General features: G+C 38.3%; 20 protein-coding genes and 1 long non-coding RNA gene across 50 annotated transcripts in view; 12 read left to right on the forward strand and 9 right to left on the reverse strand.

Annotated features, from left to right (window-relative positions):
• Positions 1-4,831: 4,831 nt before the first annotated feature.
• Positions 4,832-17,790, reverse strand: LOC130554134 (uncharacterized). Its single transcript, XR_008962948.1, has 3 exons — positions 10,829-17,790; positions 10,232-10,467; positions 4,832-5,350 (listed from the first exon to the last, which is right to left on the reverse strand). It is a non-coding gene; the product is annotated as an uncharacterized LOC130554134 (long non-coding RNA).
• Positions 17,791-39,843: 22,053 nt separating this feature from the next.
• Positions 39,844-51,089, forward strand: septin2 (septin 2). 5 transcript variants are annotated; one of them, XM_057334491.1, is made up of 13 exons: positions 39,844-39,967; positions 40,986-41,027; positions 41,402-41,516; positions 44,097-44,183; positions 44,326-44,449; positions 47,481-47,615; positions 47,746-47,863; positions 47,951-48,052; positions 48,226-48,371; positions 48,545-48,667; positions 49,653-49,716; positions 49,814-49,908; positions 50,038-51,089. In XM_057334491.1, the coding sequence occupies exons 2-12, from the start codon at positions 41,004-41,006 to the stop codon at positions 49,898-49,900; spliced, it is 1,125 nt and encodes a 374-aa protein (XP_057190474.1). In that variant the 5' UTR covers positions 39,844-39,967; positions 40,986-41,003; the 3' UTR covers positions 49,901-49,908; positions 50,038-51,089. The 5 variants fall into 5 exon arrangements, with proteins under 5 accessions (XP_057190474.1, XP_057190475.1, XP_057190476.1 ...); XM_057334492.1 differs by having other exon boundaries at positions 49,656-49,716; XM_057334493.1 differs by having other exon boundaries at positions 48,545-48,628; positions 49,656-49,716.
• A 1,261-nt stretch (positions 51,090-52,350) lies between these two features.
• On the reverse strand, positions 52,351-57,637 carry stk25b (serine/threonine kinase 25b). Its single transcript, XM_057334007.1, has 11 exons — positions 57,249-57,637; positions 56,628-56,858; positions 56,136-56,192; positions 55,937-56,045; positions 55,681-55,838; positions 55,209-55,394; positions 54,921-55,066; positions 54,641-54,743; positions 54,088-54,159; positions 52,845-52,981; positions 52,351-52,630 (listed from the first exon to the last, which is right to left on the reverse strand). The coding sequence occupies exons 1-11, from the start codon at positions 57,276-57,278 to the stop codon at positions 52,591-52,593; spliced, it is 1,269 nt and encodes a 422-aa protein (XP_057189990.1). The 5' UTR covers positions 57,279-57,637; the 3' UTR covers positions 52,351-52,590.
• An 807-nt stretch (positions 57,638-58,444) lies between these two features.
• Positions 58,445-62,109, forward strand: bokb (BCL2 family apoptosis regulator BOK b). Its single transcript, XM_057334143.1, has 4 exons — positions 58,445-59,161; positions 59,334-59,462; positions 61,127-61,290; positions 61,469-62,109. Exons 1-4 carry the CDS (start codon positions 58,930-58,932, stop codon positions 61,586-61,588), a joined length of 645 nt encoding a protein of 214 aa, XP_057190126.1. The 5' UTR covers positions 58,445-58,929; the 3' UTR covers positions 61,589-62,109.
• Positions 62,110-62,184: 75 nt separating this feature from the next.
• Positions 62,185-63,779, reverse strand: thap4 (THAP domain containing 4). The gene is made up of 5 exons (XM_057334144.1): positions 63,663-63,779; positions 63,299-63,452; positions 62,897-63,006; positions 62,725-62,828; positions 62,185-62,559 (listed from the first exon to the last, which is right to left on the reverse strand). The coding sequence occupies exons 1-5, from the start codon at positions 63,685-63,687 to the stop codon at positions 62,443-62,445; spliced, it is 510 nt and encodes a 169-aa protein (XP_057190127.1). The 5' UTR covers positions 63,688-63,779; the 3' UTR covers positions 62,185-62,442.
• Positions 63,780-64,104: 325 nt separating this feature from the next.
• zgc:161973 (uncharacterized protein LOC556635 homolog) lies at positions 64,105-67,439 on the forward strand. Its single transcript, XM_057334565.1, has 10 exons — positions 64,105-64,235; positions 64,357-64,452; positions 64,717-64,821; positions 65,003-65,242; positions 65,318-65,515; positions 65,578-65,701; positions 65,945-66,027; positions 66,131-66,264; positions 66,415-66,536; positions 66,816-67,439. The coding sequence occupies exons 1-10, from the start codon at positions 64,111-64,113 to the stop codon at positions 67,083-67,085; spliced, it is 1,497 nt and encodes a 498-aa protein (XP_057190548.1). The 5' UTR covers positions 64,105-64,110; the 3' UTR covers positions 67,086-67,439.
• Positions 67,440-67,740: 301 nt separating this feature from the next.
• agxtb (alanine--glyoxylate and serine--pyruvate aminotransferase b) lies at positions 67,741-70,879 on the reverse strand. The gene is made up of 11 exons (XM_057334718.1): positions 70,625-70,879; positions 70,309-70,501; positions 70,148-70,212; positions 69,764-69,864; positions 69,517-69,587; positions 69,340-69,424; positions 69,164-69,262; positions 69,007-69,076; positions 68,432-68,527; positions 68,222-68,350; positions 67,741-68,144 (listed from the first exon to the last, which is right to left on the reverse strand). Exons 1-11 carry the CDS (start codon positions 70,877-70,879, stop codon positions 68,037-68,039), a joined length of 1,272 nt encoding a protein of 423 aa, XP_057190701.1. The 3' UTR covers positions 67,741-68,036.
• A 3,305-nt stretch (positions 70,880-74,184) lies between these two features.
• Positions 74,185-99,581, forward strand: kif1ab (kinesin family member 1Ab). 9 transcript variants are annotated; one of them, XM_057333326.1, is made up of 49 exons: positions 74,185-74,554; positions 77,239-77,417; positions 78,433-78,506; positions 78,641-78,820; positions 78,925-78,990; positions 79,077-79,255; positions 79,368-79,479; positions 79,699-79,776; positions 79,856-79,921; positions 80,004-80,021; positions 80,105-80,183; positions 80,295-80,373; positions 80,928-81,070; positions 81,260-81,298; positions 82,560-82,783; positions 82,868-82,947; positions 83,056-83,131; positions 83,221-83,300; positions 83,563-83,753; positions 83,872-84,052; positions 84,345-84,417; positions 84,502-84,595; positions 84,778-84,926; positions 85,032-85,210; positions 86,106-86,243; positions 86,676-86,966; positions 89,016-89,134; positions 90,925-91,010; positions 91,116-91,251; positions 91,457-91,631; positions 91,730-91,820; positions 91,906-92,024; positions 92,098-92,153; positions 92,233-92,341; positions 92,463-92,529; positions 92,653-92,737; positions 92,865-92,970; positions 93,473-93,496; positions 93,585-93,699; positions 93,833-93,966; positions 94,124-94,185; positions 94,267-94,412; positions 94,524-94,715; positions 95,031-95,102; positions 95,441-95,559; positions 95,775-95,888; positions 96,432-96,624; positions 96,725-96,843; positions 97,227-99,581. In XM_057333326.1, the coding sequence occupies exons 2-49, from the start codon at positions 77,312-77,314 to the stop codon at positions 97,264-97,266; spliced, it is 5,454 nt and encodes a 1,817-aa protein (XP_057189309.1). In that variant the 5' UTR covers positions 74,185-74,554; positions 77,239-77,311; the 3' UTR covers positions 97,267-99,581. The 9 variants fall into 9 exon arrangements, with proteins under 9 accessions (XP_057189309.1, XP_057189316.1, XP_057189310.1 ...); XM_057333327.1 differs by having other exon boundaries at positions 74,186-74,554; positions 82,650-82,783; XM_057333333.1 differs by lacking the exon at positions 93,473-93,496.
• A 641-nt stretch (positions 99,582-100,222) lies between these two features.
• Positions 100,223-111,365, forward strand: espnlb (espin like b). Its single transcript, XM_057334574.1, has 10 exons — positions 100,223-100,516; positions 100,745-100,935; positions 103,616-103,802; positions 103,970-104,152; positions 104,238-104,369; positions 108,124-108,246; positions 108,337-108,481; positions 108,636-108,757; positions 109,359-109,532; positions 109,626-111,365. The coding sequence occupies exons 1-10, from the start codon at positions 100,223-100,225 to the stop codon at positions 111,102-111,104; spliced, it is 3,030 nt and encodes a 1,009-aa protein (XP_057190557.1). The 3' UTR covers positions 111,105-111,365.
• Positions 111,366-113,365: 2,000 nt separating this feature from the next.
• rab6bb (RAB6B, member RAS oncogene family b) lies at positions 113,366-119,768 on the forward strand. Its single transcript, XM_057334786.1, has 8 exons — positions 113,366-113,582; positions 115,615-115,673; positions 115,753-115,806; positions 115,895-116,000; positions 116,143-116,258; positions 116,521-116,610; positions 116,827-116,893; positions 117,557-119,768. The coding sequence occupies exons 1-8, from the start codon at positions 113,513-113,515 to the stop codon at positions 117,619-117,621; spliced, it is 627 nt and encodes a 208-aa protein (XP_057190769.1). The 5' UTR covers positions 113,366-113,512; the 3' UTR covers positions 117,622-119,768.
• Positions 119,769-120,705: 937 nt separating this feature from the next.
• Positions 120,706-124,855, forward strand: aire (autoimmune regulator). The gene is given in 13 exon segments (XM_057334739.1): positions 120,706-120,852; positions 121,310-121,484; positions 121,559-121,705; positions 121,974-122,039; positions 122,139-122,252; positions 122,325-122,471; positions 122,683-122,851; positions 123,067-123,133; positions 123,257-123,388; positions 123,608-123,729; positions 123,874-123,946; positions 124,021-124,104; positions 124,220-124,855. Coding segments are annotated over 13 exon segments (1,521 nt in total). The 3' UTR covers positions 124,298-124,855.
• Positions 124,856-131,028: 6,173 nt separating this feature from the next.
• On the forward strand, positions 131,029-138,269 carry amotl2b (angiomotin like 2b). The gene is made up of 10 exons (XM_057334896.1): positions 131,029-131,332; positions 132,185-132,937; positions 133,237-133,411; positions 134,314-134,515; positions 135,387-135,682; positions 135,769-135,953; positions 136,046-136,147; positions 136,261-136,406; positions 136,758-136,886; positions 137,137-138,269. The coding sequence occupies exons 2-10, from the start codon at positions 132,225-132,227 to the stop codon at positions 137,220-137,222; spliced, it is 2,034 nt and encodes a 677-aa protein (XP_057190879.1). The 5' UTR covers positions 131,029-131,332; positions 132,185-132,224; the 3' UTR covers positions 137,223-138,269.
• A 6,837-nt stretch (positions 138,270-145,106) lies between these two features.
• On the reverse strand, positions 145,107-164,438 carry myo7bb (myosin VIIBb). Its single transcript, XM_057333778.1, has 48 exons — positions 164,353-164,438; positions 164,202-164,248; positions 163,972-164,073; positions 163,546-163,698; positions 163,244-163,428; positions 161,616-161,737; positions 161,394-161,536; positions 161,092-161,205; positions 160,682-160,835; positions 160,493-160,569; positions 160,247-160,366; positions 159,794-159,924; positions 159,497-159,707; positions 159,276-159,411; positions 158,985-159,133; positions 158,762-158,899; positions 158,513-158,671; positions 158,307-158,399; positions 158,120-158,214; positions 157,404-157,488; positions 156,877-157,095; positions 156,573-156,773; positions 154,396-154,626; positions 154,136-154,288; positions 153,986-154,060; positions 153,752-153,900; positions 153,513-153,639; positions 152,701-152,820; positions 152,446-152,619; positions 152,075-152,302; positions 151,815-151,982; positions 150,644-150,761; positions 150,431-150,557; positions 149,879-150,042; positions 149,564-149,745; positions 149,169-149,293; positions 148,943-149,085; positions 148,524-148,677; positions 148,288-148,443; positions 148,016-148,121; positions 147,464-147,577; positions 147,285-147,372; positions 147,086-147,192; positions 146,755-146,940; positions 146,505-146,621; positions 146,350-146,433; positions 145,734-145,853; positions 145,107-145,387 (listed from the first exon to the last, which is right to left on the reverse strand). Exons 2-48 carry the CDS (start codon positions 164,217-164,219, stop codon positions 145,295-145,297), a joined length of 6,414 nt encoding a protein of 2,137 aa, XP_057189761.1. The 5' UTR covers positions 164,220-164,248; positions 164,353-164,438; the 3' UTR covers positions 145,107-145,294.
• Positions 164,439-165,243: 805 nt separating this feature from the next.
• Positions 165,244-177,475, reverse strand: sap130b (Sin3A-associated protein b). The gene is made up of 21 exons (XM_057334851.1): positions 177,363-177,475; positions 176,482-176,617; positions 176,122-176,387; positions 175,696-175,857; positions 175,318-175,441; positions 175,119-175,240; positions 174,889-175,013; positions 174,649-174,790; positions 174,465-174,555; positions 173,378-173,482; positions 172,981-173,122; positions 172,041-172,159; positions 171,453-171,719; positions 171,039-171,213; positions 170,819-170,923; positions 170,351-170,712; positions 169,941-170,162; positions 167,355-167,480; positions 166,898-167,001; positions 166,698-166,811; positions 165,244-166,597 (listed from the first exon to the last, which is right to left on the reverse strand). The coding sequence occupies exons 2-21, from the start codon at positions 176,591-176,593 to the stop codon at positions 166,439-166,441; spliced, it is 3,144 nt and encodes a 1,047-aa protein (XP_057190834.1). The 5' UTR covers positions 176,594-176,617; positions 177,363-177,475; the 3' UTR covers positions 165,244-166,438.
• Positions 177,476-178,079: 604 nt separating this feature from the next.
• On the reverse strand, positions 178,080-187,351 carry mllt1b (MLLT1 super elongation complex subunit b). Of its 3 annotated transcripts, none has more exons than XM_057335133.1 (12): positions 187,245-187,351; positions 185,361-185,541; positions 183,455-183,537; positions 182,701-182,844; positions 182,465-182,590; positions 181,570-182,169; positions 181,351-181,435; positions 181,159-181,270; positions 180,244-180,343; positions 179,982-180,047; positions 179,803-179,874; positions 178,080-179,691 (listed from the first exon to the last, which is right to left on the reverse strand). In XM_057335133.1, the coding sequence occupies exons 1-12, from the start codon at positions 187,254-187,256 to the stop codon at positions 179,563-179,565; spliced, it is 1,710 nt and encodes a 569-aa protein (XP_057191116.1). In that variant the 5' UTR covers positions 187,257-187,351; the 3' UTR covers positions 178,080-179,562. The 3 variants fall into 3 exon arrangements, with proteins under 3 accessions (XP_057191116.1, XP_057191115.1, XP_057191117.1); XM_057335132.1 differs by having other exon boundaries at positions 179,973-180,047; XM_057335134.1 differs by lacking the exon at positions 182,701-182,844 and having other exon boundaries at positions 179,973-180,047.
• Positions 187,352-188,181: 830 nt separating this feature from the next.
• Positions 188,182-192,000, reverse strand: znf414 (zinc finger protein 414). 10 transcript variants are annotated; one of them, XR_008962981.1, is made up of 8 exons: positions 191,589-192,000; positions 191,440-191,494; positions 191,238-191,348; positions 190,955-191,060; positions 190,255-190,778; positions 189,913-189,983; positions 189,118-189,270; positions 188,182-188,566 (listed from the first exon to the last, which is right to left on the reverse strand). XR_008962981.1 is itself a non-coding variant. In XM_057334110.1 (8 exons), the coding sequence occupies exons 3-8, from the start codon at positions 191,444-191,446 to the stop codon at positions 188,490-188,492; spliced, it is 978 nt and encodes a 325-aa protein (XP_057190093.1). In that variant the 5' UTR covers positions 191,447-191,494; positions 191,589-191,641; positions 191,877-192,000; the 3' UTR covers positions 188,182-188,489. The 10 variants fall into 10 exon arrangements, 8 of the variants coding, with proteins under 8 accessions (XP_057190093.1, XP_057190092.1, XP_057190094.1 ...); XM_057334110.1 differs by lacking the exon at positions 189,913-189,983 and having other exon boundaries at positions 191,589-191,641; positions 191,877-192,000; XM_057334109.1 differs by lacking the exon at positions 189,913-189,983 and having other exon boundaries at positions 191,877-192,000.
• A 1,103-nt stretch (positions 192,001-193,103) lies between these two features.
• Positions 193,104-198,178, forward strand: mknk2a (MAPK interacting serine/threonine kinase 2a). Its single transcript, XM_057333537.1, is given in 9 exon segments — positions 193,104-193,161; positions 193,299-193,390; positions 194,645-194,791; positions 197,119-197,228; positions 197,230-197,266; positions 197,741-197,778; positions 197,904-198,018; positions 198,021-198,096; positions 198,099-198,178. Coding segments are annotated over 9 exon segments (753 nt in total).
• Positions 198,179-205,466: 7,288 nt separating this feature from the next.
• On the forward strand, positions 205,467-221,489 carry csnk1g2a (casein kinase 1, gamma 2a). 4 transcript variants are annotated; one of them, XM_057334231.1, is made up of 12 exons: positions 205,467-205,583; positions 208,020-208,795; positions 213,012-213,081; positions 215,349-215,497; positions 215,844-216,078; positions 217,181-217,266; positions 217,824-217,908; positions 218,198-218,346; positions 218,431-218,514; positions 219,148-219,249; positions 220,174-220,280; positions 220,634-221,489. In XM_057334231.1, exons 2-12 carry the CDS (start codon positions 208,559-208,561, stop codon positions 220,686-220,688), a joined length of 1,359 nt encoding a protein of 452 aa, XP_057190214.1. In that variant the 5' UTR covers positions 205,467-205,583; positions 208,020-208,558; the 3' UTR covers positions 220,689-221,489. The 4 variants fall into 4 exon arrangements, with proteins under 4 accessions (XP_057190214.1, XP_057190215.1, XP_057190217.1 ...); XM_057334232.1 differs by having other exon boundaries at positions 218,201-218,346; XM_057334234.1 differs by lacking the exon at positions 219,148-219,249.
• A 1,186-nt stretch (positions 221,490-222,675) lies between these two features.
• On the forward strand, positions 222,676-232,687 carry mfsd12a (major facilitator superfamily domain containing 12a). Of its 3 annotated transcripts, XM_057334860.1 has the most exons (11): positions 222,678-223,295; positions 223,379-223,589; positions 223,698-223,830; positions 224,043-224,249; positions 224,390-224,482; positions 224,578-224,670; positions 227,017-227,187; positions 227,440-227,534; positions 227,633-227,763; positions 227,905-227,955; positions 228,890-232,683. In XM_057334860.1, the coding sequence occupies exons 1-11, from the start codon at positions 223,025-223,027 to the stop codon at positions 228,964-228,966; spliced, it is 1,533 nt and encodes a 510-aa protein (XP_057190843.1). In that variant the 5' UTR covers positions 222,678-223,024; the 3' UTR covers positions 228,967-232,683. The 3 variants fall into 3 exon arrangements, with proteins under 3 accessions (XP_057190845.1, XP_057190843.1, XP_057190844.1); XM_057334862.1 differs by lacking the exon at positions 223,698-223,830 and having other exon boundaries at positions 222,676-223,295; positions 223,379-223,455; positions 228,890-232,687; XM_057334861.1 differs by lacking the exon at positions 227,905-227,955 and having other exon boundaries at positions 222,682-223,295; positions 228,890-232,679.
• Positions 232,688-248,966: 16,279 nt separating this feature from the next.
• Positions 248,967-255,276, reverse strand: prrx1a (paired related homeobox 1a). 2 transcript variants are annotated; one of them, XM_057334252.1, is made up of 4 exons: positions 254,603-255,272; positions 252,559-252,734; positions 252,224-252,405; positions 248,967-250,093 (listed from the first exon to the last, which is right to left on the reverse strand). In XM_057334252.1, the coding sequence occupies exons 1-4, from the start codon at positions 254,847-254,849 to the stop codon at positions 249,961-249,963; spliced, it is 738 nt and encodes a 245-aa protein (XP_057190235.1). In that variant the 5' UTR covers positions 254,850-255,272; the 3' UTR covers positions 248,967-249,960. The 2 variants fall into 2 exon arrangements, with proteins under 2 accessions (XP_057190235.1, XP_057190236.1); XM_057334253.1 differs by lacking the exon at positions 248,967-250,093 and adding an exon at positions 251,271-251,391 and having other exon boundaries at positions 254,603-255,276.
• A 26,490-nt stretch (positions 255,277-281,766) lies between these two features.
• The window catches only part of kifap3b (kinesin-associated protein 3b), a 25,111-nt gene continuing 20,123 nt past the window's right edge, over positions 281,767-286,754 (forward strand). The window contains exons 1-9 of the mRNA XM_057333317.1: positions 281,767-281,924; positions 282,359-282,487; positions 282,692-282,843; positions 283,018-283,079; positions 283,174-283,315; positions 283,612-283,711; positions 285,313-285,437; positions 285,934-286,032; positions 286,122-286,300. Coding sequence (XP_057189300.1) covers positions 281,893-281,924; positions 282,359-282,487; positions 282,692-282,843; positions 283,018-283,079; positions 283,174-283,315; positions 283,612-283,711; positions 285,313-285,437; positions 285,934-286,032; positions 286,122-286,300 — 1,020 coding nt within the window. The 5' untranslated portion in view covers positions 281,767-281,892. The remainder of the gene's footprint in view (positions 281,925-282,358; positions 282,488-282,691; positions 282,844-283,017; positions 283,080-283,173; positions 283,316-283,611; positions 283,712-285,312; positions 285,438-285,933; positions 286,033-286,121; positions 286,301-286,754) is intronic.

Genomic DNA, 286,754 nt, shown 5'->3' on the forward strand with positions numbered 1-286,754 from the left:
TGAACAGTGGAATACCAAGCAGGGTGCCAAGAGCTCTGAAGCCTGGACAAACAAAATAGATTAGTCACTTGAAAACAAGACAGGACTAGACAAGACTAGAATTAAATGCTAGACTAGAAGTCACAGGGGTTAGTAATGCTAACGGACTGACACGGAACAAAGGAACACAGGGAATTAAATGGAGAGAGAAGAGATACCGGGAATGAAGTCCGGTGAGAGGTGTTGAGAGGATAACAAGGAGGGCGGGGCACACACACGCGGACTCCGAGCACATGGAGAGCTGTCAAAACACCCCCATGTTCTCGACAAATTCTAAGGACAAACAAAACAAGCAAGTGATCAAACCCGGGACCTGACAGTACCGCTGTGTACAATTCATTGATGTGAAGTGATGAGTTTTGGCTCAAAGTCTGCATTGAAATTCACACCAAAGGTGTTCGGCTGAGTTTAGAACTTGGATTTATGCAGACCAGTCAAGTTCTGTCATACTGACTGAATCAGTCATTTCTTTCTGAACCTTGCCCTATACACAGGCGCATTGTCATGTTGGAAAAGAAAAGGGCCCTTCCCAAACTGTTGCAATTTCCCTAGAATATCATTATATCCTGTAACATTAAGATTGGTACCCAGGAAATGAATAAAGTAGTCAAACCGTTTATTAGGAGGGGCGACCAAACTTTTGGCAATATAACACTCACCTAAAGGATTATTAGGAACACCATACTAATACGGTGTTTGACCCCCTTTCGCCTTCAGAACTGCCTTAATTCTACGTGGCATTGATTCAACAAGGTGCTGAAAGCATTCTTTAGAAATGTTGGCCCATATTGATAGGATAGCATCTTGCAGTTGATGGAGATTTGTGGGATGCACATCCAGGGCACGAAGCTCCCGTTCCACCACATCCCAAAGATGTTCTATCGGGTTGAGATCTGGTGACTGTGGGGGCCATTCTAGTACAGTGAACTCATTGTCATGTTCAAGAAACCAATTTGAAATGATTCGAGCTTTGTGACATGGTGCATTATCCTGCTGGAAGTAGCCATTAGAGGATGGGTACATGGTGGTCATAAAGGGATGGACATGGTCAGAAACAATGCTCAGGTAGGCCGTGGCATTTAAACGATGCCCAATTGGCACTAAGGGGCCTAAAGTGTGCCAAGAAAACATCCCCCACACCATTACACCACCACCACCAGCCTGCACAGTGGTAACAAGGCATGATGGATCCATGTTCTCATTCTGTTTACGCCAAATTCTGACTCTACCATTTGAATGTCTCAACAGAAATCGAGACTCATCAGACCAGGCAACATTTTTCCAGTCTTCAACTGTCCAATTTTGGTGAGCTCGTGCAAATTGTAGCCTCTTTTTCCTATTTGTAGTGGAGATGAGTGGTACCCGGTGGGGTCTTCTGCTGTTGTAGCCCATCTGCCTCAAGGTTGTGCGTGTTGTGGCTTCACAAATGCTTTGCTGCATACCTCGGTTGTAACGAGTGGTTATTTCAGTCAAAGTTGCTCTTCTATCAGCTTGAATCAGTCGGCCCATTCTCCTCTGACCTCTAGCATCAACAAGGCATTTTCGCCCACAGGACTGCCGCATACTGGATGTTTTTCCCTTTTCACACCATTCTTTGTAAACCCTAGAAATGGTTGTGCGTGAAAATCCCAGTAACTGAGCAGATTGTGAAATACTCAGACCGGCCCGTCTGGCACCAACAACCATGCCACGCTCAAAATTGCTTAAATCACCTTTCTTTCCCATTCTGACATTCAGTTTGGAGTTCAGGAGATTGTCTTGACCAGGACCACACCCCTAAATGCATTGAAGCAACTGCCATGTGATTGGTTGATTAGATAATTGCATTAATGAGAAATTGAACAGGTGTTCCTAATAATCCTTTAGGTGAGTGTATGTCACATTGTACAGCCCTATTAATGTCTAAAAGTATATAATCATTTCTGTTTTATCGAGAATCCTTGTAAGCATAGGCTTAAATGAGTTGAGAAGTGTTTAATGAACAAAGAGTTCTGAGAAAATAGGATGTGTGAAATCTGTGTCATGTACATGAGGTCTTACAGTGCCAGTAGCCTGTTGCTGCCTTTTTTTACACATAGTGTTCCATAATGTTTTATGAGGCAACTATTCTTTTAACCATAACTAATGGTTGTAGTTTCTAATTTCTTTTTTTCAGTCCAAATCGCCTCCGTCTGGATCAGTTCTGGCCAGCCCACCACTCCATCTTCCCTCAACTCCATTTCTCTCTGCCTGCTCATCCTCTGCAGTCGCACCACACACGGCTTCACTGTGTTTGAGTTTAGAACCATCTTTGAAGTGTTTCCTGTGGCTTCGGTAGAATCCAGGTCTTTTGTGACATCGGTGTCACTTTCAGCTGAACTATCATTCCAATGACAAGCATCACCATTTTCAACGGCCTGAGCAAAGATCTTTTCAGACTCAAGAGATGGACAAGGCAAAGCTAGGAGACTCAAAACAAGTCTCCTGAAGATCTATGCTGGAGCAAAGGTCTTCAGGACATACAAGCATATGTTACTGGCAGGATCAACCAGGTAGCCGCGTGGTAAGCGGTCCGCTCATAGGTGCGTGCGCGGGTCCTTCCCTCGGAAGCGGGGAAGGGTGGCCCTGTAAGAGCCGTGACGCAGAAAGGAGTTACGTGGGGCCGGGTCGGACTAAAGCTCTGAGCTGGGTCTCCCCCCTCAGGCCGCCGCCGGTGGCGGACGCTTTGGAATAGACCGGTTGTCTGAGTCTCCCAGGTAGAGGTTTCGGGCGAGCCCCTTGGGGCTCCCCTGGAGGCCCAAGCGCTGAGCGAGGAGGATCCGACTGCCCATGGCCCATGTCACCAGGTTCTTTCTGCATTCTGATCAGTTTAGAGATATTGAGCTTCAAAGTTTTTGCAATCAATTTGACTATGTTCATTTGACCATTTCCTACAAGTTCACATGAATAACTCGGTTTTGAGATAAATATAAAATAAACAGATACAACCGAATTCCAAGGTGACAAATGATGAATTACCACAGGTATTTCCACAGGTACACATGACAGTAAGACCACACAGCACCACAAGACGATTACAGCATTATTACATACTGTAAAACACAAAATCTTGTGGTAAATACTGCAGAAATATGACAGTAATACCACACAGTACCACAGGAATATTACATACTGTACAACAAAATCCTGTGGTAAAGCGTCCCAAAAAACCACACAATTACAAGGTTTGTGTGGTACTTTTGATGTTTTATCACAGGGAATACCACAGGATATTTTTGTAAGGGAGAGGTTAAGCAAATAATTCTTCTTAGAAAAAATGTGAGATTCTTTAGGGCAATACAGGAGACATTGTCCTACTAGGATTTAAGGACACACACTTTCCGTGTTTTATGGGGATATTCCATAGACTTCCATTGGTTTTATATCAGGTTTAGGATAGATTCTATCCCTTAACCAGTGCTTAATTTGTAAATTCCGAGGTGCAGGAATAGGGAGCCAAAGAGATGACGTGTTTTTGTATGCCAGCCCGGATGTTAGCAGCGCATAGGTTCCCTCGATCGAAAGCCTATGCATTTTCCCCATAGACTTTTGGAAAATCACAAAAAAATAAGCTCTGTGTTTAACAAAGGGTTATGACACTTACACGTTTTGTCTAGCAAGATAATCTTTACAAATTGACACCACATTTGTTACTTTTGAAGCCCAAATACAATCGGCAAAAGTAAAAAGCTAACACGATGCTATAAACAGACTACACTACGGTTGCTTGATATCAACGTCACCACCACCAAGCCTCCGCAACTCTTTCAAACTTTATTAAAAATGTGTTCCCTGGTGAGTAATTACTCCGTGAATGAATCCACATCTACGTTTTTAGAGATTTGTGCCCATGTTGCATTATTTGTGAGCTTTATATGCGCGATGACGTCTAACATAGTCACTTTTAGCAACTTGTTAGCAACCGCTGTTATTAAGACACAATAAGGCTTTAAAAAAATCACAAGCGGGTTATAATTTGTGTTTAACGTCATTGAATAAAACGTGAAAATATTTAGAGGTTTGTTTACCACAGACCTTATTTCGGGGAATTTATTCGGCAAACACGTTTCCATCTCCCATTATTCGCATTAACCCTTTTTCGCAAAAATGAAAATCCACCTCAAGCGAGCGTAAAATAAAAACTTTTTTGCAAATTAAGGGTTTTTAATTTGAAATTTAGCGTTTCCATTACTCGTTTCTGATGCGAAACTTCAAAATGCGAATAAAACCAGATTGACGGAAACCCACTTCGTGTATTGTCATAATGATGATGTTGTGAAGATTTGTGCATGTAAAGAAATAAAACACAGCCCTCAACATTTGTGTAGAATTCAGAAGCTCAACGGTAAACTTAAATTACACCTGCGGCTCCAGGTGGAGGCTGCCGTGTATAACGTTAGGCAAATTATGCATTTAATCATCTGATAACCATGTTTCATCAGTTCTTCTGTATCTCTTAACAGCATTTGTCCAACAACACAAATATCTCTCTCTGAAGTGTCCATCACAACAAGTTCCCTTCAATATATATAATGCAAAACATGCAACGCGAATAAATATACGTGGAATATTTGACAATTAACTGTCATGGTTCTGCCCCATCTTGTCCTGTTTTTCTTGACTTAGTGGCAAAATCGTTACAGAACCTCTTGTTTTATGTGGAGAGAGGCAATCTGGTGCTGATTGCCTTCCATCTCTCAGCCAGCGGGAAATCTTTGCGACAGTTTTTACAACACTGTAAACAGACAATTCCGCTTATCAACCACGTGGGGCAACAGTGAGCAGAAGTTGCTCGTTGTCGCTTTAAATCAAAACAAACTAACTGCAGTTTGATTGATATTAATTGGAATGCAAAATAAAAAAACATGATATTTGAATTTTTTTAAAAACGGAGTTACCTCATTTTGGAGCCAAACTCTTCATATATTATTTGAGTATATATTTAAAATTACACAATTACATAAGTTTGGATATAGCTACAGCATTTATTCAGATTTATCACACAGGCATGCACTGATCCAGGTGTTTGTGTTCAGTAATTATTTGTTCTAAACCTGTTTAAGTCTGAAAACCAACATGAAAGCATTACATCCTGTACATGTATCTTGTTCTTTTGATTGGCTGCTAAACACATTAATTCTTAATGGTGTTAACATAGACAATGAAACATCCCTCTTTTGTTCCTGTCATGTTCTTCTTACCGAGTTCATCTTGAAGAAAACTGTCAGGAGGGTTGACATACTCCATGGTGGACACATCAAGTTTCCAGTAGTGTTTAGTACAACGCACTGTTCTGTTACACACACACACACACACACACACACACCCACACACACACGCACACACACAGGTTATCAGGGCCGGCAGAGCAGGTAGTTGCCTAACCTCAGGCCTGGAGGTGGGGCCTCCATAACTATAACGTGTCTCCAACTTCGACGCACATATCATCAAACTACTGCAAGAGTGTTTCGATAGCATATACGCAGCAGTCAACTTGAGTCTTCCCATACAGAAATGTATTTTGAAAACGTATTTTCAAAAGTTTTTTTAGGTAACAGTTTTTTTATGGAGTTTTTTTTAGGTAACTATCCTTTCTTATCCTATCCTATCATTTAATAAGCTTTAGTAGTAAGCATCTTAAGGCCAAATGTAGCTCCTAACTTACAGATTTCTGAAAAATTCTTCAAAATAATTACTGTGTCAGTCCTAATTTTAGGACTCGTAAATTTTTACTTTTTTTACTAGAGTATTTCACGAGTGCTTTAGTGCTAAAATCAGTTACATGTCAGGCTGACAATTTACTGAACATATACTTCTGCATATAGCAACTTTTTATTTTACAGTTTTTTATTTGAATATGTCAACATGTTTATTTTAAAATCTTTATTTGAATGTGGCAGCATGATACCTTGATTTACATATTTCTATGATTAAATCACTGAGAGAATTGCTGTGGGTTTTAGTAAATCTGCTGACATCCAAAGTAATGAGGTTAACCCTGCCCTTTCTCTCGGCAGCTTTGTGAATAGGTTTTAAGAGAAAACTCTTAACTAAAAACTTTTACAGCTATTAAGGAGAACTCCTAGTTCTAGGGGAGGCCAGAGGGGGCCAGTGCCCCTGTGTCAGCACACTTGGTCTCCCCACTGGCCCCCCCCTAAATCTGGAATCGTTCCTGGAATTTTTTACCACAACCGAGCAATTTCGGGTGCAATGCACAGTTTGTCCTGCGAGTGGCAGTAATGATGCTTGTGTGCCAAAAGGAAGATTACGCAAGCAAGACGCAAACAATGTCGAGACTGTGCGCCTTCAGCGAGATTACGTCTACATCATACAGGTAATGGAAATATTGTGTAAAAATATTATGAAAATGCATATCATTACACATCATATTAAAATACTGACCTATATTTTCCGGTGTTGCGCATGTTAAATCTACATATAAAGCAGCCGTGACTCGTGCCTATACAAAGAATCAGCTGCTGCCAGAGAAGTGTAACACACTAAAGAAATGTTATATGTTAATCAGGGCTGTGCAGAGACCTTTAAAGGGGCAGGTGCTCAAAGTATAAAAGGGGCACATGGAACAAGGCTTTAAATATGGCTGTGCTCAAAACATCAATACAGCAATACTGTATATAGCGATGCATTCCTTGCCGTGTACGTGATATCAATACGGATGCTTCTGTAATTGATAAAGCAGCAAATGCCATGATGCTGGGATTATAAACTTAAGTGAATAAAGTTGTCCAAAAACCTTAAAGGTATAGTTCACCCAAAAAATGAAAATTCTTTCATCATTTACTCACCCTCAGATTATTCCAAACCTGTGTAAATGTTTTTGTTCTGTTGAACACAACAAAAGATATTTGGAAGAATGTCAGTAACCAAACAGATCTCATCCCCCATTTACTGCCATGGTATAGGGAAAATAAATACTATGGGAGTCAATGGGGGATGGATCTGTCTAGTTACTGACACTCTTCCAAATATCTTAGCTAATGTTGAGGGGGCTGCTGGGGATGTTGTAGAAAAAATAGTTTTGTCATATTAAAAATATAATTCTGATAATGATAATAAAAAAGCGTTGATAAGTATAAGGATGAGAAAATCAGAATAAGGCCATTTTCAGACTTCTTTTTCGAAGCTGCTAGCGTCTGTTTTACATTATAATCCTATGTAATAAACCGTGTTTTCCAAAAAAAGTGCTGAGCCCTTTTTTAAACACCAGCGCCGACGTCTTTTTCTGCAGCTCAGAGCGTCTTTAGAGGTTGAAAAAAGTTCAACTTTTCTGGGAAAAAAAACGCCCTACGTCAAGCTCCCTTTTCACAGCAAACCAATGATAGAGACCTGTCGTTTCCATAACAACATGCGAGGAACGTGATTGGTCGAGATGGCTCAAGCTCTAAAAAATAAAATGGCGGCCGAAACGCCCGTTGGAGGATAGTTTTGTATAAATGTAAGTTTAATTTTCACTTTCAGCAACTTCTGACTGCATTTCTAGCGAGAAATAAGTAATGTAGTTTTTAAATATGTGATTAGTTATTGCAAGACGAACTCTGTTTCTAATTCAAATAGACTTCTGTTACGCTCTGTTTCTCTGGGCTGCCTCCGAAGTCATGGCGTTCTGCTGATATTTGTATTTTTTTACTAAAAAAGCGACTTTGTCAACTTTTTCTTGTTAAAAAAAGAAGTAATGTCTGAACATGGCCTAAGCCTGTTTTACCAGTGTTACAGTGATACTGTAAATAATAATAATGCTTCAAAGTGTTAATAGTTTTAGTCAAACAATATAAAAAGACCTGATCCCTCAACGCCCGTGAAACTTTTCTCGCCCAAACAGCAAACATCGATTCAAGAAGTGAACAAGCACCTTTGTTTATATATTGCTGTGTGTAGAAGTAACATTAGCTGCAGATAACGTCACGTCAGTTCAGAGCAGGCTACACACATACAACAGCAGTGCATGCTCTCTTCGCGGAGTTCTTGTGAAATACTACTACTTAGTTATAATAATAATAAATACACTAAGAAGTAAACAAGCACACCGCTCCACTGAAAACACCACTTACCCGGCAGCCACAAACAGTATGTAGATCCTGGAAATGCGCTAATCTATAAGGCGTCTGAACGTGAGGAGTCCTCCCAGATGAGGTCATCAGGTGAAAGGTCATCACGTGAGTGATTTATTTAGGGTTAAATTATTATTCATTAATTTAACTAATAGTTAGATTGAGCTGGGCTTCACAAAATGGCCTTTTTATTCTTGTTGTGCTATGTGTCATCGCAACGAAATTTCATTTTGATGGAAATCTAAAATGACAAATAAAGTCAGTCTAAGGGCGTTTTCACACCAGTCTATCGATTGCTTTGTTCCGAAACCGGGGGTTAAATCGCTACAATATTTAAATTTATTTTACGAACCGAACTAAAATACATTTAAATATTGTAGCGATTTAACCCCCGGTTTCGGAACAAAGCAATCGATACACAGGTGTGAAAACGCCCTAAGTCTAACAAGCTGACAGCGGAGAAAACAAGCTGCTCTTCTAACTCCCGCAAACAAAACCCATCTGACAAGAATATCTGGCTTTATTGTTTATAATGTTGATTAATTAAACGGGCTTGATGCCGACTGTTCAGACGTGACAACTCTAAGGTCTTCTGTAGCTGTAACTTAATCCTGTGGTGACGCAGTTTTTATTCTTATGAAAAATACAAATATTCGAATAGCATTTTTAATTTTTGAATAGTTATTGCGGATCGAATATTTGAACATTCGTGCACAGTCCTATTACATCCCAACTTTCGAAAACTCCTGAACAGCAAGATATGTTCATTGTTTAGCAAACAACTCAGGGAAGGGGGGGGTAAAGAAACTCTGCCAGCAGTGCATCCAAGTGCGGGATGTACAAGTTCCACGTGTTGTCACGTGACTGCATTTTTTTCGTTTCAACTTGTTCGGACCAAAGCAATCAGTGTGGTGTGAAAGGGAACCAACACTGCTGAAAAATGCTACAATGTATAATTTTTAAAAAATTGGCCCAGACCAAATGAACCGAACTAAAGGTGAGAAAGCGAGACTAGGGAGGGGAACCAAGATCCTTTCCTCTTTGAGTCTTCCAAAGTAACCTAGCAATTTCCCCTAGAAGGCGGGCCTAGTACGCGCCCATTACATAAAATATATTTATTATTTAATATATTTCGACCTATGTAAATTCTGTATGGGTTGGCTGCGCGCACATAGATGTCCTATATCATGCAGCGCGAAGCATGTCCCCGCAAATCTCTTTTACAGTCATTGGCGTTGTTTGTCATAACTAAAGATGATTATTTTTACACGTCTTAAAACGCTTGCCCATTTAAACTTTCTATGGATTTCTCAGTGGAAGTAGGCACACAAGTAGATGCAGTTGTAATACAGCGCAAGGCTACAAGCAAATTCAATATCGCGTCTTTTTGCGAGTCTTATATAAGTTACAGTGAAATATGTCAAAAACACAAGAAAACAGACCGTTAGCCTATGTCTTAAGTGAAAGTCAACAGTCGGATATGTATCTCTAGATTGGATCAGTGAATTAAAGTGACTGTTGTTATTACGGAATAAACCCTTTCAGTGTAATACAAGACCCAGCAAAAGTAATAGCCCATTGAAGTCTCTGAATGTAGGCTATAAAGAGAATAAACACTTTCCTGCAGCTGACTGGTTTTTAATTCATTTATTTATGATGGTGCTTTTTCCCCATTTTAAATGTATACTCAACCAAAAGAGTGGAAAAGTGGTGGCTGTGTTACTGTAAAATTGTTGCAAAAAATAAAAAAATCCCGGCTGCCAAATTTTTTTATTTTGAAATAATTTCAAATTGAAAACGAGTTTTTAATAGTATCATTAACTTGTTAAAATTGTTACATTTTTACGTTGTAAAAAATAGTTAATAATTTATTAATTCTAAAAGGCGGAGGGGCTTCCAAAATAAAATTTGCCTAGCCCTCCAAACCTGTAGAAACAACCCTGTTATTCAATGAAAGGTCTCCCTGCGCTACGCTATATTTGTCTGGTAAGTAATATGCACACACATACAGTGCACACCAAAGATATTGTGTAAACAGAATTTCTGAAATTTAATTCAATTCAAGAATCAAGAGTTGAAATTATTATGTGCTGACATTCACATACCTGCCACACAAGTCCTCGATATCTTTAATGAAAAGTCCTCCCTGGTGCTTGCATTGGTTTTTACATGCCCGTGCTTTATCTATATCTTTGTAAATGATGTAACATTTGCCATCCTCTGGATTTTTCTTGAAATTGATGCCATCCTTTAGTTCACGGACTGCTGATGCCTCCAGCCACAAAACCGTCCGTGACACCTGTGATGTCATTGTGCTTCAGCAGCCTCAGAACTGATTTTACTTATCAAATTATTCAGAAAAGAACAACAGAAACATATCAACAGGGTGAATTTGATGATAAAATAAAATATCAAGCAACATTTTATATTCAAATGTAACAAAACAATTTTCTATGTATAGCCTTCTATTAAACATTAAAAAAAATATTTTTAACATATTTTTTGTCCTTGCTTTTTTCTTGCAAAGCTGCTTGGAATAAATGCAACATTGTCAAAAAGCACTATATAAATACATTTAAATTGAATATTAAATTCAATAATATGAATATAATATTAATATTAAAACTACAAGTAAATAATCCAAATTTATATTGATGTTTCAACATTTCTAAGTAAATGTAAACTATTAAGAAGAGAATTACCTGTCCCAGCACCTGCTCTGTCCAGATTTAAGAGTTACATTGGAACAGGGCAGAACGTCCCTATGTGTCTTCAGAAAGGGGTTGGCTCTCACATGAGCAAAATGTATATGCGCATTACCCTACACATTTGTTTCTGAGTATGTGCAATCCCCTGGGATTGAAACCACAACCTTGGCGTTGTTAGCACCATGCTCTTACCACTGAGCTACAGTAAAGCTATTGTACTAACTATTGTATTCATATTTTGCTGTGGCAAAACTCCAAAAAGATGAATCTAAGTAATTATAACAACTTAATACAAGCTTTCTTTATCAAAACAATTCTTGAACAAGTATTTAGATACGTTTTTTTTATTTCTGACACCTGTACCAACAAACTGAACCTCCTCTCCTAAAAATCACACCCTATTTAAACATCTTTATGACCCTGTTATATCTTTAACAAGTCAATGCTTATCACCGCAGAATGTATACATCATCTATTAACTGAAAATCCATTTATCAGCTCTTCAGAACTACAAGAGCAACACAGAAATAATAGAACAAACATGCAATACAAAATAACATAGAAAAATCAACCGAACACGTAATCAAAAGTGGTAAAAAAAACTTTGATCCACCTCCAGTGGATTCAGGTGGTAGAAGTATCTGTTGTTGAGTATTTAGAATCTGGTCTTGCGGAAATGTCATGGTTCTGCTTCTTTTAGTCTTGGATTTCCTGGTCCTGAGGCAGAGCCATGACAAGGTCTTTGGTTATGTGTGGAGAGAAACATATTATTGTCCTTTTGACAATAATATGCGTTCTCTCCAGTGTCTTGTCATTGGCCCTGCCCCTCTCGTTTCCCGTATTACTTCCCGGCGTGTTCCATTACCCTCACCTGCCCTGTGTCATTATCCCTCGTTTGTCTTGCCTTTAAAATGCCCTCATGTTTCTTTGTCCTGTGCTCTTGGATTGTGTATGTACGTGTTCCATGTCCGTGCTCTTGTTCCTGTGCTCGTGTTACCAGTCTAGCGTTTGTATTCGTTATTTATATTATTCTTATTATTTGGACCTTGTTTTGTCTTGCCCCCTCGTGGGAAGTTTTTGTTTTATTGTATTTGCCTCTGTTTAGTTTTTCCCCCTCATGGGTGTTTCATTTGTTATTAAAGTTTTGTGTTAACCCCGTCGTTCCTGCCTGCAATTGGGTTCTTTCCGCCACGCACCCCGTGACAGGAAAATTCAGGTTCGGTTAGGGCGTACTCCTATTAGCCCGGTTGCTCTCAATCGTGCTCCCCCTTTGATTCTTTGGCTTTGATTGAAGAATTAGCGCTGGCTGTTGATTTGGATTGTACCTTGTAATGATGCTTACGCTCCTGCAACATATAAAATTTGCAGACTATAATCTTGACACATCCACTCAGAGGGAAGTGGTATTTCGAATAAAAGTGAAAAGTTCTGTGGTTAAGTGCTGTGCATTGGAACATAATTTGTGTGAGAGTGTAGTGCTCAGTGGGGAATCCCCGTCGGTAGCGTGGGAGCTGAGCAGTGGTGTAGTCTAGTTTTTTGTAGTGAGTATACTCAGATTCCCCCCTCCAGCCTACTCACCCGTCCCAGGTTGACAACCCATATTTAAGCACCACCACCCTCACGAATGCATAGAGTATGCCTCTATATGTAATCAAGAGCATTCTGAAAGATTTATTGCAAGTAAGATTTCAGTGACAGCTGGGGGGACTTGCTGGTTTTGTTAATCACTGTCTAACTCGCGCACACACACATACTTTAACAGGAAAGAGTTCTCATTCTGTACTCCACACCTACTCCGGTTTGTAATTAGCAGGTTGATTGACTCTTGCATTGAAGGAGTGACGAGTACTGGAACCTTTCTGCCTCTTTTGCCTCAGATCTCTATTCGCTTGAAGTACTGACACAGTTTGTTTTCCAACTCTGAGAGGGCCTTGCTAATATCTGGATGAGCCTATGACTGGCTGCTGGAGGTGTATGCAGACAAGGGCATTTGTGACACTTCCCCCTTCTCGTCTTCGATTAAAAAGCATCATCTGAGTTAATGTTATCTTGGCCAATTTTGACCAATGCTGAGACGAAGGCGGTTGACAAGAGTTTTCAGTAAATTTTCTCTTGCTCGTCAAAATATACATGAAGGCGTTTAACATCTTCAGTGAATGGGAGTAAAGATGGGGAGTTCCACTTGGCTTCCTCAAATGTTCGCCGGGCTGATGAGGAAATGTATTCAGGCCATCTGTACTGATACAGTTGTTGGAAGCTGTTTGTCTTTGTCTCCACTCATGGTAGAGTGGCTGTCAACAAGCATTGCGATTTTGTGTCCAAGTTTCACAGCGACACTAGCTGTTTGATACCCAGAAGTCTCTTCAGTATATCCAGCTGTTCTTTTAACTGCATTAACAGTATGCATGAAGTTTTTGGGATGGATGAGCTCTTTAATAGATTTAAGGTGTATTACCTCTCTTGCACATATAGGAGTCTTCCAAGCTCTCTTATCTTTTGACGAATATGTTCATGCATCTTAACTCTTGAGCCATGCTTGTTGTAAAGATGCTTCCCCAGCTCTAAAATGCACCAGTCATTTCTAGCTGCAAGTGCCACTTCATCTTGGTTCATGGCATTCAACAGTTTCCAAAGGCCGTGAGTCATACCTGGTGGGCGAAGCTGTGCAAAGCCACAAAGAGCCTGCACACGGGTTTTTCCAGGTTTAGGCTTCACGTCAGATGGCTTGAATTTGCAAACCTTCACATGTCTCCACAGAGTCTTTTTTAGGAAGAGTCCTTGGCAATATATGCAATGCATTAAGCTCTCGCCATCTAGGTTCTTTTTAGGCAGTTTCCGTGGAATCATCTGTCCTGTGCCTGTATTAATAACAGTGGTATTGTGAGCAAAGTTACCTTTGTTACGTAGATACTCAAGCTGCATTTGCCTTTCTTTGGAGTCCTTTTGATGACTAAGGGCCTTCGCTACCTCAACCTCTTTGCTGTGCTTGCGTTCCTAGTTATGGTGGCCTACTAGTGCACATGACAACGAAATTTAAAAAGCAAATATAAGTTCACAACACAACGCAATCAAGCTACAACACAACGGAATAAAGCCACAACACAACGGAATCGAGTCACAACACAACGGAATAAAGCCACAACACAACGGAATAAAGCCACAACACAACGGAAATGCTCCCGACCACTAGGGGGCACCAAAGTTCTTATTATTGTTCTATATTTTTATGGGCACATTCGGCACTTCCGTGCTTGGTTCAGTGCAGACAGCAGCGGGAGAGAGATCCGGGAGAGCATTAAGGATTTTCACGCTGATTATTAAAGCCGAGGACAAACATTCTAAGACTTTTTCTTTCAACTGGAGCGGATTCTAGTCAGAAAACAGCACACGACTGCTTAAGACCACTATACACATTAACACATTAAATTACTGATGACGACTGGACTTTCTGCTAAACCAACAAATCTATTGATCTATTTACTGATATAGATGAGCAAGCTTGCATTATATTCCCGTTTCGTTAGTCATAAAACCGCAATGCTCACGTTTATTTACACTTGGTTATGCGTTAATTGTTTTAGAGGTTATGCATGCATAATAAAGGTTAAATAAATTGGTAATGAAAACAATATTTAATAGAGTGATCAATTATTCGTAACAGTAAAAAAACGAACGCAGACTTAAGTCCAGAGCTTGCTCACTGAAACTGAGATAGGAGACTGTGGCATTGTCTGGATCTAAATGCAGACTTAAGCCCATTGCACATTGAGTCCGAAATTTGCGTCCGAAATTTCCGCACGTTAAAAAATAAATACGACCTCACGTTGTGTCAATCACATTTACACACTGCCTCCGATATTTTCGTCCGTCATAAAAAAATTCGGACCAGGTTCGATTTTCTGCGTTTTTCGCATCCGTCAAGCATTTTGAGTGGCCTTTTTTAACCATTCAGAGACACAGTACAAACGAGAGCCAAATACGAAAAAACGCATACGACAATTTCGGACTGTATGTGCAAAGACCTTTAAAGTTGAAAAGTACTTTAATCAAAATAATAATAAAAAATACAACGTGTTTTGATCGCTGGATCGAAATTTGATTGCTTAGCCATGTTTAAAACAAGACTGTATGTTCTTCTGTACCCTTACACACACACACACACACACACACACACACACACACACACACAGCGTAAACTATAGCTTTTATTTTCGATTGACAATATTTAGCTTAAGATGGCTATCCTTTTTCATGAAGGAAAACGTTTCGTTGTAATTGCACCTGCTGCTGTGTGTTTTTTGTAAATAATTTGCATTTGTAAATAATAAAACGTGTATTTTCCTTGAAAACAGCCGTGTTTGTCATTTAAAAACATCTATATAATAATATCCCAATAATAGCTTATTCAGTTGTATTTTGTCAGATTTTCTCAAAATTTTCCTGTCTTGTTCCTCATCGTTTCAAGTGCATTCATAATGTCAGTGGCAGGTGGCCATGGTAAATATAAATTAAGGCAAATATAAATGGCATGGTAAATATAAATTATTTAACCAAAGGTTAAATAATGCATACAATCATAAATAAATGTGGACACAGCCATTTATTTCCGTATTCCGTTTGACAATATTTAGCTAAAGATGGTGTAATCAAGGAATTTGTTTTTAATGCACATCATTGCTGTTTGTTGTTCTGCATTTACCAAAGAAAATAAGTAATACAATAAAATAAAAAAACTAAATATTTTCCTTTCAATGCTCATCGTTTAATTTTTGATTAAATCGTTTTTGGCCGTAGTCATTTAAAGTCTTGATTATTTCAATTCATATACACACAATAGAAGCAAAGCATGAAAAACATATTTTCATTTAATTCTTTAATTTCAACGTTAAAGAAATCATTTCATTTACACGCTTAGCCTATTGTAAATACGACCAATGTATAGCTCACAATACAGTTTCTAGCATTTAAAATCATTTAAACACATATGCACAGTTAAAAAAAAACTCTACGAGTCTACGATATGTCGGTCGAGGTTTTGGAATTCATTCTTTCAATCCAAATTATGTAGGCTAGCTATATTGAAGCAGCGGAGTTAAACTCATATGCTGGTTGTTAAGGCAGAATGCCAATGCAAATAGGCGACAATGCAATGCAAATATAATCTTATGGTGTATTTACAGTATATATGATGTTTGTGTAAAGGTGATTCGAAGCACCGGGATTATCCTCTGTTATTAGTTTTGAGCGGCAGTCGTGAATGTCTATAGCTCATTTCCAGTGGGAGACATGCGGTAAGCTGCAAAACGCGAGGGTTTCGTTGGCGGCACGGAGGTGGTGCGCAAGCGGTGCCCAAAATCCTTCCACTGGCACGACTCTTCGCAAGCGCTCTTTTTGTGAACGGCATCCACGCTGGCTTTAACCTATCAACATTTTAGTGAGCTCAAAACACGGAGAACATAGTTTTAATAATGGAATTCCCGAAGTTATATGACCTAACAAAAAGAAGACAAATACAGAGATTTAAATAAAGAATACAGAGTGGGTTGATTTGCAAGTTAAAATACACTATACGCGCAAAATGTCATAGTAAACTGTGCCTAAAATGAGCGTCATTAGTATTAGTCATTACCGCAAAAATTAATATACATCAACTTCAGGCTGGTTAGTGACCTTGAACGTCCGCCCAGAGACATTTTCACTATGAGAGACAGCAGCAACGCAGCAACTCTGTCCAACTGCCAAGTCTGGTGAAAGGGCCATAACATACATTAGAATGTCATGACTAGCCAAAATCAAGCATTCAAAAGCGCTGTGCAAATGTGTTCATATGAGATTGTTTGCCATTGACATTCAGTTTTTCCACAGTAGAGCACACTTTCCTTTTAAATGCTTTACACAAGCAAAACAGGCTACCAAAACCACTAAAACAAACCCCAGCAAAACGCGCACCTCCTACCCGGCATGACCTAATTTATCATGCCTAAAGTGCCCCCTAGTGGTCGGGAGCATTTCCGTTGCGTTGTGACTCGATTCCGTTGTGTTGTGGCTCTATTCCGTTGTGTTGTGGCTCTATTCCGTTGTGTTGTGACTCGATTCCGTTGTGTTGTGGCTTGATTGCGTTGTGTTGTGAACTTATATTTGCTTTTTAAATTTCGTTGTCATGTGCACTAGTAGGCCACCGTACCTAGTGACAAATTCTTAGAAAATTCTTAGAAATGTGGTCGTTTCCACTTAAAATTATAGAAAATATAGTAAAGAAAAAATGTATTCATAAAGAGCCTTAACCCTTAAAAGAGCTCTTAAAATCAAACATTTTAGGAGTAGCGAGGAGGACTTTTAAGAGACTTAAGAGTTTCTTTAGCAGCAGAGAAAATGGACAAAAAACGAAAAGTGAGAAGAAATGTGTTGCAATGCATGACAATTTCCATACTTTTAAGGTTTATCAGATTTTTTAATTGTATTGTTTTGTGTGTGTGTGTTCAACTTTTGATTATCTTGGTTTTGGTTTTCTTGTATAGCTGCTTTGATGCAATGCAAATTGTAAAAGCGCTATAAAATAAAATTACATTGAATTGAATGACAGTGCGTTAATAGGACACAACACATTAGATCATGCAGGGTTTTTAATTTTTGAATAGTTATTGCGGATCGAATATTTGAACATTCGTGCACATTCCTATTACATCCCAACTTTCGAAAACTCCTGAACAGCAAGATATTTTCATTGTTTAGCAAACAACTCAGGGAAAGGGGGTTTAATAGATCTGTGGAACAGTGCCGGGTTAAGGTAAAGAAACTCCGCCAGCAGAGCATCCAAGTGCACATTAGATCGCGCCAGAAATAGAAGAAATCACCACATTAACATATTTAGCAACTGGAGAAATGCAACTATGTAGCAGAGATGATTTGGTTCCGTCACAACCTTCTACAGTGATCACACAAACAATTACAGAACTTACAGAAACTTATTGTGTCACTGTTCATTTTCTATCAAATAAGTTGATATTAACAGCATGGTAAATAAATTAAAAAAAAAAAAGAATATATATACTGTATATATAGTGCGTGCGTGCGTGTGTGTGTGTGTGTGTACCTGTGTGTACGGTAAAACAGGAAAAAATACATGTGCAATTTCGAACTAATGACCCTATACTTAAAAGCGCTCTTTTTTCCTTCTTGGCCAACCAGCCATTCACAGTCTTTAAAAGACTGTGTCATACATAGCAACGGGGTCAGCCCGCTCGACCTGATTTTGCCAAGTGGTTGATGTCCTAAGGGCAACATATTTTGTTGACCTAAGGACAACATTTTTATAAATAAAACCTAAACCCACACCAAACCCCAACCCTAACCATAACTTACCCCTAAAATCAGAGGGAAATGATAAGTGAAAAACAATGGTCTAGAAGCACCTAATCCTGGTTGGAAGATTAAACTTCAAATAAACTGTAAACTTATTTCTGAAATCTGATTGGTTGATATAAATGTTGTCCCAGGGTCAACATGATGTTGCGCTAAGGACATCAACCACTTAGCAAAATCAGGAGAGCCGGGTCTGCCCCGCCTCCTCTCTAAGATAAAAGTTTTTGTCTTTGTTGTCTAAACTGCACTGGACTGGTAAAACCTGCATCTTCCCTTTACCTTCTGGTGAAGCAGTAAGACTTGTGCTACTATCTGAACTCTCTTCTGATGTGTCAGGAATGTAGGCTACTCTTCCTCACTGAACTCATCTTCACTTGAATCAAAAACACACGAGTGCTTAGAAATCTCTCCTCTAGCCTTAAAGACAATAATCATTCATTTTAGTTAGTCCGCATTCACAGGTATATTCTTTAACATACGGTATTATAAAAACACTTACCATAGTGGATGTTGCCCTTTTGAATGCATAAGCTTGATGCTGTTCAGTAAGCCCAAAGGGTGTACGTTTCTGTCTGGTGCCTTTGATGTCTGTATTTTCATCTTCACTGCTTACACTGGAATTTTCAGATTCGAAAAGATCATCTGATTCTTCATGAATTGCAGGTCTCATCTAAGAAAACAAAAGAGGCACTCGTATCATATGATGAGTCTTCATCAAATGCAGGAATATGTATTTTTGTTTCATATACAGTAATACAAATACTTTTGCTGATTTGAAAGCAAGTTTAATGTACTTTAAATAGATACAGAAATCACACAGCAAATTAATCATTTAAAACTGTTTGGAAACCAGAAGCTCAGTCCAACACCATGAAATTCATTTGTAGCTTTTTGAGTACATACTTGTACATCAACCATTACCAGACATTATCAAAAATAAAGCAAATGATACGGAAATTAAACATGTTGAAGAATATCCTTGATAATGAAAATATAAATTTAGTTTATTTTTGTTTTCATCATGACAAATGTTTTTCACATTTTTGTAGATATGCAATATCTCAGGCCAGGTTTAAGTTAGTGAAGAATCAGATTACCAAACCAGAAATACAAAAAATGAATCGTAGTTTCAATGAAGTATCGGTTGATGTTAACCTAGATTGCAAAGTAACCACTGAATCAATGTTAAAGATGTTTGATTTATCAACGATAATTGAATGGATTTAATATTATGTTTGCACCCACAAATAACAAATGACGAAACAAATGTTATGGTGGTTAGTGTTTGCTCAACACTTGACTCTCATTAAGTATATTCAATTATTTTTTTCAGCAGTTGCAGTAGTGCAACTTTTGCATTGTTTTGTAGATTTATTGCTTTTCGTGATGTTTGTCTCACTGTTATCAAGTGTAAATATGAATGAGTTTTAGGCATTAATGATTGGTGTAAATGTTCTGGTTAGCAGATGCAAAAGTACTGGGAGAAGATGAATAGAAAATTCCTAACTCACAAACATGCACATCAACACTCATCATACAAACCTTAACAATGGTGGCAATCGACAAAATAATTCAGATAAACAGATCAGTCACAATGCATGCTGGGAATCATGAATGAGTTTTGTACTATGCTGGTCCCTAGCATGTATTGCAGCATGAAGCTTGTTTGTTTGTTTCATATGCTGATTCTTGATGTCTTTGTGTGTCTTGGTTCAGTAGTTTAAAACTGAGTATATTTTAGAATATATGCTTTAATATTACACTGTATTTTCACAGGTTTGGTATGTATTATCACAATAATGGTGGTTTGATTAAATTTTAACATTTGCCGATGCACAAGTGACATTGATTCAACGCAACAAACACTGACAAATCAACTATTTTTTACATTGATTCAATGGTTGTTTGCTAAATGTGGGTATTCGTTTAAAAATGCAGGTAGACCTGAATGCAAGCTTGCACAGCTGGAGTTAAAACAGACTAAATCAGAAGTGTGCAAACCTGTTCTGCAGATTTTAGCTTAACCCTCATTAGATACTCCTGAATCTAACATTTCACTGGAAGTTCCAGTTATTATATTTTTATTAAAATGTTTTTTTTAAGGCAAAAAATATTTAGTTTTTTTTATATGAATTAATCATTTACAAGATATTAGTTAGTGACCTAATTTCATGCAAAATTTAAGATAATCCTATTTTTTTAATAATATATCACATTATTATGCTGCTTTACAACAAAGACTGTTTTTAATTAAGTTAAAAACTAAAACATATCTGTAATCACACATACCTGTTTATAAGACGTCATAGGATCAGAATACAAAACGTCATCTTCACTGTCTGTGTAGTCAACCAAAGGCTGTATTCAGAAACAAAAACCCTGAAATCATTCTCAGTTAGCACATTATTCGCAATCTCATTTCCAAAATTCCAAAATAAAGCATTCATTAAAGTATAACAAAATAACTTGACATACAGCTTATATGATAAGAGTTCAGGGTTCTGATTCCCCATCAGGGATTATTGAGCAAAAATACATCATTCATAAGACAAAGTTAACAAGTATGCTCAAACTGATTTTGCCAAGTGAGAGATGTAATTCGGGCAACATACTTTGTTGACCCTGGAACAACATTTTTGTAGAAAAGCCTATACCCATCCCAAACCCTAAATTATCCCTAAAATCAGAGGGCAATGATTGATGAATAACAATGGTGTACAAGCCCCTAACCCTGGCTGTAAGCTTAAACTTCACATAAACTGTAAACTTATCCCTCAAATCTGGGCCCGTATTCATGAAAAATCTTAGCGCAAAGAGTTGCTCCTAGTGACAAAATTCTAAGAAAATTCTTAGAAATGTGGGCGTTTCCCCTCAAAATGACAGAAAAGATCCTAGTAAAGAAAAAAATAATTCATAAAGCATCTTAACCCTTAAAAGAGCTCTTAAGGTCCAAAATTTTAGGAGTTGCGAGGAGGACTTTTAAGAGACTTAAGAGTTTCTTAGAAAATGGACGAAACACAAAAAGTAAGAAGATATGTGTTGCAATGCATGATAATTTCCATATTACTTTTAAGGTTTATCAGAATTATTGTTTTTGTGTGTGTTCAACTTTTGTTTATCTTGGTTTTGGTTTCCTTGTATAGCCGCTTTGATGCAATGCAAATTGTAAAAGCACTATAAAATTAAATTAAATTGAATGACAGTGAGTTAATAAGACAACTATGAGGCGCCGTAAAGGGTTTAAATCAAACTGCGCTTATGAATACATATATAAAAGCGTGCATACACATATATACATTGCTCACATATACATGTATACTATTGGATGTTCAAGCAAACACATATGAAAAACATGTGCGCACTAATGTGAAATCCATACCAATACATCTTAACTGTTAGTTAAGCTTGCATGTATACTTTTTCGCGCATACATATAAACTCGATGCGTGCAAACACACCTATACAATACTCGCACATACATATAAACTCTGCGTACATACACATCTATAAAACATTCGCACATACATACAAACTCTGCGAACACACACATCTATAAAACACTCGCACATACATACAAACTCTGCGCACATAGACATCTATAAAACACTCGCACATACATACAAACTCTGCGCACATAGACATCTATAAAACACTCGCACATACATACAAAATATAACACGCTTTAGTTTGCATGCATAGTGATTTCATATGTGGATGTGCGTGCTTTTCAGTGTAAACGGAAGGCTTTTCGGTCAAAACGGAAGTCGTCTTCATTTAGATCAACATGAATCTAAAAGCGATAATAGCCTTAACGTTTATTAGTGCTTTGCTTGCTTCTGCAAGTTGCAACCCAGCTAACAATTTTTGGTTCCCAGAACGTTACCCTAAAGTTAGTTTTTGGTTCCCAGAACGTTATTTCTAAGGTTCGTTTTTGGTTCTCCGGGAAAGTTTTCTTTACGTTAATAGAACGTTAGTTTCTGGTTCCCATAACGTTCTGGGAACCAAAAACTAACGTTAGGGGAATGTTACTCTAACGTTATAGAAACCATGAAACTAACGTTTTATTTCCGTAAAGATAACCCAAAATAAACCTTAAAAAAATTTTCTGATAAAGAAACATTCCCAGAAGGTTAGCCTAAAATATTTTTCTCGGGTCCGTTTGGCCTCACTACACGTCTGTAATGAATACATCCATGCTGTGTTTTTATCCATCGCTAATGTCTAATCTAATTAAAATAAGTAAAATAAATCATCACACACAATATGGAGGATGAAATCAATGCATTAGATTATTCTTTTAGCCTATTAATTCCGTTTTCATTACTGAAGAAGCAGATTTAAACAGCGCAGTATATCATTTCTAATAAAACCACTGTGTGTAGGCCAACATCAGACATTTTAGATATTGAAATAAAATAACCAATGACATCTACACAATATTTAAAGCAGATTTTAATTGACAGAAGAATAAACATTTAATTATCTTCAGGCAATATTCTTGTCTCACCAGAGAAGTATAGCGCGGCGCCGTCTTTAGATATAACAATCAAAAGCCCTGAGTTTCATTCATCACGGTCTGTTGATTTAGATTGAAAATCACGAAAATATAAGTTTACTCTCAAATAGGGAATTAAAAATAAAATAAATAAACCGCTAAACTAATGTGTTAGTGTGTGAGGTAAAACGAAATGACCGTTAATTTTTAAATGACGGGAGTCCACGGCAAAGGAAAATGAACCCATTATAATTTCAATTTTTGTCCACGCTGGATCCGGCGAATCGTGCGAAGCGACAAACCCTAAGCAACATGCTGGTTACTGCAAAAAATGACTTCTTACGAAGTCTTTTCTTTCTTATTTTCCGGTAAAAATGTCTAAACATTCTTGAATCAAGAAGCATTTTCTTGATGAGCAAACTGACCTAAGAAAATAAGTCATGTTTTTAGTAAAAAAATATGAAATTTCAGTGAATTTGTGCTTAAAACAAGCAAAAAAATCTGCCAATGGGGTAAGAAAAATAAACTTGAATTGAGTGACTAAGAAAAAGGTCAACCTTAATTCAAGATTATTTTTCTTACCCCATTGGCAGATTTTTTTGTTGCTTGTTTTAAGCACAAATTCACTGAAATTTCATATTTTTTTACTAAAAACAAGACTTATTTTCTTAGGTCATTTTGCTCATCAAGAAAGATCTTGATTCAAGAATTTGTTAGACATTTTACTGGAAAACAAGAAAAAAAGACTAAGTAAGAAAGTCATTTTTTGCAGTGTAGTCATGTTGCGTCGGCGCCTGTCAGCGTCCGGTGTGGACACGAGTGTTAGGCACTTTAAAACGCTGATTAAAGAAATCGGCTACATCATCTGCATTGCAACTTGCAGAAGCAAGCAAAGCACTAATAAACGTTAAGGCTATTATCGCTTTTAGATTCATGTTGATCTAAATTGAAGACGACTTCCGTTTACACTGAAAAGCACGCACATCCACATATGAAATCACTATGCATGCAAACTAAAGCGTGTCATATTTTGTATGTATGTGCGAGTGTTTTATAGATGTTATGTACGCAGAGTTTTATGTATGTGCGAGTGTTTTATACATGTGTATGTACGCAGAGTTGTATTTTTGTCATGTTTATATGTGTTGTACGCGATTGTATGTATGGTTTTATAGATGTCTATGTGCAGAGTTTGAGTTGTGCGTTATAGATGTTTGTCGAGTTTGTATTTTGGTGTTGTTTCAGATGTGTATTAGCATGAGTTTGTAGTATCGCGAGTGAGTTATGTGCGATTTGTATTATGTGCGAGTGTTTTATAGATGTGTATGTCGCAGAGTTTGTATGTTTTGCGAGTGTTTTATAGATGTGTGTGTACGCAGAGTTTGTATGTATGTGCGAATGTTTTATAGATGTGTATGTACGCAGAGTTTATATGTATGTGCGAGTATTGTATAGGTGTGTTTGCACGCATCGAGTTTATTGTATGCGCGAAAAAGTGTACATGCAAGCTTAACTAACATAAGATGTATTGGTATGGATTTCACATTAGTGCCACATGTTTTTCATATGTGTTTGCTTGAACATCCAATAGTATACATGTATATGTGAGCAATGTATATATGTGTATGCACGCTTTTATATATGTATTCATAAGCGCAGTTTGATTTAAACCCTATACGGCGCCTTAACAAACAATTAGATCGTGCAGGGTCATGTTTGTGACCGATCCTATTAGAGACACGCTAACATCTCCAAGACAGCGCAGAAATGCCATAGCGCCAGAAATAGAAGAAATCACTACATAACATATTTAGCAACTGAGAAATGCTATGCAGGAGAGATGATTTGGTTCTGTCACAACCTTCTATAGTGATCACACAAACAATTACAGCACTTACAGAAACTTATTGTGTCACTGTTCATTTTCTATCAAATACGTTGACATTAACAGCATGGTAAATAAAAAAAAATATAGTGCGTGCGTGTTTGTGTGTGTGCGTGAGTACGGTAAAACAGGAAAAACTACATACGTGCAATATCAAACTAATGACCCTATACTTAAAAGCGCTCTTTTTTCCTTCTTGGCCAACCAACCAATCCAGACCTTAAAAGACTGTGTCATACATAGCAACGGCGTCAGCCCCGCCTCCTCACTAAGATACAAGTTTTTGTCATTTCCTTGCTCAGGAAGTTGCTCTCAGATTGGTGCTGAATCGCTTTTAAGTTAAGACTCCTACGTAAAAGTTTTTAAGCTAAATTAAGAGCTTTCTGAGAGGATTCTAAGAAGCTTTAAGAATACGGGCTCAGGGCCAATCTGAGAGCAACTTTGAGCAAGGAAATGACAAAAACTTGTATCTTAGTGAAGAGGCGGGGCTGACCCCGTTGCTACGTATGACACAGTCTTTTAAGGTCTGGATTGGTTGGTTGGCCAAGAAGGAAAAAAGAGCGCTTTTAAGTATAGGGTCATTAGTTTGATATTGCACGTACGTAGTTTTTCCTGTTTTACCGTACTCACGCACACACACAAACACGCACGCACGCACTATATATATATTTTTTACCATGCTGATAATGTCAACGTATTTGATAGAAAATGAACAGTGACACAATAAGTTTCTGTAAGTGCTGTAATTGTTTGTGTGATCACTATAGAAGGTTGTGACGGAACCAAATCATCTCTGCTACATAGTTGCATTTCTCCAGTTGCTAAATATGTTAATGTGGTGATTTCTTCTATTTCTGGAGCTGTGGCATTTCTGCGCTGTCTTGGAGATGTTAGCGTGTCTCTAATAGGATCGGTCACAAACATGAACCCTGCACGATCTAATGTGTTGTGTGTGTCTTATTAACTCACTGTCATTTTATTTTATAGCGCTTTTTGTGTATTTGTAGGCCTATAGCTGCTTTGATGCAATGCAAATTGTAAAAGCGCTATACTATACTATTGTGATGTGCTCATTTGCAATACTTATCAAGAAAATGACAGGGCACATGTTACACAGACATTAAAAAGCGTCTTTAACTTGCGTATGGTTTTAATATATATAACGTTAAGTCTACTTCGAAGACGCGTGTGTGCGTGGAACGCCCCTTTAAGCTACACATATTAAAACACTGCATTTTCACATCAAAATCACAAATATACTTTACTATGTAGCATCTTACAGGTTAATTTTACGCTACAGAACTTTAAAAGGATCCCTGGGTATAGAGCAATGTATGGCTTAATATATGAACAATGGCATTGACTTTATAATTGTGAAATAAAAAACAGCGTAACTGTCACAGTATTCATAAACTTTGAAAAAATATTTTTACTTGGAGGCCGCCATTTTTTTGCGTCAGAATCCGTGATGTCAAATGGTTGCGACCTAAACCTGTTCTCTTTCGCAACAGCGAAGCACACACGTTTTCCATATATAACAGTAAAATATGACACGTAAAACAAGATCAGATATACAAACACACAGGGACAGTAGGTGGCGGTATGTTCTCTTGACACAAGCCAGCCATAAAAGAAGAACGCGTTCAGTATTAGACGTCTGTTCAAGGTGAGCGTGCATTAAATCATCGCTTTAAACTACCGCCTTTGAGACATTTAAGACTATTTAAGACATCAGCATCCACCATAAGCGTATACTTTATACATTATGATAATATACTCATAAACACAATAATAATGCTTGCGGTTTGGTTATTTATTCTGTATTAGAGCACACGTGAATATTAGCCCCCGTCAGCTAATGACCGAGGGAGAGAAGACAATAACGTTAGGCTACTGATGTTGATAAATCAACATCAAAAAGTCAAAATATTAATATGCATGTTTGTGTTGTTTCTGACAAACAATATTAAAATGTAGGAAAATACACCAAATAGCGTCTTTATTTACTTCTTTTAGCATTATATAAAAGGAGGAGCGCCAACAGTAAAGGACGAGAGAGAACCAGGCCTGGACTTTACGTTATGTTTTATTATGTGTGACATAGTGCACCAGGCGTAAATTTCTCGCCTACTGTTTTATGAATACTGAGGTTTGGGACATACTACTCTTTTGCCTACTGCTTTTTGCCTACTATATAGTATGACAGTATGCGGTTTGGGACACAGCGAAAGCGTCCTTTGTTTTGATCAATGAGCTGCAATACAGTTCGGTTAATTGAAACTTTTATTTAAATCTAAACTAACAGGTTTTGCTGCCTACTCGATTGGCTTTTTTGTTCATATGCAATGATTTTTATGCTAAAAGTGCTAGAATTTTTTATTCAAATCTCACTTAACGCCAACGTTCGGGCGAAGTAAGACGCGAAAAGCGCCGTTATGAGTCAATAAGATGTCTGAAATATATTAATTCTCAGCCCGCAAAGAGACAGAGGATGTTCTGTGTCCATTAGAACTGACTTTTGTCTCTTGACTGCCGGGTATTTATAAAGCTGTGTTATTGTGTGTTAAAGACAAATGTAACAAAATGCCTTCGTTTAAGAGTACCTAATGTTAGACGGACGCTTTTGTGAAATATTTTTCAGAGTTAGCCTTTATTTTACCTTTGTTTTATATGAAAGTTTATCCATGTTTGAGTTTTGTTTGTAGAAAACATTGTCAGCTTTGTTGGCACTAAATAAGTGGATGTTGTGCTTGCAATCTGGGTAAAGAGTGATGTTTGTTTAACAAATGTTTGTTTGAAATTATGTCTTTGACAGAGTAAAATGAAAAAAAAAAGAACACGACAGCAGCGCATCTTGTGGAACAGCAGACTCATCTCCAGTCAAAGACAGACTCCCTGAGACCACCAAAATGGAAAACAAAGTGAGACTTATTTCATTCTTTAACATTTTTCTAACAGGTCATTGTACTTTTGTACAATTTCAACTGAATCTGTAACAATTTGAAAATGATATGTTTCTAATTGGTCTTGTATGTACTGTAATTTGCCTAATATCAGTATTAGATCCAAAAGCATGTTGTAGTAATTTGGCTTAATACTGACAGCATGTTTTCAAACATTCCAGGTACTTGATCTTGGATTATTTGGTGGAGTGGATGTGAAGTCTGGTGAATGAAGCTTGTTATGTCTTATTGTAGACAAGAAGCTGGAGACTGTAAATCCTTTCAGTAACTTTATTCCCAGCTAACACGTTCAGCATAACATGCAGGCACATGCTCAGTATCTCTACTACTTCTCGTCTCCTTTCCTATACCCATCCACATAACTCAGACGCTTGAGTGCCATCTAGTGGCGCATTAATGTGACAACACCACATATTCCCCTTTTACTCAAATGAATTACACTAAGCATGAAATAGAATCACATATAACTGAATTACCTGAAGCAACACATTAATGAATGCAGAAGAGCATTCAAAGCAATGAACCAACAACTCAACCACAACTCAGCACTTAACTTTCATGCAAGTACATGATGTGTGTGCAAAAGTCTGTGTCAATTTCTGTGACTAATAACATAGTCCTTTAGCCAACCTGGCTCACGTCTTTGACGTTGTACTCTAGGACCAGCCTCAGAAGACACTGAATTTCCAGACAATGGAACATGAGAGGGCATCACTTTTTCAGCATTGGCTGTCATTCCATTATCCAACTCTCTAGTTGGCAAGGGTGCAAGACACGATGCATGCCACTTTTTCCATCATCCAAGAGGTAAGTGTAAGGACCAACTTTTTTCCTGACCTCAACTGGAGGAGTGAACTTTGGATAAGCTTTTGGTACATGTACAGACTTTTTAATGCGCACTTTATTCCCTGGTCGAAAAGAGAAATGTCGCACTCGATGCTTGTAGTCAAAGCGAGATTTCATGACATCCTGACGTGAGGAAACACGCTTCTGCAGTGGTGTCGGCTCATGACCAGAAGGTGAAGGTTTCAGGACATTGAGACGGGTACGCATTTTCCTTCCATGAAGCAATTCGAATGGGGAAACACCTGTTACAGCATGAGGTGTAGCGCGGTAAATCTGCAGGAAGTCAGTCACTGTTGATTTCCATGGTGCGGATTGTAGGATTGCTGATTGGATTGTACTCTTGAGAACTCTGTGAAAGCGTTCAATAGCACCATTTGCAGCAGGATGATACACTGAAGTACGAATGTGCTTAATATCTCTGTCTTTCAGGAATGCAGCAAACTCAGGGGAAGTGAACTGAGGCCCATTATCACTGACCAGAGTGGTCGGGTTGCCGTGTCTGCTGAAGACAGAGGTAAGAAATGCAGTCACCTGTTTTGTTGCAACAGACGCAGTAAAGGCTACCTCAGGCCACTTACTATAATAGTCAGTGAGTGTCAGAGCATATCGACAGTCCCAGACAGCAGTCTCGAACGGGCCCACAATGTCTATCGCCAGTTTTTCCCACGGTGCAGAAGGTAAAGGAACAGGCTGTAGTGGAACAGCAGAGGCTTTCGCAGTTTTGTCCAGAGAAAGACATAAATGACAGGCAGCAATTTTCTCTGTCACAAATGTGTCCATGTTTGGCCACCAATACATCTCACGCAGGCGTTGCTTCGTTCTCACAATTCCCTGATGACCCTCATGTGCAATACGGAACAATGACTCACGCAATTTTCCAGGCACAACCAGTCTAGATCCTCTAAACACAAACTCAGCTTGCACACTGAACTCATGTCGGAGCTTGTAGTATGGATGAATCACAGGATCCACAGCAGCGGAAGATGAAGGCCATTTACTCGCAATTTGTGCGCGCAACGCAGAGAGTTCAGAACAGTGAGCATAGGCAGTAGCAAATTCTTCCTGGGATATGGCAATCGGACCAGAAGACAGTAAAGCAACAAACTCGGGTTCTGTATCCGACTCAGCATCCAAAGGAAGAGGCAAGGGCAAGCGGGATAAACAATCTGCAGTGTAGTTCTCAGATCCAGCACGATACTCAACTATGTAGTCGAAACAGAGCAACCGAGCAGCCCACCGAGCAATACGCATACCAGCTCTATCAGTCCCTTTTGTGGTCAGCAGTGTTGTTAACGCTTGATGGTCAGTCTGCAACGTAAATCTGCGACCCCACAAGTACGTTCTCCATTTTTCCATCGCCCAGACACACGCCAGAGCCTCCTTTTCAACAGTGGAGTATTTCTGTTCAGCTGAGGACAGTGTTCTGGATGCGAAACCGACAGCATGTTCTTGACCATCAGTGCCAATTTGAGCGAAGACAGCACCTAGTCCATATGCAGACGCGTCAGTAGAAATGACCACCGGCATCTCCGGGTCAAACAGTATAAGCGCAGGACTGTGAACCAGCAGCTTCTTCACATCATCCAAGCTTTGTTGAGCATCATCAGACCAGCGAAATCCACTCTCATCTCTCAAGCACTCACGCAGAGGCATCACCACGGAAACGAAATTAGGAATGAATTTGTTGTACCAGGAGAGAAGACCCAGCAAAGAACGCAACTGAACAGCATCCTGAACAGCATCCGTTGGTGCAGGTGCATCGATTATTGCAGATAGATGTTCCTGATCCAACTGAATACCCTGCGACATCACCATGTGGCCTAGAAACTTCAAGCTCTGTTTTCTGAATTGACATTTTGACTCATTGAATACCAACCCAGCATCTTTGAGACGTTGCATCACCTTCTCTAGCGCTTGATCATGTTCTTGCAGCGAGCGTCCCCACACGATGATGTCGTCCAGATAATTTGCAACGTTCTGGACTCCTTTTAGAATGATGACCATCATCTTTTGGAATGCAGCTAGAGCAGACGCCAAGCCATAAGGTACCCTACCCTGTACTCGTAGCCAGCGATTTCGCCTGAGCATCAGCGGTCTCTAGCTGTGTGGCAATTGTAATGCAGTCTCCAGTGTCAATTTAGATTCCACTAATAATCTTTCACGAATGCGAGGGTTAGCAATATTTTCAACAAGTTGATCACGCAACATATCGTCAAGATTGTCAGCAAATTCACAAGTAGTCGCTAAATCTCTTAATGCAGCAATGTATTGTACTACCGTTTCATCTATCCTCTGTATGCGTTTCCTGAAAGCATGTCTTTTCACGACCACATTTCTTTTCGGAACGAAGTGTTGTTCCAAAGCCGTAATAGCATCAGCTAGATCGTCACCGGTATTGGGCAGTGTATAAAACAATCTCTGACCTTCGGTTCCGAGGTAGTGGAGAAGCAAAGCACGTTTTTTGGCTTCTCACCATAAATCCCCAGTAGCATTGATGACTAGCATGTAGTTCAGGTGTTGTGCCGAAAACACACTCCCTGCCAGAATCGCACTGCCTTCGCGTGCGCGCGCGTGACGTCACCTGCTGGTTTACAAAGGCGATTCTGGTCTGTAACTCGCGTTTTTCAGTATTCGTTACGAAAATGTCACATTCTTAGACAATGTAAGCAATACAGGTATATTTATGTGATTGATTTAAACTTCGTTTGAATAAATGTCTTATATTTACATACGGAGAATAAGCATTTAGTGGATCGAAATAAAGTTGGATTAAACTAAATCGACTTTCTTGTTGTTCCAAATGACTGTAAACAGTACTGCATTACTGACTGAATCAACTCTTTTCATTACACCTAAATGTGTGTTTTACACCTAGGCCTTACACAAGGCAGAAAATTACATGTAGTTGAGGACACACACTGTAAAGAAAGCAGACACATCTGACGATATAAAATAATGTATAAATGATCAAATTGAAAAAAAAAAGGTTTTAAATGGCGAACACTGACATTTTTAAATAGGTAAAGACGAATGATGATCCTGCAGAAAGATTTATTGATTTAAGTTGAAAAGGTAATGTAACATGGGGGGGTTATAATGCTCTCTATAATGCTTTATAATAATGATAAACACTTGTATTTTTCAGGAGACAGACTGCAGATCGAGAGATGTCACCAGCATCCGTTTTCATGTGTCTCTGACATTGCAAACCTGAGATTTGGGGGGGGTATGATTTCGGCAAGCCTTGCCAAAATCACACTCCCCTCTTTATAATGCTTTATAATAATGATGGACACTTGTCTTTTTCAGGAGATATATATTATAGGCATGGTCAAAACATTATCATAACGTGAATAAATCTGATAGGATTGCAGAATTTAGCAAAAAAAAACTGAACTCAGTCCAAGGTCCCTAAAAAACATATAAAAACAAAACACAGTCCACGGGAGAGGCTCGACCCGGCAAAATCTGAGAACTACCCAAATAGGGAGATCGTTTCCCGCCGGGGAAGAGATGCCTGGATGCCGTGGTAACTGGGAGGTCCTGGGTGCCAGCGGTTGCTGCGGGGCACAGAGGAGATAATTAGAGAGAGGCAAAGGCTCTGGAGTTGAAGGAAGATAAAACAAGACTAAGGCTTAGGTAAGCTGTGGCTAAGACTTTACAGTACCAAGACTCGCTAGACTATGGCAGTCAGAACAGGCTAAACATGCAATGGTTCAAAACTGATAATTACTGCGGGAATGTCTGCTTCAATTTTTACAAACTGGGCACATGTAGCTTGTCACTTTCCGCGACGTATTGGCACAGTCACAGTGATACCACCGAGGGCACACGTCACAGCCAATCTTAGCATAGGGACAAAGTGAAAATTAGCATGCTTCACCATTACTCCTGAAATCAATCAATTCTAATACAAATATTTAGAGTACTACAGTAAACCAGTTTTGTCTATCAATATTAAACTGATTAGTAATTACCCAATCAGTCCCACTTTTAGGGCTGTCTTTTTCCCCACATAGAAAACACAAGTCCTTTAGATCATCTATGAAAATGCCAGGGGAAAATAAGGAAGATTACAATGTGACACAAGCACAAATCTCACAATTAAAGACTCGTAAATAATCTTCAATAGACTTCTACTTTACACTTAATAATCTGAATTATTTGTGGTGTGGTATTCTTCATCTACCTGTGGTCTGCAGTAGGCGAGTAGCTATAGCCTTCCTGACAGACTCCAGACCACTTGTGCTTATTGAAAAATGTATTTGCTGATTGTTCAGGATACATTCAGCAAACTACAATAAAATATAATTAAGGGAGAGTAATGAAATCCTAGAACAGGGGTGTCAAACTAAATTCCTGGAGGGCCGCAGCTCTGCACAGTTTAGCTCCAACCACATCCAACCCCCACCTGTTTGGATGTTTCAAGTAACCCTTAAGAGCTTGATTAGTTGAATCGGGTGTGTTAAAGTAGGGTTGGAGTTAAAGGGCATTTTCCAAACGGCATTTATGCGCACTTGAAGGATTCTTTGTGTAGTGGCATTCTAAACTAAAGTGTTCACCTAAAGTGAGTTCCGTTTGTGATAACGTGATCTTAGATTACGAATTCTTGCCGCAGATTTTGCAGAAAATATGCCGCGGAATTTTGACGTTACCTAATTGTAAGTACAATAATTTAGTTTGTTCTTGTTTTACACTTTTTTGTGAGTGATATATAGCCTATGATTTAAGATGGTTAAAATAAACAAGTCCAACAAACAAGCGCTAGATTTAGAGAGCGCGTGCGGCGTTGTCAAGGTAACATTTGGCCAGTCATTCTCATTGTGAATGGAGCTCCAAACGCATACACGAGAGACAGTTCACACTTCAAAGAGTTCACTTCAAGCACTCAGCACTTGAAATGAGTAGGGCCTAAGGATGTGTCTATCATTATTATAAAGCATTATAAAGAGGGGAGTGTGATTTTGGCAAGGCTTGCCGAAATCATACCCCCCCCAAATCTCAGGTTTGCAATGTCAGAGACACATGAAAACGGATGCTGGTGACATCTCTCGAACTGTAGTCTGTCTCCTGAAAAAGACAAGTGTCCATCATTATTATAAAGCATTATAGAGAGGGGAGTGTGATTTTGGCAAGGCTTGCCGTAATCATACCCCCCCAAATCTCAGGTTTGCAATGTCAGAGACACATGAAAACGGATGCTGGTGACATCTCTCGATCTGCAGTCTGTCTCCTGAAAAATACAAGTGTTTATCATTATTATAAAGCATTATAGAGAGCATTATAACCCCCCCCCATGTTACATTACCTTTTCAACTTAAATCAATAAATCTTTCTGCAGGATCATCATTCGTCTTTACCTATTTAAAAATGTCAGCGTTCGCCATTTAAAACCTTTTTTTTTTCAATTTGATCATTTATACATTATTTTATATCGTCAGATGTGTCTGCTTTCTTTACAGTGTGTGTTCTCAACTACATGTACTTTTCTGCCTTGTGTAAGGCCTAGGTGTAAAACACACATTTAGGTGTAATGAAAAGAGTTGATTCAGTCAGTAATGCAGTACTGTTTACAGTCATTTGGAACAACAAGAAAGTCGATTTAGTTTAATCCAACTTCATTTCGATCCACTAATTGCTTATTCTCCGTATGTAAATATAAGACATATATTCAAACGAAGTTTAAATCAATCACATAAATATACCTGTATTGCTTACATTGTCTAAGAATGTGACATTTTCATAACGAATACTGAAAAACGCGAGTTACAGACCAGAATCGCCTTTGTAAACCAGCGTGACGTCACGCGCGCGCACGCGAAGGCAGTGCGATTCTGGCAGGGAGTGTGTTTTCGGCACAACACCTGTTCATTTTCAGCCATGTGACTAGCGGTATAGCGGGCTCACTGGGACAAGGCAAAAAAGGATTGGGAAATGGAGCACTTACTGAAGCCATCCTCAGAAAATCTTGTAAAAAACGTCCTCGTCGCCAATTTGTTATGTCTTATTGTAGACAAGAAGCTGGAGACTGTAAATCCTTTCAGTAACTTTATTCCCAGCTAACACATTCAGCATAACATGCAGGCACATGCTCAGTATCTCTACTACTTCTTCTCGTCTCCCTTCCTATACCCATCCACATAACTCAGAAGCTTGAGTGCCATTTAGTGGCGCATTAATGTGACAACGCCACAAAGCTGGTAATAAAAAACCCAGGCCAAAACTGAACTGGAGAGGTGTAAATGGGAAAATAGGACTCCCAATTTTGTTGTGATTGGTAAGCGCTTACATTAAGCAGCCTGGAACTCTTAAATCTACAAACATTTTTTTCATGTATTAAATGTAAAACTCTTAGGCCTGATGGTGTATTGTATTGTGAAATGTCTCTAATTATTATGCATTTTATTTAACCATATTTTTAACTCAGTGTTTGTATGCTTTTATTCTAGAGGCAGAAAGAAGTCCTTCATGTGCACAGATGACTGAGCTGGAGGTCAGAAAAGTTACTAAACTTGGGTTTCATCTAACTGTTTTCATCTTTTACAGTGTTGTTTGTAACTTATTTGTCTAATACATATTTGCACATCTGTAAACATACTTTTTTTCTTTAATTTCTCTTGTTTGTTCATTCAGTTCGTTTATTGGTTTCTGTTATTATATGTTTTATGCATGTTACGTCCCTGTGGAAGTATTGGTGTTTGTTTGTCTCTTTGTTTCTTTTTCTCTCCATCTCTGCTGTCAATTCGCAGGTCCCGCCTATTGTTCTGCCATTGGTCCATTAAACAAGTCAATCTCCTGGCTGTAATAATGACGTCATGGATCTCCGCCAATCGTCGGTCGAGTTCCGGTTTTAAAAGGACGCCGGAATGAACGCTTGGAAGGGTGGTTTTTGGAGACAACAGACTGGTTTCTGGAGACGAAACAGCTATTGTGTTTTGTCTTACGATTTATCGTTACTGTTATGTAACTTTGGGGAGAGAAACTGAAGAGAGAGAGACGTCGCGCGACATAAATTGTGCACACGTAGGTTTATACCATTTTTGTATTAGTCGCACTAGTTAGGAGTGAGTGCCACCCCATGTATGTTTTGTGCGGGCTAGTAAGAACAGGTTATGTAGGGCGTTTATACGCTGAAGACCCGCTGTTTTTTTGTTTCTTTGTTATGAGTTTAGGTTAGAGGGCATTTTCACTAGTTAGTTTTCCTGTTTTGTTGATTTCTTTGATTTGGCACCACTCTCGTTCTGTTTTCTCTCCTTGGTCTTGTGTATATATTGTTTCTTTTTTATTAATGACATTTTGTTATTGCTTATTAACTTATTATATTCACTATACTTTACTATTTACACATTTTGTTTAATAAATTGTTTAAATGTTATTCAGTGGTATTATTTGTGTCACCACCGCATACACACACCCTCAGAATTCTTTCAATTTAAATGTTGCCACCTCAACCCCTAAGATTCCATCTGGGGTCGTAACAATGCACTAAATCTTTTACATTTTTATTTTAATCCTTAATATATGAATTTAGTGCTTAGTTTATTGTTGCTGTGTTTTTGTATTGTGATATTATTTACAGTATGTGTTGCTTTTAGTTTATTGTTTGACATTATTTGTTGCGTATAGTTTCCATTGTATTTTTATGTTTCTGTTGTATTATGTGACTTTGTTTTTGTTGCTTTTTTTCTGTTGTCTAAATGTTGTCTGTAAATGTAAGTGTGATTGTTTTTTGGCACCTCTTTTGACATATTTATTTTTGCTGCATTTGAGTAGATTTTATTGTCAGCATCAATTAAACACAATACTTGCATTTGCTTGGTTTCTGTGTTTTTCCAATTATTCAACATATTATATATTGAGCCAGTTGTGGGCGAGTTGGATAGTTGTGGTGGCACTATGACCAATTTCTGGGAGAAATAATGTATTTATTTGCTATCTGGGCAGTAGAGTAAATATAAAATAACATAGCCATTACTGTGAAATTACAGTACAGCCGTAAAACAGAAAACTGTACAATTACAGTAAATCGCTGCCAGTACTTTACTGTGGAATTACAGCACAACTGTGAAATGAAAAACAGCTGCAAACCTGAAAAATTACAGTAAATGGCTGGAACCACTACTGCCAGTACTTTACTGGGAAATTACAGTACAGCCGTAAAACAGAAAACTGTACTTAAACTGTACAATTGCGGTAAATCGCTGCCAGTACTTTACTGTGGAATTCCAGCACAACTGTAAAATGAAAAACATCTGCAAACCTGTAAAATTACAGTAAATGGCTGGAACCACTGCTGCCAGTACTTCACTGTGAAATTACAGTACAGCCGTAAAATAGAAAACTGTATTAAACTGTACAATTGCGTTAAATAGCTGCCAGTACTTTACTGTGGAATTACAGCACAACTGTAAAATGAAAAAAACGGTTACAAACCTGTAAAATTACAGTAAATGGCTGGAACCACTGCTGCCAGTACTTTACTGTAAATTTACGGAGAATTTTTTTACAGTGTACAAATAAAATAAAATACAAACAGGATCTTCTTATATGAAAAATAAATACAATTGTAATGAAAAAAGGTTTCTAAAATAAACACTTTATTTTAGACAAACTTACTCAGCTTTACACCTCAATATTCCACTTTCCTCAGAATTTGTGTTTCCTGGCTTTTCTGGAGGCAAAGTCATTTATGATATCACTATAAGATATCTGACTGGCAATTTTGTTATAAATACTAATTAGTGCAAGTCCAGTCAGTCTTTCTTGAGCCATGGATGATCTCAAATAGTTTTTGATCAGTTTGAGTTTGGAAAAGTTCTGTTGTTGAATGAACAGAATGTTATTTTAACATTAAAAAAGCTATTTCAACAACAAACAGCAGCTATTTTAATGTCAAACTATATAACACAGCACCACAGCAAGCCACCTGTACACCTAAAACATTGAGGCATAATGATACTGGAATATAATAGCAAAGACCCCAAAGGTAGGCTAATGTATGTAATGTTAAACTGTTATCAGTACCAAAGTTATAAACAGAAGCTTATTTTTTATTATCAGTACCAAGTTTATGAAACAGAAGTTTATTTTTATTACAGAAATATAATCCAAGAAAGTTATTTTTAAAACTAGCTAAGTAATATGTTGTGTATTATAATATATTAAGATTGTGTCAGGATCCTGTCCTTCCTATTCTGAGTTTTCGTGCCTTGTGGACAGGGTCGTGACAGTACCATGTCTTGTGTATGTGTTTCGTCTTGTGTGGAGACGCGTGGCAGTTTGTTTTGACATTTCGCCGCGTGTTCTCCTGTTTCGTATAGCTCCGCCCCCTTGTTTCTCAGTTAGTGTTTCATCTCCCTCACCTGTCCCATTATCTCCCTGCTAATTCCCATTTAATGTTGAGTCTTGGCACCTGCCCGTTACCGTCCTTGTCCTAGCTCGACCTGATTTTGCCAAGTGGTTGATGTCCTCAGGGCAACATATTTTGTTGACGTAAGGACAACATTTTTTATAAATAAAACCTAAACCCACACCAAACCCCAACCCTAACCATAACTCACCCCTAAAATAAGAGGGAAATGATAAGTGAAAAACAATGGTCTAGAAGCACCTAATGCTGGTTGGAAGATTCAACTTAAAACTAGGTCTGATCCTTTTGGTGTTTGGTGGATGTAGCTTGAAAGCTCTAGGAGGAGTTAGCATAGTAAACTATATTGCAAGCTAAAGTTAGCTGGCTAGTTAATTAAGCAAGCAAGCAAAAAAGTATGTTTAATTAAACATCCGCAAATAGCTTTGCAATCTGTCAGAAAACGGGGTGATAGAACCCAGGCGCAGGCAAACAAAGGGTTAAATAATAAACTTATAATAATGCTAAAACAAAAACCCACGATGGGGAAAACGGTACAAAACAAAACAAATAATCAAACAGAAATACTTCCCGCAAGGGGGACAATACAAACGGGGTCAATAATCAAAATAGAGTCCAAACATGAATAGGGGAAGTCCAAACAGGAACACAGACTCTCTCAGACCATACGAACAGGGAGGCAACAGTGGCGTATAACAAACACAATGAACCGACACAGGACTGGGAATAAACGGGACTTATAACGGGGAAAACTAATGAAGGATAATAGGACAAGGGGCTCTCCTGTTTTTGCCAAGCGGTTGATGTCCTTAGGGCAACATCATGTTGACCCTGAGACAACATTTAAATTAACCAATCAGATTTCAGAAATAAGTTTACAGTTTATTATCAAGCCAACATTCTGATGTAGCACTTAAACTTATTATTCTTCTTCTGAGACTAAATTTTCTGACTCTTAACTAGGCTAAGCCTATTTAGTTTATATTCATTTTCTCAACTTACCTTATCTTGCTATTTTTTCTCTTCCTCGGTTTTCTTCCTTTTTCTTTTCTCTGCACCATAAGGTATGCCCTTTTTTGTGACATTGTTGAGTTGAAATTCTACATTCAACTTCAATTACGTCAATCAGTCATACTCTAGCTGTGCATGTATCCTGCTGCAGCAGCCCGTTAACATAATATTGCGTTGTGTTTTTTTTTTCATTGAATAATGCATTTTGCATCATTACCCATATCCATTGAAATATTGTATATATAAAAAAACTATGTCAAGAAATGGCCCAAGAGTACATGAAATGACATCGTTTTTATTTTTTTAGAGTCTTGGGGGCCCCCTGGGGCTTATGCCTTGGGCCAGCTATGGTTCACAATGGTATTTTAATGGAAACCATACATTTCTGTGATGATTTCTTTTGTTTTTATCAGCAGGGTATGTTACATTTATAATCTGATCAATCTGTCATATACAGGTATTTTTTGCTTCTTTATATATTATATATATATATATATATATAAACTATATCCAAGATATTTTACACATTATCTTATCTATCTTCAATGTACAGTATGGGGGGGGGGCGTAAATGTGAAAAATGTCGGAATGTATTGAAATCTGAGTTGCTTTTATAGAACCTTAACCATATTTTGCATTCATTCTTCTTTCTCCTTTAATAAAAAATAAAGCAATGATTTGTTTGTTGCATTTGTAGTCTGCTAAACTACATAACCGATTAAAGCTGTGATAATTGATTCATTTGTTGTGTAATGAAATTCTTAAGATTCTATAATTCATCACCACTAGAGGTCACTGCACCAATGCTGTTGTCATCCTAGCTCTGAGTACTGAAAGGTTTTTTTGTCTGGAACAAATATCTAAAAGGAAACTCGTATGCATTCCGTTTTTTAAAACATACGTAAATCGAGGAAAAGTAATTTTAAGGCAGACATTACAAAAATCAAGGATTAACGTTTTTGCTCAATTTTTAAGCAATAGTTTAATTTAAAAAAAGCTTAATTTGTGCAAAATCAAGTATGTGGAACATTTGAGCTGCGACGGGACTTTTATCGTGAAACATATCAAGTGTGTAAACGTTCTCCTCTTCACAGTACAATGTCGGTGTCGGCGTCAGTGTGAGTTCCGGTATCTCAGGAATTTGGGCTCATCGTCTCCTAACCCCCCTGCAGTACTGAAATCGAGTTTTTCCCGCAACTTTAAGGTATGTTTAATCCATTTACACATGTATTTTTTTGCTTCAGACCACAAGTGTTTTACTCTACGCGGGACGTTTGGTTTTCTCAAGATGATCGTTTCCCTCGTAGCGGTAACGTTAATGAATTAGCTCAGTTAACAGAGGCGTGTCATTTTAGTGCACCCGTGCTGAAGAAAAAACGCCACCGTTATAGTTAAGAGCACAACAACAAACACAATATGCACGATACCCCTTTTCATTTAAAATAAATGTGTTTTGTGGAATTATGGCAGTATTAGATGTTGGGATTAGCAGGGGTTCATAGATTCAGTTATACAAAATAATGCAATAAAATGAAAGGATATGTTATAACCTGCATATTAAAGAAAAAGACTAGACTAGTTTTTATCACTATATAACTTAAAATTAACAATGAGTAAATACTGTATTTATTTTATTATATTGTCTCTGCTCTTATTACTGTGCTGAGACCATCTCATCATGTCAGGTCTCAAGCTTTCGTCCTACATTTTGTCTGTCTCAAAAACTCTATTAAAGTTTTTGGTCCTTATGCTAAAATCATCTATGATGCTGTCTAGGTAAACAGCTTACTAGGTTTTGAAACCCAAACATTTAACTCCTTCTCCTACAGTCATTTCTATGGTTAATACTTTACTCAAATGTCCATGTTTATGGAAATATTAGTAAGTCATACTTAAGTAACTGCACAGAATTCAGTGTGACTAGTCTTTAAGTTTTGCTTTATGAGAATTTAAAACAGGAAATCTAGACTAGGTTTAAGTGTTCCTGTTTAAAGTCATACATTTGAGTTTGTGGTAAAACTGATGCACACAGACAGAAACTGACTTCCTGTTCCTGTGTAGCTCTGAAACCTTTCACTTTATCTACAACCTTCTGTGCGTGTAAGTTCAGCTCGAGCTGCAATGTCGGCCAATGTTTCAACGAATATAATACTTGAAGTATGTAATGTGGTTAAGTGAAGACTGTAAATAAGCCTAATTTATAAAATCTCATCATTTTGCAGGTTTTGTTTGAGCTCAAAATGTCTCAGGCGGATAAACTGAAGGTAAGGAAATGAGAGCATGTGGGTGGAAGTTTTGTTGTGTTCAATGCATTCCCAATGCTGCATTGTACAGAGAAAGATTTTTTAAAATATATCCTCGCTGTCCTTCTGAAAGCTTGTATGTCCAAATTCGCTGTTTTTCAGGAAATGGAAAAAACACTTTACTTTTTAAATGGTTAAATACTGAGTTGTCAAAGTGTGTTGTTTTTATTGATTAGATCTTTGAAAAACCCAGTGACAAACATAAAGGGTGACTAACAATAATGATTTATGACAAAAGATAAAAATCACAAAATATGGAGATACGAGGTTTCCGAAAGACAGCTGCGATATGTTTAAATACACTTATTGAGAAATTGCTCTTCTCTTATTTTCAGCAGGGACAGTTTACAAACCCAGAGACACCTGGGTATGTGGGATTTGCGAATTTGCCAAACCAGGTGCACCGGAAATCTGTGAAAAAGGGCTTTGAGTTCACGCTTATGGTGGTGGGTAAGTAGCATTGACATTATATTTTATACAAAACACACTCTTGTTCTAAAATCTCTTTTAGCATTGAAAGGGCTGTACAATCATTTATCGCGATACCACCAAATCCTATTGTAATCGAGCTGGCTGCGATATGCAATGTGTTGATATTTTTTTATTGCGTAGCTTGTCCGTGAAGCACGTCTCTGGGATCAGTAGGAAATGCAGCTCGATCTAAAAGCAGTGCGAGTTTGAGTCGCTTATAATGTGCATTTGAAAAAGCAACACCCGTCAAACATGATCATTATAAATATACTTTATTATCATGAAAATACCTGATGAGGTTTGAGTAACAGTGATAAAAAGATGACCATAGGCATTTCCTAGATTCTAGAACTTGTTATGGTCTTCTTCTGCAGTGCGTATTTGGAGTTTCCGCACGAGCGCGCCCTCTGGCTTTCGGATGCAGCAGCATTTCCCCATAAATCACGTGATATTTATCGTCGGTTTATCGTGACAGCCATATTGAAAATCTTTTCATTATATTGACCAAAGGACAGTGTGATGTTTTGTTACATCCTATGCTATATTTATGTTTTATCAACAATACAGTATCATGTGGTATTATAGAAGAACTTGCTTGAGACTGGAATGTTATTTTGTAATAAGTAAGAGACTCAGCGTAGTCACTTAATCCAACATTTTAGTGGTAGGAAACTCTCTATTTGGTGTTTGAGTGGAAATGGCTGTGGGAACAGGAATCTTTGGCAGCGTCAGATTGTGTGTGTCTGTGCGTGCGTGCGTGTGTGCGCACAGCTGTTGACACACGAATGAGATCTGCTGGAGAATCGAGTGGGGGAGGGTGACTGCTCTGCACGACCCATTGTACACTCATCCCATCGCATTAAAATAAATCACAGTAATGCAGAACTACAGCCGCAAATACTTTTACTTAGGGTGGTCGCGAAAAACCGAAGATAAAGATCACGTGATTTATGCACAGCTTTTGAGTGAAGTACGGGCAAATGCTGCTGCATCCGAAAGCCAGAGGGCGCTCTCGTGCGGAAACTCCAAATACGCACCGCAGAAGAAGACCATAACACGTTCTAGAATCAAAGAAATACCTATGGACATCTTTTTATCACTGTTACTCAAGCCTCATCAGGTATTTTTATGATAATAAAGTATATTTATAATGATCGTGTCTGACGGGTGTTGCTTTTTCAAATGCACATTATAAGCGACTCAAACTCGCACTGCTTTTAGATCGAGCAGCATTTCCTACTGATCCCAGAGCCGCATTAAAAAACATCAACACATTGCATATCGCAGCCAGCTTGATTTCAATAGGATTTAGTGGTATCGCGATAATTTGTCGTGCAGCCCTACTTTCACTGGCTGCTCAGTTTCAGCTCTGCACAGGATGATGGATGATGGGAGAATAATGACATTTATATGAAAGAAAACAGTATAGTCTAGGGATGCACCGAATCTAACATTCTTGGCAGAAGCCGAACATGATGTGAAACACTTGGCCGAAGGCCGAATAATACCGAACACCGAACATGGTTTTTGCATTTCTTCTATTTATTAAGCTATTTTTTCACTATTGCACAAACTGAATAGTCAAAATTTGCTTTTAAAAATTTGTCTTGCTTTTCAATAAAATACAATACAACTTAATATAAAATTGAGCAAAACAAAATACATTAAAACAAAAAACGTAATAGCCTATATTAATTAGGCCTATAACTGACTGGTAAAAGAATGTAATGTAAGTTACTCTGAACCCCTACAACAAAACACTTCATTAAAAACTGTCATTCCACATTAGGCCTATAAACTAAAAATACGAATAAACTAAAACTGTTGGATTATTATAGGCTACGTTGCAAAATGATTATAAGAAAAAAAAACATCGAACGCAAGCAATTCTGACTGATGCTGACTGACAACCATATCAGTTCACGTCTCTCCTGCAAACTCCGCCCACAAAAGCTGACCGTTCTCTGGTGCACTCGTGGCCGGGATGCACAGAACATACTTTGACAAGTTGTTTAGTACAGGGAACTGTGTGCGCGCGACCACTGTATGATGTCAAAGGATGTCGCGAGCGGCGGGGCTACTGTCAGACAGCCCGCTCCCGTCTGAAATAGCCACAAGTTACCGACCGGTAAAGACGCTTTCATTCGGAAATTTACTTCCGTGCGGCAAGTCCCGTGCTGTGTCTTTCTCTGACACCTTAAAATGCTCCACACACACACTGCCAAAATGTTTGCGGCATTAATAAAGCGCACGTCTCTCTCTCTCTCTCTCTCTCTCTCTCTCTCTCTCTCTCTGCGCTGGTTGCTAGTTGATCGTTTCTCGAGTCATGTTCGGTAAAATTTATTCGGCCATTTCACATATTCGGCCGAATACCGAACATGCGTTTTTTGCTATTTTCGGCCGAATATATTCGGTGGCCGAACATTCGGTGCATCCCTAGTATAGTCCACTCGAAAAGAAACAACAGAACAATGAATGCATATGTCTGTCTTTCGCAAGTGTTTTTGTGGTTAATGTGACTATTCAGTTTATACTCATTTGTCTTTGTTTTTCTTTCAGGTGAGTCTGGATTAGGGAAGTCCACGCTGATCAACAGTTTGTTCCTCACCGATCTCTATCCCGAGAGAGTCATTCCTGGCGCTGCAGGTGAGAGTTTTAATATCAACTTTATTAAATGAGATGGTCTGACTCTGAAGTCTGATATTTATGATGTTGCTGTGCACAGAAGGGCTTTAACTTGCATCATCAGAATCGTCTCTGATTGGTTACATATGGTTTTGTCATTCAGAGAAGATTGAGCGTACAGTGCAGATCGAAGCCTCAACAGTGGAGATTGAAGAGCGTGGAGTGAAGCTTCGCCTCACTGTGGTTGACACACCTGGATATGGAGATGCCATTAATAGTGAAGACTGGTAAGCTTTGTTTTTGATATCCATTAAAAATAATAAACTGGGGCTGAGTTATGTTTGACCATATGCAACCTGTGGGCTCTGGCATTTTGCCACTGTTGTTTAATAATTTAATAGGGATGCACCGAATGTTCGGCCACCGAAAATGTTCGGCTGAAAATAGCAAAAAAACGCAAGTTCGGTGTTCGGCCGAATATGTGAAGTGGCTGAATAAATTTTACCGAACATGACTCGTGATACGATCAAGCAGCAACCAGCGCAGAGAGAGAGAGAGAGACGCGTGCGCTTTATTACTGCCGCAAACATTTTGGCAGTGTGTGCGTGTGTGTGTGTGGAGCATTTTAAAGTGTCAGAGAAAGACACAGCACGGGACTTGCCGCACGGAAGTAAATTTCCGAATGAAAGCGTCTTTACCGGTCGGTAACTTTACTTCAGACGGAAGCGGGCTGTCTGACAGTAGCCCCGCCGCTCTCGACATCCTTTGACATCATACAGTGGTCGCGTGCACACAGTTCCCTGTACTAAACAACTTGTCAAAGTATGTTCGGTGCATCTCGGCCACGAGTGCACCTTCTGAGAGAACAGTCAGCTTTTGTGGGCGGAGTTTGGAGGAGAGACGTGAACTGAAATGGTTGTCAGTCAGCATCAGTCAGAATTGCTTGCATTGGATGTTTTTTTTTTTCTCAAATCATTTTGCAATGTAGCCTATAATAATCCCAACAGTTTTAGTTTATTCATATTTTTAGTTTATAGGCCTAATGTGGAATGACAGTTTTTAATGAAGTGTTTTGTTGTAGGGGTTCAGAGTAACTTACATTACATTCTTTTAGCAGTCAGTTATAGGCCTAATTAATAGCTCTTCATGAAGGGAGAGGGCTTAATTTTTTGTTTGAATTTACTTTGTTTTGCTCAATTTTATATTAAGTTGTATTGTATTTTATTGAAAAGCAAGACAAATTATAAAAAGCACATTTTGACTATTCAGTTTGTGCAATAGTGAAAAAAATGGCTTAATAAATAGAAGAAATGCAAAAAAGTATGTTAGGTATTATTCGGCCAAGTGTTTCACATCATGTTCGGCTTCGGCCAAGAATTTTTGTTTCGGTGCATCCCTATAGTTTAATTAAAGCGGCAGTTCTTAACTTTGGCCCCTTTGTCACCATCTCAGTTTGAAACATAAAATGTCAGTTATATGCGGAGTTATTTTCTTTACATGGGTTGTGCTTTGGCACTGCTGCTCTGCGCGGATGAATCCGAGCTCTGTGCTAAATGACAGACTGCTCACACCGCATCAGTGCAGCGCCAGCGCATCTGTACATCAACGTGACCGTAACATGCGACCGCGTCTATACCAGATACAACGCGAAACGTTTAAAAGCATCACTAATATAGAATCAATTGTAGCGTTTGATATCGCGTCACGCCTGATGTAGACAAAAACTCTAAATGACATGGAAAATACCGCCTACCTTACGTCCTACAAGTAATATATCTGAAACATGTCGTTTGAACACATACAATATCTGCCGCTTTTTTTCTGACTACATGAAACAAAGTTTAAAAAATAAATCACGATAGTGACGTCTCACCTGTTAATGCAGTCCTTTCAGATGTCAGAGCCAACTTTTAAAATCCCTGTCGATATTAGCTTTTGCTTTAGCACGAAGCTGTCACTTTAGTTCTCCGGAGCGCGAGGTTACTAGTTATTAACAACAGATGATTCCCCAGATGTAATCAGCGTCAGAACTTAATAAATGAAGATGTTTACATGACATTCCCCAGATGATCACTTTTAAACACAGCCATCTAGATGATGATTTAAATTCCAAGCGACTGTTATAAGAATGAACAACACCCTGTCACCCGCAGCAGTGCCGCTGCAGGCCATCCACACACACGTGATAAACTAGCCGGTTCCTCTCCTTTGTGTTTACGGACGTGATGTAATGACGCAAAGAGGTACTCCCCCAAATTCAAATTTCCTGCATGGGTGACCCGACAGCGCAAATTATAAGTCATTATTATAAGCTTACCGTTGTGAATCTGGGTAAGATAAGACAATCGTTTTGAACACTGATCTGTCTATGTATTTACTCAACAATTGATTTCTGATTATTTTTGTACCCCAAAATTATCGCGGATTGCCGCTTTAAATTTACAGTAGGTGAACTAGTTTGGTGAATTTGCCTGAAGAAAATATAATACATTTTGTGTAGAAGGAATGGATAATAGAGAGTGCAGGGAGGAATGGAGGAAGTTTTTTCTGCTCTGTTGGTTGCATTAGAGAGACAGGAAACATGTGTGACCTCTTCCTGTCGACTCCCTGACCCGCATCAGAAGGAAAACATTGAATTGCTTTAGTCTGAAAAAGGAAATGTGTGCTGTCACATTTATACGTTTATACAACAAAATCTTTTAATTCTGTCATTTAAACACAAAACCTCACAAACACGTGTGTTCAAATCATTCGTAGTGTATTAAGTTATATTTAAAGTCCTATGAGGTAAAATGTACTTTATGTATGTAAAGTGTTATATATGTATTTTATATTATAAGTTTAGATGGTTGACACACGACCCTGGCCCAAAGTTAACTTCTGCTCTGTGTTTGGCTATAATATAACAGTTTATTTTATGTTTACATTAATTTATATTAACATTTAATTATATATTAATTGCGGAGGTCCACCAGAAGTTATAATGCATAATGTTTGTTTATGTTGTTGCCGCTGAAACAGTCTATACAGTAATTGTTATACCTCCACTTCTTTTCCTTGTAAACAAATGACCATTAATTGAAAACATAAGAAAATCTGAAAAAAAATGGAATTTATTTATTGAAATATGAATTTAATAAAAAAATATTGAATAGCAGTCAGAAGAGCCTAAACATAACATTTGAAGTGACTTGGAGTTAAACACATCACAGAGCTACTGATGTTTATATTTACTTTTTAAGTTGTTTATAAATCCCTGAACTCATGAAGAACTTTCTGTCAGTGTTTGAAAGAGTATCTGTGTGTTTTCTCGGACAGTTTCAACACCATTATCTCATACATCGATGACCAGTTCGAGCGCTACCTTCACGATGAGAGCGGACTCAACCGCAGACACATTGTTGACAACCGCGTGCACTGTTGCTTCTATTTCATTTCTCCATTGGGTCACGGGTGAGTTCTCACACCCGGCTCACCTGCAAATCATTCGATGGATCGTTGATCTTGCATTTTTGGTTGTATAATTAGATAAGTTTACAAAGTTCTGTTTTTTAATGATTTAAATATAACATCTATTTTACAGGCTGAAGCCTCTAGATGTCCAGTTCATGAAGGCCATTCACAATAAAGTGAATGTTGTTCCTGTTATTGCCAAAGCAGACACACTGACCCTCAGGGAGAGAGAGAGACTCAAGCGCAGGGTAATGCATTTATATTTCTTTCCAAATACAGATCCCTATTGGTTCATCATATTTGGCTTGATTTTTGTCTGTGGTTATTTGTTGCAGATTTTGGATGAAATCGATGAGCATGGCATTAAGATCTATCATCTACCTGATGCAGAGTCAGATGAGGATGAAGATTTCAAAGAGCAGACCAGAATTCTTAAGGTATGTATGGTGTAGTTTTGCCATTTTCACAGTAAAATAAAACATTCACAACTTAAGCGAACAATTATTTAGTTAACTAAAGGAGCCATAAAATTTATGTTTTGACACCTGAAGAGCAGAAACAGAGACCAGTTGTGTAAAAATGTTTAATATTTTTGCATTGCCGTTTACAGGCCAGTATACCATTTGCTGTGGTGGGATCCAACCAGCAGATTGAAGCTAAAGGGAAGAAGGTGAGAGGACGTTTGTACCCGTGGGGTGTAGTGGAGGTGGAAAACCCTGAACACAACGACTTCCTTAAACTTCGCACCATGCTGATGTGAGTTTCTTCAAGTTTTTTCTTGTGTATTTTTATGTATTGGTAGTATTTTCTGTTGTACTTGGGTTCGTAGCGTTTTATAGAAGTATATTTTCTGATCAACTTTATATCACTTTGGATAAAAGTGTCTGACAAATGTATAACTGTAAATGTATTATGGACTCTCTGTGCAGTACCCACATGCAGGACCTGCAGGAGGTGACTCAGGATCTTCACTATGAGAACTTCCGCTCGGAGCGCCTCAAACGGGGCGGCAGGTTGTCCTCCCATGGTTACATTCTGCCTCTGTCGCCTGCGTACGTACTGCTCTGCTTGTCTTTCTCCACCTCCTCCCCAGCCTCTGTGAAAAAGCAGTTTTTGAGGATGAAGCTGCGTATTATTTGAATATCCAAAAACCATCGAGCCTGTCCTGGTATTTGAACGAAGCAGTACACAAAATAGGGAACTAGATTGAAAAAGCACATTTATTTAGAGACACTTCTCAATTTAGCTAAATACACAGAAACGGCAATAATGAGTGAAAAGAGAAGTATTGCTTTGACCCATTAAGAAATAGTTTGAGTATGGGAGATTTACCACAGGCAGTATATCGACTGAATTAGCTCAGTTTTAATGTGTGATACAGTTGTGTTATGTTTATTCCACAGCCTGTAATATCCGAGTGTCTCAGATCTGCAGTTGTGAGTCAGATCTATGTGTTTTAGAGGATAGGAGGGGGAGGTACTGCTGGGAGCTCAGTCACAGCTCCACCTATCCTACACCCTGACTGTTTCTACACTTCTCAAACACAAACGTTTGTCCTCTGACTTTCTGCTATGCTCAGCACACGCTTGCACTAATTCCTTGGGTTTGTCGTCTTGACTAAACTCTGCAGCACGAATCCTTTGATGCCAACGTGTTACTAATCCACAAAGTCATTTCTCAAAGACTCCATGAAATCGCATGATGACCAGGAAGTTTAGACGATTGCACATGCACATTTTTTTACGGCCAGTAGGTTTTAGTTACGTGCCTAAAAGCCTGTAGCTTCCTTGCTGGTCTGTTGCCGTTGGTATTAAGGGAAAGGGACATTGATGTTTTGGAGTACACTAGCATTTGAATAACCTCCAAGCTAATCCATTTTGTTTTCATGGGGTCTTTCAATGAAAGTCTTTAAATTTGGCGTTGAACAAAGATATAAGCAGGTGGGCAATGTGTATAATAAATTGTTTCTGAAACTTAACTACAAAGTAAATTTATGTGTGGTGCTTTTTACACCGCCCCCCCCTACTCTGTGTGAAGCAGGAACGTCCCGGAGCCAGAAGAAATGGACAAGGACATAATCCTGCAGGAGAAGGAGGCTGAGGTACAGTCTCTCACTCAGTCTTTACTCTGTAAACTAGTTTTTATTATTAAAATGCATGAGTGTCAATGCATGAGCGTGTGTGTTTCGTGTCTCTCAGCTGAGGCGGATGCAGCAGATGATCGCCAAGATGCAAGCACAGATGCTGAAGCAGGGAGACGGTGAGGAAGACGGCCCACACCTGTGAGAAACACGGTAAGAGCTCATTCAAACCTGTTTACTTGCTATTAACATCCATCTCCTGTGACCTCATGAGATGAGATTTCGTCGAGTGTTGTTAAAGACGGAATTAGAGAGCTTGTTTTTGTGTGTGTTCTTTTTTAGATGCTGACCTGTCATTCGAGCTTGAGCCAGTCAGGCACATCGCCAAAACTTGCTAAATTTGGAGAAAGTGAGGAGACTAGCTCAACCTGCTTGTCATTTTCTTAGTTTCTGTCACTCTTATGTGTTTGTAAGCAGTATTAAGTTCTTTGTTATTTACTCAGATGCTGATTACTCATTACTCAGATCTAAAATTCATTTATTTTCTTCCAACACCTTATTATGCCAGTAACCAAAATGAAGAAGCAGTTATAAAGTCTGTGGACCTCACAGAGCAATTAATGTTTTATATTCTGTTACAAAAGCCAAATGCTGCGGGTAAATGACCTTTTTATATAAAGCCCCTTTTGTCTATCAGGACCATTCAAGACCACTGGAAGTACTTACTGCCCCATATTATACCATCCACAGTAGCTTAAAATCACTGTGAAGAATTCTAGCAGCTTTTGAATTTGAGTGTTTTTTGATTATTCATTTTATATCAATAATAAGTGTTGCCAGAGAGATTGCTGCCCTCCAGTTCAGGAGTTTTTGAAGTACTTCTCTCATTCCTGCATGAAGAAGTCTTTGTGTGATGTGCCATTCTGTTGAATGGTCTCCAAACAAATGCAAAACAGGTATAATGTAATCCATTGTACAATCCCTGTGCTGTCTAATGAAGGAGAAGGAGCAATTCTCTGATTTGAGTGACTTATGTAGCTCAGTGGAAACTCATGTAATATCAGACGTGCAATGTGAAATTGGGTTAGTGAAAGGATATATATTGACATGAAATATGCTGTTGTGCTTTTTGACCTTAATGCATGCCAAGTTTTACCTGGTTGTTTATTTTTTACTCATTTCTGTGACTGAATTAGTTTTCTTCTGTATCATAAATACGTATATAAATAAATCTGTTACCCAACAGCAAATGTCACCTTCAGCGAGCTAAACCTTTTCCATAGTTGCTCTTGAAAACCTGGTTGTTAACATTCCTGTTATAATATTTCACTTGAGAACTTTCTAATAAACATCTTTTGTTTATCATCTTGTAATAAATTTTATATTCAAAACTTTTTTTGGTTTATTTCGGTTTTCCTTTTTCAATGTTTATCCATTTGAATCTATTTAAACGTATAAATGGTGGTAGGTTTAACCACCGTACAGTAGTGATATAGCATATATGTAAATACAGTGATTTTACCTTTTCCTCTCATTGTCAAAATGGTGGCTTTTGTTTGCGCAGTGGATCTTTATGGCCACTAGAGGCCGCACGTTATCACACGAACTGGGAATCCTGATAATATGAGAGGTGTTGTGGTACTGTAAAATTGTCGGTGTAGGGGTCTTGACCTATTGACTGTACAAACATGGATTATCAAGCTTGAGCTCATTAGCTCCTTCCTGTCTGTGGACACTGACTCTACAGATTCAGCACTCAGTGTAAATACATCTGATTAGTCTATTCACGAATGATGTGGCCCGTTAAATCTAAACATTACATAAATATAAAAAAAATGTATGATATATTAAAACATTTACTGCGGTGTGCTACATCAAAACTGGATCTACTGGATAAGACTCAAACTCAAAATTTTGTAATTTTCTTACCGTTTAAACAGCAGTTCACACTTCACACAAAAATGCAGCTTCTGTCTACATCTATTCACCCTCAAATCTGTATAAATGTTTTTGTCTCCATGTTATGTTCTGTTGAACACAAAAGAAGATATTTTGAAGAATGTAGGAAAGCAAACAGTTCTGGGACACTTTTCACTCCCATTGTCATTTTTCCTACTATGGTAGGCAATGGTGGCCAAGAACTCTGGTTACAAGCATTCTTCCCAATATCTTTCACTGTGTTCATCAGAACAAAGAACTTTAAACATATTTGGACCAACTCAGGTGTGAGTAAATGATGACAGAATTTTAATTTTTGGGTTAACTATCCCTTTAAGGCTTTTCTAAACCACTGTAGCTGTCTGTTGAATGTGAAACTATTTGTTTGCAAAAAAAACTATTAAAATTATTTTTAAAAACCCAAAAATAACTTTTGTCATTTGCAGAAGAAAGTCATACAGGTCTACAGAAAAAAGTGTTTAGATGATGACAGCATTGTATATCGACTATACTTTTTTTAGAGTAGTACATCTTGCAGTACAGGTTAGCGATGACTGTGCACGATTTTGTTATAAAGAACAACAGATTTTCACATTTGCCTACGTCCCTGATCACTTGTGGACAACATATTCAAAGACGTTTATCTTATGGAAAATGAATATTCATAAACTAATCTAAAGAAATGTAAACATGCACACCAGTAAACCACACAACACAATGTTTCCATAAACACTTTATAATAGGATTTTTGATCTAACAGGTAAACACAGTTCGCTCAATGACATGGCTTTTCTCTTAAATACTTTCCATTCTATAAAGAAAATTGTAAAAATATTTAATCATAACTAATTAAAAGATCTCTGGAGGGGGCGTTTAAGAGAGGTTGTGGGGAGGGCATTTGTGTTGTGGTCCTGATGGGGCTCCGGTGGTTTAGGGTAAGGGGGAGGGGGCGAGGTTTCACCGTGACGATGTTGTGGTGTTGCCATTTAGAGCAAACCTGACACAAGAAAAGACTCACTGTTGTCAAGCGTATTACAAAATTGTACTATTCGTTTTCATACAAACTGTTTAGTTCATGTTTATTACAATCATGAGCCACACTAATACAAAAAGTACTATGGTACTACTGGTTTGGAATATAATATGGTTATCATTTAGTGCCACCGTTTACCATCTGGTATCTTCACAGTACTTCATAAACGTCTGCTCACCTGCACACTCTCTCCATCATGTGTGTGACCAGAAGGTCAGAGATACCAGGGCACGACTCCTCTGCCAGGTTAAAAGCATTCTCCAGCTCCTCTATGGCACCCATTCCACCTCCACAAGCCCTCCTCTTCTCCTTCAACTTAAGACAGAACAGACACTGTTCTGCACTTAACTCCATAACATACAGAGCTTATTCCAGTTCATTACTCTTTACTGCTGACTTATCTGCTCCAGACATGATTAGACTCATAAAGCTGACAACAGGACTCCTGTGTTACTTTGACAACGTCGGCCCATGTGTTCGAATACACATTTAAGGTGAGAGTTACGTTCACACTGTCAGTTTTCAGGATTGACAACCGCAATTAAGTCTGGAAATGTTCTTTTCACACAGTGACTTACAGTCGAAGCTGTAATACTGTCTGTATGAACAAGCAACCGAACCTCATACTCTATCTGCATGTGATTCCTCTAATGATAGTGACAAATATAAATATCAAAGATAAAGCCTGCTTTGTCAACATAAAATATTATTTTTGCTATGATTTTGTCCCAAATGTACTAACAGCTTGCAGGATGTTCATGGGGAAATGATCAATAAATTAATATCAATAATAGTAATAAATTAATAAAAATAAAATGTATCTAATTTTGTGGCTGAAATATGAATCTCTGAGACATTATGCTTAAGTGAATGGTATTTTTAAAACATTTATATCAGTTGTGTGGGATTTTCAGTAAAAATAAGTTTAATTTTGTTCATTTAAGAAGACAAAATTATAGAACAAAGATATGAGATTACTTACCAAAACTCAAAGAAATGCAAATACTTTGTTTCTAAACACTTTAAATACTAAAGATTTGTGAAAAAATGTTGTCAAGGAAAAAGCATGTCAAGGAAATGAATTAATATTAAGAAAAATCACGGTCACACCACATGACATTTTTTAAGGTGAAAATCAAATATTTCGATTAAAGTCACTTCATTTTAATCAGCATTTATGTGTACACCACATTCTTAATGTTTCAATAACTGCAATAGATATAATTTATTTGTATTTTTAAATTAGCATGTCGAAAATCCTTATACGTCATTGACACAAGAATCCTGAAAACTTACGGGTGAGTTTGGTTTTGAAATGCAGTTGTCACTCCTGTAAATAACCAAACTGCGTGTGTGAACCCAATCGTATTAAGGACTCAAATACAGTTGCTGTTTGAACGTAGCCAGGGATTGGCCGTTACCTCTCTGAAGATGGGAGAGACCAGCGCTGACAGACATTGTGACTTCGGCTGCCTCTGTACAGTCTCAGCTGCCTGCAACACAAATGACAACACAAAATGACACCTAAAAGTTCTCCAAAACGACAAGAAACAAAACAAACCTACAACATTTTATAACCCAAAAGTGAATTTTGATGAAAAGGAATTAAGCAAACATACAAATTCTGTCATTATTTACTCACACTCATCTTGTTTTTCACGCTAAATGCTTATACTAATAGGTCTGCTAGAACATTACAGCAAGTAGAAATAAAAAGCAGTTACCTGTTAACTTCTAGTCTGTGTTTGGTTATCGTCTGGCTAGTGGCTAGTAATATAACAATTTATTATTTTTTATTTATATGAATTAATATGAACATTTTATTGGATATTCATTGTATTAAGTGAAATTAAAACCACTCAACAGTTATTGATTCTTTGCTGAGGTCTACCGGAAGTTAGGTTTGGGCCACATAACGTTTGCATGTTGTTACGACTGAAACCGTCTATAAGGACCATTCCTTTAGTCCCTGACCTCGGTGTTTGTGTAACCCTTCTGGAGCTTATTCATGGAGCTGGGCCGGACTGTAGGGAACGTCCACACAGGACACTGGTCTCTGTCATCACTATCGCCATCCCTATTGGGTTAAATGGGAGAAACATGCTGTATTCTGAAGCTATAAATCACCAGTATTAATTCACCAGTCAGTCAATTAAAAGCCCAGTGCTCAAAATAAATGAATAATATATCATGATGGCAGTTAGAGTCCAAGAGTTATTGATTATATGTACATGATGATGGATGGATGACATACATGTCAGAATCATCCGAGCTGGACTCGTCACCATGGCCTTCAGATTTCCAACGGCGGTATCGGTCAATAAGCTCTGTCAGATAGGAAGTCTTCTTGGTGTAGCGCGTGATGAATTTATGCTTCAGTAACTCCTTGGCGGTGGGCCGCTGCACGTAACCACAAGAGTGAGGTCACGGTCAATATGATCAATGCTTTTACTTACAGTACCTGACAAAAGACGTCTTAATGTATTTGTGCAGAAGTAATCATCAATACACTTTTGAAGAAAAAATAAAAGATTCTACTCACAAAGCGAGGGTCTTTATTGAGGCAGGCCTCGACAAACTCTTTGAAGGGTTTGCTATAGGAGCCCTCCAGTGTGGGGGGAGGATTCTTGGGTATAAGAAACAACACTCGCATCGGGTGCAGGTCAGAGTTCGGGGGCTCCCCTTTTGCCAGTTCGATTGCTGTAATTCCCAAGGACCAAATGTCCGCCTGCAGCAAAAATGCAAACAAAAGATTTTATATTTTCATATCAGTATTTTGTCCTGCTTTCCAGTAAATATCTAAGCATTTTCTAAGCAGTGCATCACTTTAAAAGCTAAGAGCTCCATTTTACCACCCCAGCCTTCCTGCCAGAGTGCTGAACGTGTGTTTTCACAGCTCTGCGGGCACATTTGCCCATTAATATTCTGACAGTGCATAGATCTCCTAAATGACCAGATCGTTCCCTTGCATTTTAAGGCAAATCCATTCCTTTATTTCGGCAGAATTCCCACACCTTAAAGTCATAGGCAGACTGTTTGATGACCTCGGGAGCCATCCAGAATGGAGTTCCCACAAACGTGTTTCTCTTGATCTGGGTGTCTGTGAGCTGCCCTGCCACGCCGAAATCTGCCAGCTTCACATCCCCCTGCTCGGACAGCAGCACGTTGGCAGCTACCGAAAGACACAAGCATGACTCATGATCGCAGTGCTCGTATGATTAAACGTGAACGCTTTCCAAGCTGAGTGGGCAGGCGTGTATGTTATCACACCTTTGATATCGCGGTGAATCTTCCTCTCTGAATGTAAGTATTCCAGTCCCTTTAGAATCTCTCTCAGTATAGTGGCAATGTACGTCTCCTCGAGGGGCCCTGGTTTCAGCTGAAAAGTGTGAAAGAAGAATGTAATCGTTCACTATAAATACCTATGAAATGATTCCCACAAATAAATAGCCATTTTTGTTTTACTCACTAAATCTAAAGCAGAGCCGCCTCCTAAATACTCCATGATAATCCACAGTTTAGTTCCCTATAAAAAGACAAAAAAAGCTTAGTTCCCTACAGGCAATGACAAAAATAACATTCACACTATTTCTAAGCACCACATGACATTTTGCATTTAGTCATATTTCTTGTTAAAAACTTTATAATATCTTGTACTTGAGTGTGTGTACCTGTTTATTTCTGAGTGAAAGAAAGCATTATAGATTTAGTGTCTATATCAGTATGCGGTCATAAAAGCAGAATCCATAATAGTTAATTCAATTATATAAAGAATTAGACTAGAAAATGTAGAAAAGACAAGTTTCCAGAATTATGTCATGTCTATAACCCATAAGCTAGTAAGAAAAAATAAGTTTCGGTTTGCACAAATTTGCACTTTTTTAAACAAATACAGTGTGGAAATGCTGCATTGGTGTGACTATTAGTATACCATGTCTGTACACACAACACATGAGTTCACCTTTAGAAATGAGCCATAATACTTGGTGACATATGGACTGTCACACTGGCTGAGAACTGTGATTTCTTGCTGAATGTCTTCGATCTCATCTTCTGCCTCCTCCAGGTCAATGATCTTGATGGCGACCACCTCTTTGGTGCGATTGTTGATGCCCTTGTAGACCTCACCAAAAGAACCCTTCCCAATGCGTTCCTGCTTTGTGAAATACTCCTCTGGGTCCAGGCGTGAATTCTGATGGAGTGAAAGACAGTACAGTTATAATGCACAAGACATACTAATAAAGTGTAGCTATTAACATCAATTTACTGTGAATCCACAGACTAAAAACCAAATTCAGCGGGAAGCCCTTATACAGTATGTGTACGATAGGATGAAATTTGAACTTGTATACAACGTAAAATAAAACAACAGACGTGACATGAAATACAGTTAGAAAGGAAGTTGCAAGATAAAGAAATCTTGGATTTACATTAAAATAAATAGACAACCAAGGTGCCTGGCTTTGTGATGATCGTTTACAACACATAAAGGCGGACACTAAACAGTAGTGTCCTTTTAATAATAATGAAATGAATACTCATAGATCCAGAATGAATAAACTCGGCTGGGTTGCGGATTTACCTGATTCTGCATGTCGCGGAGGTGCGCCATCCTGACAGCTGCTCGGTGTGGTTGAGAGCAGATGTAACCCTTTCTGCAAATGGTGGGGTCCTGGAAAACTCTTGAACGTTTTGCTCCTCCAATGCCCTGCTAAGCCAGCTAGCTTTTACATACAAAAGCACTTTTGCATGTCCTGCTAGTCTGCCGTTTTCTCGGCCTCCTATCCCCCGATGGCGGACCCCGCAGCCTGGCGAGAATGCTAGCTAGGTGTCGTGTGCCTCCATGTATAAAACCACCGGTGTATGAGCAAATCTGTTTCCCCGTGTAAATATTTTAGATTGATCAACACACGTTCAGGCGGCTCTTCATTTCTTGCTTGCGGGAGAAGAAAATAATAGGTGCAATCGCGCATGCGCAGCTTGTGAGTCAAGCAATGGGGAACTGTGGAAGTTGTAGTTCCACTAGGTATTGGTCTTTTGCAGTTTAGGTAATGTATACATTTTAGTAACGCTAAAATGTTCACGTTTACCCTCGTGTTCTGTTTGGATAAAACCTCGTCTCAGAGAGCCCAAAACTGCACATGTAAAACATGCAAATAGAAATATTGGTTCAAAAAAATAAAATAAAGGTGTGCACTTAAAAGTTCAAACTGAAATGTTACTGATAAATATTTATTTGATATGCATATGAAAAACTAACATTTTCAGCACACGTTTTATTTTAATTAATATTAAAGTACCAGGTGAAAAATTAAATTCAAATGAAAAATCATTTCCGTTCAGAAATTTACGGGTAGACAGATACATGATATATGAATGAATGCAATGTCCCAGATTCAGTGTGATATAAGGTGCGAGCCAAATGCTGGCCTTAAACTGTCGTGTTGGTTTCTACTGAGAGAGAGGATTACCTCGCTAAACATAGACAGCTAATAACTAGTAAACCATTAGAGCAAGGCATTAATGAATCTCACCATCGATCCTTTTAAGAAGTATTATATGAAAATAATTCGTATGGCTGTAAAGAGGCTGCATGTGGCACACCTTTCAAAAATCTCTCTTATTGTGTGTTTTTGAAAGAAGATGCGCTACAACATCCTTGACTATATGATAAAAAATAACATGATTTATAGTTTTGCTTTCATTCATTTTTTAATTAAATACTCTCATTGACTAAATACAACAAATCATTATCAGCTCAGCCAGTAAAAAATGCCCCAGGCAATGTTTATATTTGGACTAAAGACGCGCTCGCTGGGAGTGGTTCCCTAAGCTTTCCAGGTAGAGAAAAAATCACTTCCAAGAGTCCATGTGAACAGTGCCAAAACGAGCGAACAGAGCGACGCAATGACAGTCCATTTCCACGGTCCACTTTCTTGAAAACGGACTAAAAAAATGAACGTAGAAGATGGCATTGCATTGTGACTTAAAACGAACAGCGGAAGTTCGGATCCTGAAGATCGATCAGTGTGAATCGATTGGTTCGCGGGAGACGTTGTGGGATGATCAACTGGCGATGGTTTCCCTGATTGGCTCTTTACCTCCGAATAAACCTGTGTAATGTAAACGCAATAATTCCGAGCAATCTGAACAATGGCCGAACAAAACGCGCTTGGTATTGGTAGTAGATAATATGGAGTGTCAATGTGGCCTGCTTGACTTAAAGTGAAGTTGCGGTTGTGTTGTGTTTGATCGTGTCGACCATGCGGGATGTGAACATGTTTCGGCGTTCGATGTTCGCCGCGGCGGAGATGATGGACGTCTTTGAGCGCACTGCCTCGGAAAGAGAGCTCGTCCTGCAGTCAAAGGAGCTTTGTAGAGACTTCATGCACTCAAGAATAATAAAAGAAGGACTCAGCTTGTCAAAAGTTGAGCCCGATCTTCCCGAACCACATGGAGCTCTTGTAGATGTATCTATGGTTCTTCTTAAATTGGGTAAGATCCAGGTGTGAGTGTGATTTGGTATCTTTAATACAACCCACTTTATTCTCAGTCAGTTGTTTGGGTATAATGTTTCTTTTTAGGTGTTTTTTTTTCTTTGGTTTCGTTAGTTTCATCGTGTGGCGTTTATTTCAGCACCTTTATGGATTTGTTTTATGTTATACAGGTGATGAGCTGGAGTGCATGCGGCCGTATGTATACCGTTATATTGCTAAACAGCTGAACATCAGTGTGGCGGTGGAGGCTGTGGTGTCAGACGCGTTTCTCTCCGTGGCAACAGAGATCATATCCATGGGTAAGTCAGCTGGACAAATGTGGAACAGGTGAGGGTATGAGACTGTGCCCTCATTTATCAAAACTTTGTATAACAGGTTATGGGGTGTATGATCATTACAAAAGCTAATTCCTTACCCTGATTAAGGATGTTTTGGGAGAAAAAGCTGCAGCACATCATGGCCAAAAAAACTGCAGGGCATCCTAACTACTATAAAAGGAATGAATGTTGAGACTCTGGGATTTTTTATGTAATGATGAAGCGGGTAGTCTGAGCACAATTAAAATAGCTGGCATGGAGTTAATAATAAGCTTTAATGGAAGAGTTTGTGATGTTCATCTATACGTATTTTATTGAGTTGAACAGCAACTCTGATGGTCAGCTTCTGTCATGGGCTAGTGACAAAAGTTATTTACAGTGATCTTTTCCTACGGAAAATGGGATAAATATCCCAAAAAGGACATACCCACATTCTCCACTTTGTACATATTTGGTCACATTTTATCTTGGTCTTCAGCTCTTGATGTACATGGTGGTTGTAATGGAGCCCATAACCATGGCAACATCATTCCACAGCCTGATGAACCTTTCCATAGTCTGAACTAAGCAGACTGGGATAGACTTTTGAAGAATTACCTTAAATGACCTATTGAAGATAAGGGAATGTAAACTGTTTGTATAGTCTCTGTTGCTTGGCTTATTATTGTTGAAGATTGACATGATTTAGATGAGATTTGGTGGCGTTACCCTTCCCATTACATAGGGCTGCACGATCGTGGGTAAAATGATAATCGTGATTATTTTGCTCAAATTTTTTTATCACGATTAATAAACTCGATTGTTTTATAAGTTCAGAACTTTTGTTTTTAATTTCACTGCAGCATGTTTATTAGGCCTATACTTTATAGCCTATACTTTACTTTGTAAAGTGGCAGTTTAAAAGATACAAGCTTTGTGATGATTTTCTGAACTTATCGGGAGTTTTGTGCTTTCTTTTAAAACATTAATATCACAACGTTGATGCTCAATTAACTGTGGGAAGCATACATCGTTATCACGATTAAAATACGATTAACTGTGCAGCCCTACCATTACATCATTTCCACAGAAGAGCTGCTTTTCTTATTAGGATATTAAGATTTTAAGGAAACTCGCCTAAATTCTCAGATGGATTGGAAGATGCATGCTCTTTTTATTCTCTTAATTTTTTACGTAATTTATTCTCTGAACGTTTTTCATAGTGAAAGGCCTTCTGTTTTCAGAAGTGTATACTGTACAGTAACTGAAGGTTATCATTGCAATCATCCTTCATTTAAGAACTTTTAATAGTTTTACCACACATTTCAAGCAAAACAAGCTAATTCAATTTCAAAATAATGTTTAGACAATATAAATCATAAATTTATATAAATATTTTAGGCCAGAGAATAGGCTTTTAATAGGTTTGAATTATTTTGAATAGTTTTACTTTTTTTTATTAAATAGTATGTTATGATCAGATTTAATAGGTTGATGTATTGATTTTGGTTGCAACACAGAATTCATTTTAAGTTGACTGTTTTCACAAATGCGTTTTTAACCCTTAAATTCTTCTATAGTTATTATAAAAACATAAGAATTTGGTTTGCTTAATATGAATAGCTTTGAAACTTCGGATTTGCTCCCATAATTGCTTTTACTTTAAGGGATCACATGGGGCAAAGTGGTGGCCATCTACGCTGTAGCTGCTGGACTAGCAGTGGACTGTGTGCGGCAGGGCCATCCTGTCATGGTGCACACCATAGTGGACAGTCTGGGAGAATTTGTGCGAAGGAGTCTGGTTCCATGGCTCAAAAAGAGAGGAGGATGGGTGAGTTACCATTCTCTGTAGAGTCTTCTTCATGAACCAAGAGTGATCCTGACCTCTAGAGGCCAAATTGGGAAATTATTTATTGTTACAATTTTTTTACATTAAGAGATTTAAGACGGTCTGGCAAGACGGTTTAGCATATCAAGTTAAAGGTTTTTCTTTCTACCTCTCATTCCAGGGTGACATTTCAAAATGTGTGGTGAACATGGACTCCAGTGCTCGCACTCATTGGTTATTGGCAGCTGTTTTGACATGGAGGCAATTCTTAAAGACCATGTACATCTACCTGACGAAGTAGCTTTGTGCATGAAATCATCCTCATGACTGAAAGCAGAATTCCTCCTTCCCAGAACTATTTGAATGATATGTTGAGATCTTTGTGGAGTCCTGAGGAGCAAACAGTCCCATTGCAAAAGTCATACACAGGTTTAATTGCACCTTAATCTATTTTTACCTTTATCCTTTAAGAAGAGACTACGCCTTGACTGAAACACATACAATGACCTGACATACTGTGTGGGGTGGATAACAATGTCCTCCTCAGTTTAAAAAGACCCAAAAATAAGGTCTGGAGGTAATGGAGCTTTTTGTGCTGATTATGCATTGGATGTGTTCTACTGAATGATGTTTTATACCGAATGACTTTGTCAACAAGTGAAACGTTTTAATGTTTGACTCTGTTTGATAAGCAAGTGTCAGATTTTTTTATTTTTACAAAAATTGTTTGGAGTGTCACTTTGCACTTTTAGGTATTATACCGTCTGTGTGGTGTGTATAACAGAGGTGTCACCCACTCTGTACTTCTCAAAATAAAGATTTTAACCATATTCATATAGAGCAAATGTAAATCACTCTAGCAGAAAAAAAGAAAACGCACTTGATATTTGTCAGTGCTATTTATTTTCTATTAACACATTACCTGTATTCCCTGTCAATCATCATGTACATGAGTTATAATCAGTTTGATCTATATTATATAGAAAAGAAACCCCTTTATAAACTCAATCAGAAAATATTACTAGTCACATGTTACTATAGCATCACCTTCACCTGCAAGTTTATATATTTATCAACCAAAAATAATGTGTATCATATGAGATTTACATAATGCGATTGCTTTAAGGAACATATCTTTAACAAAACTTCAGTTGGTCAATCAGTCCTGCGGTAGGTGATGTGCAAATGCTGTGTCAGAGGTTGTCCTTCCAGTGCCATGGAGATGGTCTGTTCCAGCCTTCCATCGGGCTTCAGCTGGATGTGTCTGGAGATCTGATTAAAAGTATAAATTATTAGTGAAATGTTACTTTACAGCCTTGTTCAACAGTTAAAATGGAATTCAAGCCACTTTTTCTGTATGAAAAGGGCTATATTAGCATTTAATGTTTAACGCGACGTAAATTTGAATTGAGGTGTAAGTTAGGTGTTTTTTGAGACCTGTTGAACATAAGGCTCTTTGGCAAAAGATGTCCTAGCCAAGGCAGTACTGTGCAGAGTCAGCTGCTGTCCAGTGAGTTCCCCCTCCTCAATCTCCACAAGACCTGGAGGGGTAAACGGCTGGTTAAAATGTATATTTCTTTAACCTATTAGAAAAGTGTTTATCAGATACCTGAGTTTTGTGCAATGATGAAGGCCACTTTGTTGGTGCCTGGCTGAAGCCTAATGAAGCCACACTCTCTGTGAAGAGGCTTTTTGCTCTCAGCATGGAACGCGTTAAACCTGTAATGAAATAAAACAATCATATTCATACATTTTCTGCATGTGGGTCTGAATCAGGCTGTGAAATTAAAGGACCAGTTCACACAAAATAATGGTCCTCATTGACTTTCCATAGTAGGATAAAAATGACCATGGTCAAGTCAATGGGGACCATTTTTGGGTGAACTATTCTTTTAATGTGAGCATAAGCCAAAGTGGTGGATCACCATTCTTCATAACAAAATCACTTTAAATAAAGGATTTGTCCGGTTGTTCAATATCAAATATAAATGTATTACTTTTTGTTACTTACATAAAATTAATTATGGGCTGTCCCACATGTGAGAAATGTAGAGTCTCTGTGTAACGAAAAGGTGAGATGGACGGGAAAGAGCCTTCACCTGGCTCGTCAGACTGCCAGGTACCCAGAAGCCAGTCCAGCGGTAACACTGCGGGATTCAGATTCGCTGCGGACACACCAACGGCGGGTTAAATGCGCCTACACTAACAAGACATATGTAATATGTTCGCAGCCACTTTGGTGCTGCCGCAGTCACTAGTCGCTTTAAAACGTTTGTTTCATTTCTAAGGTAATGACATACTTAAAGCAAACACGACAGACAAAAATAAATGTTGAAGAAAAGCGTTCGAAAAATAAGTAAATAATAATAGCCTACCAGACTGATTGAATGGGCATGACATTGCACTTCGTTTTTTGATCGGCTTAACAGGTGAACAGTAAATTTAGGATATCATTTCAGTTGAACAAAAGTACGCATCCAACGTTACTTCCTGATCAGACACTAAGCATTATGGGACGTGTAGTTAAGAGCACTAACAATTAGCGAGTACTTGAAGGTTTGGAAAAACAAATACAAAAAAAATCTCGAAACAGACAATCATAATTGTCTAATATAAACGAGCTAATGCTGCTTACTATTCAGAGTAAAACTGCACGTATTCTTCCCGAATCCATAATTGGACTTTTATTGTATTTTAGACCAGGCAGACCAAGATATTGTTGATAAACTTAGCGGCATCCAATTGTTAAATCATAGAGCAGTCTGTGGGGGTCTTTCGGAGTTAAAAGTGAGTTAAGTGAGTAACGCTCGTATCGAAGCCATAATGGCTACTTGCCTCGGTGAGTTTTTTCGGAGTTTAAAGCAAGGCGTCGAAAGAGTTGAGCAAACTTCGCGTAAAGACATTGAGGTTAAAGTAAGGCAAATGGCGCAGTCTGAGAGTCCAAGAAGGTAGTAGAAGTATTCTAAAAACCCTGCTTTTATTTAACCATGTAATGTTTATTCACCCAAAATGAATAACAACTATTAGAAATTTGTAAAATTTCTTTTGATAATTTCCCGTTTGGCAAAGGCGGACAGACACCTCTGTGGTGCACCTACCAGAACCATGCAAAACTCAAGATGCCTCTGAACAGTCTCAGCCCAGTCTTGGAAATTACTTGGACAGGCATGTTGTTTTATATTTTAAGATGTGTTGCGTTGCATTCTTAATATTTAAATGTGTATGAGTCATGAAAGACTACAGCAGTAACATTATTACTTAGTAAGTGTTCAATTCAAACGTATTTCTATAACACTTTTTACAATGTTGCATTGCAGAAGCAGCTTAATACATTTTATATCAACTAGAGACTTAAAAAGGAGGACAACAGGGAAATAGACAAAATACACACAATTCAGTACATGGTATTATTTGTCTGTCCAACTTTAGATTGCCTGCAGAGGTCCTCCTGAAGATTTTTGACTTTCTGGATGCTTCTTCTCTCTTTAACATCAGCTTTGTCAGCAAAAGGTTTCATGATCTGGCTAACAACAAGTGCGTATGTGCCATAATAACAATATAGCCCCAAGCATGAATTAACCCTTTAATGCATGGTTTATTATAGCCTTAGCCAAGATTTTTCCCTATGCATTTTTATTGCTTTTAGGAAAACTTTTTACACATATCGATAATTTAAATAGCTGTCCACTGTAGTGACCTCACTGTGTATCACCAGTGCTCTGTGGTATGTGTTATACGCTTGTGAGATTGAGAAGAGAAGGTGGAAGCCCCGAGTGTGTAGGGCGTCAGAAGCCGTGAGCACTACAGGTGTGCAGGATAAACCTGTGGGCTACTGGAAGAAACTGCTCTTCAAGGAAATGGCCACTAATGGCTACCAGAACAATATGTGGAAAAGCGAGCTGAGACACATGAACCCGCACACAGGGATGCCTGCTCTAACGGAGCAAGTTCTCAGGTTAGACATTCCCACTTACTTGAACATTGAACATGATGGTTATATCTAGGAAAGGTAACAAGTGGTGTCTGACAGGAGGTTACACATTCAGTGGGAGATTACACTAACACGAAAAAATGGCCGTGAAAGTGTCTACGAGCAGACAAGCACGTTCTTCGAAGACTCGTCGGTTACGGTTTGCTGGAACCATGGGAACTGGCCGCACATCAACCGTGTCAATAGCCTACAGCTTCATGGGATAATGCGTCCAGCAGTGCTGGCTCCAGGAGACAGGTAAGCTGAGAAATCTTAAGCATCAAGCGTATGCTCACCTGACTGACTTCTCTTGCTTGTAGGCCAACGTGGCGATCTTTGATTCTCGAAACGCTGTTGAACGCAGCACAGTGGTCGTTCCTTGGAGCTGATAGACATGTGAAGTTGCTGCAGTTTGGTGAAGGAATCGTTGTTGGGTTCTGGCGGGTAAGCTGAAAGAATTTTTCTTTTTAGTTTCATTGTTTGGCAAATAAAATGAATGATTTTGAATATTGGTATTAGTGCGGTTAGACTAGTATACAAGTAATATACGCTGTCTTATCTTTCTTGCTCTGCATTTCAACTTCAACAATTATTTTGCAGCTTCCTTTTCTTTTTTAGAGTCATAACATCTTCTCTGTGGGGCTGAGAACAAATTTTGTGTTTTTTATTCATTTATGCCGTTTGCAGGGCAATTGGAAAATAGCTTTCATCATGGTCACCCTGCACTTCCACAAACTGATTGAAAGAAGTCTCCTTGGCTCACGATTTTGGTACATAGCTCTTCATGGGCATTACTGTTGTGTATTTTGTTGCACTAAAGTTGCATTCCACACAAACCCTTAACAAATACCGTGTCTTTGGTTACATTAATAGTCCTTACATACTGACACAAGACAGTGCTTTTGACCCAGACTGCGATCAACATGGATACACTCTGCATATTGTACTCCACAATCCTGTTCAGCGAATCATGCATTGCCACTTTTCCCCACTATTCTTGAGCAAAGGTAAAGTGCACTGGCTATTATTAATTTATTTTCAGATTATGTTTACATGCCAAAATGTGTACTCTTATCAATTGCTTATATTTTGATATTGAAAAATCGTATGGCATTGAGTTTGGAGTTTAATGTTTGGTGTTTCTTGTTTGGTGCCAGCGACGCCCATGGGGGATTTTTGGCAGTTAAGTGCCATTGATTTTACTGATGTGTCAGAGCACATACCTGTGGGGAAGATCAGTCTTCCATGGCAAACAGAGGGACTGCATGAAGCTGCCGAGGTACCGTCATTCCTTCTTGTTTATACACTAGAGCACCCATGTCACTTAGATGCCATTTTCTCATTTAGCGGAAGCTCGTAGGCTGACACCTAACATAGACGAAGCAAAAATCCAACGTTATTGGTTATTAGTGCCCTTTTAAAAATGTGCTATTTGCAGTCAGCAACGATTTATTTATCCCATGAGCTGTAATTTTGATGGTTTATTGTGTATTTTGGTTTGACAAATGAGAAATGAGGATAAGAAAAGTAAATGTATATATTCTACGCCTTCTCCTAGCGTTGCTGTATGATGACACTGACCGTTCTGGATGAGGGTCAGCGTCCCTTCTGGTGTGTGAGTTCTCCTGTTAAGATGCTGTCCAAAAAATACAGATTGGTTGACTTGGACTACGAAGGTGAACAATTGCTGCTATTTTATGTGGATGCAGAGGGCAAAGTTAAAATGACCTTTGTGTTTGTGGAGGAATTCCAGCAGTACTTTCTGGTTCAGCTAAATGTTATATTCCCTGCAGCTAAAGTGAACAAGCACGTAGGCGGAGAATGCTGAAACTGCCAAGATGTCTGCTTGATTTTGTTTTAGAAATTATTTTGTTTTAGAATGCCTGTGGCAGTGCTTTGAGTTGAAAAAAGATGAGAACTGGTTATTTGTTGATGAAAACTTTTTTTGCTATAGTAAGTTTGAGAAATGTTGTGGTTGATTTGGTAGTTGGAGTTTAGTGTTTTGTTCAAAGTCCTAAAAAAGCCAATCAAAAATGTTTTTTTAGCATTTGTAGCTAGTCAAATAATAGCTTGTAGATTCGTTTTCATGAAGCAGAATAAACAGAGATGAAACTTGGTGTGATGTTTACTGAGTAATTAAACTGCTAACCAAAACTTTGTATTTATATGAGTGATTTATTAATCCGTAATGTATGTTCATTCAAGTACTTGTGAAACTTGTTGACAAATACAAAAGGACATTAAGGAATATGTTTTGTGTCTGTTCTATGTTGAGTAGTTTTGACACATAGACATGATTTTTGGTACAATTTTTAATTTGACATAATTTATTTTGCAATCCATTAAACCAACCAACCTATAAGTGAAAACATCATATATAACAGCTCTTCCTTTACATATATGGTATCTTAATTGTGAAATGTGTAACTTTTACGCTACTAGTGGCACCTGACGGAGTTGACAAAAATTGACCATTTTCAAACTTTGTTCATCATTGGTCAATCAAACAGATCCCTCCCCAAACTCATGCCATTGGCTAGGTTGAATGCTCAAACAAACAGAGCAATGATAGCACCACAGAGTCACAGCGTTTACACTTTAGAACCCTCCTACCAATGACTCTGCATATTAGTATGAAATAGGAGAAAATATTTAACATAGGAAAACGCACACACATCACGTTTAAGTCAGTGGTAGAACATCAGAATCATAGTTGATAAATTTTACAAAAGGAGTTGCCAGGTGAGGCATGTAGAATTGACTTCATGGTGGTCCCTCTTTAAGCTTTGGTCTTTTTACAGTTCCTTAAAGCATCTTCCAGAGCCGCAAGAGCCATTGCAGCATTGGCTTTGTTACAGTTGTATCCCATGAGACCGATGCGCATCACCTAGAAATGAGTTCAGTGGGTGATCATTCAGGCACACGGTTGAATTAATATAATGCTGTATATAAAATGTGTCTCACCATGCCAACCGAGGGCCCTAGACCTCCTGTAAACTCTATCTGGTGATGCTTCATGATGTAAGCCAGCATGTCCTTCCAGTTATAACCCTCAGGAATCGCAATAGTGGTAACGGATGGTAATCTTAAATCCTGTGAAAAATAGTATTAACCACTTTCCAAATTTTGAGAATCATAACCTGAAGAAGCTCATGAAGTCAGGAATAACTTTACCTTGTCTTTGATAAACAGGTTCAACCCCAGGTCTTCTAAACCCTTCCAAAGATACTGTGCGACTTCTTTGTGATGTTTCCATGAGTTTTCAAGGCCCTTAAACAAACATTTAGGCTTGAATAACTATTCCATAACATAACCAGTTCATTGAAAATAAAATGTTCAAAGAGCACACAAGCCTAAACTACTCGGTTAAAAACCTACAAATTAGTAACAGTATGTGGAAGTCTGTTTAGCAGTTCTGGACTTTCACTATAAAATGTTAACCAACATCAAGGAGTGAATTATTACAGTGTAGACTGTAAGGCCCGGTTTCACAGACACGGTTTAGCTTAAACCAGGACTATGCCTTAGTTGAATTAAGATATTTATGTCGCTTTTATAAAAGCGCCTTATAAGAATACATTACTGGTGTGCATCTTGAGACAAAATAATGGCATTGATATATTTTAAGATATTTCTGGGCAAGTTATATTGAGTTAAGACGGGTCACACATTCATTTTAGTCTGGGACTAGCCTTAAACCTTGTCTGTGAAACCGGGCCTAAATGTTTACTTTAAATCAGATATTTTACCATTTCAGCAAGGATGGCCAGACTTTCCCTCAAGGCAAAGAATCCAGACACAGGTCCTGTGTGATGGTATCTGAAACACGGTTTAGTTAGTTAGACAATTCTTATCTTAACATTCCACAAAGCGTCACGAGAGAAACATTTTGTTTGTAAAACTTACATTCTGTCTGGCTTGCCATCATTACCCCAGTAATTAGACAAGTGGGTCATATCCAGCAGGTAGGACACTGGTTTTGTTTTCCTGTTGAACATCTTATGACTGCATTTGAAAGAAAAAATATAGTTAGTGGATTTAAATAACATCATGTACACAAACACACCTGCTCAAATTCTCACCATGCTCTTTCACTGAATGAAATAGGTGCTGTGCCAGGAGGAGCATTCAAGGCTTTTTGGGATCCAGTATACAAGATATCAATATCTACAAAAAAGAGGCTTTATTATATAGTATAGAACAGTAACAAGCCACATGAATATTTGTGCTTGGCAAGTATTTTCATCTACATCACTCACTTTGTTGGCCCATTAAAAGTGGGGCAGCTCCCAATGATGCCACTGAATCCACTAAGAGCAAACAGTTGTGTCTGTATACAGAAAAACGCACAGGCAACAGATATACAATCATACTGCACACCCTGACTAGAACAATTGCCGCTTTTCTTTTTACTACTTTAAAAGCAAGTCTGCTCATAATATAAATTATTATTTATTGAGTATTCTCACACAAAGATAAAACTAATTAATGGTGGAATATTCTTACTTGTGACACAAATCTCCGACACCGTCAACTGGGTGCACCAGACCAGATGAAGACTCTCCATGTGTGAGGAAGAAGAGAACTGGCTTATGTTTAGCCAAAGCCTGTAGAAAGACAGATAATGAATATTGAACATGGATAGTCCTTTATGTTAACAGAGTACCAAAATGAGAATTATGTAATGACCAAATGCAAACAAATCAATAACAAATTAATAAATTATAGCTTTGCGTGCTTAACCAACTTTGAGTTTTTCCAGACACACATAAATTCCAGAGACAGACATAAATTCAAACTTGTGTCCAACTGCAATAATTGACAATGAGCATATTGATTTTTGCAATGTAAGTTTGCCTTAAGTCACTTATAAACGTCACATTGAAGCACCTGATCAATTTCTGCATTTGTAAAATGTCCTCCAGGTGCTTTTCTCAAGGTGTGAACCTTTGCACCTGTTTAAAGAAATAAGTTATAAGAATACATTTCTACAGCACAGTACACTGGCAAGTCTTAAATCCATGGCTTATTATAAATGTAGACATTCGGACCCATTCGTTCAGCAATTTCTGCCACTCGTTCTCCCCAGATTCCATTGACGGCAACGAGCACATTCTCTCCGGCCTCCACAACGTTGAACAATGCGCACTCCATAGCGGTGTGACCAGAGCCACTCATAGCCAGCGTCATGTTATTACTTGTCTGAAAGGCGTACTGGATTCCCTTCTTGATGTCATCCATAATCTAAAATAAAATGCGTGCATTTTTATTACAATCAAGTTTGAAACAATAATGAGCAGCTCTTACAGTAAACCAACCCATCTGTAAACATTCATTTAAAATGCGCAAGTGCGTAAAAACATTTACCCCAAACATTTCTGTGTGCATATGACCTATGATAGGTCTCCCCCCTGCCGCTAAGACACGAGGCGGCACATTAGAGGGACCTGGCCCAAAAAGGTATCGAAAAGGTGCCTCGAGCGGCCGGAGCATGCAGGCGGGTGGCGGGATGGTGACGGAAGACATCCCGCGCTGGACGCAGTGTTTGCTGGACAGCGCGCATTCCAAAGGCACCTGCTGTGCCAAGAGCGCGCACCTGGATAAAACAGACCTGGGCATCATCTTTCTTCTTGCTGCAGTTCGTTTGGTGGACTGCAAAAAGTGCACTAAAGTTAACGCTTGTCGAACATTTTAAACAAACGGATCTTTGACCCCTGGAACATATTTTTTTGGCAAAAATTGCCCCCGCCCTTCATCTCCCAAACATGGTATACGGTCCGGAGTTAGAAAGCAGGACTGTTATGCGCGATAGATCAAAATGGAGATGGGTGGCGATGGTTAAGAAAAATATGTCCAATATTGTGTTATGTTAGAGTGTTTTCGTGCTTACGTCGATTGAATCGATTGAATTTTCTACAACTTAAGCCTGTTTCCTCAAACAGAAATGAACTTTCGCATACAACATGTGTTTATCTTAACCTTTTCGCACACTAGCTGAGGTTCCCTGAGAGAATATCAGTGGTTTGCATATTTCAAACATAATATCCTTAATCCATGTTTTCCAATGTGGGGATAGGTGATTTTTGTACTTTTGAAGCTTGATACTGTTAGTGATTGAATAAAGCTTAGTTGCTAGGACTAAAGTTCATATTCAATAGAAAGACAAATGAGTGTATTATAAATCTGTATGACTTGCATTTGAACAAACATGTTTTCAACACAGTGTGTCAACAAATAGAGAAAGTCAGGAAACAAAGCAGCGACAGAATAGATTGCTACAGCGTATCATTTGCTTAGTATCTCATAACTAATACTAGCACTAAGTCTTATCACGGAGACAAAAATATAGAATAAGTTGTGTTTGTTTTGATGCATCAGTGCATTTGTAGGGTGCTCTATTGATTCATTCATTCCCAACTTGTTTACAAGCTCTGAGGAGGAGTGTCCCCATCTCAGTAGACTTGATTGGTCAGTGTGAACACACACTCACTGACATTTTCGATTTATATGTCTCCATGCTCAGTATAGCACGTGGCATTGCATCAACAGACCCACATAAAATATGTCTCAAATTATGATGTTAAAGGGACCGTTCATTTACTCACCCTCAGATTGTTCCAAACCTGTATAAACGTATTTGTTCTGCTGAACACAAAGGAAGATATTTGTCAGAATGTCAGTAGCCAAACATATCTTATCCACCATTTACTGCCATAGAGAAAATAAATACTATGGGAGTCAATGGGGGATGAGATTTGAGGGTAAATGATGACAGACACCCATCCCTTTAATAGCTATACATGTAAGGCTTTTTAAATTATCTTTATATTTTTTAAAATATCTTTTAAAAGTCATTTTTGATTCCATGTGGTTGGGAGATATGATGAGTTTAGAGGGGTAATTTAAAATATGCCCACCTCTGGTTTAAAATGGTCTTTCTTGTCTTATATTTAAGCAGTCATCTACACTGTAAAAAAAAATCCCGTAAAAAAACAGATAAAGTACTGGCAGAAAATTACCAGTAAATTTTCCTTTATTTTACGGACATTTCCATTAATGCTAAAATGCAAATGAATGCAGTGCAAAATGTAAAATACAGGTAAAACAACTGTAAAAATGAACACGGAAAATTCCTTCATATTAATACAGTATATTGTGCCCTATTTTTACGGCTTTTTTTTAGAGTGTAGGTAATAAGTTATGTGGGGAGTAGGGCTTAAAAATTCAACTGGCATGCTGCTTTGAAAGTTTGTGTGTTCCCAAAATATTTGACATTTCATAATTTTCATTTATGATATTATACCCATTTTTATTAACTATATATCGTCATAATAAGTCATTGATATGCCTAGATCATGCTGTTCCCGAAATGCTTACTCTTTACAAACAAACGTACTTAATCAGAACATAGTGACGTTCAAAAGAAGAAGATGCTGATGTCAGAGCCGGGACTTTGACCAGAGCACCAGCCCCACCACTCATCCAGCAGTAAATAATTAGTCTACGCAGTAAATAACTGTAAGCGCTGTGTTTACCCTTGAGTGCCCTTTGCACTGTGGTGGGGCTCAACACCCCCTTTACAGACAGCGAAAAGCATGCACCTGATGGGACAAAATATGAGGCCGATGAAACTCAACTCTCGCCATGCTTTTGTGAAAGACACCCTGATGTAACATCTATTGACTAATGGAGAGGTAGATGTAGATGAGTGTGACCTTGACCACAACTAATTTCTAAAAGCTTGTCAGGTGATATGTAATCTAGGTCCAGTTGGATATTGAAGAATTCTGGTGGTCAGAATGATGTTTGTCCAGCAGATGGGGTTATTCTACCAAGACCATTTCAGTTACTGTGAAACCCCTGTATAATATATCTTCAATTTATTTTCTCTTACTGCATGCTTGACAAAATGTTTTATTTCAAATGTATATAGTTCTATATGTAAGTAAATACAGTATATTACAGAGCCCCCAATCCACATCTCCAATTTCCCTGATTCACACTATAGTCCTTTGTACAGCTATGTATTTAGTTTATTATATGAATACACAAAAAACTTAAATGTGACAATACAGCCGCTGAAAAAATTAAGACAATTATTTTCAGTTTTTCTGAATTTACTATTTATAGGTATGGGTTTAGGTAAAATGATCATTTTTGTTTCATTCTGTGAACTGCTAACAATATTTTAATAATATTTTATTTTCTATTCTATTCTATTTGCATAAAATGAAAACTATTTTCTATTTCTATTTTTTCAGACCAATACAACAGTAATATCATGGAAAATATTTTTTTATTTAGGAAAAGTTCAAAATCTTTTTTTATGTGATAACCTCATTTCCATGCGTCTTGTCATGCCGTCAGTCTTTCACATTGCTGTTGGAGGACTTTATGTCACTCCTGAGGTTTGGTTTTGTTCAAATTCAACAGACACTGGTCTGGAATTGCCACAATACATCTAGAGCTGCTGATTAAATGAAAATTTGGAACAGTCTTTTAATGGTTTCCATGGCTGTATAACACTGATAAAGTCTTTTTGTATTATTTAGTGTTGTTCATCTCTTTGCATAAGGCCAGCTGGAAGCCTGAGCCCTTCATAATGAGTCCATTGAAGTGCGTGTCATGCATGCTGATAAACAAACCCTATACTGGCTGAGCACAAGAACTGAAATCCACATATTTATGTGTGGTTTACATTTGAAGACATGCAAGCTAATCCATGACTGTGTTTTTTTACCAGCCTCCTACCATTATTACCACTCTGCCCTTTCCTCCCTCCCCTTTGTTCTTTCTCTCTCTCTCTCTCTCTCTCTCTCTCTCTCTCTCTCTCTCTCTCTCTCTCTCTCTTTCTCTACCCCTCCCACTCCCTCTGCTGCATCAGTGCTGCCTGCTCCCACACTGATGATGTCATCAGCATCTCACGGCTGATCAGCATCCTTGGCTCCACCATAACAGCCATTTTGTGTTAGGCTAAAGAAACACTCTCTCTTGCTCTCTATACACATCCCCACCTCATTTAACCCTCCCCTCGTATAAACTTGACGTAGCTTGCTCTCCCCCCTCCTGACGCGCCACTGCGTACCAGGCCCTGCAAAACCAGACTCTCTCAGTCTGACGGTCTTGCCAGGGGGGGCTCCACCTGCATTGATGTTGCTGAACTAGGGAGAGGCTGGGAGCCTATAGGAAAAAATAAAAGACTTGGAGAGGAAGAACACGGTGGATCCGAGAAGCAGGCTCGATGGAATAACTTACTGCTGTCTACAATCTCAACAGGACATCGCTATAAGGAATCAGGTTGGTGAGAATTTCATTTTTTGTCTGGTATGATTTATGGTTTTATAATAGTGTTTTCGTGCTTGAGGAGGAGGGTGGTGCACTATTCGACTGTTGTCTTGTCCCGCAAGCCACACCAAGGATGAAATAGAAAAAGACTTGAAATACAAAACAGTAGGCAAAAAAATGCCCTTGAGATGTTTTTAAAAAAGAATTGTCATAAGAGACAATGGATATTTTTACAATTTGGTGCTGTACTGTTATAATGTAACAATTTTTATATATTATAAAGGACAGATTTCCATTATTTTGGGATATCAGAGGACATTTAGCCAAACATTTAGTTGCTATTCATCTCAGGTACAGTATTTACAGTCACAGTGCTGAAGGATGCATCCGCCTGTTTGTGTTGGCAGGGTGAGGCCATGTCATGTAATACAGGCCTTATTCTTCATTTACTTTCAATAGCACCCAGATTGAATGAACTGTTATGAAGGGAATTAATTAGGCTACTATGCATAAATACACCATAATATATGATATTTTATGTTTTTATAAGATGCGAGGAAATTACAGTATACGCACTTGTGTTTGACAGTGTGACCCATTTAATATCACGAAGGCGATATGAAATGTATGCTTGCCTGTGCTCTGACTTGAGGAAATACTCCCATAGTAACAGACGCGTCACACTTTAACACGCTATCTAAACGACGCGAACAAGAAAACGCTTCAATTGTAAGCGAAGCTGTCTGCAATTCATGTGAGAAGTGTCGATTATAATGCGGTGTGTGCGTTCGTGAAGCGTTTCCGTTTGCCGCGTCGCTCGGTTGATGTTCAGATAGCGGGTCACTGCATCTACGCAGTAGTAGCCTAGCTAAAGATTTGAAAACATTTTTTTGTAACATGGTTGTAGGACGGCTACTTGTCATCCGTGGTTTGTCTAAAGATAGCTAAAATGGCTTCATTGCGTTTGTTTTGCTCGGTGGGTTGAAGCTGACGCAAATGCCCGTCCGTCACAGCTGATTCATGACTGGATGCTGACAGCACGGCAGCCATTTTCAGTGTAAAATAGCCTACACGGACTGTGGTAAACAACATTTGCTCTGTAAACATCCGTATTGTAAATTATTATTATTATTTCATGGCACTTATGCAAATCATTTTCAGGACACATATGATAAAAATAGTGGCGCAGCTGATGAATTCATGTTGACCAAATTGCGCATTTATTTAAAGCTATAGGAAATGTTGACTATGGGCTATAGGCCTATATTATTTTTATTTTTACAATTTTCAATACTGGAATCATTGGGGGAATCATTTTAAGGGACAATAATAAACTGGAATAGACTTCTCATTCATTTACAATGAACAGTTTTTAGATTAAATGAAATAATCAGTAATAAATCGTGTTTCCCTCATATTTTGCATTGTATGGACGTTTTTAATAATTCACATCAATATTCAGGTTACGTTAGAAGTTGGAAACTAGGACAGGACTGATATAACTGTTCTGATTGAAACCATTCTTTGTTTTTTGTAACTTTTTTGACTATTAAAGAATTTACTTACACCTTTGATCCAATTCCATTTTTTGCTTGTCATGCTTTTAAATGGAAGGTTTATCCACGGTAGAACAGTTTTCTATGTTTTGTACGTGAGATATCAGGGTTGGCGTACAATGAGGTTAAGTATTTAATAACCCTTTAAAAAACTTTACATTGACAGAAAGCATGTCTGTCCTATAACGTCAGTATGGGGTGCACTCTCACAGAAGCTACATCTCAAACAGTCTTCTTTGCCTGAAGTCACATGACACAGTCCATCCTCAAAATTGTGGCTACGATTACACTGCCGCTCCTGGATATATCTGTCGGTCACTAGCAAACAGTTTGGTTTGCCAATGGTTTTTATTCGTGCTCTTAACAGCAAGTTATTGTTTGTAATAAGAGCCACAGTGGCTTTGCCAGCCAATTTTGCGCCAATGTAATTGAAAATAATAGTGTTTTCTTTAACAATTACATTTAACAGGATGAAAATGCTTTTTTTCCTTAAGATGTTCTTGAAATAACTATTGATTTATTTATAAATTAATTTCACAACTTGGACAGAAACATCCATGTTCATGTTCTAACTGAGAGCTCCAGCATGATGTACACCAAACAGTCCAACAGTCTATTCTGCTGTGGCGTGGGTTAACAAAAGAACATTTCTTTAAAAAAACTTGAAGAAAAATGTAGAGTAGGCTACTTCTAAAGTAGTATTTCTGAACAAAGTAAATGTTCATCCATCTTCTGCCTGGTTTTGTTACAGTCAAAATGATTACTGTTTTATATTTGCTTGCTTTGTCTGACTGTAGATAAGACCATATGGGTCCTGAACCTAAATGTGTTACATCTAACTTGACACACCCCACACAGAGAGGTTATAGGCTAAGTACATTCATACCATGCGTACAGTAATCTACTGAATGTGATAAAAGTTCTGATGAGTCATGCTCTGGATCCCAGCAAACTCCATTACCTAAATTAGATTATCAATGGCGTAACTTTGCCAGTACAATTGTCTGATTAAGTAATTCATTTGCTGAACGTCTTAAATATAGGCATTAAACATGTCCCTTATCTTTTTCCCTGATTATGGATAATGGATAAGAAAGAGAGAAATGCTTTTTCAGATTCCTTTTATGTTTCCTTCTGCAGGTGGTCTCTGATTCCTGGCTGGGCTTTGTCCCATCAATTCCTGTGTAGTACAGAACACCAACACTCAGACATCATGGCAGCTGCCTCGGTGAAAGTAGCTGTGAGGGTCCGTCCCTTCAATTCCCGAGAGATTGGAAAAGAGAGCAAGTGTATCATCCAGATGTCAGGCAACACTACCAGTGAGTGCTAATTTCAATCATTTGAACGTCGTTACTTCTCAGATAATATTTTGAATAACAGTTGCTTGTCAGTGTGCAAATATTGTCTTGTAGTAATAATTTATGGCCATAATAAAATATTTATTCTCATATTCTCGCATCAGCACCCCAATGAGAGAGACAATTAGCGCATGGCTAAGTTTACAGATTGTTCAAATGTCACGCCTTTGTTTTCAGTAAAGGTCTGCTTTCATTGAATAGTGGAGCGAGACTCGATTTGCCATACTTTTGTTCTCAAAAACAAAACAGATTTTTGGTAGATACATGCTTAGAAACAGGGTTAGTTTGGGACACGGATTCTATGGCATTTCCAGCCCACATTTGGAGCACTTCCAACACCCAAAAACTGTCCTGCTGTTCTCGTTGCACTGTGAGTGGGAAAACAGTGTCAGCTGATGCAGAGTGTGAGGTCACACACACACTGAATGGCTTTGTGCTGGTGAGAGGATGCAGACTTGCAGAGCTGTTCATGACCTCATTCCTGGAGCCCAAGAGATGCATGATATACACTCATGTCCAGTGGGAGATGCCTACATATGCCACACATAGCCTTAAAATGATAAACAGGGCAGAAATGAGGTGACGTTGTGATGACTATTGACATGTCTTTGTCTTTTTTGGATACTGCATGAATAGAAATAAACAGTTCTGAAACGTCTGAAAATGACTACGGTCATTTCAAAAGGCCTTTGAGGCAACCACTGTTTAGTCACAATTTTGTTGCATTTGTTGGCTAAGAAATTCCAAACCTTATTTATTTGTTGATATAAAATATAAAAGTATTGACAGAAATGCTGTTCCCTCATTTCTTATAGAATGATCTTCACTTGTACAAACATGTTTTGTATTAGAGACACCACAGGCTTTATACAATCCAGTACAAGCACAACTATGCAAACCTCAAGCAAGAGAAGATGTAGAACTGTTTGTTTTATGGATTGAAGATTCTTATAGACATGTTCTCTTTGCTTTCTAGCAATAGTAAACCCAAAACAGCCAAAGGACAACAAAAGCTTCAACTTTGACTATTCCTATTGGTCACACACAACTGTAAGTTTCCTTTCATGACACTGGTCCCACTCAGTACTGTTGTTATTATATTATAAGCCGAAGTCATAATAAATGTTCTTGAGCCATTTTAACAGTGTTTTAATGTGGTCTGTCTCTCTCTCTGTCTTGAACAGCCAGAAGATATCAACTATGCATGTCAGATGCAGGTGTATAAAGACATTGGGGAGGAAATGCTTCTGCATGCTTTTGAGGGATATAATGTGTGTATCTTTGCCTATGGGCAAACTGGCGCAGGAAAGTCATATACCATGATGGGAAAGCAAGAGAAAGACCAAGAGGGGATCATCCCATTGGTAGTGCACTATATATGTCTATAATACATAAATACAGTTTTTAGCAGATAGCTGAGATACTGGGGAAACGTTCATATTCTTAACGCTGAATCTTTTTTTGACAGCTATGTGAGGATCTGTTTACCAAGATCAATGACAATAATGACAATAGCATGTCATACTCAGTTGAGGTAAGAACATCACACGATAAATGCGTTTAAATGGCACCATTCTTACTATGGAGTCCAAATAGCAAGTCAAGACTGGATTTTTTTAGGTTAGCTATATGGAGATCTACTGTGAGCGTGTTCGAGATCTGCTGAACCCAAAGAACAAAGGGAACCTGCGTGTGCGAGAGCATCCGCTAATGGGACCGTATGTGGAGGACTTATCTAAACTAGCCGTAACTTCTTACAATGACATCCAGGACCTGATGGACTCTGGCAACAAAGCCAGGTGAGCAAAATAAACATCTAAATATGGAAATAGTGAATAGAAAAGTTCTAATTTCAGAACTATACGTATCTCTGTACTTCTGTGTTTTGCTCATCATACTGTCTATCCTCAGGACTGTGGCAGCCACCAACATGAACGAGACAAGCAGCCGTTCCCATGCAGTTTTCAACATCATCTTCACACAGAAACGGCATGACAGCGAGTCAGAAAACACCTCTGAAAAGGTACAGCGTATGCTATATCAAAGTTACTGATCAGACATTCATGTGATGGTGCGATGCATACTATTGTTCTACTTGGGAAAATGTGCATCACTAAAATACAAAGTAGGTGACTGGACATATTTCTGATGGATGCTGGCAGCTTGACAGAGGCTGAATTTGCTAATATGTGCATTAGAGAGCATTGCTGTTCTGAGACACAACATTTCCTTTTGGATACAGGTCAGCAAAATCAGCCTCGTCGACTTGGCAGGAAGCGAGAGGGCTGATTCTACTGGAGCTAAAGGCACTAGACTGAAGGTGGGTCACTTTTTTGTGTATTGTGACATTTTATATGGTCAGGAATGCGTCATTAAAAGTGTATCATTCCTTTTTATAGGAAGGAGCTAATATCAACAAATCCTTAACAACACTGGGCAAAGTTATCTCTGGTTTAGCTGAGATGGTGAGAACTTTAAGATATTGTCTTAATATAAATAAAACAGTAAAACAGAAAACATTTAACAAATTATTTTGTTGTTTTGCAGGACTCTGCACCAAACAAGGTGGGGAACAGTTAAATCTTTTTTGCTAGTCTTGCATTATGACAACAGCTGCGATGACTGACTCTTCTTTGCTCTCCATGCAGAACAAAAAGAAGAAGAAGGTTGAGAGCTTTATTCCATACAGAGATTCAGTTTTGACATGGCTGCTGAGGGAAAACCTTGGTATAAAACTTTGTGCATCTTGTATCACAACATTTGTTTGGCAGTTATAACAGTTTCAGGTCTAAAAACATTTCTCAAGATCTCAATATCAAATTGTGTTTCTTTAACCAGGAGGTAACTCGCGTACTGCAATGATAGCAGCTCTAAGTCCTGCCGATATAAACTATGATGAAACTCTCAGTACTCTCAGGTAAAAAACATGGTTTCACTCAGACTGCTTTGACTAATACCAATAAAATTTCTACCAATACCAAAACTTCATTGAATGTGAGTTGAATACAAATCTTACATCTATGTCATTGAAGTGATAGTTCACCCAAACATGAAAATTCTGTGATCATTTACTGTATGACTTTCTTTCTTCTGCAGAACACAAAAAGATTTTAAAGAATACTGGAAAACGAACAACGGCGGTGCCCATTGAATTGCATTGGTTTTGTGTCCATACAATATAAATGAATGGGTACCGCCATTGTTCAGTTACCAACATTCTTCTTTTGTGTTCAGCAGAAGAAAGTCATACAGATTTGAAATGACAAGAGGGTAAGTAAATGATGACAGAATTTTCATTTTTGGGTGAACCATCCCTTTAAGTTGGTTTGGTGGTTTTAGAAGGATTTCTGTTAAATACTGTACCAGCTTGGAGACCAGCTAGGCCATAATCAGCAAACCACCTCCAGTGGATGTTCTGGAATGTTGTGATGCTGGTTTGGATGGTTTTAGATGTACTGTCGCTGTCCACAGGTACGCTGACCGTGCCAAGCAGATCCGATGCAACGCTGTCATCAACGAAGATCCCAACAACCGCCTGGTGCGTGAACTAAAGGAAGAAGTGGCTCGTCTGAAGGATCTACTCTATTCTCAGGGTCTTGGAGACATCATTGAGAGTGAGTGATACTCTTCAGATAGAAGAGCAGCAACTCATCTTGTGTTTAGAGATTTACACTCACATTCCAACATTCTCAGGACAATTGACGCGACCGTTCTGCTATACTACTTCTGTTAGGATCCTCAGGGTCAGGCAGAGGTCTGGAAATATGTCTAAAGCATTTGTCTTTTCTGTCTGTTTCTCTCAGCATATCGGACAGCAGGTCCTGGGATAGCTGCCCTTAAATGTGTGTATTTTGCCATTCTAGATTCACAGCTTACAAAAGCTTAAGCAGGAATCTCTGGACCACCAAAGTCTATTAGCTTTTCAACTAATCAGTTTAAACTAATACATGTATTTAAACAGGGCTGGGAAGGTTACTTTTAAAATTGATTTCACTACAGATTACCAAATACATAATTTAATGTGTAAACTGTAACATATTTCGTTAGATTACACAAATTTTGTAACTTGATCTAAATACTTTAGAATACTTTGGAATACTAATAAGGTACATAAAACAAAAGGATCACCAAACAGAGGACTTGGCTTTCCTCTGCTTATTTTAAACAATGTCAGTTTTATAGTTTTCCCTCATTGGACATTATATTCCACAATTCTAAGAAAAGAAGTCAGAATTATGAGTTATAAACTCGCAATTGTGAGAAAAAAGTCAGAAATGTGACCTAAAAGTACCTAAAAAAGTACTCAAACAAGAAACACTTAATCAGGACAGGACTAAATAATATTAGCATGCAATTTCTATGAACACAGATTAATCTTATTTTGTTAAAATTATTCAAATATTGCATATTCGGCAAGGGGTATGAACCTTATGAGCATAACTGTAGTTTAGGATGCTTTTGCAGATTGTCAGAGTCAGAGAATCACCAATTGCAGTTTAATTATTTACCTGTTACAGTTTATATTAATGTTGAAATGAAATAAATGACATTAAAATTCCAAGTAATCCCTTTTGTAATCTAAAATACTTTTCAGATGTAACTGTAATTTGATTACCACCCATTTAAAAGTAACTGTAATGAAATACTTTGAAATTTTGTATTTTAAATACGTAACTAAGTTACATGTATTTCGTTACTCCCCAGCCCTGTATTTAAAACAGTACAGCTCTGATGGTCCAGAGGTGGAGCAGAGGCATGTGGTCATCTCTATCTGACTTGGCCATTCATGCTGTGCAGTCGCTGATCAAAACTACATTGAGTGCTCAGTTCATCCCCATGCTCATTATTTCAAGCATGGTTCAGATACTGAGGCATGCAGGAAGTTTTTTTCAACCCATTGTTTGGTATCCTGAGTCACTTTATAAGAAAAAAAAAAACAGATTTATGTTGTCTGCCCTGCACCCTGCAGCTTTATAACATTTTTAATTAGCTGTTGAGCCTTATTTTTGACACTTTCTATTCTTCTTCCTTCCCCATCTTCTTTGTTTCCATGGTTACCCCTTTTTCTCTTACCACAACTTTTTCCGTTGACTCTCCAACCAGTTATTCCCAATTCTTGGCGAGACTTGTGCAAATACAAGCCTAATATCAATAGCATCCAGGCTGCCAATCAAAAGGGTGATTTCTCCACAGTGACCAATGCCATGACAGGAATGAGCCCGTCTCCCTCTCTCACCGCCCTGTCCAGCCGAGCTGGCTCCATCAGCAGCCTGCACGACCGGATCATGTTCAGCCCCGGAAGTGAGGAAGCCATTGAGAGGCTGAAGGTGAGGCCGAGGATTATCGGATGGTTTGATAAATTAATAAGGGCCATTGCTGATGGTTTTAACGTTGACCTAATTTCCAACTAGGAAACTGAGAAGATAATTGCAGAACTCAATGAAACTTGGGAAGAGAAGCTTCGCCGCACAGAGGCTATTAGGATGGAAAGGTTGGAGAACACTGGGAGATATTTCATCTTGAAATGTTTCTGCATTTATTAATGTCTCGTACTTCTTTTGCAAAGATAGTGTGGTTTATTATCTTCTCTTGCCATTAGGGAAGCACTTTTGGCTGAAATGGGTGTGGCGATGAGAGAAGATGGAGGAACAGTTGGAGTCTTTTCTCCAAAGAAGGTTAGAAAATCTTTTAGTGCTGTTTGTGTTAAAAGAAAATCAATTTGGTCAAATGCTTAAACCAACACTTTGTGATTTTAATGTTTCAGACGCCTCACTTGGTCAATCTAAATGAAGATCCACTGATGTCTGAATGCTTGTTGTACTACATTAAAGATGGAATCACCAAGTAAGAATGTTGTCTATTTACATAATTACATATATAACAAAACGTCTTTTATTAAGGTGATATGAGTCTACATGAATTTAAAAATATATTTAAAAAGGTATTCTTTGTACGTTAAACCTTTATCATGAGAAAAATAATAGAGTGAACCTTCAGGTGGTGCATACAGTATGTATAATAGAAAATGAAATTGATAGATTTTTAATATAGATTTTTGTAGTTTGTTTTGTTTTGATTTGGTCTGACATGGTTTTCTTATCTGTAGGGTCGGCCGTGAGGATGCCAGCAGTCGGCAGGACATTGTCCTGAGCGGTCACTTCATCAAAGACGAGCACTGTATCTTCACAAGTAGCACAAATGCCTCGGGAGAGGGAACGGTGGTATTGGAGCCCTGTGAAGGAGCTGAGACTTATGTTAATGGCAAGAGAGTGACAGAGCCTATTGTTCTCAGATCAGGTGCGTCTTTGCCTTCTAGATATAAAACCAGTTGCGTTTAAGCAAACGCAAGGGCTGATGAAACAGCACTTTTTGGCCCCTCTAATAAGTTTTAAATCCAGTCTGTTGCCAATTACAGGTAACCGTATCATCATGGGCAAGAGCCACGTGTTCCGTTTCAATGATCCAGAGCAAGCACGGCAAGAGAGGGAGAGAACCCCGTGTGCAGAAACACCTGTGGAGCCGGTGGACTGGGCCTTCGCCCAGAGAGAACTACTGGATAAACAAGGGATTGATATGAAGCAAGAGATGGAGCAGAGGTAACTGTCCTCCTTAAGATTTATCAGCCCATCTGCTACAATTTGTTACATCATTAACAATTTTATTGAAAGGCACAAACATAAGGGGGTTATGGTCTCCTGCCATTGCCAAGCTTGTTAGACTCAAAGACCAGCAGGCGGACCAGCTGAACAATTTGGCCAGGCTGGCAGACCATCTAAACCACCTTAAAATAACTGTGAAACTAGTCAGAGTCTCTTGGTTTTAGCATCCCAGATTATTACCAGTTTTCTAGTCTTTGTATCTTTACTCTGATGGTTGTGTCACTTCCAGATTACAGGAGCTTGAGGAACAGTACCGCAAGGAGAGAGAAGAGGCGAGCAACCTTCTGGAACAACAGAGACTGGTAAGCCTTTTAGTAACCAGTAGACTTTTTGAGAAGCAAACTGGAAGATCTAAATAAAACCAAAATGAACCTTTTGTTTTTTAGGACTACGAGAGAAAGCTGGAAGCTCTTCAGAGGCAGGTTGACTCCAGATATTACCCAGAAACCACGGAGGAAGAAGAGGAACCAGAAGAGGAAGGTGGGTCAAAAACACATAGTTATACCCTGATCCATATACAGTAGCAAACGTTATTTAAACATTATTTAATGTTTGTTATGTTAACAAAACATATATATGAAATAGTTGTGAAAATATTTATTGAGAAGTTTTAGATGTTACTGATATTAGCTTAAAATGGGTTCATATTTGTGGTCCTGCAGTGCCGTGGACAAACCGAGAGACAGAACTGGCCCTCTGGGCTTTCCGTAAATGGCGATTCTACCAGTTCACCTCGCTCAGAGACATGCTCTGGGGAAATGCAATTTTCCTCAAAGAGGCTAATGCCATTAGCGTAGAGCTGAAGAAAAAGGTACATCATATCATTAAAGTCCTGATTTATGGATATGATAACCTCAACCTCAACCAACCACACAACAATAAATGAACAATTCATATCATGTGTTTTCCTCTGCAGGTTCAATTTCAGTTTGTGTTGTTAACGGACACACTGTACTCCCCGCTGGCCCCTGACCTCCTGCCTCCCAGCATAGCCAAAGACAGGGAGAAAAGACTGTTCCCTCGCACCATCGTAGCCGTAGAGGTTCAGGACCAGAAAAATGGTGCCACACACTACTGGACCCTAGAGAAACTCAGGTACAATCAGATACCTAAATGTGCACATAATATGACCAGAATGCTCAGAGTGGTTGTGTAGTTAGTCGTGTAGAAAAAATACGGTGTTCGGGAAACATACAGTATGACATAAAAGGTCTGTCCCCTGAGTATGGCTCGTGATTCTGTATTGCTTCGCTGAAAAGTGCATGTCATCTGTTTTCTGTAAATAAGTGACTGTTTCGTTTAGCAGCTGTTCCATACATTATAGATCCTAAAGATAGCTTTGAAATTGCAGTTTTATTATGATTTTTTAGTTTTATTTAGTTTGATTGAAAATAGGGCTGTCAAATGATTCATCGCGATAAATCTCATCCAGGATAAAAGTTTGTGTTGACATAATATATGTCTGTGTACTGGGCATTTTAATTTTGTATTTATAAACATACACATACATGTATACATATTTATGAAATATTTACATGTGCTTTTTATATTTACCAATAATTAAAATTATAAATAAATGTGGTTACACTTTATTTTACAGTGCCCGTGTTACAGTGTAATTATACTTTTAAGTACTGAGTAATAACAATGTAACTGCATGTATTTACTATAGGGTTTGGATTAGGATTAAGGTTTGGTTCAGGGTTAGTTCAATGTAATTACGCATAATTTGTAGTAAATACTATAGTAAATACATGTAACGTGTAACAAGGGCATCGTAAAATAAATGTTTATTATTTTTTATATTATTCTTAAATATATGCTGGTATGTGTATGTTTTTATACATAAACTATATAGACATATAAACTTTATACATAAACTATATGCAAAAGTAACAGAACTCAGCATTTGATTTTTGTTATATTTGGAATTCTCCATAAATCTTGCTGACAATCTTCTTTTGGTAATGCATTAATGTCATATCGGCAGACAAAGACTGGATTTGATGAGGGAAATGTATGACCGAGCAGCGGAGGTGCCCAGTACTGCAGTTGAGGAATGTGACCACATGATGTCTGGCGGTGACCCCTTCTATGACCGCTTCCCATGGTTCCGCCTGGTTGGCCGGTGAGTAATCAATACATCATGCTTGTGTGGTGTGCATTGAAACGCTGGGTGAGCGGGGGCTGGTTTTCCCACTGTACATACTGTAATGTACATAGCTGGTAACTGCTTATGATTTGCATAGTGCTTATAATGAGGGTTAAGCGATGGTGAGCGATGTGCAGCCATCTTAGTGAACATTTCACTAAGTGGTTTTGCATTGATTTTTCATTATTTCCCCTATGCACCCTCAGACACTCCAAACACTAAAGCTCAGCCTGCTGGACACTTGTCTCACCGTGTTTATTAGCTAAACACAAATCGGGAAGCTCACGGCTGGTTTAATGCTGAGATACAACAATGCCTTACGTTTGTGAGTGAGCGTGTGCACTCGTGCGGGACCCTTGTGCGTGTGGTGTTGTACTAACCCAGTTCCCGTGTCTCCGGCTGCACCAGCACTCCCATTCTCAACACATGCATGAGAGAGCGCATGAGCGACCCCACCCTCTCCCCCACCCTCTCTGATCCCGACTCTGACATAACCGAGCTCGCCGATGAGCGGCATTATGGGAAAGTGGAGGTGGAGGAGTTGGAGGACCTGGACGATGAGCTCTTTTTGGAGGACCTGGGCTCAGAGCTTGGGAGAGAGGAGGAGGAGGAGGAAGGTGTGAGGGAACACTGCCCAGGTGCCAGCCATGGCCAGGACCCCTTTTACGACCGCTGGCCTCTGTTCAGTTTAGTGGGCAGGTTGGTGAGGTTTCAGCAGCATGCTGTTAGAGGAAACTAGCTCTTTCACACTGAGACGCAGACAGGGTCGGTCACTATGAGTCTTGTAGAAGGGTGCTAAACGTTTGTATTTTTTTCTGAGAAAATTGCTAGCCACTTCCTACACTCTAAAAATTCTTGGGTTGTTTCCGCCCATGGTAGGGGAAAATATGGTCGCTGACAGGAACCTTGTATCTCCAAAACGGTTACTTTTCAGGAAGCGCAAAAAACATTGTATTTTTTTAAAACGCAGTTGTCAAAGTTGACAAGCTCTTTTTAAGACTGTGGTTATTGGTTAAATATTTGCAAAACCCACAGAGAAACACAAAGGTTGATCAATAATAATGGTTTATTTAAAAATGTCTATATTTGACCCTAACATGAGTTAATTTAAACATTTTTTTCTTACAATCTCTCACTTGGTTACTTCATCTCATCATGCATACAATGTCATTCATGATGTCATTTCTTGAAAAATTGTCTTACAGTTTGTGTCATGTATATTACCGTTTTTTAGGCTCATCTTTTATAAAAATAGACTATGCTATTATATTTTAATTGAATATATAATTTTGTATACTTTTGTATTATACTGTACATTACAAATATGCTTTGGTTTCATGAGGGCATATAAGCAGGCCCACATGGAAGTTTATTATTAACATTTATTTACATAAAATTCAACCAAAGTCTGTGAGATGTTTAGTAATTGAATGAGAGGACATCAACAAAAAACATAGTCCCATAGTCCCATAGTGGATTTTCATTGTTTTTTATATGGGGCAACCTTTGAGAAACATTGTTGACTTTATGCAGGGCATAATGCAAGAACACTGACTAATAAACAAAAATGGCCAGCACGGGTGGCTTTAAAGATTTACGCATGTTGCAGAGCATAATATTCCAGGAATATACCAGAAAAATTCAATATGACTATATTCTAAATGTCACACTAGTTTTTCCTGAAACTCAAGAAGTAGCAGAGTTCCAGCGTTTCTGTGCTATGGAGAGTCAGCTGTATAATCTGAATGCTACAGAGCTCAAGATGAAAGAGCTGGTTTCGACTACAGCAGTCTCAATCGGGCATGCCAGAGCTAAAATTTGTATTTCGGTTTAGGATTGGCTCTCACTTTTCACTTTCTTACGCACATGCAACGTTCAGTGCAAGATTTGTGACGTGTGTTAATTTCTCTTTTAAGTTGATGGGCTAAACTCCATGTATGTTAATGTCATTTCAATATTTTGCTTTCCAGTTTGCATCTGGCCCAACAAGCCAAATTTGAAGTTTATTTTCCTCACTAAATATTTTGTTTATCTGAGCATGCTGTATTTGCGCCTCACCAATCTTGTCGTAAGCTCCTCCCCTCTGGCCACACCTCCTGCCACTCTTGACCCCGCCTGTCGTGCTTAGTCCTCTCTGAGCGTTGAGGCGGTGACAGAAAACACATTGGGGTCGAGAGGGCATATTTGAAGTGAATGAATGAATGTATAGACCAGTACATAGACCAGTCTGTCACCAAAATTTGGTGTATTAGTGTGTTTATGTGTTTCATAGACACAACATTCTTGAACCAGTTACTGAAACTTCAATAAAATCTGCCCACCTAGTTAGTCTAAACTGTGCTGTCAGTCAAAAGTTACAAATGTAAATTGTAAAATAGGTTATTGTATAGTTATGCTCTATATGCATGTATCTTGAAACCCTTCACCAACCTCCACAGAGAGAGCAAGGCCCATTCTGTAGTATATTTGAGAATGAAGGCTTTAATAGCACATTCACAGATGAACAGCAGACGTGCAGGACACATGTTTGGCTTTCGCTGGAGCAGCTTCTTGTTTTGTTTTTTTGTGTCTGATGTTGTGTTGTCTAGTGGCAGTGTTGCTGAGCTGATCTTCACCACTGGCATTTTTTTCTCATTTCAGCTCCTTTCCCCATTAATGTTAACCTTATTTGTTCTTGTCTCTAAATGTCTTTTACCCCATCAACCGACTCAAATCCTCTTTTGTTCCCACCCTCTTTATTTCCCATAGGGCGTTTGTGTATCTGAGTAACCTGCTGTATCCTGTGCCCCTGGTGCACCGTGTGGCCATTGTGAGTGAGAAGGGCGAGGTCAAGGGCTTCCTCCGAGTGGCAGTTCAAGCTATTTCTGGTAAGATGATTTTCGTACTACAGCGCCGATGTACTCCAATGAATTGTCTGATTCTAAAAGTTCGATTCAGTATTGATATTTTTTTCATATAAATGAATTTTTTTTCTGTAATAAATTTACATTAACTTCACCAGCTAAAATATGTAAATGATAAAACGTGCAAATGACTTCATAAACATTGTCGACTATGGACTGTACCATCTAGAAGGGTAGTACTTACTGTTGAGGGATAGTCATCATTTGTTCACCCACATGTCATTTAAAACCTGTATGACTCTTTCTTCTGTGAAACACAAAAGAAGATATTTTGAGAAATGTCTCAGTGGTTTAGTGTCCATACAATGGAAGTCAATGGAGTGAGGGTGAGTAAAGATGATAAAATAATTTTCATTTTGCGTGAACTATCCCTTTAGGGGAACACCCAACTGGTTTTTACTAATGGGAAGTGTACTGTAAGTGATTTCCCAGATGAGGTCAAATGATGTCAAACACCTGACACAAAGCGAGTCAATGAAATCAATTTGTACATTGTACTTGTGATGTCAGTGTTACGTGTTTTGCTCAGAATGACCTCAGTCACGGTCAGACTGAAGCGTAATCACCTCCGCAGGCTTAAACTTTGCTCCTGTTAGCCCCTCTGATCTTTCCACTATGTAAGAAAAACTAAAACCGTGAGTGAGCCACACTTTTTACAATTAAATAAATGCATCATCCTGATACATGAAGTGCAGTTTATTTTGCTGTAAATTTGCATGTGGACACGACTTACATTAACACTACACTATGTATACTCTAAAATGTAATAGAAAAGCGCTTTAAAGATTGTCTTGCAATGACATAAATAGCTGCACGGAGGCGTTGCATATATGGCCGCCAAGTGGTATGACTTCCGTAAACAGACTTTGGCTTTAGTATGCGATTTGGGCAACACGTATGATGATTGGAACCCCAGCACAGATCAGAAGGGTCTTACATCATCCTGTTCAATTATGTTCCTGTAGCACAACGGATACAGAAAAGGGTTGTGGGGTGAGGACACACATACTGATCAAATATACTTGAATGTGCTGTAAGTCACTTTGGATAAAGGTGTCTGCCAAATGCATAAAAGTAATGTACTAACAGTGTTGGGCAAGTTACTCTGAAAAAGTAATTAATTACTAGTTACTAATTACATATTCAACAGTGTAATTAGATTACTGTACAAATCACTCTCTCCGAAAAGTATTTAATTACTTATTACTAATTACTTTCTATATCCTACATCAACCTTGATTAGTTGAGTGATTCAAGGATAGGCATGAAAGGGCTCTTTTAATTCATTCAAATAAATAATATTAAACTACATAAAGTACTCTTATTAACTGACCAAAGTATTACAAATGTGAGAATAATACATTAAAGCATGGTTTTTAAAGTTAGACTTTGAATTTTGATGTCAATTCCACTATTGCACACACAAATATTACACAAAGTATTTAGTTTAATTACATCAGAAGTAACTGTAATTAAATTACAGAAAAAAATTAGAGTAATCCCTTACTTTACTTTTCAAAGGAAAAGTAATTTAATTACAGTAACTAATTACTTAGTAACTAGTTACACCCAACACTGTGTACTAAATATGTGTCTTCTTACAAAATAAATGCATATGAAATATTGATTTGATTTGAAAACTTCATTATGTTAAAAAAAAGAGAGAGGCCATCAAGTTATGGATTGTGCAGGGAATTTTATCAATGGACAAATGTGTCAGAATTGAGGTCCATCATGAGTTTTTTTCTGCACAGCTGATGAAGAAGCTCCCGATTATGGTTCAGGTGTGCGACAATCAGGAACCGCCAAGATCTCATTTGAGGATCAACAGTTTGAGAAGGTTGGTTCTGTTATTTGTTTATAGTCCATTCTCAATGGTTGGGTTCAACCAGAAACGCTTTAATAGGCTTGTTACTAAAGAACTTCTGTTTCACATTCTGTTCAGTTCCAGACAGAGTCATGCAGTGGTGGGCTGACTTACACAAGCACATCTCAAGAGGAGCTGCGCATTGTAGAAGGAGAAGGACAAAGCTCAGACATGGGACTCAATGCTGATGAGGTCAACAACAACAACTGTGCAGGTAATCTTGAAAACTAGAAAAACGGATGGCCTTATATTGATTTTCTGATAAAATGTTGCGCATGCCACAACATGATATGTTATATGTAACCATACAATGATACATTTTCGTTTTTAAAGTAAAATTTTGTTTTATATTAGTGATGCAAATGTCTTGCTTATGAAAGGTCTATTTACAGTATATTCTGCTGTGCTGCTCCCTCCAGCCTCTCCTGATGTTCCTAACAGTCCTCTGAAGGACAGTCTCGAGTGTCCTTTCGATGTGACTCAGGACAAAACTTTACAGCACTTAAAGATTGGCAGCAACTTCACCTTCAGAGTCACAGTTCTCCAGGCCTCCAGCATCTCAGCTGAGTATGCAGACATCTTCTGCCAGTTCAAGTGAGTAGATGTTTCCTGCATATGCTGCATTCATCTATAGATTTATCTCTTAGGTAACAATAAATGTTACATTTAAAACCATATGTTCTGTCCTCCAGCTTTATTCACAGGCACGACGAGGCGTTTTCCACTGAACCCTTGAAGAACACGGGCAGAGGGCCTCCTCTGGGATTCTACCATGTGCAAAATGTAACTTAACATACATAGCTAACCGTGTTCAACATGTTACGAGTAAATGATTTATATGCACTGTATGTGTTTGCTACTATTGTAGATAACCGTGGAGGTCACCAAGTCCTTTGTGGAATACATAAAAAGTCAGCCAATCGTTTTTGAGGTATTCGGACACTACCAAAAACAGCCCTTCCCTGCTCTGTGTAAAGACTTAATCAGGTAAAGAATGACATTTTAATGCTCTTTAAATACTTCAAGTCACCTTTTTAACCCCTATTTAACCTCCTTGTAGTTCATTACGTCCAACAAGAAGGCATTTTCCCAGAGTTATGCCTTTGTCAAAGCCAGGTAAGACCTTTTGCATTGTTTTGTAGAGTTTGTTTCGGTTCTGGTTTTATTTCTGAGCTCTGTCTGCGTCTCCCCACAGTGCCCGCCACTAAACTGAGCACCCTGAGACGCTCCACCGCCGGCCCCTGTCACTCCAAATACGACCTTATGACCTTTTTTGAGATCTGCGAGCTGGAAGCCAATGGAGAGTGAGTTTCACATAAAAGTTCACGACTTATGTATATCAGTTCTTGGTAAGTTACTCATTGCAGTCAGGCTATTTATACGTACAGTAATGTAACCCTTGTACCTGTTTGCGTACCTTCTCAGCTACATCCCAGCTGTTGTTGATCACAGGGGTGGAATGCCCTGCCATGGTACATTCCTGTTGCACCAGGTAACCCAGAATTTACTGCACTAGTGAAACTCAATTAATAGTGATACAAATGATAACTAAAATTATAACTTTTTTTGTCATATTTAAACTCAAGAGTTGGGATTTTTATCTTGCTTCCAACAGGGGATCCAAAGGAGAATTACGGTCACTATAGCCCATGAAACTGGCAATGACATTGAGTGGAAGGAGGTTAAAGAGCTGGTCATAGGTTAGTAAATGTTCCTGTGTTTGCTTACATTCAGCTTTCATCTCATTTAAAGCTTGCTAAACTAAAGCACAAGTGAATGTTCAGGCAGAGTTTCAGATGACTCAGCATCTCTTCTCTTCTGTTTCAGGACGCATCCGTAACACACCCGAGGCGGACGAGACGATCATAGATCCCAACATCCTGTCTCTCAACATCCTGTCATCAGGCTACATACGGCCATCTTATGATGACAGGTGCTACAGACATTCATATAAATATACCAAAATAACTAAATTATATTGATTCTAATTTTTCCTCCTTTTAATTAACAATTGTTTGTGAAAACATAATACATTCTTGAGGTCTGCCTTTATATAAAATAATTAAATGAAAATAGCTTTTAAAACGCAGTAGCATTAATGACAATTAATGGCTTTATAATTTGTGACCCTGCCTGTGAAATCCAGGCTAAAGTCTCATAATCAATTTATGAAATACCAAGCATCAAAATGTGATTTTAATTTCACTATAATTTCAATCTTTGACATGGCCTTACTCAGTCAATATTAAAGATATCAAAGTTATTTTGAAAGAATGTTCTTTACATTATGTAGGATGGTTTTATGTAGCAAACAGTAAATCACAAAAAAATGAGCTGGGTTTTCACAGACAGGTTCACATTCTAACAAGACTAATAGCTCAGTTCTCTTACAAATTCTAATTCACTAACATGGTGGATCTCTTGTTTCCTGTCAGTGTGTCATTGGGAATTGACCATAGGTATGTTTTTTAAGCTCAGTATACATTGCTTTCTGATTACTATCGAGTACAAAGTCTAAACATCAACATCGATCTGTTTACTTCTCAGGACATTTTACCGCTTTGAAGCAGCGTGGGACAGCTCCATGCACAACTCTCTGCTGCTGAACCGCGTCACCCCCTACGGAGAGAAAATTTACATCACTTTATCTGCTTACCTTGAGGTGATCGTTTTGATTATTTGTCTCGTCCAAAGCAATATCAACACAAATGTCAGTAAATTCACAACACGCAGTGCCAAGTTCAGTTTTTAGTACACTGTCATTTCCTACTAATGGGTTTTGCTGTAATCTTTAGATGGAAAACTGCACCCAGCCCACTGTTATAACCAAGGACTTCTGCATGGTCTTCTACTCCAGAGATGCAAAGCTTCCTGCATCACGCTCCATTCGCAACCTCTTCAGCACGGGTGCCTTCAGGCCCTCTGAGAGGTGAGCACAGGCCTGAGGTTAAAGTCAGCTTTAGGATGCAAGATTCAATATCTGAATGAAAATGCATGTGTCATTTTCATGCATTTGCACAGAATTCTGTTTTTTTTATGTTAGCGTGTATTGCAAGGTCTAATGACTTGTTAACATTTTGGTTTAGTAACCGTGTGACCGGAGTGTACGAACTAAGCCTTTGCCATTTGGCAGACATTGGAAGTCCTGGTAAGAATGCAAATTCAAATTCATTACTTTATTTGGAAAACCACATAATCTGACATGTTTAAACCCTGCTGTTTGACTCAGGTATGCAAAGGAGACGCAGACGGGTGCTGGACACCTCAGTGGCGTATGTGCGTGGAGAGGAGAACCTGGCGGGCTGGAGGCCCCGCAGCGACAGCCTCATCCTGGACCACCAATGGGAGCTGGAGAAACTCAGCCTACTGCAGGAGGTAAGGACCTGAGTGAATGTGCTCCATCAGAATGTGTCAGAGCCTTTCATGCTGTCCATTAATGGATTTTTTTAGTTTTCTGAAAAGTAAATAAGTGTGATGTGTCCACAGGTGGAGAAGACCAGGCATTATCTTCTGCTGAGAGAGAAGCTAGAAGCATCTCTGTTTCTGGGACACGATTCTTTTTGTGGTAAAGACTTGATGGAGTCACCTAAGGCCTCCAGCCCCGTGATGACGATGAACCCAGTAGTCAGTCTGGGTCTGGACAGTCCCAATGAGAGACAGAGGGAACTGGCTGCCAAGGTAAATACCACCTGCTGTATATACAGTGGGTATATTGGTATATATATGCAATATATATATACAATAATGGTATATTTACAAATCCAGTGTGACTAAAGGACGAAAAGTATTTGGAAGCAATTTCTCACACCCAAAACTAAATCATTTTAAAACGCATGCAGAAGCCTAACATCCAGCATCTGCATTAAAAAACTTATTGCATTGAATATTTTAATTGTGGAAGGTCACCAAGTTGCATTGTTTTGAAATTTGGACACTACGACTTTCCAAATGAATGTCACTTAAAGTTTTGCCCCCACCTTCTTCTCTCTGCAGTGTGTACGACTGCTCATGCACACGTTCAACAGGCAGTATAGCCAGGTGAGCAGCAGTCTCAGTGAAAGCAAGGTGAGCCTTTACTGTCCTAGTGTCCATCCAGACCCTCAAAAACATCTCATTCTTATTTTCTCTCCCTTTTACACTTGCTCGCCTGCTGTATATTTTACTCTCTCTTTCTCCTGCACTGCTGCTGCTCACGCTCAGCAGTGTCTTATTTATTTCTACTCCACTTAAAATATTTGTGTTGACTTCTATCATTCATTCATTAGACTAGAGCAGCATGATTAGTAATAGATGCTTTAAGGGTAAGCACACCATTTTTTAGATTATAATGACTAAGAATTTTATGTTCTTAACTTGAATATCTGGTCCTCTTTCCTCCCTGTGTGTGTGTGTGTGTGTGTTAGCTGTCAGAAATGTCAGCATCACTTTTAAGAGAGAGTTCTTCTTCAGCTCTGAGCACTCTGACCCCCTCCTCCACCTGCCCTTCACTGGTGGATGGTCACTTTGGCAGTCAAGACTTCAGGTCAGTATATCTCAACAACAACAACAGCAAAAAAAGATTAATCACTGTTAAGGCACTCACATAATACAGCATTTGTAGGGCTGGTTCCCCGTTAGTCATTGAGTCACACTCATAACCGTTTTATGGTCTTTAAGTATTAGTTGATGTCCAAGTCTCAGAACACCAAAATCTTCTTGATATCTAACCAAAATTTGTGTTTTGTTGTCATTTCTCAGAGGAGCTGAGGCTAACTCTGGTGCCTCAAGCCCTGACCTCGATCCTTTCAGCCCTGTAGAGAGAAAACTCAGGAGCTGCACCTTTATCCCAAACATCCAAGAGGTCCGAGTCAGGTACAGGAGACTTTCAAACACTGTACTTGTTTAGTATCATGTTATTAAGTACTTCCTCTTTAAATTAACAGATATTGTATACCACTGCTGTCCTTCTGAAACCTGGTCTCTCCATATTTCCTGATTTTATTTATTTTTATTTATGATAAAAAGTATTAAAAAGAGCTTGTCAACTTTGACAACACAGTATTTATTCATTAAAAAGCACAGTGTTTTTTCCATTTCCTGAAAAACAGCAAATTTGGACATCCAAGGTGCCGATATTTAATAATATACAATTCAGTATAATATGTTAACATAATTATAGTTAAAATAAACTGATAGTTTATTAATAGTTGTAAATTACTACAGGTAATTTACAGTATATAGTTTTACTATAGGGAATTTAATCTAATAGGTTCCAAATTGTCCCCCCAACTTGTGTATGGATCGTCTGGTTCTCACCAGGAATGTAGCCTGAGATGCTGGAATGGCGTTAAGAATGAATAAACAAACAAACAAACAAACAATTTAATCTAATATAAACTTTCTCTTTGTCTGCAGCCCCATTGTGTCAAAGAAAGGCTATCTACATTTTCTGGAGACACATACCAACGGCTGGGTGAAGCGTTACATTGTAGTGCGACGGCCATATGTGTACCTGTACCGCAGTGAGAGAGACAACGTGGAGAGAGCCGTCATTAACCTGTCTTCTGCCCAGGTGGAGTACAGTGAAGATCAGCAGACCTTGTTGAGGGTAAGCTTTAAATGAGATTACACACACTATTACTGAGTCGAATAATAGCAAATGAAACCGCATCCCTGTGTCAAATCTATTCATGTGCTGCTTTTTGTAGGCTCCTTACACATTTGCTATGTGCACCGAGCACCGTAACATTCTCCTCCAAGCCAGCAATGACAAAGAGATGCATGACTGGCTGTATGCATTCAACCCACTGCTGGCAGGAACCATCAGGTACACAAATACACTGCCTAAAGTACTATGAATGAATTCAATTCCTTCAGTAAATGGTGACATGACACACATTTAGTTATTCATTTAATGCAATTAGGTCAAACCATTACTATTGATGCATGGAAATGTTTTTCTTCTAATATTTTCCCCATGGATTTGATTGTTAAATTGTTGATGGTATGTCTGTTGCTCCCTTTTTCATTTATTGAATGTTCCATTTATGTGTTTCCGTAGATATTTTTGTTTTGAAAAACAATAAAACTCTCTGAAATATATGAAATGCTTTAGGCCACTGGTTCTCTTTTCTGCTCTGTGTTTTTTTGTGTGCCATTTTTCTGCTGTTTATCAATTCTGACATCACTCTCATTTGTCTCTCCTCACAGGTCTAAGCTTTCCAGAAGAAAATCACAGATGAGGATGTGAACTTTTCTCCAGCTTAAAACATATACAGTTAGCTAACAGGCCCTTGTGATGTAATTAGGTCATGTGATCATGAGTGTCCTATACCCACCTTATCTCAGCTGCCTGCCTACCCTAGCACTCCTTTCCATGCCAACTATAGACTGTGCGACTGGCTTCACAAAGTGTGTTTATGTGTGTATGTCAGGCTCTGTTTAGTCAGTTACAAACCTAAATTGAAATATATTCAAATATTCAACACTCTCCCAACATTGCTCAAAACTAGAATGGCAAAACAGCATTTAGACATGACCCCACTCCTAAGTGTTATAGCATTCATTTGTAAATGCGACACAATGCTCTTTTTGTGCTCTTCTGTGCTTTTGCAGAGTAGATGTCAAGCGCTTTTACCTGGGCTTTAGTAGATGCTTCTTGTTTTATAGTTTTGGCCACAGTCTTTTTCAAGGGATGCAGAGCTTATTTCGAGGGAACTTTTTTGCGTTTTAGATGATTGCCAATAATTCAATTGCAGGGAAATGCAACTGAACTTGGTAATTGTCTGTTACATCAACCCGAAATCAACATTGGAAAACTACTAACTTTCTACCATACTGACATTTATTTTTGTCTCTTTATTTTCATCTGTAATGTCTTTTTAACATTACATTATGTTTACTTATTTATTAAGCATTATATGTTTTATAAACATAATTGATTTATCGAGAGGTCGCTATAGCGTGTTACTTTTAATTTTTCACCTTGCACTTTTGATACCAAGCTTTGGTTGTTTCGCAGATTTGTTTAGTTAATTTGCACGAGAGCTCTGGTGCTACAGAGAATCTCCACTGCTTTAATGTTTCTTTTCTGTTACTCATACACAGAAACACCGTCAGAGCACTTTTAACCTTTAGATGTGGGAGATTAGATTTAGATTTTATCACAATTCTTAACAAACTGTTGTGCAGGAGGCCCATGTTCATGAGAATACTGTATCTTTATTGCCTTGTTCCTCTTTTGTAGCTGCTATGGTATGTTCAGGTCATCCTGGCCTTAATGTTATGATAGAATATCTGTATTGAAGCCAGGATCTCTCTCTTGGTATGTGATGGCAATGAGATGTCTTAAAAGAAGAGATCCAGTGTTACAATATATAACCAGAAGTTTATACATTTCTGTTTAATCACCGTCAGCTCAGCTAAATGGTCGCTCATTTGTTTTAGTTTTTTTTAGATGCCTTTATTATAGCATACCCATACAGTACATGTTGAAAGAATCCCTTGTTTTATCCACATTTTGCCTTGTGACTATAAAGAGAGAGTATACCTAGAAAAACATTTCCTATCAGGCCATTCAAATGATAGGCAGAAGTAAAACTAGAGACCAAAAACACAATAACGTATGTTGATCAATTCAGAAATCTGCTGTATGATCTGAGCTCATGCTAGTGGTCAGTCAACCATTCAGTATGTTGCTCATGCCGTATGTTGCACTTTTTAAGATCCTGTTGTGGGAGAAATGATGTTTTGTGCCATGGGCTAGCCAACCCAAAGAGCACAAATGTAGCAGTGATACTGAGTTATCTGAACATACGTAAGAGTCATCGTGTCTTTGCATTTCTGGTCTTTACCCTGCAAGCAGCAGTATAAATATACCTTGATAATACATTCAATGAAACAGATGTAAATCTAAGTGTCTTCACATTATATTAACAGGTATACCTCTCAGTACCCCGATTCAGATTTGTATTCATTTTGTCTTTAATAATGCTATGAATATGATAGCATGCTGTACATATTTATTCCGCTTTTAGATGAAATGTATCAAATGTATACCTCCATACAGTACAAGAGTAGCAATGACATTAAAAAATAGTTCCGTTGTATCATTTTAGCGAAATAAAGGAATACAGTCAACTATAAGCATGTAGTGTTTGCAAACCCTCGGATTTGACACATGCAATGCAACAAGACATATTGCAGTCCAATGAGATTTATAGGGTTTGTAGTTCAAATGCGTCTCTCACTCTATGGATCTTTTGTGTTTCTTTCCAAGCATCCCTTTGAATAGACACCTGTCATCCATCCAAATATTCCAAATTTACAGAGGATCTCAATATAAACTAAGTGTATTTACTGTAATTGCTTCTATATTTTTGTTGATTTGCTCTGTATATAAACCTGTGGTCTAGCACACAGCTGTAACCACTTTATACCATAATGAATGGGCTGTAGTGTACTCAGTGCTCAAGTTCTTTGAGTGTTGGACCTGTGTCTTCTAATGTCTGTGGACACTTAACACTTTGTCGGCTGTGAAATAAATGTGAAATATGCGCAACCTTGCCCAAGCCTGGACTTCCTTTTTTATTCAAATGAATAGCAATTCTGTATATAATGTATGATAGTTTCCACTGTTGAGTTATGGACAGTTGTTTTTAAAGTGATAGTTCACACAAAAATGAAAATTCTGTCATGAGTTAATCACACTCTTGTCATTTCAAACCTGTATGACTTTCTTCCTTCCGCAAAGCAAAAAAGAAGATATTTTGAAGTATGTTGTAAACCGGCACCCATTCACTTGCACTGGTTTTGTGTCCACATAAGTGAATGGGGACGGAGATGTTCGGTTCAAAATATCTTTTGTGTTTTGCGGAAGAAAGAAAGTCATACAGGTTTGAAATGTCAAGAGGGTGAGGTAAATGATGACAGCATTTTCATTTTTGGGTGACCTATCGCTTTACGTTTTTACAGTTCCGTAATAGTTTGTTATTGTATATGGGATTGAGGGAAATTCAAGCGACAGAAGCAGATGTATATATTCACAAGGGATCTCATTACATTTCTGGCTCAGTGCTTGTCCACTCCCTCATCCCTCTCCCATGGACATCTGTTAGCAAGCTCAGGTATCATTTTGGAGAGAGAGGGATAATTGGGTGCAGCCCAGGACCCCTGCCACTTTTGTTGCAGGCTGGCTCAGGTGCAGTATGGTGCTCCACAAGGCCATTCAGGCAGCTCGTGAAGGGAACGTGGAGGCTCTGAGGGCCCTGCATGAGTCCAGATGCCTCAGTCCGACCATCACGGATGCTCAGGGAGCTTCACCCGTTCACCACGCCGCCCGCTGCGGCCAGCTGGACTGCCTCCAGTTTCTGGTGAAAGAGGCTCATTTACCCTGCCACATCCGCACCAAAAACGGAGCGACGCCTGCTCATGATGCTACTGTCACAGGGCATGTACGGGAGCTGGAGTGGCTGCTGAGACAGGGGAATTGTGGGATTGAGGTGAGTGCCAAGTGTATGAAAGAGAAAAAACACTTTTGACAGCTGGATTGATGATGTTTTTAAGGATGGTGAGTCAATGTCAATTTACTTTACTGTCAATGATTGATGAGCAGTTCACACAGTAAAGCAGCTCTTTCATTAGTAGCAATGACAGTATAATAGAATCAGTGTGCCTGTAATTTAAACTACTTATGGGGTATTGGATGATGATTTTGTATCTGCTTACAGGATCATGATGGCGAGGGAGCTACGGCCCTGCACCTGGCTGCCAGGTTTGGCCACGCGGAGGCAGTGCAGTGGCTGCTGTCGGAGGGAAGCAGCACTGAGGCGGAGACCGACTGCGGAGCTCTTCCTCTTCATTATGCCGCAGCCAGTGGAGACCTCACCTCCCTCAAATTACTCATGTCTAACTACCCGCGGTGAGGCACACTAAATTGATCATTTAAAAAATTATAAATATTTAGATGTTTGTACGCTGAGTTTAAACGCTATACGGTTCATAAAACAGCCGAACAACACTTAAAGTCCCAGTGAAATTATAAATGACAATGCCTATTTTTTCATGAAATATTGCCGTGTTTATTGTAAATAGTTTATCAATGTGGGTCACTCTCTTTTTAAAATTTGTGTGCCCTCAGTCTTCAGTTAAAATCTGAAAATGCACTTCCTTCCTGTAATGACTATCCATCTTAATTGACGTGTGTTAGACGGCTTGGGCGGAGCATCCGTTAACTTCTCCCCTTCAACTGTCAGTCTGCTGCCAGCTCCATTTCAAAATGCAACAGCTGTTTTTATACCTCCAATCAAATCGCAGAGAAAGATGAAAGCCACGCCCACTATTTTTCTCATTAGAAATTGCATTTCACTAGGAAATGCGTGAAAATACGGAAGATAAAAAGATCGCAACTTCTGGTTCACAGGGACTTTAAAACCGAAGTTGGATAGATGCTACTGGGCCATTCTATAATTGTAGGAACATAATGTAGCCTACGTGGGATATATTGTTAAAGGTCTGGTTAAACGCACATCTGCCAATCTCATATTATTCTTGAGTACCTATAGAGTAGTATTGAATACTTCGTATCTTCGAAGAGTATTTAGTTTGATCGCGCCGATTGCCAACAAAACACAGACATATGACTTTCACTCACCGCATGTGGTTCATGTCTGGCATCTTTTAGCACTGGGACCGCCCCATCTATCAGTTTCAAACAATCTGCAAATCCAGCGCTATATCCACCATTAACATCCATCACTGAAATGCCGTAAACAAACAAACACACCTCAACTTCTATCACTATCGCAAGAGTAACGAGCTGCAGCTGCAAGCCCACAGCGCAGCCAATCTTGACAAAGCGCACCTAATCTTGATGGTAGGTGGTCTTCCTTAATGTTACGAAATGCTTTTAGTAATGTTAATACATTTTCAAAACCAGACGTTACTTCGGGGTTTGTGATGGGGAAATATCCCAAATCCGAGGTGTCTTGAACGCAGCATTATATCACCTAAAAAAGTATGGTATTTCGCTGTCTGATTTTGAAAAGTTGCTCATCTTCGCATTCAAGCATTAAAATGACCTCAAATACAAACACATTTTGCTCTCATACTTTTGTCTGTAGTTAGATTAGATAATCATGCCATTTGGGTGTGTTTCTCCAAAATAAGGTGTTTTTTGTGATACACCTTATGTGTGTCCGGAAGACCATTGTCAAATAAGTTACCCACTGGGAAAAGCCCTCTCAAAAAGGAATGGTTTGTCCTAATTGTATATCATTTGCATAGTGTGATGTCATTTCCTCTATAGATGAAATAGAACAAAGTCCTTTTTTTAAACAAAAGATCAAGAGTGGACTCATTGAATGTCAGCAGTTACACAAATATTGTGACTCTAAATTCTAACAAGAGATTGCAGTGCATTTATTTATTCATTTACCACACCCCTTAATCTAAAGCGACTTATAAATGAGAGATCATTTGACATTTTATCAATACATTAGAATTAGAACTTATGTTAGGTTTATGAAGATGTATTTCTAACCATGCCATATGCATATGTTGAGTAGGCTTTAGGCCCAATTCTTTTAAATGTCAACTGAGTTATTATCAACATTGTTACTCAGTTAAGTAAAAAATATGAGGTAAAGGTTTAAAAAACTATTTAAAACCATGTAACTCTGAGACTAATAGAATAAGTACAGTATACGTATTTAAGGGTGTTATGTGAGGTTATGTTTGTGTTTTGGGAAAAATGTTTCCCATATTCAAATGCCATATGTACCCCAAATTATAGAATGACCCCACTATTAGTTATTTACGTATGTGACTTCTTTACGCGTAGGCAAAAGAATGTGTCATGCTTGGACAGGTAAGTATAGGCACAGTCAGTGTAGCTGTTAGAAGCTGCAGGCTGAGAAAAGGTCAACTAACACATGTCAAACCTGCCATCTCACTGTACCTTGTCCTCTATAATACATGAGGAGTCTCATACCTGCCACATGGCAGCAGCACCTGTGCTTATACTCTGCACAGCCACCAACATAATGATGCAAAAGAAAGTGTACCTCGCTCTAAGACCTCACAAAAAATACTTGCTAAAAATGTAACATTTTTAATAAGGGATTTGCATATTTTTGAAACATAAGGAGCAGCCTTTTGTGTCTCTGTATTTTAACTGGATCAGATGACAGAAGCCTTTCACAGAATTATAACCCCTTATAACACATGATATTTTACAGCTTAATGCGTAAAACTTCTGTAATCATTACATAACATAAAAGAAGATATTTTGAAGAACATGCTAGCCAAACAACATTAGACCCAGTTAACTTCCATTGTAAGGACACAAAACCACTGAGACATTTCTCAAAATATCTTTGTTTGTGCTATACAGATAAAACAGTCACTGTATACAGCTTTCAAACCACACGAGGTGAATAAATGATGATCATTTTATTAACTATCCCTTTTAATCTCCTTCACAGATATTTTTTATAGTAGGTACTGTATGCATAGCATATAATAATACTATAAGTATAACGTAGGGTATAATATAGTATACAGTATATCTTTAAGTCCCATAAAGATGTTTTTGGACTCAGGTATGTGGACCGTCAGACAGGAACTGGGGCCACCCCACTATATCTGGCCTGTCAGGAGGGGCATCTACATGTGGTTGAATACTTGGTGAAGGATTGTGGGGCAAACGTCCATTTGCAGGCCAAGGATGGCATGAGTGTTCTTCATGCAGCTGCCCACATGGGACACTATGCACTGGTGGTCTGGCTAGTGAGTTACAGCCGCTCTTAGCTAAGATTGTCTTTTGTCTATGGCATCATCTGATCAAGTGATGGTCGCACTAAACATCTTTCAATCAACAAATTCATAGCATATAATACAAATGATGTGATACAATGATCCCATCAATGATCCCACTGTCTGTTCTTGATCTTCAGGCCACTTTCACAGACCTGGACCTGTCCTGTCAGGATAAGGATGGAGCCACAGCACTGCACTTTGCTGCTAGCGAGGGCCACCATCGCATTGTGGATCGTCTTTTGATAATGGGAGCGAGTGTCATAAAAGACCACTGGGGTGGGACCCCTCTGCACGATGCAGCTGAGAATGGAGAACTGGAGGTTCCCATCACAAATATTTATACAGTGTAAGTAGTGTTTAAAATGCAGTCGCGCGGCTTTGAATGACAGACTTTTCTTCTTTCAGTGCTGCCGGGTGCTGCTGAATAATCACATCAGCCCACTGGAGAGAGATTTGGATGGCTTTACTGCAGCGGATCTGGCAGAGTACAACGGCTATCATGACTGTGCCAATTTCATCCGTGCCAGTGATGCTCATGTAAGATTGTTTTTTTTCTTCAGATTTCTGTTTGCACATTGTTTTCTTTTCATGTTTTTAAGTTTTGAAGGATGGTTCTTTTCATTCCTGTATTTCATTTGGCATAATATGGCACACCCTGAATGCCGCTGACATTAGTGTTTTGGTTCACGTCTCCCCCTACTGATGGCAAACTGTTACTGCCACCTTCTGGCAAACTTTATTACTCCACCCTGAACATATTTGTGCCAATACAATACAGCAGATCAACATGGCTGAGTAAAGATACACAGTAGAGGACTGAGTACACGTATTAAAGCACATGATTAAACCCGACTCAGTCGTGCACTGACCGTCATCACTACTTAAGAAGTGATGTATTATTTATGAGATAAAGGACAGGACATTCTTCATAGGAACATTCTGTTCAGATACCCCTAGTCTTCTAATTAATAAATCCATCATAATCTGATCCACTTTTTTATGTTGTTACATTGTCATGGATTCCAGGAACAATTCCAGGAATATGTCATTTGTGTCATGAAATCTGTTGTTGCAACTGGAAGAACGCCTGGTCAGTTTTTGTGCTGTCATACAATTAATATTTAAAGAATATAGCTGGCCTGAACTCAAAAGGGGGCCATTTTATGTCCTCCTTAAAGTCATTCACATAACAATGTCACAGATGTAAGGTCAGGAGAGTTAGCCGTGCCCATGAGAAAGGATGGGTGCAACACGTAATAGGCCCATAAAGTGTCAAACCCCAATTCTCCCTGGAAATTCACAAAATTAAGTACTTATATTTACACACTTAGAGTCACACATACGCTAAAGTTCAGTTACGTCATTAGTGCATAACTGAAGTGGAAACTATGCAAGCGGCATTCTTTTGATAGCATAACAGCGATGGCACAGCAGAACGATACGTCGGATACAGGCTGATTAGCAAGACACTTAGGAGTGTCTGGTTGGCGCAGGAGGGATCTGTGTGCTATCACTTACTCCCCTCTCAGTGTGAGCTCCAATGCCACGGGGGCGTCATGAGATCCACCTTCTCAGGTGTCAGAGGCTCGTAAATGCAGCAATGGGTTTGTCACATGGCATTTTGCTTCTCATGCTCAGTGAATATATCACAGGGCTGCAGAGAGAGACGTGTTGTGCCCCAGTTTGTATACTGACGCTGTCCTTGTTTACACTGGAGTGCACTGGTTGTTTTGTGTGTATTTTCCTAAAGGAAAGTGTGGGCACGTTCATTTTAGGGCTGTCAAATTAATTGCATAATAATACAGTATATGTCTGTGTACTGTGCATATTTATTTTGTATTTATAAACACAAACATACATATATTTAAGAAAAATCAACGTTTATATATAATTTCAATTATTGATAAATATAAATAACCACATCTAGATATTTCCTAAATATGCATGCATGTATGTGTGTGTTTATAGTTACAAAATGAATACGCACAGTACACAGACCATTATCTAAACAACTTCTGGATGTGATTAATCGATTTTGTCGGTTTTAAAAAGCACTTCATGTAACTGTTTTCAAAATAGTCAACCACCATGTTGTAGGTATTCATTTGATTGTATTTTAAAATATAATACAAGCTAGAAAGGTGGTGTCCACAGCTATACAAGGTACCGGAACAATTACCACAAAACATACAGTATGTTACAAAAAAAATTTAAAGGGTAAAAGTAAAGAACAAATATTGATGTCATACAATCTTACTGCAGATATAGCTGTTTACATTATTCCACTTACATATACAATATCTAATGATCTGTGAGTGAAGTGTGCTGACCCCTGAGCACTCCACGGGTGAGGTGCAGGTGATGGACAGCTACTGTCTTTATTGAGTGATGCTTGTTTAAAGTTGCGTAACAGCAGGACAGTTAGGTTAAGATAACATGATAGCTCATCAGGGACTAGAACTGTCTGTTCATGTGTAGTCACTATCAAACCCCGTTCTTTGATCTTGCCTTCTTGTACAACTGAGGTCATTGTCTTACCATAAATGGACACTTCAGAGGTGTGTGACTATACATGCAAGTGTTAGTTCAATAACAATACATATCCTCCTAAAGCACACACTGAGAGTATAAGTGCTGTGGAGGAACTTGTGGTACTACTACAAAGCCTTTAGAACCTTACATTTCTAAAGGACAAGCGTTCACCTAATCCCACCCTTTAATTATTAATACTTTACTATGAAGACCTCCCGTCCGAGTGAACTGCTTATAGGGCACTGATCCTTAAGCTTTTGGTCATTGGATGGCTGGAGTGATGATGTGAGTAAACAGAAACAGGCTGGACTCGTCACATTTGGCGGTTATACAGTACTTGTGAAGATTTGACTGGCAAAGGTATTTACATAGTTATAATAGTTATTTTTCTGAAATCATGATTTTTTAGGTGCTTCAAGAGTAATGAAATTTCTTTATAATTCTAAAAGACAGCATGGGGTTGTTTTTGCTCGAGGAAGAATGCGCTTTTGTTGGGTGTTATCAGTAATAGTCATAATATTTGTACAACATTTGTGAATAAAAAACCTGATTAATGGAATTTTTTTAAAATACATTGCATATAAATAAAGGTTAAAAAGAAGAGTGTTAAAAAACAAATGTTACCAAGACTATATACAGGAAATGAGGTTAAACAAACAAATATAACTATTGTAGGGCAAGTAAGAGATGATGTAATAGACGAAGCAGAAATTCTGAAATGTTTGTGTTTTGCTTGTACACATTTCTTGTTAAAATCAGAAAATACGGCATAAATATTTTTATTAGATTGAATGTTAAATACTGTATGTAGTACTTCAAGCCTTATTTAATATTTATTATGAAATATTACTTATTTAATATCTTAGATATGTTGCTGGCATTTAGGGCTTCATTCAGTACATGACTGTTCCACAAATTTAAAATGATTACTACTACTGTAAATTATGGCTGTCACAGTTTTCGCTCAGATCTTCACTACAAGATCATCATCATCATGGCCAAAACAAATGAACAATAATATTGTTGTGATATCTATTGAACTTATTTTTATAAATAAAATAATGTTATCAATCAACCTCATTTTGATTTAGTCTATTTTGTGTTTTTTTTGGCCAATGAATCACACTCAAAATATGAGTGTTGGGAGGTGAAGAGAAAGTTTGTAACTGTTATGGCTCTTTAAAGCTAAATTTAAATATTGTAATTTGCTATTAATATTATATTGATAATCATGGCTTTTAATATTACAATATTGTCAATAGGTATGTCATAAGACCCCTACTGTAAATATGATCAAATCATATTCTCATGGTCATCTCATATATATTAACGCATGTATACAGTCAATTTGGCAAAGGTTTCAGTGTAGCTTTCCAGCCACTGTGCTGTATGGCATATACAGTACGTATATTAAAAACACACACAGAGAATTCTTGAGGGTTCATGAGTGCCCATAAGAGAAATCAATCACTGCATTTCCAGGTATGGGTCATTTGACCCGTCCTATCAGATGACTGATCTCTATAGGCAGTTTTTCTTCGCTAACAAAGTGGGAGGTCTGCTATACTAAACAGTTTGAGCTCCTGTTTCACTTTTCTTGTGACTTTGTACTCTCATTATAAGCTTCTGGCAGATCCTGGTGTACACTGTGTGTCCAGGCTCGTGTTTTTAGTAATTTACCATTATGAGAAAATTGCAGTTTAAATTTATTGCATTCTGAGTCAGCCCCGAATTACTCATTGCGTTTTTTACTCAACAGTCTGTAGATGGTTTCCCTGCACCAGATGTTTTACTTATAGAGGAAGAAAGGACCTTATTTAGCACAACTGACCCCTACCAGGATATTAAGCACCTGTCCAATACCAGAATGGACAGCATCAAGGTGATGATATTTAATGACAGACTCATTTTATACAACAAACATGACAGGATTCGATTATTTTTAATCACTTTGTTTTGGTGTTCCTAGCAGCCGGTGAACGAGGTGCCTCCCCAACCTCGACTCTCTCCACCAGACCCGGATGCATCATCTGCGTTCCCTGTCTCCTCACAGGGCAACAGAGCTGGGTCTGGAACCATTCAGCACATGCAAGTGGCCTCTACAGATGAGATTACAGGTCTTTTAGCACTTTTCTCAGTTGCTAACTATGATCATTGCACAAATGTCTGTTAGATCTCGATTTGTCAAAAAGGTCCATGTCCACCAAAATACAAAGAGAGCGTATTTTTAAAGTCATCTCATTTCTTTCTTTATCTGGCGGAACTGTACAGTTGTGACCTCATTCAACATGAGGAAACATGTTGAGGAAGAGCAGACAATTCTTTCCAACAAATCAATGAGGTCGTTGAGACAAGCAGGGATCACAGCCATCTTCACTGGACAAGCTTTTAATGTATGTTCTACCTCAACACCATTTATTCATTTTTTATTAGCAAAATAAGTCATTTTATTGAAGTTAACATGACATTGAGTTTATTGTTAATAATGTTAATCCAAATAATGGAATGTTTGTGTAACTCAGAAATTGTATGCTGGTTAATGTTAGTGTATTAAAGGGATAATTCCCCCAAAAGTGACAATTCTTTCATAATTTACTAACCCTCATGTCATTTTAAAACCTTTTCATACTTCTGCAAAACATAAAAGAAGATATTTGGAGAACATTGGTACCCTAACAACATTGTATGGACACAAAACCATACACAAAGACATTTCTCTTAATATCTTCTTTTGTGTTCCACAGATGAAAGGGGTCATATAAAGGTTTTAAATTACATGATAGTGAATCAATTATTTTCATTTTCGTGAACTATCCCTTTAAAGGTAATGGCAATAATAGCAAAAAGCAACAGATTTAGAAGGAAATCACTATGTTATCATTAGGTGTCACTGTCAACTGAACTTTTAAGTGAAAATGTTTCATTGTAACTGAGATGACAGCATTGTCATTAGTTCTGAGTAATTTTTCAACATTGTTATACATTTGTTTTCAGAAAGGAGAAAATGAAGATGTTTTGCTTTCAGCATTGAAGGAAAACCTTGCTGACATTGATTCTCTGATCCCTACTCATGATGTGAACGGGAGGCCCATTGCTGAATGGAAGAGGCAAGTTATGGTGCGCAAGCTTCAGGCTCGACTACAGGATGATGACAACCAGAGCATAAAAGTAAATATTACCCAACCATTGCATTTCATACATTCTTTTAACTGAGCAAATTCTACATATAATACAGGATTGCGACTGTTTCACATTACACAGGATGAGAGTAACAAGTTTGTGGAAGTGGATGGTTGGAGGTACTCCCAAGCACACAATGTCATTCTGGGTCCCTTTGGCGAGTTGCTTACTGAAGATGACTTGGTCTACCTGGAGGGACAGATTGAAACCATCTCCCTTCAGAAACGCTGCCAGGCCTATGAGTTTGAGCTTAGCCGACTGGCAGAGGAACTCAAAGCCGTCCTTCCCGATCCCATCATCAATATCATCGTAGATACGGAGTGCCACCAGCGACCGAAAGTGGGGGAATCTCTGCCTCTTCCTGTGTGGTACAATCGTATCTCAAATATCGTGAAGAGCATGTCCCTGCTGCTGTCCAACCTCTCAGAAACAAATGGAGAAGACGGCATCTGTAAGATGCCAAACACAGATCTTGCGTCAGTCTTCACATACCATTCAGAGAGGCGAAGTTGTAACAGAGGAAGAAGGCAGAAGGTTGAACTGGAGATTCAGCAGTCAGGAGTTTCTGTAAAAAATTTGAGATCAAACTTTGAGAGTCAGCTGGGTAACATTTATCCATTTGCTGGGCTTATAAACAACGCAGCTCACTCAGACCTAAGGCAGCAAAAACTGTCTACTTCAACAAATTGTCAAGAGCAGTCTGCAGGGACAATCCAAAGCACCGGCATAAATCACGCTAATGACAAGGGCATAAAATGCAAACAGACACCTGGCAAAGATTCAGCTGAAGTGATAGAGACAACCTGCTTGCGAAAGGAACGCATTGTCGTGTTATTTTTGAGCCATTGGAAAAAGTCTGCATATGCAATATCAATGAGAGCCAAAATGAAACAAGATCTTGAGAGCTGTTTGACAAGTGAAGCAATAACCGCTCCAGTCTCCAAGCCAGGGACCAGATCATTGTATCATCTCTACAGGCAGAGAAGTGCAATAGACAAGATGATTGGCAATTGGAAACGTGTTGCCTCTGGGGTCCCTTCACGACAGATCCGAAGCCTACAGAGAAAGCGTGTGACCTACTCACCCGAGCAGTTCCTTCCCCGCGTGAATGGTGCTCCTGTTGCGTATGACACCCTGACTCTCGAGCTTTTTATGCTCGGTTACTTTCACATTCTCGAACAGGACCTCTCAGCCGAGGAACGAAAGATGAGGCACCTGTTATGCTTTGAAGTTTTTGACCATGTAGGGAATTTTCCTTGGGAAACAGTCCGAGAGTTTCACCGGGCTGTCCTCAAGGATATTGAGGCTGGGAGACGTGAGTGGAAAGATGGTTTTGAGCACACCAAAGCACAATACTTTGGGAAAAGAGAACGTGGGACGATCTGTGCTGAGGTCACGCCGAATGTCATAGGTGAAAATCCCATACTGGAGGATGAAGGACGTCCCAGTAGAGATGAAAGCAATGACTTCTCAATGTTTTGTAATGATGAAATTTGCAAATATATTGATCGTAGTTTCACCTTTTGGAAGGAGAAAGAAGCAGAGTTGTTTGATTTCTGAAGTTTGAATGATGTGATAGCGATACTGAGCCGCATTTAAACACAAACAAATGCTGTTGAGATATGTAATAATATGACAACCAAGCCAATAAAATTAAGTTACAAGCTTTAATCTCAATCTGCAAGAGACTTACTTTTGTTCAGTGGTTTGTAATGAAACATCTGATAAAACTTAAATACTACATATGCATTATGATCAGGACCTGGCCATATACGTAAATGCCCTACAACCATGTATTTTGATGTGTGCTTTATTCTTTAAATGCCCATTTATAAATAAACGTTGATTTTTGTTTGAACATTGCTGCTTGACAGGATTGGTCTTTTGGGTTACAGAAATGCTCTTTTTAATTATAAATCACTTCTGTATCCTTATAACTTGTTTCTGTTTAACATTTTCGCATAAGAAGAAACAGAAATATGACCTTAAATGCGAAGCATTAACAAACATGAATGTTGGTGGGGGAAATGCATGTATGCCCAACCCTGAGAAACTGATGAAACATGTATAAGCTACACTGTAAAACTTTGCTGTAGTTTTGCAGCAGGTTTGCCTGTAACAATGTAGATTTAATTTACAATTTTGTTTTAAACATAAACTTACCTTGTTCTTATATTTTCTTTCATTAAACAAGACTAAATATATTATGTTACTTTTCTTGTTATGTACTATAAATGTTTTGTAATTTATTAAGTTTTAAATGTTTTTACAAGAAAACCAAACAAAAATGCTCAGGAAGAATGTCATTTTTGCAGTGTATAGCCAGTAATGAGACCAGTGTCATGATTCTGCCTCATCTTGTCATGTCTGTCTTGATCTTGTGGCAGAATCACGGCAGGATCCCCTGTTTCATGTGGAGGGGGGCGTTTTGGCCCTTTTGGCCTTCCACATGAAACAAGAGGTTCTGCCATGGCTCTGCCACAAGATCAAGAAAAGCAAGACAAGATGAGGCAGAATCATGACAGACCAGTCTCTTCTTGCTCATTTTGAATATCAAAAGTCAAAGTGTTTTAATTTTGGTTAAAGTAAAATTTAACTCAAATTAAAAACAGTACTAATAGGAAAATATTAAGTAGTAATCAAATCTACAATAAGTTACTGGCAAAACTGCTGCAAAATTACAGCAAAGTTTTACAGTGTAGAGTGCAACACTCATAGTATCACAGTGGTATTGAACAGTATGGGAAGAAGGCTGAACAAGATTAATAAACATTTATTGTATACAGATCACTACCATGCCTAAAATACCCAGAAAAAATACACTCAGAAAAATAGAAAAGACTCCATTTTAAGAAATAACTCTTACTGACATATCTGATGCTTTTCTCTCAGCCTTCAAACAACATTCTCCTTCTGCTACCGTAGATATTAAAAAAAAATTCAGACAAAGACAATAATTCAGAATTAAAAAGAAATTAAAATATTAAAAAAACTGGCAAAATATAAAATAATTTTTATTAAGGTCCATGGTTTTGTGCAAATGTTCCATAAGATGTATTTTAGTAATATTGTAAAAAAGAATTAAGAAACATTGGTAAACACATAAATACATTTAAATTTCATTTAATTTGAATGAACTCCTCACTGTTAAGACCTTGAGACTATAATTTGATGCACTGGAAAATGAAGGTTAACAGATTTATATCCACAGTGCATGCTTGGATGATACATTGGGATCCCAGTTACATAACTCTTTGCAGAGCTGTTCCCTAAAGAATGAATGTTACATGAAATGTTAAAATATCCTGTCAGTCTGACTCTGAAGTCTGGACACACTGGGTAGTGCATATGTTCTTGACACATAAGAGGTGTGAGCTCGTTTTCAAAAGCTCAGGTTTTAAAGCTCGGGTTCTGGCCTAAATTGTGTAAGTCATTTTCAACTCTCTTCCTTTACTGTCCTGTTTATATACCGTATTAGTTTACAAGCATTCAAATTATACAACAACCCTTGCTTATCACATAAATGGGTCATGTAAAAGAACATCGATTTATAGTGTTTTGACAAAACACATTAATATTTAATTGTTATTAGCACTACTTGTATTATAGGCTCCGCTATAAAGCTTATTAGTGCTGAATGCATTCCTTACAAAAAAAACATCTACTATCAAATTGAACAGAATAAAGGGGATTAAAACGACAGAAATAAGTGCTGTTGTACACGGATGTATATGGCCTGCGGTTTAATGTGAGAGGGGAGCTCACGAGCAGTGTTTCCGTAAACACTCAGTGATATCAGACGGGCGTAGCGCCTGGCATGCGCATGCGCACTGGACAGAGGACTTGACATCGCGGAGCAGTACTGCAATATCCATCGATTCGGGACCGAAGATTTTCCATCTGCATTCTCGCAAGACTGGTGCCACCTGTACATAATAATCCATTACAACTCTGTAACAAAAGCAATCATGTCTATGGGAAGTGACTTTGGGAACCCTTTACGGAAATTCAAACTTGTTTTTTTAGGGGAGCAAAGCGGTGAGTCTTTGGGTTTGCCACGATCGGGTTTAACGAACCCATTAACCTTTCGACACATGCATGTTGTACGTTACATTGTATAATGTTGGGTTTTCATGCCCTGTTTGTTTGTGGTGTTATTTCGGAAGAGCTCATATTCTCATTGATTTCCTGTCAAACAAGTCGGTTGCGTGTTTTTGATTAGTCATGAAAATGTATTGCTATGCAGCGTCATTAGACACCAGTAAAAATGCATCTGCAAACGTGTCGTAACGTGTGTTATCGTAATTTAATAAAACTCAGAAAGCACGTATTTGATTGTCAGTTGCGTTTCGGATTGGAGACGGGAGATCTGATCATATTATTGATCGCTCTTTTTCTAGCGCACTCTAAATAGCCCGAAACAAATGACATATCTGAACTAAATTAAATGGAATACGCATATATGGGTGTTTTGTTTTGTTTTGATATATATTCGCTTTTTAACATCTAATGATTTAATATCTCATGACACAGAAAGGCGCAGAGGCTTTGCATTTCCCGTGTGTCTACTGGAGACACACCCAGGTTGGCAGTCATCGTCTGTGGGATCTTTCAGCACAGCAGAAATAAATAAAAAATGCATCATTTCATGAATTGTCATGATCTAAAAGAGCAGTCTGTGCTTTGGGACTATATATATCGTGGTTTATTCATTTTGCTGGATGGGTGTGTTATCAGTTTCACCGTCGGTGTTTGTGATCAGATGTAATCAGACAGGGATTTGAGATCATGTCTGTAATATGATGACTGGACATCCAAACATTGAAAATAATGACAATGACATTGTATCACAGGAAAATGTACATTTTTATGAAACGCTTTTAGTGCATACATATACGATGTCTGGCAAAACTTGGCTTAGACCTATGGTTATATCTTCGTTATTTACTGCTGGCATTGAGAAAATGGACAGTCAGTCGTACATAAGGCCTGCCCTGTACAGTATAAAGGAGCGCTGGACTAGATTAGATGAAAATCATTTGAATTACAAATATTCATAGCAGAAATGAAGGTAAAATGACCGTCAGTACCAGATCACTAACCGCATATTATACGTGTTATCTTCATGAGGATGGAATCATAGACAAACACTGCTAACCCTGCTGGAATATCATCACATTTCCCAAGATTTTATGATCAGTTAGGGTCAGAAGACCATTTGCTTTTTGCTGTCCATGGTCCTGAACATCTCTGGTGGTCAGATTAAGTTCTTGTTTAAAGACATTAGCAGACCCACCTCCTCCTTCTATTGAGGCTGTAGATGAATGGAGCCATTATTCCCTCTGATTCTATGAGCTCTAGGATAACTATCAGCATTGTGTTGTTTAAAGATTTAAGCATCTCTGCTTGGCCTGACAAACAGGCCTGACCTGACTGGTGTGAAAGAAGCAGTCCTATAGTGTATGAAATGTGGTTTAGGAATTCACTGTGACAATAGCTTCATGAACTGCTGCATTTTTTAGTGTGTCCTTAAAGTGATATTTCACCCATAAATGAAAATTCTGTCATCATTTATTCAGCCTCATCTCATTTCATACGTGTTTAAATTACTTCGTTCTGATGAACACAGAGAAAGATATTTGGAAGAATGTAAGCAATTTTCAATTAAAATCATTGACTGCCATAATAGGAAAACTTAAATGGTAGTCAAAGGTGCCCTAAACTGTTTGTTTTCCTAAATTCTTACAAATATCTTTCTATATTTTTTTTAACAGAACAAAGAAATTTAAACAGGTTTGAAACAACCTGAGGGTAAGTAAATGATGACAGAATTTTCATTTTTGGCTGAACTATCCCTTTAAGTATGCGAGTCCTTTTAACTCTAAACAATGGTGACATCACATTTTTGGTGTAATTCCTCAAGATCTAGAATGTTACTGTTATTTGAAGGATGGAAGGGAAGGCTAAAATCATTATCAATAATAACTCCAGCATATGTGATATATTGACAGTTCTTTATGAAGTGTAAATCAAAATCTGAAAGATTTTCTTCTTTCGGTTGTTTTTACAGTTGGAAAAACATCGCTGATAACAAGGTTCATGTATGACAGTTTTGACAACACTTATCAGGTATACTATCACGCACTTATGTTTACAAAGAGTCCTTTATCTTTCTTATACATCATTTTGACATTTTGTATCATTGCAGGCGACTATTGGAATTGACTTTTTATCAAAAACCATGTACCTGGAGGACCGAACTGTAAGAAGCATCAAATCCATTAATAAAACAGATGCATTAATCAAAGGGTATCATTATTTATAAAAAATATGACTATCCTTTTCTGCAGGTGAGGTTACAGCTGTGGGACACTGCGGGGCAGGAGCGTTTCAGGAGTCTCATTCCGAGCTACATAAGAGACTCCACAGTGGCTGTGGTGGTGTATGACATCACAAGTGAGCCACAGACGCACACACGTGCATGAGACTTGAATCAACAGATACTGTTTTGTCGACTGATTAGGTTTCTTACCACGTTTTGATATTTGAATTTAATCTACACCACCCCAGAGTGACATTTTGTCCCGTTTTCCTCCAGACATCAATTCATTTCAGCTAACCTCCAAATGGATTGATGATGTCAGAACAGAGAGGGGAAGTGATGTCATCATCATGCTGGTGGGCAATAAAACAGACCTTGAGGAGAAGAGGCGAGTCATTTAAATGTCATGTAAATGTCATTTAGCTCCTGTACTTGACTGGTAAAGTGTGCCGCTAACAATGCAAAGGTCATGGGTTTGATACCCAGTGAGCACACGCAGTGACAAAATCTTTAGCTTGCATTATTTAAATCATCTGCCAAGCGATTAAATATCCTTTACTGTATATATTGTTATTGCCACTAATATACAGGCTATAATGGCAGATTGTTACAGTGCGTTTATTTATTTTTTAATGTATCACACGTAATAGGCAGATCACTATTGAAGAGGGGGAGCAGAGGGCTAAAGAGCTGAATGTGATGTTTATTGAGACCAGCGCGAAGACCGGCAGCAACGTTAAACAGGTGAGTCTAACAGCGCTTCGTCATCCGGTCAATGGCAAATGGGCTTGATCGAAATCAGTAATTCAATTGAGCTCATGGCCTGTAACATGACACATGCAAAGCTCTAAAAAGATTTGATTTGGCCACTGAGCTCGTGCCTATGGGCCTTTAGCTGTATTAGTCCGTAATAAAAAAAATCTCGGTCTAATTCTATTTGCTTTCTGTTTGGTTTAACAGTTGTTCCGGCGAGTGGCTGCTGCTTTGCCAGGAATGGAGAGCTTGGATGAAAATAACAAAGAAGGCAGTATCCTTTAGCACATTCTACCTGAAAGGTGATGCGTGTCATTGTTTTTTTATATTAGGTAACTAGAAGTAAGCCAATCATAGCAAGGTGACTTTATTTTTAAATGTAAATCATTGCTTCAACCAAGGTGTGAGTGTGAATCGGGTGTTTACAGTTTAAACAAAATCTATTACCAGAATCTTAACAAAGCTGTAAGACAACAAAGATGATATTTAAAAGCACATTACTCTATGTTTACTGTTGAGCAGCTCCCTACTGTTACCCCATCAAGTGCCTCTCGGTTTTTGATAGATCTCGGAGCTTTGCTATTCCAAATGTAATACATTTAAAGGAATAGTTCACCCAAAAATGACCTGTCATCATTCACTGTTCCAAACCTGTATAAATTTCTTTATTCTGCTGAACACAAAGGAAGATATTTGGAAGAATGTCAGTAACCAAACAGAACATTTACTGCCATAGTAGGGAAAAGAAATACTATGGGAGTCAGTGTGGGGTGAGATCTGTTTGTTTACTGACATTCTTCCAAACATATATATAATATATGATAACAGAATTTTCATTTTTGGGTGAACTATACCTTTAATAAGAGTGATTTGTTGAAAGCTGTGCATTAAATGAATAAGGCAAAAGTACATTTTCTTAACACGTAACCTCTCTCAGTGATCGACATTAAACTGGACAAACAACCAGATCCTCCGGCCACTGAAAGTGGGTGTTCCTGTTAGTAGAAAGCAGTTTGGACCTTCATTTAACACTACACGCTTGTTTTTGTTGCTTCCTATGGGTCCACGTCCAGTTGAACTTTATGATCGGATATAGGCTTTTTACATCTATCTGAATGGGTCTGATATTATACTCCTCAGTTGCAAGAAAAATCACTGTCAGTTCAATTGCCAAAAGAATATCATAGATAATTCCAAACGACTAGCTAACAGATTCATACGAGACAGGAAGTGGCATGTGTACCATCATCGGACAAAAACATTCAGAGTGGATTATCAGTTGTTATGTTTTGTATTTTTGTACATTACAAAAGCACTAAATGCCTTCACAAAAACTAATAAGAAATAAGAGGAACGTCAGATTAACTGTCGTTCGACTATAGCATGCATGTAAGACAACTTTTAGAATCTGTTATGTCCTTTGGTCCATACACATCAGTAGTAAAGAAACAATTATTGAAAAAGAAAAAAAGGAGAAAGATCCTGTAAAAAGTCTCAGTGTGGGTCTGTGTGTATGCTGTACATCCTACATTCTAATCCAGTAGCAGGCCTCAGTGAGAGGTGTGCACGCTCTGGCTAACCTTTAAAGTGCGGTGGCACTGTTGCAAAGAACCAATGGATTTTTCTGCTAGCTTCATGTATACACCTTAGATCCGTACTGTATTGTATATAGTATTTATATTATTGTGAACATCCATCATCTACTGTAGACGTGGTTTTTGTTCACCTGTACAAATATTATTTTCTTTATTTTAATATGAAAAGGGCTTCACTCTTGTTTTATTTCTCTCACCTGTAGCCATACACTGGTAGTGAAGTATTCTATTTGATTTGGGCATTTTTTTTGTTGCCTTATATTGTTTTACTGTTCCAGCAGGGTCATTTGATTTTTAAATGATCTTTTCTGAAGGCGTACTAATAATCCCGTTACACCCCTCAAAAAGGACATTTTAATATGTAGGTTGATTTTTTTCTCAACAGGAATTTAGAGAAAGAGACAAAAGTGTCATTTAGATTGAGGTGAGGAAGGTGAATTTGAGGTGAGCCTTAGAAACAACTGGATTGTCATTTCAAATACATGCACTTTGTTCTGGGTTCTGACAAGGAAATGTATTTCTTTTCGCATCGTAAAGTGATGAAACAGGTAAATGATTGTCATATCTCTCATAAAGCCTTTCTGGTAAGAAAGCAGATGTCGAAATTCATAATGTTAGCTAGAGGTGAAAACTGCTTTTTCTGTAATGTCTTCACCTCGACATTTTTAAAACAGCGCTGAGTGGAAACAGAATGTACAATGTTAGTAGTTAACTCGCAATGTTCAGGTTATTGCAACAGAAATGTGAGTTGTTTACGAATCTGTGTGTAAAAATATTATCTTGGATCTTTTAACTTTATTTTTTGTTTCGTATCTTAAATTGTTTACATAAATGCACTGAGTAACACCACTGACTGTATAGAGATTCTTGGATTCATTTAGAATATATTAAGCGTTTAAAATATATTTAATTTTGGTACCAATAATTTATTAATTTGAACAAAAATGATGAGGAATTACTGTGACTGAATTGTTGGAACTTACAGTTGACTTTAGCTTTGCTCTGATACAAACTGTGGATTTTTAAATGGGTCACCGATATTAACTTAGGGGTGGAGCTGAGGTAAATGAGTTTTTCATTGATAGGTCATTAGTCATCTTTTACATTTCTCAAGCCTCCATTTCCTCTTGTTGTTTGCTTTGTCATCTTTCACTTTTGTACACTAGTTGTGCCTTCTGTTGTTGTGACACCACAATGCAAAGCTTTCACTGTATGGCTATCTGAGAACACATGTTTTAGACTGAGGAAAGGTGGTCACTGACAGGTTGGCCAGGCAACCGACAGATTTACAACATTGTGTGATATTCATTTAACGAAATCTTGTGTTCACGTGGTCAAGCGTTGAAGCGCTACAGAACATTCTGATGTAAGGGGAAGGATTTATGTAAGACCTGAAAAAATGTTGCTATTGAAAGTGCTTGAGGAGGTCGGATCTGTCAAAGATGTTGCCATAGGATTGTGTAAAGCAGTGTAGTTGGCTCTTTATTCACTCTGTAAGGACATTTATGAGCATGACATCTGTCTGAAAAAAAATCAATAAAATCCATGTCTTAATACTGTCTGCTGTTGCATTTGTTCCTTATCCACTCAAGCAAATGTAGGGGATGAATTTCTAGTTTCACAAATCTATCGATTCACTCTTACCTTTTTCTATATATATTAATAAAATGCAGGAGAATTAATAAAGAGAAATGCTATGTCGCATGTTTTAATATGAAATGATAAGTATTAAAGCTCTGATACTTACATAAGCATTACATTTTCACATAAATCGAAATGTCGATTCTGATTCCCACACATAATTACACATGACAATGACATGCATGAAAGACTGAACCACCCGAGATGTAACTATAATGATGCATATAGACTGGGATCCCCCATACAGAGGAAACTTCAGTCCTCAAGAGAGACAGGTGAGCAAAGGTAAATGGCTCACATGACTTAGAAATCGTTTCTTGCTTAACTGTGGACTTTCCAAACCATACCAGACAAATGGGCCTAAATGAGAAGCAGGTATTTTTATCTTGGAGGCTAGTGTTTCAACTGATTTTTGAAAATAGAAATCAACGTGACCATTAACCGCTGCATGATCAAAGGTCTCATGAATCGATGGCCCCTAGAGGACAAGGAGCACAAGGGCAATTTGTCCATCATTTATACATAAGCCATGCTGATCACCGATTGCATCGAACCAAATATAAAGAACGCAGGAGATTACAGGCTTCCATTTAGAGCTAATCCCCAGCATACATTGTAAGTACATTTGTTTACAATAAGAAATAACAGGTAGATTTATTAAGCAGTGTTACTGTCTCACTAATGCTTTAATGACGCTTGCTGTGTATTTTACCTTTTATTATTTAAGAACAATTAAAACTACAGTATTACAAAAAAGCCTTTTTAATAAACATGCTCTGTGATTTAGCTTTTTTCATCTATACTCCAGCACTTCAATAGCTGTTGGTACAGACCACTGGTTTCTGTAAGCATGTCAAGGGTAGAAGGTTACGGAGAGTCTGACCTGCGCTTCCAGCTACGAGCATGTAGGACTGAGATCGCCATGGCAATCCATGACCCCTTCCCACTGCTGTACGGACTGGCCGATCATGACATCATCTCTGAACAGATCCTGAAGGTAAACGAGATCACACAGGTCAACATTTTTCTCTTTTGCATTTTGACACAAAAGCACTATTATTATAAAAAATAATATTCATGTAAATTATAAAACAATTATATTATATATTATATGTACAATATAATTCATTGTTATTCATTTAATAATTAATTCATTAAATAAATAAATTATTATAAATCTTAACATAACTTTTTTGGTTAAGATGTGTTTATGCTCTAACAAGATGAATGTATACTTCTTCTGGGGGACATACAAGGAGAAATATTTACTGTTTTCCATGTAATTACAATGAAAGAAATTGAGCTTTTAAGGCCTTTAAAAAAAGAAAAATCACTATAAGGGGTTTATTTTCTCTTTCTCTACTTTTGTGATCCACAGAAAAGAAAAAGCCATACTGCAGGTTTAACATGTTTTTAAAAGGCTTTTCATTAATGAATAATCTAATCCTTTTAAGGAGACTTTACAGCGAAATAAAAAAGACGGCATCCACAAAGCTGTCTACTCCCTCCTAACTTTACTACTGGATCGGGATGTTGCCATCCTCCAGGCCTTCTGGAACAATCTTTGTAAAGAATACAACAAGGAGAGTTACCCCAAACTGGAAATTCTGTTTATCAACCTCCCCAAAGGTACAGTTATACAGGTACACAGGCAAACGTCAAAGTGGGTTGGAGGAGATTGTGATGACAATCTGATTTGGCAGGACTAAGGCGGATGGTCAGACACACAGAGAACCCCAGGCTTGAGCTGCAGGCTGGTAGCCAGACGGGCAAGAAGAAGGGGGTGGCAGAAAAACAGCTATCCCATCGCCCTCATCACTACACCAAAAGAGCCTTACCCTCCAGCTCAGGTATGACAACCAGCACAAACAAAAAGCCATTATTCACAGCTCAAATAGAAAAATAAAATGATGTAATGGTGTTCAATGCAATAAAATAAATCAACTTTATAAATAATCACTGATCACTGCCAGCACCCTTGCACAACATTCTCATTGATGTTAGCATTATTCATCACTTATTTTATACTATTATATATTCTATACTATTTAGTTGTATTACTACGCTTATCACAATCTGGCAACCACGTCTAATATCTATATGGGTCAATTGTTCCAGGAGGCAAAGGAAAGTGTATGAGGAAAACAGACGGTGCAGCACTATCTCAGCTCTCGGTGGGAAATGGTAATCACGTGTTTGTGTAAGCGTTTGTGAAAGCGTGTGGTTAAGACGACAGCGTTGTAGCTACTAGAAGAATTAGGTTGACAAATGTGCTGGTTGTAGGAGTCCAGGCTGTCTCTACCTCAGTCCAGCGGGCCGTGACCGTGTCCACCAGCGACCGTCCTACTGCATGCGGGACAGTGGAGGGGATTCTAATCCAGCAAGTCATTGAGTCTGGTGAGCTGACGGACAGTGATAAACCTCTTTACTCAGCTCATGCTTTGATGTCTCAGCTGCCTTTGTCTGCAGGAAGTGCCAAAAAATGCATCAAAGTTGGAGGAGAGTTTTACTCTTCGGGCAAACTGGATGAGGCAGCTGGACGCAAGACACAGACCGCACAAAACTATACTCACCAGCAGGGGGAGCCAAACACCAGAGCTATGGATGTAAGTGGCCAACAGATAACAAAAGAACTAAATTATTAATGTTAAAAGAACATTTTGTTCAAAGAAATTCTAAATAATATATTTGAAATTTTATTGTTTTTGTGATCATTTTCCTAATCCTGAGAATAGACTTTATTTTCCTAGTATAATTTCTAACTAATTAATTTTTGAGGATTTTTTTGGAAAACCGAACAAATGAAATATGAATAATTACAAAAACATGCAGTATCTGTGCTATATCATCATGATAGAAGACATTGTTTTTTAGGTCGGGCATAATGATGATGAGTGTGCGGTGTGTAAAGATGGTGGGGAGCTCATCTGCTGTGACGGCTGTCCTCGTGCCTTTCACCTCACCTGCCTGATGCCACCCCTTACCTCCATACCCAGGTACACAGCATGCTACATGTGACCTACATGTGAAACCAACAAGTCATTATTAAAAAATAGCACAATAGTCAACAACATATAAAAAAACATGACACTGAAAAATAGAGTGGGGGTCAAAAAGTCTGAGACCTTACTCATATTATTTTCAGTGTGATTTTAGATGTTTGGACCCCACTCCTTATCAGTCTTACATCAAAATGTGCTTGTTTTTTTAGTGGTACATGGAGGTGTCAGTTATGCCACAGCAACAGAGCCAATGAGAGGCCATACAACTCCTTGCAGGTAAAACATGGCAACATAATTATTATAAACTACAGATGGTTATATACATACTAGCACTAATAACCACTAAGTGAAGCAAAATTACTTTTAGTAATAATGGTAGTAGTAACTTCTCTTTTTTAGCCTGCTGTTCATGTTCCCCTGACGGAGACAAGCTCCAGCTCTGCTGTGGACTTTTCCTTCTTCTCCTCTTTGTCCTCCACTTCACTTTCCACAGTCACAGGAGACAAAAGTGCTCAGCCCATGGGCCTCCAGGTAACCCTTTTATGTGACTCAATGAGAGACACAGTGACTTAGAGAATGAACGGGATAAGTGCACAGCCACCCCACTTGTTCTTACATCCGCTACTTAAATTAAAGACGAAATGATTCTCTTTGGATGAACTGGTAATTTTTATCCTTAAACCCTGTAATCCCTTATTATAATATCCTATAATATGGATAATTTTGAGCTTGATGTTTTATTTTTGTTAGTCTGCAGATGGTGAAATTTCTGGTGTCAGGATAGCTTGTGGAATTTGCTACCTAACTCGAGGAGAGCTGATCACCTGCCCCCAGTGCCTTCAGAGCTACCATTCCCACTGCCATTTCTCAAAGTAAGACCTTCCCGATGTTTCATTCACACTTAATGTATATATTTACTAAACGTACACTAACATATGGCTTTTGTTTTTCTATTTTTTTACTGTAAATTCTACCTTGTTTTGACGCTCAGTCCTTCCCTCTATGTATCTTTTCAGTGGAAAGACTAACTGTAGGAATTGCTCCAGGAATTGGGGTTCAGAAAGTGAAGCTTCATCCAACAGTCTTCAGGTATCCCTTATACACAAAACACTGACGCTTTTAAACCTCTGGTTGCACAAATATGGGTCTTTTTATTCTCACAGATGAACCAGCACATAAGTGATCAGAGCTTAGCACCCACAGAGCAACTGCTGAACAAAGATGAAGTGGACTCTATAATGGGGGAGGTAAGCATTTATAAAAAAATAAATAACTAATAAATAGATGCAACACATGTGTTCCAAAAAAAAGAAATATAGATGCATATGATACTTAACAGTGTATTTCTCTTTATAAATGCAGAGCTCTATAGATGGAATCCTGCAGTGGGCTTTCCACAACATTTCACGCCCCATCTCTGAGTCTCAGGGCTATTTTTAGTGAAACAGTGAATTCCAGAAATCACAGAATCAGATTTCTTTGCAAAAGATAGGCTGGTTTAGACATTAAATGTTAACTTCAACTAAAAAGGGGGTGCAGTTGCATTGTTTCATTGTCTCTCCCACAAAAAAATGTATTACCGTAATTAAAAGTTTTGTATGACTTTGTCAAAAATAATGATGATTAAAATAACTTTGCAATACAGTATATGCATCAAAACAATATAAGTATAAATATGTAAATACACAAATAGTCCCATACAAGTGTAATTTAAAGATAAGCTTCAAATGCAAGACACGTTTAACCAGCGTAATCTACTAAATCTATTCACAAAGAGGACATTGACCTGAAAAAGTCTCCTAGTATAAATAATATACTAGGAGTATATAGTATAAATATAATACCCAGGCTGGAATGAAATATGTAACACAGACTTTTTATTCTGTAATGTCAACACGAATCCAGTAACATCTACTGTAGACAATAGTCCAAGCCTAGATAAACTGATTTCTGTTTCTTCATGTAAAACGTGTGGCCATTCTTTAATAAAGATTCTCAAGCCTGCGATCCCTCTCTTTGCTATGTGTGTGTGTCTCCAAGTGTTCCTACGCGGCCCTTCTCTGCTCTTCACAGAATAGTTTTGACACATCCCAAGGAATGCATGGTCTCCAGCCAATACTGTCAATTTTCCTCTTCGGCCCCCTCAAGAGACAAAAGCAAGAGAGCGGGAGAGGAGAGAGAGCATTTGGAATGTTAATGACAACCATGTGGAGCTCTTGGAAATATGCTGTTGCTAATGTCAACGCATTATGTATGTCAACACAGAGCAAAGCTTCTTGTTTGCTTTGATAGGAATTCGTACAAAAACAGTAAAAAGTGAGCAGCGTACGAATTCATCAGAATCTCAGTTATGGGTCTTTTTTTGTCTTGGTCTGTAAAGTGTGTAAAGTATGCACTCTTTAGGCAGCTGGTGTTGTGACAGGCCAGAGGCCAGACATATTTGGAATGGTGCAGGGTTGCTATGGCTACCTGTTCTTTAAGACCCAACAAATAATGAGCGGGAATGTATTACGTTGGAGGCTAAAACTCAGCAGAGCATAAAGGAAAATGTTTTTATATGAGAAGACGTTAGGCAATACAGGCTGCATTCATCAACGAGACTTCAGAATACACAGAAAGCTGGGTCTGGTTTTGTTCCCGCAGTGCCAAGACAGTTCATATTTATGATGTGTTGGTTTAAGCTGTGTTTAATCTTGTTTTATGTAGCAAAGACATTTTATATCCTTTATGTTTTATCATTGTTTGGTCATGTCTGAAAGCGGTTCCAAATTTCCATCTGAACGTCATGAAAGTGTAGATAAAACATGAAGTTAAAGACCTTCTGAATTGCAGTTGGACATTTTGTATATTCATGTAGTTATTCACATCTGAGATTTCAAATAGCTTTATCAGTATTTTCAAAAGTTTTTATGGCATTTATTAATCTTGTTGGTTAAAGATGTGAAGATAAGAGTTGACTAGAGTCAAACAGCATCATTGCTCTGTTATCATTTTGCTCCCTGATTCACCTGGTGTGGCTTGTATCCAGCCCCATTCCATTCATAATTACTGAAATACAACATATTGCACAGTTCTACAAATCCATTCCAGCTGGAAAGATCATTATTGGCACATCCGAGGCACAACAGTGTGGAAAACCCAAGCTACCTTAACCAAAAGCATGCAAACTCTTCTCCTGCTCTGCCATTTACTGTAAATAATGTCAACTTCACCTGTTTTCAATTAGTTTGTAACCCCACGACCAAACTATCTGTTGAAATGACAAAGTGAAGATAAATTGAAATGCATAACAGTAATCCCAGTATGAGCTGGATTGTATCTCATCTCTGACAAATATTGTGCAAGTCTGCACAGAGGAATGTGAATAGAGCTATAAAAGGTTAAGAGGAGAGTATTCCGCATAGCTTTAGATTAATGGTACCACAATTATTTTAAAACAAACACTTTTATTATCAGCAACTTCATACTTGTAATGTTTAGCGTACTAGTCATGTGTTTGTTCAAGATAAGCACGGAGGTGGTATTTTTTACTTTGCATATAACTGTTTTTAATGCTTTGACAGTTCAACACACTCCAAATAGGTTGTTGCTGTTTTATTTTCTTGTTTATTTTGGTCTGGTGTATGTCAGGATCTTGGCCTGTTTTTTGTTTGTTTGTTTATTTAGTTCAAAGAAAGATTTGACAGTGATGACTGGTGATAATCTTTGAAAGGAACATTACTATTATTATGACTGTGGATACTTTTCCAAAGTTTTTGTTCTCCTTGTGCTCACCGGATGCACTATGTGCATTTCCTGAGATATCCTGTCGGTCGTGACCCTCACATTCCACTCATAATTCCCATGCTATTGCTGTCAAACATTCCATCACTCAAAGTGAATATTCGTGCCAACGAAACATTTGAATTGTCTTCGGGTCAATGTATGTAAGATTGTACTGATGTTATCAACTTGTCACCGGTTTTGTTGTAAAGAGGATGTATCAATAATTGTGCTCTCTGTGAAGGGAATTATGTTGCGCACCTATATCCGCGTTCAGTTTCCTATGGACTTATTTCCGCTTCAAAATAAATGTCTGTTTCTCTTCCGTGCTCCCAATGTAACCTTTGTTACATAATTGCACGTTGAAGTCAATATCAATCTGCATGGCATGGCTGTATTTCTGCCTCTCATCCACTGAAGTGTAACAAACAGAGAACGAGCTGCCGCCTGCCTGCATGTAAACTGAGCCGATGCTCGTAAAACTTCCTCCAGTTGAATGGCATCTCCCATATGGAAAAAAGCTATATTTGGCCAAAAAGTCATGCACCACTTACACAATATAATACACTGTTATGAATCTTGATTCAGTGTCATGTTCAGATCTTCAGATAAACTCAGTTTATACAGTAATACCTATCTACTGTCTAGTACAAAAAAGTTATAATATAAGAAATATAAACAATATACAGTATACTGTATATACAATTTTGTGCCAGTATCTCACACGTTTTCAGGTGCTTGTGTTATTTTCAGCTAAAATGACTTGTATTCAAGGACATTTTTCCATGGTGGTGAGAAATAGCCTGTCTGTGAAGCTTCCACACAATGACTCTGTTTCAATGGGACAAAACACTATTTTAAGCTCACTCAGCTGACATAGTAAGAAATAAAGAGCTTATTCATGATGTTATTTTTGGTTTTTCGTTTAAGTTCGTATTGTGCTGACTGGTTTTACAACAAGGAACTTGAGTTGTGCTTGAGCATTCTGACATTCTGCCCTTACAAAACACTTACACCTATTATTACTTACCCACTGTCTTATCAGCATTTTGGGTGCCATTAAAAATAACAATATAGCCAATGCCGAATGTGAATGTTGTTATGACCAATGTAATTCCAATGCCATTTACACTCCCCCTCCTTTTTTGAGTACATTCCTGAAAAGCAACTGGTCATTGTAAAATGTTTGCAGTTTGTGATCCTGTAGCATGACTGTCATATGAATCTCTTTTTTAAATAAACGTAAAATAAAAAAACGTTTGCATGAAATTCTAGAGAAGGTCACATATCTAAGCCTGTTCTATTTTATATGTGTATATCCTCGTTCTCCACCACCTTGGTGGGGAAAACCGCTGAGTGTGAGCTATGTGCTGGATCAGCAGTAGCAGGGGCAGCTATTTGCTTAGGGGCACAACGGTTAGCCGGTTAAAACAGGGATTCAAATGAATAAGCGGCATTCTCCTGGTTTAGTGGAAATCTATCTAGGGGATCTTTACAAACTCCATCTCTAATCATGTTGAATCGCCTGTTGTTTTCAATGTTCTTTATTGACCCAAAACCATTTCATGAACAAATGCGATGTTCCTGCAAAAATGTTGAGTAGTTCATGCATTTCCAAAAATGTAGTGATATGCAATGACATGTTATGAGAACAATCTGAGCACACCGGTAAAGAGGAATGTAAATTAAGCTCATTATCTCTATTGACACCATGGAATGTAAAGAATGGAATTGTGAGCAAGAAAACAACATACAGATGATTTTCACTGTTTCATGGCCCAGATCCACAGAGCCACCATAAACTGTCAGTCTTGGGTAAAGTAATAACAGATCTTTTCAGTTTTATATTCAAAGCACAACATCTTCTCAAACAAGGCTACTGTTGGAAGTGCACAGATAGTATTTGTGACTTATGTATTGCAATAAGGTAATGTGGACAGTGCCGATGGGTTTCATGAAGAGTCATGTGTAGTATTTATTTCTCTTTCTCTCTGAATTGCACACACACCACAGGTCCTTCCTCTCACCTACCCACAGCCACAGAGGAAAACTACCTGCTGAAGAGTAACCATACTATACTGTATATTACATGCATGCTATAGAGAGTCAACTCGCAACAAAATAAATAAATAAGTGGACATATAAACAAGCAGCATAAACAGTATTTATTTGGGCAGATTGAGATTATTTTATTATTTGTCCAATTCATGTAATATGCTGGTTAATACACTGAATTTAAAAAAAGACTGTTGAGATTGCTTTTCTTAGAGACATTCCCTCTATTTACGTGCCTAAGGCTTGTTTAGCAATTAAATACAGTTTTGGTGTTTATGTGTAAAGAAAGTGGCCCGGAGCAGTGCTGGTCCACAAACAACTATAGGCCATTGTGTCCCATCTCAGTGAGTCATGCTTCAATCACCTCTTAAATCACAAATGTGCCATGAAAATATGCTTGGCCATTCTCAACAAATAAAGGCAGAATTGTGATGAGAATAGAGAATCCATTCTTGTACCAGTGCCTGCTTTAGACGACTCAAAATAACCACAACTGATGCCTTTTGTGCTCAATGTAATTCTGTCCGTTTTTTCTCCTCTTAGTTGTTTTCTTTTCTCAGTGCTCAAGTCTTGTGACTCTTCTAAAAAGATCTTCTAAGATATCAGGTTGAAAGCAGAAGGAATGAAGATATTTCGGTTTGGCCCACAGAGGGGCCTTCAGGGAGAAAGAGATAAACAGTGTGAGCGAGATAGAGAGAGAGAGAGAGAGAGAGAGAGAGTTCTGAGTGAATTCTCTCACTGCTCGGAGGTGCCTTCAAACTTCACTTTCTTCCAGATTCTCTCAGATTTGTAGAGACCTGCCAAAGACCGCTTCCTTTCCACACACCTGAAATCAAGCATTCACATGTCTACACGCCTGTTTCCCATTGAGTCACTGTCTGAGATGTAGTTGCGGAAATACCCTCCTATCAGTCTATTCAAGAGCAGAATGTGAATGCATTTCTCAATATCACAACACAGCCCCTAGTAAAAAAACAATTCATTTAAAATGCATTTATTTCATACTAAGTATAGTTTAAATGTATTAACATATTTACTGACATGAATTACTGATATAAAATTATAATTAAACTTTATTTGGAGTACTATTTATATACAAAGCACATTCTTCATATTAAGACTAAATAAAAATGTGTTCTAATGTCATTTTGATAAGGATTTTAAGTTATTTTTTAATAAAATGAATCTTTCAATCCAAGATATTTAAAGTGTACCTGAAGCATACTTGCAATAGTTCCAATTTAGCACAATCAAATACACTTAAATGTATCTTTAGTTGGACTTCAGCACTATTTCTGCACAATTAAAGTATATTAAGTATAAATTAGTTGTTCCAATTTAGCAGACTTTAAGTATACCAATTTAGGACCACAAATACAATCGCAGTGTATTTTCATTAAGAACATAAGATGTAAATGGATTTGGAATATACTTAGCATGAAATAAATGTATTTCAAATACATTTTAGTATATTTATTTTTCACTAGAGGCAGCAAATGAAATCTTCCTAGTTTTACTTTTAATTTGTGCTCGATCCCAACATACAGTTCCGCCCAACTGATTAAACACTTGGCACAGTGTGCTCTGTAAAATTCCACCCTTTCCCATGCGCTGTGGCTTTAGACAGGAGGAACCTGAGGATTCAGAACCACAAGGCTAGATAGGAACGTTACAGTACCACCCTGTCTGCTGTTGCAGGGTGTTACCTCACTGTTTCCTGTTGGCAAGCTGTTTTGGGCTATTGAAAAAAAAAGACGAATCAAATATTAAATCTCAATATGTTTGTTTAATGTTACATGTTTATATCATGAATGTTTTGTTTTATATCTCACAAACAATGAAACATTGGGAAGATCACCTTCAAGGTGTCAAAGCCTAGTTACACAGCCTGTGATCTGTGTGGAGGTGCTACAGGAATGTGTTTTGTTTACAAAGGCCCCTGACTTTGTTTGCTCTATATTGTGACATCAGGAAGTAGGTTATGCAGATAGACGAAAAAGAGAAAGAAAGCTTAGCTTTTTCATACTTGCTTAATTAAAAACACTTAAAAAAAATGTAAGTCACAGATAAAGATTTTATGACAGTTGAATGAATAAATGTTAAACCATTTAACATACACAAAGACATGCTGTGTATTTGGCGGGTATGCTTAAATACACATAGGCTGATCTTCTAACTCTTTGTTTTCTGTATCTTTGTGTCAACACGTTTGCATACTTTTCTACTCAGGTCACACCTTCTGACGTAAACCATTTTCTCTACTAAAATGACATCACCAATCAGACTCTGTGTTAATACATAGGCTATGCTATGCATGCATTTTGTGTAACTATAACATCGGGGCTGTTCTTTTAAATGACATGGTTTTCTACGAAAATGAGGGTAATATCTCACGGTGGACGCAGGTCGAACTGCAGCTGCTCACTCTCTCTCCGTCCCCCCTCTTCACTTTTGATCCCTGAGCTCAGAAATTCCGATCATTCCAGGCGCGCTCAGTTATTTATGAGCACAGCGCGCGCCTACCAGCTCACAACCCAGCCAGACCTAAACGCGCAAACATATAAACTATGAGATAAACCATACACGGACCATTTCAGTGCGATTACTGGGACTATTATAAATGCCATTAAGGGAATCGGTGTGGAATGAAAGTATTTGGTAAGTTGGTTTTCTATTTACTCAACATTATATGGATTGTTTGGGGAAATAGAAAATGCTTCCGCTAATGCTAGAACACATTCGGCCAGAAAACCTTTAAATGTAATTGGGGATCAATCCGAGTCAGTACAAGTAAAATACATTGTTGATTAACGATTTGTTGGCAAGTAAAATTGTTTTGGGGTAATGGCGTTCTTTAAAATAGCTGGGGAACTGCGCGAAACGTTTGGTTACGCGAATATCCCCGTTGCTTTTGTTAACGCTCTGCTTGTGTTTAAAGGGATAGTTCACTCAAATGAAAATTCTGTCATCATTTACTCACCATCAGATTGTTCCAAACCTCTATAAATTTCTTTGTTCTGCTAAACACAAAGGCGGCTATTTGGAAGAATGTCCAGTAACCAAACAGATCTCATCCCCCATTGACTCCCGTAGTATTTATTTTCTCTACTATGGCAGTAAATGGGGGGGGGGGGGGTGAGATCTCTTTGGTTACTGACATTCTTCCAAATATCTTCCTTTGTGTTCAGCAGAACAAAGAAAATGACAGATTTTCATTTTTCACTTTAAGGGCTAGCGTGAACAATTTACATGCTTGTATTATTTATAATAATGTAATATTACATCATTTTTGTGGATTTTTAAACAATTTTTGTATTACTAGTTTTGTATATTATTATTGTTTTTGGGGTTCGAGTACAGTCTGTTTAATTATATTAATGAATTGATCATTTATATCATTTAAACATATTCAAAAAAATATTATTTATTCATTTTACAAAGAACAGTTTGTTGTTAAATATTGCTGATCATAAAATAAAGACAGTTTGTTAAAACTCTCTTGCCCTGCAGGTCCAGTTCACAAACAAAATATTTGTCTTAATCAAATAAAATGAGAGGTGAAGACGCATCCGGCACTGTCCTGCACAGACTGATCCAAGAACAGCTTCGCTATGGAAACCCCACAGACGCGCACACACTCCTGGCCATCCAGCAGCAGGCCCTGCGACGGGGAGGAGGTGTTGAAGGTGGCAGCGTAGGAGCTTGTTCTCCCCAATCCTCATCCGAGAGCCTCAGTCAGGAGGAGCCCCAATCCCCTCAACTCTCTGCCCGTCAAGAGCCACAGGGTCAAGAGCACCAGGTTGACTTCCAGCACTCTGAGAACTACAAAACCTACCCGCACCATGCTGAGGAGCTGCCCACCTACGAACAAGCTAAAGCTCATTCCCAGTATTTGGCCTCACAGTGGTGCCAACCGCACAGGGTCTGCTCACTACAGGATGGTGTAAACAGCCAGAAACCTTTTGAGGAGGAAGGTACCTGGGATCCGAAACGAGGACACGCACGGTCACTCAGTGATCGACTTCTACAGCTTTCCATGGAGCGCAACGCTAGCAATTCAATTCCTGCAACTGCTTCTTCTGTTGGCTGCCCCTATAGTTTTCCACATGGATATCATTCAAACCAGCACTTAGCACATAGCCAGGGTTTGGATTACTATAAGCAGGGATCTCAAGTGCAGTCTCAAGGATTCATGCTTAGACAAGAGCTGGAGTATGAGCAGTACCACAAACCACCACCACCATTCCATTCTCACCACAACAGGTATGAGATACTAGAAGAATTGCTTACACGACACTTAACCACTCCACATACTTCACACACAGATACTTGAATGTAATTTGGTAATATTTAATCTTTTAACTCATTTTGGTGTGTACATTTCCCGCAGTTCTTACGTACTTTATAGTGTGTGTCATTATGACTAACAGTCTGTTGGCTGATACTATGCCTGAGTTTGCAATACGAGACATACCAATGTATTTTGTCACCAGATATGCTGTCACTGGCTGCCTCTAAGGTTTTTATCTAACAGGATGCTTTTTTACCTTGTGCCACTTTAGAAATATCCCACCTATGCAGTCACCAGACGCATGCCATGCATACTCCACGTCTCCCCCTGCGGGCAGGGAGGTGTCCGCTTGCAGCCGCGGTCAACTGGAAATGCTCATGCAGGAGAATAAGAGGCTGAGACAGGAGCTGGAGGGACACACTGAAAAGGCCCTTAAAATTCAGAAGGTAAAATTTGACTTTGAAATTGTTCAGCTAGATATAGTCAATTAGATATTTAGGTCAATAGGTTATTGCGGGCAGTGCTGCTTTTCTTTCAAACATTTCCATCACGGACTTTAGTTGTCCACAAAGGTAGAAGCAAAATATTTGGATGTCAGTATAAATGATAAACTATCAAATGACTCCTGCTGGTAAAAATATCTAGACAGAATAGGGTTATTCACAAGATTTTTAATTACCACTGGCTTGTGTCTAAGAGGCTGTAAAGTGTTTCCAGTAGATTACATCAGTGCGACTCAGCTCTTTCGCACTCTGATGGAATGATAATTATACAGGTTACCCATCAGGCTACTGCCTTGTGTAAACATACCTGAGGAGTCATGGTCTTTCCATATGGCCCCCTGAACAAAGTCTCTGTTCTCTGGTATGCTCAGACCCTTGCTGAAGGGTCTTGTAGCTTACGGTTGTTGAACACCTTAATATCAAATAAGTTTCTGAAAACGGTAGAGGGGAACAAAATTGATATTAAAGGGATAGTTCAACCAAAAATGAAAATTCAAGATTTCTTGGGCGCCATTGACTACCATAGTGGAAAAAGAAATTATAATTTTTTGTTCTGTTGAACACAAAAGAAAATATTTTGAAGAATTTAGGAAAACAAACAGTTCTGGGCCACTTTTGACAACCATTTTAATGGTGCCCCACAAATCTCAGTTGCTAACATTTTTACAAATCTTTTTCTTTGTGTTCAACAGAACAAAGAAATGTATACAGGGTTGGAACAACTTGAGTCATTTATGACAGAATTTTCACTTTTGGGTGAACTGTCCCTTTAAATGTGACGTCTCACAAGCAGAAGTGTTCAGATTATCTATTGTATAATTGTACTTATCTTATTTTTCTCACAGCTGGAACAAGAAATCCAGAGGATCTCAGAGGCCTATGACACATTGATGCAGGGCTGTGCTAAAAGAGAAACTCTGGAGCAAGCGTTACGGAACAAGCTCATGGGCGAAATCAAGAGACTGCAGCATTCAAACATTCAAGTGGCAAAAGAAGCCGAGGCTACAGACCACAACCAGCATGTTATCATCAAGCTCGTTTTGCAGAGTAAGTTCCCATAAGAAAGACAAATCACAGATGAGATCTCAATTAATTTTCCTAGACATCAATGAGAATAAATGGAGAACAAATGAACACTTTTGCTCTCTGGCATTCTCCATTTGAGTTTTAGATGCAAGTCTGCATTTAAAAGTCATTATAATTGTAGATTCCATGACCTCAAGCATTTCTCATCAAATTTACCCAAATCCAGATTATATTACCTCCACAATCTACATTCATTTTACACTTCCATACTCTTTATGTATTTGAACAATTGTCTCCTTTGTTCCTACTTTTATTTCTCTTGAACAATTTGAAACATCTTAGACCATAAGATACTTGAATAAAACATAACTGAGACCCCACCAAAGAGCAACTTCTGAGCAAAAACATTTTCCTCCCGGTTTATGAGACACAACCATCATCCTCATTGGTGGGAAACAATGGCAATAATCTGAAGCTCTCAGATGTGGGTCAAAGGGAGAGTGGGCTGCCTTTTCTCCTTCCCTCCGCATTCCTTAGCCGCTTGCGTAAGTGGGACGCTCTGGACTTTGTGATAGAATTCCTCTTGTTATGAGCAGGAAGTCAATGGGGAGTGGTGCTGGAGAGGGTCAACATAAACATTCCATCAGCATGTTTCTCACGTCCTCACAAATACCTCAGTGTTATGACTGTAGACAAGACGTGCTGTGACTTGATCATAGGCAACATTTAACTTGGAGACCTGTACTGTACCCACCACTTTATGAAATATCTCATCCTGACTCATCCAAATGTGCATTTATGCACTTATGTAACTTTGGTTATTCAAATTGTTTTCAAACTAGGATGGATTACATTTAGAAACATGAATCTAAAATCTCTGTTTCTCTGACAGATGAAGAACAGCAGCTTAAATGTGCACGTCTGGAGCAGGAGGTGCGGCATCTGCGAGATGAAGCCGAGCAGCATCTGCGCAGGAGTGAGTCTCTGGAGGCCACCCTTAGGTCCACGCAGACGCGCAGCCAGCAGCTGTGGACCGAGCTGCAGAGGAAGAACGCATACGTGGAGAAGGTTGAGCGTCTGCAGGGGGCTCTGGCTCAGCTGCAAGCAACTTGTGAGAAAAGAGAAGGCTTGGAAACGCGCCTGCGAACGCGGCTAGAGCAGGAACTGCGCAGCCTCCGAAATCAACAGGTACTAAGAAAAGCACACACACGCAAATTACACATAAAAAATCGGTTTGCTGGTCTTAACACTGGTTTGTTTTTCTTTGTCTACAGAGACAGCCTCAACAAATCAATGGAGCCCACATGAGCGTGTCCAATCTTCAGGAAATTCTGCTAGAGAAAGAAGAGCGTATTTTGTCCCTGGAGGCCGACAAGATGCGCTGGGAGCAGAAGTACTTGGAGGAAAAGACCATGAGGGAGTTTGCAATGGATGCGGCTGCAACCGCCGCAGCTCAGAGGTACAAACAAAGAGAAAGATGTTAACATCTCCATGTCGTTTTTTGTACAAACAAGTCCCTAACCACAAGGTTTATCTGTCAATACTTTGCAGAGACACAACTATCATCAACCATTCACCGTGCCATTCCTCAAATAGCAGTTTCAATGAGGAGCTGCCATCTTCTGAGCACAGGAACCAGGAGGTGGAGAACAGGTAAGAGAACTCACTCCGGTCATTAAAATGTCATTTCAGTTCAGCCTTAGTTTGCACCAGACACCACCTGTGTGTGCATAGTTTAAGGATGCATTTACCATTGATGTTTTTAGAATCCGTGCTCTGCATGCCCTGATCCTGGAGAAGGACACAGTGATTAACACGTTAAAGCGGAGGCTGGAGAAGGAGTCAGGATGCCTCCGGCCAGCCAGCTCTGAGCCCTCCATCAGCACCTCTCATCCCACTGGCCAGTGCAAAGGTCAGTATCTGAACGCTAACATTATTTTTGCTGGATCAGAACACAATTGTCATTCAATAAATGTGTATATATAAAGTAAATAATATGTTTTCCTGATTTGATTGTGATTTTAGATACCAATACAACTGTAGCGCTTCAAGCGGCATTTAACACATTTTAAAAGCATTATGCATATTTTATCCCAAAATCAATGTAAATGTTGTAAAAATCCATCACTTGCCATTTATAAATTATTTATTAATATTAATATTGTGATTATGAGCATTTGTAAAGCATCCGATCCTAGAATGACATCAGATTAGCTGAGCAGAATTAGGTATCTTGTAACAAGCTCTTATGGTTCTTTTCCAGGAAAGAGTCATTCAGATGACCAGACGTCTGGCACGTCACATTTCTCATGCTCGCATGTAACTACACCCGGACAGTCTGAGCCAGTGAAACACGCTACAGATCAAGATCACAGCATAGAGTCCAACCTCAGTGAGTACACAAACGCACAGCCACACGTACTGTATCGCTCAGTAGTGTATTATAGTGTATTGCCTTTATGTGTATATCGCTTCGTGACGTGTATGATTGGCAGAAGATCAATGATTGGGCTATTACATGTACCGCAGGGGTCATTGATTAACTTGGAAATCTCATTAGATGCTGCTGATTGGTTAACCTGACCCACGTTATCTACAGTATGCTTAATGCCTAAACATAAATATAATTTTCTTTTTAACAGAAGAAACACGGCAACGACCATCCTCTGTGGACCTTTTTAAAGGCTTGGATGATGTGGAGGCTGAAGCAGTGGAGATCTTCATATGATTGATAAAAGGTGGATCAGATGAGCTGGCGTGGGGAATAAATGCAAGACTCTACTGTGGTGAAAAGCAATTCTGGCTAAATAACCGCTGCTCAACGGTCTCCTGTGAAAGAGGGAGCTGTGCTCTCCTCACAAACTGAGGTGAATGGACCGCTTGAGCAGAAAATTGTTAAAAAGTGTTAAAAGTTTCAAGGCACAGTACATCTCCATTGTTGCATTTTGTAATTCGGCTGGATACGGCAGTGGACTTGATTTATTGGCTGCTGGTGATGATAATACTATGTTTTCAGTATTTATACGAATCCCGTACAGGAGAGTAGACACAAATGTATGAATTGTGTTTAGGACCTTCTGGGTATCTTTCTATAGCCTACCTCTTTTATCTGATAGGAAATCACCATTCCATTCTCCTTCCTCTGAGCAGACCTGTGGTAACTTCACCACATTCCAGTTCAATTGAATTCCTGAGGCTCTTGCATGTACTTTTCTACCCCGCCTTCACTGATTGTTATAAACGGTGAAACATTGTTCTCGTGTTTTTCTATTTATGGCCGCAACACCCTTCAGCGAGGTAATTATTTTACATTCTACAAGGCAGGAGTGGCCTTGTTGCATTTATAGGAATGGCACGCTTTATGTTGTCATGTGAAATAAAACGCATATTCATTTGTTTGTCCGAGTGAAAACTGATTGTACTATATTGTAACCTGCTTTCCTGTATTTTTCTTTGTTTAATGTTTGTGTTTTTACACTCTTAAAAGGCACATTTGCTGGTCAATGTGTTAAAGAGAGTATTTTATTGTGTTATAAACAGCTGCGTACTGGTCTTCACAGTTACTCTGTTTCAAAGTAAAATGTTAATATATTTTGTAAACTGAGAGATTATTTTGTGTTGTTGGAATGTAACGCTGAGGAACGGATGCCAAAGAGCATTTCAGTAATGTTGTGTGTTCGGAACACATGGCCAAAGGTTGACCTCTCCTATTTAAACCATTAAAGATGTGAATGCTCTGAAACATTTCATAAATCTACAATAAAGTTATTAATATATACAAATGACCGCCTCCACTAAAGTATGTGTCAAGCTGCCGGGAAATTTTTGTTGGTTCTAGCACGGACCATTTACCTGATAATATCTCACTTTTCACATTCTTCTTCGTGTTTTTCCTGCTGCTCACACACACACACATTCAGAGAAAGATGAGTAATTACAAATGAATGTAAGCTAAGAGCATTCCTGCGCTCATATTTCACCAGAGAAAACCTGACACTAGTTCACCTTTAGGGTCAAATTTGTTTTTCTGAGTGAACATCAGATAACAGACTCTAAGCTGACTTGATAACTAACATCTGAAAACTATCCAGCCTCCTATTCTACAAATATCCTAGAAATATCAACAAAGTCATACATGTACATGTACTCTCTAACACCGTATTGACACTCTGTGTTTCCAAATGCAGTACGACTCACTTTTAAATAACTGAATGGCATAAGAGTAATAAGAGGTATGTTAGACATGGCATTGTGTATGAGGAAGTTGTGTGTGATCTTCCTGTGAGTCAATTCTTCATTTAGTAGTTTGAAAACCTGATGGCTCAGACATAAACTACATAGAATTTGTTCTACTTTAAGTTAAGATATAAACCAAAATGTGCCTACAATGAATTTAAGAAAAATATAATATAGACTTACACATCCAAATTGGTTTGTGTTCCTGTGGACACACCTTTAACCAGATAAATAACAAAAATGTGTACATGTTTTGCCCTTAACACACTCACTGGGGAGAAACTAAGGAGCACTAGAGCAAAACATACACAAGAAAACATTGTGATAACCATTTAAAAAATGTCTTGAGGTTGATAAATGTATCTCAAGAATTCAGGCTTTAACAAGGTGGCCCAGGCATGAAAAGAGAGCGGAAGGGAGTTTAGATACACAATAAGTATTGTGAAAAGCACTAAACAAACTAAACTAACTCAAACAATAGAATGACTAGTAAACAATGGAATGAACAGGGAACAATGAACATCCTGATAATGTCTGATAAATATCTGGAGTAACCGTAATGCTTAAAACAGGCATGTTGCCCCTGCCACCAGACAATTTCTCTGAAATCACAAAAAATCTCGCTCTCTTTGTCTTTCCTGGAAGATTCAATGAACGGGTTTGTGACAAAACGCCATTTCAAACCAGAGAGATTCAAAACTGACCTCTTTTAATCTAGGACCAAAATACCATAAACCAAGACATACGCCTGGCCTGAAGTTAACTTTCAGTCTGTATTTGTTTATCGGTCTGGCTAGAAGCTAGTAATAATATAACTATTTATATTTTAATCAATGTATATTAATAGTAACTTATATTAATATTTTCTTATATGATGTGTTAAGTAATTTGTTAAATTTGATTGTATGTTAATTTTAGGGCTGTCAACGTTAACGCGTTAACGCATGCGATTAATTTTTTCAAATTAACGCGTCAGGAAATATTTATCGCAATTAACGCAACATCCGTTTGTTTTGACATCCTCGTTACATTATGTAATCACGCTCTTATTCGTGTACAGGCTTTTAAACCACTTAAGCGCGATTTAAAACAGTTGCTTTGACGCGTTCAATGAAGATAGACAGCTTCTAAACTGTGGGACGCGGCAAAACGCAACGCGAGGTCCAGTCTGGTGTAAACAGTCAAGGGCTGAAGGCTGCGTCGGTGAATCTCTGTCAGACAGCGCATCCGTGTTCAGTTCTCTTTCGTGCTTGAATGGATAAAACCACACAAGATTATGTCAGAAAGCCCGTTTTGCCTAGCATTTTCTTAAGCACAGACTTCAAAGTGTAAAATAAAATCTTAAATGAATGCAAAGAGTTGTGAAAATGGGAGTGCGGTGACAGTCAGATCTGCGTACTGAGACAGCTCTTAAAGGGGCCACGTTCTTAAACGTGTGCTGCTGTGACTCCTGTCACTAATGTTAATCAAAGAACAAACTAAAAGAAGAAATCAATGTGATTTTGTAACTTTAATGAGAATTCTTCTGCATTTAATTTATAACTTAGCATTAAAGACTGTAAAGTGTCCTTCAATTTCTGTATATTTCCTACATGAGCTCTCAATTATACTGTTGAATGGCTATAATTCATGTTAAAATAATCAATTTAATAGAGACATCAGTTACAATACTAATATCAAAATGTTAGCTTTCATAAAATGATGCTGTTAAAGAAATATGTTGTTTCTACATCAATTTGAAGATTATGTGAAATTATTAAAATGTAAAAGTATATTTTAAAATATAATTGTTATGTGCGATTAATCCGATTAATTTTTTTAATCGATTGACAGCAGTATTTAATTTAATTAATGGCAATGGCAATGGCATTTTATTTATTTAGCACTATTAATTTCAACCAGAGGTTGACCAATGTGCTTTAACATCAAAAGAGATAAAAAAAAGAGCATAAGAAGAATAATACAGTAAATATAAAGAATATAAAGATAACAATTAAATATAAAAAGCCTTATCAAAGAGATAGGTCTTTAGCCTAGTCTTAAAGGAAGACACAGATGGAGCCTTTTTTATTGTAATGGGCAGTGCATTCCAAAGTTGAGGGGCAACAAAAGAGAAGGCTCGGAAACCCCTGCGCTTTCGATTCATCTTGGGAATAGACAAAGTCAGATCGTTAGAAGACCGAAGAGATCTACAAGCCTTTCTCTCAACCAGTAGATCAGAAATGTAAGAGGGACCCAGACCATTTAGCGATTTAAAAACAATAAGCAAAATTTTAAAATCTTTCGCTCTAGCGCAGGCAGCCAATGCAGAGATCTTAACACAGGAGTGATATGAGAATTAAATCAACTATTTGTTGAATGGTTCGTGTAACTTTGTCACATTTACAGTTCTTCTACTGGTAACCCAGAATAATGCTAGCTAGACATACTTTTAACTTGTTGGCTAATGTAATTTACTGATTTCTTTTGCTTGTTTTCAGAAATAATCTACAGGTGACTCTATTCTTTGCGGATGTGTACCGGAAGTTAAGTTTTGGCCACAAAAGTCTAGTAACGTCAGTAACGTTTGTTTATGTTGTTGCTTTGAAACCATCTATAAGGTCATACTAGAACAAAGATGAAATATTATTACACACTAAGATGATGGATTATCATGTCCTAAACTCAGTATAAGAACTCAAAGTACAGTTTATAAATATTAATCATCAAAAGAAAGACAAAAATACAAAGCAGCTTGTTGCGATCATGACCCTGGTCTGCAAATAATATTCATATGTGATTTCAATATTTGCCACAAACCATCTTTCACCCAAGCTAATACAATGATGACATACACTGGATGTTAATCCATAAACAAGCACTAAATTGGCTCCAGGTGAACTTATGTAAGCAGAAAAAGCCTCTCAGAAGGAATGAAAAGATTTAGATTTTTTATTGCTGTTACAAGCTATATGGGAACTGGGAAACAAGTGCGCTGCAATTAATCTTGTTTATAAGCGAAGTGGAAGTCTTATTCTCCCTCACAGACTTAACTTTAAAATTTTGCCAACATTCCTTTGACTTTGAGTTCTTGGACAAAATAGAGAACTGGCAAGCCTTTACATTTTATATGTTTAGCAGATCCTTTTACCCAAAGCATCATGCAGTGCATTTAAACCTTTTATCAATACACACATGCTCAGGGAATCAAACCATTGACCTTGTTTGGTGCAATATGAGTTGATGGTGCAATATGCTCTATATGCCAGTTAAGGTAGGGTCAAAGAGCACATTCCTGCATCTTGCAAACCAGAAGAATTTAGAAATATTGACGCTTGTCAACAAACAACCGGATTAGGTGTTACGCAACTACAACAGTCTGAATTTTAGGTCATGATCGAACCAAGAACAAACCAAAGTGGAAAACCAGCTTCATTTTAATATTATTAGCACCATAAAATAAAGAGTTCATTACTCAAAAGCAAAATCCTTCTGCTCCTCTCTTAAATTCTTTTAATAAATGTTCTATTCATTGTCTGGCAAATGCTGGCAGGGTGTTTTGTTCTCCCAGAGTAAATCGACTACCTCTCCCGAACACATTTCCAGTATTGATTGATGACTGATGGCGTAACCTTCAATACTTGGACTCTCTCTGGATTATTGATTTGAACCAGGCCGCAAGGGAAATAAATTAAAGCAAGCCTCACTTCATATTTTCTAAAACTATGCCATAACCTAAAACATATCTCATGGCTACAATGCTGTAAATGCGATGATGAACAGTGGCTACACAAACCCATCCGTGACTAAATCTCTCTCTCTCTTTATATGGTTGGAAATCAGTATCTAAATGCAAATCACTGGCTGCATTTTTAGAGTTGTTTTTTATAGCCTCAGTACTTGGTCATGATTGACTTTGCTGGGCTCTTTATTTAGAAAAATACATTAATGCATTCCTGATCAATTAAATGGCATGGGAAAGTAACACAATACACGAATGGGCAACTCAATGTAACCAAAAAAACTGCATGTATGAGCCTCAATGCAAACTGCTACTGTTTAATTATATGGAGAAATAAATCAAATGAATATTTATCAACCACATCTTATGAAGGCTGTTGACTGATCTAAAGTTCAAACTGCTCTAAAGCTCAAGAAAATATTACGCATGTAACAAAGACCCCAATGTATGAGCATAGCATTCACCAGGGTTCACTGTGAAAAACAGTTTCAGTTCCAGACTTGTTTCAGATGTCAGCCTGGGTTAGAGGCACTCAATAACGTCATGGCACCAAGAACATGTTTTCAATAACATGGACCTCATGCCAGGAAGACAAAATTAGGTTCACAGCTATATAGAAATGAATACATTTCTTAGGGATGACGAGATGGTTTTGCTCTTTACACAATAAAGTGTTGTGCTTCTGACTCACCTGTTGATCCTCCCAGGCACATTTCGGGGCTACCCAGGGCCCTGTGTTATGGTTATAGTGAGCACATGGCAAAGAGTGTGTCAGCACCCAAAATCGTGATTTACACTCGAATACCACGATTGCTGTGGTGGATCCATGTTGGATTTTCCAGTTTTAGCACAAGGCTTTCTTTCTTTTTTATGGAAAAGCTGAATTACTGGTCAAGAGGGCAGGGGCTGTAAGAGGGCTCGCCGGGATATTTTTGGTTTAGTGGAGGAATTAAGTGGTAAAAAAGCCTTGGAAAGTCTTAAAAGCTTGTTTATGTTTCGGTTACCTTGGAGGTAGCCCAAGCATAGCGTTTTTTAAAAGCATTTAGTTTAAATGTAGAATATCAATTTCTTAAATGGCTTTCTTTTAAATTACAAAGTGATTTAACAGCTTGGTGATATATTCTTTTCAATCTTGTTATTCAATATGGGACGCATTTTGAACAACATCCAGCAAAAGCTGGGTCACTGAAAGTAAGAATGGTTGCATATCTGTGAGGTCACGAGAGCACAGAAGCCAAACTAACAAATCAAGTCCACTTCTGGACATTTAGTATTACTGTAGTGTACCTGTTCGTTTTAAACATGAATTAGAGTCTGTTAGGAGTCAGCAAGGGGCCTTTCCCATGTACATTACCAAACTAAAACAAAACAATAAAACAAGTAATGTAAAACAGATCAGTATTACCTGATTTTAAAATTTGCACTGCATTGTGTTGTGTTTTAGCGTTAGATGTCTGTAATATTAACGGAAAATATACTGGCAGAAAATTATTAGTAGCATTTTCGTTATTTTTATTTACATTGTGGTGGGCCTGTTTTAAATTGCATTTCTTGGTGTAATTAAATACGTAGTGTCTATTTACACTGAGTACAAATAGCCCGCCTTGTTGGCAGAGACTATTTACACTAGCCCCGCCCACCAATATGTGATTGGACTAGAGAAAGTGTAAGATTGACGCCATTTCAAACAGCGACTCGAGTGGCATAAAGTGTATAGCGCGGCATGGGAGACAGGTGTTACAGCAAATTCTGTGACCGTCGTATTCTGTGACCGCAGTAGGCGCTTTTGTTACTGCCGACAAGTTCTCTACGCAAAGAGCGTAAATTAGCGCGAGAATGCGCTTTGTGCTCGTGCGCAATAACGGTGATAGCTGCCCACTGCTCCGGGTGTACGTGTGTTCATCACTTGCTGTGCGTGTGTTCACTACTCTCTGGATGGGTTAAAAGCAGAGGTCACATTTCGGGTATGGGTCACCATATCTGACTAATAGGTCACTTTCAAAAGCACGCTCACGATAACGTGCACGAGAACAAGGCCCGTTGTTGCGCACGAGCCCAAAACGCATTCTCGCGCGAATTTACGCTCTTTGCGTAGAGAACTTGTCGGCACTGATAACAGCGCCTACTGCGGTCACATTATACGACGGTCACAGAATTTGCTGTAACACCGGCACACTTAGTGCAAATAGCCGCTGCCAATTAAATACTACAAAAAGATTTCCATCCCATACTTGGAAAATGTATACAATTAGTCCATTTTAAAGCATTCGTTTTTGCATATAACTGTAAAACATCATCATTCATTTAAAAATTGCATTTGATTACGTCATTTTTAGAATTAAACTGTAAAACACTGCCACCTAGTGCAACATTGCAATGCAAGGTGATGAGAATACCATATGAAACCCCCCTAAAATTCTCAAAAATCATGTTTTTATCATGTTTTATTGTGTTTGTTAGCTGTATAACAAACCAATTGCAGTTTGGTTGATATTAATTGGAATGCACAATAAAAAAACATGAATTAAAAACAAAGAGTTATTTCATTTTGGAACCAAACTCTTCATATATGGGATATTCTAAAAATAAATATTCATGCATAGAAAATGATTATGTTAATATTAAAGAGAAGAGGAAGCAAAAAACTGATTGAAAAGAGTTTTTAATTGTTAATTTTGTTACACAGTATACCAAGTATGAACTATATTCACTATATTCAAGTTACACCATAAAAATTTATATTAGAATGATAACGCCAAACATGCTTCTCATGAGGCAACACGTGATGGTTCTTCGTGATCAGTGACGTATCAGACAAAATTATATCCTCAGCAGAAGCACATTCAAAAAAACATCTGATTTCTGGGGCGCACCATCTTCCTCTCATTCAGATACATGTCCTTATATGATGACAGGAGATCACTTATTTTATAACCCTGTAAGAGACAAACATAAGTTTAAAGGGACATTTTGTTATTTGGGGCTGGTGGGTATTGGACATAGTCAGGATTTATTAATCAGAGAGTCAAAGTGTCCAAAACCATACGGGTTATACTGTATGTATCTAAATCTAGATTGCAGTATTTAACTGTCATGGTACTGTATTTTAATGTCACCCACCTTAAGCAACCTGCTCAATTTAAAATAAATGAATCCATGCAAATGCTTTTAAACTATTTATACATACTATTTCTATTTGTTCATGTGTAGAACTTTAATAAAGAAAAAATACAGAGAGCATCTTAACATTTGTATTCAGAAATAATGCAGAAATACTCTTACCAATGAGGTCTCGCAGAGTAAAGTGTTGCCCTTCACCAGGCTGCCAATGGTCATGTGAAAATAAGTTTTTCCACTAGACCAGGAAGTGATCTTACTGAATGGAAGCATTATAAGCACCTCCTGCATCCAAACAAGACAAACACTTTATAAGCAGAGTCAAATGCTAAATATAGAGAATGAAATGTTAAAGGGATAGTTCACCCAAAAATGAAAACTCTGTCATCATTTTCTCACCCTCAGGTTTTTCCAAACCTGTATACATTTCTTTGTTCTGCTAAACACAAAGGAAGATAATAGGAAGAATGTCAGTAACCAAACAGATTTCATCCCGCATTAACTGCCATAGTAGGGAAAATAAATAGTATGGCAGTAAATGGGGGTTGAGATCTGTTTGGTTACTGACATTCTTCCTATTATCTTCCTTTGTGTTTAGCAGAACAATGAAATTTCCACAGGTTTGGAACAATCTGAGGGTGACTAAATGATGACAGGATTTTCATTTTTGGGTGAACTCTCCCTTTAAATGTTACAGAAATGACCACTGATGGATATACAGACAAGCTGTCTTATGTAGTGCACACAGATATTCAGTACATTCCATTTGTGTCTTTTTTACCTTTGTCTTGGGGTCGATGAGGCTGACTCCTTGCTTGCTGATTGATATCATGATAACATTTGGATAACTCTTCTCTGATGTTTGCTGTGAAGAAGAGGACAATCAGTACCTAGAAACCTAGAAGACCCATTTGTTTTTAGGGGTAAACTGATCACCTTCACTTCGAAGAAAGCACATCCAAAGGTAGGCCACTGTGAGATCACCTTCAGGAACTGAACTTTGGCTTCTTCTACGGTCATACCAGCCTGCTTGTTGTATGCATTGATGATGTGCTGTAAACCAAAAACCAAAAGACATTCCAGCATTCATCCAATGTACCACACAAGCCTTCTTGCACAGGTAAACACGCTCGTATCAAATAAGACTAAGCTGTATCTAATATTCTCAATAAAGACTTCAAATGACCTTTTTCCAGTCCTCAGCAGACATGATCTTCTGTTGATCAGCGGGTACCAGATCCTTTAGCATTTTAGGGATCATGATGAACTGAGATCTATCCGTGTCTGCCCGAGCACGGAACAGCAGCCCAGCCAGGCTGATCGTGTCCTCTTTAGACATACTGTGGTACCCCCGCAAATACTTGGGCAACTCCTAATAAACCAAAAAAGAGACTGCTGGGCAAGGTTGCTCTGTAGTACAAACATTTGCTAGTGTTTAGTGTTGTGAACATCCCCATGAAGATAAAACTGATATCAGACTCCAAATAGAAACCAAAATTTCATATCAGGCCACAGACCTGGGGAAAGTGGAAGTTTAGGTCAGCTGTTAGATCTTTTCCTGGGATCACGTTAAACCACAGCTTCCGCATGAAGAGCACCAGGTAGGGCACGATAGTTGCAGTACCTGTTTTCAGAACCAGTCATTTTTTTTAGAGCGAGAGTCTGTTTGATTACAGTGTACGTTCGTGACATGGTTTATTTTGTTTTAAGACTTACTTTCTTTGGCTTTCTTTGCTTTTTTGACAACGTCTGTGAGTAGCCTGAGGTTGTCAAAAAAGTACTCCTCGGATTTCATACTTTCTACCTGAAATGATTAAAACGACACATGAGGATAAAAAGACTTCAATCAACATTGTCAAAAAATACCAATTAGCTTAAATATAAATGTCTTAAACCTTATTGGTTGTTTTCACAAACAGACTGTATCCATCTGATGAAGAGAGACGGAGGCTTTTAGATATGCTGCGACACAAGTCATTGATCCTTGTGGTTGTGGTCACTTCAAATAACTGAATAAAAAAAGATCAACAAATTAAATGTGGATATACAGCCACAGAAAAACATTATGGGGCGGTTTCCCGGACAGGGCTTCAGCTTAGTTCCAGACGAACTTAAATGTTAGAGGTGTCTTGTTCGAAAACAACTTGCACTGACATATCTTAAAATATATCAGTGCGATTGTGTTGTCTCAAGATCCACACCAGCGATGTTTTTGTAAATGTAAAGTACATTTTTAAAAACAACTTAAATATCCGGGAACCCTCCCCTAAGAGACCAGTCCAGTTTTGCCTCTAGTCAGCATTATTTTAACTAGTTCGTCCCGTTTCCATTTTCTGCAAATAAATGCAAATAAAAAACATACTTTTAAATAGTAAATCCAGAAAAACTGAACATAATGTAATTCTGAAATATATAAAATAGCAAAGACTTCTTTTTTTGCTTCTTACTTCAGATGAATCATTTGGAAAGTGAACTTTATGGAAGATCTGAGGGCTGTTATTTTGAATGGCATCTACTTCCACCTGGTGAGGAGGCAACTTCCTACATTCAATACTGTACATGACAAAAAAAGGATAAAGTCAAACAAAAGATTAAAAGGTCATTTCAATGCAAAAAACTGCAGAAAACCTTCCGTTTTATGGCTTGGTACATCATTCTCATAAATAATGTACTTCTAACAGCATGGATGTTACTACAGGACTCATCTGTTAGCATCTACCTGAGCATGGCTTGCATTCTGTGTAGACAGGCAAAGGCCAGTGTCTCTCTGGGTCTGCACTCCAAGAATTGCTGAACGTGCCTCAGTAAAGATTGTTCTGGAGGGAAAAGACCACAGCACAGCCACAACAGCTGCCAACCCCTCTCCATACTCAACCTGTGACATAAAGAGAGAAATATATACAGGCACTGCATCACAGCTGGGCACAAAACCCAAATGAATCAAAGCTGACTAACCCATTGCTGTTATTAGTCATCTGCTTCATTATTTGGCAGTAGATCTCATCTCTCAGTTCAATGTGCTCCATTGCTGGGCCAAAGATCTGGTTTGTGAGATCTATGGGTGTTCGCACTTGTTTTACTGGATAATCTCCCATATATTTAAGGATGGGTAGAGAGAGCAAGTTAAAGAAAAATGGTCAGGGTCAAATGTTACCGTTGCATGTCATAAACTCTTTTTTCAAAGGTTATTTTTAAGAAATGTAACATTTTTCAATGTGTGCATATCTCGCACACATGTCTGTTTTGCCTTTTGACAATGAACAATTTCAAAATCTCATGTTTTAATAATGATTTTTGACAATTATCAGTATTTCGTTGCACTGAATAATTAAGGTTTCACTTCTCGTGGTATATAGGGCCGGTGTGAAGGATATCGGTAAAGCAGTCACAAGCGAGGTGGCTGAGATCTGAGTTGCCCTGCAGGCTTCTGAGCAGCGGCTGTTTGAGCGGCTCTATGCTAAGAGCCCACAGTTTCTCTTTGGCTCCTCCCCTACGTCCCCCTTCTTTACCTGTTTGCCTGGAACCACGACCGAAAATGTTAGTCAAATTATGATTGTAGTGATTCAGCTTATCTTTTAAAGCAATTATTATTTACATTACCTGAAATATTCTAAGGAGAACTCTTTCAGTGTGGAGAGGGTTAATTTCTCTGCGCTGAGCTCTTCCCTCTGCAGCACGATCGGCGCTACTGACTTTCTCCTCGCTTGGCTCAAATTCAGCAAATTCTAGAGGTACACAGGCATAGAAGTTGTTTATTTCTGTTCTTTTTCCAAATCACAAGCAAAGGTCACCGGATAAATATTTTCCCCTCAGAGGTGCACTTATAGGGGCAGTTTCCCGGACAGGGATTAGCCGGGATAAACCAGGACTACGCCTAGTTAAATTAGGAGTTAGACAGCTCTAACATTTATTTTAGTCTAGGACTAGTCCTGTCCCATAATGTTCCACCCCACAGTGATGGTTAGTGTTAATAAGAAGAGAAGTGTTACACGTACCAGTGTTTCTTCAGTGGGTTTATTCAGCATCGGCAGAATCTGAATGGCATCTAAGGAAACAGCTCCGATTTGAACTGTCCTCTCATTCCTGGCTTTGATCCAGCCTTCCTCAGGATCATACTCTCCATCCTTTATGATATACAGTATATCACCCCTTCTGAAGCTCAGGACTGTGGGATCCTCTAAATAAGCATTTAAAAGAAAAAGTAATTTGGACCAGCCATTTTGGATAAAAGCCTTTGCATTCATGTCAACATTTTAAAGAAAGTAATACTAGGATGTTTGACAAGTCAATTGGAAATCATTGTAAAGCACCTTGTCTGGTAAAGTCCTGTATTGCTACCGCGTACAGGGATCTTTGCTTGAGACCAGAGAGGAACATGTTGACAAGCTCCACTAATTCATTTGCCTTCACGACCTTCAGCTCATACTCGCCCCTCGGTGTGGTCAAACACACAATCCCACCAGACTTGTCCTCGCTGTAAATCAACATCCAAGAACAGAGGACTGAGGGAACTTACAGGGCTTTCAAGCCATAAACCTACTCTGATAAGTACAGTGGTTAACAAATATATTACACAACCACGCAATGTAACGTTTGAGCCACAGCTGCCCTAAACGAACAGTACTGGTGATTACCAAAATTTGTATTATTGTTTCTATAATGGATAATCCACCAGTATTTTCTGCCTTTTACAAGAAAGGCAAAAACATAGAAAAGCCCTTTATTTATTTTTTATTCAGATGCCCAATTACAGTTATTTACTCGCAGTCCTTAATAGAATAATACGTTTTAATTGGTGAATCTTCTGAGAAAAATTGGATGTTTATTTGACTATTTCAGTTTGTTATTAAGAAATATCTCACCTCTGCATTTCGATTCCTGACACCTCAGGGTATGAGAGCTCCAGAAATACTGCTTCCTTCCCAACTTGAAAGGAAACACCTTTCCAGTTCACCACTACCACAAACTGGTCTTGAAGCAATGGAAGACCTGAACACAATAAGTCAGTGCTTTATGCCAAACAGTAATTTATTAAATACAACAGTGAGTAAAAAACACAGAAAATAGTTATTTACCAGCAATTCTGTACGTCTCAAACAACTTGGAGAAATAGATTGGCCACATCTGGCGTGCATATTGGACAACCTCTGCTTTTACATCATCGACAGGTGTGGCAGAGTTTATGTAAGGACCCTGAGAAATTACACAAGACCAGTGTTCGTTTTATTTCTGACATTATCTTTACTCCCTTAAAATGCAAAGGGTGTTGTAAATAAACACATGCTGTATATTAAATGTCAATGTACAGCCTTTAATTCAATGGTTTGGCCAGACCAGTGGCAAATATTAATGCTACGACATACAAAGCAAATTTTAAAGAATTGTGTGATCTTAACATCATGAAACCAGTTTGCAGAGGACACTTTTTTGACTATGACAATGCACCTGTACACAATGAGCTGTCAATAAACAAATGGTTTTGTGAGTCTTTACTGGAACTTTATGGAAGCATATTGGTATGACGCGGTATTGGGGAGGGGGCGTGGCCAGCTCGAAATGCATTTTCAAGTCCACATTGAATTTTGCAACACCCAACGCGCTGTGTGTAAATGAAAATCTCCCAAATGTTCAACCTGTTAATGTTAATGCATTTAGGGAAAATAACATTTGAATTTTCATTTTGCTACAGTTTTGCTTGACTATCTTAAACATATATAATCAATTTGGGGAATGCATTTTCATTTTAATTTTGCAACTTAAAGAGCGTTAAAAATATCCATTTAAATAACACATTAAAACTAGTGTAGGAACTGAAAAATGTAATTGATATCATTGAATTTTTATTTTCATTTTGCACTTAATGTTGCACATATGTTATTTAAAATGTATATTCAAATACACAATTGCATTGTCATTTTACATACTGCACTGCCATTTTGCGTATTGCATTTCAAATTGAAAATAGCTACCAATACGCTTCCATAGAACTTGACCAATAAATCTCTTTTACTTGAATTAAAAGACGGTCTTGTCAGACAGAACCCAACATCAGATTTATTTGTGTCTAAATGGGAGCAAATCCTAGCAGCAATATGCATCAAATGGATAACCTTCCCATAAGAGCAGAATGGCACCAAAAAAAAAGTAAAAAATGATTCTGAAATGCCCAACACACAAGGGTGAGGTGCACGGGGGTCCACATACTTTTAGATGTGTAGTGTAGTATGTAACAGTGTATAAACATACTTGTATGTGCGCTGAGTGGACCATCTGCACCAGTTTGGCCATAGACTTGTTCTCAATCATACTCATGTTCATACACTCACGAACAACTTCCTGAGCGTTTTCCACGCTGCTTTCAGAGCCATGCTGTACATAGTAATGTTTGGCTGCGAGCTGCACATAATCATCCTCCTGGAACAACATTGTAGGTCAACAACAGACTGAGACTGAAATCCCAAACATCGACTCTAAACGAGGAGACATTGAACAGATCCTGGACTGACCTTATCAGAAAGATAGTCTCCATGTTTAAGGCCACGGATTATCTGTCTGTAGATGAGTTCTGTGCTGATGAGGTCAGATGGACAGTCGTGCCATGGAGTGAAGATCTCCTTGCGGAAGTAGAGACGCCAGGGAGCGTGTTGTTCCTCTCTTCCTTGTCTCCTTTCTTCCTGCTCACACATGGACACCGCATCCAAAATGTGCTGCCCTCCACTGCCAAGAGACCACATCTGAAGCCAGAGCAAAAAACATATATGTGGGGACTTGAAGAGCAAACCTCTTCTCAACAAATCGCATGAGCAATAATAATGATGCTTGCAAGTACTACATGACAAGTGAAGGAGCTTTCTGAATACATTTGGATGTTACAAACCTTCTCATTGATTGCAGCATATAAAGAGAAGCCGTATGTGTCCTTCAGGTTGTTTTTCTGGATGATAGCATCGCACACCTCACTAGAGGTGCTGGCCGAGTCCACGTGCAGACTGATGCTTCTGCCATCCATCAGACCCACAACCACCAGCATGGGGTTCTTGGTCTCTACAGCCTTTCCGTTCAGATCATGTTTAGGCAAACGTGAGAGTAACGACAGAATTCATCTTTACTTCAGTCAGAGAGATAGTCATACCTGTAGTTCAATCCAGCATGGCGGTTCTTTTCTTTCTCCATTGGCTAAAGTCCTCCGCATTCTCTCAGCACAGTTTGAGGAATATTCACTTGGACCATGACGTATAAAGCTCTGCAGGTACTGTGACAAAAATGCTTGCGTTAATATGTAACAACATTTTTTTCTTGATTTTGCTTGATAACAAATGGATGACGAAAAGCAACTGGGAAACAAAAAGACAAAAACATTTGGCAAATTTAAAATGTGCATTCATTGTTTTATTTATTCAAGTTTTGAAACATGAATTACCCCAACGGATTTAAATGTGTCTATTTATTTTCATACATTTATGAATGATTTTTAAAAAATTGATATAGTTAACTACATTTTAAAACATGAACTAAATACACCGTTTTAAATTTGTCTATTAGAAAAAGACAGTTAACTTTAGTTACATTTTTTTATTATTGAATTGATAAATTGATTCTTCATTTTATTTTAAAAGGTCTAGTGTATGAAATTTAGCGGCATCTAGTTGCAACTAAGGGCTCCCTCAACATCCCTTCTGAGACAGAACTAAGATGTTGTCACGTTTTCGCTTCTTTGCTGAAAGAGATAACATATTTACGAAATGTTACTGTGTCAGGCACAATGCCTAAACAAACCGTAATGTTTCACAGAGCCATAAAGCCACCATGTTTATACTTTACAAGGACATCATTGTGATAATGGCTTACATAAAGCAATATGTGCATAATAAACTGGCATACAGGTGAAACTATATACCATATACCCTAAAAGATGATACACTTTAGCGGTAAAGTATTTCTTACCATAGTGAGGCGGTCAGTAGGTGGAAAAATTCCAAGACAGATGGACAGAAGAACCCAGCCTCTGTTTGTACTTTTCTGGCTTTTATTGTCTGTCAGCTGTTTACAGATCTGACAGTAGATTTCATCTCTGAAAAGAAAACATGTTGTTAAGATAATGTAACTCTTATTTCTCTGTACTAGGAAAGCAATGTATCACACATTATGTATTAACAATTGAACTTTGTACAGACTGAACACACCTTATATCTTGTCGAACAATTGCATATCCCACAATGATGTGTAATTTCTCTAAAGGTGTCATTGGACGATCAAAGGTTGGTCCTTCTCCAAACAACACATCCTCTTCTTCATGAACAGGCATCACTTTAGTTGTTGGTTCTTCTTGTGGCTGTAAATTGAAGCATTATGATTAAACACTGCATGACGTGTGAGTATCTTAAATGTTGTTGTACTCTAGACAGTAGTTTTCTAACCTCTTCTTCAGGAATGGCCGAGGGTTTTCTCCTGCCAAGTCCCTTTTGCGGACTCATTTTTTTTCTCAAAAATTTCTGCAGTTACAAAAAAGACAATAACAGAGACCGAAGCTACACTGAAATAATCAGTGAAGGAAGAAGCAATGTTACCTGATCTAATCCAACAATGTTACTCAGTCGCCGGGCTTGTCTCTGACCGAGGTTCCTCTGGATGGGGTCGGCTATAGCAGAAACACGTTCTTGCTTCGGCTCTGGAAGATCTCCCATAAATCTCAGTATGATCCACCAAACTGTCAAACATGCCTAGAGAGGAAAGGAAAAGAGTGTGAAGAGATTTGAGGTACAGTATATGACATTAAAGGGGCGGCTTAAAGGGGAAAATAAGATGTTAATGGGGGGAGAGCAGTTACCAGGGCATCCCCCTCATCCTCATGATACAGCAGTGGCTGTCGCAGTCTCTGCTGGATATGTGAGGGCATAGAAGATCCTTGAAAATGAAGAGATGCAAATTTAGAGAAAGAGAAGTCATCGATTTCCTCCTCTTCACTGGTGTCTGGTTGGAATGGGGCCTCCTTCATCTCCATCACAGGGCTTTCTATTATTTCAGCATCCTCTAACTTCATTGGTTCTGCCTCAAAATCCTAGAAGAACATTGGGAACAGAACAAAGCAAGTTAGCATTAGCGTTAATAGGCTATATTATGAGCATACCGCCTTTTTCGTGCCTGATTTTTCCCCTTACTTATAAAAAGTTTTTAATTTAATATGTTTTTTAAAATGAAATATACTTAAGCAAAGTTCAAGTTCAATACTACTTGGAACCAAATTGGCTCACATTCTGGTCCATAAAAGTACACAACCAGTATACAACTACATTTTTGTTTGTACTGCAACTACACAACAAATGAACTTATAAAATGAACTAGCCTACTGAGTTTACTACTTCAATGTCTGTAGCACATTTTTTAGTTCTTTGAAGTACACTTTTAAGCATACTCTAGTTTACTAGTTTTAATACTGCAAGTATACTTAACGTCATACTTACAGGCCCGGTTTCACAGACACGGCTTAGCTTCCGCCAGGACTACACCTTAGTGGAATTAAGATATTTATGTCGCTTTTATAAAAATACCTTAGAAGAATACATTACTGGTCTGAGACAAAACAATGGCACTGATATATTTTAAGATATTTCAGGGCAAGTTATATTCAGTTAAGACAGGTCAAACATTAATTTTAGTCTGGGACTAGCCTTAAGCATTGTCTGTGAAACCGGGCCATAGTTTACTATTTATATATATTACTTGTGCAAAGAAGATCAGGTTTAGCTCCATGCATGTTTTTTAATCTAAGCTATTTCACCCCAAAGGTAAATTATAACTATATAAACTGTAACACTTAAAACTATGTGGAAATTAGAATTTTATAGGGTAACAGTTACTCACAAAGGTACAGAGTACACTTAGAATACTTCATCATACCTATATCTCAATAAAAAGATCAAGTACAAATGTAGGTCAAGTATACTTAAGTGTACTTAGTGTATTTCTATCCACCTTTTTCGCAACGCGCAAAATTACCCATAATGCCTTGCGTATGCCCGTAGGGCTGATGCTTCAGACTTCCGGTTCGCTGCTTGATCCCATTAGTTAGGCATTACCAAGTTAGCTTGAAAGCTTTTAATCGGACGTTATAATACTTTTATGTCATTTAAAACAGCATAATGTCAAAGAGCAGTGTCCATATTATTTCACAGGGGCCGCATGGGCATGAGTTTTTAACCTAGACCGTAAAAAACAACTTGTTTCTCACCATAAGAAGTTGGACAGCGACGTCTACTGGGATGATGGCATTAAATTAATTATTATAATGTCACTTAGCCCTGGATATACAGTAAGCTTCATGTGTTAATAGTGATGTACTATGCAATAACAATAAAGTAAATAACGAAGTAAACAATATGTTGTGATGTTTTTGAGACCGAGCTGTCTTTTAAAGATATTTACTTACGCTCTTGTTGTGTCATGTGGTAACACTCGTTCGTAAGGTTTTCTGAGCTTTCTGTGGCTGTTGTGACAGTTTATTACCGTATAAATTATTCAAGAAACTTTATTTTTAAAAATGAACAGAAATGTTCTCTAACATAGTAACAAATACAAAACGGAAGTGCGGCGCATCAAACAGGAAGTCACTCGCGGTAATGATGCCCTCCATGAAGACGTCAAGAAAAAGGTGGATATTTAGTACTTAAGTATATTTCTAAGTAGTACATAAAAGTGGACCGAAAGTATACTTTTTATCTTTAAAGAAGTATACTAGTAAATAAACGTAATAAACATTTTTTTTGTAGAAGCAGACCAACATGTCTTTCCTTGAAATTGCGTATTGGCAGAAATCTTTATAGGTAGCAATTCCAGAATCGATTTAATGATTGTGTATTGAAAAAATGCTGAAGTAGGTGTGTTGTCTGATGTCATTGGCTCTATAAAAGGACCCAATATAAAATTGATTTTTCAGGAAGTTATCTATACTTATTCCCATCAAATATATTCCCTACTTCCTTATTCTACTGTTGTGGCAGCTCTTACTTCAAAACCCTCAGGAGCCTGACCCTCTTGTCCTCCTATTGCACTGGGCAGGAAGCCAAAGATGTTCTCCACCATTTCCTCATCTACCTCACTCTCACATCTGGCAGCAGCCTCGTTTTTTCTGAGCACCTCCTCAAGACGTTGCTGAAGCTCCAGTGCTGCCAGTTCCTGTGCTTCTCTTTCCTGAGCAGTCAGGAATGCCTGGGAAAGAGAATGAATGCTAATTAAGCATAAAAATGACGTATAGAAACCAAGTCATGTGGTAATGCAATGTGGTTATGCCACAACATCTTTATAGGCTTACATCCGTCTTCATTTTCTTGAGGTTTTTTCTGGCCAGCAATCCTCTGGTCTGCGCCTGTAGTAGTATGACTGCCTCTTTTTTACTCTTCAGGTCTTTCCTGGCCAGGTACCCACGTGCTTGTGACTGCAGGGTGATGGCTGCAGCTCTGCTGCGCTTGTATTGCATGTGGAGTTGCCGACTGCGCACTTTCGACTGCAGCCGAAGCAATCCCTGCTTGAGCTAACAGAGAAAACAGTAACCGAATGAGAAATGCAACCTTCTCTTAACAGACACTGGATTAAAGTTCACCCAATAGTAAAATCAAAACTGTCATCAGTTATTATACATCCCTATGATTTTCCTTCATCCGTGGAACACAAACAACCGGATGTTAGGGACTCACAGCCTCAGTCAAAAGTGATGGTGACTTGAAGCTGCCAGTCCCGAAAACGATCCCTTTCAAATTAGGGGCTATTGAAAACAAATGACAAAAGAGAAGATACCGTAGAGTCTGTAGACTGTCCATCTGCTGTTTCTGCATAGCTTACCTTACAAAAGACTTCCTTGTCTTTGTGGCCACGCCAATGCTTCTGCAGAACTAGAGCTGCCCTCCTTTTCTTTACAAAATTCTCTCTGTATGTAGATGAAGGAGGACTTAGCTTATAATTGCACTATTCAATTCAATTTTATTTTATTTATATAATAGCGCTTTTCACAGTTTTCATTGTTGCAAAGCAGCTTTACATACATAATAATATAATAATATATATATATATATAATAAATAAAATAAATACAATATGGTATTAAAATACATGGTATTATTGCATGTTTTTCTCTATGCAATGTACGTTGATGAAACTTAACTGAAATAAATACTATGTTGAATTATCACAAACTATCAATTGTTTAATTGAAGTATATTATTTGTGGTATTATAATGAGTGTATTATCTACATTTACATAGTAATACACAGTTAGTGCTTCTGGATTATATTACAGTATATTGGATACAATATTACAATGTGCGGAGTATTAATGCAATATTGGTCATCACTATTCATAATATTGGTGTTACTGATGCTGGGTTAAGTATTAACACGATTCAATTACAATTTACCCGAAAATTTTACCATAACATGCAAATAGAATGTGTATGTTAAAGTGAAATGCACAAGTTAAATGTAAGATGTTTATGGAGTATAAACCCCAAGACCACCAGTCAAATACATAAGAACAAAGAAAAGAAGCAGCAGGGATCATACCTGTCCTTATGAGCAAGCATCACTCTTTGGATTATAATCGCTTTTCTGTGAAGCTCTTGTTCTCTTTCTAGTTCCAGGTAGGAGTCATGATAATCCTGTGAGAGGAATAAATAGCAAATTTTACAAACCAGTTAGTCTTGGGCAAAAATGACTGTACAATGTTACACTAATCATACACATGGGGTACCTTGAGAAACACTTTGGTTTTGCCGATCTTCCAGTCATCTTTATCTTTGATCATAGCCCTGCAGATAGCTTCACAGCAGTGAGCTGCAGACTCCTAATATACAAATAAGTTAATTTTGTGCTGTAATTACAGTAATATTGTATGCACTGAATTTGTATATTGGCTGCAATAGTTGGATTGATGAATGAATGGATGAATATCCATACAGTGTTGGGGTCACAGTCTATGGTTTTCAGCAACACACGGTACCGCTGCATAAACTTTTCAAAGGTGTGGCGGATGGGATATCCTGCTTCACGTATTCGAATCGTCTCCACCACCCCAGAATAGCGAAGCTGCTGAATGCAGAGCTCTCTATCAAAAACCTGACCAGAACGATAAACAGGAATTAACAAGAGAAAACAGTTGGGTTTTGACTACAAAATATTGAATATACTGGGGTTGTGTGTTTATACCATGGACTTGTTGTCATTTGGTTTGAAGCATCGTATGAAGAAGGGTTGACAGAGAGATAAAGTCTTCATCAAAGCGTCCAGAGACTGACGAAACTGACCGCTCAGGGTGGATATCTGCCTCCTTGAATCATTTGCCATCTGCGTGAACAAAGATAAACAATTTCTCGTAAAACCATTGTCAGTGTTGAGCATGGTAAGTCAATCCATCCACAAGTGCTCATACTCGTAATGAGTTTCCTGGAGTCATGATGATTTGGTTGAGTTTGTTAGCCTGCTCGGATGCAAAGATCTGTTGAAGCAATTTGTTGGAAGATTTCTGAATCAGATCCATGAGGTCCATGCTCAACGCATCTCTGTTCTTCTCAAGAAAGCCTGACAAAATACAAAGTAAAGATTTTCGGGTCTGTTCCTCCCTGGAGGGGCAACATCCTGCAGAGTTTAGAGCTAAACTCTTTGGACATTGCTCTTCAGGAACAGAATTGAATAACCACGGCTTAAAGTAATTAAAATGTACCTTCGCAGTCATAGTAAACTGCCCCAGCAAAGTGCTCAATCCCAAAATGCAAGCTATGGTTGCTCTTGGGTGGGATAAAAGGTTTGCTCCTTTTGTGTAGTTCTATCATTTTATTTACCATAGTGGCATCAGTACCCTGTAATGAGAAAAGAAGTACACAGGTGTGAAATCAGGAAGATCAATTTGTGTAGAAAGCCGACGCATTGGCGTATTAAAGTAACCTTAGGAAAATGGCTCTCTTCGTCAATCAGCGCCAGTATGTTGAGAGGTTCAACAGCCAGCAGGTTCAGAGTCTTCTGGTTGTCTTTGAAAGTAATGCGCTTCCACGAGATCTCTTCTTTTTTATATTCCTCCTGCTCCAGCTTAAAGATGTGCCTCACGAAGAACTGCTGCAGCTGCTCATTGGCATAATTTATGCACAGCTGCTCAAAACTACACAAGCACGATCATTTCAGCGTTACACTTATTTTTAGTTTCAATTCATTTTGGGTTTAGCCATCAGATGATGTGTCACTGACCTGTTTTTGTTGAAATTCTCAAAGCCAAAAATGTCTAGCAGACCAATGTTTAAGGCATCGTTGGTCTGTGGTTTGTGAATGGCACTGTTCATTCTTTTGAACAACCACACAAATAGCCTTCCATACACGGCCTGTAAGGAAGTGTAAAAAATATTGATTAAATAATAAACAACACTACTGTCATTTACTCATCCTCATCTTTCGCATGCAATTAGAACTGGGAATGGGAGATTTTAAGGTTAAACAATAATTTCAAAACACTATTAAATTAAAGGTTTTACAATTGAAACATACTAAAATGTAAGCCATTGAGTTTTATTTATTCAAATATTCAAAGCAAATGAGCATTTATGAAGTCTTAATATATCTAAGCACTGTGGTCACACAAATTGCTCATTACCATCATAAGGATAAGCCTCATAAAGGTGATTTAGATAAAAAGATGAAGGGTACCTTGGCAAAAGCATCTCTGGTGTCTGTGGCCTGCTCTGGGCTCAGGGGTTTCGATACTTTCTCTCTGTTTGTCATTAAGGAGCGATAGGTAAGACTGTTATCAAGATCAACTTTATCCACCTACAAAATAAGAGAAGTGAACAAACAGCTAGCCAGATCCTGGATTACATAAAACAGAGTAAGCTAACAATAAATAAATCTAAAGTTTGGTGTTCGGCATAACATAGTCATGACATTTGTCTTCACCTCCAATAACTTAGCCGTGATAGAGAAATGACCGGATGACAGGACATCACAGCTGTCCATGTTATTCAATATAGTGCCTACAGAAAAATTCAAGCAAATAACTACAACGGAATGGTGATGATATAGACCACACGTGATTCATGGAACTATATTATATTTACATGCAGTTATTAACAGGACAATCAAAACCTTCAAAGTCCACATTGCCCATGTGGAGAATAGCAGCGAGTAACTTGAAGATTTCCCAGCAATCTTTGTCTGAGAAGGCGAGAATCTTAAGAGCAGCACGAATCCGTCTGAAATCATCAGCATCGTCCCGACCATCACAAATCAAACGGTCACCCTAGAACAACCATCTGGAAGGTCAATCGCCAAACTTGTGCCATAGTGAGCTATTATAATGATGATAAACTGATATAAAAATCTAAATTAGTTGATGCCCAGTCCGATTTCCAATATCCAACAAGGTTTTTCTCCAACTTTAATTAAACAAACCTGAACTATTTAATGAAGGTATTATATTACAGGATTATATAAGAACAGGATCGTGATCATTCAGGAGCAGGACTGAACGCATATGAACCAATTAAAATGTTCACCTCAGTCAAGTACTTGAACTCAGATGCGTCACCAAAAGATAGAATTTTCTTTTGCTCATCTGGCATCCCAGATAACATGCAATAAAAAATATGATAATTCCTCTCCTGGGGTGCCTTAAAATAAAAAATAAGAATAAGGTTAGGTTCACATCCAACAACATTTTTTTTGTTGTTGTATTATTACTGAAGCAACATTATTTATTATCATTTATCTCACATTACAAGCATTTCATGGACAATTTTAGGCTAAATGTAAATGTTACGAACCACATAAAAGCACACGAGGACAAGTGCAGTCTCACCTGATGACAGACGCGAGACTTCTCCAGCAGATACTGCTCCATATGAGCCCCCTCGATAGCCCCCTCTTTATTAAAGAAGATCTCCACATATTTCCCAAAGCGGCTGGAGTTATCATTCCGAATAGTTTTTGCGTTCCCGAAGGCTGCGGGAGAGGAGTGAGACAGTTTGTCACAGAACAGACTGAAATAGTAAAGTAAAGTAAACCAGACTTGAGTTCTTACCTTCAAGGACAGGATTGGCCTGTATGATCTGCTGCTCAATCCAGGAATGCTGCCCACTCACAGCAGCCAGGAACTGCAGCACCAGTTTAGTGCTCTCTGTCTTTCCTGCACCAGATTCTCCACTGACACGCACCAGAAGCATTTATTAGTTACTTATTCAATTACTTTAATGAACTTGTGTTTACTTGTGATTGTACTGTTCCTTGTCTGCTGCACATGTAGAAATGAATACTGCTTTTACGTGACAAAAACCAACAGTGAACAAAACATATTTTAAACATTTATACGCTGAAATATGTACAGTATATAAAAAAACAATAGAATACATTAATTTCTCAATAATAGGCAAGCACTTTTGCAGTCCAGTTGTAACTGTGTAATATATAACTATATAGAAATAGAAAGCCAGAACATGTAGCTGCAGGTATTTTGTTGGATAGGGCATGGACTGTAAAATTAATCACAATATGTAAGGGATAATGCACAGGCAAGCCGGTTGTTATAGCAGAAATAAGCACCGACAGTGTGATCTTGTATCACACTGAAGGGGCTTATTTCGCAATAACAGCCGGCTGCTTGTACATTATCCCGCTAATTACACGGCTACTTGCCACATGAGAAAAAAACTGGACATAAAATGTGAATTTGAAATATTATATTAGCTCATTTTTACCGAATGCAGACCTTCCGCGAGGAAAAGCCGTTTACTTTCGGTTTTAAGGTTAGAAACAACATTCAAATAACACGAGCAATTTGGTTTAATCATTTGTAAATATAATGTCATGTATGCTATCAAAAGATAAATTTACATTTCATTTGTCAAAAAAAAATGTCAAAATGATTTGCTGCATCCGGGTTAACGTGTATTATTAGTTTTGAGAGGTTGTTATCTGGGAATAACGAACCTGCAAATGTCGCGACTGGCCAATCAGAATCAAGCATTCCAACGAGCCGTGTAATGAAGTGGTATTGAACAATAATCATGATATTAAAAAGTATGATTATAGATAACAGGTAAATTCAACATATATTGTAATATTGTCGATATTTCAGAACCCATTTAAAGTTTTGCCTTGAGATTCACAATGGATACAAACTCTTTCTCAGACTCCCTTGAGTGTAATTAAAAAGAGAAAAATTACAATGAAAGATGAATTTGACCAAATCATTTATTTTAAAAACTATTTGATATTTTGCTATCGTAAATTCGTTTGGCCAGGATAATCATGTAGAGAAAATCTGATATTGCGACAACATCAGATATCAGATACAATAAAATAAATGGCAACACAACAATAAGCCTGAAGTTTATTATTTGCTTTTCATTCTTAACGCCATTCCAGCAACTAAGGCTATATTCTTGGTGAGAACTAGTCAATCTATACACAAGTCTGTATACACAAGTTGTGGGAGGGACAATTTGGAATCCTCGGTCAACCTAACCTGCATGTGTTTGGGCTGTGGGAGGAAACCGGAGCACCCAGAGTAAACCCACGCTGACACAGGGATAACATGCAAACTACACAGAAAGGCTTTCTGTCCCAGCCGGGGCTCGAACCGAGGACCTTCTTGCTGTCAGGCAACAGTCCTGACCACCGAGCTACTATGTGAAAATAAGAAATGTGTACCTAATGATGCAGCACTGGTTGCACTGATTGCGGCGCATGTTGAAGTAACATTTGTCAGCGATGGCAAAAATGTGTGGTGGCAACTCGCCAAGTTTACGCCCGTGATACAGGTGGACCTGATCTGTGGTGTAGATAGGCAGCAACTGATAGGGATTCACCGCTACCAGTACAGAGCCAATATAGGTCTAATCAACACACACACACAATACAAAAATATATTCACATCTTATTAAGACAAAGTTATTTCTTTCAATTATTGGAATGAACAGGCTTTATTGTCGATTTAATGTAAAGTCACTTACATAAATGATGCCCTGTTTGTGGCGTACCAGCAGATTTCTAAGCAGGCCAGCTTCACTGAGGTCCCCCAGTTTGATCATGTCATCCACACCTTCAACCGAAGTGGGGTGCATAAGCCTAAGCTTGGCCATCTCCTCCCCTGAGAGTCTGTGCTCCTGTGAAACCATGCCAATACATTAGATTGATCAAATAGAAAAACTGTGGTTGGATGTCTGCATTGGTTGCTCATAAAATGTGGTCTGATCTTTATGTTACAGACAAAGTAGTACGATCGTTTGTTGTTTACAAAAATTAAGTTAAATACACGCTTTGTCATACAACAGCTTGGAATAACTGTTCCATTATTATACATTTTTACAATATACTGTATTTCAGGAGTAGATGTGAAACATTTTATAATAGCAATAAAAGCTCTTTGCTTTTTTTACCTTCCCATTATCATCAAGCAAAATATACTGTCCATTTTCTGAGATCTTCACACGAGCTCCAACAGGGACCCCAGTACTGGTGTCAATCCAGACATGGTCCCCCTAGATTCACATTTACAATAACTGTATTTTAAAGACTTGCCACCACGATATTTAAATGTTACAAAATTTGTTTTTAAAATACATTTTCATGTCAGATTACATAAAAAAAGAAAAAAAAGGATACTGACCTTCTTTAACATCACCATTAGGACAAACTCTTTTAGATTACAGACATCTGATTGAAATGAAGCATGTTATAATGATAATCCATATATAAAATATATAAACTATCTGCAAGTTTCAATGAAACTATAGCTAATAAAAACATATATGTAGTACCTAGGAATATCTCTCCATGCTTGCTGCTTTCAAGAATCGTCCAATTGCAAGTTTTCCAACCAACTTGTATGACAGCAACAAGGAAGTATCCCTTGTGCTCATCTCTTTATGGCACCCAGACTTTGCTCTTTCGTGCCAGTTGATCACCAACAACTGCCAGGGTTGTGAGAGAAGCTAACCAGGATGGAGTTTGGCAACTTTCATTGTTCCATATAGTGAGCTGTGCTGAGCAGCAACAAAGGAACACCGGTTAGACAAAGTCTTTAAAACCAAAAGCAGCAGTTCTTTAGTGGCTCTACGTGATTAAATGTGAATAGCCTGTAAAGTGAACTCTGAAATGCTGATCCTTATCAAAGAAATCCCCTACCCATTAACTGTGACTTCTGCATAACACATGCCTTTTGGACTTCTCACGTCAGAGGCCAGCCTGGATTATTTGAGTCAGAACGGCTATCAAGCAGTAAATTCTAGTGTATTCATATATAGTCTCAATGTACAGCTTGGGCGTTTCATAAACAGTGGTTCTCATAAGCGATGATAAAATAAAACAATGATTGTTTACAGTAGGTTTCAAGGCACACACTGGTTGTTTAGATAAGTCTAATTAATAACGTTTGAGGAAGAAAACTGTTATTGATTCATAATTCATGTTGGTAGGATAAAGATCAAAACTGTTATTGGTAGGATAATGAACCTAACTTTCAATTATATTTAAGTGCTTAGAAACACCAAACAATACAGACACACCCAGCAAACTGATAATGACTTATCGTGAAGCATTATGTTCCAACCCGGCAACCAGAAAGGCTGTAAAACGATTTAATTATATGCTGCTTCACGTAAAATAATTGAAACAAGAAAAACTGTCCTTTAAATGAGGCCACGGAGGAGTAAAAAAAACCACACAAATAGATGAACAAAGTGTCTTTACTTGATGCAGCGGAGTGCAACATGAAATGTAATTCAAAAGAAATTCTGATCGTTCAGTATACAATGTTGGCCACAAATGACACTGCTTCAAGCAACTTAACTGGAAAAAAAATCATGACATTCTTTTAAGAAGAAAACAACAAAAATACTTTTATATACTTTTGTTTTGATGCAATAGTTCACCCAAAAAGGAAAATGCTGTCATCATTGACTCGCCCTCTTGTCAATTCAAACCTGTATGACTTTCTTCCTTCCGCAGAACACAAAAGAAAACTGGCACCCATTCACTTGCACTGGTTTTGTGTCCATGGGTGCCGGCGCTGTTCTGTAACCAACTTTCTTCAAAATATCTTCTTTTGTGTTCTGCAAGTCATACATGTTTGAAATGAGAAGAGTGTGAATAAATGATGACAGAATTAGACCTGTGACTAACTTATCTTCTCAATTTTCTGAATTCGATCTGAAAACTCTCACCGCCCTTTATGCATGAGTGAAATCCCTCCAGAGCTGGATCTACATGATCCTCACAGATCTACAGGTCATAGCAGAGAATGAACTCCTCTCAACAGTTTTCACAATCTATACCATATTAAACCCATATTTGTGAGGCATGCTGAAAGGCACGATACTCCCATTTTACCAAAGCACCTTCACTTTTTCCACAACGCATGCGTGATAAAATACTTTCTCAGGCTCAGTCTGTGTTTACTAGGACAGTGTGGATGTCATCATTATGGCTTTATGAGCACTTACGATGCAAACTGTGACCTTCTGGAGTGATAAATGCCCGTTATGAAATACTGTTCTTCAGCGTTTAATACGGTGCAAGCAACTGCCAATACCCTCATATCATTCAAGGCACCCAAATGAAAACGTGATGAATATAATCTATACGACGGTAAGACAGCATTCCTTTTACTGATATCTGTGGCTGTTCTTTTTTAACTGAGAAATATGTATATTCACTTTAAAACAAAATCTTAAACTTCCCTAAAATAAACTGTTCAAGTTCCAGTTGTCAGATTTATAGTTGTTCCCTAAAGCATCTGTGTGCCTGGAGAGGAAGAGTTTGCCAGATAAAAGACCCGATCTCCTCTGTTGGAATCACAGCAGTAAAGCAGGGCACTGTGTCACTGACGCGGTCCTGTGATCACGATCATGCTCGGTCTTTACGCTTCAGCTTACTGAGCTTCTTGGTGCTGCTGTTTTTATTTAGCAGCTTCATGACGTGCTCCTTGTGATCCAGCACCTTTAACATGGCATCACGTGCTTCCGAGATCTGATCCATCACAAGCTTGCAGCGCTGCATGTTGCCCTGTGCAGTGAAACATTAAAGTCATGATTAAAACTACACACTTTAGTGCTTATTGATAATCTGACATCACAAGTGGTCGAAAGCGATCGGTGGATCACACCTGTATGAGCTCATTTATACGGTGAAGATCATCATCAGCTCCAGCCTTCTTCTTCGGGATGAGGCCTTCCTGGAGACTTGTTAGACGACTGTAGACATCATGCTCCAGATTAGTCTGCAGATTAAAGATACATAACAAGTGTTAAGACCAAAGCCTATTATATAAACTGCTTGGTATGGTTAACATAACAGAAGTCTGACCAGTTGCATGAGCTGAGCGGCACAGAGGTGAATTTTCCAGCCCTGGGCTCTGCACACCACTCCTTTCTGATTGGCCACTTCCTGCAGGCTGTCCTTCTTGTCCTCTGATTGGATAACATGAACTGGCATTATTTTATTGATTTATAACAATGAAATAATCACATTATATTTTATTATTGATGGAAAATGGAATGCTGCAAAGGGTATAGCTTATACATTTCAATCCCTAAGACAACCAGAAGGCTGCAAAATGATTTTATCTATTGCTTCATTAAAATAAAACACCTTTGTAACACTGGGAGAATGGGGGAGAATGGGTTTGTTTTGAGATACTATAAATAGATAACACAAACATGTATTATTCAATGACTTAAGACCATAAAATGTCACACTATATTGTATTATCGCAAAATTGGAAAAATGATAAGATACGGTGTGCCCTATAACCTATACAGACCCTTGACACGGATGTCGCTGTGTCTCTGGAAGTGATGGTATGCTGCTTTCCATGGGTTGCGGTACTGTTGGAGCAAAGTGATGGGAGGACGAACTCGAGTAGGAACATACCGCACTCCCTCTTCATCTGCATGAAGAAAAGTGAAAGTGATGTTTAATGTTTCTAATAATTTAATTTCAATACTCCATATTACAACACAAAGTCTATTTTTCATATTGCTTTAATGGCATCATTCTATGGATGAAAACCTGCATCACTGATATCAGTACTACTACTGATGTATCTATAGAGCTCCGGCAGTCACGTGACCCATTCTGTTTATACCGCCATACTGGCAGGCAGTGACAGCCGGGAGCGAATATGAAATGAATGGCGCCAGCATGAGTTTCAAGGCAACAGAGTTCACTGCGCACTTTAATTTAAAAGACATAGACCTGTGCATAGCAAAACTTAATAGATTACACATTAACAGATCCCAATAATGCCCTCAGGGTGCTTTTAATGTGTACGAATAAAAAACGGATAGCTTCCCTGACCTGCAAGATCCTAATATCTACAACTACCTCATCAACTTTTCATCGTCCTACTCTGGAGACTCTTTAAAAGCCTGGAGTGGTAAAAATTGACGTGAAATTTGTAATGGATATTCAACTTTGGAGTCTGCCGGCTTTAACCTGCTTTGGAAGGGTAAGTCAACTGTGTTGACGTAATCGACCCTAGCTGTTCTTGTTTGTAGGTAGCCAGCATAGCTATATCACTGATCTTGCAGGTTAAACATTCCACCCAAAAAACCTAAATGACCCTCCATTGAAGCCATGGGTGGTGGTCAGATACGATGGGGTTGTGTTAGGAGCCCACTGAGATTGCACAGCTGGACAAGGCAAGTGCTACTTTCATGTGTCTTGTTTAGGATTTGGCAGCATAACGACAGAGAGGAAGAGATAGCGGTGACGTGTTGGTTAGCACGTTTTATTGCAGTTAACCACTTAATTGTCTATCAGGGATTCGGGATCCTTAAGTATATAATAAAATGATTTGTCCTTTGCTTTCCCCCGCCTATTCTGGCATCCTGGCACACAGCAGCTGTCCATCATGTTAAAATAGTACGATTTGTAAAGTCTAAATAGCTTGGTTTTAAATTATTGTTTGACCACTGTCAATACCAATGCTACAGCCGTAGTATATAATAATTTTTTTCTTAAATTTTAAGAGTCATATGACACGGCTAAAACAAATATTATCGTTTGTTTTAGATGTAATGCAATGTGTATACACGATTTAATGTTCAAAAACGCTGTATTTTTCACATATCGTGCATGTTTGTATCTCCTCTTTTTTAAAAAGCTCAACGCTCTGAAAAGCGAGGTGTGCTATGATTGGCCAGTTAACCAGTGCATAGTGATTGGTCGAATACTGCAAGCGTGTGACGGAACTGTACCATATTTGGAACATCAGGTTCCAAAGCAATAGGCCAATTTCACAGCATGACGTGTACAAACCGGTAGTAGGGTAAAAGCTTGTCCGGTCAATGCTCTAGCTCCGTTCACTACACAGAACAGTTGCGGAGACCAGAAGAAGTTAGGCATGTAGCGCTCCCTTCATGCTGATTTGTCTAGCATATATCAGACCTTGATAATAAATAAATCGCTCAAAAAACAATGTTCGTTTTCCCTATTTTTACATCTCCCAATAAACCATGAATAAATCGGACAAAATATGCTACTTTTGTTTTGGTAAATAAAATGAATGCCTGTGAGAAAACAAGCTGAATGAATGAATGAGTGGCTATGGCAGCACTAGCAGTGCGGCCGGAAAACGTTTTTCCCTACTTCCGGTCTCTGTCGTCATTTTGTGAAATAGGCGAATTGTACTGACATTACAGACTTGCGTATACATTTGGGCGGTCTTAGTCAACTCATACCACAAACTGATGTGGATTTGTGGGGGTGTGGTTACACGAGGCTTTTCAGGCAGGTCTGGGTGAGCATTCACTTTTAGATAGAATGCATCTTTTGTTTCAACACTTTAATTTTTGCAATTTTTTGTGTCTAATACATGCATGGACAACTGATAACACACCAAAGACACAGAAAAACACGTGTTCATGCCATATAACCCCTTTAATTATAGCCATTCAACACTGAAGTATAATTGAGAGATATCAAAATTTAACCTTTTAATTTAAGTGAAATATAAACAAGCCTTTACAAGCCCATTGTTATTTCATATCTGTGCCCTTATATACAATTTGAAATTTCTCAAACACTTTACAGTCTTGACCACTAAATTCCACATTAAATACAGAAGAATTATAACTGAAACTACAAAACACATAGAATTTTTATTTTCTCTTGTTCTTTGATCAACATTAGTGACAGAAGTCACAGCAGCAGGTTTAAGAATGCCGCTGCTAGACTCATATCTGACACACTTCCCATTTTCACACAAAAAGTACAGAGTTTTTCCATTTCCTGAAAAACAGCGGATTTGGATATCAGAGTTTTTGGAAAGATGCAATTAACTAGCCAATCATGGCCTTTTGGATTATAGACAGGTGTGGTTGAACAGAACTCTGAAAGAACTCACCAATGTATTCTTTAGGAGGGGATTTGCGTTTCTCCGCACGATGACTGTGGGGTTTGGGTGGGAGCTTTTCCTCATCTGTGCTATTGGCCTCCATCATCTCGCTCTCCTCGGTGGAGATGATGTGCTGCTGTTTTCTGGGCTTCTTCCTGGGTGAAGCTCCTGGAGTCATGTCTGCAGCTGGTACTGCCAACATCTGTGCGCCACTGTTGGGCCCTGATGCCACTGAAAGAGTACAAGGTGAAAGATGCTGTTCATTCAAATACTTTTGGCTGGTAAAAACATGTGGCGTGCCAATAAAGTATCAAATTGAGTGGGGGTGCGTTTGCCTTATAAGGAACAACTGGTTATTTTTGCTTTATACTCCTATTCCTTGAATAAAGTAATAGGACATTCTGAACACTTGTGCATACCTGGTTTTGTAGTATCCATAGGCTCCACCTCTTGTTTAATATTAATTTCTGGGAGGGTGGAGCTAATGGCACATGCCAATGTGGTACTGGCTGCTGACTGAGTGGGCGGGGCCACTACATTAGCCATGGAGGGGAGTGGCGAAGTTACTGCCATGGCAGCAGGTATGGCTGAGAAGGCAGGACTTGGTTGAGAAGGGGGCGTGGCTGAGGTCAGAAGGGCGGATACAGGTTGTGAGGGAAGCAGAGAGGGTGGTGGCCCCACGTGCTGTGGTTGCTGTTCGTTTCCCTGGGGGGGAATAGCCTCTATTGACCCAGTCACTGATGGAGTGAGGCTCAAGTGGATGTCAGGTTTGTGCTTCACGCTGTCAATGAATTCAAAGATTTTTTTTTATAAGGCAAGACTGCGATTGTGTTTCAAGCTGATTTTTAAATAACAAGCTTGTAAAACCAGTCAGAATACTTCATTACCCTGTAGGACGAGGTGATCCTGATGCACTCCTGATGGCACCATCCATTCTGGGAGTTGTGGAGTCACCGAGCGGAACTGGGATCAGGTTCTTCCTAATGGCAGCACTGTAATAAATAAAAGAGTCAGATTTAACAATCCTCTAAACCACAACTTTGCAAAATAAATCTTCAAAAATAAGCATTTCAACCACCATGAGTGGGCCGACAGTAGGATTCTCACCCATCATTAGCAGGTTTCTTGCGCAAAATGCTAGGTCGAGGTGAAGTCACCATAGAAGGGTTTCCGGAGTTTGCACTATGATTGTGTGTTTGGGTTACAGTGGTGGCAGGCTGACTGTTGGTGAACGCATTGCTAATAGAGTTAGCAACTAGTGTGGAACCATCGGCCAGAACAACTGGGGGAGAAAAAAACAACAAAACCATCACCAAATGGTTTTGCTTTTGCAGATCAAAATGCATCTACAGACCATCTACAAAGATGTAAACAACAATGGTCCAGAAGCACATGCTGTTTACGTTTTTTTTACTTTTCAATTTCCAAGCTTTTAAGGGGTTTCTAAAGTATGAGCCAGTCAAATGGCCTTGGACCTTTATTAGTTTATGTAAGACACAGAGCTCATCTGAGGCTTTTCACCTGAAGCTTTGGATTCTGTTTGGGGCTGTTGGTTGACTGGTGTGGGCTGAATGTTCGGGGTGGTGATCTGAGCAGACGTATGCAGACCCTGGGCAGGGATGGGCATGGGTTGGATGCCTTGTGCTGCCATGGTTGCCGGCTGAATATTCTGGGTGTTGATCTGGGTAATACGGTCCACGGTCATCAGCTGCATAGAGTTCAAATGAACTGGTGCAACTCCCACGCCGGTCTGGGCAGGCATGGCTGCACTGGGGGCCTGAGCAGTTACTGCATCCACACAACAGGCAAACAAAGTTGCAATACAGACGAATAAAAAGCATCACAGAGTTTGACAACCCTTAACAGGATAGTTCATCCAAACATTCTGTCATCAAATCCGTGTAAGTCTATTAAAAATGAAGCAAACGCACAGGATGTCCATTCACTTCTATTAGAAACAACAACATCGGGTCTGACGGATACCAATATGGCTCAAGCAACACCAAGTATGATTGGTCAGTAATGTTTACAACAGGCTTAGGGAGGGATCATATTGCGTAAAATCTTTACACAATGAGGATTCATTTGATTTAATTGCACCAGTGGTACCTGGATAAGGCCGTATGGATGACACAGAGCTGGTTATAGGGGTATAAGTGTGGGTCATCGGGTATGGTCCTGATGGGTAGGTGGGCAGAAAGTACTGGAACTGCACTGGAACAGACTGTCTAAAAAAAACAATAACATAACTCATTAGCAGAGGGCACACAGACACTTGGTTACCCAAATTTTGCAGATGATCTACAATGCATTGTGAAGCATTAATAAAAACAGCCAAAACACACACACACAGCAAAAAAAAATACTTCATATTTCCCCCAACAAAGGAAATAAAGTAAACCCCAACAAAGATTTTATGTAGGGGTCAATGTATTGTTTTGTGTATATTGTATACTGAATAAGATTACCCTAAACACAGATTAATTTGTTGGACTCTTGAAGGGATAGTTCGGCCAAAGAGTAAAATTCTTCTATTTATGTGTCATTCCAAAACTGTGTACTTACTTCCGCAGAACACAAAAGTTGATGCCGGTAACCAAACAACAACATACTCCATTGACTTTCATTGTATAGATATAAAAACACAGAGACATTTCTCAAAATATCTTCTGCGTTCCACAGAAAAACTTGAATCATATGCAGCTTTTGAACGACACAAGGGTAAATTAATGATGACAGAACTTTTTGTTTTGAATGAACTATTCCCTTGTGTGTTAGTGGTTGTGTCCATAATGTGTCAGTTTTCCCAAAAGTGTAATCTGAACAAACAAATTTTACATTAAACAAGGCTTTGAAAGTTCTCAGCATGCATTGTGGCAAGTTTAATTCGTTGATTAATATTTAAAAAAGCAAACACTAAAACATGAATCTTCTTATTTATGCAGTTGTCGTTGAGGTGTTAAGTGCACGACACCGATAGTTACCATTGTATAAAATGTAGAATCTTGGTTTCTTTAGTATGCGTAATATTTTGAAGGTGGAAGTTTACCTGTTGTCAGTGCGGTTCTCCATGGTGATGGGGTTGGGGGAGGAGCGATGACTTGAGATAGGGATGAGGTTGCCCCTCTCTCCAGCATATTCAGATGGGATACGTGGTGAAGTGTGTGTGATGGGCTGTGGAACTACCTTAGCTAAAAGACAATAGAAATCCTTTAGTACACAGGTTTCACAATCTTGCAAGCAATCTTTAATATAGTGTTTACTACATTCAAGCCTTACAAAATGTTTTAAATCACAATTTCTCGTTACAATTTTATAGCTTATATTAATAAATTGACATCAATAAATAAATAGTTTGTTGGCTTACGAAGGTTAGTCACAAGCATGCTGCACTGCCACTTTAAATATCTGAAGTAAACTGCAACGAATTTAGAAAAGTGTCTTACCCACAGGGATGGTGGATGTGGTCACTGCTGAGGCATGAGAAGAGTGGGAGGCAACAGCCATCGTGACAATGTTGCTACTGGATATTTGGCTGTGGGGGGCAGAACCTGAAAGCAATAACTTAAGTATTTATTGGAATATATTTAGAAAGATATAAGAGCTGTTTAATAGAATTAAAAACATTTTAGGGACGCACCGAAACGAAAATTCTTGGCCGAAGCCGAACATGATGTGAAACACTTGGCCGAAGGCCGAATAATACCGAACACCGAACATGTTTTTTTGCATTTCTTCTATTTATTAAGCTGTTTTTTCACTATTGCACAAACTGAATAGTCAAAATGTGCTTTTTATAATTTGTCTTGCTTTTCAATAAAATACAATACAACTTAATATAAAATTGAGCAAAACAAAGTAAATTTAAACAAAAATTGAGCCCTCTCCCTTCATGAATAGCCTATATTAATTAGGCCTAAAACTGACTGCTAAAAGAATGTAATGAAAGTTACTCTGTACCCCTACAACAAAACACTTCATTAAAAACTGTCATTCCACATTAGGCCTATAAACTAAAAATATGAATAAACTAAAACTGTTGGATTATTATAGGTTACATTGCAAAATAATTTGAGAAAAAAAAAACATCCAATGCAAGCAATTCTGACTGATGCTGACTGACAACCATTTCAGTTCACGTCTCTCCTCCAAGAGACTTGATCTACTTGATCGTATCACGAGTCATGTTCGGTAAAATTTATTCGGCCATTTCACATATTCGGACGAACACCGAACTTGCGTTTTTTTGCTATTTTCAATGGCCGAACATTCCGTGCATACCTAAAACATTTAGAGTCAATGAGTGCATCACTCTTTTGCTTTGATCCTAAGAAAAATACTTGCTGCTCATTTTGAAAATATATTGAAGAATAACTTGAATATGCTGTTATTTGAATTTGTTAACATTTATAATAATCGGAATCTTATAATGATAATTAATTGGTAATACTATAAAATTTTGGTATCGTGACCAACTTGTGATTTGCATTCCTGCAATTATATTAATAAGTGTACTATAGTATTCCCACCTACCTGTTGTTGCGGGTGATGGTGCAGTGTTAGTTGCCTGAATGGGAGCCACTGTTGCAGCAACAACAGGCGTCACAGTGCTAAAAATAGGTTTCTACAACAAAGCAAAAAGAGGGACTTACTTAACATCTGCTATTAAAATAAATCCAATAAATATTTCCAAAAAAAAATGAGGAAAATTTCCAACCTGTGCAACAGAGTGAAGAGCTTTCTGAGCAGCAATAGCAGAGTGGGAGGGCAGGGTGATGCGTGTGGGCGTGTCCCATGAGGGCGGAGGGCGCTGAATACTCAAAGCTGCTGGGGGTGGGTGGATTGTCAACGGCGAGCGTCTAGATCCAAAAATATGATATCAGACAGTTTACGTGTCTCTGAGGCACATACCATTAAAATAAGTGAAAGCATTAAATCTAAAGTGAACGAGCCTTACCCATGTGCCATGTCTCCAGAGTGGGCAGCCACTGTGGTGATAACCGGAGACTGAGGTCTTGTGGCAGACACTGGAGCCACTACTGTAGGCAGCACTGCTGTAGAGGTAGTGACTATGGGCCGAGACTGTAATACACAGGTGAAGGTAAATAAATGATGACAGTATTATCATTTTGGGTGATCTTTCCCTTTATAATCTATTATCTTAAGTACTAACTTAGTCCCCAGTACCTGAATTGGTTGGTGGATAATGTGCTGGACTGTAGGTTGCCCTGCAGCGGAGCTTGGACCAACTGCTGGTCTCAGCACTGTGGTTCCTTTGGAGCTTGACATCACAGCTGCTGCAGCAGCTCCTGCGCCGACAAGACAAATGCAGTCAGTATGCAGACACGAGAAACTGTTTGAAATGTCAGACATTGGTCAAACTCACCTCTAGGTAAATGGGAGGTAAATGAATGCAGAGGAGCAGCAGAGGAACCAATCTGCAGTGCAGGAGCTCCACTGCGGATGATCTGCACGTTGGTCATCAGATGATGCAGGTTACCAGTGTGACCCTTATTGTGAGACACAAAACTATTTTAGACCACATGGAATTCAGGAAAAAAATGTGGCCAATGATTCTTTCCCCCAGTGAGCTTTATGGTTTTTAATGCACATTCTTGTATATTGCCTGATATGCTGTGGTTTGCCATTTTCACAAGTAACATTTTTAGGATTCACTAAACAGCCAAATGATACAGCATTATAAAAAAGCATTATAGTGCAGAAAAACTGATTCTGATGTATTTGATTTAAAAGCATTACAAACCTGCTGACCACTGATGGTTGCCACAGGTATACCAGGGCCCTGTGTGGTCTCCATAGTAGCTGTGACATGACCAGGCACCTTAGAAGGGAGAGTGAGGTGACCTTGTGTTGACACGGGTGCTGGAGCTATTACACGGCTTGAAATGGGCGTCTTCAGGGCAGACTGGATTTAACAGAACAGAGACAAAAGAAAATGTTTACTTTGGTCTTATTCAAATAGATTTTAGGAAGATGTTAGGGCTTTATAACAAAGGTACTAGAGATTGGTCATAATGGCCAGCAAACTGATGTTAATAATACATATGTAAGACGAATGTAGCTTGAATGCACTGCAAGTCGCTTTGAATAAAATGCATAAACGTTATTCACATCCCGAGAAAGTACGGCCTGAAGTAGTTAGTAGTTATTAAGTATAGAACACCTGTACCTTTAGAGGGCCCTCTGTGAAGGCTAAGGAAAGACCCTGAGGGAGGTGGGATGCTGCTGCTGCTGAAACAGAGACAGGCATCCCTGGATGAACAGGGTGTTGAGGGAGAGGAGGTGGCAGGGTGGGAGGAGCTCCATGAGGTGGGGGCTGAGTCAGGGGTTGGGGGTATGGTCGCACCACCACTGTCTCCTGCTTATCATCTCTGAAAATCATAGCAGGTCCACTGGACACCACTTCACGTGGAGCATTATTAGAGTCTTCCCGTCCTGCTTAAACCAACAGAACTGTGTCACAACTGACAGCATAGTGTTAAATGACCTCTGAAAATGACTTACGGAGCACATATCTTGACTAGCTTACCTGTGTTTTTTTGACTTCCTATAAGTCCTGTAGTGTTATTGCCAAGTGCTAGTGCTGGTCCTTGTCCTAGGCCAGATAAGAGTCCTGGACGTGGAAACTGCTGCGAACTCATTTTTTAGGAACTTTCACGTTCTTCCTGGAGGAGCAAAGCGTTGGATGGCTAAATGACACGTGCCAAGACACATTACAGCTCGCCTTTCTAAGTTACCTTTCTAATGTTTATAAAATACGATTTTTATTCTAATACTATTTCAACAAACATAGCTTTGTATAGTGTGTTCATTGTTGATTTTTTGGCAAAGTAAAAAAAATCGATATGGATAAAAAAATAATAAAAGTGTCTGCTAAATAAACAAACGAAAAAGTCATGCTTCATAATATTACGGAAGCCATGAAACGCTCACACCAAGGCATATTCAAACATGCTTGCTTTTAATCCACTTTGTTTTAAAGTTAAATATGCGTCACCGTATAGAACACGGAAAAGGCATTTATTGCGCCCCGATATCTACGTAAACGCTGATCTGTAACGTTAATGGTTGTCAAGGCAATGGTATACCAGTGCTAGCAGCTATCATACCCAGATGGGCTCGTCGGCTTAACCATCGATGGTGTGCTTAAATCATGTCGTTAGTATAATTCCCACAGTAGGTCAGTCCACACCCATATGGTCGTTCTTTTATTTGATACGCAGTCTTTTTCGAGGAATTAACGTAAAAGAGCCACGACGGCTAGAAGCCCGTTGATCTTAGGAGAAAACTACCGAGACATGATCGCTTGCCTAAAATGGAGGATTATGGGGATTATCTAAAAATCGTCTACGCGATAAACGCATTCTTAGCATCACTGTTGTGTTTACAGACACAAAACCCCAGATTTACCGTAAAAACGACGCCCGTGCACTCCATCCGCTCCGTACCCCGGCAAATCGACCATTGGCATTAACGACAATCTGGCTTCAACAAAACATCACATTTCCGGTATTGAACTTCAAAATTAAAGTCCTCCCACCGAGGTTCTCATAAAGTGACGGGTTTGACAGGGTAACGTTACGTTACACGGTGTATTTATCTAAAGCGACTGCGACAGTGCATTCAATGTATACGTTTTTAAGCAATATATGTGCTTCCTGGGATTCGAACCCGAGACTTTTGGGCTGCTAAAGAAGCTCTCTGCCAATGAGCTACAGGAATGTGAAATATGTGTAACGTTACCTCTGTTATCCGCACATTGATAGATGTAATTGTTAGAAATGACACTACTTGGAATAACCCCTAAACTACTCCTCCTGTCATAGCTTTCAGCATTGCTGGTCTAAAGACAATAAATAAACACACAATGATATAAACAAAACGGATAATGAGCTTTAACAAACTTTAAACCAGTCCTCTATGGTTTTGTAATCTATTCATCAGTGTTTGGAACAGTCCTGTTAATGGGTTATAAAACGAAAGCCACTGTGTGGAAATATAATGTGAGTTTCTGACTGAGTCTCACAATGTTCATTCTCACATGCTCTTTGACACAAAATACTTTGGACACCTGGAAAATATCCAGAAAACTAAAAAAAACACAAGTAAGCTTCTTGTCATGTCAAGAGGGAGCTAAATTCCACAGTTGTGTTCAGTTTAATTGTCTCTCAACTGTCCACAGCTCACATCAGAAAAATACTGTGAGCATGTGAGGATTTATATGCCCACTGACACAAACATACATGTTAACTTAAATGTATTTTTTATAAATCAACTATTAAAATATTCATGTTATCGTACAAATACTGTAATTCACCGTGATTTACCCATGAGGTATCACACATCTGCCACAAATGTTTCACTGAAAACATTGTTTACTTCATAACCATATATTACTTAGCATCAAAAAAAGAATAACTGGCAATCGACAATGAAGTATACATGTCAAACAGTTACGCTTTTTAAAAAGCATCATCAGACAAATAGGTTTTCGACACAAACACATTTTCACTTGTATAATACTTCAGGTTGACAGAAGACTTTTTTCCAATTGCACCATTGGGAGTACAGACAAAACACGTTTCATCTTCATTCTGTGTGCATATTCTCTCAAGTGATTGAATAATCAATAATATGACTTCAATAGATGCATTAAAAACATTGACAAAAATCTGTACATTTTTGCAAGTCAATATTATGTAAAAAAAAAGTAGTAAATAATCATAAATATAGTATTGAGATAATTACAAAGCACTGAAGTGACACGAAAAAAGTGCACAGTTACTTAAATAAACTACAAAAAATTGACTTCATGTTGCTGAACATCAAGAAACAAAAGATAATGTATAAGCCCTTACTCCAACTTACATGCAAAGCAGATCTCTCGTTATGTGTTCTCTCTTAGCAGGTATTAAACGCAATTAAATAGGATTTGAACATCAATTTCAGGCGTTTTTATGTTGACAGGTCACTAAAATTATCATTAAAAACATGACATTTTGTAAAAGGCACTACAAAGGCAGTTTTTCCACGTTGGCTGAACTGTGGGAGCATCTATCACCAGCAAAGCTTGTGTATGTACTTTTTTCAGCTAACAATGCTGTTGTTGATAATGTTTAATCACATCTGGCTTTTTTCCTGCAACCACACTGTGCTGAGTGGTTGACACATATGATGGAGCAGAAATGTAACAGGGTAGAGAGGGAACACAGTTTCTCTGCGCTTGCAAAAGGCCCTTCCAGGCATGAGCAGGAGATCCATTCCACCAGTGTTATAGCTTTGGTGCAAAAAACAGTCTTGAAATGTACCTATTTGAAATAAGGTGTATCAACTGCTGTGTCTACGGTGAGATCTTGTCCATTTTGGACAGTATTGTGCCATTTCTTTAAGTTTAGTGCAATATGCAATGCTGTTCTTTAATTAATAAACCCTGAATACCACCCCGTTATGCCCCTGGTGTTCTCTTTTGCTTAGTTTGTTATTACAGTATAACGATTTTTCTATTTGTTTGTTTTGTTTCCTGTGCATTTATACGTTATTTTCAATACCTTTCCTCTGCCACCAGTCAATTCTGAGGCTTCTCCTAAAGGAAAGGAGCGAGGAACTTGTGTCATGTGGACGTGGCTTCCAGGTAGCTCTGGAGTTTTCGTACAGTTGACTCATCCAAGGAGAACAGGTCAAAGTCAAAGGTTGTATTGGTGATATTGAAATGGCCAGTCTTTTCTATAAGGTTTACGATCTAAATAGACACACAAACACAAATGTATGCATCACAACCCTAAATCTTGATGTTGACAAAAATAAAGCACTTAATGTAATGTCAACTACACATATACAGAAAACACTTTACCTGCTGCAAAATATTCCTCTCTCTCAAAGCCATCAGTCTGCGATGGAGGTCCACGAGCTCCTCTGTATAGGCCTGTTGTCACAGCATTTGTTAAAAATGTTTCTCGCAGTTTTACGTACAATTAAATCTGTATTTCAGCTATTAATAATGAATATGATTGATTTATTTACCCTTCCTACCTTGTCGTATCCCCTCTTGAGCATCTTCTCACGGGTGCAAGAGTCTGGACTCTTTTTCCCTAACATCTAACAAAGGACACAAAGGCACTTTTTAAAATGAATAGCAAACCAAACCTCAGGGCTTTTGCTTGACAGGAGTTTTATCATGCATTTTCAACTTCAGTCAGTGTGTCATGATCTGCAGTTACATCACTCACAGTTTACAGCAAAGGAAGATATTCTCAACAGAAATCACTCTTTAAGAAATTATGAGTAATGTTACCTTGAGGTTTGCTGAGCTGAGTTTCGGTGGAGGTGACGGGGCTTCCTGGCTGGGAGGGCGGGACTCTTCATTGCAATCACTCTCACTGTCCATACTGAAACTGAAAACAGGAAATCAATATTGAACGTGACAGTGAATCGCAAGCAAATTCAAAGGGCTACATGGGTTTGGTAGTCATTTTAAAGCAACACTTTGTAGTTTTTCAACCTTTAAATACTGTCTCAAAAAATATTACAGTGGTAAAACAACTCTTAACCGGATGCTGCCACTGCTACCTGAGCAGCCTCCTGGAGGCTACAACCACACTCTGTAAGTTCTGTGTTCGGGTCGGTACACACAGCCCCACCCATCCCCTGCCTGCGGAAGAGTGCGACATGGTTTCCAAACGACGTTTCTGCATTCGCCGATTCTATCAGCTTAGTAAACAAATTCACATGTATTGCGCTGCCCAGTGGGAAGCTTATACAGCGACATTCTTTTACGACACTGGTAACAGACAATTGCGCTTATCAACCACATGGGGAACCTGTGAGCAAAAGTTCCATACTGCTGCTTTAACAACACAAGAGAATAGCAGGTCTGTTGAGCTGCATTTACATTTACATTTATGCATTTGGCAGGCGCCAAAGCGACTTACAGTGCATTTTAGTCTATACATGTCTTTCATCAGTGTGTGTTCCCTGGGATCGAACCCACAACCTTACATTAACGCAATGCTCAACCAACTGAGCTACACAGGAACACACTTTACACTGTACACTGTGTACAGCCTAATGCCACAAATGCCACAAATCCAGTTCTGTTTACACTGACTCAAAACAAACCCGCTGTGTTTACATTAATGTTACTACAGATACTTTTTTGCAAATCTATCCAAGAAAGATCAAAACTGAACTGAGAGGAAATGGCACAAACCGAAAGTCGTGGTTGGACGGGGTCAGTGTCTTAATGGGTGTCTCCTCCTCAGAACTGCTATCATCATCAGAACCTTCAGACCGCATATCTTCTACCATTGAACGCAGCGGCCCTGGACATTTAAGTTAACGTCATGATACATGCAACACTAAGGAAAATACAATTCCAAACTTGCACAACGGAACTCAGTACCTTGGCCTTGCTTCTGGGAGGGTTCAAAATCAGAGTCAGAGCTGGAACTTGAGCTGGAGCTAGATGGACTGGAAGGAGCCGAATGCTTTGAATATAGAGAACACATACTTGTTACTCAAAAGGAACAGCACCTTGAGCTTAAATCCATTCAAATATACTCATTGATGATTTTGAAATACGTGCTTTTGCACATTCCTATAATTTGTGTTAAATACATACCTCAGATTTTGAAGAGACTTCATCCTCAGAGTTAGATTCATCAGAATCTGGCAGCCTTTTCATTTCCTGCACCTCCGGTTTCATCTTGGGCAAGTGGTTCTTATCTTTCGCAGTTTTCTTCTCTGTGTAAGTGGAGGGTGTTGTCGAGGTGATGCGGGGAGAGTTGCTGCTGTAGGCTCCACTTATAGGTCCCTTTATGCCATCTAACCCCAACCGCTTCTGTTTCTTGGTACTTAGCTTTGGAGACTCAGTGGCGGAGGAGGGCCGCTTGCTTGGGATTCGAGTGTCCAGTTGACCCCCACCAATTGTTAGGGCTCCTCCACCCTTCGGAGGAGTGCTGTCCATCTTGGACTCTCTGACTGTTAGTTTAGGCTCTTTAAAGGCAGCTTTGGGCATGGTTTTCCCCTCATCTTTTCCTCTGGAGTCTGAGGCTTTTTTCGAAAAGGAGGACGATGATGACGAGTTACCCCCTTCGCGGTCGCTCTCTCTGGATGTGGCCTTGCTCTCCGAGTCTTTCCGCGTGCGCTCTCTGTGCTCTTTGGATGCCTTATGGGCTTTGAGACTTTTGCTGCTCCCACTACCTCCATCTTTACTAGCCTCCTACAAACACAAGCTTTTGTCAATATTGAATGCATGATGTACATGATGACAATCTGGTAGCCGCTTAAAACTAATACTCTAGGCTTCATTCCTGACAAGTACAGAAGAATTACCTCCAAGCCATTCAACGCTATAAATCCAAACACAAGGCAAATTTTCAAGCCACGTACAAAAAACGTACTACCAAAAAACTGGAGTTGTGGGTACATCATGTATAAGTTTGGAAATCAAATGAAAAACACAAGCAACGTATTTTTTTAACCTAAATATTACAATTACTAATTTCATTACTAACCTTTACTGCATGAGAGGACTTGATCTTCTTGGGATCAGAGAAGGCGGAGAGAGGGATAGTAGGCAGCATAGGATAATCTGGACTGGGCCTCGGCATCATCTCAGCTCCCTCAGGAACAACTATAACCTGAGATGAGCACACAACCCAATGAGAAAGAGTGGAAAAAAGTGAGCCTGTACGTTTGAAAGAGCTGATAATAAAGTACAGATAAACCCAAGACAAACAGTCACACACACCCCACCGGCCTTGACCAGCTTGCGTCGAAACTCGTGCGTGGGGTTGTTAAATGTGAGCTTTTCACAGCGCAGGTGGTTAACAGGCGGATTCCCTTCCAGGTTTAAGAAAAGGTCATAATTAAAGCACACCTTTTTAGGTTCTTCCTGTGATAAAGGAGATGAGCATGATCAGTCTGTTTAGATGTGAAAGATATCCCTAAAATGTACTATTCATACAAGTAAAAATGGCTGAAAATTGCACCCTAAAAACTGAGCAGCATGTGAAACATTTACAGTAGGTTACACTTGAGAAAATCCAACAGAGAAAATGGAAAAACACCACAAATATTCTGCCAAGAATTCTAAAAAAGCAAATAAACAAAATGACAACAATATCCCAATGAAGGTAAGTCATAAAGGTTAGTAATTATTGTACTCTTACCAATTACCCTTAGTTGAGTTCTATGTAATGCAGCAGCCGCATATATATTCCCTGTTCATGTGTGTGTAAAATTTGTTTGCTCCCACTACAAATAGTCCTGTCCACCGAGTTGTGTAACCTTTAATCTACACCGAATTGCAAAACCCATCGCAACGTTTCTCTGATATGGGCTACAACTTCTGCCTAAAATAAGCCACCCTGGGCATTTTACTTTCACACAGCAGATTGCTCAACCTTTTTAATGCAGTTTGCTCGAAATACCAGTTATTCAAGTAAAAAAAGAAACAGTGTTGATTGTGTAGTAAACACCATCTGGCTGAGGGATGTGCTCACCTTGTTTTTGAAATAGACCTCTATGGGCATGAGGAAGCCAGCATAGCCTGATTCTTCAACTTTATATGGAGGCTCTTTGCAAACTGTGTGAGAAAGATGTTTTTCAATATAACAATATGACATGTATAGCTAAACATAAAAAAACGACATTTAAACAGCTTTCCTGTAGCTCAGTGGTAAGAGCATGGCGCTAACAACGGCAAGGTCGTGGGTTCGATCCCAGGGGATTGCACATACTTAGAAACAAATGTATAGGATAATGCAATGTAAGTCGCTTGCGTCTGCCAAATGCATAAATGTAAACAGTAAGATGAAATTTCAAAAAGTACCGTATGAAGATACAGCCACATTAAAAGTGATTTCTGCATCAGAAATAATTTTTAAAGAGTACATAACTAGGGATTTTTAAGGTCCTACTTTGGTTCATGGAGTGCCCAAGTTTATGTACATATAAGGTGTAAAAACACTATTATTTCGTAATAATAGGTAGTTATTCTTACCTTACTTCTTGACTGACTCTCAAATGATTCGTTCCGCGATTCATCTGTCTAATCCCCTCCTTTCCGCTAGCCTAGTCTGATGTGATTGGTCAGATGGTCTAGTCTGCTGTGATTGGTCTACCACGAACGAGGCTCAATAGCTACAGTGTTTGGGGGAGAAGAGTGAAGTTTTCGCAGGCAGTCCGTGCAAAACATAGGCGGGGACTATATGTAGTGACGTAAATCCACAGCGGTTCGCGAATCGGACTAGGGACGACTCGGTTGCGTGATTCAGAGTCGACTCCCTTTTTCCCAAGCCAATAACTTTGTTATTCATTCACCTTCGGATTTACAACTTGTAATTTTCATGATCTCATGTTATGTACTCTTTAAACTAATTTCGCAAACAGTCCTACAGCCCCATACACACTACCCCCCGTCCGCCATGTATCAGACAAACAGGTAATCCCACTTCAAACTCATGCCACTGGTTAATCCAGAAGCAGACGGGTCGGGCCACTCAAACAACCACAGCTATGTGGAAAATGCCACAGGTATAAAATGTTTACACTCTGTAAATCCAATCTGTTTACACTCTGTAAATCCAATCTGTATTTATGCTGTATCTTTAACTGGGACGGGAAAAGTATTTATCATCTGAAATTATGATGTTCCAAAAAAAAAGAGCAATTCCAAAATTTGCTAACGTTTTTAGCATACTGATATCTCAGATGTAATTTGGTGATTTACTGTACATATATCTATGTAATGTCTCTGTTAAAGTTTAAAGGCATTTTTTAAAATAAATTTCCATAGGTAAGTGCAGCTTTTAGATTTTTTTAGAACATTTCTTTCTCATAAATGCAGAAACGAAAATAAAATATTTTCTGTTCTATGAAGAGTCCTTTCTTCTCCATTTGTTGGTTATTGTTGCTTCTGATTTAATTTAATTTAATTTTCAGAACTCCCACAAAGTAAGATGTCTCCCAGAAATGTGTGTCCTTTTTTGTCACATCCACAATGCTCGGATATTTCCCTCATTTTAAACAGAAAACAGACTAATATTTTATCTGATGCCTGGACTCTATCGTCAGATGTTTGGGAAAAAATAAACAGATGGTTTGGTTGGTTGAATAATCATTCAGTTGCGACTTCAAATGTCACATTCATAATGCTGGAATTGCTCTATAATTAAAGTATTTTACATTCATTCTTATATTTAAATTTGCTGTAACACATTACAATACAATTTATACTAAATATTAATATAATGCAAGGCAGCACCGTAAATTTGAAGAAAACAACCTCAGAACAAAGTAGGTGCACACATACTTGACAAACACCTACAATGTAAACTGTATTGAATGGTTGTACAAAGTACAAAGTTACAGTGATACTAGCGTAGGTACACACACAAAACCACCTGCCTCTCTTGGGTTTTGGGAAGCTATCATGAAGGCGGAAGACAACTCTTTCCACAAAGTGCTGGATGTCGCATGTCTCAGGGCCTCGAACAAATACCATCCAGTCATGTGTAAAGCCCTCTGTAGTGACTTTCTTCCTCAGCTGGGCTCTGTGTCCCAGCTCTAGTTTCACCTGTACAGTGCACTGAGGGGACACAACAGACACCTGTCAGTCTTTTGGTTCCGTACAGAATAATAACATGGAGCCAATAGTAGGAACAGTAGTTTGTTGTACAACAAAGACCTTAGTTTGAAATAGGTTCTCTTAAAGGGGTCATATGGCGTGAACACGTGTTTTTCTGTGTCTTTGGTGCGTTATAAGTTGCCCATGCATGTATTAGACACGTAAAATTGCAAAAATGTAAGTATCGGAACAAATAATGCATTCTATCTAAAAGCGAATGCTCACCCAGACCTGCCTGAAACGCCTCGTGTAACCACACCCCCACAAATCTACATCAGTTCGTGGTGTGACTTGACTAAGACCGCCCAAATGTATACGCAAGTAAGGCGGGCGTACCTGTCAGTACAATTGCTTTGGAACCTGATGTTCCAAATATGGTAAGAGGCGTTACATTTCCGTCACACGCTTGCAGTATTCGACCAATCACTACGCACTGGTTAACTGGCCAATCATAGCACACCTCGCTTTTCAAAGCGATGAGCTTTGTAAAAAATCGCCCAGAGAGGCGGGGCAAAGAGGAGATACAAACATGCACGGTATGTGGAACATACAGTGTTTTTGAACCTTAAATCGTGTATACACATTGCATTACATCTAAAACAAACAATAACGTTAGTTTTAGCTGTGTCGTATGACTCCTTTAATATATTTCTCAATACCACATATATATTTTATCTCTGCACTTGCTCCAGTTCTTGGTGTTGCACTGTGGTTTGTCCTTTACGGCTTTTCTTGGTAATGGAAACCAAATTACAGATAGGCTTGTGAGTGTTAGCTCAGTGGTTAATACGTTTCTTGCCCATGTTTACTTAGTTTGTGTGATTTCTGAAAACAAGCATTTTTGCCAGTGAACGTGTAATACACAACTACACCTTTAAAGTCTATAGGGGTGGTTTCCCGGACAGGGATTAGCTTTAGACAGGACTAGACCTTAGTTAAATTAAGATATTTAAGTTGTCTTTAAAAACATACTAAACAAAAAACATAACCGAGACAAAACAATCACACTGACATATTTTAAGATATGCCAGTCTAAATTGTATTCGATCAAGACACCTGTAAATTTGAATTAGTCTGGGACTAGGTTTAAGCCCTGTCAGGGAAACTGTCCCATAATGTTTATTTTGGTATTTCCACAGTAACAAAGCATAAACTTGCATTCTCTGCTTAAATATTTGTTGACATACGCTTTGCTGTTGACTTGAAAAGCCAAACATTTCACATCTATGCTTTGATGGTGGTCGTGACTCAAAACCTATTGAGCACAATACACATAAGCACGTTAGGGCATCACAGCCGTGTGGGAACGCCTATCTATGCAATCTGTCTGTGTAGGCAGCACACTAGGTTTTGAAACACAGCCGGCTAACTGGACTGCTATGGTACGTGTAGGAACTCAGTCCATGTAAAATCCAGTTTTGAAGAAGACACGTGGGTTTCTGTAAACACACATTTGTCACAACGTACATTTACATAAAACGCTGGAGTATTTTCGATGGTTTTCTGATTTTAGCATCGCTCAATGACTAGCTGGCTAAATTAGCATCCTGGCAGTCAACACAGAAACGTTGGCCTCGAGTCTTTCCAATACAGCTGCTTTAATTGTAACATCATGCATATTTCTCTCTACTGGCTGTCTGGCAGTGTCATTATAGTATTATTACCATGTTCTCCATTGTTTCCTATGTTCCGGTCGTTTGGTTTATTTACACAAGCGTTGAAGTAGATTGAATGCACATCATCGCTGTTACACATCTGCAGGAGTGTGAAGGGAGAAGCAAGTAGGGATGGGGAGTCGACTCCAAAAGAGTCGATTCCTCGACTCTTAATGTCCCTAAAGTCGGAATCGACTCCAAGACAGGAATCGACTCTCGTATCTCGTAATAACATTTACAAACAATCAAGTTTAAGGTGAAAGTCATACCTCCACTCTCTCTGACTGTACACATTTACATCTGATCCAAAACACTGCGGTAATCAGAGCATGAGAGACGCCTGGTAAGGGCACGCAATATTTCCCGTTCATTCTTCACCTTCAATCCGATCACATTCAATTCTCACATTCTCATTAAAAACTCTCCTATATTTCATCTGTCCCTCTTCAAGCTTTTATTTCTCTAAACAGCTGTTAAGACTTTGTGAGTTGCTTTGAATGAAAGCGTCGCGCAATGCTTAAATGTGAGTCTGTGCGCAGAACTCGACACAAATCAAAATCAAGTTTGTGGAAACAAATTAGCCTATAAAGCGTTCTGAAGTTATTCGTATTCCTGAGCCCGTTTTGAAAGGCAGTAAAGAGTCGAAGTGTCGATTCCATCGACTCCAAAAGTCGGAGTCGAGAATAGGAGTCGACTCCAAAAAACCCGGAACCGAACACCCATAGAAGCAAGTTTGAACAAATGGCCGCGACACGGACAGTTTTAAAATAAAAGCAGAATAGCGCTTCTCGTTCATATTTTTTCACACACTATGCAAATGCTGAAAAACTCTCCACCCATCACTAAAATGTTTTTTAAGTACTGTAAAAAGAATACATTCTTTACTCGATGCAGCCATTGAAAACTATACTACAATTAAATAAACTTCAGACTCGGTTGTTTCTGGCTGATTTATTTTTAGTTTGCAAACACTACAAACACATTGAATTTATAACAATACAAATTATTCCATTTTCATTACCAGCCAACAACTAAATATATACTGAGAATATTAGATACTATTCAAAACTATTCAATGAAACACATGCAAGTTTAAACAAGCAAGATTAAGCTCAAGTTTAAATTGTGATAAATGGACAGATCCAGACCACAGAGATGCTTAGATTTCTCATTCTCAGTGAAATGAAAACAGTTTATCTCCGTTTTGAAAGCTGAAACATACTTCAATCAGTAAATGTATCATCTTATTTCATGTTAGAGCTGCGTATATGTTGAATTCTCAGAGTGTAGTGAAGTCTTAGTCAGTAAGGAAGAAGGAGCCGCCTCCGTATCTGTAAAAATGCACAAAAGATTCAGTCATTTGCAAACAGAAGTCTGAACCTCAACATGTCCAGAACCATGAAAGAGAGAACACAACACAAGAGAAAACAATCAAACTGCCCTGACGTTTCCAATATATGTTCATAACATTATATTATTATATCTCTTTATTCTGCTACTTAAATGTATATTTTGATTTTGTAAATCTTGTCTAAACTATACTCCATTTCTGTTTTTATATATTTACATATATTATATTATATTATTATATAAACCACTTTAAGTGCACTACATACATCACACTTTTTTATTTTATTACTATTATTATCTTTCTTTTCGTTTGTTTACATATTGCACTATTTGTATGCAGCCCAGCTGCAAATGCTTTGGCAATAGGAATGTACACTTTGTCATGCCAATTAAGCACACCTACATTGAAATTGAATTGAAATTGAGAGAGAATAACACAACAACATTGGTCCAAGACTGACTAGAACCTTCTTATTCCGTCCGCCCTATAAACAAACAAAGTCATTCAGTGGTGTATGCATAAGAGCAATACCAGGGTCATTGTGAACTTTGCCCCCTGGATTCTTGTGCTGGCACTCAATGTGAGCGGTCATCTCCCCCCGGTCTGGGGTACAGTGTCCGCATTGTAGGCAACTGTATCTTCCTCTGGTGTGTTCCCACAGGATGCGACAGTTGAAGGACTGACCTGGCATATTTTAAAAAATAACTTAAAGATCAGTTTACATTCACAGAGACTAAATCACGGTGAATTGACATATGAACAGACACAACAACACACAACAGACACATTTTAAAAGAAAAAAAAGCAGACAAATGCATGATTGATGCGAGCGGAAACAGAACATCCCGATAATCATTGGCATCTGCTCATACACCCAAGAACAACATATTATTTACGCAGTGAGAAGCATTCAACATAATCCAGTTCAGGCAAATAAACACTGACACAAGAGTGTTGGGAAAGCAGGTATGTCTCCACACACAATGAGTTAGGATTCAACACCATCTTTTGCCAGAAATGACCACCAGATTTTTGCAAATGCTGATGGGAAGGGAATCAATAAAGGAATAACAGCCCTAAAAGCACACTCCCTGATATCTCTTTACATTTGTTAGTGCACCCCTGCATGTATGCATTTAGAGTGGATGGGAGTGGATCGATTTTGCACATCTGCAGGGTTCAACTAAATGGCACACCCAGGGAAACAATGACCCCGGTTAAAGGAGGGAAGGGGAGAAGGATTAGCACCCAAAGCACTTGAAGGAATTTAAAGGAAGATCTGATTTTTCCCTCAAGGAATGTGTGTGTGGATTCTCTGTGCCTCACCTGGATCTCATCTCTACTTAAACTCTGACTGCTTGGAGAGTTCCATCTGTGCAAAAGAGGCCCGGGAGGGTCTGGCAGAACGGTGCAACACGACAAAACACAGTTCACTCAAAGCGGCCAAGGCCAAGGCATTGTTCCCCCCAAAGTCACTTAAATAATAATTCACTTTCAAAAGGACTCACACCTGTTGATAAGCAGGTGAGATCAGTTGAGCAAACTTTAAAAAACATATTTGAACAGGGTGTAAAATGTAGGATGATGTAAAGAACATTGTGATTTAACAAACTTGTTTGGAATCAGCTTTCCTCACTTACAGAGGAAAGCATTATAATATCCATTCACCTTGGTTCTTCCTCCAGACCGCATTTGATCCTGGAGGTGATGGCAGTAATGGTGAAGAGGGCAGACTGGGAGGACCAGACCTGGGTGACCGCTGCTGCTGCAAGCCCGGATCTGGTAGGTAGGCTGGATTAACAGGAGACAAAGTGGGTGGAAAAAGATTGCAGAGAGTCTCTGGAAGATTTGGGGTTGAGGCAGAACTGAGAGTGGAGAGGAACAGAGTCGCAGGGCCAGCAGAGTTTAGGTTTGTGAATGCATTGTTTTCTGGAGATTGCTGGGTCACTGGCATGTGTGTTTGATGTGTGGGCAAAGTGGGCGTAGACTCCATATCCTCTGGCTCCTTTGAGTCGTCTGGATCGGTCTTAACCACAATGTCATCAGAGGTGAGAGGAACACCAGCAGCATCAGCATCAGGCGCCATTCCCGTCTCTATCTTTGCAGCCTTGTTCTTAGCGACTTTAGCACAGGTTTGAAGGTGTTTTAGAAGGGTGCGGTACGAACGTAGTTTGGCCCGACAGCTCTCACACCTAAAATACAAAAGCAACGGGTTTATATTATTAAACACAAAATAAGGCCAGGACAAATATTAGTACAGAAGTGCTGGTACACATAAAAGGCCTAAGCAGCTTGCACAAAACTTTCCATCAAACTAAAAATAATTTGGTTCACCACTGAAGACTAAAGCAAAACTACACACACTTACAAAAAAAAGTTATTTGGTTTGTAATGATGTCTCATATGTTCCATAAGCTGCTGCATGTTGTTAAACGAACCATCACATCCTATTTGAGAGCACAGGAAAACTTTCCCTAGAAAATAAAGGGGATGCATTAGACACCAAACTGACATTATTATTTACGGCTACTCAATTTGATAAGGAACGTTCTTGAAGTAACCAACACAAAGTAAAGAGTAAAAAGATCTCAAACGGTCCATCAAAATCAGAATAGATGTTTATATATTGAGATGGTTTAAAATGAAAATACCAGGGAGAGATTGGGCAGTGTTCTTATTGTGGTCCTGAAGATGGCTACTCAGTGCCTCTGGACTGTTGTAGGTCCTCTTGCAACCATAAAATGAACAGGACATCTGACAGCCTGAAGTCGAAAATGACTGTTATATCAATATTCTACTTGAAGCAACTACAAGCATCGATGAAACAAATACAGATGTTATTTACTAACATACCCTCCATGGTGCTTGCCCAGAGGTGAGATAAATCTTACAATTTTCCAGCGCAGACCTAAACATTAAGATAAGAATTGCACTAGTTCAGATGGGATAAGGGATACTCCACCCAAGAATTGATATTCATTTATTCAAAATCATTTACCCACCCTCAAGTCTTTGTGTTCAACAGAACAACGAAATATATACCGTTTTGGAACAACTGGGGGGGTTAATTCATGACAGAATTTTCATTTTTGGGTGGAGTATCCCTTAATTTGCACAAATGTTCACGTTCACTTTAGGAACAGTAGGTAAAGAACTGCGTAAAGATCTAGTACTAGTAATAGTGCGCAAACACATACAGACGTTCTAGTGTACAACAAAAACATCGCCTTACCAACTTTCTAATTAACGTTACATGTATAAGAGGTGTTATTACTTTCTGTATCACCTACTATGCATAAATTCCTTCGCCGTTTCTTGCAAGTTTTTCAAACACATTCATTCACCACAATAAATAGCTTTGTACTGTTTCCACCCTGTCTACGAGCAAAGTAGGTTTTCTTTAGCGCTCTCGCTCCCGAGTCGCAACCTGCATGTTTAGCTGCATATCGCCACCCACTGTACCGGGTGTGTAACAGCGCACGTCTCTTTGTCCCTCCGCGAAGATCAGACAGTACTGTTCAAAAGCAAGTCCAGTGAAACTACTGTGTCGTTCTGTTCCAAAAACCTGCTGAGATGTCTGCGTAAACAGCATTTTATGGTGCGTTAAGCACACTCCTGACATGGTGGCTGGTCCAAAAGTCTTAGCTAAAAAGTGCTAGAGGCAAGTTCACACTACAGGACTGAATCACTTGGTACTTACGCTATTGCCTACAAAAATATTTCTTGTCATCTTGTCATAGCAGTGTGCATACTACACAACAAAACAACAGCAAAAACGAAACATTTTCTCATATAAGTTCACGCAATAACTTTACAGATTTTTCTCTGTCCCAGTGTGAGCTTGCCTTAAAGGAACAGTTCACCCAAAATGAAAATCCTGTCATCATTTACTCCCTTAAATTGTTTCAAATCTGTATAAGTTTCTTTGTTCTGATGAACACAGAGAAAGATATTTGAAAGAATGCTTTTAACCAAACAGTTCGTGGACACCACTGACTATCATGTAGGAAAAATTGCTTTATAAATTATAGATATTTTGAATAATGTAGGAAAGCAAACAGTTCTGGGGCACTTTTGATTACCATTGTAATTTTTCCTGCTATGGTGGCCAAGAACTTTCTTTTTAGTATCATTCTGTGTGTTCATCAGAACAAAGAAATTTATACAGATTTGGAACAACTCGAGGGTATGTAAATGACAGAATTTTTATGGGTCCCTTTAAAGTAACTCTATTTGCCCAGATTCTATGGCAGCATTACAGAGAATGCATTGCATCCAAAATAAGTCAAAGTCTGCTCTTCGCTTTGAGTGAGGTGCACTATTTTTGTGATGTGTTTTTATGTCGCCTACTTTGAGAATTAGTCATTTATGACATGCTAGTAGCTTATAAGATTCCATAAGGTTATGTAGATGCTGCAAAATTAAAGTGTTGGAACAGAGCCAGAACATCATGTAAATTCAAATATTTTAAAATGTGTAATGTTAACATTTTCTCTTGCTACAGAAATATTTTAGAAATGGTGGAGTACTTTGAAGAAGACGAGTTTTACTTGGTTTTTGAGAAACTGAGAGGCAGTACGTCGACAAACTGTGGTCTTTTTTTTTCTTCAAAAGAACGTAAGCATAATTTAGATGAAAAATATATACAAATAAAATGTTTTATAAAATATGCATCATTATATCAATCTTCACACATTAATTTGTTTCCTCAGGTTCTATCTTGACACACTTCAGTGAACAGGAGGCCAGCATAGTGGTGCAGAACATCGCCAGTGCTCTAGACTTTCTACACAACAAAGGTTGTGTAGAACCTTGTGTGTTGCAACAATACAATTCACCACCGTTAGTCTTTAAATGACCAGATGATGTGGATTGTAGTTACAGGGATGGCACATTGAAACCTTAAGCCAGAGAACATCCTCTGTGAACACAGTGACAGGGTCAGTCTCTTTCTCTCTACATGAGGAGACATGAGACAACAGAGGCGAGTATATGCACTGCATTTCTGACCAGATTTTTGACGAATCTGTTGGGTACAGTAAAACATTTTCTTGTGGTGTTGAAAACCTGTCTACGACTTGTGGCAAGTCTCCCAATGCTCAATCAGTGTCGCCATGGAAATGGAGGAATCAGCCTGGCACACCCCTAGACGTGTATGTGTATGTGTATGTGTATGTGTATGTGTACGTGTATGTGTATGTGTATGTGTATGTGTACGTGTATGTGGGCACACCTGCCGATCGTCAGCACCTGATCCCCATTACGCTCACCCGATATAAGTGGGAAAGAAGGAAAGGGTGAGCTTGGTCTCCGTATGCATATGGATAATGTGTTGACGCGTCTCTGTTACCCACAGAAACCAGCGGATGAAGGTCGTTCTTTGTTACTGTATGAGTCATCCATTAGTGACTCATACAGTAGTTGTGTAGCAGTGTTTTACTGTGTCACACCACCATTAAATATAGACCGGTCTGCCTGTGGCCACTGGCCAGCTAAACTGCTAACCTCAGGCGTCACCTTCTGTTTTTCTGCATCACATCTGAATTATCAATGCATCATTCTGGGTGGAGGTTTGGTTGCATGTGTTATGTAATGTGTTCAGGCAGGGCTTGTTTATTCCTAGCTGGTTCAGAGCGACTTATATCCTTTTTTCCGAGCAGCAACCTTTTGGCCTAGTTTCCATAAGACGTGATGGTGTGTGGACCTGCTGGAACAGTTGTCCGCCGATGCGGTCAGTTCTGCTTCGCTTAAGGCTATCCCAGCTTAATGCAGAACAATGAACTTTATAGTGCCTCTAGGTGAAAACAAAAAAGAAAACCTGGTTGTGCTGCTTCTCTGTGTTGCTTTATAATCCTTATCTTGACGTAGATCATTGTAATGGCTTTTTTCAGATCACCTGACATGCTGATGGCAGTAAACTTGAAGTAAAACCAAAACTTCAGGCTAAATAATTTCTGTTCTCATGGTTGTGCCATTCTAAAACCACACAGGAGATTTGAGTCCAAGTGTACATTACCTTACACATCTGTCATAGATAATGTTTTTTTTGTTTCCACAGTGTGGTTCAGCTGAATACATGGCCCCTGATGTAGTTGAGGTGTTTAATGAAGAAGCTAGCATCTAAGACAAGTGATACCCTCTCTTTGTTGGTCGCTGTGGAACAGACTGTGGTTGGGACTGGGGAGAGCCTTGCCAAACCTGCCAGGTACACTACAGCTAGGGATGAATGATAAATTGATACACTTTTGAACCAAGAACACTGTTCGAAATGGCGCATTCTTGTGTAAAAGCTGAAAAAAGTGATGAACCAATAGAATCTGCACAGGTTTAGTGAATGACAAGCCTGGTATGTGATGTGGAAAAGATGCACAAGAGCGGTACCGCTTTTTCAAGTTTGGCGCTGGAAGAGCAAAGTCCTGCAGACGGTTTTGTGCCTAACAGCTATTCACATGGGTCCAACAAATGCCAAACTCTGAGTTTGTTGTAAACTGACTGATGTCTAACCACTGCCATGACAATGAAGTTAGCGTCTTCTGTCATAGCTATCGAAAATAAGTCTGTCAGACGTAATTAAACTTTGTTGTGAACTAAAGCAGTCGGGTACTTCAATAACAAACAAAAACAGTTTTTATTTTTTATCTGTAGCTCTTTGAAAAAAAAGAACAATAATAATAATAATAAATAATAATTTTAATAATAATAATAAATAATTTTAAGTTGCCATTTTTAACTCCTCTTTAGAGATTTTTTTTTGTACAAAATGTTACCAGTCCAGTGTCTGTTGAATTTCAACAAAATCAAACCCCAGGAGTGACAAAGTCATCAAACAGCAATGTGAAATACTGACAGCATGAGAAGATGAATGAAAACTGAAAAAATATTTTTTTTGAACTTTTTTCCTAAATGTGTACAAATTTTACTGTTGTATTGCTTAAAAGTGAATATTAACTTGTTTTCTTTTGAGGTCTAAAAAACACAGGGCATCTTTTCTGTTATTATGACCTCTTTCTCCATATTTCGTTTTCTGCAAAAAAAATGCAAATAGAAACTTATTATTTGGTGATATATAGCAGGGCTCAACAAATAAGGACGGCCCGATGGCCCGGGGCCAGCATGGGAGACCCTCGGGCCAGTTGACATAACTGTCAACCCGGTCTCATGAATTGCGTACAAGTAACACGCTGTTGCATTATCGTGTAATACGTAGGCTACGCCAAAGTTAGATTTTGCGTGCATATGATACGCCAATGTTTGCGTGCACCTCGCTGGAGAGCAGCCATTTTGAAACGTACATGAAGAGGAAACACTGAAATCATTAAAATAATACTGTTAGGTTTGGGTTAGGGTAGAGGTTAATATGCACGCACGCTAACATTAGGTTTAGGGTTTGGGTTAGGGGACAGGTTAATAAGACAAATTGCCGGTTAATATGCACGCGCGCTAAATTGGCGTATCATATGCATGCAAAAATAGGCGTATCATGCACGCAAAATCTAATTTTGGCGTACGTATTTCACGATGATGCAACGCGCGTGTTATTTATACGCAATTCATGACTGGGCTCTGCCCGTTCAGGCCAGTGCTGTATCGTATATAATTTGCTTGTTATTAAGCCTCGCCCCGGATTCGAATGGGGGGGGGGGGGTCTGGGGTGGTCCCGGACCCCTCAAGCCTTAAGGGACCTCTCATAAGGTCTAAAATAGTGAACTTGGGGGTCCCCTGGTTTTTCATTAAAACTAGACAACTAAAAACACAAAATTATTTTTTTTACAAATTATCATGCTAAAACAAAAAAATTGTCCATTATTTGTACAAATTTCATAAAATTAAAATGTAATTTTTATCTTAAAAATTATTGCGTGCTCAAGCGCGCCACACAGTGTTCAATGAAGACATCTGCAGAGATGTCGCAGCAAGACTTGCTGCGTGCGGATCCGTATGCAGACTAAAATGAAAGTTTGGGTTGTATTAAATAAATTGTACTGACATATCTTAAAATATGTCATTGCCATTGTTTTGTCTCAAGATGCATACCAGTAATATTTTTATCGAAGGCACTTTTATAAAAGCGACTTAAATATCCTAATTTAACTAAGGCATAGTCCTGGTTTAAGCTAAGCCTTGTCTGTAAAACTGGGCCGATGTGATTAGTTGTCTTTAACAATATTTGAAATGTCTGTGATTTAAGCTAATAGTTTTTATGGTGCGTAACCTTATTTATTAGGATTACATAGGTAAAAAACCACAAACAAATAACTAGACAATGTTATTTATTGAATACTTTTTTGTGGTGGGGCCAATGAAAATTTTGGCAGGGCCAGTAAAAATGAATCACTTGCCCGACCGGGCCAGTAGAAAAAATCCTTGGCGTTGAGCCCTGTATTGTTAGTACTTCATAGAAGGAAACAAAAATGATAATTTTTCACCTAAACCTTTTACATGGTAAATTCAGAAAAACTGAAAACGGTCTCTTTATTTTTTCTGCGGCTGCATATATGATATCTGCTGTCTTTCATATCCATGTGTTCACAGAGTATGCTATTTGAAAGTATTCAAGAAGGTAAATATGAGTTTCCAGAGAAAGACTGGGCACATATCTCCTCCAGAGCCAAAGACCTCATATCCAAACTGTTGGTGAGACAGGGCAGCTGAAGTGCTGCAGCACCCATGGGTTAAAGAGGTAAATTCAATTTCTTCCCTATAGCAAGATAGAAAAATGGATTTGAACTGATTTGCAGCTTTACAAAATCTAATGCACCTCTAAGCTAACCCAATGAATTCAAAACTTACCCGGTTTACTTTCTTAGCACACATTACTAGTTTTGTGTTGCGCAAATAATCCATCAACCCATTAAAAATATTTGTCTTTAATCAAAATATGAACATGTATTTCTGCTCTGGAGTGGCAGTGACTCATTTCTTCTTCCCTTAGCCCCTGTGCCTACCGAGGCGCTTTTATGCGGCTGAAAGTTCCAGGAGCTCGGCTGAAAACGCCCGGTGCGTTTTCAGCCCCAAGATGAGTATTTTTCTACTCTGGGCGCCCGGTCGAACGCCGGCGCTGAGCGTGGGGAAAAATGTGCCGTTTCCATTGGAAACAATTGTAAAAAACATGCCGTATGCTGGCAGAAACGTATTGGTGGACACAGTCCCTTAGTGTGCACCCAATGTGTCTGCATCCATACTACATAAGAGGTTAGGGTAGTCCCTATTAAATCTTATTATCCATGGACATTGAACAGCAAATTCCTATTGAAAGCTAAATGGCTCATGCCGTTTCATACAGTTGACAACATTTTGACATTGTGTCCTCTCTCCAGGGACGGTCGGGCTGAGGACCTGATGTTCTTCGCCGGGCAGGCTGTAGCCATGAGCAGGCAACTGGCTGAGAGGGATGAAAGCAAAGAGCAGTTGCAGCTGGAGAGGAGCTGTCCTCCCTCATTCTCTTTTACGGCAGCTCTGGGTCTACGCTGCTGTCTCCTGCCTCCCGGTCCAAGCTTTCCCGTCACAGGAAAACCAGCATAGAGGGCCGGTGTGTGCAGCCGAGCTCCGCCAGCTCCTCGCCCCTCTTGTTATTGTGGGTGATTGTGACTGATCTTTGCCCTGAATCTCCCATGTACAATTCCGTTAGAATCTTCAACCAGGCAACGTGTTGACCTCTGCCCACTCGGTTTTCTGTATTTTGAGCTCTTTTGAAAAGGAACTGTCATTTGTAGCACTTAAATAACATGAACCTCAAAGGTCTTTTGCAAACATAGTGTTGATTTGCGTGGCAGGAAAAGATAAATGTTCAATTCAATTCAATTCAATTTTATTTATATAGCGCTTTTCACAATGTGCATTGTTCCAAAGCAGCTTTACAGGAGCAAATAAGAAAAACACAGAAAGGTAAAACACAGCACAGTGCATGGTGTTTATAGACCAAGCAAGATCATTATAATAAATAATATCTAATAAATAAATGAATAAATAAATAAATGCAGTCTCCCGGTGAGCAAGCCAACACTGCACTGCTCTGCTGTGGCGAGGAACCCAAACTCCAATGATGAATAATGGAGAAAAAAAAACCTCGGGAGAAACCAGGCTCAGCCGGGAGGGCCAGATCTCCTCTGACGTGTCATAGCTGCAATCAGTGACCCCGACCAAAGCCACCGAGCAACGTCCACGAAGAACAGGGAGAGCCCACCCGCCGAAACCGTGCAGGTCCAACCCGGTCCCATTCCGCGATCAACAACAGACAACAGAGGAACAACCAGGGAAAAGTAGTAATGGCATAATTAACTTTATTCCTCTGTTGTCCGACATCGACCACAAAACAAGACCAACCAGACCAGACCCACACAGTCCCAACAATGAAACGCCCCGAACCACAACCAACAAGCCCCCCCCACTCCCTACAACACCCACCCAGCTACCTCCAATCAAAGTCACTGAGTGCAGCCATAACTTCAAACTGCTGTCATGTGATGTAAGTTTAGCATTAAATACCAAGTATTGTAAATTTAGCAAATGTTCATGTCTGAGAGTCCAAGAGCTATATCGATACAATGTTTACAAACCAAACCACTATGTTAAGGTATTTTTCTACTTTTCTAAGCTTCAAGAATCCTTCTTTGGTCACTCAGAGAGTGATACTGATGGTATTTATATAGAATTTAGGTACATCTGTTGCTGGAAACTGAATGATACTACAGTTTTATATTCAGTTCTGTGCACCGGATGGATTAATCTTTGTTAGGGAGGTTGCAACGCAACTTATGTATAAAGCCTCTCAGGAACACTGCATTTGCTTGCGCACGCTTACGTTTTCCCATTTGTCAAATATGATGTTGAAGTTGAGGAAGTCATCTTCAGGGCTCTGCAGTAAATTCAGGAAAAGTCATTTTTAGCCTCTTCAGATTTTTTTTCATGTCTATCTAATAGTCATTGAACATTTTGTGAACACAGCCAGCTTGTGTGGTGTGCTCTGTCAATGACTCACTGTTTGAATAATGATGTTTTCCATTGAAAGACACTTGAGTCCTTGATACATTGGCAAGCTCCAGACACACCGATGTACAATGCTGTTGTATTATTTCACCCCCCTTTTATCTTATGTGTTGGAAAGGGATATTTTTTTGTTTTATTTTTTTTCCAAGTTAAGGTCGTTGAAACATCCACACCTATTCTTTCTTACTATATACGTCCCTTTTATTTTATTTTTAGTAAAATAGTAGTGATGTATAGACCAAAGACTCAGACTAATGTTCCACAAATGTTCTTTTTTTTTTTTTGCTGGCTGAGGAAAAGGGTTAAACATTTGTCACTAAGCAGGAGTGAAACCAAGTGTCCCTTTTTGCTTAAATAAGGCCTATCATAACTGCAGCTCATTTTTAATGAATTCATGTTTGTTCATCGTTTGTCTTGCAGTAAGACTATACATACAGTTTTCTTAAAAATGGGCCAAAGAGTTTGTTCTTTCTAAGAAACTTTTTTTTGGTGTTTCATAGAATGTTCTAAACCTTTGCACTGCATCAGAATGCTTGAGCTACACACTTTTGAAGGGCCAATGTTGTAGTCTTTGTCTGTTTTCTCAAGCTTATTTCACATAGGTGGCCAAACCAAAGAGCATGGGACAATTCTTTAAAAATGCTCTTATCATTGGCCTTTTCAAACTCAGGAAACTTTTTTGTGATAACATGTTAGGACATCAAATCCACCTCGCATATGCCTTGATAACTGGAGATGTATATTTCATGTTGAATCCAAGTATAGGCAAAAGCAACATCCTGTGGAATTTTTCAAATGAGAATGTTGTACATGTTCTCTCGGAAGAAAAACTTAAATAAAAAACGTATCCCCACAAATTGTTTGGTGTGCTAGTATGCTTGTACATGTCGATATTACTAAACCACGGTCTCTAGTAAATTTTCACCTGTCAATAGATAGGAAACCCTTGTTACAGCGTCCATAGTCCACATGCACTGAAACTTGTCTGTTGTTCTCCTTTGACTATGAATTTATTTACTATGCCGCCTACTTATTCGATACGATCCCCTATTTTACATCAATAAACATGTTCTTTTGTAATCTTTCCATCGCTTGTATATAAATGTTAAATGTATTAATATAGGTCAGTGAGACAAACATTTTATTCATGTAGACCAAACTAGAGAGCCTATTGGACATTGAGTAATAATTGAGTGTATTTATGCTCAAGTTAAACATTAAAAACAAAATATATAAACGTCACTTTTAATAAAGCTGTTTTTCATGATCATACATTTCTTTATAGGAAGGAACTTAAAATTTTCTTGTTGCAAAAAGTACTTGTGAACGTAGTGTTGAAGGAACACTAGCACTTCCAAGTGTTGAAAACCTGTAATTACATTGAGCTTTGTAAAGGGCAACTTTTAATTTATTTACCTCCTAAAAATGTGTAATGTGTAAAATTAATTTAGTTTGAAGACAAAAAAAGATTACATAGGATGTATGTGGTGATATGCTATCCATGTGATGATTTTTTTTCACGCCGCTATGCGTTTCATATGTGATGTAAATAGGAATTAAAATAATTATTTAATAAACAAAATGTTATAACTTTAACCATTTCATTTCACTGCAGGCCTATTCATTACCATTCAGTATTACCAGGCCCATCTGGTGAAGGCATGATTTGCATTCTCACTTGTTAGAAGGTCAAGGTCTGTGTGACATCTGACATTTGATTTATAAACAACACTGAGCAGGTGGCTGACATTTACAAATTCGCCACAGGATGAAAGAATATCGAATTCTACATAAACCAAGCAAGAGAAGACATGGAGAACATCATTTATTTTATTACATCATTTTTCATAAGGTCATTTTAGCCCATGCGACATACATTTTTCAGTGCCGCAATTGTTGATCCAATGAGAAACACACCTGTCTTGAGCAATATGTACCATGTCAGCACTCGCTTCAAGACCCCTTGACAAAGACAGAGAAGAAACAGCACACACACCCATTTACTAACAAGTAGCTACCTTGATATACTTTCCAATGTCTGTAGATTTTAAATAGGCCTACCTTGTACTGGTGGAGGCATGAATGTTGGTAGGTTTCTACCTTTAGGTGTGATATAAACAGAGAAACAATGGTTAGGTTTTAATAACTATGAGGAAACAATATACTTTTTGAAAGCATGATTCTTTTTTTGTAATATTATACAAAACAGTCAAAAACGTACAACTTAACGTTGTGTTAAACAGGTCAGGGGTCGGGCATGTTTTATCCAAGTGTTTTGGGCACAAAACTGGACCTTTAGCACAAACATATTACATATATAACATATATAGCATAAAGGACATATTACAAATTAAAACATTAAAGGGGTCATATGACAAGGCTAAAACGAATATTATCATTTGTTTTAGATGTAATGCAATGTGTATACACAATTTAAGGTTCAAAAACGCTGTATTTTCCACATACCGTGCATGTTTGTATCTCCTCTTTTTTTTACAAAGCTCGTCGCTCTGAAAAGCGAGGTGTGCTATGATTGGCCAGTTAACCAGTGCGTAGTGATTGGTCGAATACTGCAAGCGTGTGACGGAAATGTAATCTTACCATATTTGGAACATCAGATTCCAAAGCAATTGTACTGACAGGTACTCCCACCTTACTTGCGTATACATTTAGGCAATCTTAGTCAAATCCACGAAGTGACATAGATTTGTGAGGGTGTGGTTACACGAGGCATTTCAGGCTGGTTTGAAGAATGTGCAAAGCATCCATATGGTTTGTGTTGACCCTCAACTGTGGATAAAATGAAATTGTAATTAATGAAATTAACCCCTACAAAAAACCTCCAATTTGTTTTTTTAGGTAAGCATATTCTAAACTGAGCTCATTGGCTGGGGTTTTGGATGGGTATATTTTGGAGGAGGATCTATGTGGAACACAGCCCTTTTAATTAATGAATCAATTAAACATTCTGGGTAATTTGCCTCTGAAAGCCCCCATTTGGAGTGCTACACATCACTATTACTTAAGTAAGTACCAAAGACAGGTTTGTAAACATACGAAACAGAGTGTTAGGGCTAAGTAAAGAATGTGAGAGGAGAATAATTACGATTAGGCCACAGACTCACAATGGCATAATTAGTAACTCCCATTTTTTTAGCTGGCAAGAGACTGACTGAGCTGTGTCATCTTAAAATCAGTCACGACTTTGCTCTTCAAAATGACTTTGACGTAACAAGTTGTCTGACAAATTACCCAGAATGCCTTACGAATCATTGGCAACATTAACATGAGAACATACAAAAATATATATAATATAAAATTGGCTTTTAAAAATATTTTCCATTTGATTTTCTCCTTTAGAATGGGTTTCAGTGTATCATATACCTTTACTAGTGAACACACACACCCAGAGCAGTGGGCAGCTATCACTGCAGCGCCCGGGGAACAAACGGGGGTTAGGTGCCTTGATCAGTCTCAAGGGCACGTCAGTCGCTATCTGCTGGCCCTGAGAATTGAACCGGTGACCTTCAAATTAGGAGTTATGAGGAGGAGCTTCACTCCTCAGTTGTGTCATAGTTCAGTGAAGTAGTTAATTTTACATTTTAAACTGTTCTGTATTAATAACTCAACATAACTGTTGGATTAACTTACTTTGTTTTTGTACAAACGAAAAGAAGAACCTAATTGACAAATCTGTTAAAAGGGCTGTGTTCTACCCAGATCCTCCTCCAAAATATACCCATCCAAAATCCCAGCCAATGGGCTCAGTTTCAGAATATGCTTACCTAAAAAACGAATTGGTTTTTTGTAGGGGTTGATATCATTAATTACAATTTCATTTTATCCACAGTTGAGGGTCAACACAAACCATATGGTTACTTTGCACATTCTTCAAACAGTAAAACAAAAGGAGGAGGTACAGTTTACTCCCATGACTGTAGATATGGGTTCAGTTGTGTACACAGTTGTTAATGTTTTAATTTGTAATTTGTTGTTTATCTTATATGTTATGTAAAACGTTTGTGCTAAAGGTCCAGTTTTGTGCCCAAAACACTTGGATAAAACAAGAGTGAATCTACAAAATTTCACAAACCATACAGTTGTCATCAGATTTTTGTTATGGAGTTAGCCTGCATTTATTTATTTAACAGATAGGCTATTTAATGTTGAGAAACTCACCTGATGGTGTGGAGGTATGATGCGTGGTATTAATCAAAGGGGATAATGTTGCATTTGCAGTGTGTATTCTGTTGAAACACCACAGTCTGAATCAAAATAAAGAGAAAACATCTTTCTTATGACAAGAAATAGCATTTAAACATGAAGAAAATACAGAACACCATATTAAAAAACACAGAATTGTCAATCATCATGTCATTAACATTTTCTATTAAAAAAACTACATTTTAAAGAACTGAGAATACCTTACCTTTCACTTGAACAAAGCTATAAGAAGGATTTAGATTAGTTCTGCAACGATACATTCCTGAATGATTCTTATTTGCACTGTGAACATGTACAAAGAGAGTCATACTATGATTTGAAGACTGTAGACTGTGTCCATCCTTAATCAACTGGTTTAATGGTCCACGGCAACTAAACTTGCATGTGATGGTAAAGGTTTGACCAGAGCATATATTTTGTTCGCCAGATCTGATTATTTTAGGAACACAGTCACATGAAAGAAAAATGTAGGCTACCATATAATATACATCTTTGACAAAACACTTAACTCACATTTAAACTTACATTTTAGCACAGATGGAATCAACACCAGCCAAATTAATGTTAAAATGCTCATGTTTAACGCGATTCAAGTATGAGCAGATAAGTGCCTGTGCAAGAAGGAACTCGCATGCGACGAACAATGGGAAATTACCCACACTGAGGCTTTTTATTTTATCAGTTCAAAAGAGATAGGCTCATTTGCCAAAAGACTCATCTAACTGATAAAACATCACATGTAAAAACATGCTTCAAAATCTATTCTTTTTAGATTGTTGTGAATTTTTCATGTATTTATATTACAGACTTATTAAATCACTATTTCATATAAAAAATATTGCCACCAGTTAAATATTTGTTAACAAATTCCAGTTAATTATAAACTTATATAAGATTCCAGTTAATTATATATAGCCTATAAAAATAAAGACCATTTCAAAGCCCCAATTCAGTTTTTCTGAATTTACTATAGGTATGTGTTAGGTAAAATGATCTCTTTTCTTCTTTCTGTGAACTACTAAAAATATTTCTCTCAAATTTTAAATAAAAATTCTATTTGCATTTATTTGCAGGAGATGAAAACTGGAGGAACAGGTCAAACTAACAAAAGATGCTCTGTATTTTTTCAGACCTCAAACACTGCAAAGAAAACAAGTTCATATTCACTTTTAAGCAATACAACAGTAATATCTGTACATGTATTTAGACAAAGTTTAAAAAAAAAATTGTTACAGTTTTCATGTGTCTTGTCATGCTGTCAGTCTGCATTGCTGTTGGATGATGTTTATGTGACTCCTATGTTCAGTATATATATATACTACTGTGTGTATTTGTATAGGCTACTGTATGTGTGTGTATACAGTCTGTGTTTCTAAACGATATCTCTATATAGTTTCTATCATGTGTCTTGTTATTAACTTATTTTAAATATTGTGTAAACCTAAATTTATAAGCACGTAAAGTACAAGCCCTTAAATATTGCCACAGTGCTCAACACCAGTTTTTCCATAATCAAATTCAGTTTCTCACGTAATTTTATGTTGAATGAAACTGCGCATTCTTTTTTCCGAAGAGCGCGGAATTTTACGACTCGCTATTCTTCAAATCGAACTGCGCAAATTTTGCAACTTAAGCTCAATGATATGATAGCTCGGCAACGGAGGAAACGTGCCAGCTGTACGGTGAGGCTTAAAGAGACATCAGCGAAGAGGGAGAAAAACTGAGAATGGCTTCAAGAAATACCGACAAAATGGGAACTGTCGTCGATTTGTAATACACAGATTTAGGTAAAAGTCTCTAATCTGTTGGTTAGTCTTTCTTTCCGAGCGATTATGTATTATTCAGTGTACGTAATTTATACCAATTTCGAGTGTTCGGGATTAAGGAGTTGCCCGGTTAATGGCTGGCTAGCTGTACCACTGGCATACAAAATCTATGGGGTTGCAAACAAATATAGCAGTGACATATGTGTTACGGCGTTATAGACAATAATAGACGTATTTTAGTTCCGTTGGTGTTATTTTTTAACTCGTTAACTCGGTAAAGCGCAGGCCACAGATCGTTAGCTTGTTTGGCTAGTTAGCGCGCTAGCCTGGTTTACTTATCTCTGTTGCTTAGCTCGCAACTCACTGGCTAACTTAACTGAAATTTGATTTTCAACATTAGATCTTTAACGGTTCAGGGTTCAGATTATTGTTACTTAGAAAATTTCTAATACGTTCATGTAATGTTCTTCTACAAGAGGTACACGATATGCTAAAGGTGTTGTGGAGTTTTTTAATAACACAAGTTTCGTTCTCATTTTTGGTGGCGAGCTAAACAATGCTAGTTGGCAGATATGCCCGTGTATTTTCTGCTAGCATTTAGATATGTTTGCGAAATGTTAATATAGAAGAATACAGGAATCATTCCCTCAGTCTTTACGATGTTTGGTCATATAAAACGTGCTGCTCTTCATAGAAGGAAGGCCACTGTAGAACAATCCTTTTATATCTGTTGGCAGTGCAAAAACAAATTAGTTTGTCTATGCTTGTAGCCGGGCCTGATCCGACAAGAAACGATCGATTGTAGTTTTAGCTGTATAGTTAATTGTATAGATTTTAATTACATATAGCCGTATATATCATGTATTGTACAGTATTTAGATGCAAATGGGTCCATTTTGTTACGGTCTTCTGGCTTGTGTTCGTGTTGGATGGTTATATAAAGTACTTGACACATTTTTTTTGTTTCACTTAATTGCGACAAAATCATAATTTTCAGTCATGTCATCTATTTCCGTATAATGGTTTATGGTATTTAATGTGGCATTCATTAGACAAGGATTGTATGTGGAGGCACTTGGAAATTTGCAAATCTCTGAAGGTTTTTAATTGAGGTAGAAATATTCCTTATGTTTCTACTTTTGAGTTTGTCAAGCATTTTGCCCTGATGTAGGTCTACCTGTAAGGTTTCATTACAAAGAGAGTTATGTACCCAAATTCAAGTATGAATTGATAAATTCAAGTATGTTCTTCTTAGTTTTGAAAAATAGGTATGTTTATGTAGATTAAGTCAGACAAGCAGACAATCTCTCATTAAGTAGTAATAGGGTTTCAAGTACTTACTATCTATTGCAATGGCAGTTGCTCATCTTATTATTATTGTTAGTTTCCTGGGCATGAATTATTTCACCTTAGTTTTTCATGGACTTTCTTTTGTTAACTAAACCAGCTCATGGTTGGCATCATAACTTCTGGGGAGGTGCCTCTCTGCTCTTACAACACAACAGAGGCTTTCAGTCCAAGATGACTCTGGCTCCTCTTCACACGACCTCAGGCCTCATCTCGAGCTCCTGAGGGATGTATTTTTAGATCTGGAAGTCAAAAATGCTAGATAACATTTCCTGTAGGGAGATGGTCTCCGATTTCATGTCCCTTGAACCTTCAATGTGATGCATTTACTTTCTGAAGGATTTTCATTCCGTTTTATTTGAGACCTAAAAAATGTTGTGTAAATTGTGTCTAAATAATAGGCCATGCATTTTGTTAATGAAAATAATTGTGTTAAAGGGAAGGTTCACCCAAAAATGAAAATTCTGTAATCATTTACTCACCCTCAAGTTGTTCCAAATCTGTATAAATTTCTTTGTTCTGATGAACACAGAGAAAGATATTTGGAAGAATGTTAGCCATTTTCATTTCTGGGACATCATTGACTCCATAGTAGGAAAAACAAAAGTGCCCCAGAACAGTTTGCTTTCCTAAATTCTTCAAAATTCTAATTTATTGTTCAACAGTACCAAAAACATATAATATTTATTTTCTACTATGGCAGTGAATGATGTCCCAGAACTGAAAATTGTTCAACAGAACAAAGAAATGTATACAGATTTGGAACAACTTGAGGGTGAGTAAATGATGACAGAATTTTCATTTTTGGGTGAACTATCCCTTTAACGGAACAGTTCAGCAATGGAAATTCTGGAAAACCATAGGCCATCCCAGGTATATATGACTTTCTTCAGCTAACACAAACTGCGTTATATTAAATAATAACCTGTCATTCCCTTCAAGTTTCAAAAAAGCACATGTACATCTGTTATAAAAGTAATCCATAAATGTCCAGTGGGTTAATGTCTTTTGAATCGAAACAATGGGTTTTTGTACAAAAAGTATAGATTTTTCAATTGTATACCTATAAGTAGTCTTTTTAGGGCTAATTGTACTTTCTCCCTGCCCTAGATATTACAAGGTGTGCTCCTGATGTGCTGCCCATTTCATCCCAACAGAAAGTCTGACATGCTCTGCGTTCGTATTTGGACACAAGTAATGTCTGACACGTCTCCTCAAAACCACCTGGATGAGGCTCTAAGGATGGAAAATGATGCCAGACAGCATCTCAACAACAGTAGCTAAGACTGCGTGAGAGGAAAGGTGCACGCATGTGTCCATGAACACATGTTATTGTGTCCATCTCCTGACAATAGTACTCCTCTGAAGTTGGATTTACGGAAGATTGCCGTAGGATGTCTTCGTCTTGAATCAAATATTAGCCTTGGATTGTCTGCTCTTGCCAGTAGTTCCCCGTCTATAGAAGCAGCTCATGTCTAGTTTAATATGCATGTGTAGAATTGTTTTGTGGATGAGCCATTCCTTCCACTCTTTTTCTCTCTAAATTCCACTCCTCCATCCCATTTCCCATACCCCTGTTGCTAGTTTTGGTGGCTCTGTGATTTTATGGCAGTGGAGTAATCGTGGAGAGGCCGGGGTATCACAAGCTTATGGATTTTGATAAGAGAGGAGGAGGTGGAAAAGGAGAAGTGGAAGAAGGAAAGAGAATGTCAAAGACTGGCGGGAGTAGGACTGGGCATGGGGGAGGCCGAAGCTCCGGGACCAACTCTGGGGTGCTTATGGTTGGCCCTAACTTCCGAGTGGGAAAAAAGATAGGCTGTGGAAATTTCGGTGAGCTACGTCTCGGGAAGAATCTTTACACTAATGAATATGTGGCCATTAAACTGGTAAGTGTCTCGAAAACATTTTTCTTGTATTATTGTATGAATGCATTTATTTTAGAATTCAAATTCATTGTTGAATACATGCAGATACGGGACATTTTTCAAACTAGGCAGGTGATAACCTGTGTGTGCAGGTAAACAATTGCAGGGGGAAGTTTGATTGTTATGCATTTCTTGTGTTCTCCCTTGTTAATAAAAAAATATTTGCACTTTGAAGTACTGTTACATTACGTGTGCCACAGACAGCTTGTACCTATTTTAGATCCATTCGCATTCTTTGTACCTTTGGGATGCCTGTAGCATCAGTCAGTGGAATGAAGCCCTGAAATACAAATGTCAAAAGTGCCACAGGGTCTTAATGTCTGTCAAACTTAGAAACAAACTTTCTTGTGCTTTATCGAATCAGAAGTTCGATAAACTATTCATCTTTTCTGGAGAGTTCTGGTTTTATCTCCATTGTCTCCCATGTACTATACAAAGAGTGTGCCTCATATACATGTGTAAAATCTTGTTAATTTTACATTACATAATTCTTTCCCTTGTGCTTTGTTACTGTGCAAGCCATACAAATGGAATTAAAAATGCCCAAATATTAATGTTTTATATGATTTGGTTTGAAGTCCATACATCCAAGTCCTTGGTAAAAGGTCATTTAGTGATTAAAAGAATATCCGGTAAGGCTACGTTTAGTTGCCACAAACATTCGATTTCATCTTTTGTATCTTGTCAAATGGCCAATATATATATGTTGTAAAATGTACAAAAAGAACTACAGATGTTCATTTTGAGAAATGAATGCTAATGTAAAGTAATGATCACTTTTATCTAGTGTAAAGCCTGTCTCACAATGATATTCTTAGTAGCTTGTATATTTGGTAGGGATGTAACGAGTCGCGTAGCTCACGATGCGATGCGATTCACGATACTGATCTCACTGTTTTTTTTCACGTTTTTTTACAAAATAAGTTGAGACGAATTAGAAATGAACAGCTGCCCTTTTATTATTTCTCAAATGCTGCACATTTCTTTGTAAAATAAAAATGTATTTTATGTCAAAAAAATAAATTGTAATTTAAAAAAATTCCTAATCAAATAAAAAATGAATAATACGAAAGTCTCTTTAATATAAACAAACTTAGACTTTGTATGTGCTTTTCCTAATTGGATGGATTTTTTTAAGAAATATCAACATTTCCACATTTACCAAGTTTGCAGTAAACAGCAGCCCCTGCTGTTCAAAACATGTATTGCATCTCATTTAACATCACAGCCGACTTGAATCGTCACATATTATAATCGATTTTCGACTGGCTCACGGTGAATTGTTACATCCCTAATATTTGATGAGAAGAGCTATGAAAAAACTATGACAGAATAATACAGTATGGGACACTGAACAAACATCTTTAAAGGTTTATTTTGTTTATTTCTTGTTTATTGTTTTATACTGTTGTATGAGGTAATAGGCTATTTCCTACCTGGGTTTTGAGGCCGGCTCGACAAACGCTGGGTTTTAATAGGCGTGCCGCATTGAAGACTTGGAAGTAAATGCCCACTGCTATGATTGGATAGCAGTTTGCGTAGTAAACTTAGTTGGAGCCTTCTGTGAATTTGGTTAGACACGTAACGTTGGGTTACACATTTTCCCTATTCGCACGGGATTAGTATTATCTGGGGACCTCATGTGATTTATAAATTACCTCCCCACATCTGTATTTCATGTGGCGCATTCGCACAGGATAAGTGAAGCCTGTGATTTTACTCAAAGTTACTGACTTATTTCCCGGATGTGATGGCAAGGCTTTGCGTATAGTTTGTATTAGAGCTGTAATCGGGCCTTAAAAGTTAGGCCCGACAGTGCCCGAGCCCGACAGAATTCGTCCCGAGCCCGACATGTACATTTTGATTGACAGCTTTTTAAAAGCCCGAACCCGTTTACAGCCCGACATTAGGCTATTCAAATGTGCGCACGCACACAGCTTTTGTCAAGAATGAGTCATTTATACATGTTTTAACATAATTTATTAACGACTAACGTAGGCCATAGGCCACTTGGAAGTTGGAACAAAGAAATAAAATAAGTCCTCTGTAACATCGTAACATATCACATATCCCACTGGCTCATTATTCTCATTATGCACATGGTCAAAACTTTTCCACACCTCAGACTTTGCTTTAGTTGCTGGTGCAACCAAAACGTAATCGCCAGAGGCAAGCCTCCGTTTCACCTCCTCAGCATCCATTTTCGCATCTTCGCATCACATAATCGGAACGCATCACATGACCGCTCATTTACCGCGCAAGCCAGAGCCCGGCCCGAGCCCGTGTAAAATGATAGAAATTAAGCCCAAACCCGACCGAAACCGTCGGGTTCGGGCAAAGATCTTCAGCTCTAGTTTGTATAGCCTATAGTTGTATGGTGTTTAATGATATTCGTACCTGTCAGCATTTGAGACTCGTGATTGTGAATCGGACAGAAGATCACCGCGATCTCGGGTCTCAAATGGTACGAGAGTTTCCATGATAAATAAACAAACAGGAGACTCCCAGTAACTTATGGATATGACCCAGCACCCAAAATAATACCAAAACACTTCAAAACAGCCTCCATTATTCGCAAACGGTGGATAAAACCTTATCCTTAAAACCTTAAAAATGATATATGAGCCCGCCAAATTACAGACATGGCTGATTCGCACGGGATTAAGATCACAGACAACCTCTGCAATTATTACAAATGACTAGATGTCCCCAGGTAATACCAATCCTGTGCTAATAGGGCTATCAGGGCATATCAAGCGATCTCTAACAAAGCAATAGTGAGGCATGGTACAAAAATGTTTTACTCACATAAGATTGCTGCGCCATTCCTATCGGATCCAATATTGACGGCACAGCACTGCTTTTTAATTTTAGTCTCTCCGCAAATCCAGCAACGACCTGTGCCTTGTTCACAAAGGAATCCGCGGGGAAGTGAATCGAACAAACGCTCAATGTTTTACCCACATGAGCGGGAACGTCTTTAAAAATAATCTTCAACCACACATTACTAATCAGGACTCGACATTAACGCTTGTCCGGGACAAGTGAATGTTTTGTATGGGCAAGAGAGAGAGAATTTTACTTGCCCGACCGGACAAAAAACAGTGCGACAAAAAAAAACAGTGCGACATATATGTAGAATAATAAGAATATGTGCATTAGACAGAGCTGCGTGTTTGTCGTGGTTGTGCTTGTTTGTGTGTGACAATAATCAATAGCGCACCGTACTGAGCCCATGCGGACACGGAATCATGTTATTTAAATGTCATCTGGCTGTTCTGCATGTCTGAGTGAATTGCGATCTTTAACGGCATGTTTATTGCTTGCTCGCTCTATCTGGTTCCGCGCAACTTATGTTACTTCAGTACTGTCATGCGTGAACCAGTGGGCGGGGCTAGAGAAGTAGTCCTTGATATTCTTCTGTGGAGGCGGTGTTCAACCTAGATAGGTGCATTCCAGGACCTGGCGTTCGCTGGGCCTGGTGTCAATAACAGTTGTAATTTCAGTAACAAGGGCGTTTTCAGTTCTGACGCTTGAATACGATTCCCTCTTATATAACAAAAGCACAGGTTAAAATTGATGTATTAATTCATCGCTCCTTTAAATAGATGATAAAACACTGGATTTAGCTTTTGTTTCTGCACTGACAAGCTGATTGAGGTACACATGTCTGCTCAATGGATAGATCACTCTGTACTCTGTTAAACACTAGAAAATCATTTTTGATTAAACAAAAGCTGCATGCAAACAATGTAACCCAATAACTCATGATAATAAAGAAGCGTTTATACCCCTATGTTATGAACTGAAAGAGTAGGCTAAACCTGTTGGGTGCTTCACTCCTAACTGCTGGAACCCTGTGGACTTTTTGCAATCCGTTTGTTTTGATTTATTTATTTGGCTCTTCTGTTCTGCCCCCTGTTCAGCAAGTCTTTTCTCCACATGCTTAGAGCTGCTGGTGCCACAGATGACTCATCAGTGGCTGCTACGCACGCACACACACAGACACGCAAAAACCTTGTATTGGTCACTTTGGGGTGTAATTACCTGTATTATAACCTGTAATAAGTGAACTGTAGTATATGTAACATGTATAAGTTTGTGCCAGTGTTGGCTTAAGTTTTTATTGTTATAAAGTGTTAGTAACTCTCATGTTTTCGTCTTTTTTTACTTGTAGGAGCCAATCAAATCCAGAGCACCTCAGCTTCATCTTGAGTATAGGTTTTACAAACAGTTGGGGAACTCAGGTATGGACTACACCCTTGGTATTTCTGCACATTTAGACATCTTTGGTTCATAGTTTCTTCTTATCCTTTTTAAGCTGCTGTTCTGTCCACATCCTATTTACAACCATGAGTTGCTTTTAGCTCCTACTGTCCACATCCTCCCTTCAGTAGAGAGAAAGAATTAAATCAGAGCAAGCTATAGTTCCTGTGGATCGATGCTCTACTTGCTGTGCCCTTCTCACACAACTTTTGAGTAAACTGGTTAGCACAGAAAGAGGTTGAAATATAGCCAGGTTTTTTGTTTTCATCAGTTAATTGAATTTACTTTCAAATACAATTTATATGAATTAATCAAGGTTTTAAATGAACAGACATCATGTGATTATTACAGCAGGGGTTTCCTGCATCGAATATTAAACAGCGGCTACCCAGGCTTAATTTTGGACCACCGAAGACGAGCTTTATTATTTTAGGGGTTCTTTTTTGTGGAGGTTGTGGGAGAAGCAAAGACAGCCAAGCGTGCACTCCCTTTTCTGCCTTTTCTCTCATCTCTGTTCTTCAATACACAGCAACAGTTCGAAAGACTGAAAAAATGGCACTTAGAAAAAGTGGACCTTAATCATAGTTTCATGTGATAGATGTTTTTTTTTTTTACAGCAACACTGTTTCTCTCAATGAAGCACAGAACAGAGGATGTGACTGTGCTGTTTTTAGGAAGACTTCGCCTAAATTGTCTAAATTATTGACAGATTGTGTAGAAAAATCAAGTTAAAAACAAAAATTCAATAGTAGAAGCTAAGCTATAGCTATATTTTGTCTATAGTAGACAGAAAATAAGTGGTAACTAGGGCTGTCACAATTATGACTATGGCTGACGATTAATTGTCTAATAAATCATTGCGATTATGACGATTAATTGTCTGTTTTAGAGCTTTGACTTTTAATTCTCACACATTTTTTATTCAGCTTTGAAACGACCATATTGTTCTGAATATAAAGACTATGTTCTTTTCTTGGAAATACATCGGAAAAAATTGGGTCATCATACTTAAGGTTTAGGCTTTTACCTGTCAATAATACAACCGCCAAATACTTGTACATTAAGTAAATTGATCAGGTGTGAATTGAAGCCTCCATTAAAATGCTCTGTCATAGAAAAGCTTCTAGTCTGTTTATTTCTCACTTGCAAGACTACAAAAGTTTACTTCTATGTTAATGAGATTTTGGTAGACTGGTTTTCACACTGAAATAATATTAAATTGTACTGCAGGTTATTGTATATGCTTTAGTTTTTTTTAAGTGATTGTGTTGTGGTGGTACATTTTACAAGTATTACCATGCTTTAGTTACAATATATACAATAAAATATGCAGATGCGCTACAGCTTCCCCTAGTGTCTTCTATAGAGATGTGCAATAATTGCGATGATCTGAAACCATGGCGATGAATAATCGCGATGAGGCGATTATTTAATAATCGTGACAGCCCTAGTGGTAACAAGTGGACTAAAATTAAGATCTTAATTGTTCCATATAAGAGTGATGATAAATATGAATAGCAATACATTTTAAACAAGTGAATTTATTTTACATTTACCTCATGTTATTAACTTCCTGTGTAGTGCACTTGGAATAAAACATTCTTAAACCAGATATTTTCTCAAGTTTCTAATAAAAAAAGAATGTTGTGTGACGTTAAGTTGTCCAGTATAATATCTTACTGCTGTTAAATCACATGGGATCTTTTTTCCTGCATTAAGGCCTTTTTACAATGATTTTACAAGGAGAGCTTGAGGAAAAACAAAACACTGTACAGTTCTTTTATGTACACTTGTTCTTTTCTGCGTCAGAATCTATTTATGTGCTTTTTCGAGGGTGTTGTTTGTACTGTGTGTATTTGCTCTGAAAATGCAAAACACACAATTTTGATGAGACGAATTCTCCAACACTGTTTTCATACCTTTTGGGAAGACAGACACAGATAGTGATTTTGTTTTGCCTCAAATTTCCCCTTATTTTGAAAGTGGAATATACATGCATGATGCAAACGTAGGGAAATACACACATAAATTCATGTTTACCTAATGTCATTGACAGTTTTTACCCAAAATACTCTGTACAGGAAACAGAACAGTGAAGATGAATGTGCACTTTCTTTTCCTTTTAAATAATCTTATGTACTCTTATGAAAAGGTTTAGTTTGTTTGTACTGTAATGCATTTTCTGTTTGTTGACTGTAGTGTGGATCTGGTTTCTAACAGCTTTTTTTGTTGTTGTTGTTGTTGGCAGAGGGTGTACCTCAGGTCTACTACTTTGGGCCTTGTGGGAAGTACAATGCCATGGTGCTGGAATTGCTTGGCCCAAGTCTAGAAGACCTGTTTGACCTCTGCGATCGAACCTTTTCTCTCAAGACGGTCCTCATGATTGCAATTCAGCTGGTCAGTGTAACTGCTTGCACGAGTGACGAGATAAAGATGTTAAAGTTAAAAAAAGATGAACGATACACGCCTGACAGTTCACAGTTAGCAATAAATTTGAACAGCTGCTAGATATGTTTTTGTTGGCCCTGTTGGTGGGAAAATGTGAGCCAGTAACACATATTCACATTTTTGTATTAAATGCTTGGTTTTTTTTGTCAGTTAAGGCTGACACTTTGAAGGAGCGCTACCAGAAAATTGGAGATACCAAACGGGCAACTCCTATAGAAGTGCTCCGTATGAAAATGGAATGTGATCTGTGACCATGTGATGGACCGTTCCTAAGTGTCTTGTTTTTGTGTTGTAGATTACACGGATGGAATTTGTACACACAAGAAGTCTGATCTACAGGGATGTTAAGCCTGAAAACTTCTTAGTGGGCCGGCCGGGGACCAAAAGGCAACATACAATCCACATCATCGACTTTGGGCTTGCTAAAGAATACATCGACCCCGAGACCAAAAAACATATCCCTTACAGGGAGCACAAGAGCTTAACAGGGACAGCCCGATACATGAGCATCAACACACACCTGGGAAAGGGTAAGAAAAGATTTACTATGGTCTACTGCAAAATTCACTTGTACGTGGTGTTTAAATATAAATGCATGTTTGCTGTTTGTGCAGAGAACCACTCTATAATAGTAAAACTCCTTTTAAACAACGGCAATGATCAGAAACACAACTCAAAACAAGATATGAATGTTCTGTTTTTGACTGTAACACTGAACTTAAAGGGGGTTGCACACTGGAAACAGTGTACATTTTTTATGCATGAGCTCAGGTTCAGAGCTTACTCCCGATTCAATGTGGGCCAGCTTTAACATAATATTTTATTTAGTTTTTTATTGAACAATAGGTGGTGTTTAAATATTAATCCATAAAGATAAACCACGCTGTAAACCACAAGAGGCCTAAAGCATTTCTTAAACTTAGATTATGGTTCTATGTATTCAGCCGTGTTTTAGCACAATTCGTATGTCCTAGGGTGTCATAGTGACTCATAAACGATGTGGGGCATCGGGACACAAGAATCTTTTGTTTCTTCCCACACTGCATCTGCAACGCTTCACAATGTTGTGACAGAAAGTTGTGATTCCTCAAGGGCTACCACTACAGAGTGATAAAAGATAAACACTGGTAAATGACAGCAGAGGCGCTTAGCATTAAGCTAGTAAATCATTCAGCCTGACGATGCGATAGCCAGTACAAAACATATCACTTTGTTGGATGTTGTTTTTTTACACTCTTGTTGTTGTTGTAGAATTCACTCGCTAGGTTTGCCTTCTCAATGATATCACATACGTTGTAAAAGACAATGCTATTACTCGTATTACTCGCATAGGCTGACATTGTTTCTTGTCCATAGCGTGACGAGTCTAAATCACATAATCTGACAGTGACTTTCGTAACAGAAAAAATGTGTAATCTGAACCGGGCATTATTCAGTGACGCACATCTGCACATTTAGCCATAAAACATAGATCTTAACACTCTAGTAGGACGCAGGCACACATTGGTTAAAGGCTTTGTATGCTACACGTATAAAATGCAATGGAAATATTTTCATTTTGTACCATATGGCCAAAGACATTTTTCGGTGTATTTTGCTTCGGTTTCATTTTTTAATTCTTATTACTTACAGAACAAAGCAGACGGGATGATTTGGAGGCACTCGGTCACATGTTTATGTACTTCCTGCGAGGCAGTCTACCCTGGCAAGGCCTAAAGGTATCACAGTGGCCGGAGTGCAAAAAACTTTGCTTAGTTTTGAAAACGACTTGTGCATAGAACATCATTATAGAAAAACAAGGTTCAGTTTAGCTTATCAGTTTAAATCTGTTTTTTCTACCTAAAAACCACAAATTAGGCAAAGTGCAAATCTGGTGTTAGAATTTCCGCTCCATTCAGTTCTCACACTGCACAGGGTTTTGATGGTGTCTTGCTGTTGTTAGTCTTATCTCACTTAGCTCTGAAACAAGCCTCACTGTCAGTTGCTATCATGGAAAGTCTGCAGAATACCCAGTAGCTGTGGAGACTAGATAGGTTGACCTATTTAGAAGACCAAAAATGTCTCAAAATGTGTTTACAACTTTTTGTTGATAACTTTGAAGACAAAGATAGAAAATAATGAATGATACATGCCTGATAGGGCACAGTTGGTAATAAATTTGAACAGCTGCTAGATACGTTTTTGTTGGCCCTGTTGGTGGGAAAATGTGAGCCAGTAACACATATTCACATTTTTTTCATTAAATCTATTAAATGCTTGTTTTTTGTCTGTTAAGGCTGACACTTTGAAGGAGCGCTACCAGAAAATCGGAGATACCAAAAGGGCAACTCCTATAGAAGTGCTCTGTGAGAGTTTCCCAGGTAAACATGTTGTTTGTTTTCAAAAGGTCAGATACATTTTCTCTTAAAGGTGGATTACAGAACAAGATTTGTGTTTTGCTTTGTTTTCACGATGGGGTAAATCTGTGGTAGTTAAATGAGCAATTGTAGTTGATGGATTTTATAGGGAAACCTGTTGTCCATGCTAATGCTCTTGGCACATTTTTTGCGTCAGCCAGCTACTATTCAATTTATTCCGTTTTATTTTAAGTCGTGTAATGTAATTCAGCTCTCGTTGCATGAGTAGACTCTTAACTTTGACCTCTTGCAGAAGAAATGGCCACCTACCTGCGTTATGTGCGGAGACTGGATTTCTTCGAAAAACCGGATTACGACTACTTGAGAAAACTCTTTACAGACCTCTTTGACAGAAATGGCTATGTCTTTGACTACGAATATGATTGGGTCGGCAAGCCACTAGTAAGTCTTACTCGGATGTCGCATCAAACTGATGTGTGATGTACCAAGTTACATGCGTGTTAAACCTTTTTCATGTGTATACAGCCGACTCCAATAGGACCCATGCCTAGTGACACACCTCTGCAGCCCAGCAGTAGAGACAAAGCACAACCACAGACCAAAAACCAAGTAAGAGCACACACCCTCATATATAACAGACACTACACCCTTATGCTGTAAAAATCAATGTTGATGTTCTGTATTACTGTATTATGCCGCTTTGAAGGCTATGATCAATGGAGATATTTTTGTCTTGTCTCATGGAATGCTGAGCGTTTCATTTAAAACAAACATTTAATTAAACAAAATTGTTACTTTTTGGGGGATTTTTTTAATGCATTATACTTTTGTTGTACTCATGATTCTTGATCCATGTAAGCAACTTGGGTTACTTTTAAGCTGCTTTTATTTCCAACAAACTCGACGCCTCGAGCTCTAAATGCTGAATTTGACTATTTTGGATGGCAGTGTTTCATGTTTCTTGAAACAGGTCTACCTCAGATAACAATTCTTAAAACAATTGACCAGCGCTGTTGCTGAACGATGAGAACTTAGCTCCCTTCTTCATCGCTGCATGCCATGTGCTCTCTTTTTTCACTCACACTTTTTTCCACCTCTGTTAGCTAGTGTAGTCTGCTTGTGCATGGAAGATGTTCCTCTTTAAACTCGTTCTGTTCTTTTTTCTTTACACCCTCACCTCCTTTCAAACACATCTCTAATGCCCTTTGACATCCTCCCCCCTCCCTACTGCTGTCATGCCAGTCGCCAGAACCCAAAGGAAGTGAGTCCCAGCCCACTCCCATGACCAACAGGGAGCTCCTGGGGTCGCACCTCACGGCTGATAGGCTGGGGGGCTCTGTCCAGGTACTGGGTGTTTGCGCAGTACTGCATGGTGTTAGTGTCAAACTCTTCTCTCTGTTCTCTTTCTGTTCTTCCCGTTTTCTCGAGACACCTCTGTTCATTTACTGGCTGTGAGCATCTAGTAGTCTTTTCCTCTTGTCGCTTCCTTATGTAAAGCACTCATTGCACTTGCACGTTCCTGATGGTTAGGTGGTGACATCAGTGTAAGAAACTGCCTATACTGTATACAGTTAAGCAAAACTAAGTGTTGACATTTGCCCTGTGTGTGTGCATTTTTTGTGTACGTTTTTATTTATTCTACGTGTAAAAATAGAATTCACATTATTTATTGGGTTAAACTTGCTCGGTTTAAGTTTAGTTTTTACCTAACTTTTCCTGTTTTGGCTAACTAGACCCGTTTCCCTTTTTCTTCCTAACTTACCATGATTGGTACTAAACAACTTGATTATGACCATTTTCAGACATTCAAAAACAGTGGCCCCAAAAAAGCATTTGGGCCCTTATGTCACGCACAAATGATGTCATTGCACAAGACAAGAATGCATCAGACCAAGTGGCATTTGGAATCAAACGATTGCAAGGCTTTTCTCAGAACTAACTTTGCCTTTCTGAACTACTGTCGGACAGGTCATTTTAGGGGATGAATAAGTCCCTCTAGATTTCACACAGGTGTCATAGTTCAGCTCAACTGGAGACATGTTCTACTAACAGCTGACCATATGACCATTTCCTTTTGGATATTCATTTTGAATAGTGTGTCCATTGTTTTATAATTTAAACCTTAACAAATTTGGAATGTTAAGAGATTTTTACTTGTGCCATCTTTTTAATAAATGTCACTTGGTTTAATTTATTTGATGCAATGACTTGTGTACGTTTTACAAGTGTGGTTTGCCAATCAATTATTTTTATACATTTTGTCTTCAGGTTATGAGCTCGACAAATGGAGAAGTGAATACAGACGATCCCACGGCGGGACACTCCAATGCTCCCATTACTGCCCCTGCTGAGGTGGAGGTGGCCGATGATACAAAGTAAGGCTGTATTCTAAAGCGATTCTTAAATCCCTTACAGTATTTCAGTTTAGCTAGAGCATTTATGTTTGTATTTCTTACACCTGTTATGCCCGTTTTACACATACTCTGTTTGCAGTGTGTACGTTTTCCCATGCTAACATTTGCACATGATAAATGCCAAGTTTTGTGTGGAAATGACCTTATTTTGCTGTATGAACTTAGCAGTTGTGTGTGGGAAGGGGCTTCTAGGGGTGCCAAAATTATTATTGTGTTTTGATTGATCAGAGTTTGTATTAATAACTGTGATGGGATGTTAATACCAGATTTAAAAACAAAAACAACAAGGCTCTTAACTTCTGTGTTTGTTTCAGATGCTGTTGTTTCTTCAAGAGGAGGAAGAGGAAAGCACTCCAGCGGCATAAGTAGGGAGGAACGTCTTGGACACATTAAGAGTCAATGGCGCGTCTACAGAAAATATAAAGCAAAGGACTTGCAGATGAAATGTGGAGTACCCTGTCCTCTGTCTCTGCTCTGAGTGTTCTGCTTCATCTCAGACCAGAAACTACTCACTGCCTCAGTTTTGGCATCCGCTCGGAGAGGACACGCCTCAATACTCGGGGCTCTGATACTCTTTGTAAGGAAACAATTCAGTGGAACAAATAAATATATTTGTACAATGTGGGACACCAGAAATCTTAGAGACTTTAATGGTCAGAAAATAAGATATATGTTATGTGACTTAAACCCAGATGATCTGTTTAAACGTGTATTTTAGATGACATGCAAAACCATTATTTGAAAACTAAAAGGCAACCATAAACCCACATACACACAAACATCTGTTCACTTCGACACTGGCTGGATGAGTGAGTGATGTACTTCATGGTGTTGTTTTATGGGATCAAAATAAGTGGGGAAAGACTGCTGACTGATGGATGCAGAAATATACACCAGAATCGAACTTATGTAAATTTTCTCTTTCCTTTTTTTGTAATTTAAAACAAAGTTGTTTTCGAGATATGTTTTCCTTGAGTTGAACAGTTTTACTTGTCGTGTAATGTCTTTTTTTAACCGCTTTTAGTTTTTTTAAACTTTCTCTTTGGTTCCTGTTAGTGTGGATGATGTTGTAGGACAGTGGCTGGTCTCAGGTACTGTGGGAGATTGAGAGACATTGGGTCTCTCCTCTGTGAATTGCACTTTTGGGAATAAAAGAAAAAACGTTTGCCATTTCCAGCATCGAAATGACCAGAAAGCAACAGAAATACAGGTAGCTATTGGGATCATTTATGCAGTAGGCTGGTCTCTCCCAAAGGGGCAAAGCAATGCTCTCAGTGACAATGTCCGGTGCATTTTATTTTTTCGACATTAAAGTATCCAAGAATAATAGTTTGTGCCTTTCTGCGTAAAACATTTAACACAAATGAATCCCTCTCTAGTCAGGTGAGGTGTCCATAGCCCCAATCAGATTATTCCTTACTGTATGGCATTTCTCAGACTTCTTTTAATTGTGAAGTGTATCATAGCAACACTCCAAGTCTTGAGTTTATACTCTGTAACAGAGGTTGCCTATCAGAGTTAGGATGTGTATTGATTTAAATACCTATTAAATGTTGCTTTTCTTCTTATGCATCAAAAGATGTTGCATGTTGTGTATATGCACGTTGAGTGTGTTGAAGTTGTGGCGCAGTTTAAATTTTTGAAGGCTTAACAGTGCATTTAATATTGTGAGACGTTACTTACAAAACAGGGTCAGTTACAATGTATCACCACAATGTGGCGCCATAGAACAGATCTACAACGCATCAATTGTTTTAAACACCTTTGGTAATGCATCACTGAACATTTCAAGAGTGGCATAAAAACGGGTGGCACGCTGGCTTTAACTTCACTTTAGGGTACAGTGTATATTTATTCCAAATGATGTTTTTCTTTTCCTACAGTGACGACAGAGCCAGCAAGTTATGACGTTGTCCCATCCGTACCGGATATACCTTATTCACATATTAACTACTTACGAACAGACTGTCAGGAAAAGCGAGAGAGGTGTTATTAGAGATATAGATCTATTATTGCGTAGAGGTTAACATATAAATGTATAGAAAACATGGAACTGCTAAAGAACTTTATTTCGATAAGTCTGACGATTCAAGTCACATATTTTATAGTACAGAGCCTGTATGAAGCAATTAGTGTAAACAGTAGGTTCTATGATAGGCTATCTATTTCTGTTAAATTTGAAAGGTACATAGTTAATTATGTATAAAGAACAACGACAACTATTATCTAAAAACTTCAGTGCCGACCTTACACACAGTACAGCAACGTAAGTTACGTTACAACAGAATAGGGCGTGGCTCAAAAACCCGTCATCACAGCGTGTCACCAAAAAAAAACAATTCGCTAAGCTACACCTGACTTTTTTCACTACAAAAAATAACATCATCTATTTATCAACATACACGCTATCACCACAGCACGCATTTACAGTTGTAGTATAAATGTAACTTTACGTAATTCGCTGCGCAATTTGCGCAAAACGATCGGCGTATGATACCGCGAGACTCGAGCCTTAGTGCACACTTCCTCCATCGTGACCAAGTCATCTGACTCGAGAACTGACAGAAGCGACTCCAGCTAAAAGAGATGGAAGGAGCCTTGAACTTCTCACAACATTGCAACAGAAAGCAGGACGTAATGCTGAACTGGACACACGGAAACCTTTAGCTGACTGAAAATTGATTTTATTGCTCAATGCTCTGATCATGTCGGACACGTCAGAAGTCTCTTTACCCGCGTTCAGGCGGTTGAGCTATGCAGTCGGACACTTTCTAAACGATCTATGCGCCTCTATGTGGTTCACGTACCTGCTGGTGTTTTATCACTCGGTGCTGGGTTTTCAGAACACGTATGCCGGTGTGTTGTTGTTAGTAGGGCAGATCGCGGACGGAGTGAGTACGCCGCTTATTGGTTACGAGTCTGATAGGACACCGGGCTGTGGGTCCTATGGGAAGAGAAAGACATGGCATTTAGTGGGTGAGTGACCCCTAACGAATGAACGTTATCCCGTGCACGTAAAATAACTACAATTTTATCATTTTTCTCTTTTCGCCACCTAGGAACCGTCAGTGTCGCGCTATCCTTTCCCTTCATATTTAACCAGTGTCTGGGATGTGACACGACCACCCCTCAGTGGGTCAGTCTCACTTACTTCATCCCATTTATTGTGATATTCCAGTTTGGTTGGGCTGCCACCCAGATCTCCCATTTGTCTCTTATTCCCGAGCTAGTGTCCTGTGAGCATGAGAAAGTTGAGCTCACTGCATACAGGTAAACGCATGCAGAACTGAACGCTCACGTCACTTGATCAACCACGATTGTGATATGCAGGCACTTCTCTCAATTTATTTTTTAACGTGTTATGATGGTGTGTCTCAGGTACTCCTTCACGGTGATAGCCAACATCACAGTGTATGCAGTAGCTTGGCTGATGTTTCATTTTCAGACACAGAAAGGAGATGACCCTGCCATTACAGACAGTCTTGGCCCTATTGACATCCCTGTTTTCAGAGTATGTGCAAAGGAGTCTGTTGAATATAAAGTTTTTTATGAAAAAGGATGAGCCATTTATTTAAATGATAACTCATCCAATTTTCTCAGTGCATTAATAATACTAAGCAATACATACAGTTTCTTGCATCTAACTGGTTCCAGTATAGCAGGTTGTGTGGTATAAGCCTGGTCGAACAAGTTATAAACACGTATGTATTCCTTCACCCTCAGAATCTAGGGCTTATAGTGGTGGGCATCGGATCTCTCTTCTCGCTTCTGTTTCACCTGGGCACACAGGAGAAGAAATCACGCCCCCTTCAGGAAGAGGCTGGGTCTAGTCCTGGGGAGCGCCAACCCCTTCTCAACAACACCACTGTGTCCCCACCTACCAACCTACTTCAGTGGAAGCAATGGCTTAGGCAGCCATCATTCTACCAGGTTCTACCATTCTACCAGCGGTTTTACTCATTGGGGGCTTAATTTGTATTACTTGTCTTTTTAAACACGTATCCACAGTGGTTTGATGATGCAGAGGTCATTTTGTCTGTTTTACTTACATTTGGCTCACTGTTTTATAGGTGGCTCTGCTTTACATGTCCACCAGACTGATTGTGAACTTATCACAAACATACATTTCCATGTATCTCACCAACACACTACTGCTGCCAAAGGTGAGACAAATGTAGTAATACACAATGTGAAACCACAATAAAGATCAAAATAAAAAGGATAATCTGGTTAAACTCTGTAATTTGGTCTTTTTCAGAATTACATAGCCACGATTCCCTTGGTTATGTATGTGAGTGGCTTTGCTTCCTCATTTATCATGAAACCCCTCAGCAAGCTAATAGGGAAATGTGTGAGTATTTAAATTGTACGGTCTCATTCATTCAGCTCCATTTAAAGGGAAAGTTCAACCAAAAATAACGTATGACTTTCTTTTTGTCTGCAGAACACAAAAGAAGATATTTTAAATAATGTTGATAACTGAGCAACGGCGGTACCCATTGACTTGCATTTGGTTTTGTGTCCATACAAAAGAAGTGAAAGGGTACCGCCGTTGTTTGATTGTCAACATTTTTCAAAATATCTTCTGTGTTCTGCTGAAGAAAGTCAGACCGGTTTGCAATGACAAGAAAGTGAGTAAATAATAAAATAATTTGTATTTGTAAGTTAAATCCAAGTCTCTTTTGCCTGGTGTCACAGACAAGGCTTAAGCCTAGTCCCAGACTAAAATGAAAGTTTGAGTTGTCTTAACTGAAAATAACGTGCACTGACATACAGTACCTTAAAATATACCATTGCCATTGCTTTGTCTCAAGATGCACACCAGTAATGTTTTTTCTGAGGCATTTTTATAAAAGCGACTTAAATATCTTAATTCCACTAAGGCATAGTCCTGGTTTAAGCTAAGCCTTGTCTGTGAAACTGGGCCTACATGTATGTAACAATCAATAGATACCGGCCAAATTCACATTGGCTCCGAAAAGAAATTACATATAAAAAGTATACATTCAATTTCGTTACGCAACAAAGTATCAGTCCCAGGGGCATATGCAAGGAATGCTAGACTTTTTCTGAGATTTCACTTTTCTGAGCTATTTACACTGAACAAAATTATAAACGCAACACTTTTGTTTTTGCCCCCATTTTTCTTGAGCTGAACTCAAAGATCTAAGACTTTTTCTATGTACACAAAAGGCCTATTTCTCTCAAATATTGTTCACAAATCTGTCTAAATCTGTGTTAGTGAGCACCTCTCCTTTGCTGAGATAATCCATCCACCTCACAGGTGTGCCATATCAAGATGCTGATTAGACAGCATGATTATTGCACAGGTGTGCCTTAGGCTGGCCACAATAAAAGGCCACTCTAAAATGTGCAGTTTTACTGTATTGGGGGGTCCGGGGATCCGAAAACCAGTCAGTATCTGGTGTGACCACCATTTGCCTTACGCAGTGCAACACATCTCCTTCGCATAGAGTTGATCAGGTTGTTGATTGTGGAATGTTGGTCCACTCCTCTTCAATGGCTGTGTGAAGTTGCTGGATATTGGCAGGAACTGGAACACGCTGTCGTATACGCCGATCCAGAGAATCCCAAACATGCTCAATAGGTGACATGTCCGGTGAGTATGCTGGCCATGCAAGAACTGGGATGTTTTCAGCTTCCAGGAATTGTGTACAGATCCTTGCAACATGGGGCCGTGCATTATCATGCTGCAACAATCGGTTTGCATAACCAAAGAATTTCTGCACAAACTGTCAGAAACCGTCTCAGGGAAGCTCATCTGCATGCTCGTCGACGTCCTCATCGGGGTCTCGACCTGACTGCAATTCGTCATCGTAACCGACTTGAGTGGGCAAATGCTCATATTCGATGGCGTCTGGCACTTTGGAGAGGTGTTCTCTTCACGGATGAATCCCGGGTTTTCACTGTACAGGGCAGATGGCAGACAGCGTGTATGCCGTCGTGTGGGTGAGCGGTTTGCTGATGTCAACGTTGTGGATCGAGTGGCCCATGGTGGCGGTGGGGTTATGTATGGGCAGGCGTATGTTATGGACAACGAACACAGGTGCATTTTATTGATGGCATTTTGAATGCACAGAGATACCGTGACGAGATCCTGAGGCCCATTGTTGTGCCATTCATCCACGACCATCACCTCATGTTGCACTGCGTGAGGCAAATGGTGGTCACACCAGATACTGACTGGTTTTCGGACCCCCCAATACAGTAAAACTGCACATTTTAGAGTGGCCTTTTATTGTGGCCAGCCTAAGGCACACCTGTGCAATAATCATGCTGTCTAATCAGCATCTTGATATGGCACACCTGTGAGGTGTATTGATTAACTCAGTAAAGGAGAGGTGCTCACTAACACAGATTTAGACAGATGTGTGAACAATATCTGAGAGAAATAGGCCTTTTGTGTACATAGAAAAAGTCTTAGATCTTTTGTTTTTGCCCCCATTTTTCATGAGCTAAACTCAAAGTGTTGCATTTATAATTTTGTTCAGTGTATAATTGTTTTCAATTATTTTTTTAGTTGATGTATAAAGTTCACACAGGTGTCCTGATAGGTGAAGTTCTGTACCTTTACTACAGACACGATCAACTAAAGTTGATCACCGCAAAACGTACCAAAAATACTTTTTGCTTCTTTTACAACCTTGTCTTGTGTTTCTTTGTTCTTTATTAATAGATGACCTATTTTTTGGGACTGTTGCTGATTCTGGCATTTTCCTATTGGGTGCTGTTGGATACTCACATGGGTGACGGTGTGTACGGCGCAGCAGTTTTGCTAGGGATGGGATCTGCCACCATTCTAGTGATGTCACTTGCCATGACGGCTGAACTGATTGGAGATCAGACAGTAAGTGTTTCAGGAATTGTAAACATTGGGTAATGGTTTAACTTAGTATATTAAGGACCTTCTACATACATAAATGCTGAGGTAGGCAGTGTGAACTACTTCACTGAAAGAAAATGAATCTGAAAAATGTCTGAATCTAAATAAAGAAGATGTTTGCAGAAGTGAAAAAAGGAAATGGTTCAAGCATACTAATTTGAGAATCGTGAAAATTGAGCAAATGAAGCCTGATCTGACATCTTTACTCTTTGACAGCAAAGTGGGGCGTTTGTTTATGGAGCTATGAGTTTCACAGACAAAGTTGCGAATGGTTTAGGAGTAATGATCATCCAAGCGCTCCACCCCTGCCAGTAAGTGTATTCTTCCCTGTGCGCATGTAAAGCTGTTTTGATTTCTTTTATGTTTACGCTAATACGACCCTTTTGTGTGTGTGATTTCTCTTGTTCAGCACAATAGTCTGCTGTCCAGCATGTGTGTGGTATTACCACTACGTCATGGTTATCGTCACGGGTGGAGTGGCTGTTTTAGCAGCTCTTAGCCTCAGCACGATTCTCATCTGGCCTATCAAGATTATTCGACGTAAGACATTGAACTCTGCAGACATCTTTTCACTTTCATACACGCACATTGACGTAGTCTCCCACTGTAGCACATTTAATCGTGTTTATTGATTTATCTTACCTCTACAGCACATGCCTGACATGCTGTTTTGTATTTCAGTAACTAAGCGAGGTCATATGAACGGTTCAGTAAACAGCAGTGACTTTAAGGGTGAGGGTCATGTGTCGTTGATGACAATCAGGAATCAGAACTAACTGATCCGAATCTACAAATTGGTGATTGGGATGGTTAATTAACTACTTGAGATTCACCCGAAAGTGATTTGATTTTCAGATAATTAAAGGTTGATTTTTTTTTTTCATGCATCCATGAGTTTTAGTGCTTGCAAGGCTCTGTTTGTCTGCACTATGCCTAATTCTCCAATATTCTGGTTAGGCTTTTTTTCCAGCCCAGGGTCCTTGATGTACAGGCTCAATTCAAACATTGTTTTGTAGACCATTCCAGTCTTATGAGTGCCATCTGTTTTAACTTTTTATCAAGTTTAAAAAGCTTTGCAAGTCAATGGGAGAGTTTAATATACATGTATTGAAAGTTGAGCTGCAAACATTGAGCTGACAGTGTTGACTTTATTGTAATTTTTGCATTCTGAATTGTATGGGGTTGGTTTGTGTACTGTATTGTTTATGTCCATCTTTTCATAAACCAAATTTGGTATTTTGCACAGATGACAAAAACATGCCGGGTGTCATCATGTCAGCTCCAAAACAGCAATTTACACAAAGCTCAAAACCCAAGCGTACCTATAACTACCTTGCATGCAGTGGTGTTTCTAGTTTAGACATTTAGGCCCGGTTTCACAGACAAGGCTTAAGGCTATTCCCAGACTAAAATGAATGTGTGACCTGTCTTAACTGAATATAACTTGCCCATAAATATCTTAAAATATATCATTGCGATTGTTTTGTCTCAAGATGCACACCAGTAATGTATTCTTCTAAGGCATTTTTATAAAAGCGACATAAATATCTTAATTCAACTAAGGCATAGTTCTGGCTTAAAATAAGCCGTGTCTGTGAAACCGGGCCTTTATGTCTAAAATATGAGTAGCTTTCATTCATGTCTGTTAATTCTCTTGTTGTCGTAGATCTGCCTGAGGTGACCGGCCTTTTGGGGAGCGACAGAGAAGATTCAGAGAGTTCTGAACAGCCTTTAGTCAACTGAACCTGAGTTAGACAGAACCGCTATAAGCCACAGAGATTCTTCAGTTTGGTTGTGAATGATCTTTTCACTCAGGCCAGTATTTGCTTGTGACATCTGTAAAACGGTCACGCATAAAAAAACCTCAAATCAAATCCAAAGGGAGTTCGAAGTTCAATTTCCTCATCATCCTGCCATTTCTTCGTCACCCCTTAGTTACTGACCAGCAGTTTGCAGACACTTTATAAAGGCATTCATTTTATGATGCACTGTTATATTTTTCATGTTTATCTTTTCAAAAACTATTTTATTTATGATTACAATGTCAAATAGACATATTTTTCCACAATTATTTAATTCAAATTACAAAAAGGGAGATGCAGTAAGTTTCTGCTAAACTAAATGTTATCACAGAAGTATAGTTCAGCAAAACGCACAAGTTCTGATGGTTGGTTTTTTTGACGTTATAATTAAAAGGAATCAATTGAATACCTGCTCTTTTTGTAAGGGCATTCGGAAAAAGGGAAGAGTAATCAGGGACATAAAGCCATGTTTAGCCATTTCTGAGCATAATCCTTGCGCTTGTAGGTTATTGCTGTGAAAGGGACCAGTGAATAAGCAATTGTGCAATTTCCTTGCAACCACTAACCATGGTTTGCATTCAAAAGCATTTGGCAATGCATTAATTATGTTGGACATGCTTTCTGTTCATATACTTACTGAACAGAATCAATGTTCTTTATGAACAGTATTTTGAGTTGGCACATTGTAACCTGATATTTATAACTTGTATAACTCATTAACTTGTTATAACCCATTGGCAGGAATGCGCTGTCACTGTGAGTTGTTGAACATCTGGTCATCTGATCTTGTGTGATGCTCGTGACTCAATGCCGTTAAATTTTGAAGCTGTAAGCTTTCACACGTGTAACTGATATGTAGTGAATTATAGTCCAAACATTCAATATAATCAGGACTTTTTAAGGGACAATTATTGTGTTTTTATAATTGTGCAAAAGAGATTTTATAAATAAATTTTTCTTAACGATGTCTTGTAAATATCTGCATATGATAAAAGGGTCTATGTAAATCTATATGAACAATTACATGATTTTACGAATGGATCTTGACGCACGTTTTTCTGTCCTTGATAAGAGGAAGCAGGTGCTGATAGAATATGACAGGGCAACATGTGGGAGATTGTTGGAAATGTCCCTGCTTGTGACTGTCATGTGATAAAATCCCATTCTGTTATGGAAATACAGGAAATGGAAAAACAGTAAAAGGTCTCTGGTGACTCCTAGTCCTGCTTGACCTTAGTGCTGCGTTCGATACGGAAGACCATAACATACTTTTAGATCGCTTACACAATTATACCGGTATCCAGGGACAGGCATTACAGTGGTCCAGATCTTATCAGACAGATATCAATATGTCCATTTAAATGGGGAATCATCAAATCTAACGCAAGTAAATTATGGATTACCTCAGGGATCGGTTTTAGGACCCTTGCTATTCTCCATATACATAAAAACACTTGGAAACATTATTAGAAAACATGGAATTAGCTTCCACTATTATGCAGATGATACTCAGCTATATATCTCATCAAGACCAGATGATTCCTTCCAGCTATCCAAATTGGCAGAGTGCATCGAAGATATAAAACATTGGATGACTACTAATTTCCTTTTAAATTCTAATAAAACAGAAATATTACTTAACGGACCAGAGACACTTAAACAGAATATTTCGGGTTATAGCCTGCAAATTGAAGGCTGGACTGTTACTCCAACAAATACAGTTAAAGACCTAGGCGTTATATTAGACAGCAACCTGTCATTTGGAAATCACATCTCAAATGTGACACAAACAGCCTTCTTCCACTTTGGAAATGTTGCCAAATTACAAAATATTCTATGTGTTGCTGGTGCAGAGAAGCTTATTCATGCATTTGTGACCTCAAGACTTGACTACTGTAATGCACTACTTAGTGGTTGTCCTGCATCATCAATAAACAAACTACAGTTAGTTCAGAATGCAGCTGCCAGAGTTCTAACCAGGTCAAGGAAATACGATCACATAACCCCAATGTTATCAACCCTTCACTGGTTACCCATTAAGTATGATATTGACTATACTATGTCATATATTCTGTCACATTACAACCCATCACGCTCTCTAAGATCTCAAAACTCTGGACTTTTGATAACACCTAGAATAACTAAATCTACCAAAGGGGGCGGAGCTTTCTCATACGTTGCACCTAAACTCTGGAATAGCCTTCCCGATACTATTCGAGGGTCAGACACACTCTCCCAATTTAAATCTAGATTAAAGACACATCTTTTCAGCAAAGCATTCACTTAATGCATAATATGCTAAATAAACCACTGGGAAACTGCATTTATTAGATATTATTTACTAATGATCTTGATTGTTCTATAAACACCATGATCTGTGCTCTGTTTTACCTTTTTGTGTTTTTTTATTTTTCTTATTTTCTCCTGTAAAGCTGCTTTGGAACAATGCACATTGTGAAAAGCGCTGTATAAATAAAATTGAAAATGAATCGAATTGAACCTTAGAAATGGATTTAACACAAGAACCGCCAGAGTTCGCTGTATACCTAACACCGCCAGCGGGTAAAATTGACCCATGCACATGAATATTGTTTCGATATTGCTAAAAACCATATTATGTCACTGTTTTATGTGACTGTCATCACAAAGTAATGTCTAGAGACATGAAATGATAATTTTTTAGTCATTAGCTATGTTTTTGTGCTGTTGTTTTATGTTCAAAGCTAAAGTAAGAAAATCACTTTTCTCAGCGGTATATAGTTGATGCAACGACGAAGTTTCACCTAAATAACTATTAATTTGTTTAGTTATATCATGTATAAGTTGGACAAGAGAACAAAACATGGTGTAATCATAAAAAATAAAGGCTTGAGGTAAATTGGACCCGACTGCTTTTAAAGGTATAAATGCACTGCTTTTAATCTGGTTTTATCTAAACATTTTTTAACAACAGGGGATTGTAACACAATTTTATTAAAAGTCAAGACTTGGATATTTTGTTGAAAATGTACATTTGAAAAACATCCACGGGTAAATTTTCCCCCTGGAGGTCCTAGTGTTAAGGATGTAAAGTTTAGGATTTAATCTAAACTTGTTTAGGGTTTAATCGTTAGTCTAGTTTTTGACCACAAGGTGGCAAAAAAGTCAAAGAGATTCTTACAAAGGCCCAAGTTTACAATGTTTAAAAATAGTTTCTATTGTGTGTTTGAGGTGAAGTTCAGTGCTTCTTATTTGATGTTGCACATAGGTACACATTATAGAAGATTAGTTTATTGTTATTGTCACACATTATTGCAACAATAGTTTTTTTCTTATTTAAAAAATGATGCACCTTCGTACGAACAGTTTTTTGTTCAGCAAAAGGTTTTTAACCTGCAGAAAGTATTGATTAAACCAGTTGCTTTATATTGAACCACTACAATTATATTGTTTCTCTACACACTTTTGTCATGTTAATTTATTTATCTAATGTATTGAATTGCTCTCACAGCAAAAGAATTTGTGCCTCTAATGCTTTAAACGAGTAATTGAACACCAAAGTGAACTCCACTCATGGAAAATGCTTTGAGATATTTGATTATGATAGCGTTCTTCAAATCCTTGTGTGAATGTTTGCAATTATGAAGGTTAATAAGAGTAAGACTTGGATATTTATCCAATTCATTCAATGGTTAACGTGAAACATTCCAGTAATACCTCATCTCAGTTCTCTCTTGTCATGTACAACATCGTTTACTTAGTGCCCACAAGAAAATCCAACTAAAATATTTATTAATAACATCTTTGTTTTAAAGCTTTGAAAATAAATCGGAAACATATGTTCAGCTGTATCCTATTAAAGGGAAATTATCACTAATTGGAACCGCATTTATTGAAACCACTGTAAATTGTTAAAAACACTGTAAAAACCACTGATAGGGTACAGCACAATGGATTGTTAAGAAACACACAGTGGTAAGCAATGAAGATTTGTCAACTTTTTAACAATATTTGTGATAAAGGTCTAGAGAAATTGTTACAATTTTGCTCTTTCAAGCAGTTTATAGATGAACTTTAACTTTTGGGAAGACTAAATTCTTGTCGTATGTAAAAATATGAATTTTATTCTGTCGGAATCCAAGTGAAGTATACCAATACACATAAAATGTTCTTATAAAATGTATAATATTTATAATAAGCCATATTTCTGCATTGCAGTGGAACGCCTGCTGTGTAATTCAGACCAGAATCATGCCATAATCTGCTCCTCATTAGGACCAAATCTGTTTGCAATGAACACAGAATCTAAAAGCAACCCATTCTTTTCATTTGCTTTATTTGTATATTACACTGCAGGTCAGCCAATGTATTTATAAAATGCTTTGTGAAATAACACTGGACCGGTCCCGGAAAATCAACACTCTCAAAAGTAAACTATTAAAAGTAAATCACTAACGGTGGGATTGATCACTATTTTCTACTATATAACCCAAACAAAATCTGGCAGTAAATGGTTATTATATTTCATGTAAAGAGAGAGGTTTTATTCTTTACTGATTCAGCTGCTTTTTTAGTTTCCAGGTTGTTTCATTTATTATTATGTGGGTAACTGCAGCAACATACAGTATGAGTTTATAGTTAAAGGGCCTGTGCGCTCTGAACATGCCAAAAATGATTTGTCTCTTAGTTTGTTCATTAATATTCCTAGTCCTATAAAATATTAAAGGCAAAGTATGTAATATAATGTTTTGACCTTTTGCCCTTATGAATGGAATAGGTGAATTTTCTCCCAATGACCATTGGGTGGTGCCAGCATGGTTTTACACTTCATTTCAGCATAGCAATGTGTTTTCAAAGTGCAGATCTTTGTTAAGACAGACAGATCTAGTTGTAGAGTGCAATAAAAACATTTGTCGCAAAATGTCAAAACTGGCTTGATATTAGCCCATATGTACAGACTAGCCAAACCTAATTGGGTTTACATGCATGTAAAGTCCACAGAAATGTGGTTAGATCATCTAATAAATATTTTGACCAACATCCCTTGGATAATAATGTTTTATTGATTATGCGTTCTGTTATTAGATTGAAATTTAACCCTGGGCACATTCTTACAGCTGACAAGAAAGAGCATGTTGTTCTCTCTCTCGTGGCCTTGTTGTAGATGGCAAGTAATGCCCTGTTGATTAAGGAGAGGGAAAATCCAGGAAGTAAAACCTCAGAGAGACAATAACAATGGTGTGGTTTTTATTTGGGGGAATCCCACAGCCCAAAATCACATCCATATTGGCAGCGATCAAACATCTAGCAGGTCCTAAACATTTACTGCACACACTCATTAAAGATTATTAAAAACATCACAGAGAAAGCATTAGGCAGGTTTAAACTGTGAAAGACATTTAAAGACTTTGCAGTCTAATTGGAAACAATGGCAGAAAATAGAAACTGTTGGGCCGGTAAAATGCAGCTGTTAAAAGGATTGTACAAAAATAAAACATGATCTGTCTGGTGGTTTCAGTTAATATATGGCTGACCTCAAAATGTGAATAAAGAGGACAACAGAAAGCCTAATAACCAACTTAAAACATGTTAGTACTTATTTTTTATCTATTATTATTATTTCCTTTTATTTCTAATCGATGTAATTTAGCTGCTTTGCAAAAACATAAATTGTGAAAAGCACTATATAAATAAAATTGAATTATTGTAGATGTTTCTTTTTTCAGTCATTTCATTTTCACATGTTGATTTAAGCAAGCCCAGTGAGTTGAAACAAGGGTGATAAAGGTGTTTGTCGATTTTTTATGCTGTTTTTTCACCCTATTTTGGTCAAATAAATTATTATTCATCCAAACTGTCAACACCATAAGCTGGTGATACAGAAAAGAAACCAGTAGATTTTCTATCCAGCTGTTTAAGGTTGATCAGGGTTATTAAAAAAAGCAGTCTGAATACAGAACCAATCCCAAAGAAAAACACAATTTTTTTTTACAAGTTCACATTTTGATGTCATACAGCAAAACAGCACTGCTTTGACTTAAAAGTCAACTGGACCTCTCTAAAAAAGTCACCTGTAATCAAGTCAGAGTGTCATCATTCTCCAAACTGGAAGTTACAAAAAAGATTACAACTTTAAAAACAACCTCTGTGACTCATATTAACAGGGCGTTCTCATTAAACGCATTGAGCTAAATGCTTTAAAAAAAAATTGTGATATGTTAAGGATTGGCAGTGACAGACCCCATAGCCAACACGCTGTCAATGCCAGATCAGTTATTATGAACAGAGGCAGCTCTCTCCTCGAGGTATCTCTGCACACTGGACCTCAAACCACCAGGCCATGGGAAAAACATGAACTTGGAAGTGCTTTTCTAAGAATGATGTGTATTCATTCCCCTTGCTTTTACATGAATCAGGCCCCAAGGCCTGATTATTAATGACTAACGTGGTCATATTTCCAATGGCTGATTGTAGTGAATCTCTTTGGGCCATGTTGGTGCCATATGTTACCGACTGAAGCCATTGCACATTCATTGCTAAAATATGCTACAAACAAAAACATGGGGAAATGAATTGGAATTTATCCATCGATAGCTACACAAATGTATCACTAGACATGAAATAAGGCTTTTTAAAGCTTTGCATATCTAACGCAGTACAGTTTAAAGCAAAGAAGGTGTGGATTTGGACATTCACGCATATCCAGTGTGTGATGGTTAGAGGTTATACGCCTCTGCTGATGTGATTTATTATCAGTTCTGGTTGGAACTGAAGTGTTTTACTCGCGGCTGAATAAACCAATAGAGAGAGAGAGAGAAAAGGATGGAGGAATAGAGAGGATGAGAGATTAGGAGACCATGCTGCCACTGAATCAGTCACACTCACCACGTGTGTTGTGTTTAGACAGCTGCTGGTGAAATGACCTGTCTGTGGGTAAGAAACATGCTCTCCTCGTTGTAAATCATCTCTGTTATGGAGATGGGAAAGCTCAGAGCATTTCGAAAATAATAGTCATGTCATCCTACAACACGCTGACACACGAGCATGGCCAATAATGAACTTTTAAATGAAGTTCTAACCATATTTTTGGGAGGAGTCTGATCCTTTGGTCCTATCAGTCATCTCACGAACGTATATAAACAGTCGCCATACGTAATGCCAGTCACGATTTTAAAAGCGTTCTTTCTCCATCTCTCTTTTTTAGTTGACCTTATGTTGTATCAGTCCTTTCCTTTGTATCAAGCCCCAAGTAGATCCTTCAAGGACAGCACACCACACCGTTGCTGCGTCCCAGTTCGCATACTACCCGTCCTAAATAGTATTCGAAAATAGAATTAGTATGTCCCAAATCATAGTATGCTGAAATGAGTATTCTCAAAGTACCTGGATGGTCTTCTGTTTCCGGTGAAAATTCAAAGTTTAGTGTTTAGTGTTTAATGTTTAGTGACAATACAATGCATTAATAAAATTTAATAGAAGATGCATCTATAAATGAATAAATGTAAGTATACAGTAAACATAACATACAAAATAATAAATGAATAAATACTTAAATGCAAGGAAGAGCTGTATTTTGATTTTCATGACAGTTAAGGGTCACAGTGTTGTCTAGGCAACAACCACCACTTCCGTTTCGCGGTAGTATGACCCAGTGCGCGCATACAGTTTTGCTACGCACTAAAATGAATATACTTTTCCATAACAAAAACAGTACATACTTTAAGGGCATAGTATAAGTAGGCGAAATGGGACGCAGCGCATGTTTATTCAGCATTATAGGGTTAGTTCATCCAAAAATGAAAATTTTCAAAACCTCAAGTTGTTACAAAACTTTATATAATTCTTGGTTCTGTTGAACACAAAAGAAGATATTTTGAAGAATGTGGGAAAACTGGGGGTTCTGGGGCACTATTGACTACCATCAGTAGTGCCCCAGAACTGTTTGGTTACAAACATTCTTCCAAATATCTTTCCTATGGTATTTCGCAGAACAATGTAATTTACACAGGTTTGGAACAACTTGAGGGTGAGTAAATGATGACAGAATTTTCATTTTTGGGTGAACTGTTCCTTTAAGTACTGGGTGGGCAGATTGACTTGTAATATTTGGTTTGATTGAACAATAACGGCAAATTCGCCCATTTACCTCAACTCACTGCTCCAGGTCTACATCCCCTCCCGTCATCTTCGGGCTGAAAATGAGCGACGCCTGGTTGTTCCATCACAGCAAGGCACCAAATTGCTTGCAAAAACCTTTACTCATTCGGTTCCCCTGTGGTGGAATGAAGCCTACACCCAAACTGCAGCATCCTTCACAAGTTTAAAAAAACAGCTCAATGCATACCTGTTCCGCATTTATTTGACTAACTAATAACTCTGACTGTCTGTCTGTCAAAAAAAAAAATGTTGTTCATTATCTCCTTTACTTACTCCAGTTTTAATCCTCATAGTAGCGTGGCCTTGTAAACCAACGGTACTGTTTAGCGTGTTGACAGAATGTTTATATGCTCTTCTACTTGTAAGTCGCTTTGGATAAAAGCGTCTGCCAAATGAATAAATGTAAATGTGCACCATTGACACTTCTGTGCTAGTTAGGCTTAAAGTTCAAACGAGACAAAAATACAATTTGGTTTAATTATTTGTAAAGATAATCTAATTTATGTTATTAAATAGCCATGTTTATATTTAATTTATAGGCAATATTAAAATGCACCAGTCGAGTTGACTCGCAGTACCTGGATGAGCCAATCAGAATCAAATATTTCAGAGTTGTGTATTTCATCTAAGTTTAATTCCAGGAAATAATGCTGATAATGGAGTAAAAGTACAAACCAAGGGGGCGAAGAGAGAAAGAATTGAATAAAAAACTAAATCAAATAATTATTTATTTATTTATTACATTGTAGCAATAACCCAGCAGCTCACTGTACTGTTTCTTTTAGCTCATTTGTCATTGGCTAGAGTTTGTAGGGGTGATGAGGCATTGATCATGTGATATGAGGTTTAAGCCAGGCTGGGCTCTGAGAGGGGAAGTGCACAGCATTCCTCAACAATCCCTACTGAGGAGTGGCTGAAAACTGATAGTGTTGATCTTCAAGTCACGCTATGGCAAAATTCATATGGCATAAGCATAAACTATTCCTACCCCTTCCACCATTATTTTACTTTTTAAATTTAAATATCTATTTGGAGCTAATGGTGTGGAGATAATAGCATAAAGGGCTTGGGTTTGAATGCTTTCTGTATTATTGGCACTATGCACAGCTGAGCTCTACAAAAACTTTATGCATTTGTATGTACAGATTTATGAGAGGTATTTTATTTTTAATGTCAAAACCATGTGGCACATATTAAAGTGATAGTTCACCTGAAAATGAAAATTCTGTCATCACTTACTCACCCTCTTGTAATTTCAAACCTGTATGACTTCCTTCCTTCCGCAGAACACAGAAGAAGATATTTTGAAGAATATAGTTAAAGTGGCCCTAACACACGCGGTTTCTGCCAATCGCATATTAATCTTGAGTACCTATAGAGTAGTATTGCATACTTCATATCTTCGAAGAGTATTTAGTTTGATCACATTTATAAAAGATAGATACAGCTGTAAGATTATTTCCGAAAGCATAGGGAACGTGCAGGGGGGGGGGCTGGGGTAGGCTGAACTAAAGCACGTGCACATCCATTGCCAACAAAACACAGACATCAGTTTCACTCACCGCATGCGGTTCATGTCCGGCAACTTTTAGAGCTGGGACAACTCAATATATCAGTTTCAAACGATCTCCAAATCCAGCGTTATATCCACCGTTTATATAACATTCATCACCCAAAGGCAGTGAACAAACAAACACATAAACTTCACGAACATATGCTCTCTCTCTCCTGCACACAAGTGAAAGTGACGTCTGCGCATGCTCCTTCTACTGCTCTCCTTGCTGCCGCATGCTTTTCCGGGAGAATTGTCCAATAAGGGACTAAGAAAAATTGTTAAAAAACAGTTTTATATGTTCGAATGACAGGTTTGAAATGACAAGAGTGAGTAACTGTGCGTTCACACAGCCAGCGACAAAGTGAGGTGATGTCATTCATTTCAATGGAGAGCCGGCCACTTCCGGCTACATGAGCGACAGTGACTGTTGGCAACAGGAAGTGGACGTGTCTAGCGACGCAACAAAGTTGAGATTTGCTCAACTTTATGCAAATGATGAGCGACATTCGGGAGCGACTATCGATAGGAGTAAAGCAACGGAGCTCATGTCATCCGTGTTTATGAATATAACTAATGCAACCAAAGCTAGGAACACCTTCTGACAACCTAATAGCAAGAGACTAGCGACACATTGCGACAGAGTCACTGGCGGTGTGAACGCACAGTAAACTATGAGAAAATTTTCATTTTTGGGTGAACTATCACTTTCAGTAAATGATTTTTTCTTTTAAGAAGCACAAGAGTATTTGTTAATATGAGTTCTCTTACTGCTTCTTCTGTGCAGTGGTTCTGAAGAAAAACTGAGCCTGCTCTTGAGTCATTCTGTGAACTAGCAAGATGATGGAAAACAAAAACCCACGCCTTCACTCTCCACCCTTTAAATGGTCTTTGAACTATTTCCCTTCATAGTATAGTCAAAGTTTCCAGATTTAAAGGGGGAATTCTTTCCATGCTGAGTCAACAGTTACTTCAACTTTCTTAGCAATTTAATTTGACAATTACATAACAGCAATATCAAAGGGATGGCGTTTAAAGCCTTTTTGTCTCTATATTTTAAGAGGGTCAGTGACAAACGACATCTTGAATTGCATTTATTTATACACCTGTAGGACTTGAAACTGAGACGTTCTTAACATTTAACAAAGGTTCTCAAGCAGAGAAAAGCATTTCATTTGCAAGGAAGACAAACTTAACTTAGTCTCAAAGGCCCAAGAACTAATCCTGATATTTCTAATTAATAATAAATGTTTTTAGGAAGCTATTATTGAATTGCAAGTGTGGATCTCTAAGCGTTAAAGATTGTGAGTCTTTAAAATTATTTTGACTAAATTCCATTCTTAAGATTCTAATCACGGCTTTACAGAAACCCACAAAAACACTTTTTAAGGGGAAGTTTGCTCTATACTTGTTTAGTGTCGGTTTGCTGTTTCTTCTGTGTATCATCTTTCATGACTCATGACGCGACTTCTCTCAGAGAACACACAGGTTTATCCCCAATTAGGGAGGACTGGAAAATGAATTAGGGAATCTTGTAAATCTAGCATGTAAATAAAACACACATTGGAATCCAGTCGAAAACTTGCCGCAGTCGCCCACCACTGTGTTTATAAAATACTCTGGCAGAGCTCCTGATCGACCCTAATCAAAACCAAATGAGAGAAAAAGAGAGAGAGGGGGTGAAAAGAAAAAAAAACAGAAAGTGGCAAAAACTGAGGAGAGAAAAGAATTGAACACCATTAAAATACTATTCAATACAATTGCCGGCAGATTTGAAACAGATGACTGAAGTGTTATAGCCTTTTCAACTAGATTTAGCTTTCTTTTTAAAATATGATTAAATCAATTAATACTGTATCAGCGGCATATTCTATCACTATTTTATAATAATTTAGTGTTTTCATAATTTCCTTCCAGTAAGGAAATATAAGCATATAAGCATTCCTGATATTTTAATGACATTCAAAATGACTTTATTCTTGAACAAACAATACTGAACAGACTTTAAGTCTCACTGATTTAATTCCTAGCTTGTAGTGGGAGATGCAAATCGACTCAGACTCATCTACTGTAATAAGAATGGTTAATGCCATTTAGTATCATGGAGATGTCTCTGCCATACTGCCAATTAGTTATAATTGGAAAACTAAACTCCAGGGGTCACATCCGCATGCTGTCAGTGTGCAGAGAGCTGCCATAAAGGAAATTGAAGGCAGATTTTCAAGGAATGGCCTGCTGACCATACCTCTGTTTAGGGTGAACATTCTCAGGCACAATGTTATATACAGTATATATATATACATATATATATATATATATATAGTCACATATAATGAGATTAATTAGTTTCTTTCTCAAAATGTTCTGAGCCTGTTTCCAGGAGCTATTTGTACGTAATTGTCCATAATCTGATCATTAGTTGCCAATAAAGTTTCAAACAAGCTTGATAAAGTGATAACATGCTCTCCCAAAGTCCAAGGAGATGTGTAATTGAGTGTGTAAATCAGTGGAATTTGTTACATGCAGCAGGGGCCTGATTGTATTGAATATAAGAGTGAGTTATGATAAGGCAACACAATAGCAGGCCTGTTTTTGGCCCTTATGAATGAGTCCACTTAATCAGCCTGGGGAGGAAGGTGCAAAGCCTCAGGGACAGATGTATAATATCGCTACTTCCTTCCATAAGGCTGTATTGCAGATTTATGGTGTGGCTACTTTGTTAGAAAAACTCTCTCATGCCGTCTTCCACCGCAACCTGTTTTCCTTCTCCTGGAGTTTTAGTGTAGTGTTGTTTCCATCACTCAGGGAAATAGGGAGTTGCCATAAACGAAACAGAGAGGGGCTGGCAAAATTAAAAGAAGTTTGCTTGGTCCACACTCTGAGGAAGGATTGTACTTTCTAGCAAGTCATTTTTTATACTGCGGTCACCTTCAGGGTAAATAGCAGTTGTCTTATATACTAAGGATGACGCAAAAATAAAAAGTTACTGATTTCATTATAGAAATAGTCTCCACAGTCAGCCAATTAAAGTGTTAAAGGGGTCATATGGCGCGAACACATGTTTTTCTGTGTCTTTGGTGTGTTATCAGTTGTCCATGCATGTATTAGACACGTAAAATTGCAAAAATGAAAGTGTGGGAACAAAAGATGCATTCTATCTAAAAGCGAATGCTCACCCAGACCTGCCTGAAACGCCTCGTGTAACCACACCCCCACAAATCTACGTCAGTTCGTGGTTTGATTTGACTAAGACTGCCCAAATGTATACGCAAGTAAGGTGGGCGTACCTGTCAGTACAATACGCCCTTTTCACATGACGTCTCGCATCTTCCGTTCTGCCACGAAGCAGTGTATCATTACTTCCGCTAGCACTCCAGTTCATAAGGTGGCGGTAATGCATCTATAAGCTGATTTGCCAACTGCCAGTAAAGCTCAAGAAGAAGAAGTTACTTCCGCTAGCGCCTCAGAATGGAGTTTACCAAGTCCCTTGCACATCTGCCACAAATACGTCTAGATGATGTACAACGTCTTGCAGACAAATTTTCGCTAACGACAAGATCAAAGCTAGAGAAAGGATACAAATTCTTTGTTGAACAGTACCTGTTTGATTATGAAGGTAAGTGTTTTGTTTTCTTTTTGTGTTAGTGAAGGTGCTAGGATAAGTACTTGAATACGTGTTCTGTCAGTTTTTTTCTCACTGTTGTTAAATTCCAGCGCGACGGCAAAACGGAAGTTCTTCTTCTTCTTCGTCTTCTTGTTTGTTGCAAGACGGATGTTATGATACACTGCTTTGCAAAAAGGCGGAAGTTAAGTGATGTCATTGTGAAAAGGGCATATTGCTTTGGAACCTGATGTTCCAAATATGGTAAGAAGCATTACATTTCCATCACACGCTTGCAGTATTCGACCAATCACTACGCACTGGTTAACTGGCCAATCATAGCACACCTCGCTTTTCAGAGCGATGAGCTTCGTAAAAAAATCCACACGTTTCAGAGAGGCGGGGCAAAGAGGAGATACAAACATGCACGGTATGTGGAAATACAGCATTTTTTAACCTTAAATCATGTATACACATTGCATTACATCTAAAACAAACAATAATATTCGTTTTAGCCGTGACATATGACCCCTTTAAAAAACAGGACTAGTCAGGACATACATGTACAATAAAAAAATATATTAGCTCACTGGTATGTGTCATACTTACAGCCCATTCCAGATGCATTGTCTGGTCCAGTCCAGTGTCTGTTGAATTTCAACAAAATCAAACCTCAGGAGTGACAAAGTCATCCAACAGCAATGTGACACACGTGAAAGCTGTGATCAAAATAATTTTTAACCTTTTTCTAAATACATTTACAAATATTACTGTTGTATTTCTTAAAAGTGAATATGAACTTGTTTTCTTTGCAGTATTTGAGGTCTGAAAAAAAGAGCAGATGACCTGTTTTCTGGAAATAAAGGCAAATAGAAACAAAATTTGTATTTGAAATTTGGGAGAAATATTTCAAAAATCATAATTTTACCTAAACAGATACCTATTTATAGTAAATTCAGAAAAACTTATTTTTTTAAACTATATTTTATATATTTTCTTTACTTACACCTTCAAAAGTTTAAAGAAAAGTGCTACAAAAGTTTCTTCCCAGTGATGCCATAGGAACCACTTACTCATAGGTTCTTATAAAAATCTGTTTTTTTTATCTTCCAAAGAACCCCTTTTCACTATAAATAACTTTGTGTGAAACAGAAAGGTTCTTTGGATGTTTAAGGGTTCTTTCTGGAACCATACAGGCAAACATGGTTCTTCTATGGCAATGTGAAGCACCCTTGTATTTATATTTTTACACATTTTAAAATAAAAGTAATCTCAGCACTATGGATTGACAAAATTGTAATGAATGTATAGGAATTTTGCTGTGACTAAAAGTTACAGTTACATCATATGTACAAAACAGAGAAGGAAATGTCTTCATTACACCCATACTATTAAATCATTTTGTACAGCATTTCCTCCAATTGAACGTTTACAGTTTTGCCTCAACTCTCACTCGCTTGCTGGACATAAACTACCTGATCTGTAACGAACCATGACAGATGCTAACATCACTGTTCACTCACAGTGAGGGAATGGAGTCAGAAAGGCTCATATGGGCGGTGTTGGCCACAAGGTCTTCTCCTCTGGGAGAGAGCGAAGTGAACAGGCTAACACAATGTTGGATTTTTTGCTCTGATCCTTTCTGGTTGTTCTAGAGCTTTTCTAGAAGGCGTTTTTATGAGATGTTGATTTCAACTCACATCTCCTACAGGCAATCTGGAAGACTTTCAGAAACTGTCGCAACTTAATGATTAACTTGATCTCACTGGAATTCGTAACTACTTTAAGAGGTGGCTTATTCATATGATTTCGTACATTGTGAATCGCACAAAAGCGTAACAATTACTAGAAAAAAACTATACTGGAACCGTTCCCTTAACGTCACTTGTGCGAAAGCGAATCGTACTAAAATGAGATCGTACAAATTCATACGAATTAGCCAAAATTAGCCAAATCATAAAATACTTGCGCTTTTGCCATGATATTGTGTTGTAATGATCAAGCATAAATGTTATTTCAATAGAATCATTATAGACTCTCAAAAGTTGTTTGTAATGCCTCTCTCTTCTGACTATGCATAAAAAAATCTGGGGTAGCACATCTTTCATCAGATCCATGACCTTTTTGTGCACTCTCCAGACATATTCTTTCAACTTGGAAAGATCATTTTGGTCATCATCATGGCTGGAACACAGCAGGCGGGGCTGATGGTTGTCAGTGTGAAAGAAGGGGACCACAGTTTTGGCTCCTCTTGTCTTCTGAATGAATTCCTCAAATATTCTCAGCCAAATTCAAAGCCTCACAGTTTCCAATATCTTCACATGCCAAGGACGTGTCTGTTTGGTATTTGATAAAAAGACCCTGGGATAGAATTCATTAGAACAGCAGACAAAAATGGTGTTTCTTTATTGACTGGGCCAAGCCCATATTATGAACAAGTTTATTTAACCTTTAAAGGTGTTAACAATATTTTCTTTACTAGTCTAAACATGATGGTATTCTCATGTGACACAGTTATCATTTTGGTGTTTAATTGAATCATAATTGAATCACTGATAACAATGTTTTTCTTCATACACATTCTTGTACTTAAATACATTTTTGGCATCCCCTTCATTTCTATGGTGAATGGTTTCTATTGTGTACTTTTTACTTTATTTGTATTTTCATGCATTAAAGGAATCAAAAATGATCCCCATTGACTTGACCGTAGTCATTTTTATTCCTACTATGGAAAGTCGAAGGGGACATTTTTTTAAATAAAATGTATTAGTAGCTGTTGAAATGTTTGTAATGTAAACCTTTACATCTTTGTCTTTTATTCAAGATTTCAAAACGAAATTATTGAAATCAAACTAACTTAAAAAGTAGGCATGCACCGTTGCCCCCTTTTGTACATCAAATTTGTTCTGATTGGCCGTGATTACGCATGTGGTGCCTCACAAATTGCTCATAACTGGAATCTTATTGCGTCTTGTGTCATGAAGGACACTGTGTGAGAAAGGCAATGGCCTACGGAGAGATCAAAACACACTTTCAACCAATGCTAGTTTAACTTATCCCCCACCCCGCTCTCTGTTGCGTTCTCTCTCCGTATTTTTCTCTCTCTGACTGTCTCCTCCCTAATGTGCTCCAGATGTGGAGGTTGATGGGGGTGAGCTGCTCGCTTGTCATCCGTAGAGCTGTCTGTCCATGGAGAGGCTCTGTCAGTAGGTTTCAGGGTGCAGAGGGATGATGTGGGGGTGGGGTGAGCATATGAGCACAGCTCATAGGGCTCAGGTCAGAGCTAGACGACATCTGGAAGCACTTGGGATCAGTGAGCTCAGGCTGTGAAAGGTAGGATGGACGTCCAGCCAGGGGGACCGAAGAGACAACGTGAATGTTTTTGTCTTTCTCTTCTAGTCTTCCTTTACCAACTCACCCTGGGACAGGAGCAACGTTTCATTTATTATTAAGTGCAAATAAACATATGCTGTGAAGACAATCACGGAATATGCACATTTTAAAGTCATAAATTCACTCGAATGTGATTGGTTGATGTTGGCACGAGGACAGTATCGATTTCATCCAGCTTTCTGCATGTGTCATTAAAGAACCTTAAACGAGTGACTCACTTTCTTAAGGAACCTTCAAAGCCCATTGACCTTGAAATAAATGGTTGAAAGAGGGTTGTGTTAAAAAAAAAGCTGTTGAAATGGGAAATAGCTCCTACTCCAAAGTGAACATCCACTATATAGCAGGTCCTCTGAGGATGGCTGTGTTTGGAAATGGTTTGACTCATGAACTGGTGGATCATAAAGATTCCACGGCAAATTGGATGGAACAAGCCCAGCTTGTGGGGAGAAGCCACATTAAAGGCGGCATGATTGGAATAATGACAGGAATTTTAATATAGATGCATCATCTAAGAAAAGGTTTAAGCTTGGTTAGTCGTGAAACACAGAATCCCTTTTTTGTCTATTATTGCTAGGAGCAGTTAATCTTTGTTTGTCATCCAATCAGGAACATTGAAGAAGTCTTCAGACTTGTTGGACGCTCCTGCCAACTCTCATGGATATTGGCAGGCCTAGGGCAACCATTTATTTAATGTGAAACAACTTTTTTATTCCATTAGGCTTATGAATGAGCTTTTTAGAGTTTGAATAATAGCATACATTCAAACTCAATCTGACTAAAGGTGCTACACAGACTACAAGGGCTAGAACCCAACAAACAACTAGTACAATTAGGCTCTGCTTGTCAACTTGAAATATTTTCAGGATTAAGAAAAAACATGAGAAGCAAGTTTTCTAGTGGACAACAATCACCACCAAACATGTTATGAACTTGTCATTGCCATTGGTGACGTATGAAGCAAATCATACAAAACCATACGATTATAAAGTATCGCAGAGATTACGTATTATTTTGGGCCAACCCCCGAAGAAGCGGCGCACTGGTTCCCATGACCGAAAGCCTATGAATTTTTCCCATAGACTTCTGGCAGATCGCAAAAAAAGATCTCTGTGATTAACAAAGGGTTATGATATTTATACATTTTGTCTATCAATATAATAATCTTTACAGATTAACACAATACTCGCTATTTTTGAAGCATAAATACAATCGCCGGAAAAAAGCTAACATGAGGCTATAAACAGACTACATTACTACCGTCGCTCGATATCAACGTCACCACCACCAATCCTCCGACAACTTTTTCAAACTTTATTAAAAACGTGTTCCCTAAGTAATTCCTCCGCGAATAAATCCCGTACCACTTTTAAAGAGATTTGTGTCCATGTTGCATTATTTTTTAGATTTCTATGCGTGATGACGTTTAATCTCCCCGCCAAAGGATAATCGCTTATAATTAGCAACTTGTTAGCAACCGCCGTTTTTAAGACACGATAAAGCTTTAAAAAACTATGTCATAGAATAAAACATGAACATATTTAGAGGTTTTGTTCACCACAGACCCTATTTTAAGGATTTTAACAACAACAAAAAACATTAAAATAACCATTGATTTTGTGGCGATGGAACAGGAAGTGCTAAAATGCTAACTCGCTTCCGGGTTTGCATACAAAAATACATCAGTTGTGTCCCAAATGACATACTATACTATGCACTCAACCATGTAGTGTATGAATTTAAGAAGAGTAGTATCGTCCCAAATGGAATACTAAACGGTTTTATATTTTTTACAGACGAGCGCAAATGACGTCAATCTCACGGCACGATGCGTGTGAATAAAAATAAATTTGTATATTTAATGCTATTTTCATCTGTTTTGCCCAGCATTACCTTAGTCAGCATCAGATTGAAACATAATCACTCTGCAGGAGAGTTTTGCTCGAACAGCGTGTGATAGCCCCACCTCCCTTCTGCAACGTAAGCGAAACTGTGACCGTTGAGTGCGTGAACTGTCCACAGTTCCACGCTTCATATTTTCGGTTAAAAAAGTGCATCATCAGTGCACTTAATGTGCACTTCTTTTTTCACATTTTCAATGTGAACACACTACACATATAGAATAGAATAGTGCATAAGTGCGCGATTTGGGACACATAGCTATCATCTCTGTGATACTCTATTAGCAAAAAGTAATCCCGCCCCCAAACCTAACTGTCACTTGTGCACAAGCATCATACCACATTGAATGAATTCTCCTGAATTAGCCATTTCGGGAAATAGTTATGAATTGCCGTGAGATTGTGTTGGACTGAGCTGTAGTTTAGAATAACAGCGATGACAGCCAAAAGACTTCTTGAAACACAGATGAAAAGAAAAACACTCACCAGCTCACCCCCTTCCTACATCTGACTGTCTCTGAGGTCACGTGAGGTCACATGTAATCATCAGACCAAGGGAGCCATCAGGTACATAAACAAGCCAGTGTCAGCCTTTCAAAAACAGTCCATGGCCACTTAAACTCAAACGATGGCTTCCTGTGTCATAAACAGCGTGTTTTGAAAGTAAACATTCCTGTTCAACAACAAAAGAAATGTAACAGTACCGGCCCTAAACACTGGTTAAAAGACACAAAGTTTGCCACGCAACACCAAAGACTCCATCATCAGCTAGTGAAACGCACAGGCTGTTTTTCAGAGCAGTTGCCTTGTCGGCTGATTTTTTTCCTCGGCCTTTAAAAGGTTTTCAAATCCAAAGCAAATATACAACCATATTAAAGACATGATAGCTGGCAGGGGAAGAACATCAGCACTTGAAGTGTTTGGATCTCATGCTAACCCACCGGCTTGATTAGTTGAATCGAGATGCTTTCCCACTTTTGTTTATCCTAAGAAAAGAGTGACGGTGAAAACAGGCACATGCGTAGAAAAAGAACCACAGGAATCTTTGCTACGCTTTCTACTATTTCTCACGGAGCACCCGGGAGTCCTTAAAAATAGTTCTTTTACAGTTTGAAGGTGTGTTCACTCAGAGGAAGGAAAAGACTAACAACTTTCGTACATCAGCCGTCAGGCAGACACCGAGTAGCTTAAAGCACACAGAACATCTGCGCTTCTCTCAGGTTTATGAATTATTTCACTTTCGCTTTTCTCTCTGCTTGGTAATGGCGTAAAGTAAGTTTTATTTTGAAAGACCTCTTCTGAGGCTATGTACATAATGTAAGACGATATGTGATACTGAACTGTTGCCAGCAACAGAATAGCCAAAGAATAATCTTTCAGTAAAATTTATTATAAACGCATGCTCGTTGAAAAAATCAGCATATGCTGGTTTGGTATGTTTTGATGCTGGTTTGTGCTGGTTTAAGATGGTCATGTGCTTGTCCTTAGCTGGTCCTTAGCTGGTCAAACTAGCATCAAAACATACCTAACCCAGCATATGCTGAATCAAGTATTCATCTAATGTAGCTAAACAGACTTTTTGAGAACACAGAAATAACCTCTAATGCACTAATCCTAATACGCAATGCTATGACACTGCTTGGACATTTTTATTGCAAAGGTATATTACATGTTTAGATATATTTAGACAATATATATGGGGGAAATTAAAACAAGGATCCAAACTCATGGAAAAGATGTCATGGTTCAACATTACTTGCATACCGTAGTAATACTGTACATGGCAACACGTATACGTGTATGCCAAAATAAACATGTAGCCCTTGCTTGTCATGGGTAAAACAGAAAACAAGTGAAAAGTTTCAATAATAAAAACATTCCAAATCTCAGTTTGTTGCCTCAGTGCACGGTTATGAGTTCCAAGGAGGAATAAAGGGGAAATCCTGAAAATTTCCCAGATGTCCACAAGATTGTAGCATGTAAATTCCGCCGAGGTCATCAAATCCCTGTGGTCAGCGACAGCCTCAAGAAAATCTACAGTAAGCCACCACCATCAAAAGAGATGACCACACTCGTGCACACATTCAGTGCGAACAGAGAAAGTTTCCATTTTTGTGCTTTCCAAAACTGAATTTTCCCACATGTCACTTTCCCACATGCCAAGAACATATCATGTTCTCTGTAAATCATTGGTTTTGGAAAGCTTGTACCTTGGTAAAGTTCTCTTTGATTGCATTCCTTTGAGAATTAAATCGATAAGAGTAAAGACACATAGGAGAAAAGAATGTAAATAGTAGAGAGTCTGTGATAGAAAGCTTTGGTTGGGATGCTGGAAATACTGTGTTGTCCACTTCAGTTGACTGTGGGTACCTGGTTGAGACTGTATTCTTTGGCTTTTAGTCTCAGGTTAGCGATACTATTGGCCATGTTCATGCCCTGGGCAGTGTTGTTCGCCGCACATGATGGAGAATAGGTTGCCATGGCGCTGTAAAAAAAGGGTCAGGTTGTCAGGAAAATATTTTATCAAATTATTTAATTCAGATCTGAAATGCAAGTACTATCTTTATTTTTTATGATTATTGTTTAAAACTTGCGCTATCCAGTTGTCCTTTATTTATTGTGCATTGTACAGACTAATATACTATACTGTACAATATATAAGAAACCTTAATAAATTATATTTGCAAATATTGTGCAGAGCACACATTTATGTTGTCTTCTCAAAATCAGGCTGATGTTTAATGTACTAATATATCGAGGGGTGAGAGCCAGAGGGGTGTAAGTGACATTTCATCAACTTTACAGAAGAGCCAGAAAAAAATGTTTGATCTGACTTTGTGTATTGATTTCAATCTTTTATAATAAAGATTTTACGCACATGGATGACCGTATACTTACGTATTAAACAGTATTTAAATATTTGTTCAGAAGAAAACAAAAATATTTTTTTCAAATAAAAATGCGCCTTTTTGGCACCAATGTTTCAGCCATTTTGAATCATCTATCCACAGGCTTTTCTCCACAATGCTCCCTTTTGGCACCAACTAGCTTAGTATGTTTAGTCTTTTGGCTTCTAATGAATAACACCAAATTGTTTAAGATTTCACTTTTGTCATTTTGGCAGTAGAAAGAGCTCACTCAGGGTTTTATTTGATATATATATCTCTATTTCACCCAAAATGTCACGTCACTTATCCCCTCGATATGCAAATCTAGTTAATATAAGATTTTATACTACAGTAAAGTTCTGATGAGAGATTAGACTTGGAAACCATGGCATGCTGTCGGTTACAAACAAATTTGGAGAAATTCTCAGTATGTAGAAGAATAAACGGAAATGTGACCCAGTCTGTGAAAACAATGCTAATATCTCAAAATCGGGCATCATAGTTAGATTTCAACCATTAATATCACTGTCATTTAAATCTTTGACATGGTCTTATCAAGTCAATATTAAAGAAATAAAGATTATATTTTCACAGACTGTTCTTTACATTATGTTGGAAGATTTTATATAGAAAACAGCTGGGTTTTCACAGCCTGTGTCACAAATATTTTTACTGTACTACGCTAGGTAGCACGTTTTGTTTGCTTGCTTTTTGACAATGACAAAAAAATCTGATTAAATTTAACATGTAAGGTCACTCACTGTCTAGGACCGCGATTGTTTTTGAAAAAGTTAACTTTAACGCAAGGAACCGACCTGTACACGCTCACTCAATGGATCCAGGGACGAACTGACAGGATTACCTCCAGTTAAGTGGCCTGACATCTAACTTACACCTACCAGACAGAGAAACCAAGTGTGTAGTAAAGATGAGAGCGTATACATCTATAGATGCCTGCGTGTACTAACAGTGGCAAATGTTAGAAAATGCATTAACTTGAACACAAACCTGAAACTTAACATGAGCCTTCTCACTGTTCCCTATCCCTTTATACTAATGCACTTGTGACAACTAAAGAAAAACAGTTTCCTTTATGTTTAGTTTCTGGCCAATAGTTAAATGCTAGTTGTATAATCAACTAAGTTAGCTAGCACACCCTATGCGTTCAAAAGGTAACGCTACGTGAAAAATAACCTTGTTCCCCAGTTTCTGATTTTTAGACATACCCAAATCATAATCCACACCAACAAAAGACAGTAGTTTTTTAATCTTATGTTCAGTCCGCGCGTTTTATTGTGTTTAACTACAGCTGTCGTCAGTATTTTTGTTTTGCAATGGGAGCAGGTATGTGTTAAAATATCAAACTGGTTTCATGACATTAACAGGTCACACAATCTTATATTAAAAAGCTTTTATTATACTTTTATACAAATAGTGTGTGAGTTCAAATGAACAGTGTCCGTTTATTTGCACAAAATGAAGGTCGAAACTTTTTTCTCCTTGACAGCATGCCACAGACAATAAGATCCATAAATAAACAATAAATTGCAAATAACCAAGAATATTTGTATAACCCCTCTGGAAACTTTTCCTCATGAATGAGTATTGCGTGCAGAGGCATAACTCAACCCACTCTAGGCGGATATTAAATACTCAATACTTTATAACACATGATTTATGGAAACACTTAATTGACAGTGTCTTTAAATATTAGCTAGACATCTAACCTGTATGATGGTGAGCTTCCCCAGGACAGGTAGTCATTGGGTCTGGGAGCGGGACGAGGGACAATAGGCTGCTCCACGGCTGTTACTTCTCCTGAGAAAGACTTGAGCAACGAGGCATTCTTACTGGCCAGCATCGCACGTTCATTTCGCCTGAACTTAGCCCGCCGATTTTGAAACCACACCTGAGAAACCACAAAAGATTCTCGCATTGACATAGTGTAGAGAGCCGTTTTGCCAACTAGTTCAGATGTGCTTTAAGGTTATCCCCAGCTTCTTTACATTAAGTTAATTCCATACAATGTCTAATGTCTATGGCTTATAAAAAATATACTAACCTGCACTCGAGCTTCAGTAAGGTTGACCCGTCGTGCTAAGTCCTCTCTGACAAAAGCGTCGGGGTAATGTGTTCTCTCAAATACTCTTTCCAGGGCCTGCAGTTGGCTGCTATTGAATGTGGTCCTGTTTCGCCTCTGTTTACGCTTTTTCTTTTCCTCTGAGTTGAGTTGCTCATCTGAGGACACATAAATACACACTGTGAAATGAAGACGATGTTTGTCATAAACATCCTCATTTTAATACGTTTGTACTCATTCAACAACCTTATACTCTGAAGTGGAAGACAAATAAACAAAAAGAAAATTAACGTAAAACAAACATTTTATAAAGAATGAAAGTTATGGTGAATATCATTAAAGTTCTTATATGCATTTCTTGATTTTTTTATGCATTCTTGTGGTTCATAGACATAATCTTGCAAAAATGTGCAAAACTCAGTCTACAGAACTTCAATAAAATAATCACATCAAAAAGCTCACAAGTGACAATCCTTTCCATTTTTCCACATTTTTTACTTTGTTTTAAAGAGAAACATATTTCACAAAATTTTTTTAGCTTTTTGTAGTCAGACTCAGGCCAATACAGTGTTTTGGCTTTTTGCATACACAGTTTTTAGATATACAGTATCAATCAGTTCTTAAATCACTCCATAAAACTTCACTGAGTGGGAGAACGAATTGATTCGCTCCAACTCTTTCAAGGGCATAAACTTAAAACAAAGATAAAAGAAGAGGTTATCAATAGCAGACCATCAGCAAGTTGTAAATGTGACAGCTGCTGTGTGCAGAGTGACGACGAAAATCAACTGAGTTCTATGGGTTTTTATCAACAGCAAGGCTTTAATGAAACAGGCCTACGCTAAAGCCTACAAAAGATGTATCTCAGCTTTGGTTACGCATAAGTCATAAAATATAACGATATAAACAATATAAAAACGATATTAGACCTACAAAATTTAGGCTAAAGGCGCAAACTAAAGACTTCAAATGCAGGCCTATTCTTATCGATTCGAATGCCAAACTGTACGTTTTGTACGTCTTTTTTTAATTACTGTGATTGTTTCCCCTGAGTGACTTGTTTGACGCAAAGTGTCAGATTCACCATAAAGCAAAGACACAAATTCGACTACATGTAAAATTGGACCTATTAAAACACGTATGCAGCGTATTCCCAGTAGCTTTTTATAAAAGCAAACTATTATAGAAAATATAAACAACGTGAAATATAAATGAACAAATCTTACTATGTTAGTTAGTCTTTTCTATTTCAAAGAATTAGTCTTTATAAAATAATTATTTCATTATTAATTCAGTAAAATCTTCTTTTTATATCATAACTATTAATTGCGTTACAATATTCAGACTAGGCTATGTAGCCTATCGCCTATTTAACCATCTCTGAAATCAGAAAACTCAGTCTTATTGTTTGCATGACCAAGAAGATCATATTAATTGAAAGTAAATGGGCCTAATGCCGAAACTAAAATGGACTCTACAAGTGGAGCAAATGTATAAGTTCATGTTCGGGTTTTAAAGTCCTAATTTAAAAAAATAATATTACCCAATGTCTTATAAATGTTTATTTAAACAATAGAGAAATATTAACCTGCTATTTTTTTAGATTAACCCCCTTATTAGTTGGGGGTCGCAGAAACCCTTGTGCAAATTCTAAATATCGACCTTTTTAACCCATCAACGATTTTAAATAGGCCTTTTGAGCTGTGACTGCAGCTTTTAACTACCAAATGGCGTCGACTCTTCACAATAAAAGCCTAATTAGCAAATGTTAATTCTGTTTTAACATTTAGGCCTGATAATATTGCATGTAAAAATTAACTTAATTAATTTTGTTTGGCACAGAGGGGGAAGCTATATCTGGAGTTTGTTAGAGCCCAAATAGAAGTATTACTAATAGAAGTAGATAAGAAGAAATATAAAAAAGAAAAAGTTAGCCTATCAATCTCACACTTATTTTGTGACACTATTTTAAAGTTTTCAAAATGCTTGGGTGTGTGTGTGAGTTATGTATTGTTTATGCACTTACTCTCCTGCTGTGTTGTGTCGCTGCCGCTCGTCAGTCCTGGAGACTCCAGCATACTCCTGCCCGCCTCTCCTGCGCTCTCCTCCGCTTGAGCTCCCACCATCTCCCGCGCTTCCTCCAGATCCAACAGGTGGCTCACGGAAAAGTTCTTCTTAGCCTGTAAATGATCCTGATTTGCGTTGATCGAACTCTCCAGTCGGTTAGGCAGCGTGGCTTGTCTGTCCATTACATGCGCATAGCTGGAAGTCATGACGCAAACTGACGAAACCCAAGATTTCTTCTTCCTTTAACAAACATCGGTTTTGGCCATAAACAATCACTCTGTGCTCGACAAATAGATCGATTTAGATTTTTTCATCCGTAGTTCAGAGTCGTGTTGATCCAAACACACTTTAACTTGACAGTCATGTGTCTTTATGGGAAATCGCATCACCATTAAACATCTTCCCCCGAAGGACTCCAAAATCTGCAACAATTCGCCTACCCGATGTTTCCCTCTTCGGTTCTAGAGACTTTTTCTACTCATTCCGCCGAAGTTTCAAATGAAGAAACGAGTAAACTGCTAGAAAAGTATAACAGCACAGATGAACGATTTACGCCAAGAGGTCGGACGAGCCACTCTCAGCTCCTTTCCCCAGTCCTTCAGATGACACACTGGCACAGAGGGGGGAGCCGGAGCGCAACATACATAGCCTAAGCTTTTGGAGCGCTCGGGAGGGTTGATAGACATACAAGAATCCCTAATTACGTGGCAACGTTTGTGTAGGTGTTTCTAACGTTTAACAGAGTCAAATGTTCTTTCTCCACCTCCACACATGCATCCCCACCACAATACTCAAAGGAATCGTACGTAATTAAAATTAGGCTATAAATGGGTGAACTGTGTGAAAGTGATAATGAACTTTCACTTATTAAAAACATAATGCGTTGTTTACATTGGCTACTATAAAGACTTGTCTTACAGAAATCTATACAATGCATTTAATGTAGTTCCAGTTAACACTCCAACAATGCAATGGGTGCGTTATAATGGTGTCAACGCATCTTTGATTTGACACTAAAATGTTATTCTTTTAAATTTGCAGAGGATGTTAAAGCATTGCGTGCGTTTCTCTCGACAGGAGGGGATCGAGCTCTGCGTGTGTCGCAATGACATGAGTTCGGGCTCCAAGCTGCCTCCGTCAACCTCTTAGGTCTGGGAAAAGAACACTTGATGCCATCAAAGGGGCGCAGATTGAATCCAGATGTGCTATGCCTCGCTCGTTCTTTCCATGCATTTCATTAAGGAGCTTGGATTGAGGAGATCTTTCTTCATCATTAGTTTTCCCCCAAGATCTCATTTCTCCCTCGTAGCCCAGCTCGCTGCCCTGTGCCAGCGCAACGCTTTGCTTTTTTATTATTATTATTTTACTCAGCCCGTAAATCTGCCACATATCGAAGCCTTGAATCGTTGAGAAGAAAAGCTCTGGCCTCACAGGGAACCAGGCAGCGAGAAACCAAAGTCAGGCCCGGATATACCAAAACTATTTTTTATAATTAACGTAATTTAATTAAAAACAGGTAAGTACAAGTACGCTTAATTATTAAAATAAGGTCCAACAATATTTTGTAATTATATTTTGCGAAATAAAAAATAAATAAATCATAATTATATAATGATTTGATAATGATAATCTAACAAATATTTAGTGTATATCCTAAAGAAAATTGATGATGATTAAAAGTAAATTTTAGAATGTTAAAATCATTAGGCCTACTGTATCTAATCCACACTTTTGTGACTACAAAGAAAAACCACTGAGGAAAAGAAAGCATCATGGTAACTTTAAGGGCTGTTACAAAGACCGTGATCAGTCATCAATCGAATTTAACCATGTGGCTCGCACCACGCCTGTTGTAACACACACTTATTGGAAAATTATTTGTAGTAAATCGCATTTTAAAAGTAGGCCCCAATCGAAACAGGAACATTTTACATTCTCGTATAAGCCCTACCTTTCTTAATAAAGTGAACACAAAGAAAAATGTACAATATCACTTAGACCCAGATGATATGGTTTTTATTACATAAAAATAATAGGCCTAATAACTATGGCAAAGTTCGATAAGCATTGCAAGGGAATTTATACATGCTTAAAAAATAATTCAATATTTGACTACAAATAAACAACTCTTCTGGATTCACCCATATTAAAGAGTTATCATAAAAAATACATTTTATAAAATACACAAAAACCTTGGCATTACAATTTCAATCATATGGCATTAGATCAATAAAAATTGCTGCTATACATTAAACTATATTTTTAAATAATCAAATTGGCTGTAAAAGTCATTATTACACCTTATTTTGCATCATGACTGTAACTTCTAAAAGAGTTGAAAATGATGAACTTATTTTGATGATGAGAGTAATATGTTGTTATGATTGGTGGTTTGTAATTTTATTTGGATTAACCATAACGCATCAGTAAATTAATCAATTAATAGCCACTTTTTTAACAAAATGTAAGATTACATTTTAAATTCTAATTTCAAGAAGATCTTTTTGCCAGCATGTTTCTATACGTCTCAATATTTTTTTGCCCTGAAAATCAGTTGCTATCGAATGCACGGAAGGCAGTTCGACAGTTTAAGTGTCAGCTTTCGCGTGCGCAGCACGAATCTTTTATCATTGATTACATTCGTCCATGATTAGGAATCACTTGACAGTTCATTGGGATGACTAATAATGTCAAACGCTTGAATCCTCTTAACGGACCCTTCAAAACAGTGTCATACCTCTTAATGTGCCTTGAAAAATAAATCTTCATCATCAAACATGTTCTCATATCATGTTTCTTATAAAATACGTTTGTCTAACAAGCACAGCAAAAAAACGTAGAATAAGCAAAAAGAAACGGGGGCCCGAGAAACAGTCAAAGTTTATCATAAACCGAATTAACGCAAATGAAACTACAGGTCAGAATGTGCCCCACAATAAATTAAAAAAACGTAAATCATAAGTGACCATAAATTACATTTAATTAGGAGCTTAATGTTTTGTAGCCTCAAAATATCAAAACCGAACCCTTTAACATTAGATGTCTATTTTAACTATTAACTATTTTTATTTTAACTCTATAATGACCAGTCTAATTGCAAACCGTCTCTCTAAAAGTCTTAAAGAAGCAAGTTCTTCACTCTGTTAAATTCTAAATAAAACAAATACGTTTCTATCGTTCCCTTAAACCTCACGATTAAACATGTCCAATGGTTATTAATGATTTATTGTAATCCAATTATTATAAGCCATTTGGTTTACATACTGTGTCAAGAGCTACAATCTATAACTAATGCATGGCCAGCGGCGTTTGTGCTCAGTATGTTGATCTCAGTCTTTTTACATCTCATGTTACATACTTTTTCAAGTCTGGAGAGGCAGCCACACGTAAATTAAAAGCAGATCCAAGTTACATTATGAAGAAGAACTATGACTATACACAGAGGCGGATTAACCATATGGGCAATTGGGCAAGTGCCCAGGGGCACCAAGACTTTAGGGGCACCAAATAAACCCGCAATACAAAATATATATTTTTTATAAATGTACATAAGCACTTGTTTTTTAAGACTTAAGTCACGCATCTGCGCTAAATAGGCGTGGCACCATGTGCGGGAATACTCCCACTTTCAGATAAAAATGGTTCTGTCCTCCGCACTTTTTCGACACACCTCCGCCAAAATTCCCGCCCATGTTATCTGGTTAGTTACATAGATTTGAGTGAATTAACATTCTATTAGGCGAGTCGTCTTTCGTGTAGCCTACACTTTAATCTTCAAACAGATGGAAGCGGGAACGATGCAGAGCGCATTGTTGTAGCGGAGCCTAAAAATGCGGGGATTAGCACTGATTAATAAAGGTGTATATACATGGCATGCGTCAGAAATAAGATGGTATAGTGCCGATAATGTATGCTAATAATAGTACGTGGAGGTAAGGCCACTATTGAAGATCCAAACCTGGGTTTTAAAGTGAAAGTGAAGAACGGTCGGTGTCATCACTATAGCAATCAATTCATATGTGTCCTTTTTAGTGGAGTACACTTTTATCTTAGTACTTATGTGATCGTTTAGTAAGAAGAATACACATACTGTGCTTAAAAGGAGCGTTTGAATGTATAGCAGTTAAAATAGAAACAATAACGTTTCATGTTATTTTTATGAATAACCTTGCTATACATTGTAATCTGGTGAATGCCACTTTGGTGAATTAAAGTCCCAATGTCCTGAAAATCTGTACATTGTTCCATTGTCCCCCTAATGTGAATACATACATGCAAACTATAGTGTGTGTGTGTGTGTCACTGTACCCCCATTTTGTGGCACGCACAACATTTACACTTGTTAAAAAAATGTTAGTGATTTTTTTAAATTACATCAAAACCTGAAATGTAACATTACAACAGAAAGCAGGTGCCCCTTAACTACAGTAGGCCTAATTGTTAAAAATACTTAATGGAAAAGAGTTGTTTTTGTGTTATAGTCTACAAAAGTGTCATGTTAATGTATAATTCTTGTAAAATAGTATATTGTAAATTGCTGAGTTTCATTCTTATAAAATCTTTTAATATATAAATCATTTAATGAGTGGATTCTTGCATGTGGGTTGATGGGGGGGCACCTCTGGGGCTGTTGCCCAGGGGCACCATGAGGTCTTAATACGCCTCTGACTATACAACAGCCTTATATTTAGCCACATACAGTACACATCTTTTTGTTGTATAGTTTCATTTTTAAAATGCTAGTGGGTTGTGCAGAAGATAGCTGAAACGATTATGATTAAAATTCTTTAATGAGGATAAATACACAGGGGGAACTGTCTTGAAACTGTTGCAGCTCATGACATCATGAATGTGAAATTTTTCATATCAAGCCTTGAATACATTATTCTTCTGTATTTTATGTGTATTGAAGTATTCTATTATGGCACACATTGCTAAAGTGAGTGTATTTTAAGAGCAAATTAGATGAGACTTCTCCAAAAATGAGAGCCAGACTTTGATAAAAAGAAAAAATAAGGCAAAGAAAAGCAATAGTTATACCCATTTAATCAAAATATGTAAAATAAAATTAGCCACTAAAGTTTCCATGCAAACAATCCTGGTTGATCTTAATTGTGTTTTGCCATTCTGTGACCTCACTGCTGTAATTCAGATCGAATGGGCCAACATCCCTGAATGCAACCCAGACAGAGGTAAAATTAAGTTAGCAACAATGATCATTTCCTTTATTGTAATCCTCTTGGTTGTCTTCATAAAAAATGATAAAAATCTTGGCCTGGGGAGCAGCGTTTAAGAACCACCTCTTCACATTCCATAGACCTCCTGGGACTCAAAGCTGTTTGGAAATTAGGCTCATTCTTATATTAACCCTTTGACCCTGCCGGCAGACGGGCTGAGGCCATGAAGAGGAAGGCCAGAGTAGCTAATTGATGACCATCGCTAAGGGGAGAGAGCATGAAAAGATAAACAAAATTAAGAGCAGTGATGAATATAACCTCTGAAGGAGAGAGAGGCCAGGAGAAGTAGTCATTTATTAATGGGAAGTGTTAGGCCATTAGCCCAGTTATTGAGTGATGGACCAATGGCAGGCCCCTCTCGCGGGCCCTTGCGAAGACTTGTGATTGTAGGTAATGATAGGAGTTGTGTTGATCGGCTGTTCCAACACAGATGTACTGTTTACATTGCAACGCTAATCCAATTTTCCTTCACTTGTCTATTAAGTTCTGATTTTATCAGACTGGTTCTGAAATCACCGGCTGGCCCGGCTTGTGGAAATAGTGTTGGCCTTTGGATGGTTACGGTTTCAGGAGGAAACCGTGTAAGACAAGCAAAGATATGAGAGCCTCATACTGTGGCCTAGAAATCGTGTTTGTGTGTGTTAATGTACTTGGCAAAAAAAAGGACTGTGTGTTTGCTCTATGCAAAGGCTCCTGATGAAACTTTGAAACAGTCCGTTGACACCCAGGGTTCAACTTCACAGCGCTGCCCATTAATATCTAATAAAATGTCCTGAAAACGAAACGACAATATATTTCACTGTGCCAGACTGTGCTGGCACAGCGAGGACCTCTGATAGAAAACACATGGGCTGCAGAAGACGGAGGGGGCCCATCGATAAAAATATGAAAATTGTATTTCTAAGACTGAATATGTTATAGTGTAAAGACAAAAGACAAATTCGGGCCAAATCCACAGTCACATTTATTTTCAAAACGATTCAAAACGAAGGATATGTGTCAAATAAATTTGTCACGTCACACTGACAAGAAGCAAATATGGCATGTTACTAAAAGAAAGAGGCTATTGTTTAATTACTTTAGACTGCTGAGCTAAACTGTGAAAAAATAGCAACCGTATTCTGATTTTATTTAGACTTAGCCACTATGCTGACGGCACCGGGTGGGAAAGTTCCCCATTGCTATAAATCTTTCAAACGTAACAAAAATAATGCACTGTTAACATAATCAAACACATTTTCGTTTGTTCATCGAGTGTGGTGCCAAGATTGATACTGTTTTCTGATGACCCACCACTGAAATAATCCCAGCCTACCATTTCCCTTCTGAATGAGCTTTTGAATCGAAGCTTATGAACATTTGAAACCACTTCATCAAAAATAAGCTTTGTTTTTGTCTATGATACTCCACCACGTCACTCCTTAGGTTTATTTATACAGAGTGAACCAAACCTAAAGCACATAAATAAAAAATAAATCAGTCCTCTGGAAGTCGACCACACTCAAGTCAACGTCATTTGACTTTCTTTTGTTTGTGGAACAAAGGAGAGCCCTACAGTCACCATTTACTTGCATTGTATGTAAAAAAATAACATTCTTTAACATTTTCCTCTTGTGATTTATAGAAAAAAAAGTTAGACAGGTTTGGAATGACATGAGGGTGAGTAAATGACAAAAAAATAATAATTACTATCCTTTTAAAGGTGCAATGTGGAGATTTTAGCAGCATCTAGCGGGAGGTTACGAATTGCAACCATTGGCTCACTCCACCCCCCCTCCCTTCGAAGCACTATATGGCTGCTCTCAAAGGACAAAGAAAGATGTCATCACGTTTTCGCTTCTTTGCTGAAGAAGATAATGTATTTATGAAACGCGTTCTGAACAGCAGTTTGTCTGTTTCGGACTACTGTAGAAACAACATGACGAATTCAATGCAAGCGGACCCATGCTGTATGAAGATAGAAATAGCTCATTCTAAGGTAACAAAAACATAATGCTTCATTATTTAAGGTCTTTACTGAAGACATAATTATGTATATTATATTGCATTTCTGTCAATAGATCCTCCAAAAGGAATTAGGAATGTTAATTGTTATGTTTTTACATTTTAATTTATAATGCTGAGGTGGATGTTGTGTTTTGTATTATGTATTATGATGCTGTGTTTGTTAATTGTATCATTGATTGTATAGCGAGACCAAAGACAAATTTTCAGCCAAGGCTGGACAATAAAGTACAACTAAACAACTAAACAAAAAAATGACACACTGGACCTTTAAGATTCTTCACTCTGTAACACAAAGACAGCTTGTCATTGCTCCTCCACATGTGTATGCTAGCAAGACTTCAGAGAGTATTTTCATCCACTATCACCCATTAATGAGCCACACAAACTGGCAAGCAACTTTTCCTCCGATATGATGTGAGTGCTGGAGAGCCTGAAGCATAAAAAGATTCTGTTGCCATGGCAGCGGAAAAGATTCAAGCAGGAAACAGGAAATTGGGTTTCAAAATATTTTAGAATTGCACAGTGGAGGGCAGACTGCAAGCCTGGTGTAAGATTCCTGCATTGCTTCCTAACAAATGAAAACGAACACATTTGGCAATTAGATTTTTTTATTGTTAAATCCTGAAGATGATGTTAGTTTGTCGATTTATGACAGCCATTACTTTCAGCAAGAACACGATAAACTCTAACGTTAGGAGTTTTCTGTAGTTTTAAAAGTTTTTTCTTGTGTGTTTATTTGTTTTCCGAAAATTACCAGTGAACGTTTTTGCTGTGAAGATACGGCCTCATCTTCTCTCCATCTGTAAGAAAAGCACAGTCATGATGTTAGTAACTCTTGCTCTCGGGTGAGTGTATTTGAAAAATCTGTTAAAGAGCATTCTTTGATAATTAAACAATTTTTGGGCTAGCTTTTATTATAAAATCACATTGATGACGAGCTTGTCACTTGGCATGATTTATGGACAGGAAATTGCCAGTCAGGGATTCTGAAGTGTAAAGGTTAAAGCTGATCGGACTGCTCATTGAACAAAGCACAGGTCCCTTTTTGCCCTTTGCTTTGACATCGAAAAATATCTTGCACTACTCTGCGTGGAGAAAAGACAAGAAAAAATCAATCAACCAGAAAGAAAGCGTATAGTCATGTATTTGTGTGTGTTATGCAGCAGCACATCCAAAGCTGGGATAACACTGGCCTCTCTTTGATTGGCGGGCTTCACTAATCACTGTGTTTAAACAGACCAGATGCTCCCTGAACAACCCTGACCTTACTTTGAGGATATGTCCCTCTTCCTAACCACCAATGGGCTCCCTTATTCCTGTTCTGAATTTGTTCTTTAATTTCCAGTCCTGACCTTGCAGCTTCTCACATCTGCAGTGAGTTTGGGATGCTGAGACCCAGAGCAGAGTGCAGGGTCCTTCCAACTCCTGACCGAGACCTGGAGAGAAATGCACTGGGTTTGGTGGTCCTGATCCGTGGGGAGACAGCTGTGCTGCAGAAGGAAAGGCAGATTTTTTTGTGGAGATTTTTGACAAAAGTTTAAACCAGGGTCAGAAATTTACCAAGGCTTTGAGGGAAAAAATAACATTGAGGGGTAACAAAAATGCCACAGAAATTTCAAATGAATAGATTACCCATAAACTAATCACTCTCTAGTTGTTCCAAACCTGAATGCGTTTTCTTTGTTTGGTTGAACACAGAGAAAGATATTTGGGAGAATGCTTGTAACCAAATAGTTCTTGCACCCCATTGACTACAGTAGGGAAAATGACAATAGTCAAAAGTGCCCCAGATCTGTTTGCTTTCATACATTCTTAAAAATATCTTCTGTTGTGTTCAACAGTAAATGGGGTCCAAGAACTGTTTGTTTATAAGCATTCTTCCAAATATCTTTCTCTTTGTTAATCAGAGCAAAACATTTAAACAGGTTTGGAACAACTCAAAATTGAGCAAATGATGACAGAATGCTTATTTTTGGGTGAAAGACTACGCTTTAAAGACTACGATTTCAATGACTTTGTTTATGTTTGGTTATGAATGAAGCACACCACACACTGTAAAACTTTTCTGTAATTTCGCAGCAGGTTTGCCAGTAATTTACTGTAAATTTAATCTACAATTTTGTTTTAAGCATAAACTTACCTAGTTTACATATTTTTCTTTCATATTTTTACTTTTCTTGTTATGTAAATGTATCGTAATTTTAGAAGTTTTAAATATTTTTACAGAAAACAAGAGAAAAATGCTAAGGAAGAATGTCATTTTTTGCAGGTCTCTTCTTGCTCATTTTAAATCTCAAAAGTCAAAGGGTTTTAATTGTGATTAAAGTAATTGAAAACAGTACTAATTGGAAAGTATATTAAGTAGTAATTAAATCTACAGTAAATTACTGGCAAACCTGCTGCAAAAACTACAGCAAAGTTTTACAGTGCACAGTTATTGGAGACTCAATATCTTCCAGATACATACATCCCTCATGTTTTCAATTACCATTAACGGCAATACATCTTCATTTTCTGTACGAAAGCCAGATTTCTTGATCTAGCCCCAAAAGTACTTACTCTCACAAAATGAAACTCAAGTCATGGTCAGCTGCAAAGGTTGTCAAAATCCTCATTCCCCTATCAATAGCTTATTCCCACTGGTCTGAAAACATAAAACTCTTCCCCAATAGCATTCCATACGCAATCCAAAGTTCAGCCAGACACTCACGTTGCATTTGAAACAGTAGCAATAGAACGTGAAATATTCGGTGTGTCCAATTTTAAGTGTGTAGTAGGACAGCCATAGTACATAAACTATATGTACTGTATGTATATGTAACCAGGATGAAGCCGCCTGAAGTCCCAGAAATCATTGTGGCACATCCATCTGAGTGTGTTCTTCCAAGGTTGCCTCGCAAGACTGGTCTCCACAAGAACAGTGTTTTTTTGCCTTCTTGGAATTGAGAAACGGCCATACACTGCACTCAATAGACAGATTGTACATTCTGTATAATGTATTTTTTCTAAACTTTTTCAAAAAGGAACATTTCTGGAAAGAGATATTTTTGTTATTGTGTCACCTGATGACACCAAATGACACCAAGTTAAAGTTCAATGAAAGCCATTGAACAGAGTGTTTGTTTGTCCCCCATGACCTAATTTTACTTACCTTTTATTAAATATTTTCTCTAATTTGACACACGCTTGTTTATCTTGGTGAAAGAAATTACAATTATTTGCTTGCTGACTTTTTTGCAAACACTTCTTCAGTAACACTTAACAATAAGGTTGTATTTTTTAACATTGAGTTAATGCTAACATACAGTAGGTACAATGAACAATAGTTCTACAGCATTTATTAATCTTAGTTCATTATAATTTCAGCATTTACTAATACATTTATTGTAAAAACAAAATTTGTTAACTTTTAACTGACATGAACAATTCTATTGGTATTATTTCACATTAACAAGGATGTAGCAATGCTGAGACATAGCTTATATCAGTGGTTCTCAAACTTTTAAGGCCCCCTTTGTGTTAAGTGCATCGCTTTGCGGCCCCCCATATAAAGACGTATAATCTTAAACTTAGAATTTTTATTAAACCAAAAACATTCCGTTTTACAATGCTGGAACCTCACTAATTGTTAACTATTGTTAACAAATACAACCTTATTGTAAAGTCTTACCGTAAATTCTTGTCGATATCTAGTTCCAGTTTTCTCTCATTGTGGTAGAAAGTAAATGTATGCCTGAATCTTCCATTCATTACATTTTTGCTACTAGTCACCAAATGCCAAAAGCCAAATGCTTTGCATGGTAGTAGCTGACAGTAGCTTCCAATAAACTGCATCTTCTCTTGAAATTACTACATATGTAGTGAACATACATCGCACATTTGTTTTTGAAATGTACTTTTTTCATATTTACAATCATTGACCTTGACATCTTGTAATACAGTCACCATGCAGTGTGACCACTAAATATAACTTTAACAACAATTTGTCTGGAACCACTTCCCAGCTCCCTTAAAACAACTCCCTTTTGAAACTATCTTGCTGCTTAACAGTAGATATAACTTCAGCTGATGTGTCTGACCACCAACTAAATGTCTGGGGTTGAAGCAAACCTCCTCGGGCCTACAGTACTGCTGGGATCTAAACCCAGATACTACCTGTCAACAGCAGTCAGTTTATTCCTGGGTGATACTGAACATGTTCATACACAATTACCCGTCTTTTTTCAGTTTAGCATTATAGCTTGAAGAATTATTGCTTGATCACAAAGAAGTCTGGGGAGGCATCGGTAGTTTGACAGCAACGCGCACAAATTAAACAACATTACTGCTATTTTGTTCTCCCATGCTAATGTCAGTCTGAAATGGTAATATTACATCCCACACTGACCGTGAGCTCGTGGACTTGCTGATTTAACACCATTAAAATGCCAGCCCTTGTGTACGTATCAGTCAAAGCAAACACTGCCTAATCCATTAGTTTAAGTGGAGAACAGGGTTAATAGCTGGTTTATTTAGTTAAGCTCAAAAAGTCCCTTTGTTTTGCCTTAGCTCAGTAAATAAACGTGCCTAGATGTGGTCTGATTATAATTGAGTTGCACTCATGCTTTTAGCACATAAAGATATATGTATAAGAGAGATAAAGAAAGAGAGAGAGATAAATCTGGACTGTGGGATGTTTACAGAGGTACTTGAGTATAGGGGCTCACCCTTGTGTTTTGAGCAAAACTTCATAGCCCTAGCCCTGGTTTATTATGCTTTCCCGTGTGTTTATTAGACCAGATTGGACCTCATCCAAATACACAGTTTGTCGCACATGAATACGGGAATTGTGTAATTTCCACAGCACTATATATTGAAACATGGTTTTGGTGTTCCTTTGCTCTCAGAACATCATTTTAACTACATTTTTGTAGCTCTTAAACCATTATGCGTTATTAGACGTGTGACAACTATGCTGCTTTTGTAGTTTATCAATAATATTGTGATGGCCTTGAGGGCCAATGTATCAGTGTTGTCCAAGCCAGCATTTCAGAGGCTTACATCTGTTACCAATTGGACTTCCCCACTGCCCATCTGTGGCGAAGCTTGCTTGCCTAGGTAATCTCAGTCTATTGGGATCCCAAATCTGCAAGGAAAAGCAGGACCTCCATTATAAACCCACCATTAGCATTATAGTCACATAATTATTGCAATGCCCAAACCGGGAGAACAAAAGAAGGCCTGAAGCAGCCTTCGCCAGCAGAGACTATGGAAATCATTTTAAGTTTGGCGTCAAGCACAGCTCTCTGACATAAATGCCTCCTGTCACGCTTTGCAGGCTGAATGGAATGGCATCGTGGAAGTGCAGGGCCTGTCAGAGCTGCAGGGCTGGTGTCAAATATAGTCAAAAAGACAGAGAAAAGTATAATACCTGCATTCTTTGAAGGTCTCTCACGGTTTGCCGTTTTATTACTTCAGGAATGATTGCAATCACTTGTCGTGTTCTCTATAACGCTCTGTCATTCACAAACAAGCCAAATCATGTGACGCTAATAGTCCAATTTGGCTGTTCAATTATATGCTATTCGCCTGAGGCTGGATGTGTTGTTGTTTAAGAAATGAAAGCGGTGGGTTTTTAGATCTAAGGAGATACTAAAATTAGATTGGAGCCATTTTAAAAGCCCAACTCTTAATTGGAAATGCATGTAAACCCCATCCCTCACATAACAATGCACAGTTGTTTTCATGTTTGGTTTGTATTAAGGAACAAAGGAAGTACATGGTGTTCTGCTAATCAAAACCATCAAGACTGACTCAACAGCACCAGAACTCGAAGCCTATGCACACAAGGGCCAACGAAAGTGCACGCTGGCACCGCAAAAGCCATAAACCAGTGCAAAGCTCAGAAATGCTGAAGAAGAGGAAGGTTGGAAAGTAGGAGGCACTAACTAAGTGTGAAGGAGTTTTCTGTGTGTTGTGTGATGCTTTTTACTTGTCTCACTCATACATTCTCTCTCACATGCACTTAAAGGGATAGTTCAGCCAAAAATGAAAATTCTGTCATTATTTACTCACCCTCAAGTTGTTCCAAATCTGTACAAATTTCTTTGTTAAACACAAAGAAAGATGTTTGAAAAAATGTTAGGAATTTTCAGTTCACTACATCATTCACTAGCATAGTAAAAAATATATTGTATAATTTTTCTTCTGTTGAACACAAAACGGGATATTTTAAAGAATTTAGGAAAGCAAACTAGTTCTGGGGCACCTTTGACATTTTAATTTGTCCTACTATGGTAGTCAATGATGGCCAAGAACTGAAAATATCTTCCAAATATCTTCCTTTGTGTTCAGCAGAACAAAGTAATTTATACAGGTTTGGAACAACTTGAGGGTGAGTAAATGACAGATTTTTCATTTTTGGGTGACCTATCCCTTTAATCAGCTGTAAAAGGAAACGTAAAAATGTTTCAAAATATTTTTAGAGTCATGTTAAGTTAAGCTTACATCCATTAATCCCATTTAGTTATGAAAATCCTAGTCTTTTGGAAACCCAACAGTAAAATTCTGACTCAGTAGTGTTATTGTATCTGTCACGGCAAGGTAATTGTTGGGAAAGATATTTTTGTGAGAAAAGCTTTCGGGTAGCCTCCCTGTGGCGAGTGTTGTCCCTGTAAACAGGTTGGTTGCTATGAAACAGAGCTGTCAGATGATGTGTATTATTATCAAGCTCCAGGCCCTTGGCGCGGTGTGAGCGAGCCCAAGATCAGAGCACGGATCTGGGCCGCTTCTCCACCTCGCTCCCCGAGATCTCTTAAAAAGCCATTAATGAACATCTGGTTGACATTACTTCAATATTGCCATCAGCAAGCGAGCGCACGCAAACACAGCAACCCACTATGTGTGGCTGCACTTTCCCCATTTCTCTTCTTCACCCTGGGCTTAAAATAGTTTTGGTGTTCTTTTGAGTGGATTTTATGATAATGGGAAAATAAGCAGCTGGTACTGTTGTCCCTCATGAACCTCATCTAATATCGGCCTCATGTAGTCAAGATCAGTTAAGAGAATTTGTCACCAGCGGTCAGTTTTGTGTTCCCAAACACACAAATCTTCAATGTTAGGTTCTTGTTTAAACTTCATGTGATAGTTCACCTAAAAATGAAAATTCTGTCATCATTCACACATCCTCTTGTCATTTTAAACCTGTATGACTTTCTTTCTTCTGCAGAACACAAGATACAAAAAGATATTTTGAAGAATGTTGGTAACTGGCACTTATTAACTTGCATTGATTTTGTGAATGGGTGCTGACACTGTTTGGTTACCAACATTCTTCAAAATATCTTCTTTTTTGTTCTGCTGAAGAATAAAAGTTACAGGTTTGAAATAACATGAAGATGAGTAAATGATGACAGAATTTTCATTTTTGGGTGAACTATCTCTTTAAGGTTTTTGGTTGTGTGAGTTTGACTTCTTTGTGAGGTTTGGCGTTATGAAATACAAAAACACAGGTCTTTCACTATTATTGTTTGTTGTTGTAGAAAGTCCTGCATCCTGTTTTGAACATTTCCATCAGCTGATTCACAGGGAATGATGTGGTGTAAGCTGTTGAAGGCACCGAGAAAATGGACCACAGCTATTAATAAATGAGTCATTTCACCCGAACTGAGATTTCATAATATGCTCTGTTTTTCAACTTCATGCTTCATGAGGTCTTTAAATAGGTCCAAATAAAACACCACTGCAATTCTGCAGTAGCCACAGGTGTATTGGGTTGACACTGATTTGGACTTGCATGTTTTATGGAAATATGACCACTATGACTATGTTGACACAAATCAATGACATTCTTAATGAATAATCCATGACTTAGACATACTGCGGTTTTACAAAATGTCTTTAATGTACCTGTCAGATGCTTTAATGCATATTCAAACTGAGAGGGTGAAACATGCGCCCTTGGATGTTTGAACCGGGTGGTTTTTGTATCCATCCACCAAAAAGAGTATGTTGTAGATGCACAACTAGCACACAAAAAATCATGTAAAACTGTTTTATTATACACTGATTTATGATTTACTTATGTGTAGCGTAGGTGAGATGAACGGGGAAAGCAGGCATGGGCCAAACCTCTGTGAGGCAGGGGAGGGGGAACTCAACTGTTTCTAAACTTAAAACGCATTTTTTTGCGTTTGTATTTTTTTCTAATTACACAATTAGTTTAGGTATTTTTAAATATATTTAGCAGAACAGACAGTGCGATTTTTAATTATTTTGGGGGACAACCCTCTGATGGAGGGGGAGACAACCCTCTGATGGAGGGGGACGTGTCCCCTCCGTCCCCCCGGGATTTACGCCCCTGTCGCACATGAATACGGGAATTGTGTAATTTCCACAGCACTATATATTGAAACATGGTTTTGGTGTTCCTTTGCTCTCAGAACATCATTTTAACTACATTTTTGTAGCTCTTAAACCATTATGCGTTATTAGACGTGTGACAACTATGCTGCTTTTGTAGTTTATCAATAATATTGTGATGGCCTTGAGGGCCAATGTATCAGTGTTGTCCAAGCCAGCATTTCAGAGGCTTACATCTGTTACCAATTGGACTTCCCCACTGCCCATCTGTGGCGAAGCTTGCTTGCCTAGGTAATCTCAGTCTATTGGGATCCCAAATCTGCAAGGAAAAGCAGGACCTCCATTATAAACCCACCATTAGCATTATAGTCACATAATTATTGCAATGCCCAAACCGGGAGAACAAAAGAAGGCCTGAAGCAGCCTTCGCCAGCAGAGACTATGGAAATCATTTTAAGTTTGGCGTCAAGCACAGCTCTCTGACATAAATGCCTCCTGTCACGCTTTGCAGGCTGAATGGAATGGCATCGTGGAAGTGCAGGGCCTGTCAGAGCTGCAGGGCTGGTGTCAAATATAGTCAAAAAGACAGAGAAAAGTATAATACCTGCATTCTTTGAAGGTCTCTCACGGTTTGCCGTTTTATTACTTCAGGAATGATTGCAATCACTTGTCGTGTTCTCTATAACGCTCTGTCATTCACAAACAAGCCAAATCATGTGACGCTAATAGTCCAATTTGGCTGTTCAATTATATGCTATTCGCCTGAGGCTGGATGTGTTGTTGTTTAAGAAATGAAAGCGGTGGGTTTTTAGATCTAAGGAGATACTAAAATTAGATTGGAGCCATTTTAAAAGCCCAACTCTTAATTGGAAATGCATGTAAACCCCATCCCTCACATAACAATGCACAGTTGTTTTCATGTTTGGTTTGTATTAAGGAACAAAGGAAGTACATGGTGTTCTGCTAATCAAAACCATCAAGACTGACTCAACAGCACCAGAACTCGAAGCCTATGCACACAAGGGCCAACGAAAGTGCACGCTGGCACCGCAAAAGCCATAAACCAGTGCAAAGCTCAGAAATGCTGAAGAAGAGGAAGGTTGGAAAGTAGGAGGCACTAACTAAGTGTGAAGGAGTTTTCTGTGTGTTGTGTGATGCTTTTTACTTGTCTCACTCATACATTCTCTCTCACATGCACTTAAAGGGATAGTTCAGCCAAAAATGAAAATTCTGTCATTATTTACTCACCCTCAAGTTGTTCCAAATCTGTACAAATTTCTTTGTTAAACACAAAGAAAGATGTTTGAAAAAATGTTAGGAATTTTCAGTTCACTACATCATTCACTAGCATAGTAAAAAATATATTGTATAATTTTTCTGTTTTAATTGTGATTAAAGTAATTGAAAACAGTACTAATTGGAAAGTATATTAAGTAGTAATTAAATCTACAGTAAATTACTGGCAAACCTGCTGCAAAAACTACAGCAAAGTTTTACAGTGCACAGTTATTGGAGACTCAATATCTTCCAGATACATACATCCCTCATGTTTTCAATTACCATTAACGGCAATACATCTTCATTTTCTGTACGAAAGCCAGATTTCTTGATCTAGCCCCAAAAGTACTTACTCTCACAAAATGAAACTCAAGTCATGGTCAGCTGCAAAGGTTGTCAAAATCCTCATTCCCCTATCAATAGCTTATTCCCACTGGTCTGAAAACATAAAACTCTTCCCCAATAGCATTCCATACGCAATCCAAAGTTCAGCCAGACACTCACGTTGCATTTGAAACAGTAGCAATAGAACGTGAAATATTCGGTGTGTCCAATTTTAAGTGTGTAGTAGGACAGCCATAGTACATAAACTATATGTACTGTATGTATATGTAACCAGGATGAAGCCGCCTGAAGTCCCAGAAATCATTGTGGCACATCCATCTGAGTGTGTTCTTCCAAGGTTGCCTCGCAAGACTGGTCTCCACAAGAACAGTGTTTTTTTGCCTTCTTGGAATTGAGAAACGGCCATACACTGCACTCAATAGACAGATTGTACATTCTGTATAATGTATTTTTTCTAAACTTTTTCAAAAAGGAACATTTCTGGAAAGAGATATTTTTGTTATTGTGTCACCTGATGACACCAAATGACACCAAGTTAAAGTTCAATGAAAGCCATTGAACAGAGTGTTTGTTTGTCCCCCATGACCTAATTTTACTTACCTTTTATTAAATATTTTCTCTAATTTGACACACGCTTGTTTATCTTGGTGAAAGAAATTACAATTATTTGCTTGCTGACTTTTTTGCAAACACTTCTTCAGTAACACTTAACAATAAGGTTGTATTTTTTAACATTGAGTTAATGCTAACATACAGTAGGTACAATGAACAATAGTTCTACAGCATTTATTAATCTTAGTTCATTATAATTTCAGCATTTACTAATACATTTATTGTAAAAACAAAATTTGTTAACTTTTAACTGACATGAACAATTCTATTGGTATTATTTCACATTAACAAGGATGTAGCAATGCTGAGACATAGCTTATATCAGTGGTTCTCAAACTTTTAAGGCCCCCTTTGTGTTAAGTGCATCGCTTTGCGGCCCCCCATATAAAGACGTATAATCTTAAACTTAGAATTTTTATTAAACCAAAAACATTCCGTTTTACAATGCTGGAACCTCACTAATTGTTAACTATTGTTAACAAATACAACCTTATTGTAAAGTCTTACCGTAAATTCTTGTCGATATCTAGTTCCAGTTTTCTCTCATTGTGGTAGAAAGTAAATGTATGCCTGAATCTTCCATTCATTACATTTTTGCTACTAGTCACCAAATGCCAAAAGCCAAATGCTTTGCATGGTAGTAGCTGACAGTAGCTTCCAATAAACTGCATCTTCTCTTGAAATTACTACATATGTAGTGAACATACATCGCACATTTGTTTTTGAAATGTACTTTTTTCATATTTACAATCATTGACCTTGACATCTTGTAATACAGTCACCATGCAGTGTGACCACTAAATATAACTTTAACAACAATTTGTCTGGAACCACTTCCCAGCTCCCTTAAAACAACTCCCTTTTGAAACTATCTTGCTGCTTAACAGTAGATATAACTTCAGCTGATGTGTCTGACCACCAACTAAATGTCTGGGGTTGAAGCAAACCTCCTCGGGCCTACAGTACTGCTGGGATCTAAACCCAGATACTACCTGTCAACAGCAGTCAGTTTATTCCTGGGTGATACTGAACATGTTCATACACAATTACCCGTCTTTTTTCAGTTTAGCATTATAGCTTGAAGAATTATTGCTTGATCACAAAGAAGTCTGGGGAGGCATCGGTAGTTTGACAGCAACGCGCACAAATTAAACAACATTACTGCTATTTTGTTCTCCCATGCTAATGTCAGTCTGAAATGGTAATATTACATCCCACACTGACCGTGAGCTCGTGGACTTGCTGATTTAACACCATTAAAATGCCAGCCCTTGTGTACGTATCAGTCAAAGCAAACACTGCCTAATCCATTAGTTTAAGTGGAGAACAGGGTTAATAGCTGGTTTATTTAGTTAAGCTCAAAAAGTCCCTTTGTTTTGCCTTAGCTCAGTAAATAAACGTGCCTAGATGTGGTCTGATTATAATTGAGTTGCACTCATGCTTTTAGCACATAAAGATATATGTATAAGAGAGATAAAGAAAGAGAGAGAGATAAATCTGGACTGTGGGATGTTTACAGAGGTACTTGAGTATAGGGGCTCACCCTTGTGTTTTGAGCAAAACTTCATAGCCCTAGCCCTGGTTTATTATGCTTTCCCGTGTGTTTATTAGACCAGATTGGACCTCATCCAAATACACAGTTTGTCGCACATGAATACGGGAATTGTGTAATTTCCACAGCACTATATATTGAAACATGGTTTTGGTGTTCCTTTGCTCTCAGAACATCATTTTAACTACATTTTTGTAGCTCTTAAACCATTATGCGTTATTAGACGTGTGACAACTATGCTGCTTTTGTAGTTTATCAATAATATTGTGATGGCCTTGAGGGCCAATGTATCAGTGTTGTCCAAGCCAGCATTTCAGAGGCTTACATCTGTTACCAATTGGACTTCCCCACTGCCCATCTGTGGCGAAGCTTGCTTGCCTAGGTAATCTCAGTCTATTGGGATCCCAAATCTGCAAGGAAAAGCAGGACCTCCATTATAAACCCACCATTAGCATTATAGTCACATAATTATTGCAATGCCCAAACCGGGAGAACAAAAGAAGGCCTGAAGCAGCCTTCGCCAGCAGAGACTATGGAAATCATTTTAAGTTTGGCGTCAAGCACAGCTCTCTGACATAAATGCCTCCTGTCACGCTTTGCAGGCTGAATGGAATGGCATCGTGGAAGTGCAGGGCCTGTCAGAGCTGCAGGGCTGGTGTCAAATATAGTCAAAAAGACAGAGAAAAGTATAATACCTGCATTCTTTGAAGGTCTCTCACGGTTTGCCGTTTTATTACTTCAGGAATGATTGCAATCACTTGTCGTGTTCTCTATAACGCTCTGTCATTCACAAACAAGCCAAATCATGTGACGCTAATAGTCCAATTTGGCTGTTCAATTATATGCTATTCGCCTGAGGCTGGATGTGTTGTTGTTTAAGAAATGAAAGCGGTGGGTTTTTAGATCTAAGGAGATACTAAAATTAGATTGGAGCCATTTTAAAAGCCCAACTCTTAATTGGAAATGCATGTAAACCCCATCCCTCACATAACAATGCACAGTTGTTTTCATGTTTGGTTTGTATTAAGGAACAAAGGAAGTACATGGTGTTCTGCTAATCAAAACCATCAAGACTGACTCAACAGCACCAGAACTCGAAGCCTATGCACACAAGGGCCAACGAAAGTGCACGCTGGCACCGCAAAAGCCATAAACCAGTGCAAAGCTCAGAAATGCTGAAGAAGAGGAAGGTTGGAAAGTAGGAGGCACTAACTAAGTGTGAAGGAGTTTTCTGTGTGTTGTGTGATGCTTTTTACTTGTCTCACTCATACATTCTCTCTCACATGCACTTAAAGGGATAGTTCAGCCAAAAATGAAAATTCTGTCATTATTTACTCACCCTCAAGTTGTTCCAAATCTGTACAAATTTCTTTGTTAAACACAAAGAAAGATGTTTGAAAAAATGTTAGGAATTTTCAGTTCACTACATCATTCACTAGCATAGTAAAAAATATATTGTATAATTTTTCTTCTGTTGAACACAAAACGGGATATTTTAAAGAATTTAGGAAAGCAAACTAGTTCTGGGGCACCTTTGACATTTTAATTTGTCCTACTATGGTAGTCAATGATGGCCAAGAACTGAAAATATCTTCCAAATATCTTCCTTTGTGTTCAGCAGAACAAAGTAATTTATACAGGTTTGGAACAACTTGAGGGTGAGTAAATGACAGATTTTTCATTTTTGGGTGACCTATCCCTTTAATCAGCTGTAAAAGGAAACGTAAAAATGTTTCAAAATATTTTTAGAGTCATGTTAAGTTAAGCTTACATCCATTAATCCCATTTAGTTATGAAAATCCTAGTCTTTTGGAAACCCAACAGTAAAATTCTGACTCAGTAGTGTTATTGTATCTGTCACGGCAAGGTAATTGTTGGGAAAGATATTTTTGTGAGAAAAGCTTTCGGGTAGCCTCCCTGTGGCGAGTGTTGTCCCTGTAAACAGGTTGGTTGCTATGAAACAGAGCTGTCAGATGATGTGTATTATTATCAAGCTCCAGGCCCTTGGCGCGGTGTGAGCGAGCCCAAGATCAGAGCACGGATCTGGGCCGCTTCTCCACCTCGCTCCCCGAGATCTCTTAAAAAGCCATTAATGAACATCTGGTTGACATTACTTCAATATTGCCATCAGCAAGCGAGCGCACGCAAACACAGCAACCCACTATGTGTGGCTGCACTTTCCCCATTTCTCTTCTTCACCCTGGGCTTAAAATAGTTTTGGTGTTCTTTTGAGTGGATTTTATGATAATGGGAAAATAAGCAGCTGGTACTGTTGTCCCTCATGAACCTCATCTAATATCGGCCTCATGTAGTCAAGATCAGTTAAGAGAATTTGTCACCAGCGGTCAGTTTTGTGTTCCCAAACACACAAATCTTCAATGTTAGGTTCTTGTTTAAACTTCATGTGATAGTTCACCTAAAAATGAAAATTCTGTCATCATTCACACATCCTCTTGTCATTTTAAACCTGTATGACTTTCTTTCTTCTGCAGAACACAAGATACAAAAAGATATTTTGAAGAATGTTGGTAACTGGCACTTATTAACTTGCATTGATTTTGTGAATGGGTGCTGACACTGTTTGGTTACCAACATTCTTCAAAATATCTTCTTTTTTGTTCTGCTGAAGAATAAAAGTTACAGGTTTGAAATAACATGAAGATGAGTAAATGATGACAGAATTTTCATTTTTGGGTGAACTATCTCTTTAAGGTTTTTGGTTGTGTGAGTTTGACTTCTTTGTGAGGTTTGGCGTTATGAAATACAAAAACACAGGTCTTTCACTATTATTGTTTGTTGTTGTAGAAAGTCCTGCATCCTGTTTTGAACATTTCCATCAGCTGATTCACAGGGAATGATGTGGTGTAAGCTGTTGAAGGCACCGAGAAAATGGACCACAGCTATTAATAAATGAGTCATTTCACCCGAACTGAGATTTCATAATATGCTCTGTTTTTCAACTTCATGCTTCATGAGGTCTTTAAATAGGTCCAAATAAAACACCACTGCAATTCTGCAGTAGCCACAGGTGTATTGGGTTGACACTGATTTGGACTTGCATGTTTTATGGAAATATGACCACTATGACTATGTTGACACAAATCAATGACATTCTTAATGAATAATCCATGACTTAGACATACTGCGGTTTTACAAAATGTCTTTAATGTACCTGTCAGATGCTTTAATGCATATTCAAACTGAGAGGGTGAAACATGCGCCCTTGGATGTTTGAACCGGGTGGTTTTTGTATCCATCCACCAAAAAGAGTATGTTGTAGATGCACAACTAGCACACAAAAAATCATGTAAAACTGTTTTATTATACACTGATTTATGATTTACTTATGTGTAGCGTAGGTGAGATGAACGGGGAAAGCAGGCATGGGCCAAACCTCTGTGAGGCAGGGGAGGGGGAACTCAACTGTTTCTAAACTTAAAACGCATTTTTTTGCGTTTGTATTTTTTTCTAATTACACAATTAGTTTAGGTATATATAAATATATTTAGCACAATAGACAGTGCGATTTTTAATGATTTGTGGGGAGGACAACACTCGGATGGAGAGGGACATGTCCCCTCCGTCCCCCCCGGGATTTACGCCCCTGGAACCCACTTTATCGTTATTTGTTGTTTTTGTATAAAGTTAGTTGTTTAGTCATCTTAAAAATATCACTATTTCTCTTTTCCATATAGTACAATGAAAATACACGATAAAAGCAATTCTTTATGGGTAAGCCTTGAATTTTTGTGTCTCATACTAACCGAAGTCTCCTTCCGGCATCCATAAAAAGATACAGGCCCGGTTTCACAGACACGGCTTAGCTTAAGCCAGGACTGTGTCTTAGTTGAATTAAGATATTTATGTCGCTTTTATAAAAGTACCTTAGAAGAATACATTACTGTGTGCATCTCGAGACAAAACAATGGCACTGATATATTTTAAGATATTTCTGAGCAAGTTATATTCAGTAAAGACAGGTCACACATTCATTTTAGGCTGGGACTAGCCTTAAAACGTGTTTGTGAAACCGGGCCATACAGTATAAAACTGACCGCAATATCGTGTGTGCAAGCAAGCATGTGAGAACGTGTTTGCATGTGGGCAGGAGAAGCTTCTGCGTGAAGCCCACTTGCCATGTGTTAAAGTGAGCTTAATAAGTGTAGCAGCAACAGCAGTTAGGAAGATTGAGTGATATGTGTTCCATATGGACTTGAACTCTCTGAGCATGTGAACTGCACAACCAGCACAATGCCAGCAGGCCACTTCAGGAGTGTCATAACACTCACTCTAAACACATTCCCTATTAGCTTAAACATCTATCACAGCTGGATCACCTAACAAGATCAGAATATTGGTTTAGGTTCCACTCTCCCTCAAAATTAAAAGAACCTGTAGTGTTACTGTTCTAGTATGTTTCACACAGTTGCCTGTTGAATTGGTAGATACTGTACTGTAGTTACAGTTGGTGTTCTCAGTTTTAGCTAAAAAATACCTAATATCCGTTTGGTTCATTCTCAGCTGAACTAATTATGTGACTCATACACTCTTATAAATAAAGGTGCTTAAAAGGTTCTTCACAGCGATGCCATAGAAGAATCATTTTTGGTTCCACAAAGAACCATTCGGGCAAAGGTTCTTTAAAGAACCATCTCTTTCTAACTTTTTTATCATCTGAATAACCTTTTTTCGCCACAAAGAACCTTTTGTGAAACAGAAAGGTTCTTCAGAAGTTAAAGGTACTTTACAGAACCAATAGGGTCTTCTATGGCATCGAAGAACCTTTTGAAGCACCTTTCTTTAAGAGTGTATGAAGCGTGAAATAGATTATGTCCAGCTTTGTGCATTCTTGACCGTTTCATGACACTTAAAGATCTGGCTGTCTAGACCAATAACAGATCCATCATTCTGTACTCAGACAAGCCGAATATATGCTCTCATGACCTGTCAATTGTTGTCTGGTTAAGGTCATAACTGTCTTACTGTGCTAACTTTGAGAAGCTCTTTTGAGATAAGACCGTATGCAATTTTTCTGTTTGATGCAAGGGTGACTAATAATAAAATACACATTTTTGCCCAGTTTCACAGACAAGGCTTAAAGGGATAATTCACCCAAAAATACACATTCTGTCATCATTTACTCACCCTCTTGTGATTTCAAACCTGTATGACTTTCTTTCCTTTGAAGAACACAAAAGAAGATATTTTGAAGAATGTAAGTGACTGAACAGCTACGATACTCATTCACTTCTTCTATTGTATTGACACAAAACCAATGCAAGTGAATGAGTACAGTCGCTGTTTGGTTTCACAACATTATTCAAAATCTCTTCTTCTGTGGAAGAAAAATTATAGGAAGAAAATTATACAGGTTTGAAATGACACATTAATAAATGATGACAGAATATTTATTTTGGGGTGTACCATCACTTTGATGGGATTAAAAAGTTGACAATTCTAAAAAGAAAATACTTAAAACAAATGCTTTTTTATCACAAAGAAATAAATCACTTATAGATATACATTTACATTTGTAGAATTACATTGAATTGTATTACACGGAAGTACTCCATTCTCCAAGAAGTTCCTCCAGAGCCGTGTAAAAGGTTTCATATTTTCCACTCTGCGTGTCCAGGACATTTACAGTTGGCGTCAGAATATCAGTTGGTCTGAGGGGAGGCACTTTGAAGTGTTTGTGGTATCGCAGCATCTGCGGGCAAGATGTGCGCCCCGCGGAGAGGGGGTGTCGAATACTGCCTGTCTTCTCTCACGTCATGTGACAATGAACAACATTCTTCTTTCTACATCACTGCCGACATAAATCCTCACGCAGAGCTACGATCGGTGGCAACGTTTTTCTAGCATCTCCTGAATAATGATGACTTGGCCGAGATGCTTATATGGCTCGTGGGGAGCCTCCATGCTAAGCAGGCCTTTGGTTAATTGTTTTCAGAAGGTGCTGGCATTAGGTCAAATGTCTCTTGCTAAGTACAATGGCCCTAAATAACTACTACGATCGTATATTGCGAGGGCTGCAGTGTTTGATTCTGTTTTGCTCGGCAGTTTAGGCATATTATTGGTGTCAGGAGGTTTGGCATGAGGCTCACCTAACCATGGGTCGAACAAGGCATGTGCATAAAACATGAGAGAGGTTCAGAGGACTAAAGCAGTGCCTAAGTGTAATGACTTCTGAAGACTCCTGAGCTGTAATGACCCTGAAGGTCGAACAGTAGTTTGAGAAATATGTTCCGAGTGCAACTTTAACAAGGTCAACCTCTGCAGACGTAATAATTAAGTTGCTCTGTTTGAAAAGGTTTTTTGTTTAGCACTTGTATAACGCTGATGTTTTTATAAATATAGTTAAATATTTTATTGATGTAAATTGTCAACAGTAAAATCACACTGTAATGAAGGGCCGAAACAAACAAGTTGGCTCGTAAATGTAGGGCAGCAGCAACAATACAGCTTGCTGGCACCACACGCATTTCGCAGTCAGACACATGAAAGTACCTTCAGCTCAATTACAACAAAACCACAGGACAGCAACTTAATCAACAGTTCAGTCTGCAATAACACCACAGTCATACGGCAGTCATTTTCACATTTCACTGATAACAACCGGGCTGCCAAAAATATGCCAAAAGTGCTGCCTTTATCATAAACTCTCCAGCTATTCTGCGTTTCTCAGACAGACAGCGGTGGAGACATTTGTAACCATTATTAAAGTCATATTTCACAGCTATGTCTGCAAATCACCACGGAATGTTTCAAATTAGTTGGATTACTGTTTTGATTTTGGGTTACCGCTGGAGTGCTAGACAGCTCAAATGTGTTAGATGGTGGTTTGCAGGGTGGGCCTGAGAGACAAGCGTCGTGATCCGTGGTGGAATAAAAAGTGCTGTAGTAAATGTTTAATGAGAGCATGTGATCTTGTTAGCAACAAGCAGCAGTTAAAATCAAAGTTCACCACTGACAGTCATAGATCTGACAAATTATACAGCTATTACGGCTTCACACGGAATCTGAAAATATCCCTCTATGAAATGGCAAGCTTTCAAGGGCTGACCGGTACATGGATCCAGCCAGATGATTCATTATAAGGAATGAAAACGTTTAATTATGGGAGTAAACCGGTTTCGGATAATGCTATGACTCACATGTGTGAGCCGTCTTGAATCATTACAGTATAGTATGACTGGTAAAGGGCACTAGACTGAATCCGTGTGAACTCGTGCAGGGAGTACATGTGCTATAGTCTACTGAATTTAGTAACACCATTAGTATATACTGCTTAGGCCACCCAAAGCTGTTGATATTGATTTCACTTAATTGCACAACCTAAAATTATGTGTATGAATGACCAAAACATCCGGGATTTTGCCAACCTTTTAAAATGTAATGTCGGTGTTCTGGATTGATCATCAACACACAAGTATTAGAGCTGTAAAGATTGGCTGGAAATGTTTTGGACATTTCCAAGATCCTGCACCCTAGCAATCATCAAGGAATGATCTAAAAAAAAAAACCTTTTATTGGACATATAGAGCCTCTAAAAATCATACAAAGCATTTTTTAAATAATTAGTTCCACCAAGTGACCTATATAGATCTCATCATAAAATGTGAATGTTTTGGCATTTCTTGGAAAAAATCATTTCAGACTGTTTCAAGCGCAGGCGTCGTTGCTCTTATCAAACTCATCGTCCTCCAGTCCGACAGATGGCGCTCTACGCAGCATTCAGTCAGTGATTCGGCTTTCCCTGGAGCACATCAGATGAGCAGAAGCAGATCAGTGGACTGCAGATGAATATCCTTTAATTTCACCTGTCAGCAGTTTAAAAACAACAGACTACGTGTGCTTTCACATGAACGGGATAAAATGCAGTCGGACGATCCTCAGTCTTTGAAACGGTAATTGTTACATTTAGATTGTGACAGGTGCAGTCCGATTCGCGTTTGACATTTTAAAGAAGGGACACTGCTTATATCATGATGAAAACACATCATTTTTAGTGTTGTGATTTTCAGCAGAAATACGTGTATTAGATTTTGCATGGTCATTGAAATCTGTGTCAAACGATATTCTGTAATCGCGTTTGGGCGTGGCTTACGGTGCGCATCCCTTTATGCCTGTGTCTCTCTCTCGCATCCTACAGTGAGCTGTCTGGGTCATATATTTTGGTATCAGCTTTCGATCGACATTGCTAAAATTATGTTGTTAAATGATGTTTGTGTCATCCCGAAATGCTGCCAGACAGCTCACTAGACTTTGAGCCTGTATTCAAATCTCTTACGTTGGACTGACATAAAATCTACACATAATTCACTGTTCTCTCTTTCAACAGAGTAAAGAAATGTGATATAGATGTGCATCCTACAGAGAAAGCACTGGTGCTACACTATGAACTGGAAGCGTCTATTTTAGGAGAGACAGGTGATCCCATGCACAAGGGCAGAAAAGAATGTCAGAAAATGTAAGCAAAGCTGAATAAAGTGACAATTATAAAAAACGTACAATCTATATATGAAGTCGTGATGCAATGTTTAATATTATTGTTGTCATATGACAGCAAAATAGACAATATACTCTGTATATATGATTATATGCAATGATATATAAAGACATTAAATTATAAGTGTTTTTTTAATATTTGTCTGTTGTTTGTTATGTTATTTAGTATCCGGCTGAGGAGTTTAAATGCAGGCACTGATATTCCTTCACTGGCCAGGAAGGTGGTGGAAGAGTGCAAGCTCATTCATGCATCAAAGTTGGCAGAGGTGGAACATCTGCTGCTGTATTTACAGGGCCGAAAGAAACCGAGTAGCAAATGTAAATCACACTGAAAAACACAGTTCCAACAGTATGGTAACATAGTCAACAGTATGGTAAAATTTGGATGATTCCAGATGAACAATTCTTAAGCCAGTTGTTTACTAGTATTTTAGGCCTTTTTTATTCTGTTTTTATAGTTGTGTTGTTTGTGCGTCTTTTGACTTTTCTTAGTGGAGAAGAAAGAAAAGAAGCCAGTTCAACCCAAAGAACTGATGCCATTTGAAGGAATGGAAGTATGCAATCAATTGTTTTCTGTCCAACCTTATTTTAATTATGTCAAACATGTTTTGAATTAATGCCTTTTCTGTAATCTTGTGTGTTTATCAGATTGATGAAGAGGCTAACATTAATAAAATAGATGCATACATGGAGCTTTTGTATGAAGGCTTCCCAGAGAAGATTAGAGGATCCACTCTGATTCTCCAGCTGGCCCGTAACCCTGACAACCTGGAAGAGCTTCTTCATAATGGTACTAGGGCGGCTTGAGCAATCAGATGTTATTATTTGTGTTTGTTCTCAGTTCATTCATCTTAGCAAATAGATATTTCAGTGATACCATCAACATTGTTATTCTGCGACAGACATCAGTTGTAAACATATCATAAGTTCTTGTAGTACGAGCCACACAGTAATGGAAGCATCTTCTCTTGCGATATTATTTGTTTGATTGTCATAGAAGTTGGTGGTCTTAGAGTGTGTTGGTTTAATCTTTGTGAATGATTATTGTCGGGTTGTTTGTTTGCCATGTGTTTGATGTTTCTTCAGAGACTGCGTTTGGAGCTTTGGCCCGAGTGTTGAGAGAAGACTGGAAACAGAGTGTGGAATTAGCTTCTACTATTGTCTACATCTTCTTCTGCTTCTCAAGGTATACAAATCCTTTACAGTTTTCCTTGTAACATTGCTTTGATGTTAGCCTGCGGAGATGTAACGTGCTGTTAGACTGTCAGCATGGTAAACTCTCCCTGGGAAAGTTTCTATATTCATCCTCTTTAAAGCATCCCTGCAACAGCCATGGCTTGTGTGACAAATAATACACTTCAAGACCATTACTGTCAGACAGCAAGTTTCTCGTTAATATGCATAATCTATAGGTCTCCATTTCTTTGGTGCAATAGTCTATGCACACATTCACACATTTTTTTTTGGCTGCTGTGTCGCGTCTTGCTGTTTCGACATCTAGTGCCACGTTATTAAATTAGTGTGTCCAGTTAAAATTAGTGTCTCAGGTTGGAGACCCACGTTTTCCGGGTTTCTAAACCCTAACTAAATTTTCTTAGTAAAAATATTTTTTATGCCTCTGTCTCTACTGTTAATTTGTCTCGACTGCCTTTTGTTCTTTAAAGTCAGGTTATACAGTATATAAAGAAGTGGCCAGAAGTGATGTCCGGAGTGCATGTTTTAACATTATTTACTTTTATTGCTCCCTCGGGTTCGATTAAACCATTAAAATATTTTTTAACGCTAAGCTGTTGTTTATTTTGCTAAATTATTTGGCAAAAAGGCAAACTACAGAATGCCATGGAATAAGGATTTTATTTGAATATACAAAATATATGTAGATAAACAAAACACTGACAGGAAATAAAGCAAACATTGACTACAATTTTATCACATATTGATATTTAATTGATCCTTTTATAGTAATATTCTGTAGCCATTCTGTAATAATCTGAAAAGGTTTTCTGCATGTGTTGTGTCTATTTTTCTTCCTTAAATTCTTTTCAAAGCTGAGCTTCAGTTTGCACTCCAAGCACAACTGTTCAACATGCTTACAATATCTTTAAAACATTTTTTATAATATATTTAAATAAAAAGCAAAGATGTCAGTTTTCCACAGTTGGACATCATTTTTGGCCATGACTGTATATATACTGTATAGATAATTTAAGAAAAATAATAAGTAAGAACCTAATGTTTTAGTTTAGTACTGCCCTATACAAGCTATTTCATGTAACAGATGTTTACATACACATATAACACAGAGTAATAACTAAATTTACAAACATAACCCAGTTCAGAAGTTGGACACATCACTGTGACAGCTCAAAGTATCGCAGCACTTGAATAGTCATAACAAAATTTCCAAACATCTTTCATGGCCACAAAACTGTCAGGAATCATTCGCGCTATAAAGTGATGTGTTCTTATTTGAAAGTTTACTTTGGCTTACTTTTTCAGATGGCTAATGTGGAAATGACTTGCCACAAGCCAGATGGGCTTTGACGGCTGAAGCATGTATTTAAAATGTATGATGAGTTGTTTGGCTTGATCTTTCAGTTCTGTTTATGAATTAATCAGGAATATCGTTTGAATCGAATGTATCACGCCTGTCTTGGTTTCTCCGTGCTCCGGTCACCGTCTTGTTCTCAGGATCTATTGCATGCATCAGTGTCTGGGCATTTTGTGCCAGGAGAGGTTGGGGAGGACGAAACATCACAGCGTATCATTTCTGTTTTTTTCTTTCAGTTTCTCTCAGTTCCACACGCTGATTACTCACTATAAGATCGGCGCTCTCTGTATGACCATCATCGAGCATGAACTGAGGAAATATGACCTGTGGCAGGATGAGTTTGAGAAGAAGGACAAAGCTTATATCCTTCCTGTTATGGGCGCATACTCCTGTTAATGAAAAAGTCCACTGAGATCAAGAGGTCCATTCACTGTTTTCAGCTTTATACATGGCAAATACATGTATTATTTATTACACATATTAATGTTTTGGGCTGGGCATTTTTGTCATTTTTATGTCATTTGCTTGGTCAGTGTTGCTGTTTGTTTTGCTGTGGTAGACTGTGTAACTGCGAAGCGGAGTGGGATAGAGAGTAGGGGTTGGGTTCGGGAAAGGACCACGAGACGGGAATCGAACCCTGGTTGCCCGATGCACAACCGCGCCATGTGTCGGAGCACTGCCCATGAGGCTGTCGGGCTCCGACTGAAGTTCATTTTATTCTAAACTTTGTATTAATTGCATTAGCTGTGGAGAAGTCATGGGTTCGATCCCAGGAAACATACTTATAAAACATACTGTATACAATATAGTCTTCTCACAAAGCGCACATACCGCAGCTTATTCCTTAACGTGTCCACGTGATGAGGACCCCGACAACCAGACCTTAAGAAAGGAGCACGAGAAAACCCTCAAGAAATACCAAGGTCTGTTGCTCAAACAGGAGCAGCTGCTACAAGGTACAGGAAGTGACATGCTTTTCCCTCAATTTATATAATATTTAGTAGTTTTTACTTTCTTATGTTCCTTTCCCTCTCCACGATAACAGTTGCTTTCTATCTGCTGTTAAACCTGTCTGAAGACACTCGCACAGAGCTCAAGATGAGGAACAAGAACATTGTGCACCTGTTGGTAAAGACTCTGGACAGAGAGAACGATGAACTGCTGGTGCTGGTGGTCTCCTTCCTCAAAAAGCTCAGCATCTTCTTGGAAAACAAAAATGACATGGTGAGCAGTCATCCTGGTGTCCAATGTTGGCAGTGCTTTACTATAACATTTTTTTGTCCACCTCAGGAGGTCAAACTAAATATCTGCTGCTTTATTTAACTTTAATTTTATATGAGGTTTGCTGTCTTTGCAGCCCTGTTATATATATATTTTTAAATAAACATGAATAATTACAAATTCATTTTTTAAAATGATTATTTATATTATATTTTATATTATATTATTTATATTTATAACAAAAAAACAAGCACTACGTTAGAATTATTATATGGCTTAGAAATTGAGTTTACATCATCACTCAGTTGGGCACTAATTGTTGGTTCATTTGTTGTTGTTATGGATGAACTCATGTTTCCCATAAATTAAAAACATGGTTTGATCTTATTGTAATCAACAGGTAACAGGGTTGAGCTTGAAGAAAGTTTTTAGTGCCCCCTCAGGTTTGATTAAACCA

This window comes from Triplophysa rosa, linkage group LG5, assembly GCF_024868665.1.
Source record: "Triplophysa rosa linkage group LG5, Trosa_1v2, whole genome shotgun sequence".
In the NCBI taxonomy this organism is placed as follows: domain Eukaryota; kingdom Metazoa; phylum Chordata; class Actinopteri; order Cypriniformes; family Nemacheilidae; genus Triplophysa; species Triplophysa rosa.

Bases quoted from the DNA above. Each gene is read 5' to 3' on its own strand.
- csnk1g2a (XM_057334231.1), top strand. From the start codon at position 208,559: ATGGATTTTGATAAGAGAGGAGGAGGTGGAAAAGGAGAAGTGGAAGAA. The intron at 213,082-215,348 runs GTATGGACTACA...TGTTGTTGGCAG, and splicing joins CAAACAGTTGGGGAACTCAG to AGGGTGTACCTCAGGTCTAC. The intron at 215,498-215,843 runs GTCAGTGTAACT...TTTGTGTTGTAG, and splicing joins TCATGATTGCAATTCAGCTG to ATTACACGGATGGAATTTGT.
- bokb (XM_057334143.1), top strand. From the start codon at position 58,930: ATGCGGGATGTGAACATGTTTCGGCGTTCGATGTTCGCCGCGGCGGAG. The intron at 59,162-59,333 runs GTAAGATCCAGG...TATGTTATACAG, and splicing joins TATGGTTCTTCTTAAATTGG to GTGATGAGCTGGAGTGCATG. The intron at 61,291-61,468 runs GTGAGTTACCAT...CTCTCATTCCAG, and splicing joins TCAAAAAGAGAGGAGGATGG to GGTGACATTTCAAAATGTGT.
- septin2 (XM_057334491.1), top strand. From the start codon at position 41,004: ATGTCTCAGGCGGATAAACTGAAG. The intron at 41,517-44,096 runs GTAAGTAGCATT...TTTTTCTTTCAG, and splicing joins GTTCACGCTTATGGTGGTGG to GTGAGTCTGGATTAGGGAAG. The intron at 44,184-44,325 runs GTGAGAGTTTTA...TTTGTCATTCAG, and splicing joins AGTCATTCCTGGCGCTGCAG to AGAAGATTGAGCGTACAGTG.
- thap4 (XM_057334144.1), bottom strand. From the start codon at position 63,687: ATGTCATGCCCATTCAATCAGTCTG. The intron at 62,829-62,896 runs GTATCTGATAAA...TTACCCCTCCAG, and splicing joins CATCATTGCACAAAACTCAG to GTCTTGTGGAGATTGAGGAG. The intron at 62,560-62,724 runs GTCTCAAAAAAC...ACTTTTAATCAG, and splicing joins AAGAGCCTTATGTTCAACAG to ATCTCCAGACACATCCAGCT.
- agxtb (XM_057334718.1), bottom strand. From the start codon at position 70,879: ATGATGCCCAGGTCTGTTTTATCCAGGTGCGCGCTCTTGGCACAGCAG. The intron at 69,588-69,763 runs GTAAGAATATTC...TTCTGTATACAG, and splicing joins GTCGGAGATTTGTGTCACAA to ACACAACTGTTTGCTCTTAG. The intron at 69,263-69,339 runs GTGAGAATTTGA...TTTCAAATGCAG, and splicing joins TCATTCAGTGAAAGAGCATG to TCATAAGATGTTCAACAGGA.
- stk25b (XM_057334007.1), bottom strand. From the start codon at position 57,278: ATGGCGCACCTCCGCGACATGCAGAATCAG. The intron at 55,839-55,936 runs GTGTGATAACAT...GTCTTTCGGTAG, and splicing joins GATTCACCGCGATATCAAAG to CTGCCAACGTGCTGCTGTCC. The intron at 55,395-55,680 runs GTGTGGGAATTC...TTTTTGCTGCAG, and splicing joins AGTCTGCCTATGACTTTAAG to GCGGACATTTGGTCCTTGGG.
- mfsd12a (XM_057334860.1), top strand. From the start codon at position 223,025: ATGTCGGACACGTCAGAAGTCTCTTTACCCGCGTTCAGGCGGTTGAGC. The intron at 224,483-224,577 runs GTGAGACAAATG...GGTCTTTTTCAG, and splicing joins ACACACTACTGCTGCCAAAG to AATTACATAGCCACGATTCC. The intron at 227,535-227,632 runs GTAAGTGTATTC...TCTCTTGTTCAG, and splicing joins CAAGCGCTCCACCCCTGCCA to CACAATAGTCTGCTGTCCAG.
- zgc:161973 (XM_057334565.1), top strand. From the start codon at position 64,111: ATGGCTACTTGCCTCGGTGAGTTTTTTCGGAGTTTAAAGCAAGGCGTC. The intron at 64,822-65,002 runs GTGCGTATGTGC...GTGTATCACCAG, and splicing joins CATGATCTGGCTAACAACAA to TGCTCTGTGGTATGTGTTAT. The intron at 66,537-66,815 runs GTACCGTCATTC...GCCTTCTCCTAG, and splicing joins GACTGCATGAAGCTGCCGAG to CGTTGCTGTATGATGACACT.
- amotl2b (XM_057334896.1), top strand. From the start codon at position 132,225: ATGAGAGGTGAAGACGCATCCGGCACTGTCCTGCACAGACTGATCCAA. The intron at 135,954-136,045 runs GTACAAACAAAG...AATACTTTGCAG, and splicing joins GCAACCGCCGCAGCTCAGAG to AGACACAACTATCATCAACC. The intron at 136,407-136,757 runs GTCAGTATCTGA...GTTCTTTTCCAG, and splicing joins TCCCACTGGCCAGTGCAAAG to GAAAGAGTCATTCAGATGAC.
- znf414 (XM_057334109.1), bottom strand. The intron at 189,271-190,254 runs GTGAATGGATAT...AAAATATGCCAG, and splicing joins GGTCTGGAGGAAGAACCAAG to GTCAGTCCTTCAACTGTCGC. The intron at 188,567-189,117 runs GTATTGCTCTTA...GCATTTTTACAG, and splicing joins CAAAGTTCACAATGACCCTG to ATACGGAGGCGGCTCCTTCT.
- rab6bb (XM_057334786.1), top strand. From the start codon at position 113,513: ATGTCTATGGGAAGTGACTTTGGGAACCCTTTACGGAAATTCAAACTT. The intron at 116,001-116,142 runs GTGAGCCACAGA...GTTTTCCTCCAG, and splicing joins GGTGGTGTATGACATCACAA to ACATCAATTCATTTCAGCTA. The intron at 116,259-116,520 runs GTCATTTAAATG...CGTAATAGGCAG, and splicing joins ACCTTGAGGAGAAGAGGCGA to ATCACTATTGAAGAGGGGGA.
- sap130b (XM_057334851.1), bottom strand. From the start codon at position 176,593: ATGAGTTCGCAGCAGTTTCCACGTCCAGGACTCTTATCTGGCCTAGGA. The intron at 174,556-174,648 runs GTTGGAAATTTT...GCTTTGTTGTAG, and splicing joins CTCTTCACTCTGTTGCACAG to AAACCTATTTTTAGCACTGT. The intron at 171,720-172,040 runs GTACCACTGGTG...GTGTGGATGCAG, and splicing joins ATCCATACGGCCTTATCCAG to TAACTGCTCAGGCCCCCAGT.
- espnlb (XM_057334574.1), top strand. From the start codon at position 100,223: ATGGTGCTCCACAAGGCCATTCAGGCAGCTCGTGAAGGGAACGTGGAG. The intron at 100,517-100,744 runs GTGAGTGCCAAG...ATCTGCTTACAG, and splicing joins AGGGGAATTGTGGGATTGAG to GATCATGATGGCGAGGGAGC. The intron at 103,803-103,969 runs GTGAGTTACAGC...CTTGATCTTCAG, and splicing joins ATGCACTGGTGGTCTGGCTA to GCCACTTTCACAGACCTGGA.
- kif1ab (XM_057333326.1), top strand. From the start codon at position 77,312: ATGGCAGCTGCCTCGGTGAAAGTAGCTGTGAGGGTCCGTCCCTTCAAT. The intron at 83,301-83,562 runs GTAAGAATGTTG...TCTTATCTGTAG, and splicing joins ATTAAAGATGGAATCACCAA to GGTCGGCCGTGAGGATGCCA. The intron at 96,844-97,226 runs GTACACAAATAC...CTCTCCTCACAG, and splicing joins CTGCTGGCAGGAACCATCAG to GTCTAAGCTTTCCAGAAGAA.
- mllt1b (XM_057335132.1), bottom strand. The intron at 183,538-185,360 runs GCAGGTGGTTTT...TTTCTCACACAG, and splicing joins CTTCCCAAAACCCAAGAGAG to TTTGCAAAGAGCCTCCATAT. The intron at 181,271-181,350 runs GTACTGAGTTCC...TTAAATGTCCAG, and splicing joins CTCCCAGAAGCAAGGCCAAG to GGCCGCTGCGTTCAATGGTA.
- prrx1a (XM_057334252.1), bottom strand. From the start codon at position 254,849: ATGACTTCCAGCTATGCGCATGTAATGGACAGACAAGCCACGCTGCCT. The intron at 252,735-254,602 runs GTAAGTGCATAA...ATGTGTCCTCAG, and splicing joins CGACACAACACAGCAGGAGA to ATGAGCAACTCAACTCAGAG. The intron at 252,406-252,558 runs GTTAGTATATTT...GTGGTTTCTCAG, and splicing joins TTACTGAAGCTCGAGTGCAG to GTGTGGTTTCAAAATCGGCG.
- myo7bb (XM_057333778.1), bottom strand. The intron at 161,537-161,615 runs GTAAGAACTCAA...CCTCTCCCGCAG, and splicing joins GGCCAATCCTGTCCTTGAAG to CCTTCGGGAACGCAAAAACT. The intron at 148,122-148,287 runs GTAGATGCTAAC...TGTCATGTACAG, and splicing joins AGAATGCAAGCCATGCTCAG to TATTGAATGTAGGAAGTTGC.